Source organism: Bactrocera dorsalis, chromosome 1, assembly GCF_023373825.1.
Source record: "Bactrocera dorsalis isolate Fly_Bdor chromosome 1, ASM2337382v1, whole genome shotgun sequence".
Classification (NCBI taxonomy): Eukaryota; Metazoa; Arthropoda; class Insecta; order Diptera; family Tephritidae; genus Bactrocera; species Bactrocera dorsalis.
The window spans coordinates 91,194,783-91,483,140 of NC_064303.1; the positions used below are offsets into that span (position 1 = coordinate 91,194,783).

The following is a 288,358-nucleotide window of genomic DNA, read 5'->3' on the forward strand; positions in this document are numbered from 1 at the left end:
AGTTAGGGTCGTTTGGGCGTGAATTTTGTAAGCGGCGAAGGCGTTTAACTGGGAAATAGGGTTAGTTCCTGTGGGAGTGGTGTATGTATGAAATCCAACCCTTGGTCACTAGTCCAGAGCAGTATGAAGACTCAACTGTTACTGGTAGTATATCCGGGTAGGAAGTCTGACCGCAGACTTAATTCTTGTACCACGGAGAGCAGGAGCCCTCGGAGTTAACGCTAACTTGCTCACGCGGACTGGCCTCTCAGGGTATCGTGGTGGTTGTGGTTAAAACGCGAATGTAGAAAGAACTGACACTTTGTCAGTTGAATGTGGAGTTCCATTGCAACCAGATGCCGGACCCAAAGTATGGCAGACATTTTAAAGGGGCCTCGAACCCTACCAAGGTGGTTCCACACTGCAAATTGGTACTGAAAATGCTGATCAAAGCATTTATTTTATCTGTTGTGCTTTTGAGCGCCGTGGTGTAAGGCTGTTGTCAGCAGGTAATCACGTTAAATGCACCGGACGTTGCATCCTGTTCAGATTATAAAAAAAGAGCTTGAAACACTACTACAGATATACTCAAGCGACTACAGCCAACTTCGCACGAAATTTAAAAAATGCTCTGGAATTCTAATTTAAGCTCCTAATATTATCTTCCTTGAAAGTTGCTTCAATAATTTCTATATATTGTTGTTGTAGCGGCAAAAAAATAGTTCCCGAAAAATTAATGAACATTGCTGTCGACTTGACAGTGCTTGGCCGGATACAAATTCGGGACCGTTCCGGTTGCTTAGCCTCGATTGTCATAGGAATGGAATAAATGTGGATATGTTACCATACAAAAGCATATGTATCTACACAGCTTCAGCAGCGCGAAATATATTTTTACTTATAAGCATTCAACTCTACAATTTAACAAGAAGAAATAATCAAATGATTGCATTATATTTAAATTTTGCTGATTACTCAAGACTATTATGTAAGCCGGCAATTTCGCAATAGCATTACAATAGCCATTGCCTGCCAATGGGCGCAATCTTAAACCATATATAGAATGCATGTGCATGTGTATGTATGTACATACATATATAAGAAGCTTGCATTTATACGAAAAACGCCTTGTTTTGAGATTATTTATACATATATACATATGTATGTATGTATTTATGTAAGCCTGCTGGTGTGCTGAGATAATGCAACAATTGTAAAAAAATACAATTAATTTATTATATAAATACATGAGCTGATAGACATACAAGAATATATGCTTAAGCATGTTTATCTGTATGTTTGCAATTGCACATGCTTGTAATTTTATGTATTTATAGACGCCTCAACGTGCTGAGTAATATCCCTTTTACAGCAACTTATTTGCCAGTTATGCAGGAAGAAAGAGATGTTGTCGGGCAGGCCGCGAAATAGCTGCTTAAACGGCCATACAAATTTACATCAGCTGCACTTACAAACACATAAGTATACACATACATACATATAAATATATATATGTATATACATATGTATATGTAAGTATGCATGTGCTAAAGCCACAGCCACGAGCATTTCAGGCTACGAAGAAGAAAGGCTGTATGTGGCAGAATTCTTTCGTAATGCTAAATTTAGAACAATGTCTATCAAGTAGGTTGATTGGTCACCAATAAACAACAATTTTTACCATCAAACCGGTGGGTGTGGTGGGGCAATACAAAATGAAATTGCAAATATTCTGCGCAGTTGTTCAGCTTGTTTCGGTATCACTGCGCTGTGCTGCACACTCGTCTTTATACACACACACGACAGCAATGCTCTTGAGCTTGCTCATGCCCAACGCGCCGGTATGGCTTGCTTCCGAATGCGCCGCAGCAGCAGCAGCAGTGCCAAGACGAACACCTCACTTACATACATACGTAGCAACGACTGTAGGCCGCCACTTACTTCGGCAGATCATATCCATAATCGACCGAATTACTGTGACTGACTAACTGAATGACTGAGTGGCGAACACTGCATTGCTGTCCAATTGAACACCTTTCGGTTTGTTTATTTTTCGCATGAAAACTTCACCTTCAGGCCGGGTTTTGACTTCGCTGGCATATTGTTTTAGTTACATACATATGTATATAGTAGACTCACATATGTAGATACATATATGTATGTAGAAATATATTTCAATGCTTGGACTATATATAAATACAAGAAAGCTTTATTTATTCGATTATCTACGTATGATGCATGGTGGAGCTGGCTTTGGCCTTAATGAGCGTATAAGTGATACGAATTTTATCTCTATCCTTGCTTGATTCAAAAAGCTATGGATGAATAAAAATATTTCAAATCTTTTATTTCCTTTTTATGAAATATCAGGCAGTTTTATTCAATCTAGGATCAATTATATAAGGAGGGAATATTATAGCATCATCCCGTTACTTTTTATGCCCTGATCAAGGTACCTTAAGTTTGCCAGGATGGTCGGAATATCCACATAGAAACTTCTGAGTCACTCTAAAGTATATATAAACGATCAGCTTGATGAGCTGAGCCGATTTAGTCATCTCTGACAGTCTGTACTTCTATGTATAGAGTGTTTCATGGTAGACCGATAGGGACAACAAAAGACGCCATATTTTTTCCCGCTCTTTCGTTATTTATCTTAAATAAGGTTCGCCATTTCATTATGAAAAGGTATACGATCCAACAAGGAGTCAAAATTATTAAAATTTACTACCGAAATTTGGAGTCAAAGGCCCAAAATTTAAGAACAAACTAGTCCCTCAGTTTTGGAGATATCGACCTGAAATTTTGCATACCTCCTTTTCTTATCAAAACCCTGCTCATATGTTAGAATCGCTGATATCGGACAAATATATAACATAGCTGCCATACAAAGTGATCGATCAAACTCAAGTTCTTATATGGAAAACTCTTTTATTTGACAAGATATCGTCTCGAAATTTGGCATAGCGTATTATTCAAAGCATCTATATAATCACCGGGATTATTGTGCAGATCGCACTACTGTAGCATATAGCTACCATACAACTGACCCATCAAACACAAGTACTTGTATGGAAAACTCTTTTGTCTACCAACGTATCTTCCTGAAACTTGACATACTAGATTATTGTTCAAGGCATTGCTATAATTTCCAAAATTTTTTTTTAGATCGGACTACTATAGCATATAGTTTCCATACAAACTGATTGATGAAAATTGCGATAAAGATACTTTTATACTCTTTTATGCTAAAAAATGCATCAGTGAGGCTATAAAAGCTTCAATATAATTGATGTTAACTGTATTAAAGCTTCAATGCAAGCGATCTTAACGGTTTTTCTTGTTTGCGGTGCTTTTGGCAGCAAAATATTATCATTTTTGACGCCATAAACGAAATGAGGTTGCAACTCCTACTAAAGTTTGACAGTTCGTCTGGCTTATAACACCATTTCGTCTCAATCATACTCGGATCCAAACGAATATTGCATAAATTTTCCCAGCTAAGTGTCAAAGCACCAGCTATTTACAGTTATTAACAGCCATCTCTAATAAATGTTATTTAATAACAGTCTGTTATGATAAACTATACTTAATCATGATGTAGGCAAATTTAATATTCATACGTAAGTATATACAAATACACATACATATTCAAAAATACATACATATGTACATACATACATATACTTATATATGCATTTTACGTCAAAGCATATGCAACTGATGCAGTAATTTATTTTGCTGTGGCAAGCAAAATGCTTAACAAACACTATATTTATACATACATATGTATGTCTGCATGTATTGTACATATTCATATTACACATATTATTGCACCAGCACATTTTATTACGTATTACGTTATATAAGTGCTGAATGCTGCTCGACGTTAATGAACTTTATAAATTAGTTAAATTAATCCAAAGGACGGCATTTGCTGCTTTTTTGCTGTGAAATCGTTCATTCTACATTGGCCTTGAACCTACGAGAGAAACATGAGAAATCGAGAACTTCGCCAACTCCTTTTCGTTGTGTAAATATTGTATGCGTCTGTGCATGCGCATTTCGCCATACAAGCATGAGCTTTAGGGTGGTTGAGTAGGTGAAGGTTATTTAAATATTTAAGGTATTGCTATAGAAAAAGTGAATATGTTTGCTTCTAATGAAATTTTTTGAGAGATTTTGTGCTGGAATAAGGTTTCGAAATCCGGAAACATCTCTAATATTTTTAAAAATTATTTCAGAAATTTCTTATATCACTACATCAACAACAAAAAGTAATGTAATAAAATATATGTGTATACATCCATATTTCTGCATAAAATCTAGATTAAAAGCTATATTCAGCTTTGCGTTTTCGTAAAAAAAATTATACATGAAAGCAGCAAAAAAGTCATTATGTGAAATTATGCGTATAAAAGTATGCTGTTTACTTCATGAAAGTGATCCAACCACTTCCTGTACCGTTTCGGTGCCAGTTTATGCGATTTATACCAGTTGCCTGTTCGATTCGCCACACTCCAGCCATAGTAAAGTCGAAGATAGCTTAAAGTCACTTTATTTATGATTGCTTAGTAATAATTATTTAAGAGTTATTGTTATTTATACTGGAAAAATAAAAATTCTAGCCGGCCGTTTCCTCGTTTATACCAGTTAATGTGCTTTAAACCAGTTGCTTGTTCGATTCACCAATCTCCACCGTTAGTAAAGTCGAATATTGTTTAAGTCTTCTTCATATCGAAATGTATAATAATGATTATTTAAAATTTATTATTATTTTTACTGGAAAAATAAAAGTTCTGGCCTGTCTGTTTACAACCTCAGTAGCTAGTTCTGCAGAAGAAGCCTGCTTAACATTTATAAATTTAATTTTTCTTGCTAATTTCGTAATATCTACGAAAATACCAAACTATAATTTACACTTTTAAAACATATAACAACCACCAGTACGTTTAACAGCCGAAAAGTATGCTAAAAAATATTTGCCAATCGTGCCTAGACAACTCACCACCCTAATATACACAAGTTTACTCATTATTATATCATGAGCATATAGATATTATTTGTGCTGCTTTCTTTAAATCATTTATTGTTGTTGTTTTTCATGTTTTTATATTTTTCTTTATTTTTATATTTCTTAAGTCGCATTTCGCTAATCGCTGGCGATGCACACTTTCTTTGCGCAAGCTTTCATTCTTTTATTTATACAAACTCATTGGCGTGCATATACATACATATGAATATGTACAAATATTAGACTATAGCTATGCGCAAACACATCTGTTTATTGGTTTTCACCTTGTTGTTGTTGTCACTGTTGTCGGCTACGTTGCTTTTATTGCATTTATTTTTGCACTTCATTTGGCTATTGTGCTTTAGCGCCTGGCAAATATTCTGCTGTCTAACGGCGGCAATGACCTTCTTTATTGCGCTCTTGCTGTTATACTTTGTTGTTGTTGTCGTCGTTGTTGTTAAGCTTTCCCCTTCTAGCCTTGGAATTATATCTAAGGGCATTCCCTTGTCAATCCCTTGCGCTGCGCTTGTCCCATATATACACAAAAGCAGACAGCGCGCCATACTACTTGGATACATATAATTATACATATATGTATGTGAGTGCATATAATATGTTCATCACTGTGTGCCTGCCTGTGCTCGTGCTTTTATATACATAATTTCTGTTGAAAAGTGAATCGGTCAAACACTTATCTTCACTCCGCCCCCACAGTGCCGCCGCTTTCAGGCGACAGACCGTCATATGGTTTGTCTGATGCTTGCTCCAACTCCCTCACTACGCGCGCTAGTTTAAGGAACTCTGCGCAACTCCACCCTCCCCAGCAGCGCGTTATTTATAGCAATGGTGCGCAGCAAGTTCGATCCTCTTGCAACTTGCCACTGTGTGTTTACGAGTATATGAATGAATGCTTGTTGGTGTCTAGGCGTAAGTATGTAAATAACAGAGACACACGCTCTCTTTGGTGTGTGGATATAGCAAAAAAAAGCATTCAACTGCTTTGTTGTTGTTACACATTTGTTGCCTTTATTTTGCTAACCGCTGACAATGCGGTATGGTCAGTGTTGTCGCTGTTTTTGTATTATTTTTTTCACCGTCATAGCGCTGTTTACTACTCGGTCTGGCCACGTACATACATATGTACATAGCTATGGACAACCAAACAATAGCAACACAAAGCGTTTTAGTGCTACGCTAGTTATTGTTGTTGTTGCATATTTTGTTGCAACGACTTTATGCCAATAATGCCGGTGTCACTTACACATTCGTAAAAGCGTACAGACGGTCGTGGCGACCCCACCATTCGCACTCTTTGGCAACAAAGAATTGAGGAGCAGAGAGCACTAACTCACGCAACTGTGTCTGCGTCTGCTGCACTTGAAAATCGTGGGGCACGATTATTACAAAATATGTATATACAGTTATGCGCAAATAATGCGAATGCATACGAGTCGAAATTAATTGAGCAACAATGGTAGCTGGAGACTTCTTACCTTTTATGTGTTTATATATAGGTACATAACTATATATTTTTCTTATATAGGAATAAGAATATACATACATATGTATATAAGTACATATTTGTAGTATATATGTATTTCTCTTTATAGCTTACTAAAGAGCTCAGTGGCTAAGTACATATTACCGTTTAAGTAAAAAGTAATAATAGACTTTGCTCAAAAAAAATTGAATAAAGTTTTTTAGAAAACTTTTTTGACAAAACGTAACCTATTGTACTACTGAAAATTTGATGTTTGTAGAGTTTAGAGTCCATTTTACAAAAGTAATTACTTTTAACGCCTTTTAAAGTACATTACAGTTATTAGGAAAACAGTTAACAGTGTAACTGCTCATTATAATATCAACGCATCGAGTTCGAGTGAGATCATATTTGTGAGTGAGCTTTTTCAAACCAATCTCAACAGTCACAGTGCTGAAAGTTTATGAAATCTTCAGTTTTCGGAATTATTTTTGGAATTTTTGGCGCTGATAAAAACTTCAGAATACTTTTACTGTTTTAGAGAACGCTTTCTGCGTGTCTTCTGCTATTTAACTCCTCTATTATGCTATCAAAATAAACTTTGGTCTTAAGAGTTCGAGTTTATTCTATTTTTAGGAGAGTTTTTTTCAAACACACCAAACTTATCAACACCCATTCACTGACTCTGCTAAGAAAGTATTACTGTTAACCCGCTATATTATAAGATCTATGCAAACTTTTCTCATGTGAGTCCGAACATAAGCTTTTTTGTGAGAGAGCTTTTTCCACTCAACCTAACCTATCATATTTTTTCTAGTAAAAAAGAATAAAATTTATATTTATTTTGGAAGAAGTACTTTAAAGCTGTTACAAAAAGCCTTTTTATGACTCTTTTGGCACAGTAGTACCGTTAAACCTCTATATTATGGGATCTCAAACTTTTCTAATAAGAGTTCGATGAACATTTTTGTAAGAGAGCTTTTTCAACTCAACCTAACCTATAATAATGAAAATAGGTCAACACGGGATATAACAAGTTTTTTTTGGATTTATTGGACATAAGCTAACCAACTCAATCTAACCTAAAGTAATGAAAATGAAATTAGGGTTTTACAAGGTCTTTTTGAAACATATGTACATATGCATTGAAAACCGCTATTGAGGCGCATTACCGCTATAAAAAAAGTGCAATGCATTTGTCTTGACGATTATGTACTAAGAGAGTAGCAACATACATACATATATTAATATATAACACACACATCCACAGAAGAAATCCCGAAATCTATTGCATTCCTCGCTACAAAAAGTACCAAAAAGTTCTTCGCTCGCCTTTGTACCCTACGACAATTCCAATTAGGCAAGCCTCACTGTATACCAATTCATAAAAAATTGTTTTTATATTTGTTTTCATACTCTATACATACGGTACATACATATGTACATATATTTATTTGCACATTGCTGTTGCCGAAAAAAAAGATTACATTTAATATGAGAATAAAAATCCAAAAAAATTACGACAACAACAACAACAAGAATACCAACAACACGAGAATACTTCAACGGCGGCGGCAGAGCGAAACGCCAACGTCAACAAAACAAAGCCAAAGCAATAATAACAACAACAACAACAATACAAGCACACACAACAACGACACGACAGCGAAGGCAACGATGACTGCGACGACTGATTTGCACAGCCTTGAACTTCTGTTAGAGTGCATTAACTTTAAACTGCACTACACAGCACTCGATTGGCGGCAGGGGTTTTGCGTCATGCGAGTGTGTTCGTAAATTCGTAATATTCCTGGCTTTGTGTAAGAGTGAGCTTACACACACACATATACGTACATATATAATTTTTTTGTATGTGCTTGGGTGTGCGCCAATTTATATACTTGCTATGTAAAGTGTATTATGAATTTATGTGCATATATACATGCATACATACGTACATGTGGATGCAGGCATGTTTGGCTGACTGGATGAACTCACTTTAGCGAGGTTGGGTCGCTTGCGCGGCTGGTGCAAGTATAGATGCGTTGTTTATATTCTATGGAATGTCTGCCTATATGTTTGCTGGTGTGTGTGTGTGCGAGACATTTCTGATTGCGTTATGCATAAGTATGTGCTTGGTATATGAAATACAAATACATGTACATATATGAGTGAATTTGTTACTTATTTTTTTTTTTTTTTGTGTTATTATTTTTTTTGGGCGTTCGTCGCTTGTCGGTCGATTACTTAAATATTATCTCAATTTTATGATAGAGATTGCGTAAATTACGATTTATATTTGCAGTGAAACTGCTCACACCCCCCACTCGATGATGCAGTCATACTTATACATACATACACACACATGTTCAAATTTGTGATTTACTGTTTACTGATGTAAGATTTCAAAATATTATGACACCGATTTTATTTTCAAAATTATATTTTTAATTTTTCGTCTTAAAGTCCAAAAATACTGAAGAATCACAAATATTCATCTATACATATGCATGTGTGTATGTATGTTTTTGTTCCCAATAATATTATATTATATACACACATTTTTACATCTATTGATTTCATGAGAAATTCGCTCTTATCACAATGCTAGAAAACAAACGCTCTAGCACGTGGCCCCTAGCTCTCATATGCATGTGTGTGTGTGTGTGTAGTAAATAGATTTGTTGTAGCCGCTAATGGGTAGGAGAGTCATGCATACTATAGAAGCGCTCGCTTGCCATATAAAATACAAGAAATAGTACGAGTATATGTCGGTATGTATGACATGTTTTGCAAGGAACGAAAGTGAAATTCTTTCATATGAAAAACGCATGAGTCATTTTATGCGCTTTAAGCAATTAATGTACAGATTATTTATGCATATAGGAATTTATTGAATGCATTGTTATTGTGTTATTGCAACGATAATGATATGGTATATATGTACATAGATGTGGATATGTATATAGATATACTATGTATGTAATAATCAGCTTCTTAAGACAATTTGGAAACATAACTATTTGGAAAATATTTTTTTTTGTTTTATGTATGTATGTATTTTATTTTAAAGTCTCATAAAGCAATATTTAAATATATTTTTGAAATATTATTTTTTATTTTTAATATATTTTTTTTAAGGTTTATAAAGCAATTTTTAATTACATATTTTTTTTGTATTATTAATCTTATTTTTTTAAGTTTTATAAGGCAAAATTTAAATATTTTTTTAACATATTTATGTTTTTTTGTTTTAATATTTTTTTAAGCTTCATAACTATTATTTTTAAGATTTTTTAAACAACTTTTAAAAATATTTTTATTTTTTTTTTTTGTATTTTTAAACCTAATTTTTTAAGTTTTATAAGGCAATTTAAGTATTTTTCTAATATTTTTTTTTCTTTATAATAAAACTTTTTTTTAGGTTTCATAACTATTAATTTTTAAGCTTTATAAAGCAATCTTCAAATATTTTTTTCTAATATTACTTGTTTTATGTTAAAATATAATTTTTATGCTACATAACTATTGTTTTTAAGATTTAAAAAATAATTTTAAAATGTTTTTTTTTTATTTAAAAATTTAATTTTTTAGTTTTATGATTGCCTTATAAAACTAAAAAATTTAATTTTTAAATAAAAAAAACATTGCCTTATAAAACTAAAAAACTAAGTTTTTAAATTAAAAAAAATTTAAATTATTTTTTTTTTATTTTATTTGTTTTATTTAAATATTATTTGTTTTATTTAAAAAATATATTTTTTAAGCTTCATTAAGCATTTTTCGAACAAATTTGTATAGTATAGTATACATTTATCTACATACATACATATGTATATTTGTCTGTATGCATAATGAAATTATGCACTATTCATATGAGTTCAACATACTATATACACATAAATACATATGTATGTATATACATACATATATAAATTCATAACCTATAAGATGTTAAATGCAATTTTCGTACATACCCAAACTCAAAGAACCGCTAACATTGTCTGCAATAGTTTGGTCCAACATGTAATACGTCTCTTAGAAGCAGCTTACAACTTTTGCTAACTGTTTTTAGTTTACACGAATGTTTTTGAGCAAAATTCACACTTTACTTGCTGATATTACTTAAATCTTATTTCAGTGAAAGCTCTTTACTGCTGATACTACTTAAAGCTTTTTTCAGTGAAAGCTCTTGCTGCGCCTTACACACGGTTTAAATGTTTTTATATTATTTTAGCAATGTTTTTATAATTCTATTAGTGTTTTTCTATATTTATATTGTTTTTCCACACTTAGATTATTGTTTTTCTATAATTCTATTAATATTTTCACTTTTTTTTGCACTATTAATGCCAGCGCTCTCACTAGTTTCCCAAAATTGTTAGTTTAAGAGTGCGTTATCAACTCTCTTCCAATTGACTAATCACAAATAGTAATTGTTGTTGTTTTGCTGCGCGCTTTTTACCCGCTATTTGTTATTATTTTTTTGTTTGCCGTGCGCATATAAAAAACTACACACTTTAATTATTATAGTGACACAATTTCTTGTTATTTGTTTTGCTCGGCTGTGCGCATTTCGTAAATGTTCCCATGCATATACACGCGTTAAGTTTATAGGTTGTTAGGCGAATTTATGCCGCCACGCACAGCTGACGTATGTAGGTGTCGTTAGCTGAAAGCCGAATGAATGAATGGCGCAATTTTGCCAATCGCCTGCTTTTAGCCCGAATGGGGACGGTAATTTTCGAAAGTTCTAATTGCGCGTTGTTGCTCTTGTGTTTTGACGCCTTTGCGGCGTTTTTTTTTTGTTGTTGCTGTTGTTTTTTCTTATAAGAAATATTTTAGCTCTTTGTTTATTGTTTTTGTTTTTCGCTAAAATGCGCTTTTCGTTTGGGTTTTTGCTCTTTCCGCTTCCTCACCCAAATAAACGTGTTATTTACATGTATGTCTGTCGCTTTGTTGGCATGTATGTTTGCATATTTCGACGTAATATTCTATTAATGGTACTTTTAATTAATGTTAATGTCTCGGCGACTTATTATGAAATTCGCCACAACGGTGCAATCACTTCGGACACGTGTAGTTTACAGTTAACTCTCGCAATATAGTATTGTCAGTAGTAATATTTATTGTTTTTGCTTTTATATTTCATTAATTAATGTTTGGTAGACTCTATATTAAGCCACACACAATACACTTCTTTGCTGGAAGTACAAAACTGTTTTCAATTGTTTGTTTGTGTACATAAACAGTAAAAATATGATAGTTCACTAGAGTTTATTAATGTTTTTTATTTTTATTTATTTTATTTTATAATATTTTTTTAACAAATCAGTTAAATTCCACGAATTTTTTAGTATTATTCATTTTTCAAAAAAATTTTCTGCCTCTGTCACTAATGTCTATGTTCCTTAACGCTTGCCGTAAGAATTATGACTGATTTGTTGTTTTGAATTGCAATGGCATTCGTGCTGTTGCTGATGTTGCTTCGACTACTGCCATCGTAATGGTATTTGTATGCGCGCACATACTCACACATACGAACATATGTATGCCAGTGGGCATGACTGTCGTGTTGTTTAAAGCTTTACGTTGGCCACTGTGTGTGTTGTTTGTGTGCTTAGTGCGCTGTTGCTCTTCGTCGAAGAAAGTCTGACGATACGAAAAACTTAGCAATACAAAGAGCAAAGAATATCTATATGTACACACACAGTATATACATACATACATACAGTATATTTTGTTCTCGTCAAGCAAAACAAAGGCAAAGAAATGGCTAACAGCAGCGTGGAGTGTGGGTAGCAGCGAAAAAGTTGCTTACACATTGAAGCAAAAGAAGCATAGAAAGAAATGTACGGCTTTTGAATAGAACCGTAAATATCGGTGACCAAGTTGGAAGCGGTAGTGAAGATCTATGCACTATCTACACATACATACAACTATTTTCCCAACTTATAACAAATTGTCAGTGCGGCTAGGTGACTTAGTTGCTTGCAAATGGGGCCAATCCCACGGAACTGGTAACCAGCGCAACACGCTGCCAAGCTGAAACTTCTTTATTACAGATGTATACTATACACATACTATACTATATACATATACATACATACATACATATGTATATACATCTAGACAGTTGTATGTAAAATATACACAAGTGCTCAAGAATGAGAATACTGCATCATATAGAAGTGTAGAAATCTTTGTAAAAAGTAGAACACGAGCGCGCCGCGCTTCGAAGCGGTTATATAAAAAAAGTCCCGTTTAAGCTGGCTTACGCTCAATAAATGATCGTTGGCGCTCTTGGGCTTTCGGCTTTACGGCTCTTGCGCTAATAACTGCTATATGTGTGGGGCTGGTTGAAGAAAAGTAGGTTCTTCTCTCGTGTGCTTTGGATGATCCTTCAAAGTGAAAGTTTCGGTTAATGTAATCGTACACATAATATTACTTAAGCGCGCTGATAATCACCGCTCTGACCTCATAAATTAAATAACTTTAAATCTGAGTCCATAAGTGGGAATAATATAAGTAAATATGTATGTATATATGTATGTAAGTATGTAGACGAAGATGTGGGTTCGTCTCAATGCAGCTTGAAATATATTATATATACATATATATGTATGTATGTATGTGTCATGTATAAACAAAAATCAATTTAGAGTATAAATATTACTTAAATATGATATGAACAATTAAAAAATATGTTACAATAAAATTTTGTAATAACACCAAAAAAATTATATAGCTAATAAATTTTATCTCTACAAACGAGAATTAAAAGAAAGTTCTCTCTAAAAATCAATCAAGAATGATTCTAGCGGTTTTTGTTTTATGCATATGCCCAACTCTTTTCCATTATTTTTTACAGCTGCTCGTTTGTGGCGTTTAATTCCACTGCATCCATTATCCCACACTGCAAAAAGATTATTTCCATAATTTTTTCAAAAGATGACTTTAGTAATCTGACAGGATTGACGGTCTTATATGCAATGTGTTTGATGATCTCTTACACTCAAACTCTTAATTTGGATCTCTGATGTCAACACTTAAACCGTCTAAAGAAAACAATCCTCAGAAACGGTTAGTTTTGACCAATGGGAGTGAATTTGTATTTGATCAAAACAACGCCTGAACAAACACTTGGATAGCGACTCGCCAGAAGCTCCGGGAACTTGGTTGGAATAATCTTATACGACCACCTTATAGTTCCAATCTGTCATCACGTTATTACTACCTTCTCCTTTCTATGGCGAATGATTTGGCTATTGATAAACTCGCCTCAAGAAAAGCTTGTGAAAATCGAGAATAATTTTTTCCGATAGTTCTACAAGAATAATATTCAGAAATTACCTTTCAAACGACAACAATTTATTGAACAAACCCGTACATATTTTCCGGGACCTTTGGACCGATCTCAATGAATTCTGTTTTGTTCAATTCATCACGATTCCGATAGCAAAAAAATGTTATAATATCGAAAATGGGAAAGAATAATACAGAAGGGTATTCAAATAAATGGAAAAATCGATTTAAAATTCAATGAAACCCAAAAAGGAGGGTACCAGCAAAATTCAAATGGCTTGGTCTTAATTATTACCTTGCTAAATGAGCAATTCACGCAAGTGAGGAAAGTTCCCTAAGTGCCATTCTCTTGATAGTGGCAAGAAATAATTATTTCGCATATGACTCAAACAGCTTACGACTTTCGGTCTTGGACCAAGCATCTTCTGGGTAGCCAAAAAACATTCTTTGGAAGACGAGCTAAAGTGAGAAGGCGAATTAGCTCTCCGCAGAGTTGTGCGCTGGATTTGGGATCTGCCACGTAAAAACTCACCCCCAATGAAAAGGACTCAGCAGCCTCGGATGAGAGACCCCTCTTTTGATGACGACCACTGCAAATGTATTAAGGTTACGACTAAGGCTGGCATCACCGCCGTTCAAGAAGGGCGATGACCTCTACACAGCGGATTGCAAATTCCGTTTGGGATTTGTGGTAGGAGAGAGACTCCATCGCCGAGTCTTCCTGGCATGCACCCGTGGATGAACGTCTAGTCACACTCCGCATCAAAGCAGAGTCCTTCAAAACATCGCTGATTTATATACTCCCACACCCCGACGGAAGATAAGGACGTTGTGACCAAAGATGTCTTCTATGATTCAACGCTGAATAACTCTTGCCAAACGGTGCTACTTAGCACTGAGTAGGCAGCTGAGGAGTAAAGTCCTCCCTCAAAGAACAAAGACCAAATTCTACAAGACACTCTTCATCCCCGTCCTGCTATATGGTGCATAGACATGAACGATGACAACAGCTGATCAGTCGACGTTGCGAGAAAAAGGTTCCGCGGAAGATTTATCGCTCTTCGCGCATTGTCAACGGCGGGTATCGCATTCGATGGAACGATGAGCAGGACGATATATACGACGACATTAGCATAGTAGGCGAATTAAGAGGCAACGGCTACGCTGGCTAGGTCATGTCATCCGAATGGATGAAATCACTCCAGCTCTGAGAGTATTCGACGCAATACCCGTCGGGAGAAGCAGAGGAAGAGGAAGACCTTAGCTTCCGTTGGAAAGATTAGGTGGAGAAGGACCTGGCTGCACTTGGAGTCTCCAATTAGCACCAAAAAGTGAGAGGAAAGAATGACCAGCGCGCTGTTGTAAACTCGGCTATAATAGTTTTTAATTGTTGTTGTAATTTTTATATTTAATATAATTTAATATTTATTTATTGAAATTAAATAGGAGCCTTTGCTAATCTCTTCAAAGATATTTTGACTAAATTTGTCAGCGATCGGCTGTAATAAGTTGGGATACTTGGAAATAGATAAATCTAATAAAATAGGAAGCGAATCAACCTCAATCTTATTAACATTTACTCTCTAAAATAGTTTCATTTCATCGATCAAATCATCAAACATATTGAATCTCTAATTGTAATCGTTTATTCTCTGCCATTTTATGAGATTAAAAAAAGAATTATGTTACGGTATTTTCCATAGACTACTTAGGAATTATTCCAAGCTCTTGTATTAAATAAAAGTGTGACATTTCGTCCATTAAAACTGAAACTAGATTTCGAATTGAGAACTACCAACTTTTTAGAAGCTCAGTTACAGTTGTTGTTATTGTCGCTCTCTAATAAAAAGCGATTTATTTTGTTCTCATTTGTATGTATGTAACTTACTCGAACGCGCTGCATAAAATAATTTCAATTGTTGTATTTTTAAATTACTTCCACATACACACATGTAAACACACACACACTCATACATATACATTTATTTATATATCAATACAAACAGTCACTGATCTAACCTGTAACTGTATGTAGAAGTGGTTGACCTACTTTCCGACTCTAAAGCTCTCTTTTTTTTTTTGTTAATAAAGAAAAGAAAGAAGTATAACTATTTTTTTTTTGTGTTATTTTTCTTTGTTTGCTCGCTTATAACTTATGATAGTGTTGCGTCGTGTTCTTATGTGAGCATGTGCGCGATCGCTTTCTCTTTTCTCAACCGTAATTTGGCGTTAACTTGGCCGTTGGGTTCTTAGCAGAAGTAACATGTTACCACTATGCATATGCTTTTATACATACATATATGTACATATATGTACATATGTATGTATGAATGTATGTATGGTTGCATATAGAAAATATGTGTGCTAACCAACTTTCTTATTCTCAATTGCATAAAACACATGCTTATGTGTATGTGTGTGTGTATACATATGTATGCCTAGCACATTTGTCTATTAATGCTAATTTACATGTGCACGTGCATACATGCTATTATATATGTATAGTAAGTATGGTATATGTAGACCATTTCTTATGCGATTAACTTTTTTAGATACGTTTGACTATAGTTATCGTTACAATTTCCGATTGGTCATTATACTTTTTTTGGATGTATCGAAATACTTCCAATAGAAATATATTGTTCATTGTTGGTTCGTTATGATGCATTTCACCTTCGAACAATCTAAATACATCGAAATTTCTGTGAAATATACATTGTGACAAAAAACTAACCCGGAATTTGCAAATAAAATTAAAAATATTCAATTATACATCAATATTTATTTTGTAGTCTTTAAAGTGTAGAACGAAGCTTAGGTGGGACCATTAGAAACCACTTCAATTTTTAGAGTTTTAAGATCGGTGCATTAAACCAAAATTTCTGCAAAAATTATCAACTTTAAGACAAATATCGGAAATGGAGAAGTCAGTACCGTTTCTTATAATAGTATCGATTTCATCAAATTTTGACATCAAATTATAGTAAATCAAGCAAAAATCATAAGAGATATTTTTTCTGAAAAAACCCGGAATATGAAACTTATTATTTTTAGTAGATTTAGATCGATTTTGTTTTCCTCTTGGATGAAAATTGACACATATCGGGGATTTGTATAAAACGGGCTTTTCAAGAAGAGCGCCGCAAAAGTTTTTTTTTAATAAAACAACAACGATTTGGAATATCAATGAAATTCTTTCTGTGAAAGTACATTTGTATGTAATTCCATTTCTTTTGCATGGCCACCACGGGCACGCTTGCAGCAGTTCAGACGCTGAACCCAATTTTAGATGGTTTTCAACGTTCATCAATCGTCGCTGGATTGTTGGCATAGACCATAGACTTGACGTACCCCCACTGTAAATAGTCTAACTGCATCAAATCGCATGACCGAGAGGGCCAATTGAATTGGTCATTTCGTGATATAACTAGAATACATTCATCTCTATACATTCACCAAACTTGGTTTTCTATAAATCGATTGTAACACTCGCTGTGTGGCTTGTGGCGCCGTCCTGTTGGAACTACGTATTGTCCAAGTCTATATCATCCAATTCGAGCCAAAAATATTCGGTTATCATTGAGCGGTAGGGATTCGCATACACAGTAACGTGCCGGCCGTGATCTTAACGGAAGAAGTACGGCCAAATGATGCAATGGTGACTGATGGAGTATGTGTGGATTGCTGTCTGACCAATAACTCATATTTTGCTTAATGATGAAATCATTTAGCCAGAATTGAGCCTCATCGTTGAAGATGACTTTTCGATGAATATCCGCATCGTTTTCAAGTTGTTGCTCAGTCCAATTCACGAACATGCGAGAATACTGGTGGTCAAGCGGCTTACGTTCCTGCGTCAATTTGATCTTGGTCAAGATCGCAAAATTCGCCACAACGACGTCACAGAGATGCCCAACGCTTGAGAACTTGATTTTTTCGATCAATTTGTACGGCAGCAATATGTAATAGTGATCTGATTGGCACAAAATATTCGGAAATCGGAACTGTTACTGTAAAAAATGATCTTAGCCACATTTTGTGAAAATATCTTTTAAAATAAAAAGTTTTTAATGCAAGGACTTGAGTTTGAATTTCGTGAAATTTCGTGAAGATACCCATATGCTGTAGTGGTCCAATATTGCCGGTTCGGACAAATCAGCAACTTTTTTTGGGAGAAAAGGAAGTGTGCAAAATATCAGTTCAATATCTCAAAAACTCAGTTCGGTTATATAAGCAGAATTGACAGACAGGCGCATATAGCTATCGACTCAGCTCGTAATGATGATCATTTGTATAAATGGAAACGACTTTCGTTAGCTATGATTTAATCTAAAAGCTTAGAAGATTCAAAGTGTCTTAGTACTGGAAGTAGTTGGCAGTTCGATTTCACCTTTGTGTTATCAAACTATGTCTAGAATGATAGAAGATAATAAAATCTGACATTAAAATGGAATCGATGCAATGCTCGAAATCGAATAGAATCGGTAGTATTTCAAGAACTCTTCTCGAAATTTGACGTTACTTAGTTTGTTAGAGGCACAATGTGTTTTTAGGAAAATTGGAAAGGATTGTTATGTGGGCAAAGATCTTGTATAAATTTGCATATTTTTCTGATTTGCAATGTTGCTGCGTAGTTGTGTTGAGATTGATTCAGTTGACTTAAATTGATTTATAAGTGGATATTGGGACCAAACTACCTTTTCACACTGGGTCAAACCACGTCAAGTGGATTCTGAGCTCAAATTACTAGGCCCCACATTAGGATGAACCTTACGGTGGAAGAATTAACACTGTCCACAGCCACTAAGGCACTCATGATATGCAGACGCCTAGCTGTCAGATCCTGGGGTTGCAAGCCAGGTATCATCAGGTGGCTACCATGATCGAAAGGCCTATTGTCACTTATGGAGCGGTTGCTTAGAGATCGAAGGCAACGCAGTCTTCGGTAGGCCTTCAACTATCGCAGCTACAAAAACTCGCCTGCGTCTGCGCTTCAGGAACAATGCGCACTTGCCCAACCGCTTTCGAACCAACGATTTGGCGAATTGAATAAAATCTAAATACTAGGTTGTATGGGAGATATGTGATATAGTTGTACGATCTGGCCGATTCCGACAAATGATCAATATAATATCACAATGCACCTACGTACCAAATTTTATTCGGATAACTCAAAAATTGCCGACGAAATTTCTATAATGACTAAAAAACTTCGCCTTAAATATCGCTGACTCAAAATTGGCTTTAGACCTACAGTTTCTTAGGAAAAGTTGTTCACAATAATCCGTAGAACATTTTTTGGTTCCCTGTAAATCTACCCGCTCTAATGTATATCTTTGCTCAAATATATATCGCTGCTTTAGTCTCTTGTTTCAAAATTACTTACGAAACTCTGTTTGGAAAATTCAGTCAAATATTTTTCTTTCACAAAAATTGTGTTAAATCATTTTTTTTTATTTATATACATATCAAAAATGAAGATTTTATATCAAAAAAGAATTTTAGAATATATAAATAAAAATTTAACAGTTAAAATGCTCTAGATCTAGCCTTATCCTTTTGACAAATGATATTCCTCATTATTAAAATTATTAAAAAATGTCAAAACAAACTTTCCAAAAGTATGAATTTATGTCTTGTGCGCTTTTTTAAGCGAAACCAAAAATTCTATAAAAATAAAAATCAAATCACTTAGCATAAAATTAATTGTAATAAATTAAATTAAAAATTTTAAAACGTAGCATACGAGTACATAACAGTAGTACCACACATCCCTTGTATAATAATGAGATTTTACATAATTTTCAACCGCCAATGTCATTCGCGTGTAGGGAAGTAAAGTGTCAACGTACCCTAACTGTCTGCTCTATACAACAATTTGAACTCTCCCAGCTTACATAGTATTGATGACTGTTGAATTTGAGGTTAAGCAAAATCTAACAGAGTTTGGGAAATGTCTGTGACCATAATGTCGGGTCATGCAACTAATAAAGTTCGTCTGCGTTCAGACTGACAACAAAACCAAATCAAAATATTTGACAACATAAACACGTACGCATACATATGTACATGTATACATTTACATATATTTCGGTATATTTTTTTATATATTTGGGATGGGCGCGCCATCCTGGTCGTATGTATGTACATAAGAACATTGGCCTTTCCCTTTCGTTTAGAATTCAAAAGCGTAAAATTGAGAGGAAGACCGCAAAAAACAAGTGAGGAATAATGCGAGAAAGAGCGTGCTGCATGCGCAGGCAAAATAAACACTTGCAAATATTAGTAAACGTATATTTAACATATCCCAGTAAAGGCAAACGAAATGAGCGTCGTTCTTATTAGACTTTGCGGTAGTGTTGTTCTCTTGTTAGACAGTAACAAAAGAATAGTCGTTAAACTAAACAAAACTATTTTCTTGGTTGGTTGAAAAACTAGCGACTTCAACCGTCATATTAGAAGTGTTCGATTTGATCTCTGCTCAGAAAAAAACTTGTGAAGGTAACAACAGTATTGTCCAGTTGAGTTCAGTACAAGTGAAGACACCTCACTTAAGGGGTTACATGCGTTTCCTCAGAGTAAAAATCAGGCTCTTGTTAACCATTTTTTCTCATAAAAAAAATGAAATATTTTTTATGTTTTTATTGTTACAAACATACACTATTAACAAAGAAATTCTGAAATTTTTGGGGAAAAAATATTTTAAACTCGGCCATTGCGACGCCATTTCCGGTGACCCTGCGGAAATAAGATGCACCCGCGTTGGCAGGATAACTCCTTACAAGATCATCTAAAGTGAAGAAATACGTGTTTTAGTTAAAAGCTTAAGTTAGATCTTGGACGAAAGAAAAATAACTGAAAATTAAAGTTTTGGCGCTCTAGTCTTTAAGAATTGTCACTCAAAGCCCTGTGTAAAATTTCATAAAGATCGGTTGAGCAGTTCTCGAGAAATCTTGCAATCGACTTCAAAAACTCTGTTTCGAAAAAAACGCGTTTAAAGACGGCATACCTAGCCTAGCTAGCCTCGGAGGCACAAGTCCTCAAGACTGTATCTCCGAAACTATTACTCGGATCAACTTAAAATTTAGGATTTTAATAAGACAATAAAAAAATTAGATTTTTTAAACCCGTAAACCAATGTAACCCCTTAAAAGTAACAAAATAAATACTATATATTCATATGTATATAGTTATCCAATAATTGGTGAGATGTAAGTTCACAGCTAGGTTATGTCAGTTTAAATATCATATAATCGAGGGCAAAGTGCATTTAAACCATTTAAATGCGGTAAGGACACAAGTTCTTGTTGGTATACAAGACCAATACGTTCTACTTGAACCCTTATGTAAGCTTTCTGCACGTAGTTGATGTTTTTGGACGCGTTTAACTCTTCATTCACGGCTGGAGAGACTTGAGACATGCGCAAACACATGACGCTGTGTTTGAAATGAAGAGGGCTTGTAGGAAATTATTACACCGGTAGCACACCACTTATACAAACATAGGTACAGCATAATTATAGCAGGGGAAGCAACGAAAGCCGCTAAACCTAACCTACTCCCAACTTAAGGCTCTACCACGGAACCACCGGTTAAGTAATACTTCGTGGGAGGAAAATGACATTTAAGTATCTTCTATTGTGCGGACTGACAGACGTCTAATCTGTTAAAAAGTCTCAGTTTTGTCATTATGATAGTAGACAGCTTTTCATTTCTCAGTCGACTGACGCATCAGTGTCAGTTGTTGACCGTAAAACTACCACTGAGTGAGTTACTATGAGAAAGTTTTACTTAGGTAAAATTATGCGCGATATAAGTTATACATATGTACAAATATTTCTAATTAGTGCCAAGCCTTTTCCTTTAAGCTTAGTCGAACTCCCTTTTTACTTTTTAGTTTTGGCGAATAGTCCTTCCAAATTTTTGGGAAATAGGTGCGTTCCAGTTACGTTGAACTAACAGTTGATTGAACCACACACCTTTCTCGTGGTATTTTTGCTACCAATAGATGGAGTTTTAAGTAGATTCGGAACGGTTTAGAAAGCTTGTGAGAAGTTTCGTCATTGAAGATATAGCTCAGAATATAGCTATACCCACAGCTATTGGGGAAAATAGTTCTTTTCTCCGTTGGATGGGTACTAGGCTCTTTCCAGGAGCTTTTTAATCTCCAACAACGAAACTTTTCAATATAAAAAGCTAAAAGGTTTCAAAAAAAAAGTATACTTTAAATAAAAATATGTTATAAATTATATAAAATATATATATGTATATAAAAATTTCCTACCGGGCATGTTATATACCTACACATATATATTATATTATTTTTAGAGAATGAATGAGTAGTAAATTGAACTGAGCTATGTTCGGCATTTTTAAAACATGAGAATAATATTTGCAATAAACGAAAGAAATGAACGAATTAGCAATAAAAAACAATTATAATATAAAATTTATGTTATATAAAATGACATTTCTCTTATCCAACATTATCTATATTCTTTGCTACGCAAGTTATTTACTTCCCATACATATACTCGTACGATTACACATACCACATAGGCATTCTGCGGTTTCTCGCGAACTAAAGCTGCCAAAAGTCACCGCGGTAAGGACGAAAATGAAAGTAGAATGAAGATGAGAAGGAAACGCGGACCATGTGAACGAACTGTTAATGACACTGCACAACGTGATATTATACGGCGGACTCAACCTTGAAATTAAGAAGCAAAACACTCACGCAAAAGGACACCGACATTGACGCTGGCATAGTCATCGTCTACGTCATCATTAAATTTAATATCATTATCATATTCACTACTGCACATACGGATGCCGATGCATGCTTATGTCAGCATACTTATGCGTATGTATGGGTGTGAGCGTTTATAAATACTTCAAAAAGTAAATAATATGTCAATACATATGCAAATACATATACATATATACATACTTGTTATTTGTAAGTTATTTTCGAATTTCGCAACTAGTATAGGTGCAATAATTGAATATTCAATATTTATCTCTGATAATCTTTTTGATAATACGTTCAAAATTGCGTCATAATATTACGATATTCTGAAGTAAATCATGCAATTAACAGCAAATTCAGAACATAATAATATAGGGTATAGTAAAAAGAAATCTATTATAAAAAAATCATAAGATTTATGTCAATTATGGAATAACTTCATAATACCGCTCTCATATAAAGCTTCTTCACTATTGGAAAAAATCTGAGACAGACGATTTTTACAAGCTACTCTTGAGGTAAATATTTCAACAACAACATCATTCGCCAAAGAGAGCAACAGCTAAAGTAATCACTTGGTATAAGATCGATAATATAAAATGGAAGCATAAGAACATCCCAACCAAGATCCCAAAGCTTCTGTCGAGGCACCATCGCGATTTGATCACGTCTATTTTAGCTTGGCATTGGTGTAAGTGGTCCACTTTTCATCACCATCAGGTTCAGGTTTATAACGGGTGATTTTTGTTAGGATTTTCATGCTAGTATTTGACAGATCACGTGGGATTTCAGACATGGTGTCAAAGAGAAAGATGCTCAGTATGCTTTGACATTTCATCATGAATAGACTTACTAACGAGCAACGCTTGCAAATCATTGAATTTTATTACCAAAATCAGTGTTCGGTTCGAAATGTGTTTCGCGCGCGTGTTTTGTTCAGCGATGAGGCTCATTTCTGGTTGAATGGCTACGTAAATAAGCAAAATTGCCGCATTTGGGGTGAAGAGCAACCAGAAGCCGTTCAAGAACTGCCCATGCATCCCGAAAAATGCACTGTTTGGTGTGGTTTGTACGCTGGTGGAATCATTGGACCGTATTTTTTCAAAGATGCTGTTGGACGCAACGTTACGGTGAATGGCGATCGCTATCGTTCGATGCTAACAAACTTTTTGTTGCCAAAAATGGAAGAACTGAACTTGGTTGACAAGTGGTTTCAACAAGATGGCGCTACATGCCACACAGCTCGCGATTCTATGGCCATTTTGAGGGAAAACTTCGGACAACAATTCATCTCAAGAAATGGACCCGTAAGTTGGCCACCAAGATCATGCGATTTAACGCCTTTAGACTATTTTTTGTGGGGCTACGTCAAGTCTAAAGTCTACAGAAATAAGCCAGCAACTATTCCAGCTTTGGAAGACAACATTTCCGAAGAAATTCGGGCTATTCCGGCCGAAATGCTCGAAAAAGTTGCCCAAAATTGGACTTTCCGAATGGACCACCTAAGACGCAGCCGCGGTCAACATTTAAATGAAATTATCTTCAAAAAGTAAATGTCATGAACCAATCTAACGTTTCAAATAAAGAACCGATGAGATTTTGCAAATTTTATGCGTTTTTTTTTTTTAAAAAAGTTATCAATCTCTTAAAAAATCACCCTATATATATACTTGGAATATTGTTCTATTTTATCTATTGTTTGAATTAAGATGTTCCATGGATTTACGGGTTTAAAAAAATCGATTTGTTTTTATTATTTTATAAAATTCTACAATACCTCTAGAATATTGTCTTAAATTTTCAAGTTGATCCCGGTAATAGTTTCGGAGATACAGCCTTGAGAACTTGTGCGTTGGAGGCTAGCTGGGCTATGTGTGCCGTCTTAAAACGCATTTTTCTCGAAACTGTATTTTTGAAGTCGGTTGGCAAGATTTAACAAGAAGTACTCAACTGATCTTACACTTAATGATTTGGATGAACAATTGTTTTTTCATTTATTTGTAAAAATGTCTGCCAAAAATCCAATTTTCAGTTTTTTTCCTTCGTCGTAGTTCTAAGTTAGAATTTTAACTTAAATACGTACTTTTTCCACTTTAGATGATCCTGTAAGCAGTTATCCTGCCAAAGCGGACGCATCTTTTTTCCGAGGGGTCACCGGAAATGGCGTCGCAGGGGCCAAGTTTAAAATATTTTTTTCCAACAATTTCAAAATTTCTTGGTTAATAATGTATGTTTGTAACAATAAAAAATTCTAATAAAATAACTCATTTTTTATATGGGAAAATAATTGTTGAAAAAATGCTGTTTTTACCCGAGGAAACCCTTAAAGTTCTAGTTTGGATTAACACAGGTCCACCCTTTCACTTCAGGTCGTTTATAATATTATAAATATATCTAGAAGCTGAAAAGTTCTTGTCGTTTTGGGGTCGCCATTTAAATCGAGCACATTTGTTTGGTATTGGATCTAATCCTCAAAAGATATGTATGTAAATTCCACAGCTACCAAATTTGGTTGGTGAAGATATTTCGAATACTAAAGATGATGAACGTGGTGGTTTTCTGAAAGAGGCTGGTTACGGACAAAAACATTAAAAACATCCAAAATCATTTTTCATAACCGTAAAATGAAATCAATAGAGTTAGCTAACACCAGAAATATATTGTAGGAATGGGGTAATCAAGGAGTTTAAACCTCAATATTAATATGATAATCGAATTTTGATGAAAATAACAATTTTCGTTCAAACGATACAGTATTCTCGCATACCTGACACCTAGACACAAATTTTATAACTCAAAACGTCTAGACCGATCTTGATGATCTCTGAAATAGTCTCTACCTTAAATAAAGAAATCAAATATCGGAGAGATTCCTTAAAAAAAATATTTGGAGATAAAAATATTGAAAATTACACTAGCCGACAATTTTGACATTTTTTTTCTGCTCTGAAACCAAACTTGTTTTTTTATGTTGCTTTGATAAGGTACATATATAATTTGAATATAAAAAAAAATTGCTAGGTCCAGGTTAAGAGAAAAATAAAAGTAAAGTTTTTGCAAAAAATATATTGAATATTACAAATTTTTATCCCTCAATTTATATTTTCTTGTACTTTTTTGAACTTCTGCTGTATTGGTAGTCAGGATTATCACGTAAACATATCCAGCAATAGTCTGCCAGCATGCTAGGAGTCTATTTGCCTTGATACCTTTTCTCCATACTCAATATGTCTTGGTAAAATCTCTCTCTGTTCATCACTGACTGCACCTAAATTGGGAGGAAATAAATCCAAGTGCGAATGTAGGAAATGTATTTTCAGGGACATGTTACACCCTAAAGCCTGAAAATCCGTCAATAGGCTTGATATGAGTTCTTCATAATCGGGTGATTTGGTGTTACCCAAAAAATTTTTTGCAACCTCAACAAATGAAAGCCATGCTTTTTTTTCTAGCGTATTTAGTTTAGAGACAAAGTTTTGATCCTTCATAACTCGTCGTATGTCTGGCCCCACAAAAATCCCTTCTTTTAATTTCGCATCACTAAGTCTCGGAAATATACTTTTAAGGTATTGAAAACCTTCTCTCGTTTTATCCATTGCTTTTACAAAATTTTTCATTAAGCCTAATTTTATATGAAGGGGTGGCAATACAATATTCTAGGGTTCAACAAGACGAAGATTGGACACACTTTTCTGATTAGGTACATAGTCTGTTCTTTTTGGCCACTCTTTTTGGATATAGTGTTTGCTTCGAGCTCTGCTATCCCATTCGCACATAACACAGCAAAATTTTGTGTAACCAGCTTGCATACCTAGTAACATCCCAACTACGAGTACTTTTAAATCAGAACAAATTTTCCAAGAATGTTTAGCATACTGTATTTTTTGTAGTAGATTTTTGATATTTTCATAGGTTTCTTTGATATGTACTCCATACGCTAGACGTACAGATGGAAGTTCGTTACCATTATGTAACAAAACCGCCTTCAAACTTATTTTCGATGAATCAATAAATAGTCTCCACTGATCAGGTGAATAGGTACAAAACATTTTTTCATAAGCCCATATATGGAAACGACAAATTTGGTAGAAAAGCCGAGCTGTGCCGAAAGAAACGAACAAACGATCGCCGATTGTCACCGCTTCGCTTGCTACTCGAACAAGGTTGCGTAGATTCATATTGAGCAAGGTTGCGCAACCTGAATCTATCGCAACCTTTTCCGAACTCGTATAAGAAGTATAACTTCAATAATATTATCGTAATTGGACCTAAGGATTTTTTTTTATTATTTTTCTAATGATATACATACTAACAGGAACCAAAATATATAATTTTTATTTCAGAGCAAAATCCATTGTCGGCTAGTGTTATTATATTCGAAAAGTGAGCAAGTATCTTCAAACATATTTTTTATGGGGAAGTATCCAAAAGCGGTGGGTGGAACTTTAATCCACTAAACCTAACCTGCTCCCAACTCAACACTCTTCCACGGAAACACCGATTAAGTATTACTTCGTGAGAGGGACAGTTTATTTAAGTCTCCTCTATTTTGCGGACTGACGAACGCCAAATCTGACGAAAAAGTCGCAGTTTTCTCATTTTGAAAGCAGACGCTTCGCTAACAGCTTTTCATAAGCACCCACGTCCAGTAAATATTTGGGTCAGATGGAAACCCAGGTCGCCACGTCGTCTGTCTATCCACGAGTGAATGTCCGCAATTAGTCTGTGAGTCCAGCGCCCTTTGGACGAGAACTGCCACCGCTGTGGCCACATTTTGAAGCTCTTGTTCCGCTCCTCTGTCTTTAACGATACAATTTTAGCTGCCGATAGCTGATACAATCGCTCGCGTTCATCTCCCTGAATGTGAATGGGTGGCATGCTGGCTAATACTTCAGCAGTGTCAGTTGATATAGTTCGGAAAGCACTCATTACTCGAATTGCAGAAAGCCTATGCTCTGCAATTATTTGTTTAGCATAAGCTTTTATATACAGTGTTGTATTACTTATTGGTTCTTGAAACAGTATTACGGAACTTATCATTCTCGATAGAACATAATAAATAATTTGGAAATAATAAATAATATACTCCCAGATACTTCAGGTGCGGCTGTGAAGTAATTTCGCATACTCCTTGAGCTTTATTCGTTCTTCCCAGTATCGACGACTTCTCGTAGTGCGTCAATGGTGGATCTCTTTTTATAAAGTCTTTCTGATAATCCGTCGGCTTCCAGGATTGCTAACTTCATGCGGTTTCGTATTAGATTTACACTTTACCCAATGTGTCGAGCATACTCGTACACGGAGGTCGGTATGATTAAGGTTCTTCAGGTGGTTTCTTTCTTGTTTTGGAAGGTGACTCAAAAGCTGTACTTTCCACAAGTCGGAGAATATCTCTTCCTTTATACTCGTACAAGCATTGTACAACAGTAAGCAGTGAGCTTATAGCTTCCTTCCATCTAATCCAGGCGCTTTGCTCTCAAACATTTTTTCGTTAGACTTCATAATTCATCGGATCAGCTAATTTTAAATATTCAATAGTACGATTATATTTGAATAAAAAATGCATCATTAGCTATATAAAAATATAGCTCACATTAGGCCCTTCCTGCCTGTAATAAATGCTTGTGCATATACATATGTATCAGAAAATTCCTACACTGTACTTTCTAAATCGCATTTTTTTAAGGTATTTTTTTATTTTTTCACGGAAAACTATCAATTTGCGAATTCTAAACAGATTTTACCTCAGTTATGCACGAGCAAATTCGAAGCAACCCACGAGCGCCTCGCTATGTCAGTCGCATTTTTTGCAATATGGGTCACGTGACAAACGATTTACCACCATTAAAGATCACATAATGCATTTGCTGTTGCAAAAACGATGAAAATATTGCAAACGCAGTCATAGTTGTTGTTGTAACTGCGCAACAACACACAGCTGCAAAGCAACTTTCAACATTTACCATAGGCACTTTCTATTGTTGCAATGATCGCAACGCTATTGTTGCACATTGGCGAAAAGTTACAAAAGCCCAAATGTTAGAGGAGTAAAGGAGACGCTTATGAAAACTTACACACACACACACATAGAAAGAGAAAGATTTTGCAATGGCAATGCAATGACAGCGTGGCTGTTGCCAAACGACGCCGTATTACTTTTCCTAAACGGATGTAAGAAAATTTGTCTACTCCTATAAGTATGTTTTCGTATGCATATATATGTGTGTATGTGTGTATTCAAATTCACATACAAAGGTATGTCGGCATGCGCATAGAAACCCGGTCTGCCATCAACTTTATCCTGCCTACCACAGCCCACCAATGCCACCTTTCCACTTTGCCATGCCACCACACCACCACCACACTTCACCACTCCACACACACACACACTATTTGCCAACGGTGTATATGTGTTGGGTGCATTTAGCTAAATGCAATTATTCAACTGCTTTTTCCTATTTTCGTTTTTCAACGAGAAAAAGTTGGTCATGACAATCAAAGCTTGAATGCATGACGGAACGACGGGAACCGTTGCAACCAGCTAGAGTTGGCTTAGCAGCGGGAAAACAACCGCCATTGCCAAAGCGGCACTTAATCGTTGCCATATCAATGGCAATGGCAGTGGCATAGTGGCATAGTGGCAGTGGCAGTGGCATAGTGACAGTGTTAGTGATTGTTGTAGTGCCAGTTGTAGTTGTGCTGTGCTGTGTTGCCAGTTGCTGTGGCGGCAACCAGTTGCTCGTTTGTTAGCGAAAATCACGATCGGTGTCACACAGCATAGTCGTTCGTTATTCAAGTGTGTGTTGCTGTTGTTGCTTGTTTTCTAACGATCTCTCCATGTTGCGCTGCATTGCGTTTGGAAAATGTGTGCGATAATACAAATGCACAGACAGAAATTGTTGAATTGATAGTGGAAATGTTCAAAATTTTTGGCAGGAACTTTAAAATATTTATTTTATAGAATTAGCATCTCTCAATTTTGGTTCCTGGTTACGTCTCTTATTTGTGGTTTCTTTCCTCCGAAGGCTATGAACTTTTTAGAAGCTTTTATGGTCAGACACTTACAGAGGTTCGACAGTTTTTGTGGAATGTCGCCTACAATTGGTCTTTACACCTTCCTCAGATGTTTTAGTGGAGCTGAGATCATATTCTAAAATTTAGCTTCCCGACTCCTGTTTCTCGATTCAATCATACTTGGAATTATGTTGTTGTTGTTACGATCGGCAGAAGCATTACCAAATAGGGTTTTAGAGAATTCTGCCGAGGTGACAATCTTCGACTGGACATAAAACCGTAACCTTCGGGTTGCATTTTGTCGGTGTTAGATAACACATCCCCTGGTTTTTAATTCGTGTAGTTGATATGTTGCACTGTTCGTTCAGCTCATCGTTTCATAGTACCGTTATGTGAGGGAAAACATTTATTCTTTCTCGAGCTTCAAGTGCATACCTAGACCGTCCATCACAGATAGAATTTAAATCTCTCTAAACTAGGGGTTGCTATTAGAGAAGAGAGCCTTTCCTGCATTGAAAAGACCAAATGAAAGGCGGCTTGGCTTCACTTGGTATTTGGAGTTTGTTGTTACTACTGCTTCCGATATAAGTAGGGTTAGATCTGCGACTGAACGGTCTCTGACCAAGTAAAGTTCGGTTCAATTCCGAAAACGCTGCACCCTGACCAAGTAAAGTTCGGTTCAATTCCGAAAACGCCGAACCGGCAGTAAATCCAAACGGGATAAGAACGCCAAAAATACAATCTTTGGCTTGATGAAATGTTGATTAATTCCGGTTACCTGGAACACTTGGATTCCCAGAGAGTTAGATTGCCGAAAAGACGGATCATGCTCGAATAAAATTTGTTTCAATTTCGTTAACGTACGAGTAGAAGTTAATGTAGGGCCCTGGCCGGATAAAGTTTGGTTTAAATCCAGAAACCGAATGTACAGTCTATGGACGAGTAAAGTTTGGGCCAATTCCAGAAATGCGGAACTAGGAATTCATCCAAAAAGGATTAGTACGCCAAAAGTATATCCTTGCCTTGATAAAATCCTGGTCAATGCCGCTATCGTAAAACTTTGTGGACCCAAAGAGAGTTAGATTGCCAAAAAGACTCCAATAACCTTTGGATGATTGTCGTTAACTTAGAACCGAATGTACAGTCCCTGGCTGGATAAAATTCGGTTCAATTCCAGAAATGCTGAACTGTCAGTGGATCCAAACAGGGTAAGAACGCCAAAAGTAGTATGCCGGGCTTAATAAAATCATGGTCAATACCGGTAACGTAAAACTTGTGGATCCAAAGAGAGCTTGGGTCAATTCCCTTAACTTAGAACCCTCAAAGCCATTCAGTTGTTCATAACACCAGTCAAGAAGATATAGGTAATTGCAAGCTTTCCATGAATTCATCCAACGTCAATATCGCTAAGTGTATGCTTGGAAAAAAGAAAGTTTGCAATTTTTCAATGTTGCATGCAATTTTCTCTTTGCTATTTTGTATATATTTGTATATTGTGAAATAGGCACAAACATACATATAGATATTGTGTAAAAGTTGCATTTGCAGTCGCAATCAACGATCAAGCTGGCCGTGCAAATATGGTGCGGGCGGGGTGGGGGTTGAGTGACGGTATCCGCGACTGTGGAAGCAGCGAAGCGCTTAGTTTGACTATTAGACGTTGTAGTGGTATCTCGGTTACTGGATGCAATAATAATTGCATTTGTCCCACTTTACTTTCACTAGATCGAGAAAAAACCGGCGCATAGAGATTGTGTGATTTTTACCAGCGCCAGCGTTGCTATTACTTTAGCTAACATTGCTATTGCATGGACGGAGTTTCATTATTGTTGCAATGTGCAATGTGCAATCGGCAATATTGCAATGGCTTTCGTCGTGCGGTTTTCTTTCTTTTCTGCACTTTTTGTTGCATATTTGTTTTTGTGCGATTACTTTTTGCACTTTTCCATCCAAGCGCAAGTCTTGAAAATCAACTGAAGACTACATATTATAGGAAATTGGGTCAATCATAACACCATAATATCTTGTTAGTAATTTAAGTTTTCTCTTTGTTGAATTAGAGTGGCTCACAATGCCGTGAGTTGTCTATTAAGGCGTTTAACACGATGATGATACACACACACACACCTATCATATATGAGCCGGCGAAGAGGTCCAGCAATCGATTACATTTGCTTAATGTAATACCAAATCTTAGCTGTTGCAGCTGAGCGATTTTAATAGCTTATTTATTAATTACAACAAAGCCAATAAATCATTGGAGCTCAACATTTGAGGTGATGGCTTCTATTGTCACAGATTTTGAGTTCACATCTAAGAATGACAGGTTTATAATTGCAAATGTTCAGACAGACTGAAAATTGGAATATTTTCAATGAAATTTGGGGTCCCCACGGTGTAATACAGTGGAGATGTCGATATTGAGGATGCAGAATCTATTAAAATACGCGTCGAGCGCAGGTATCCTAAATGATGATTACTCCTCTTGAACTTAGCAACCGAACTTCATTTGGTATCACAAAGCATCAAAGCGATCTATGCGTGGCTTATCGGTCTACCAGATTAACCGAACCTAATTTTTTATTTCAAAATCAGTCTTAGTCTCGCCGATTAATCCACCATTCTCTTGAGTTGTGAGAACAAGAATTGAGCGCTGTGGGTTCGTCGGCCATTCGATGAGTCAAGCACAGATGTCTCGAAATGCAATCCGTAACAGTTTCGTATTCGTTATCCACTAATATTCACAGATAGGAAGCAACATTTTAATAGCGAACTAGCTCCGTAGAAGTGGAACACTGTCCTATCGAAAGAAGATGGCCATTGTTTTCTGCGAATCACAAGATGAAATCTACATCAACTCCCCGCAGATTGTTACAACGTCCATAGGGCTCTACTTCGACAAATTTTTCAGCTGAATCGTTGAAAATTGTAAAAAATACCTCTTGTTGGTTTTAAAAGGTGCTCTTACATCAGGACAACACATTAGCATCATATCTCCGTCATCGTCGCCATCAAATTAGTCCAACTAGACTACGAACTTCTGTTCCATTCACCGTATTCTCCAGATTTGGCTCAGAATGATTTCTTTTCGTTTCGAGTAAAAGTAGTTAGCAAAGTAGAAATATCAGTTGATTGAGGAGGTTATCGCCGCTTCGAAGGTCTACTTTGAAGAACTATTGAAAATGTATTTTTCAGACGGGGGAGAATTGCTGGGTTTAGAGTATTGAGCTAAAGAGACACTATATTGAGCAATACATATCACCCTTTCTACACAATTATTTTTTTTCTCTAGTTAAAATTATTGCACTGCCCTTGTAAACTTATAAGGATACTAAGCTTAAAAAGTCTCACCTCTGATTTACATCATTACTGAACGACAGATAAATATTGATTGACTGACGAATGTTCTTAGCTCTTAACATAAAGCCGACCGTGATTATAATCTTGCTTTCTTACGGGGGAATCATTGTGTGTCGAGCTTTGGGGAACGTCTAAATAGGATATCTCTTTAACAATCCTATATATTTGTTTTAGTTGTTTACTTTCTTCTTAGAAGATTAGCGTTTGTCCAACTTGAAGTGCCGTTGCCAGTACCTGCAGCAATACCCAGAGACTTTTTATGTATGTAAGAAATTAAGCAGAATGGTCAAATTAGTGAAGAAATCAAATATGATGAACCCAAGTTCACGGCAATGGAACTGTTGTTTTGTAATCGGACTATAAGAAAATTGGGCAAAAATCCACTCTTTAGGAAGTTGGAGCAAACAACAAAGCTGTGTAAACCGATGGATTACCAACAAAACTTTTGAAATTCACGACGGTGTGCTTATATGGAAAGAGCGTGCTTTAGAATTGATGCCGTCAGTCGGAATTTGTAAGTGTTCGTTCCCACCTATACATAAGAATTCAGTAATAGTTAGTATTTCAGCGAAGGTTCTGTCGACGTATTGTGTATAAATCGATTAGATCCCATATTATCTGAGCTTTAGTCCTAGTTAAGTCGATTAAATCACGCCATATCTTATATACATATATTCAGCTATTTCTAGATAGTACAGGAAAATGTCGTTTAGCCATGTGCTGAAGACGCTGAAATTATTACTTTGTTTAGATTAAGAATGTTTCAAGTATTTCGTCATTCTAAAAATCGAGACCGGGAAACCGATGCATTTAGGCACCTTTTGGAATCTTCGAGAGCAAAGAATCCGAATGAATTCCGCATTGGCAATGGTATATGGGGTATCAAAGAAAAACCTTCACAACAGCCACTTTCCGCTTACGAAGTACACATGGCATATGAAATAGCATAAGGATATATGGAGTACCGAAGAAGAATATCTTGAAAGATAACATGAAGTGCATAGTTCAGCACAGCGCCAATACTACTCTTTCTAAGTATAGCCTTTCTTCTCAATAAATACAAATACTCCACCTCTGGAGCTAACTATTTCTGCCAAAGGAAGAAGGAATTGACTTCTCAACGAAACCACAGGGGTAGATAGACATAAGAATATATTGGAATTAACCTAGGCTAGGTTAGGTTGAGCATGGCGATCCTGCATGTACTTAAGACATTTCATCTCTTTCTGATTCGTCTATTAGTCTTTTTGTAAATTTGATTGTATAACCTTTTTAGTGACTTCCGTATTTCCTGTACTTGCTCGGCAGCTGGACGGATGACATTTTTGGCAATCTCATCAGCTGTTTCGTTTCTCAGAATTTCTTTGTGGCCTGGAACCCAGTATATATGCAGCCGCTACATCTACTGCCTCCTTGCTTCTAAGGACGTTCTCTGACGTAATGTGATGTGTGTCTATTGCCTTAATTGCCTCCTGGCTATCGACGTATGTATACATTTATCCTTTTTATGTTGTTTCCTGCATTGTCAGCTATCTTGGCCGCTTTCTCAATTGCAAAGAGTTCCGCCTAGAATATACCGCAGTATTCCGAAAGCCTGAAGGGTGGCCTGAGATACAGCACTGAGCAATAGATTCCGGCTGCCACTCAATTAGTCATTTTTTTCTGATGTTGTAAGATCCGCTGATGACTAGTTTGTTCCTGCGCCATCCACTCTCTTTTGGTGTGACTTGGAACCGTCTTTCCCAAATAAAGCGCGGTCGTAGGTGTTTTAATTTGTGCACCTACCCGATGGTCGTTGCAGAAAATGCCGAATGGTGCTAAGTTGATTAGAATTTCTAGTACAGTCGTTGAGTGATTCGTAGCGCTTCCGTTATGCAGGAATCAACGAGTTGCATCCGCTTCATCCGTTTCCTTTTTGTTCACAGCGGTCCACTATAAGAAAGTACGGTAAATTTTCCGTACAAGAACAGGATTTTGGTTGTTGTTGTAACGGATACTAAATCCTCGTTAGGATGATAAGGATTAGATAAGTTGCCATCGATATCATCCAACGGTAGGCCCAAAAAATGTGCTCTTTCGAAGGGGTTGGACCGTAGAGAGAAGGGTGTCAGATGTGTAGGGTTAGCAGAGCATGCAAAGGGGTGGCTAGTGCCATGCGGAGACACGCTGGACATATGTATGTTTGATATGTCTATTCTGGATAACTAGGAGTTACAGTATCCAGAACGAAGCTGCGTAAGGGACACTCTAGTTTCTCCTGGTAACTCGAGCACTTCGTATGTAATGAGTGGTGGTTTGACTCCGAGTACACCATTCACTGAGAGGGATTCGGTAAAGGTGTTAATGGATCCACCGTGAATGGCAGTCAGTGCAATCTGAAGTTTGTTGAGTCCGAAGTCTGGTTTATGTATTGTTTAATGTCGTCGACGTAGTTGAGGAAGAACCTTTTGATGCTCCTAGGAGGCGGTTCCGCAGGTGATTGCAGGTATGATTTCTGCGAAAGGACCCCAGCAGAAACTGCTTGGAGAGGTTTTCATTTGGCTGCTTAACTGGGAGCATACGTTTTTCAGTGTGTAGGCGTTCGACTGGAGACATCAAGAGGCATCCTGTCATAGTCCGGAGTGCAGTATTCTGGCATGTTTGCATCTTCCCAGTCTGCGTTTCACTGCATCCAGGCGATCACGACTTTAACGTATTTTCTAATTCTAATTCTAATAGATTACGCTGCTCAAACTGTGATATGTTTTTCAACCTAACCTAAGTGGTGCCTAATATTGCAGTTAATAAATAAACAACTAACGGTCACATAGCTGTGTTATATCCACATCCTAACCACTTCATGAAATTTTTTACATTTTATAGTATATTATATTTATTATTTTATGCAACTTTGCATATGAGAAGAATGCGTTCAAATAATTTTATTATCACTTAAAATCGTATATTTTATTTTTCAATCCAATTATTTTTTGAAATTATAATGAAATCAATATTTTACATTTATATCGATATATACACAATTTTTGTATTTTCTGGATTTATTATACACATACATCATATATAATTTTGTTTGATTATAACCTCAACAAAACCTTGTCCACGGTACGCCTGCAAAGCTTTTAGCATTTTTGTTTTTGTTTTTTTGAACTTTTATCTAAGCGAACAAAATATATTTGTGTAATCAATTGCTTGTGACCATAAAAGCGATATGGTACAACGAGCTGACGCGTAAGGGCCGCAGCGTTGTTACGAACAGACCAAGTAGAGGTGTGGTGTTTCATTTTCGCCGGTAGGACCTTACACTGCAGCGGTTTTAATAATACATTGACTTAAAACATAAAGTGATTGAAATTGCAAAACAATTATTTTTGCATAAAACAAATTTCATTTATGATACCAATTGAATGGAAATAAAGGTTTTTCTAAATACTTGCCACATGGTTAGACATTGTCAATGTCAACGCATGGGCATGAGTGAACTTATAATATAATTAAATGAAACAAATATATAAAAATTAAGTGGGTGGTAACGATTATTTGACGATTGCCATATGCTGCACTAGTATTGCCACGGTTATCGCCGATGCAAAATATTTGATAATGTACGTATTTGGCTCTGCAATTCGGAATCCATGCGTGCCGCTTCCTGATCAAAGGTATGGCGCATTTCGTTCAAGTCTGGCAAATTTGTGCTTTTTATATTCAACATGTCATTGAAGAACTTGGTCCAGACGTGTTTCTTTAAGTAACGCGGCAATTTCTGCTTAATGTCCCATGTACCGGCGCGCTTCTGCAATTGCATGTACTCGCCCAACAACATCACATGTACGGTGCCGGCGATGCAGAACAGATCCGTTTCGTATGCCCATGGCCGGCCCTCCTGCATTTCGATGCACGTGAAGCCATCCGTTTGTATGACCTTGCGAAATTTCGTCGTATCCGGCTCGGGGAAGAGTGTCATATCGATGGCACAGCCAAAATCAATAAGACGCAGCGAGGGATAATGATAATCGGTACTGGGTATACGCATTAACAGGAAATTGTCGGGTTTTATGTCCGCATGTATTATTTTATTTATGTGTAGGTGATTGATGATGTTGCATATCTGCGCGGAAAAGTGCATGACCAATGACTCATGCATCACTTTTGTGGTTGCTTGGCGTATCTTATTGTTTATATCGAGTAGTGAGCCGAATGGCGAAAACTCTGTGGCGATAATACTGGCATTCGGCGCTATTATTGCTACCGAAATGTCCATAAGACCCGGCAGAATATTAGATGACTTAACGCGCTTCAACACCTGTAAATTTATAAAGAAAAATTTGCAATCAGTTGGCTCAAAAAAATTAAAAAATAAAAGAAAACGCTTCACTTACTTGATCGCAAATATAGATCTCCCAAGTGTTTGGCGGTTTCTGGAATTTCAACGCCACCACATTTCCAGTATTAGCATCTGTAGCTTTATATACTGATCCATATGAGCCACGTCCCACCTCCTTATCAATATTAAATTGCACTCCGTCGGGCAAGCTTAGCGTGCGCGTATTCGCTATCTTTGGCAGTGGTGTTTGTACGATTTTGTAGTTGGCACAACTATCATCCGAGCCTGGGAAGTCAAGTTTAGTTAGGAATGCACGACACAATTCACTATTGAACGGATCGATAGCCTCCTTGGTCAAGTGATGCTCAATGATTTCGTGTGCTTTGCGCAGGCGTCGCTCCTTCGCCTCCGTATCATGTTGTGTGGCAAAATATGAGTTCTCTTGATAAGTGGAAATATCTGCCACGGCACTCGTATTGTATGCTGTTGTAGTATCACGGAAATTGAGGCGTCCCACCGCCGAAGTCAATGAACAATGCGAGTTATCCAATGCAACGGCGCTTGAAAATGAATAATTTGCATTATCATTGAATGTAGCGTTGTGTACAACATCGTCCACAGTGTCAGCCGGTTGTATGTGTTCGGTGGTGACAGCGCTGCTGTTGCCATTAGTATCGCCACCATTTTCCGCAGACGAGGAATTACTGCTACTACCAGTGCTAATTGGCTGTTTATTAATACGCTTCAACTTTGCTTTGTAGCGTTTAGAACTTGTTTTAGGCGTTGAAGTATTATCCATGCTGTACGGATGAAAAGTGTGGCCATTTTTAAACCTACCGAATTCCGGCGTCGATGGTGAAGCAGCAGACACCTAAGCAGTAGCGAAATTAAAATATTTAATATAACAACAAATAATAATAAATCACCAGCTGAAATACAAAAGTATTTATATAACTTACCTCCTGCTGGTATATGCCCTCAATGACATAGTTATTTCCTTTTATTGTGTGCCCATGCTGCTGACGTTCCTTTTTGAACTTAATTTTTATAGTCTTATTTTCCCCTAAACGTATTGTGGAAGCTTCAATTTGATCTTCTAAGTCATCCAAACCATTGTCCACTTCATTCACTGATTTATTTTGTTGCTGGAATTGCTGTTGCTTCTCATTTTGATAATTTTGTTGGATAGTGTGACGATAAAGATTATGTTGATGATGTTGTTGTTGCAGCTGAATTTGTGTTTGAGAGTATGCACTTATGTGTTGATAATTTTGTACGATCGGCTCAACGCCATTCGCTCCAGACTGTTCATTTGTACTAGCTCTATGTTTGTGATTATTATTAGATACATTGGCATTTATGCCTGCATTTGCAACAGCTACTTCCAAATGTTGTTGCACATGTTGCTGTTGTACAGCACCTATTTCTTGTATTTCTTGCGTTGTAGGTTCACTCTCTTCAGTTTTCACTATAACTTCTGCCTTCAGCTGTGCTGCTTCCTCTTTCAAACGTTGCATTTCGGTTAGACGTGTTATGAACTTTTGTGCCCTAAGCTCCTCAGGACTATATTCCACACCTGTTCCAGGATACACTAATTGCTTTGCATAGTGGCAACGACGATTCGGGTCTTCAGGCTCTTCTAAAAAGAGTGCTGGTTTCCATGTCTCATAATTGTTGCGACAATAGGCGGCAAATTTTCGCGGCAATTTACAGGGGCCAATTGGTGTTGTCGTTGGAGTTAGTGTTTTTTCACATATTGGCTCAACTTTAACGGGATGACCTCCCTCTGTCGATAGCGTAGTTCTATTCGCTTTTCCATATTCTTCTCGATCATTCGCCGTACCATTCTTAAAAGTGCTTGCTTCAGCGTGAGCTTCTGGATTATTCTGGTACACCGTAACAGTGGCGCCGTTAAACTGTAATTTATATAATTAAGATTTAATATAAAATCAAAATATTACCTAGAAGGAATATCTAACCTGGTTAGTAGTTTGTTCCGTTGTATTTTGATAACCAGCCGTTTGGGTTTGGTAAGCTTGCTGTTGATACAATTGGTCTTGCGTGGATCGCATACTGGCATGCGCGTGTGGCTGATAGTAAGAATTAGAAGCCGTCGCATCGGCAGAAGATTGTTGCCTGTGATAATTTTGGTGTTGAGATGACTGCGCCTGCGTTTGCATTTGTGCAGTTTGTTGTGTTTGTTGCTGTGGATGACTTTGTTGCTGAATTTGTGGCTGCGAAATTGTATGTGTTACGGGTTGTGTTTGACACTGTCCACTTTGTTGATAATGAATCGCATGAGTTTGTTGATGGCTTAACTGTTGTTGTTGTTGATGATGTAGCGCCATTTGAGCAGCATTTTGCATATATAAGAACTTATTGTGTGCATGGTGAAGTTCTTCAAATGTTTGAGCTTTTTCTTGGAATGCCAAGCTAAACACAGACTCAGCTTCTTTTAGCGCATGAATAGATTGATAATAACCCGCCCAACCAATATAGAACGCGGCCACTTGTCTACCAACACCGCGTTGGTATAAAACTTGATAAAAATGCAGTGGGTGTGTTTGCATTTCAATGTACTTTAACCAGAGACGCACCATTCGCAAATCTTGCTTGTAAAAGTCACTGTGTTCAAATAGCGCTAAACAGCGTTCGAGCGTTTCTCTGAACTTATTTTCTGGATCACCACGCAAATGATTTTCATACCAGCAAATGTAATTATACCAGTGATCTAGTGGATCGGGCCCTTGATACATGGAGATTGCATTCTCCCAGGCTTGTTTGTCCCTCAAGAAGCCGTGCATTGAATCCGTAGCTACAAGCACTGGCAAACAAGAATTCATCCTCGCCAGCGGCACCAGCTATGGGGCGATAATTTCAAACACTTCCACTTAGTGTTTTTAATGTTTAAAAGGAATTAACTAAATTTTTTCTTTGTTTTTACTATAAAATAACTATCAAAAACTAAGATTGGATTAACTTTAATGCAAAATACGGCAGCTGAAGTAAAAACTCACCTTGACGTATGCTGCAGGGTTGCACAGAGTGTTTAATTGTGTAACGTTACGTTCTGAAAATTGCTGGAAAACGAACTTTTTAACTTATAAAAATACTTTTAGTATTAATACTTTGCTGAAGGATTATCAAATTATAAAAATTTTATTAAATCTATGCTAGAAAATAAGATATAATCAAATATGTTCTAAAAATTTAAATGATTATTGCAATGCAACCCTACTAACTTACCACCACTTGAAAATGGCGGACACAGGATGCCTCGAAGTATAATATTATTCATTTACTTTTCATTAGAGGTTACGCAGTATATGCGAATTAAGAGTGTTTTTACACTGAAAATTATAATGCATGCTCGGTAATTGAAAACAAGACTTATATCATTGTTTAATATGTTTATAATTGAAACTGAAAGCAGCAATTATAAATTTTGTTTATTTTTAAGTATAAGGAATGTGATTTTATACTTTTTATAAGTATCATGTAAATAATATAATTTTTGTATACATGTAATAGTATCGCATTGTAGTTTATAATAATGGATCTCATTGAAGGTCAACGCAGTAACTAGCGCAACTTCGTTCTGGGTACTGTAGCAGATTAAACTCCTACTTATCCAGAATCGACCCCGACATATCCAATATATGTCCTGCGTGCAACGAGTCCCCGCATGACACTGGCCACCTCTTTGCATGCCCCACAAACCCAACCCATCTAACACCTTCCTCCCTTTGGTCCGACCCCGTCGAAACAGCGCGTTTCCTGGGCCTACCGTTAGATGACCTCGACGACAACACAGATAACCCTTACCATCCTAACGGGGATTAGCATATCCGTTAAAACAACAACAACAACATTTTGCGGTTGTTGTTATTGTAGAGGCAGATCTTTTTTTGAGCTGCAGTAGTAGTTGAAAATTTTATTATTGTCGATTTTAGACGACATATAAATTTGAGGATTTTAATAAATGCTCTACAAGTGGCGCCCATTCCTACATCAAATCTGTCACTAATTTGTCGAAATGATGTATTATTGGCAAGCTAAAGCTAATTCTTCAGCACTTGCTAATAAAATTAATGAATAATTTCTTCTCTCGTCCATATTAACTCAAAATTACGTTATTTGTAATAACAGTCATTATTTGACATATGTTTTATGTATGAGTTTTACGATGACGTTCCTAAACGTCATTTATATGCAAAGCATTTATTTGCAACGCAGAGTTGCGTTGAAAATCAGCTTTGCATTTCATACGCATTTTTTCGAGTTATGTATCGCAACTTGCGTTTAGGAAGTCGGCCTATATTGTATCATACTCAAAAGCAGCTATTGTTTAGCAAAAGCCAACTTTTATTAAAATAACATATTATATGAGCAAAAACAATGATCCAATTAAAAATTAAAAATTTAAATAATTGGGACATATTCCTTCTCAAAAACCGGTTACCCCTGGTAATCAGATTACCAATCATAACTTATCAGTAATGTACATATGTTGTAAATGGCAATACTATTCATTCACTAGTGCAAAATATAAGTGAAAAGATTTTTTTATTAATTTTCTTTTTTAGTTTTAACGTAAAAGATATTTTGCACTTTTATAAAATTTATTTTAAACAAGTGATGCAATGGAGCTTTCTTCTGACCCATATGAATTAAAATTATATCAAATGTTTCAAAGTTGTGACAAAGAGCAATGTGGTTTACTAGATGAAGAATCATTGCGTCGTTTGTGTGGCCTCCTGGAGCTTCAGGACAAAGGAGCAGTGCTTATTGCGGACTTATCTGGCAATGGTCGTGTGTCTTTTGACTGTTTCAAAGAAGCATTATTAAACTTTCTCGGTGCAGAACTCGAGTTGGATACAAAAGAACAATACAAGAAAGGTGACACATACAAACGCAGTAGCGATGTGATCTCAGCGGCGACGATCATCAATAGTAGTAATAGTAACAGTAGCTGTTTGGCAGATACTAAAGGTAAATGTATAATGATAGGCATAACACTAACACAAACATCGATGTCTCCCACAGAAGTCACCTTGAGATAAAATACGATAAGTGCAGTTATTTATTTTATCAATCTAATAACCATTTTTGCATATTATCTTAATAGTGAAAGCTAGGGTATGGATGAAACAATGCACACATGTGTGTGTATATGTGTATGCATCTATGCATGTACGCATGGTCATTTGCAGACACTGATTTTCAAATATTTTAGGTAATCAACACTAATCATATGAAAACAATGAATATAGCGATAAAAACAACATGTTATGGTTATAGGTACATAGGTAGGCGTTAGTACCTAGCAGTTTTTGAAAACACGCGTTTGGTTCAATATATATAAAAAAATATTTTTCATGCACTTATGCTGATAATGTAAATTACAAAGGACAATAGCCCTCGATGACATCCCTTTATTTGTCTTGTTTTGCATCTTCTATTTCTTGGAATTTAAGCCCGTGTCTAAGTAAGTCGCGATTTAAACAGCGGATTTAAGGCAAAATGTATGAATTTACCTGCGTGAGACCTGACTGATAAATCATAAATAGGCGAACGCGTGTCTAGTGCATTTAGTTTGTTTCCATATTCCATCAAAAGTGCAAGTGCTCGTATGAATATAACTAAAAGTTATAACTAGTTCAAAAAAAAAAAGTTGTAGAGATGGGTACTCTTTTTTATTACAAGAAGAAAACTAACATCTACGATGATGACACAAGTGTAGACGCTTTAGCAAACATTCTAGGTATTTGTTATAACATATTTATTAAATAATTAATAATTTTTTGCAAAATTGCTAACATTCTACATATACTTTTACAGAGCGAACTCTAGTCATATGTGACACGAATGAAGGAACTAAACCTGTGGAAAGCGATCATGCGGTATCCGATCGAGAAGTTTCTCCGAAACTTGTGATGGGCTCAAAAAAGTATGGCCGACGCTCGCGACCTACAGGGCATAAAACAAAAAATATATCGCTGACAGATTCTGACGATGATATTGAAAGTAATGATCACAGATCATGCGAAATAAATGTACACAATTGCCTATCATCTGTAAGTTCACATAAAAAAAATTTATATTTATGTATGTATATCATATTGAACTAATATATTCTCAAAATCTATAGGTGCAGCGTTCTTCTTCACAAACTGACATTCCTAATAAAGGGAGACGCCGCCCTCCCACAACAAATGGTGGTGGCAAACTAAAGCGCTGCTCCTCTTTGCCCACGCAACGAAGCATGCAGCATAAGATGAATTCTAAATCCTTAAGCTCGAGTATTCAAAAAGCAGATCTTTGGGACAAGCGTCAACCGAGACAAGTGCTGACGAGTAGCATGGAATCGTTAGGTAAATATATTGATAATAATTTATTATACAAATAACTACATAGCAAAATTACAGAATCGCCACCATTGACGGAACCTGAAACAATGCCTGTGCATAGAATACTAGATATATTCGAGGGCGCGGAAATTGCGAATGGCAGGGGTATACTGTTAGCACTCGGCTTCGATGATGACGAGGTTAATGTGGCGCAATTGAACAAGGTCTTGGAAGAGGAGTTACGTGGTTTGGATGACGACACACAGCTGGCGTTGGTACGTGCCTACATGGCGTTGCAGGCATCGGAAATGACAGCGCTACGTCAGAACGTACGCCAATTGCATGACGAGAACAAAAAGCTACATTCTAGTAATAAGGACGCAAATCAACGATTGGCGCTCTTGGCAGCTGAAATTGATGAGCGACATGCATCCTTGGAGGATACCTCAAAAAAAGAGGTAAGATTAAAAATCATTGTTTACTTTAAGATATCGCTAATACGTATTTCCTTAAGCAGGTACGATTGCTTGAACAACGGCATGCTACACTGGTGCGAGAATTGTCGACGCGGATGGCAAATGATCGTGAAAATTGGAGCAGTTTTACGACGCGTCTGGAAGCGCGCATCAAACAGCTGGAGCAAGAGGAAATCAGAAACAAAACCGAATTGGAATTGGTACGAAAAGAAAATTGTGAATTAGAAAGTGAGCACCAGAAAATGCAAAAGCAAATTACAGAGTTACTTGAGAAGAATGTGCAACTAAATCTGCAATTGGCAGATTTAGATAGAGACACTAGTACGGATGTTCGAGAGAATCGCAATGGCAAGCGTGTGGATGAAGATGACGAAGTCGCACGGCTAGTAGAAAAGGTATCCGAATTGCAAATAGATAATAAAAACTTAAGAGATAAGACTGATGAATTAGTAGCCGAAATAGAAAGCTTGAATTTGGAGCTATTGCGAACAAAATCGAAGAACAAGAAATCCACAAGCAACACAAATTCATCTACAACGTTAGATGTTGGCAGTGTAGCTTTGGATGATGCAGAACAAGCAGCTAATCTAACTGCTACGAAGCGACGCGGTGACTCACCAAGTAAAACACATATCACAGAAGAAAGCCCACGTTTGGGTAAATTACGGAAATGCACCGATACGACCGGCAGTGAGGCAAGTGACACCAGCGGCGAGTGGATGGCACTCAACTCAGAGTTGCGCGAATCGGAAACACACACAAATAGTGCGACAGATAATGTGAAAGATTACCTGGAGCAGATTTCCACACTCAAGCAGAAAATAGCAGAACTTGAGGCACAACAGAAAGCACCTGCTACATCCAGTGAGGGTATACCAGCCGATGAGCGCTGTAAAGAGTTAGAAGCCAGTTTAGAACAAATGCAACGTGCTTATGAAGACTGCGAAGATTATTGGCAGTCGAAATTGGCCGAAGAACGTCAACTATTCGAGAAAGAACGTCAAATCTATGAAGAAGAACAACAGGAGAGTGATAAAAAATTCACCGAATTAATGGAGAAGGTGCGTGAATATGAAGAACAATTCAGTCGAGACGGTAGACTATCACCCATTGAAGAAAAGGATGCGCTGGAGCAGCAATATGCTGATCTGGAGGCCGAAGCGAATGATTTACGCGAAACGGCAAGAAAAATGTTCGACGAAAAATGCAACGAAATCGAGAACTTACAACGAGAAATCGAAGATTTGCGCACTAGACTGGGCGAGAGTGTCGAAATCCTAACCGGTGCTTGCGAACTAAACAACGAAGCTATGGCAGTGAGTGCTTTACACATCAATCCCGATAAACAGAGTCCAGCTAGTTCGCCGATTAGTTATTTGTGGCATCAGAGCACCATACAGGAGCCAGCTAAAAGTTATAATACCGTTTTTCCACCATCACCTGAGTCGCCGACGCGTCAAGCAAATCGGTAAGTTTTCTTCCACTATTGCATTGGAATTTGTTCGACGTAACCTAACATTAATAAGTCATCATAATTTTGCATTAAAGTTCTCCTAACTTATTATGCTCCATAACATATTTTTTTAAACAGATTTCCTTTATTCATGCGCATGGAGCCCAAAGACATAAAACGTAACGAATCGATTAGATAGTTCGGCTACAAGAAATTCGCATTTTAGGATTACGAATGCTTAGACTACTTATTTATTATTGGTTTATATTTAAAGACTGACTATTTCTTGGTTGTTTGCATAAATAAACGATAATGACGGTCCACTGCTCATGTTAGTTGGCAACCTCACTCAACCTTATTCTTGCATTAAGGTTTCATGAGGTGAGGGTACTGGGGTCCACAGTGATTTTTACACTTTTTAACGTGAGCAAGTGCTTACGCGCTTCCGCAGAAGCTACTCTTGGTATAATAAATTATGACAAATAAAGAAAACGATTTAATATGATTTGAGATTTTGTTTTGAGGACATGGCTATAAGGCTTATTCATAGATAATACTATCACAAGATTTTGAGGTATTGTTTTTGTTGTTGCTGTTTATTAGGTTGGTTACTATTCTATTTACCATATTTGGTTTTGAAGACGCGTTTATGGCTTTTTTTTATTTACATTATTCGAAAATTTTGAGGAACGGAGTCTTTATCTTATCTCTTTACGAAATTTTCGCATCAAATTAAAAAAAGAAATAGGTTTGCCGAGTAGTTATTACGTGAAGTTAAGAATTTTGAATTTTTGGTTATTTGCGTTGAAGGTTATGACGTAACTGTGATTTGAAGAATTTTGAATTTTTTGTTATTTGCTTTGAAGGTTTATTTTCTTCCACCTTCTTGTTGTTGCTGTGCCGGCAGAAAGTATTTCTCATAATTTTTGAGTCTGACGAACCCCGATGTTGTTGCGGCAGAAAACATTCCTTGAGTAATTTCGAAGCATGGTGCCGAGTATACATTCCTTGGTCGGTTAAAAATCCAGTTCCATTCCGTTTAGTAGACCCGACTGACATGGGAACGCTAAACAAAGTCACTTACAGTTGATTCCGTCTATTTATTCTAATAAAAGATAAATATTACCAACAATTTTTCTTATTTCTGACCAGCCGTAATTCGACTTTTATCAGATCAAAAAATGTTGATCTGGAGAACTATATACAGACGATAAAATTTGATAGTGATAGAATAATTTTTCTCCGAGTAATCACGAAAGCGAAATTAGAAATTTTTTTCGAGAAATTTCTTTCAAAGATCAAATGATTAAGTCGATTAAACCGAACGATTGCAAATTTGATGGCTGTAACCTACCGGTATATGACAAAAACAAAATCGATTTCTTTTTTTTTTAACTTTACACTAGTTGTGCCCTAAAATACTTCTTTCAGGCCTCTAGTGGCTCCAGGGGTGGGAAGGGAAATTATTGTTAGCTCTTATCCTTTTAAAAAGTAACCTTTCTACATATGTTTCCCACCTCAACACGATGACAGTTTATTCACCTTAGTCCGTTTAAAACCCCAAATGAACTGTAAATGTTATTCACCTGCTCTTTCATTGAATACATTTTGAGCACTCTTTAAGTCGCTTATATACATACAAAAATATGTATCCACATATACATACATATGTATGTATGCACTTTATATCTCAACTATCGTAGCAGAAAAAAATGATAATTATTGCTGGATTACGATTGGCTACAAAATGATTGCAACCTAACCTAAAATATCAACTGCATAATAATTAATAATTCCTGCTCACATCAAAAATTGAAAAATCTGCAAATTTTACGCAACTTTAAATATTTTAGAAACAATCTAACCACATCGGAGACCACCATATTCAGCACCACACCCGTTGATACCATTGCACCCATACAAAAGCCCCCCGGATCCAATTCGAAGCAGTCTGAGTCGGAAACGGATGAAGTCTCGTCCACAGCCTCGGGCAAAAGCTCGGAAAGTCACAGTCCGGCATCTACGCATAGCGCACGTCAATCACAGCAACAGCAATTGAAGAAGTCACCTAGCACGGAGAATAGCATATCTAGTCTGGGCATGAAGGAGGAGCTGAAGCGCTTGAAGTTCTTTGAGATATCGCTACGCGAGCAAGTCAAGAATTTGTCGCTACAAAGGGATGGCTTGGTTATGGAACTGCAGCAGCTGCAAGAAGCGCGCCCAGTGCTAGAGAAGGCATATGCTGTAAGTAATATAAAATAGAAGTGTTTTATTATTTTTTTTTTTAATTTTAATTTTAATATTTTATTTAAATTTAATTTTTTTTTAATCTTAATTTTTTTTTATTAATTTATTTTTTTTTATGAATTTATTTTTTTTTTTATTAATTTAATTTTTTTTTATTTTTTAAATCTCTCCAATAATCAGCGCACACCACATCCAAGCGTTATACAGCGTGTAAACCAGTTGGAGCTGCGTAATCGTCACTTGCAAAACGCCATCAAGCAGCAGCAGCAACAAACGGAGTCCTTAATGCAACGTGCGTAACAACAACAACAATATTAATGTTTGCTAAAAAAATATATTTTTAAATTGTTTTCTTCCTTCCCTCTAGGCTCGTGGCAGCAGCACCAAATGGAGCTGGCCGATCTGCATAACCGCATCGAGACGCAAGGCTCCATGCTGGCCGAACAGGTGCAGCGCTTGCAGAACGCCGATTTGCTGGTTAAAGATTTGTACGTGGAGAATGCACATTTGGCCGCGACCGTGCAACGGTTGGAGCAGCATCGTGCGCGCATGAACATGATGCATCAACAGCGTCAGGGTCTAAATGGTTTGCCGGGAATGCCTTAAATATATTACACTAACATATTACCCAAAGAAGTGGATATATTGCGTTAAAGAAAGTGTTTATTTTTTTTTTGTTGTTTTATGACTAGTTAATATTAAATGTACGCAAGCCTTAATGTCCACGTTCCAATGATGTTATAACACAAACGGATCCAATGTCGCACAACTGCTCGTGTTTGGCACCTGAAATTACACACACACACACACACACACACACACTATTCACACTGAATATTAGTAATAGTAATAATCTAATATACATATATGGAATGTAGCTATCGTAGCGTTTTACGATATTAATAGTTGATAGGTAGGAAAAACGTGTGGTAATAACGGTGGTATTCATGACATGCCCATATACATAATAGTGTACTCTTTTATTCTGTAGATATTCAAAGCGAGTATTAAATAATTTTAATCCTTACTCTCTGTGGACTTATGTGAACTCTTTTCCATGTTTTTTTTTGAGGTATTTTGATTTTTTTTTTAATCGTAGGCGGAAAAATATTTTTGTTTTTTATTATGACGTAAGCAGTTTTTATGCGTAACATATATACTTACATAGTGAAATGAAGCATAATTTAATTAAATTTAAAATTTAAATTTCTACATAAGTGCTAGTTTGGTGTAGTTTTTCGTTTTGTTTTTGGTGTTGTTTATTGAAATTTGTTTGTATTGATTTTTAAATGTATGCATGTAACTATATATATTTTTTATTATTTATTTATTGAAAATTCTATAATTTCTATTTAAGTAGTTAAAGCGGAATAATGTCTACCAAACTGCAACAACTGTTGACCTAGCGAATTAAATTTTAAATTTCTAAACTCAACATACATACATATATACACATACATTGATTCCTAAATGCCATATGCCTAAGCTCGTAATAAAAAGACACGATATATTGTTGTTTGTTATAAGAAAATTGCAGTAAAATGCAGAAAATTGCAGTAAATTTGCAAACCGCAACTAAATTCACACAAAACATGTTCGTTTCCACGCAGTCGTTGAATGCAAAAATCATATCGAAGTTAAAAAATCTATTTACATAGGAAATAATGTAAACTCAATAGCTGTTTAAAGTATTAAAAGTATTAAAAATTTCATTTAATTTACAGCACTTAAGTTGACTTGTATATTCGAATCGGAAATTACATACAAAATTACCGAAAATCTTAAATGAATTTCCCCCTCCTCTCTACTTCCTATTTTATATATACACTTACTACATAACTAAATAAATATGTACTCGTTTTTATCATTTGCAATATATCTTCATAATATATATTATATAATGTGTACTGAACTGCACTAAAATGTTGAGATGAAGTAAAATAAAACAATGAAATAACAAAACAAAAAAAAACAACCACATTGTCTTATGAATTTTAATATTTATTATAAATGACAGATGACAAGCACAATAAGACATCTTTATACATTTACAATATATGAATATATTCGTACAGTAAACATGCATATTAGGGTGCGCCAAAAACTGCACAAGTAATTTATGATTTATGGGTTAAAATGAAGCAATACTTGAGAAAAAAATATTCCTGCGAAAAAAACTTTTTAGCTAATTTTAAAATTTCGTTCAAAATAACTAGACAAAAAGGTTTAAATTTAATATTTTTTGATTTGATAAAAAAATTCTCCTAAGGTATATTTAAAAAGAAATACTCTAAATGGTAGATAATTATTTATTTTTAATGAAAAAGTATATTTTTAATGAAATAATATAGTTTTTTTTATAGTAAAAACATAATTTTTTTAATGAAAACATATTTTATTAAGTGAAAAAGTGTTTTTGTTTATTAAAAAATTTGTGAAAAAGTACTAAAATTAATTTTTTTTATGAAAATATATTTTTTAATGAAAACATTTTTTAAATTAAAACATATTTTATTAAGTGAAAAAGTGTTTTTGTTTTTTGAAAAATTTGTAAAAAAAATAATGAAAACATAAAAACATTTTTTTAACGAAAATTTAAATTAAAAACTATTTCATTTATTTATTTTTTTAATGAAAACATTTTTTTTATGAAATCATATTTTTTTAATAGAACTTTAATGAAAATATGTTTAAATGAAAAAATATTTTATTTATTTAAATTTTTAATTAAAGCAGTTTTTTTAGTGAAACTTTTTTTCAATGAAGACATACATATGTATTTTTTAAATGAAAATTTAAGGAAAATTGTTATTATTTTTCATTATAAAATATTTTCATTAAAAAAATATGCTTTCATAAAAAAAAATAAAAATATTTCACTTATTTATTTTTTTAATCAAAGCAGTTTTGTTTTAGTGAAAACACATTTTTTTTTTATAAAAGCATATTTTTTTAAAGAAAACATAGTTTTTATGAAAGCACATTTTTTTAATGAAAAAATATTTTAGTAATTTTTTTTGATGAAAACAGTGAAATATTTTTGTTTTTTTTATGAAAGCATATTTTTTTAATGAGACCATATTTTTTGAATGAAAATATTTTATAATGAAAAATATTTTATTTATTAAATTTTGTAATGAAAGCAGTTTTTTTTAGTGAAAACATTTTTTAGAGAAAAAATATTTTATTCCTTATTTCTTTTTTAATGTAAAAATATTTTTTTTAAATTTATTTTTTTATGAAAACATTTTTAATAAAAACATATTTTTTAATGGAACATTTTTTTTCGATTTTTTTTTCTATTTTTTTTTTTTTTTGGCTTACCCTAATGCATAATATATAAGATGTATCGATCCAAATATCTTTCACATTGTATTGTTTCCTTTGTATACTTCGTAGCATGTGTGCTCGTACATTCAACTGGATCGCGTGCTTTCTTTGTGCGCTTATTCGTCTGGAGCATCTTCGACAAGCTCGCGTGGAAACGTGGCAATGATGCTAAGCAACTTTTTTCTGTAAAAAATATTCATATAAATATGTGTATAATGTACTTATTAGAAAAATTATTATAAATTTTTATAAAATTATTAAATTGCAAAGTAGTATTGACTGTCACGCCATGAAAATTGTACCAAAGCAGTGAAAAACAAGATTCCGTTCACCAATCACCTCTGAATTCTGAATGGAATACATTACACAACCTCCACTGTCTACCGGCTAGAACTATAGCAATGAGTCCCGTTTGCACGACAATCAGGTGTACGTAACCGGATCGGACCCGGATATTTTTCGGGTCAAGGACTGTCAACTCAGCAGAGTTCAGAGCCGCAACAAAGTCGAAACAGCACGTTTCTTGGGCCTTCCGTTGGATGACGTCGACGATAAACTTAGCTAATCCTTACCATCCTAATGGGAAGTTGGTATGTGCTAAAACAACTAACCACTTTTTTGTATGCCCTGCTAGCACTACACATCTGACACTCCTCTCCCTGTGGTCCTACTCCGTCGAAACAGCACATTTCCTAGGCCTGCCGTTAGATGACTCGGCATTGCCATGGGATTACATAGTTTATCTGAACCTTATCATCTAAACGGGGACGAGATAACCGTTACAACAACAACAGTCTTATCTGGATAACTGGAAATAGTAAGAGTTTGTTCATAATTTTAAAATTCTTAATGGATACTTTAAAATCTATGTCGTCTCCTCAAAGTAATCCCCCTTGGCTCCAATACACTTGTGCTAACGTTTTTTTCAATCTACGAAACAGTTGTAAATGTCAATTTCCGGAATAGCCTTCATTGCGAGTCGCGATACACGTTTAACGTCTTCAATTGACTCAAAATGGAGCGGTTGTTTTGAGTTTTCTCAATAGCAAGAAGTCACACGGAGCCAAATCAGGCGAATATGGTGGTTGCGACATGATATTGGTTTAAAGTTTGGCGAAAACCTCCTGAATCTGCAGATGCGATGGTGGATTATAGTGATACAAAAACCTAGAGTTGTCGGCCCTTAATTCCGGCCCCGAGTAGCTTCACGCAAACGACACAAAATATTCGATTTGTATTCCTTATCGACAGTTTGGAAGGTCGGAAGGAGTTCTCAGTCATCAGTTGATGATCGAAGAAAGCTGTCAGCATAACCTTGATTTTTGACATATTATGACGTGCTTTTATCGGTTTCGGCTCATCTTGGCATGATATGCGGCCGATTAGTCAACTGTTTTTGGGTCGTAAGCATAGATCCAAGACTCATCGCCAGTAATAACACATGTCCTGACATTCTGGTAGTCGGAAAGCATTTTTTCACAGACGTTAACGCGACTTGGTGTTTCGAAAAAAACTGAGATTTCGCTTTAGGCCTAAATGATCTTTAAAAATTTGGGGAATACCTCTACTAGCCTTTTCACACTCAATAATATCCGCCCTGTTATCGTTATAATAATAAATAATAAATATAAATAATTTCACAAAACAACTACTTACAGAAATGAAGAAGAGCGCTTATTGCGACAACCGCCATTTACGTCACGGTATTGATGTGCTCGGCAACGTTGGCCATATCCCTTAGCTAGTGGATAAAGCGGCGACCTTGGTGTTTGCAGCATGCTATATTTGTTTACGAAGTTGTGATGACGCTTTTGAACATTCGGTAAATTGCCTGAAAACTTAAGTGATTCTTGAACAGCAATTGGCGAGATAAGTGATGGCTTCATGGACTCGCTTATTGGACGCGCTGTTGACAATCTGGAAATTAAGCTATTGTGTGAACGTGGTTCAGACATCGCCTGAGTCAAATGGAGTGATGGAAGTCGACTGAAACTAGTGCCGGTGCTTTTCAGTGTTGTTTGATTCGGTGTTGCTTGCGATGACATGGTGTCTGTTAATATGTTAGTATTGTAATTTGATGGATACGCGCTTGTTGCAATTGGTGTCGAATGCGTGTTTGTGGCTTCCTCTAATTTTGTTGGCAATAATGTTGCTTGGATTGATGCTGAGGTGACTTGCTGCGATTCTGCTGGGCAAAGCGCTTCATGCGAAGTCGTTACTTTCGGCGGTTTGGTGAAATTTAAGGGCTTAACCGTTAAATCCTCTTCGTCATAATAATAATCTTCCTCGCCAAAGTTCTCCTGCAACAGAAAACAGCAAATAATAATAGTGTTTACATAAATTTTTTCCATAAAAGAAAACGCCTCTGCACTTACATCACCGAAGCCACTATTATCAATTTCTATGATAGCCACATCCTTAATATTGATGCGTATATTGTATTTACCACTTTGCCTTTGATCATAAATAACTTTGGCGTCTGCATTGTCCGCGGACAACTCATCATTAACCGGTTGTCCACTGGCCGGCGCGCGTAAAAGCAATAAGGCCAAAAAAACCCCGGCAGCTACACATCGACGCTGAACCAGTTCTAAACTTTTCATTTCGTTTGAACAAATATGCACAAGTCAAGTTTAGTCACTAAGTATAGGCCAAATCAGATCCACTGATGCGTCCTCTGCGTTTGCCGGCTGCAGACTGAATAGCAGAAGGTGAATAGAGTTGGGTGCATGGCTGAAGAAGTTGGCTTTTATGGCTAACATTTCTATAGAGCGTGTAATATTAACTTGTCTCTGCTTGTCCATACCGTATGTATGTATGTATATTGTGTACAAAGAACAAAGTGCCGAAAGTTATTTAAGAACTTCTTCCATGTGTAGGCTTAAAGTAGACTTATGCTCAATAAAAGATGACCATGGAAGCTGGGCATATACACATTTTATTTGTAGATATGTAAATGCATAAAAGAGAAGCTCAATTCTAGGAATAACAGATACAAAGTTTATATGCGTGATAGGTTTACTCATCTTTAGGCGGGTTGTGTACCCATTAAACAAGTCCTCGCTGTCCGTTTGTGCATTTGTTTTCATAGTGGAGTACCAAGGTTGATAGGTTACTCAACAAAAATGGAAGAAACTTGAAGATATATATTGATTAGTTCATGTCTACTGTCCAAAACTAGGTTTCCATGTCATAACCTCGTATACGAAAATGACTTTTGCAGGCAAGTCCGGTCTGATACGAAGTCCGAATGTAAACACAAAACACGAAATAATTTGGATTTTTTTGTCGATATGATTTTTCGTTCGCCGTACAAAAGGCATCTGTATAAATTTGATAGCTGTTGGATCATTGGTTTGTAATTTATATATAAAATATTGCTTTTTGATTGGGAAAAATACAGTTGAAGCAAAAACTCGGCTTGATGACGAGTTACTGGACACCGCACCAGGAAAATCAACCATCAAAGATTGGTATGCTAAGTTTAGACGTGGTAAAATGAGCACCGAACACGGGAACGCATTGGACGTCTAAAAGCGTTTGATACCAACGAAAACTTCCATAAAATAATTTCCAATGCCTATAGAGTGAAGTTGAGATAGCAGGTATATGTGCAAAATGGGCTCACACTGAGCTCAAAGAGAGCTCCCTTTAGACCAAAACCAACGACGAGTTGATGATTCAGATCAGTGTTTGGAGGTGCTTAAGCGTCATAAACTGGAGTTTTTGCGTTGATATGTGACAATGGCTGCAATATGGCTCTATCATTTCACTGCGAAGTCCAAACGACATTCACCGAGTGGACTGCATAGGATGAACCTGGTACAAAGCGTGGGAAAACGAAACAGTCGGATAGCAAGATTATGGCGTCTGGAATTTGAGATGCGCATGAAATATTTTTTACTGACTACCTTGAAAAAGAAGAAGCATCAACAGCTACTATTACATAGCGTTATTGGATCGTTTGATGAACGAAATCGCCGAAAAGCGGTCGTATTAGAAGAAAAAGTAAGTCCTGTTTCACCAATGCAATGCACCGTGTTACAAGTCTGCGAAAACGATGACAAACATCTATGAATTGGGCATCGAATTTCTTCCGAAATCACCGTATTCTCCAGATCTGGATCACAGCGACTATTTTCTGTACTCAGATCTCAAAAGAATGCTTACTGGGAAGAAATTTTCGTCGAATGAAGAGATGATCGCCGAAACTGAGGCATGTTTTGAAGCAATGGACAAATCGTACTACAAAAATGGTATCGAAAAGTTGGAGGGTCGCTATATTCAGTTTATCATTCTTGGAACAGTGTTAGAAAAAAACCATGTTTGCCAAAAAATAACATTTTACCATGGTAGTCCGGGGACTTTTCGATCTGTTAGAATCTCTAAGAGAGAAAAGTTTCAAATCAGTTGTCAAAGAAAATGTAAAGAGAATTCATGGGTACATTCAGTCTATTTGAACAAATTTTCATTTCAAAACTTGTTAAGTAAAATATTAAAAAATCGTGGAATCTAATGTTCTCCTATTGCAAACTGTTTTTTGGAGCAATATTTCTGAGTTATTGCGATTAATCCTGAAAAATCTCACCAGTTTGCTTTGAATTCAGAGAAATGATTCTACCATAATTTAATACCCGGAACAGAGTATATTAGGTTTGTTACAAAGTTTGTAACAACCAGAACAATTCGACGGAGACCTTATTATTATGTTTATTTATAAATGATCAGCATGACGAGCCGAGTCGATTTAGTCATGTCCGTCATTCTATCTGTCGGTCCGTCTGTATATACGCTAACTAGTCCCTTAGTTAATGAGATGACGCTCTGAAATTTTGTCTAGTCCTTTTCTCGCCAAGAAGCTGCTTATATGTCTGAACCGCTGATATCGGAACACTATAACATATAAATAGCTATCATATAAACAATACGATCGGAATCAAATGCTTGCATGGGAAACTATTTTGATTGATGACATATCTTCACGAGATTTGGCAATAATTCAATATCCAAAGCAACTGTTGAGATTAGATCACAATAGCATATAGCTGCATTACAAAGTTATTGTTCGGAATTAGGTGTTTGTTCAGAAATCTATTTCATTTGATTAGATATCTTCAAGAAAATTGGCATGGGTTATTGCCTAGTTGGAAGAAATTGTTCAGATCGGATGACGAAATCAAGTTCTTGTAAGAAATCTTTGGCATTTGTGGGTACAGCTTCGGTGCAACCGAGATTAATGTCTTTTCTTGTCATGAGGTATGAGAATCCTTCACGTTTATTGGATCAAACTTTTCAATGATTTGAATGATTTCGGCAATTGTCCATATCTTCTTCTTTTTTACTTGCGCAGACACCGCTTATGCTGTTATAGCCGAGTTAAAAATAGCGCGCCGTTTCTTCTTTTCGCAATGTGATGCCAATTGGAGATTCCAAGCGGAGTCTTTTCTCCACATAGTCTTTCCAACGGAGTGGGGGTCTTCCTCTTCCTCTGCTTCCCCCGGCGGGTACTGCTCCAAATACTTTCAGAGCTGGAGTGTTTTCGTCAATTCGGACGACATGACCTAGCCAGCGTAGCCGCTGTGGCCAATGGACAAAGGACCATAATAGTGGTCCGATTCATGAAATTTCATTCCGTCAGACAAATTTTGTAGATCTGCATCAAGTGCAGGTTCTATGCACCTGATAGTCATCTAACTAAGCAGAAAAATAACCTTGAAAAGGTCAGCAAGCTGCAGAAAACCCATAATATCCGAAACTACGGTGGCCAGAGACCAAAAAAAATTTTTTTTTTTTTTAGTAAAAATGTATAACAATATTTGTTTTTTTGTGAAATGCCGTAATATTTATCGAATTTATAACTCAAAAATTTCTGTATTTTTTTTTTTTATTTGGCCCTTAAACCTTCCAAAAAACGCCCTTTATTTATCAAATAATTCTAATTATATATATAATTCACACGCAAAAAATAAATACATATCTAAATATGGAATATAGATATCGAAGATAATTTTTTTTGTCCACAAAAGCAACAATAACATAAGCACATTCTTTCAAAATCCTTTTACGAACAACCTTTTCTTTAGCAACAAAACAAAACAGTTATCTTAAATAACGGACAAACTTTCCCTTCCGAAAATATTCCTTATCCATTTAGCGCACCTCTAAGTTACTCGAAAATATCACTAAATAACAGCGGTCTCTTTTGTCTGCTAGACAAACAGACTTTGTGACTCTCTGTCAGTGAGACAGGATTATGCTAATGTTGTTATGTACCTTGCCATTTAAAGCGAAACATACGAAAGTGTATACATGTGTTTGCATATACCGTAAATTTGTAAATATGAGTCCACACATACATACATACACTCACTCAACGTGTTTACGTGAGTTAGAACAGATTCACGACAAATATTTGTTGCAGCGTTCATTGAACTCGGCGCTGCTTTGCTCTGCGTTCTCCTCTGTCCGCTGTGCAAAAGGTAAATAGTGTGCGGTCCCTACAATTCGGCGTCTATTGTAACAACGGTAGCGCTGAGACAGCGAAGACTAATCTGTTGGAAAGATTGTAAACAATAATCCTTTTGTTCTGCATCGATGCAGTGCATTCTCACATTCAGAGTTCTAGGTCAAAGCGTATGACACTGAAGGAAGAGCAATAATGTTTTTCTGTAAAACCTACACATACAAAGGTACATACATATGTTTGTGAATACATTAGGGTGGCACTTAAATGTTGCTAGAAAATAGTGTCGAGTCATTATGAAGAATTTTGTTTTTCTTGTTTGCTCTTTTTTTGTTTAATGAACTTTAGAAAATGTTAAAAATCAGTTATTTGAATAGTTAAGGCTCACCTTAATCCATATACACGTATGCTTGCGTATCAATAAATACGATTTGGTGTGTCCATGAGATTATACATACGTACTTATTTACTAAAGATTCACATCGCAGACCGCAGTTTCGACACGGTCGGGTTTCTACAAGGAAAGCTCAATGAAAGACAACAGGTAATCAATTATAATTTAATTTAGAAGACCGTGTATTTCAAGCAACTAATTGTTAATTATATTCAAAGAAATTATTTTCTTCCTTTTGTTTTGTTTTGTAAACATATCTGTGGCTTGCATCATCATTTAGAAGTATGTACTCGTATGTTTTAAGGCCAGTGTAGCATCATAGAAAATACCTAACTTTTGTTTTGTGATAACGGAAATACTAGCTGAAAACACATAAAAAACGGGATCTTAATCTACATAAGACTTGCTTGTAAAGTATGCACGCTTAAGTTTTTCGTAAATTGGCGCACTATTAAAAAATGTTGTTAAGGGTGTTTTTGTAGACATGTGATTTTCGAGACGAAATAAAATGCATATAATTTAATGCTCAGAACAAGAATTTACCTTTATTATATAGATTTGCCATTATATTTTAAAATGATTTTGGGTAAGAATGGGTGGAATAAATTGCAGCCGAGATTCCAATCAATTTTTGCTGCAGTTGGGCCATATGTCAGCAATATTGCGCTCTATTTTCTTCGAAGGGGTCAATCGTCTCGAGCTTGTTTACATAGACAAGCGATTTCAAACAACCTCACAAAAGATACTCCTGCAGTGTTAAATAGCCTGATCTTTGAGACCACACTACAGGGCATGACGTGAGTTAATGTTCTCACCAAAAGTTTTTTCAATAAATTGATTGTTTCGTTGGCTGTATGGCATGTTGCTCCATCTTGTTGGAATCAAATGTTTCAAAAAACCTCCAATTCAGGTCCGAAAAATCATTAATCATGCCTTTATAACGTCCCATTTACTTTAATATTTAGCCCGAAGAAATATAGACCAATGATTTCCTTTGCTCATAGAGCACACTAAACAGTAACTCTTTGAGGATGTAACGGCATCTGAAAAACGGTTTGTCAATTATCATACCACCATGTGCGACAATTTTGTTTTTTAATTCAACCAAAAGTGAGATTCCTAGCTCAACACAATTATCGGTCGATTCCCGATTCGTGTTCAATTTTCATCTTTCTATCGTGATTTTGATCGGTGGCTATCTTGTTTTAAGTTCATTCACAAAATGTGCGATGCGCTTGATGGTTATTCGGTATCAATTTTTGCGTAAGTTGGCGTTTTTAGGCTCGCAAATCAAGATTCTTTTGCAAAATCTTCCACAAAGTGAACGTACACAATTGTAGTTGGTATGCGTCATGGCAGATGGACTCTTTCGCGTCTTCTTCGATACTGCACAGCAGCAATAGCGCCCTCGGTGCGCACTGTGCGGCGTCTCTGAGTATGAGCATTATCCATTGAAGCCAACGTAGTGCGAAACCGATCATGCAACATGCTGCTGCAGTGTATTATAGTTTTGTTCTCCTAACGGTTGTATAATCGAGTTTAGAAATAGGGTTATATGTGTATAAATGAGCATGACGATGAGACGTTGAAATCTGGGTGAATGTCTGTCTGTCCACAGTTCATACAAGCTGTAATTTGAGATATCGTAATGAAAATATATGTTCTTTGGCAAAAAAGTAAGTACAGGCTCGTAGATAGGCGTAATCGGACAACTGCCACGCCCATGAAACGCTATTAAAGAAAACCTAAAGTGAAAAGTGCCATTACTAAGTACTAAATTAAGATATAGAACTGTAATTTGGCACAGAGGATTGTAGTAGTAAGGCGGCGTTTGTCCGTTAAGACTTAATAAAAAGTGGACGTGGCCCCACCTTTTAAAGGTTTAATGTATGTATGTATGTATCTCTTAAAATGTTCAAGCCAAAATAATAAAATTCGCTCGAGATAAATCTTATAAGAACCCCTAATGACAGCATGAAAATGAAATCGGCTTATCACCGCTCTCACCTCTCATATAACGGTAGTGTTAAAAACTATGAAAAGTCCCACTTTTTGATGAAATCCCATATCGCGAGATTCGACCAAGCGATTTCGACAAAATTTAGTATGTGGCATTCGTTTTGCATTCGTTTTGCATTCTTATATCACACGTGTTAAAATGGATGAAATCGAACAATTTTAAATTACACTAGATTCGTTCAGTTTCCAGTATGCAAATCAAAAAGCAATTGATCTAACGGGATAAAATTTTGCACGAACAATGTCTATAGTGTGTGCCACCTTAAGACTAAAAATTGTTGAAATCCAATAAAAACTGTTTAATCCACTAGGTACCGAATATTCAGACCACGACTTTTGACCGAAAATGTCCGTCAATGTCCGTCAACGTGTGATATATATAATTGCGATTAAGAGATAATCCTCTTCTACTAATGGTATGTCTGTATGTAAAAAATGGTTTGAATCCGACCAATACTTCCCTTAGCGCCCATATATCTAATATAAAGTTTTTCGAACTCCCGGGTGACTTTGTACCACATTTATCGGACAATACGAGTATGCCAGTTATCCCAATGAAAATAAGAAAGCGTATTTTACTCATAACGGTGTATCTTTGTGCCTAAAATAGATAAATTTCAGCGAAAACCTTGCCTAGCCTCTATATAAGTAACTAATATCAGGATTTTCGAACATCTTGCTGACTTTACTCTACATACATATATGATTGGTTTTACACCTTAAGTAATTCCCTGGCTTTGATTCTTGTAAATCGCAAGACTATAAAATGTTCGGTTGCATCCGATAGCCCTTCTTTACTGGTTGTAACAAGTTTGATAGTGAATATGTCGGTCAGTGTGTGAGTTGTATATTTAAAAAAATGTTTGAAATGCGTTTTTAACCCCCAGTTGCACCCGAACTTAGCCTTTCCTTACCCATTTAATACATAATTGCTACACTACATATGTATGTATGTATGTACACGACAGGCACTCTTTGAAATTGAATTTATTTATGAATAGCGAAAGTGATCTTTCTCAAATTGTCATACACCTCTCTACAAAGGGAGTTGCGGTAACAAGATAATATTTACAAATGTACATATTAATGATACAGAAATGATGAAATTCAATGCCCAAATGAACAACCCTGTAAATATGTGTGTTCACACCAAGATAATTTGCATACTTATTAAGCTCCTCCGTCAACCTTACCGAGCTACACACATACATATGTATGTATAATGTGCAAGTGAGATATGGTGTTTGTATGTAGATTTCAAAGGATCAATTGTATTTTTATGTTAATGCGTTATCGGTATATTTTGTACGTATTATGTAATGCTGAAATACCGTTCTTGTGTGGCTATTCCGTTCTTGTGCGCGCGGCTTAAATCTATTGAATGCATATTTTAACATTTTTACAAAGGTTAATTGATTCTTTAAAGTTGACATAATGCCAAAGGCAGTAAAAACTGAATTGATCTGTTTCTACTATAACTGATTAAAATTTTTTTCTCAAACGTTCAAGGAATGTATGTACAATATATAAATTTAAATTTGAGCTGTCAACGCTTGGAAATTAATTCCTTTACAATTGAGTAAAAAAATTAACGAATAATTTTTCTTGTTGCGCTGTTATGTGTATATATGTACATATGTAAATATATACTTAAATGAATGTGTGTACCATTTGCTGCAAAGGATTATCAGTTTTTTCATTCACCATAACCTCGCTTTTCGAGATGATTGAAAAAGCCGATTCTGGTGGTTGATTTCGGTTAACCGTATTTTTTTTTTATTTAAGCGATAATAAATTGCAGAGCTTAATTTCAAATCTATTAGAAGAAGCTACCCATATTAGACGAGCTGAGATTAGTTACGAGTAAAAACGAGATGAGAATATTAATATAGCGTACGTATGTATAGATATACACATGTATCTATAAAATATATGTGAATGTGTCAATAATCGTCGTTTGGTTCATTATAATCGCGTTCTATTGACTTTATTTTGAAAATTTGTGGTCTTAACCTTACAATTATTTTTCTTACTAAAAACTCTGAAGAGACTGATAGACTGGAACATAAGGAGGCACATTCCGAGGGGCAGTTTATCAGAAACGCAATATGCTTATAGTAAGGCAAGTCAGTGCATACTGCCCTGCATGCTATCGTGTCATGACATAGAGCGAGCTTTCAATAGCGGCCTGTCGGAAGCAGTCATAACTGCTCTGGACGGTCTTGAATAAAACCTCAAGCACCTCATTTTCACGCTTCTGTGCGACAGAGAGATGGAAACCGAATGGGGAAACGCAAGTGCTCGACGAAATGTGAGTAGAGGCGGCGAAATGTGAGGGAGGTCGTAAACGAACTCGCCATCAACCCAAATAAAACCGAGATGACTTTATTTACTGGAAGATACAAGATCCTGGGGGCACCGTTGTCGCAAACGGGAGACATCAGTTTGCAATCAGCGGATAGAGTGAAATATCTAAAGTTCTTCTTGGATAGGAAGCTTTCATGGAAACGAATATCGAAGAGAGCGCAAAAAAGGCCTCGATTGGCTTGTACTACTGTGGAGGGGACATTGACAAATGGTGGGGTCTCTTATAGAAAGTGGTCCTCTAGCCCCACGACACTATAGTCAAGCCCAGTATGTTCTCTGCAGTCTTTATGTGGTGAAGGGTTCTAGCAAAAACCACACTTTCAAATAAACTCGAGAGTGTTCAATGGGCGGCGCTCATCAGCATGTTTTGTGCCCTAAGGTCCACTCCAACCATGGTTCTTCACGTCATCTTACACATATTGCCCATAGACATCGTCGGAAGGTGTATGGCTGCGGAAGTTGCTACCAGACTCAGAGAATTTGGATTCATAAAAGAACACGTGTCTAAACAGTTAAAAATCCTCACTTACTTTGACTTCATACCGGACCACTTGGACCATGGAGTCGCCAAACCGACCTCTGGCTATCAGACTCAGAGAGTCTGGATTCCTAAATGTACCCATGTCTGACCACTCGGAAATCCCCAGTCACTTTGACTTCATACCGAATCGCTTGGCCATGGAGTCGCCAAACCGACCTCAGGCGACTTCTTCTCTACCCATATACCGGCGGTAGTAGTGGGCGGAGTAGTGGGTAGGAAGCAGCCGTTGGAGGAGAGTGGCAGTGAAGTTCTTTATGGATGGGTCAAAGCTTGCGGGGAAAGTTGGTGGATGTTTACTGTCAAGAGTCCTATGTGAACTCCAGAAAGAAGAAAAAATAATTGTTAACTATGATTACCAAATTCAAGTAATTGTTTTGATTACCAATTAAAATATGTATTTTAAAGCTCTTTTAATGAAATCCCTATGAATTTATTGAGTTGGTATATAAAATCATTAAGTACTTGCAGGTACAAAATTTGTATGATCGGCATAAATTCCATAAGAAAATACTGTCTACACTAGAGATTTTCAAAACTGATTGTTTATGTAAACATACGTACAAGTATTCTCCATATTGTGTAGATACATTGAAGCAGAAACATAGGGGCGTGTTGTTTTTTGTGCTCGAACTTTTCTTCCGCAAACGTTGATGGTTTCCATACAGCGCCACATGGTCACGAATTCTAGCCGATTGACACCAATTTAAATTTAGGCTTATGCCGCAACTGAAAAAATAATTAGAAATACTGCGTGCTGAAGCACTTCAAACATAAATACTGCTAGACTAGAAATTATTTCTAAATAAAGACTATGACACACTCTAGTTGGAAAAGTTGTGCTAATATTAATATTTAATGCAGATTTGTTCATACATATGTATTATACATTCCTACATATTTCATTCAAGTGATTAGAAATGCTAAAGCTTACACATACAAATGTATTCCGATATTCCGACCTACCGCAAGCTTTAATGAATTGAAGGCGATGATTTCTGGTTCGATGAGTATGTGTGTTAATCACGCACACCTACATGCATATAAATATATGTGTATTTACGCAGAAGACACACCACAAAGCGGCTATGCCATTAAAAATTGACGAGACTGAAGTGTGATAAAAATACCATTTTTCATTTGTGCGCCGGCAACTTTGGATTTCGTAACAAGCTGGCAGCGTAAATAGAACAAAAATACCGTGACACAAATAAACTTTCACCAATCAGTATGACACTGGCTTTTGACATCGAAATGGAAAAATTAAAATTACATTTTTCATTTTGTCTAGAAGACATGCAAAATATTTAGCATAATTGATTTGTGGAAATATATAAATATACATACATTAGGGCGATGCTTAATTTTTTTACTTAACAAAACCTTTTTTTATAAAAATCTGGTGCGACGGTCGCCATTGAGGATTACGTCCTCACCGGCATCCACAAACCACACGAACCTGTTGTTTTTTCTGGACGATCTGGTAGCTCGTGAATATCTTCATGTCGCTTTTCGTCATAAATGCGGCAATTGTTTGTTTACATGCCCATTGAGCCATAAATGAACCTCATCACTGAACAAAATTTGGCTCAAACGTCGGATCTTCTTGGAACTTTCCCATAGAGCGAAACGATGTCGTTTGGGAAGGTTGACCGGCTTCAGTTTTTGTACAAACTGCACTTTGTACACCCTCAACTTAAGATCTCGACGGAAAATGCGCCAAGTCGTTACATAAGTCAGTCCGAGTTGCTGCGAACGGCGCCGAATCGACTCTCCACGAACTACGTGTACACTCTCAGCTACGGCGGCTGTAGTTTCTTCACAGCCTACTGGATGTGGTTTATTCAGTCGAATATTATCCAATAGTAAAAGATGGGGAATGGTGTTGCGAATAGTAGCTCAGTAGCCCGATTGTGTAGACCATAAGGATTTTAACTGAAATTTTCTCATCTAAATGTTGATATAGTGCTATCCGAGAAAGTACGATGGAGTCGGTGTTTCGAGATTGCTTGTTGGACTTTCATTAGTTTAGGGTCTTTTCGTCCAGAATATGAACCATCAGCCGTTGATCAACGCTCCAAACAGTGCAAGACTTTTGCAAGTATTATTTGGTTTCATTTGGTCAGGTGGAAGGGACACTTTTTTCACCTTGGTAGGGTTCGAGGCGGACCTAAAATCTCTGCCGTGCTTTGGGTACACCGCAGTGAGACTTTACACTTTACTTTGAACCACAGCTACTACGAATCTCTCCAAATGGCAAAATCCCATGAGCAGATAGGAGGGAACTCCAAAGACTAACTGCTGCCCGTCGAACCAGATTTCAGTCTCCGGTAGGACCTTGTAGCTTTTAACACTTCCAGCTCAGCACTTATCAAATTCAATGACTTTCTAGGGTCTCCGATGCTTCCTTCTGAGTGTTACTCTGGTCAGGGTATAAAAACAGAGCGGCTATCCCTCATTACCTATGAAACTGTACATATCTATATAGTATAGCTTACCAACGTAAACATTTGGTACGTTCTAATTGTGGTCAAACACGACCGAGGAACCATTTTATGTAAAGCATAACTACTTTTCGGAAATAAGAGAAACCTCTTCACTTTTAGGACAACTTCAACCATTTTGTACACTACGTCGATCATAACACAATTCGCATTTGAATTTTTTAGATTTATAAAAACCAATCCTTAGCATTATTTTATTTTCACAAAATTTATTTGCTTATTCCTAGCAATATTTAAGAATATTTATAATAAGAGATCCATAAAGTTGCATTGATATACTTTACCATAACTTTATCTTGACAACTTTATTTTTCTGTCATATGTGTCATAAAAATTGTCAACAAGTGTCAATTTGATTGGCAAAATCCTTTTGCTACTAACTTCCTTTGGACTTCAACTAAAATATGAAACATTTGTTATTCTAAGTATGACCCTATCGTAGTGAAGTCCCACGCGTCGCTGTGATCACGCCTTCGTTGACAGGGGACAGCAAGTAATAAGGAAACGGCAAATGGTTAATAAATTGAAATATTTGCGTAAAACCGGCCGTCATTGCAACGTCAATTGGGTTGGCCATATCGCTGACTTTGACTTTCTGATGGAACTAAGTAAAATAGTGCTAAGGCCCTAACAGTTGCCGGTCGTTAAATGCGTTAAGCTTAGCAAAACATTGCACGCTGCAACACAGAAGTCAAGTGACTGACGTGCCAACTGTATAAATACTGTTAAGATAGTATATATATGCATACATATGAATGTGTAAATTTATGTACGTATTATGTACCTGCGAATAAATATATGTATGTGCCGTTCATAGCTTCATTCATCAATATGTATGTACATATCGTTTATGTGGCAAGTTAGTGTGAACATTAATAGAATTGGTATACAGTTGGTTGCAAAATTGTTCAAGTGTCAAATCAGTTGCGAAAAGCAAGGAAAAGCTTAGTTCGGTTCCTGCCGAACATTATATGTCCATGTAAGTTTTCATTTTCAAGGTTGTCAGAAATATTTGTCTAGCGAATTCAGAGAACTTTTTCATACATTTAAACAACAATAATTTTCGTCGTAGTAGTCCGATTTCAACATTTTTTTTACCTTAGCATAGGGACGTAAAGTAATAATATTGCATTACTCCTACTGAAAATTCTACGAAAAGATTCGGCGTCTACCACAATGTTTCAAAACCGGAGCATACTCTCGCAGAACCCCTAGGAGGTCCAGAGCATACTGAAATTATGGAGGAAACACTTCTCCAGCCTGCTGAATGGTGAACTCAATGACGATGAAGAAGACGTTCCATTGCCCGATCATGAAGATGTTAGAATAGTAATTCCTCATCTGAAGAACAAAAATGCGGCAGGAGATTGCCTGCCGAACTATTTAAATACGACAGAGAAGTTCTGATAAGAAGTATGCCTTAGCTGCTTTCTAGAATATGGTCGGATGAAAGCATGCACGACGATTGGAATTTATGTGTGTTCTTCCCAATCCACAAAAAGGAAGACCCTACAATTTGCGCCAATTACCATGAGATAAGTCTCCTCAACATCGAATATAAAGTTCTATCGAGCTTATTGTGTGAAAGATTATAGTCCACCGTCAACATACTGATTGGACTTTATTAGTGACCAGATATTCACCATCCGCCATGAAAAGAGGATGGACACACGTTGATTTTAAAGCTGCTTTACAGTATGAAAAGTAGATGTCTTCGTGCCTCTATGTCTGGATTTAGTATCCTCGTAAAACTAATGTGGCTGTTCAAACTGACGTTAAGCAATACCAAAAGCTCTGTCAAGATCGGGATGGACCTCTCCGAGCCGTTCGTTACCAAAGGAAATTTCAGACAAGGCGATTATTCAATTTACTGCTGGAGAGAATAATTCGAGCTGCAGAGCTGAATCGAAAAGGCACAATGATTAATAAAAGTGTACATCTGCTGGGGTATGCCGTTGATATTGAAATCATTGGCCTCACCCGTGCCGTTAGTTCTCCTTTCTCCAGACTGCATAAGGAGGCGAAGCAAAAGGGTCTGGTAGTGAACGAGGGCAAGACGAAATACTTCCTGTCATCAAAGAAACATGCGACGCACTCGCGACTCCCTCGCGCACTCCCACATCACTGCTGGTAGTCATCGTTCGAAGTCGTAGATAGTTTCGTCTATCTTGGAACCAGTATTAACACCATCAGCAATGTCAGCCGCGAAAACCAATGCATAATAACTCTTGTCAACAGGTGCTACTTCGAACTGAGTAGAAAATTGAGAAGTAAAGTCCTCTCGACGAACTAAGACCAAACTCTATAAGTCATTCATCATCCCCGTCCTTCTATATGGTGCAGAGGCACGGACGATGGCAATATCTGATGAGTCGGCGTTACGAGTTTTCGAGAGAAAGGTTCTGCGGAAGATTTATGGTCTTTTGAGCCTTAGCAACCGCGAATACCGCAGTCGTTGGAACGATGAGTTGTACGAGATATACGACGATATTAACAGTTTAGTAGTTCAGCGAATACAGAGACAGCGGTTGTGCTGACTAGGTAATTGTTGTCCGGATGGAAGAGAACACTCCAGCTTTGAAAGTTTTCCAAACAGTAGTCGTCGGTGGAAGCAGAGGAAGAGGAAGACCTCCACTCCGTTGGAGAGATCAGGTGGAGAAGGACCTGGTTGCACTTGGTATTTCGAATTGAAGCCAAATAGCGAAAAGATAAAATGACTGGCGCGCTGTTGTTAACTCGGCTATATATGTTACAATTTATATTTATTATAGGAGATTTAAATCCATGCTATGAACTTCAAAAAAACTAAGAGCTACCTTAAAATATAGTGTAATTTGTTATATTTCTAAATATCTGTAATCTACAGTTCACTTATTCGTTGCATCTGCTGTATATTAGTGATTTGGTTTTTTCTTAAACCACACATTGTTGCATTATGCCATCAACCTGGTCTAAATCTATTCACAAACGTGCACAAGCAAAAATATATACATACATATATACATATGTATGTATGTATTTCGTCTGCCTGCGAAAGTTCCAATCGAAATGACGCGTGTTCATGACACCTGCTCAGCTATTCGCTTCTGGATGCTCACGTCTATGAAATTGGTTTGGCTTCTAATCAGCGTTTTTATTTATTCTATTCATACACATATGCAGGCACAAAAGTACATATGTATATTTTTAAAAACACATGTGCTGCTAGAAAGTAAAAGTGTAAGTAACGCATTCGGTAAACAGATGCGTATCATTATGGGTTAACCAAATAGTCTGTTGATTTTAGGGGCTTTGAGACGGCGGCACTTTCCACATGTCATCTCATTTTCAGCTCATAATTTTCGAATAATTCAAACTCGCACTTCAAAAAAAAAATAGTAAACACAAAGCAAATAAACAAATGCAGCGTGCTGACATACATACACACAAATAGAACAACAGTGTAATAATTAACATGCCTGCACTTACACACATACTAACAGATGTATGCATATAAGCACATATGTATATATACATACATGTTGCGCTGCTCTCAGCTGCGAGCGGTGGTCGCTGCAATGCGCAAGGTGTTTTCCCAGTGCAACGAGCCGGAGCCACTCACTCGCTTAGCGCTGTTGCTTTGTATGTTTTTGTTTATGTTTATGTTTTTGGCAGCAAATGACTCTCCTACTGGCTGTGGACGGTATTTCCGGATGCTGATGTTGCTAAAACGAATTGAAGTGCAACAGTCCATTTTATACACTGAGCGCAATTAATACAAATAAATGTTTTTTTTTTAATACATTTTAATAGATAATATTTTCAAGATATTCAAGTTTAGAAATTTGCGTTGGAGGTTTTATTATACATCTGTATATTTCATAGTTGCTTGCGTTTTCTAACAATATTTTTTTTCTCGTCAATTAGTGAATATGTCGACAGTTTATACTTACTTAAATACTTAGGTTAGTCTTCTCTTTGTTGGCGTAGGCACCGCTTACGCGGGTATAGCCGACTTTATAAGCACATTGGTGATTCCAAGAAAAGCTAGATCTGTCTCTACCTGGAAGTTTTCCGCTTCCCCCGACGGATTCTGCGTCGAACACTCCCAGAGCATAAATGTTCCGCAGAAGCTTTCTCTCGAAACCTCGTAACGCCGACTCAGCATATCTTGACATCGTCCATGCCTCTGCATCATATAGCAGGACAGGTATGACGAATGACTTATAGAATTTGGCTTTGTTCGTCGAGAGGGGGATTTACTTCTCAATTACTTACTCATCCCGAATCTGTTGGCAACTTGGCGCCGATTGCAGGGTCTCCCTTTTTGTTGATTAGGCAGAGCACACTTAAATTTCAATCGTTGGGAATGCTTTCGTTCGACCATATTCTGGAAAGAAGCTCCTTGCATGCTGCTTATCAGTTTATCGTCGCCGTATTTAAATAGCTCGGCCGGCAATCCATTGGACCCTGCCGCATTGTTATTCTTCAGATGAGGTTCTGCTCCATCGTCATCAATTGGGGAATCGGGCTCACCATCTTTTGCTGTTATGCTTTTACTGCCATTCAGCAACGTGGAGAAGTGTTCCTTCCATTATTTCAGTATGTCCTAGGCATAAGTCACTAGATTGCCGCTGGGGGTTCTACAAGAATATGCTTATAGCTATCTCAGCAGCCTTCCTGACCTCAAATACTTCTGCCTGGAAGAAATTGAAGTGTTCCGTACAATCCTTCTAGCCTGAAGTCTAGATTTGCTAGTTAGATAGCTCGGTGTCCACTCATCAACCATTTTCGATCCGTCCATGTATATATTGATTAGATTTCGCTGGTACAACGCATGTTTCTGCGCCATACACCTTCTTTTAATGTGATATAAAATTTTCTCTTTTATATAAAGCAAGATGGTATGAGATCTAAATTATCCAGCGACTCGCTGACTTCTTGTGGAAAATTTACTTAATACCGTCAATATTCAGCTCAATCAGCTGAATTCGCTGCAGATTTTTTCACTTGAGTGGGTGAAGTCAGTCATAGAGACCCTCCTAAATAATTTTAGCCGAAGTATGTATTAAAATGTCAGTATAAAATTTAAATATTTGTGTACATCTATTGGATAACCTCAAATAGACAAACTCGATTCCTTTCTCTATACTTTTATAATAAATTCTGAAGGTTACACTTTTTGCGGGGAGTCTAAATTATTTCAACCCCTTAACTAGCGACCTCAAATTTGTAAAAAAAACGGACTGACTATGCGTGAAGCCTTTTCGTGTTTCTACGTTAATCGTATTTATGTATCTTGAAATTATCTAAAATACAAAACAAATTACATTTCATCAAAGGTTATTCATATTTATATCTACTTTTTTCTCACATGGCATATTCGAAAGAACTGAAAAATGGCTTATGTAATGAAAAAAAAGTATAAGATTACCAAAATATAATTTTATAATATATATTTATTTTATTTAATTAAATAACAGTACTCATTCAAGGCCATCGACTAAGTTTACAGTTCTCACTGGGTTATTTCGCTCTCACAGCCACAGTTGCTCTCACGCCGGCGACTGCTTCAGTTCCAATATGAGCGCACTTTTTTCAAAAAATTCTAAATGAAGTTTATATTGAGTTTAAATAAATATAAAAAAATACTTATACGGTAAAAAAAAAGATATTTTGCTTAACCAACAAAAACAAAAAAAAATTAATTTACCTAAAAAATATTTCACTAAACAAATTTGCAGCTGAATAAGCAATAACTTCCACATTCCACACTGTCATACGTGTTTACCTATGCAAATGTTGCTCAACATAAATGTTGCTGAGCAAAAATACTACACTGCAGCGCACGCAACATGTATATAACAGATGTTTTGTAATTCGTGCGCATGCATAGTCGCGCCACGATGTTGCGAAAGTGCATTGTTAACATGTTGCCGACGCTCGCCGACCACGACGACGACTGTTGTTGACTCTAGCGGCGGCCGAATGGTTGTTTTATTCGAATCAGAATTCAGTTACTACTGCGGCATTAAACCTTTCGTGTGTTTTCGTATTGTAAGCGGATTGCTCGTAGCATCTTACATTGTTACAAAAACGTTTTTGCTATTCAATAATGCAACATTCTGTGCATTTATTTGTATGAGCATTGTGAGAATAAAACAAAAAGACAAAAGGTGTTAAACCAAACGCATGCTTTGGCATGTGTTAGCAAGTGTACATAAATACATACATCTATATTTGTTTGCAAATATATGCTTACATGCATGTGTATAAATAAATTTTCGGCAAAGTTGCTGATTACGCTTTGAACGAGCGCAACAATTTGTGAATTTTGTGAATGAATTTGGCACAAATCGCTACGGTGAGGCGACGTTCTAGCGTCAATGTTTATTATTAAGTAAATGTGCATGTGTGTGTGTGTTTTTAAATTATTTACTGTTATTGCTGGTTCTATTTGCCGTAACTCCTACGTGCTATAAAATAATGAAATATTACTTAATCAAAAATAAAAAATTATGAAAAAATAATCAAGTTGCCTGAAAAAAATGTTTTTTTTAGCAGCATAAATGCAAAGGTGTAGTGTTAGTGTCACATGCTTTGGCAAGCAAAGGTGCGCCTTTCCGCTGATTCTGTTGCGGTCTGCTACGCCAACGCGCGAAGGAAGATGCTCTGCGCTCGCAAACTGAAGTGAGCACACAACTTCAGTAGGAGCAAACGACGTTAGTGCTAAGTTTGTTGGTCTAAGCCGCAACTTAGAACTGCTGTTCACTGTTGTTGCAGCTGATATTTAAATAAATTAATTGATTGTGTTTGTGTAATGTGTTGATAATGTCATTGTGGTGTAATTTTAGGTTATGATTTGAAGCACTATAATATTTGCTGCGATTGTAAATATGTGTTTATGTGTGTGTTTTGTATGTACTGTATGGGCGGAGAAGTCTTTGGCTTGATCGCAAAAAATCGCTCTGCTCACCTTGTAGCAAAGTAACCTTAACTAGAATCTTGTTGACGTTTCCTGACATTTTATTTCATCCATGTTCGGGAAAACTTTAGAATACCGTCCCAGGTATAAAATAAATAAAAAAATATTGATTTAAGCGCGCATATATCGAAAACTTTACCGCGCCTATGACTATATATCTGGACAACTTCTTCTATCCGCCTATACTCATTTTATATCCGAAATCCTAGAACCGTGTAATAAAACCGGCTCTTAAAGTGACCCTAGCTCTTCTATTTTTGTTTGCAATAGATAAAAGTGAATTTCTTTTGATAAAATACCGTTTTCTCATGAAAAAACAACAAAAATGATGCAAAGTAACTGTTAGGGCAAATCTGTTCTGGAATGTTAAACAGTGAGGTACTGGTATCTGAAATTTGTCGTAACCGTACCAACACAAGTAACCGGTTGTAGAAGGCTACAAAAGGCCATAACGCCAGAAAGCATCGCGAAAATTGTTAAATTGTTGTTGTTGTAGCAGCAGAATTCTGCCGAATTGACAGTCCTTGGCCGGATAAAAATCTGGGTTTGTCCGGTTACGTAGACCCGACTGTCGTGGGAACGGATTGTTCTTGTAGTGGTAGAATTCTGCCATCGTGAAATTGTGTGGAGTAACGGGACATGAAAATTGTTTTAGTTAACAATATTGGCATCTCAAAGGAGTGCGTAGGTAATATCACTGACGAGTTTTTATAAAACAAAAAGTTTTGCGACGATTATGTCCGGATTTTTGACGCTTAGACCGCGTTCGAACTTACTCAGCTTCTGATACGATCGATAAATTGCAGAAATTACGCTGTGAACTAGTCTCTGACCCAACGTATTCGCTAGATTTGACCTTCAGGTTGAAGCTTAATGCTATCGAACCGGTATTTTGGTGTCCCGTTACAACAAAACCATTATTCAGATTGAGGTTAACGAAGAACTAAGCCAAGTTTCATTCAAAAAATAAGGTCTTTCAACGTTAGGCGAAGGATTTTCGAGCCCATATAGTATATACTCATTCACATATACATAAGTAGATATGTACATATATACATTTGTATATATTTAGTCTGTTCTTGGGCATATATACATATGTGTATATATAAGTAAATATTCGTATTTACATTTTGAAGATTTTTGATTAATATAGATATAATTTTTTTTAGAGAACATCTCATTTTGTTAAAATACATATGCTAGACAAAGTGCTAGCATCGCCGAGTGATAAGTTTTAGCAGCATCACAACATATACTATTATGACACATAAATACGCGGGTACCACAACGTGTGCAGTGTTTTCTTGTTGTTGAGACAAAATAATACAAGAAATACGCATACATACGTACAATTGTTGTATGTACCGCCGAAGTGTTTCGTAAAAGTGCAAATCAAACAACGCGAAAACGAAAATCTCAAAGGCGACGATTTGGTCATAAAACACAAGAGTTATGATTTTCGAACACATCGCCTTGGTATGATGCAATGTGCAAATGTTGTTAGTGTAGTGTTATTTTTATTGCAAACCAGCGCGCCAACAACGAAGGTAAGCGTAACGTTGCTAAGGCAACTAACAAACCGCGTGACAAGCATTTGCTGCTGCTCGGAGCAGCAGTAACTATAATACAAAGTAAATAAAAATACCAATTACAAATAAAAGTAAAAGAAGACACCGCATACTACCAGTGTATAGGGAAAAAAGTAAAAGCCAAGGCAATAAATACCCTCTGCGGGCTATAAAAAGATCAAAGATCTCTGCAAACACAGCCAGAGAAGCAGGCAAGCACACCGCCGCCATGGCGCGCTCCAACGTCAACATTAACCACATCAACGACGACACAAGTGACAACAAGCCAAGTGGCAAGAAGCGTACGTCGCTGCCATGGCACATCCTTGCACTATTTGCTATGCTTTGTTGCAACGCTGCACTGCCAGTAGCGGTCGCCACCGTTGACAGCAGTACTGAAGCAATTGTGGATGCTGTCTCGTCGGATGCTGCCGTCGACGACGACGGCGTTGGCGTGGCTAAGAGGTCTGCAGAAGACCCACAACTGCTGCATGTCTTCCGACATCAGGAACACTATTCGCACCGCATTGAGCAGGCCGTGAACGACTTGAAACGCACGCAATTGCAACAGCAACTTAGCGGAAATTATAGCAACACTACTGCTAAAAACGTTGATGGCGGCGTTAATGGCGACAATAGCGGTACTAGCGACAACGACAACAATAACAACTATATGCATTACCAGTCCCAATTGCAGCCGCATATGTCAGAACACTTGCGTCATCACAATCAGCGGCATCACTCTGTAGCACCAGTCCACGCCTGGGAACGTTACCTACTGCCACCTTTACGCCATCAACGCCATCAGCAAGAACGTCAGCAAAATCAACAACCCGACTATGCAGCAGATGCAACGATGGTGGTAACAAGCGCACCATTAATGCCGCTGGTGGCACCTACAGCCACCGAGTTGGCTAACGATGCCGCTGCCGTTGCTACAACTAATGAGCTGTCCAATATATTACCGGCCATAACGCGTTCGGCCAACGGCAGTAGCTTACAGCAGCATATAAAACCACATCGTTACTTCGATCGTGATGGACTCTACCAATCGCCCTCTTATATCTGGACAACAAGAGGTCCGCGTGTGCGCTCGGACGCGAATTATTGGCGCACAAAAGATTTTCCAAGCACCCACTTGTCTGGTGGTGCTAAACAAACAGATAGTCAGCGGATTTCGCTCAATCTAAACGCCGACTCGGAAGACGAGTCTTACACACATGAAGCGGCAAGTGAGAAGAAATATAAATCGAATGAGCCGCGTGGAAATGTTGATGCAGACAATGACAGTGAAATTATTAATGACGACAACGATAGCAGTAGTGATGATTACGATGATTATTCATATGAGGAGGACTCAACGGAGGCGGCGCAAAGTGCAAATGAATTTCCCAACGTTAACAACATGTATGATGGCGAGCATCGCAGCGCTGTAAAACGTTACACCAATCCGTTTAACGACTTACGTTTGCCACCCAAGAAGCGCGACTATTCACCGCACCCATATATGTCGTTGCGCCGGCGCACTGTACCCGGTGGTAATGCTGGCAATGCATATGCTAATTTCGGTGTCGACTCCGTTGATGACAATAGTGAGGTGGACTTTTCTAGCGAAAAGTGGCAGCGCATCCGGCAAGAGCACCATCGCAAGCAACAAGAACATCAGCGTCGAATGATGGCATTGCGTGCGCGTCATGATGCTAAATACAGCGCCACAGCGGCAGCTGCTACGGCAACGCCACTGATTATGGCCGCGGCGGCAGCACCATCAACACAGCAGCGCCAGAATGTTGATGTAAGTGCAGTTTTCAATTAACTTATTTTTTATAAAAGTATTGTTACATATATATTTTATAATTGTTATTGTTTGTGAGAAGTACAAGCGTACATATGAAAGTTTGTATAGAAGAATTTCGCGTTCTAGGCCGTTGGGCTGATAACCCCAAAGCACATTTTGATGAGTCTGATTTCATGAAGCCACTATCAGCTGCCGTAAATATGCAGATATAGGTGTGTATGTGTCTGTACAGAGGCGCAGCATGAAAAAAATTTATAGAAACAACCCCCTTTATGAAGTTGTTGGTTGAAAAAAATATGTTAGTGGTGTTCGTTTCGCCACTTCTTTGTTTTAATTCTGCTGTCAAACTCTAATAACTTGTGAAGTCAACTATAAAGTCTCTTTGATTATCTGATCATGGGAACCTTGTGATTTATATCAGTTGCTTGTTCGATTCGCTACTCTCTAAAGCTTGCGAATGGAGAGTAGTTGAGAGAGTTGAAGTTAGATTAAAAGCGTTTTGTAGTGTTTAAGGCGATGACTATTTTATCTCCATTTGATTCTGCGAACCTTGTGATCTATATCAGCTGCTTGTTCGATTCGTCTAAAGCTTGACGAACGAAGGTTAGTTGAGAGAGTGGAATTCAACACAAGAAAGTATAACATTTTTTTTTAAGGTGATGACTATTCTGGCTCTAATTGATTCTGCGAAACCTTGTGATTTATACCGGTTGCTTTTCCGATTCGACTTTCATTAGCGTGACTCAGTAATGAAATAGCTGCTGCCTATGTAGTCTATGCACAAGTGAAATCTCGCATCCTGAAGTACAAATTCTAATTTTCATATTTATTTATTGTCACGACTTTCGACTTTTCATTGAAATTTATGTAACAAGTTTAAAGAATCGCTTCAAAGTATTGTTTTCTGAGTCAATTTACTTTGTTTTTTTATTTTTTTGTCTTTTCATCATACTTCTGGAATATTTTTGAATAAACAGGCACCCCTCGCAACTTCAGCGCTGGCTACGCCTCTGTATGTAATAAAAATAAGCTCCAAAGGAGTAGTGATATATGTGCATGATGTGTGTATTATTGGTGCGTTAATGAATACTTAGCATTGACCGCATTTTAGACACATTAATGGGGCCATTAGTTCTTCAAATGAGTCATCGTAATCGGCTGTAATTTACAGATGCCAAGTTAAACTATTTAAAAAGTCATTTCATTTACATACAGACGTGAACACATATTTACATATGTGACATGTTAATGTAGTGTGCAGACTTTTATGACCTGGTGTGTGTTTTTATAGAAAAACTGGTGTATTTTAGGCCTAATACATTTAGGTGCTGAATATTTTGTGAAGGCCTGGTAATGTCAGCAAACGTTGTGTAAAATTCACCCTTTCAAAATTGAAGAAATAAAAAGATGAATAATTTTCAAACTTTCTAGTGAAACGGAGTGTTTTAAATGAACACGCGACCTTACCATTAAATAATAACATCTTAAATAACGGGTGATTTTTTTGAGGTTAGGATTTTCATGCATTAGTATTTGACAGATCACGTGGGATTTCAGACATGGTGTCAAAGAGAAAGATGCTCAGTATGCTTTGACATTTCATCATGAATAGACTTACTAACGAGCAACGCTTGGAAATCATTGAATTTTATTACCAAAATCAGTGTTCGGTTCGAAATGTGTTTATCGACAAATTTTGTTCAGCGATGAGGCTCATTTCTGGTTGAATGGCTACGTAAATAAGCAAAATTGCCGCATTTGGGGTGAAGAGCAACCAGAAGCCGTTCAAGAACTGCCCATGCATCCCGAAAAATGCACTGTTTGGTGTGGTTTGTACGCTGGTGGAATCATTGGACCGTATTTTTTCAAAGATGCTGTTGGACGCAACGTTACGGTGAATGGCGATCGCTATCGTTCGATGCTAACAAACTTTTTGTTGCCAAAAATGGAAGAACTGAACTTGGTTGACATGTGGTTTCAACAAGATGGCGCTACATGCCACACAGCTCGCGATTCTATGGCCATTTTGAGGGAAAACTTCGGACAACAATTCATCTCAAGAAATGGACCCGTAAGTTGGCCACCAAGATCATGCGATTTAACGCCTTTAGACTATTTTTTGTGGGGCTACGTCAAGTCTAAAGTCTACAGAAATAAGCCAGCAACTATTCCAGCTTTGGAAGACAACATTTCCGAAGAAATTCGGGCTATTCCGGCCGAAATGCTCGAAAAAGTTGCCCAAAATTGGACTTTCCGAATGGACCACCTAAGACGCAGCCGCGGTCAACATTTAAATGAAATTATCTTCAAAAAGTAAATGTCATGAACCAATCTAACGTTTCAAATAAAGAACCGATGAGATTTTGCAAATTTTATGCGTTTTTTTTTTAAAAAAAAGTTATCAAGCTCTTAAAAAATCACCCTATATTTTCTGTAAAGTCAAGTGTTCTAAGAGAAGTCGGCTTACTCATAACATGGCGAATAAGGGAGGAGATGTGAGTAATTATGATGAGAGTCAAACAGTCTGTCTTAAATTAACAAAGGTATTTCAGATAATCACCGATTTGTAAAGTAAAAAGTCAATCAGAGAGACGGAAGTTGATCAGATTGATTCAAGGGTTTTAGGTGAAGTATTAAGAATTGATAAAGTCTGTTTTTGAAAGCGATGTACAGTGGAGAGAGGAGTGGAGTTAACATATTTCGTAATTGGGGTCTGGGACTTCTTATGAACCGTTGTAGTCAATTTTGGGCAGCGGTTTCTGAATCGTGGACTGATATATACGCTGCAAATTGGGACGAAGATATGACAATGTACTAAGCATTTGGGGTGTAAATGGAGGTACAACCTGATTACGCATGCCAACCAAATTTAATCAATTCTCCTTAAGAGGTCTAGGAGAAGTTATAACCCGCTAAAATATATTTTTGGTTGCGATATACAGTGTAAGAAAATTAAAATATTCGGTATATGTGAGCCGGTATAATAAATTTTATAATATAGATTTCTCAAAGGTTTACATATACGATAAAAATTAGATAGAAGAGATTGAAGAATATATATTTAATGTATGGGGTCTAAAGGAAAGTATAGTCTAATTGCACCTATTTTTGATGTTTTTTTGTGATTATTAAATGCAAAATCAAATGAAGATAGGTCTACGTTCCCCAAGCGGATCATGTTTTGTATCAAAGTAGTTTCATCTCCGTTGTAAACGAGGAATGTACCGCGATCTCAGGTCTATTGTGCCCTCTCCTAAATCACAATGACTCACCTAGACCCAGCATATTGATAAAGTCCAATAAACTGCTGGGTGCCACCGAAGCGATGTGATCCCTATTTGGATACATAGCATTTGTTCTGGGGCAAGAAGCTAAGCCCATGTTGTACGAGTATAAGTGCTTTTTAAATTTGCAGTGGTCAGTGTTGTCACTACGAAGGTTAATTACATATATAAACCTGCTGAGGTTATAAACTCCCCATTAGCAACTGGTCATGTCACATGCTTTGTAGTCATTGTCAATATCTCTCTCTCTGCCTACTCCTTCTTTCTTGCGGGTGAGATTATAAGTCAGTTCGTTACCAGCTGTATCTTTATGACCGGACACCCAGATGAGATACACATCTCATCTCTACACTCCTGCACCAACAGCGATTTGATCTCGTAGGAGGAGACTGCTTTTAGTGCCGCTTGACTATCGCTAAGTAGGGTTGCGTTGGAGGTTTATCTCTATGCACCGACTTATGGAAATGATTTCCACCTGAAAAATGTTCGGAAAACTTCCTACAGATATTATATGTAGAGTTTGATGTATGGTCCTGCGACTCCTGTGCTAATTTTCCTAAGTGTACCACTTGATTGTAGCATCCCTAAGCAGTAGCTCGAGAGTGGAATAATTCTATTCTGCCTTGCTGCTAAGGGTAACCTTTAACATCTTGGTGAAGTTTATTCTTTTAGTAATAATGTCCCTTGGAAGAACAGTCAATGGTATTACACCTCTTAACTCTTTCATCCGCTGGGACAAGATTTCTTTACCTCTCCCACACCCTATTGCAGTGTGTGTTTGACTATCTGACCGATTACTAAGTGCAGTGGTGTGAAGAAGTAGTTACTGCATTTGTTCAGTGATGATTTAAAGCCATATAGCAGAGTTCAAAGAGGAGTTTCTGGGGGTAACTGTGAACTTTAAGCCTTCTTTGTCTGTACTAATTTATCTATGTTATCCCAGTTAGGAATATTTTTTAGTGAAAAAAGTATATTTTTCGGCTTCAGTGCTTCAGTTATGCAATTTCCACTTGTTCGACTTTGAGATAACTTTTCATTAACCTTATACGTCGTAAATTTCGGCCAACCTTTTGATCCAGTTCCATTTTTTTATTTAAACTTTTGTGGTTCATAGATTTATAGTATTTTTTATTGTTGCTGATGCTTTCAATGATAAAAACAAGAAAAGCGATAATTTCGGCTGCACTCAGGCGATAATACCTTTCACAGGTGAATTACTTATTTTATTTTTATATTTTATTCATGTATAAATCTGAAAGCGTAACCAGCCAATGGCATACATCCAATGGAAGACGTTTTGCTATTTCTATAAATAAATGACTTATTGGAAGTAAGTAACTTTCAAGTCGATGTAAGGTTACTAAATAAGGATAAATTTATTACAAATCTTTATCTTGATATTGAACGACCTGTCAATGACAGCCATTTGCTGTAGTGGTTCGATATCGGCGGTTCCGACTAATCAGCAGATTTTTAGGGAGAAAAAGGCATTTGCTAATATCAGATCGATATCTCAAACACTGAAGGGAATTAGTCCCTAGTATATACAGATAGACGGGCGGTCAGACAGATTAACATAGGTAAATTTACTCAGCTCGTCACTTTGATTATTTATTTACATAAACGTTATGCGGTCTCTGAGGTTTTCTTCTGGTAATTGCAAACCTTGCGGCAAACTTAGTACCACCTGTTCAGGGTATAAAAGTAATAAAAAAATTACCCGGCACTGCTTAAAACGCTAATACAAAAACATTTATACAGCTTTTCAGATCCAGTTCGTTAATCGGCAGATTTGTAAAAATTAAGTCGTTATGCTTTGATGACTTAATTGCAATTTTTACGACATAAAGATCAATATTTGCATGTTGTAGCTGTTGTCGCGTTTTCCATTAACGCGCATATTTATCATTTCCTTTGACATATTGCTTGTCTGACCAATCTTCGTTTGTTGTCTTCAATTGACCGAGAGCATACCAGTAACCCACAATATGGCAGCATAAATTACAACCACATACAAGTGTGTATGGGCGAGTGTGTTTGTCTGGAAAACGCTTACATCAAAAGTCAACAATGTGTTTTTGCTTATGGCAAGCCGTCTTTGCGCTTTCTGAAAATTTCAGCTTGTAATTGCTGCACTTAAAATGCGATTAATAATGCATTAGACAACATTTGCTAATTTGCTAAGTGCGAACTCCGTGTGCATTGCTTACAAATGCCGCTGGCACCGGACGCGTGCATAAAATCACAAATCGTAAATACCGATTCAAAGTAAATGTAATCGAAACGGCGAAAACATACAAAAAAGAAAACGCTGCGAAAATGCCGGCATGAGGAACACTAAGTTCGACTTTTTTATGCATTAGAATATAATTGAATGTTGCAGTGCAACGCTACCGGCGTCCATGTGTGGATCCATTTGTATATGAGCATACTTTATGCGTGCATTAGGGTGGTACAAAAAGTCATAATTTAATTTTGACGTAGATTTTTTAAGCTTTCACTCTTATATCAGTAACAATATTGTCGAAGAAATCATATATGAATATATGTATGTTTATTATATATACTTTAGGGTAGTTCTTAAATGTCGGATAATTTCTTTATAATTCAATTTTACAAACATAAACCTTTAATACGGTGTTAATATAGTTGTAACTGTCAGTTATGCACCCTATACATGCATTAGGGTGGTTCTCAAATGGGGTTAAAAGCCTTTAAAATGGATTTACCAAAAATAAATTCCTATGGCTATGTTGATTTTATCTAAGATCTCTTATAGGGACTTCAAATATACTTTAGGGTGATTCTTAAAGCAGAGAAATACATTTTTAAAATACATTTCTTAAACAATAACGACTATAGCGATGCTAATGTAGTTTAAAATATCATCTAGAAGCTTTGATGAAGATTGGAGATCGTTAGGGTGTGTCATACGATGTCTAAAGCTTTTATTATTTTATGGAAAGTTGTAAAAATTAGTGTTATTTTTTTTTTTTAAGAATTACCCTAGTAAAAAATTTTAGTTAACCAATAATAATATGAATTTCAACCAGTTTAAATCCCACCCTAATGATCTCTATTGTGAGTAAAAGAAATTGAACAGTTATAGTCGCTATTGTGTGTAAAGATTAATAAGAAATCTATAATGTTGGCAATTGGGCGTTTACAATAAATATAACGATAATACGTTATTATATGAACCACCCTAATGTATGCAACCAGTTTTCATACCACCCTAATAATCTTTATTGTGAGTAAAATGCAATAAAAAATTAACATTCGGCGTTCTAAGAACCACCTTAAACGATTTTTTAGTCAAAAAATAATAATATGAATTTCAAACATTTCACAGCCCACCCTAATAATAACAATTGTGGGTAAAATTTTCTAAGAAATCCATAGTATTAGCAATTGACTGTTTAGAATAAAAAATATCGGTAATACGGATTTTAAGAATCACCCTAATGCCCATATTAGACATAATGTATGAATGACCAAGCTATCTAAGATGGTCATGCCAAAGAAAGAACGCCAAAGCATTGCCTGCATGTAACATGCTTAGTGCCTTGGCGCATAATGCAAAGCATTTACGGTACTTACAAACATTCTTTGATACATACATACATATGTAGTGTATGCGAATCGATAGCCTGGCGTTAAGAAATTCTAATTCAGTGCACAACAACAAGCAGCAATTGATTTAAATTAATTGCAGAGCATAATTGCTGAACATTAATTGAAATTAATTGCACGCACAGTCGGTGAGTAAAGTACAGCACCAGATACGGTTTCAGTTTGGCAACAAAGCAACGAGGTTGCTTTCGAAATAAACACCATTACAAAGTCTCGATGATTATCGTTAATGAAATCTGGCTAAAATGGTGCCTGAAAGAAAACCAAAGGTAGACGCTGCAAATTAACGGGCACGCTCCCCGCTGTGTGACCAACAAAGCAACTTAAGTACAAGTTCTTAAATCTATATGCACAAGAATATGCTAAGCAGCAAAGGTTGCAATAAAACCATTAGCACTTTGGGAGCGGAAGTCAAAATAGAGACAAATAAATCGCAGACAAGCAAAGTAAAGGGTGTGGCGAAATGTGATTCGAGGAAAAACTACCATTAGTATTAAGTGATTAAGGTGCTGACTTTTCGGTTTTCTCGACAATTTGATGACACTTGAAGTAAATACTAAGCATGCGGAAGAAAACAGTAATTTATTTTTATTCAGGATTTTATTTTTTATCATTGATGAAACATCTAATTTGCTGTGTCGCAATTAATAATCAACCAAGTCGACTTTAGACATACTTGAGTCATCGTGTCTACAAATTACCGACATTAAGGGCGTTTCCTCGGGTAAACAGCCTTCAGAACAACTTCATACTTTTAATTCTAGTCACTTTGCCGATCTCGTCTTCCTATTTTTGTTACAAGCCGGACTGTTTTGGAGGCTCTTACAAATTTTAAGCCGACACAGAGTGGTGAATGCATTTCCTAACTTATTTGATGACTGAAGTATGCTTAGAGGTTTTATGTTGCCTTTGAAGCGGTCATCTCCTAAAGATAAATACTTTTCTTCCTCATATTCGTCACAGAATTTTGACGCTCGTTCACTTTGTACCACTACCACTTCACCCACGCTATATTTATCGCAATACCCTGTATATTTTTTAACCGATTTTAATAAAATGCAAATGCAAGTCATGTAGCATTTTAAATGTACACAGTTTTACACGGGCAATAAATTGCATTTGAATTAACTGCATTGCTTAGCAATGACTCGCCATTCGCCGATAAAATTTGCAATTCTTCTGTCGTTTCGGGTATTCAATTCTATTTCGCTGTTTCGCCGTTGGCATGCCATGACTGGACTTTAATATAGAAGTTGCGTGTTTGTGAGTTATCAAACATTTCTTTATATTATCAGAATCGTGTTCAACCGAACAGGAACTGAAGAAAGTGTTGCTGATGGGTTCACTTTTGTTTGGCGATTTTTTGCTGTTGTGCACGCGAATGATTGCAACTTTTCCAACGGTTTGTCGTTTGTATAGATTATATATAACTTGTTGTGGTAGATTACATTAGCGTGAAAGCATGAAGAAACTGTAGGAAGAAGTGGTAAAAAATGAATTGAAGACATAGAATGCGATGTGAGTATCTTTACGAGCACTTTGCTATCAGTAAAACTTTTACAAAATTGTTCAAAATCGGTGGATTTTTCACTATTGTGGTAGAGTTCGAGCATGTCCATATTTAAATCGCACATTTGTTTTGGTGGTTTTCTATCGAAAAATGGGGTTCTGTCGTTTTAAGGGGGTATTCTAGTCTAGAAATTTGAAAAAATCGAATTTTTTTTTCATATTTCGATAGTTTTGATATTCAAAAATATCTCCCTAAAAGGATATTTCAAAACTCAATTTATTTTCAAAGTTATAGCCATTTTAGTGAGCGAATATCGTATAACGGTTGAGCGAATATTGTATAACGTAAAACTTTAATCGCGTTTTCTCGAAACTACTATTTTCAACACTTCTGTCATGATTTCTCAAGTTCTAATGAAGTGATTAACTTGAAATTTGGTGTGGACCTTCTTTGTACACATATCTCTCTATGGTTGGAACTAGGATTATTAAAAAAATTTGATTTTTACTATTTTTAAAAAATTTTGATCTTTGCCAAAAAACGGGCAAAAAATTCAAACAGTCGCCATTTACTGAAATTTTTTTTTTTATTTATCCTAGTTCAGGCGATAGTGGCATTTGTACTGATTCAAATTTTTTTTTTTTCAATCACCTAAAGTGTTGGAATCGTGTCAGGAAGGGCGCACCCTTATTTTCAACCCCCGCCACGCCACCACGCCGCAATTAATCAAATTATCACAAAATTTAATTTTTTAAATTTTTTTGTATTCTTAAAATATCAATAAATATCTGATAAAAAATTGGATGGTAAACATGTTCTTAGTTTTTTTTTTATTGGACTTTAAAAAATGCCATTAAATAGCATTTCTAGACTAGAAATCTCCCTTAAGGAAGCTGATTTCAGAAGTCATTTTGAAAAAAAACTTTCAGGGAAGACGAAATTAAGGCAAATGGCGTTTTAAAGTCTTTTCTCAATTCTTTGTAAACTATCTGCAACTATAATCGTGATTCAAAATACAGAGGTAATTTAGGCTTATCGATAGTATTGCTTACGCGGTTATATCTGAGTTTACAACCGCATGCTAGTGGTTTTTTCTTTTCGTTGTTTGGCGCCAATTGGAAATTTTAATTGTAGACAGATCTTCCTCCACCTGGTTTTTCCAACGCAGTGGCGGTCTTCCTCTGCTTCCCCCGGCGGGCACTGCGTAAAATACTTCCAGAGCTGGAGTGTCTTAGTCCATTCGAACGACATGAACTAGCCAGCATAGCCATTTTCTCTTAATTCGCTGAATTATGTCAATGTCATCGTAAACCTCGTAAGGATCATTGTTCCATCGACTGCGGTGGTTGCCGTTGCTAACGCGCTAAAGACCATAAATCTTCCGCTCAACCTTTCTCTTGAAAACTCGTAATGCCGAATCATCATATGATGTCATCGTTCATTCCTCTGCACTATATAGCAAGACGGGGATGATGAGTGACTTGAAGATTTTGGTCTTTGTTGGTTGAGAGGACTTTACTTCTCAATTGACTACTCAATCCGAAGTAGCACCTGTTGGTAAGCGCTTTGAAAAGGTTGTGTGTGTCGATTCTCTTTTCACGGGTCCTTCCCAAGACTTGGCGCATAGTGAATATCTGGTCAGTTATTGATTTGCCAGATCTAAAGCCACACTGATAAGGTCCATTCAGTTTGTTGGGTTTTAATCCTTCACACAGTACGCTAGAACCTTATATGCGTTGTTGAGGAAGCTTATATCAAGGTAGTTGACGCAGATTGTCCGATCATATTCTAGAAAGAAGCTATTGCATGCTCTTTCCTTGACCGCCGTTTTTAAATAGCTCGGCCGGCAATTCATCAGTGCCGCCACTTTGTTGTTCTTGAGACGGCTAATTGCTATTATTGCTAAAGAACTTCTTCATAGTCGGGCAATAGAACGTCCGCTTCAACGTCATCGACTGGGGAATCGGTTTTATAAGCTCCTGGTGTTATGCTTTCACTGCCATTCAGCAGTTTGGAGAAGTGTTGCCTACACAACATAACTCTCCTGACGCGTATACAAATTTCTTTGTTAGAAGATATTGTTCGTACTTTGAGCTTTGGTTGAAAAAAAGTAGAATTTTATTCAAAATTTTTGCTGCGAACAAAAAACTGGCAGATCATTGCAGAATTTGACGGTGCTCGGAATTGAGATAAATGAGTTTAAGGATGATGGAACTGATTGAACTGACCGGCTACACTTTGGATGGCTGTAACTCAAAAATTATTTGTGGTATGGACTTCATAACATGTATGGTATAACCAATCGAAATATGGGAAAAAATCTACATACATACATATGTCTTTAAAATTGTACTTGGTTTGATAATCAATAATTTTTGGGAAATCAATCACATATCAAGGTATTTAGGTACCTGTTTTAATAATCATTACTTGTACTTTGTATACATAGTATATCATTCATAAGCCTGAAAGTTTGTTTTAACTGTGATTCAATATTTGTATGAAGACAGAGAAGACATCATATGCTATACCCAATCATTTATCACGGAAAGCTGAGATGAACTACCCATATGTGGCCGATTTTCTATATACTTGCTCTTTACTTTAAAGATAAGACATATTTGTAGTGTATTAATTATGTGAAAAGCAAAACGATTGTATACTTATTATATAAATATGCGTACATATTTTCTTGGAAAAAATTGAAAGATTTTATAATAACGCTTATTTAGCCAAGCGTCGAAGTATGTAGAATTTTATGCAATTTTTTTATCATGTCATAACGATTGATTGATTTCGTTTCAACAAGCTTTAGATAGCAGTGAATGGTACATGCAAGTCATATATAGTACATTGTGACAAAAAAGCACCCGGAAACTGTAATTAAATTCTCCGGGTAAATGAGATTTAAAAAAAATTTATTTTGTTAAGTTGGTATGTCTTTGATTACTTTGCCAAATGTGAGCGTGGTTGACATATCACAGTTGTGATCAGTGTGTTTACGGAAACTTCTTAAGTCGATACACGACAGGGTGCGTTGCGATTTTTACAATGGATATACCGTATATATCGAACAAAAAATTTCTTTAAAATTTTGTATTTTAAACCAAAATTTCCTGTGCGGCATCTGTGCGAACTTTGCAAAAGGTTTATAATAATTCAGCTTTGTCAAAACCATAAGCCTATGAGTGGTAAAAAACCTTCAAAGACGGTCGAAATATAATTGAAGGCATGCTCCGTTCTGGACGACCTTCGATATCTTCATATGTTAGAAATATTACAAAAGTTAAGGATATGGTGCTTGAAAATCGTCAGCCACGTGTTAGAGAGATAGCAAGAGAGCTCGCGATCTCTTCCGAGTCCGATCGAATAAATTTGGTGGATATTTTGGGTATAAAACGCGTTCTTGCTCGGTTCGTCCCGTTAAAAATGATTTTTTTTTTTCAAATAGATTACAGAAAACATATTACTTTGGACATGCTTGATCGTGCGTATTCCGATCCCACATTCATGTTTGAGTATTATAAATGCCGCTGGGTCATGGGTTTGACATGTTAACAAGTTAACAATCATCGGAATGGAGGGGAAAATACGAGCCGAAACCAAAAAAAAACCACGCCAAAGCCGCTCAAAAATCAAGGTGAGGCTCATTGTTGTTTTCGATATTCGTGGTATGGTGCATCATGAATTTGTTCTGGAGGGAGCGGCGGTCAATAAAGAGTGTTATTTGGTTGTATTGAGGCGCTTGCGTGAGAAAATTCGTCGAAAGGGTTCGGAATTGTGAAAGAACAATTCAGGGAACTTACACGATGATAATACACCATCTCATCGAGACGCGAATGTGGCCAATTTCCGGGTCACAATGTATAAATTTTTTTGAAGAGAGTGCTTGTTTGAGTATAGCGAGCAGAGAAATCGCGAATCGAAAGCATCTAAAATAGATTTTATTGTACCCTGAACAGGGTATATTAAGTTTGCCATGAAGCTTGTAACACCTAGAAGGAAGCGTCGGAGACCTTATAAAGTATGTACATATGTATATAAATGATCAGTATGTTGAGCTGAGTCGATTTAGCCATGACCGTCTGTATATATACGAACTAGTCCCTCAGTTCTTAAGATATCATTTTGAAATTTTGCAAACGTCATTTTCTCTTCAAGAAGCTGGTCATTTGTCGGAACTGCCGATATCGGACGACTATAATATATAGCTGCCATACAAACTGAACGATCGGAATCAAGTTCTTGTTTGGAAAACTTTCACATTTGACAAAATATCTTCACGAAATTCGGTATAGATTATTTTTTAAGGCAACAATGTAATATCCGAAAAAATTATTTAGATCGGTTAGCTATAGCATATAGCTGCGATACAAACTGAATGATCAGAGTCAAATGCTTCCATGGCAAACTTCCTCATTTGACGTGGTATCTTCACGAAATTTGGTATGAGTTATTGTTTATAGAAATAATGTAGTATCGGAAGAAATTGTTCAGATCGGCTCACTATAGCATATAGCTGCCATACAAATCGAACGATCGGAATCAAGGGCTTGTAGGGAAAAATTTTTCATTTGAAGTGGTATCTTCACGAAATTTGACAAAGATTACTGCCTAAGGTATTATTATAATCTCCGAAAAAATTGTTCAGATGGATTACTATAGCGTATAGCTTCCATACAAACTGAACACATAAGTAGTTACTAAAAGAAATGCACCTGTGAAGGGTATATTAGCTAAGGTGCAGCCGAAGTTAACGTTTTTTGAATAATTTTTATGTAAAACTTCTTTATATTAATTTGACATATTCAAACCAATAATATCTTTCTCAAACTAAAAATTATCATATTTCCCGTGATTATTACATTTCCACCTTAAAAAGATGATTTCAAGTTTAGTCGCATCAGACAAGGTACTTCAAATGTTATGTGCCTCCTAGTGGTTTTACGTAATCTCTTTGAAAGTAAACTCTGCCTACATGCAAACCACAAACTTTACACATAATCACGCTCATTGTTTGCACAAAAAACTTAATAACCAAATTTTTCTCCAGATAAGATGCTCAGCTCATGTGTGGTTGTTTACCGAAGTGAGCAGCCAAAAAACAAATGAGCATAAGTGTAGCATTACTTGTAACAACTTGTAAATTTTTATCGAGGTAGTTCACAAAACTTTGCCCGCTTAGACAGTGCGATGTAACATTTTAAATACACAAACACACACGGATACAAATATTTAATGCATGTATGTGTGGTTGTGCGGTTGCGAGCATAAAATCCAGTAAAATAAACAAATATACACGTTTTATTCGACACAGTTTCTATTTTTGCTGCTGTTGTTGTTATTGTTGTTGTTGCTCGCCAGCAGATGCGGTTGCAGTTGCTTTTACGGCAAAATTGTTAAAAATTAATTTCCATTTGCGTTTCGGTTACGCGCCTGCACACAGGCATGAGTGTGTGTGTGTGTGTGCGTGTTTGTGTGTTTGTGTCTGTGTATTGGTGGATAAGCTGCTGAATTTCAGCGTTAAATTATTTAATTTCATTACGAACATACAGTGTACGTTTTAAAATTCTGGCCAAACTGACATATTTGATGAAAATTGTAATCACCAAACTATGTGCACGTTAATTACCATAATATGCTTAGCACATACATACATACATACATACGTGTATACAATTGTACGCGGTGGCATGCAAACACATCGTTAGAATTCACATACATACATACAATACTAAAACTTGTTAACTGTGCAGTGACTAATCACCCATACCAATGCCAGTTGGAAACACTCAGGTATTTTTACAATTTACAACATACAAGCATACAAATATTTTCACACACATACAAACATTCGCATTTTATTCGCTAAAAATTGCATTCGTATTGAATTTAGGGCTTGGTCCATCGCACAACCGTAGGAAATCCCTCATTCATCGGTTGAGCTGGCTCATAATTAATTTATACGCTAGTTGAATTCATTAGTTGTAATAGACCGGCTGAGCTGTCAGCGTTGTCTGTGCTGTTAATGACAGACGGTTAGCGGCAGCAGATAAGTGAGTCGTTCTTGATGACTTAATTGAAATGCCTGGGCCTTCATTGAGTTTAATCATTTAGTTAAATTTGCAGTTGTTTGCATTGGAAATCTTCTGCGGACACGCTAATTGAGAAAATGGCATTCTTATAATTGCATACAAATGTATGTATATATGTACATACATATGTACTTGTATATAAACATACTTATATTAGAGTGATTGTGGATATGACTTCTTCTGCTAGAAAAATCACATGTAAAAAATCAAGCGAGTTTTATATATTTAAGAAAGTTTGCATTCGCTAATATCCAGTATATCGAGCTTCAGCTTTGGTACTCCGAGTACAATTATTGCAGTTTGCCGGTATCATATAGTTTGCGAACAATCCTCGACCAAATCGGGTAACTTGTTTCATATGGTTGTCAGCGCTATTTTCGGGTTTTTTATCTTTACTTTCTTTTTGGTTTCTACAATCAATTACTATCAGAAAAATAGGCGATAAGCCCAGGATTCTTAGTTTGATGGTTGGACTGCTACTTTGGCCTAAAAAATATAGAAGTTATAAAACGAACCGCTTGTTTCAAGACAGACGCCCGCTGTAGCCGTCTCTATCATATGAACAGACCCTGCGACATCCTTAGCTGAAGGACGGTATTATGTGGATTGTTTGAGCTTCGGTACTCTCATTCGATCTAACCGACTTGGAAGACTCTGTCAGTAGCTAAGCTACTGCTGCCATTATACGTATAATGAGGATCATTGTTCGTACTCAGCCCAATCACTGTGACCAGACAACAATGCTCGAGGAAGAGAATAATTTATGATGTTGGCAAAAAGGATTGCTTCACTTCAAACAGAATATATGAAGAGATACAAATACAACATATCTAGGTCAAATCAAAAAATTATACATCAAGTTAAGAGGAAATCTGAAATATTATACAAAAAAGCTTTACTAATGTTTTACAGAAACGTGATTTATCCTTACAATACTTAAACATTTTCTAAGTGCACGGAGTATCTACGTTACAAGCTCACAGAATGTTCGTTGTTTAGTTCTGACCCACTATTTTAAGCCGAGGGCAAGGAGGGAGAGAGAGATATAGAGAGAGGTAGAGAGAGGTAGAGAGAGTGAGTGCTACGCGTTAAATTTTACGCCAGAGGGAGAGAGAGATAGGGAGAGCTGCGCGTTATAATTTACGGATCTTTTTCTCATATTAAGATTTTATGAGATTATTTTATCGATATATTTTTTTTAATATTTATTCAAAAATCATATGGCAAATGTTTCTCTGAATTATATTAAAACTTGATTTTGGCATTAAAATTTATTACATAGCAAAATTATTGATTTATTAGGGTTTCAAGTTTTTTGATAAATGTAGTGACAAGAAACATTCCATAAATAATTTGAATGAATACTGACAAGCTTACAGCCCTTGGCTGATTAAAAATCCGAATCCCTTCTGGTTATGTAAACACATCTGTTTGTAAATCCAACATCCGTACTCTAATATTCTGGAGCTCTGCTCTTTTCTAAAATATTAATATGTGAAAACAACAATACACATAAGCGGTAAAATTCCATTCAGAGTTTAAGTTCGTTTATACCACTTGCTATTCTCTTCTTTTTGGATTATACCAGTCTTCTTCTTTTATACCGGTCACTTGTTCGATTCGTCACTCTGCTAAATTAATTTTCATTCAAAATCTGCGTAACTTATAGAAGTGGTACCATTCGGTTATTATATTTATGCCAGTTCTGTATGCGATTTGTCACTCTTTTAATAGTAGCCTATTGAAATTTTGTATCTAACTAAAGTGACGTTCAAATTTAATCATTTTTATTTGATTATTCTTTTAAGAAGGTTCTGTTTTCGACTTGCTAGTCTCAAATGCTAGGAAAATCTAAGAGAACTGGTATTTGTATTCTTGATTCAAGTGGTATAACTGATTTTAATTATATTCTTATGCAATTATAGCAATATATTTTATTTATACCAGTTGCGTGTTCGATTTGCCATTTTTTAGTGTCAATAATTATAATAAATAAATTTCTTTGCAGTTAGCATATTTTTTAAAGTATGATTTTTCCCTTAAAGAACATACTAGGGTGATTAAAAAATTTTTTTTTTTTCGTTTGGTACTCGGAAAAATAGGTTCCTAGACACCTCTAAGAAAGCCTCTCCAAATATCAGTTCTTAATTGTAACGGGAAGGTCCTCCTACATACAGTTTTAATGTATACTCTCTCAACTCTAAACCAATGATAAGAAAACTTAGAATTTGATTTGTGCCCCTTAATGCCATCCTAATAAAGTCGATTTTATGGAATAAAAGAAGTACTTTATCAACTTTTTTAAAATTTTGAGGTTATATACAGTAATTTTTTTAGAATACACAGTAAAAATTGAATACAGTAATTTTTTTAGAATACACAGTAAAAATTGGAAAAAAATTTGAATTTTTTCTATCTACGAAGACGTTAAAAAACGTTTCCGGCTTTCTCCGTGGATAAATCCTAAAAAATTTTGTACCACAAAAAAGTTGAATTTTTATAAAAATTTTGTTCGTATTTCGGCCGGCCAAAATTCGATTTTTTATCAGATTAAAAAGGTGGTAGGTCATTGTATGGAGAACTATTATTTAGTATTTAGTTCTTAGGTTATGTATATACATATACATATGTATATATTAGGGTGATTCAAAAAAAAAAAAAAATCCCAAAAATAATCAAACTTTAACTGTTAATATCTTTTAAACGGTTGGGTTTACGAAAAAATCATACGAGACCTTTTTTAGGGCATTCAATTTCCTATAAAATCTAAGGAACAAGATATTCTTTCAAGTAGTTGGAAGCGAGATATAAATTTTTCTATCTGATAATAAGAAAAAAAAGAAAACTGTATGTAGGAGGACCTTCCCGTTACAATTAAAAACTCATATTTGTAGAAGCTTTCTTAGTGGTGTATAGGAACCTATTTTTCAGAGTACCAATCGAAAAAAAAATTTTAAATCACCCTAATATATACATATATCTTTGTAATGGTATAAAAATATTCATATATATATGTACATATATATATCTTTAATACCATATATTTTTTAACACTACATATTATTCTCCATTTAGTTGTCAATGTTATTTGATGAATTAAATAATTTTTAATGAATCTAAAATCTAAATGGTTTTAGAATAGAATTAAACTTTAATTAATTCACTTTAGAAGCTTTATAATAAAAAATAATTTAGTTTTTTGCATATTTTTGATATAATTATATTCAAATATTCAAACTTTTATTAACTCAGTACTAAAACGAAACCATAAATACTCTTATATTATATTACATTTTGGTCAAAGTAGAATTTGATAATTTTATAATACTATTTTTTATTAACAATATGCCATGGTTTTTGAGTTATATATTCATATAAAAAAGTTATTTATAGTTATAAATGTAAATTTAGGTATAAATGGTTATACACATCACTGAATCGACATTTAGTATATAATATTAAAAAAGCATGTCGTATATATGTATAAATATACATATATGTATGTATGCACATGTGTAGCCCTGCATCTATGCTTCTATAAAATTATTTATATTTTTTTGATTGCCTCGCAACGCTTCTATTTATCTTTTCGCAAAGATAGCAATAACAAAAAATAAAATTCGATAAAAGCGATATGTTAGCTTTCATATTCCTATCTTACCGACAATCACATGCATATCCTGTCTGGTTGACTGAACTGCAGGAAATTTGCAATGCGAGTGGTTTCATTGTACTCCTATATACGTTTGGGTAGCGCCCCATTCGTCATATATACGCAACAATACACATAGCCACACACACACACACACATACACATGTATATGCACCTCACTTTTCAGTACTTTCTGACACATCCCACGGCATATTGTAGTTGACTTTCCTCCTACATTTCATCACACTTACACACCTACATACATACACATACACATGGACACAGTACCGACTCAACAGCTAGTCAATCGACCGATCACTGTCTACACTTTATTGCACCCGAACAAAGGCTATTGCGACATGCGAATCGGAGCAAAAAAAAATATCGAAAGAGTAAGCGCAGATGAGTTGAAAGGGGCGCCTTGCCTTGCATTACTTTTTGTGTGCGTTTTGTTCTATGTGCCTTGCATCTGTCTGACTTTTGTTTACTTTTGCTCATTTTGTTCGTTTGCCAAGTGCCCGCAGAGTGCCGAGCCAAGGCCCTGCGCTTTTGTCATTTTGCGTTCGACCAAGTTGTTATCCCTTAGGTTTGACTTCTGGCTTTCATAGAAATTGCTCCTTAATTAAAATGAATAAAGGAAATGAAGTTTTGACTTGAGTGACCTTCTGGAATGTTCCCGTTAGGATTTTTCACTTCGTTTTCGAATGGACATACTATTCTGCTACATTGAAGCTTTGTTGATTTAAAAATAGTGGCACAGTATTGAGGTCTCCAAGAATGTGTATTAAAAGTATTTGATGGTGATTTTGCTTAGGTATCGCATTGAAAATGATTGAAGTAATACAAAAGCGACATATTTATACAAAAGAAAATTTTAGCACTGCCATTTTAGGGTATATAAAATTATGAACAAGAGATATTCCGTTTGTATTGGATTTTTGAAATTTACGCCTTTTGCACTTACAATGGCCAATGTAGAATGTGACAAGTAGCCTGAGTTTGTCCCTTTGGAGGTTGGTTATATATATAAACCTGTTGAGGTTAGAACCGCCCATTAGCAACTTGGCATGGCGCATGCTTTAGAGTTGTTGCCGATACTTCTCTTAGCCTACTCCTTTCTCGTTAGGGGCAGCTCCTTTATGGCAAGAATACCCACCGCACTGAAAGGTTCAGGCCCTATTGTGTTAGTGAAGGCTGTAGAGCGAGGGAACTCATCAGGCAGTTCATTCGCGGCTATATCTTTGTGACTGAGCCCCCATATAAGGTGTATTTGGTTACGTCCCGATAAACTGCACAGTCGTTCTATACACTCCTGCTCCATTAGCGATTTGATCGCGTATGCAGAGATTGCTTTAAGTGCCGCTTGGTTATGGTTATATGTTCATTGCGATAGTTATATACCTCTGCTTGAAATGTGCTCGGAAACTTCAAATAGGCATGAAGAGTTTTGTGCGTGGTCCTGCGACTCCTGCAACGATTCCCTCCTACGTTTTCGAGCCGTCGGTGTACCACTTGATTGCACTATCCCAAAACAGTAGCTCGAGAGTGGAATTATTCCATTCAGTCTTATTGCTGTCCATTGGGAAAAAAGCCAATGCTATTTCACCACTTAAGTCCTTCATACCTCTGCCAAACCCTTCTGCTGTCACCTACCAATTACTAGGTGGAGCGGTGTGAGTTCAATCATGTTGAATGCATGTGCATGGAACTCATTGCAGCTTCGATAGTTGATGTCCTACCGGTGTTTGCGATACTTTTGAGGCCCAAGCCACCACTCCATACGTGACAATCATATTGTACAACCATCCGACAATCCTTGGCTTGCAGCCCAGATTGAATACCATTAGTGCTTTAGTAGCTTTGACCATGTCAGGTCAACATGCTGCTTCCACCGCAGAGTTGAAATCGGCGTGAGACTAAGATATTTGACCATATTAGTCATCTCTACATCTTTGCCTCCAAAGGTTAGGTTCCTGAGGTCGGCACGATAAGCGTCTTCGAGGAGGATAGCACTCCACCCTGTGGGCAGCTTCTTGTTATGCCGGGACGATTCCTGGTATCCCCTACTGTGGTTTCAGCTATCCTAGTGTGTAATACGACCTCTATCCATCTTCGCACCGGTGCTGCCACATTCCTTTCCTCTTACTACGCTCCCGGCGACGTGTTGTCAAAAGCACCTTTGATATCTAGCGTATAATATTAATTGTTCTCCTTTCGAACTCTGTATCTCCGATGTTAGCTGGTACAGAGCAGTATTAGTTGATCTGCCTGCTCTGTAAGCATGTTGATCGCATGTAGGGGTGAAGTTTTCAGTGCCTTCCACTTTATTTCATAATCCACGATCTTCTTCATACTTGATAGTAAGAAGAAAGTTAGACTAATTGGCCTAACTGAAAGATTTTGTCACTGCCTTCGCGGTCCTCTATGGTTCAGTGGTATACGGCAGGGCATGTCAAGCTGACAATGCGGCCAAACAAAGGACACCCGCGACCATCTAAGCACATCGTTTTCATTCCCCTAAAGAGAAGATTGTACCAATGGTTCTGTGATCAACATTTTCAAAGGCGAAATCCACATATTCACTGACGGATCAAAGCGTTAAACAGGAACAGGAGAGCAACACAAAGGACAGCTTCAACTAAGTCACTAAAATTCAGTCTTTCAGGCCAAAATTGTGGGCATAACGAAAGGTGTCAAGTGGGCTTTCGCTTCCACCAGAAAGTCAGTAAACATTCCTGTGGATAGCCAAGCGGCAATTAATGCTATTCATAGCGCCGATACTAAGCCAAGTTTTGCAAGCAGGCCATAACTAGACTTTTAGCAGATAACTCGGTTATTTTCATCAGAGTAACAGGTCATTTTCCTCCTTCAAAAGATTGTTTAAAGCAATGAACGCTGTAGAAAAACCTCAGTTCTTGGAACACAAGCAATACAGAGCATACCATAAAGTTATTTTGAGGCAGTGTTACTGGTGGACAAACAAAAAGTTCCTACTTCTAAACAAAAGGGAATTTAATAACATTGTAGGGGTCATTAAAAGGCACCCACTCTTAAGATTCTATCTTCAGAAAAGAAAATTCAACGGAATGCAAAGCATTTGCGGAGGATAATGATGCGTTGGAACATTATCTAAGTGAATGCCCAGCCTTTAGCCGAATGAGAAAGAGCATATTTCACGTCTCCCAATACTCGAACTTAAGAGACATTGGACAGCTGGGGTGGAAAAGAAGCAGCTGTTTTACCAATTACATGGAGTTGCTGGATAAGGCTTAAATTGGTTAATAGCCGGGAGTACAATGGGCCTAATGATGACCTAAGTGCGGCCGACTATTTAACTTAATATTTTGGCTCTAAGGTTTTTCTCTAAGAAATATAATTTTTAAGTTTTTTTGCGGCAAAGAATATTGCTGCACAATGTCTAGGGACTCATTTAGTGGGGTTGGATGTATATAAGTACATACATATGTATTTATGTATGTGTATATACATGTGTATCGATACACATTCTGGCAAATTTTTCTCCTGAGCTAATTTTCTATGGAGCTGCTATTTATGCCCCGCTTCCAAAATTATAACACACGCTAATGAATTAAATTTTGACTATTAGTGCAATTCATACAAACAATAATGAGAAAATATTGCATGGGTTCTTGTGCCCAATTTACATTAAGCTAGCGCTGACCCTTGGGCTATCAAACACAACAACAGGCGAAATTCCAATTGACTTGATCGGAATTTTCCGAAATATAAACAAATGTTTGTTGTTGTTTTTTTTTAGTGTAGCAGCAGCACCAGCGGCTATTCATGCTGCACACGCAAACAGATCTACAAGTGATACATACTTGTATATACAAATGTATATGTGTATGCATGTATGTTTGTTTGTTTGTGTAGATGCGTGCTTATTGCAGTTTCAGTATTGTTAATAGCATTATAGCACACTTGTTGTTGTGGTTCTTCTGGTGCGTTGCTGAGTAATTGTTACCATTCGCAGCTGGGATTCACCCTCTGGAAATCCGAAAAGCATCTCTACACACAATGAACGCATCGTGCACCGGAAGCATACGCTTTGTATAAATGCAGATAGATGTAAATAGATATATACATATATATATATATACATGCATGTTTGTGTATGCACTGCATGCTCTAGCCGCTGCTTCGCAGTTCATTTGTTTACATATTTGTTAAAGCAATTGTGAAAATTGGGAAAAGGGCTTTGCTTTAAAAAATATTTTCTTAACGCACAAAATCTTTTTATCTCTGCTTTGCCGCGGCATTTTCACACATCTGCAATACTTTTCGACTTTGTTCGGATTTTCTATTTTCGTTCACTTTCAATTGCTTTAATTAGTAGCTTCATTGAAGAAGAAAAATATATGTTCATATGTATGTATGTACGCCTAATAATAATTTCGGTTGCTGCAGACGCCATCTAGAAGGCAAATTGTGATTAATGCATTTCCCAGCCCGCCTCGTTACATTTTGTTTTTCGTGCACGTTTCAAAGCGCCCAAAGCTTTTAGCACCCTTTTAAATTGCTCAACTTTTTTGTATGGATTTTAGTCTAATAATTGTTTAGTCATATGATATTGGTGGAGTAGAGTAGAGTACTAGTAGAGGCAATAGCATGTCATATATGTATGTATGTTAGTATGCATATGTGTATATGTACATATGTATATGTATGTACATATGAACAATATGTTCGTTGTTGTTATAGGGAAAGTGCTTAATCTATTTAAAATATTTATCCATTTTCTATTTGTGTTTAAGCTTCTAAAATTTGTTGCAATAGCATTTGTTGCATAAAGAATAGTTTGCTGTAATCCATCTTATGGATGAAAAGAGATTATACCAAATTATTTTTTGGTGAAATTGATAAAGCTTGGATTGGTTAGTTTTCATATGTTACAATTGTATAATTGTGGCTTAGAGAGATGTACTTATTCTCTATTTGTTAAAAAAAAACTTTTAAATATCTAGTAGAACTCATAAATATTAAGGGTGTTTCTTTGAGAGGTGTAGAATTTCTTGAAGCTACAATTATACGATTATGGCTTATATAGATACATACATACATTTTTCTCAATGCATGGAATTATTGCTTGAAAGCTCATTGAAGTGTTCTCTCAAAAATCCATTAAATGATGCGTTGTGTGGGAAGTAGCGCCGTCTTGTTGAAAGCCGAGCTTCAGTTTCAGGCCTCAAATAGTCGGTTATCAAGGCGCGATGGTGATCACCATTGACGGTTACGTTCACACCGACATCAGTTTTGAAGAAATATTATCCAATAATGGGTGATGGGTCTCAAGATGGCTGATAGTGTTGCGAATAGTACGATCAGTAGGCCGTTGACCATATGTTAAGCGATCCGCGCGGAACACATTTTTTATAGAACGAGAATTATGTTGACCGTAATAAAGTTAAACGATTTTTTAAAGGTTGTTCAGGCTATTAAACGAAGTACCTCTACTTGGAACACCCGTTATAAAATCACGTACGTGAGAAATATTGAACGGATTATTCTGTACAACTAGGTCTAAAATTTATTTCAAGCCAATGATTTCAAGGTCAGGTTTAAAAAATCTCAATAGTTGGTTTTATAGGAGACATACTAGGTAAGACAATTAAGTAATGAGACTGATTTCATAAAAACCGTATATCGGAAAATTATTCTACAACTTTGCCATTCCCTTCAAAATAGTCCCCTTGGGCAGCTAGACAGCGATTCCAGCGCGTTTTTCATGCTTCATAACATTTCTGGAACGCTTCAACTGGGATGCCCGCGAGTATCCTCGTCACGGCCGCCTGGATGTCTGTAATCGACTCAAAATGGCTTCCTTTGACCACCGATTTTGTTTTAGAAAACAAAAAAAGTCACAGGGTGACATGTTGGGGGAATAAGGCGGCTGTTGCAACACGGCGATCCCTTTAGAAGCCAAATACTGGGACACGCTGAAGGCGGTGTGGCACGGCGCGTTGTCGTGAGGAAGGATCCAGTTACGAGCGATGTCTGAGCGTACCCTGTTGACTCGTTTTCGCAATCTTTCGAGTACTTGGAAATAGTAGACTTGATTCACAGCTTTCCCCGGTATAACGAATTCTTTGTGGACGATTCCACGGACTACTACTATGTATGGTATATACGGTGCGCTATAAGAGAAATGTATGCGGATGGAGAGCCGTACTCGAAAAAGTGTTGAAAAACTGAACTGACTTGTTCACCAAAATATGTGTGGTGCGAAATTTTGTCCAATCCTGCATGATCAGATAGTGGCTATTTCCTATAATTTTCTGCGTCTTTTGAAGAATTCATAGAACGGAGAATTTAATACAATAAATTCAGGTAAAGTTTCCTTGAAGGCCTTTAACCATTCCATTTTGTTTGTTATTGGTGTTCTGGGAAATGTGAACTGAAAATTCCTCACATTTCATTATTTTTGACATTCTAGTTTAGTACTTGAGCTAATTTACTTTTTTTTAACAAATCTTGTTGAACTTTTTGAAGCTGAACAACCAGTTGGGTATGTGTAGTTACTTTAAATGCATTGCTTTTATTTTAACGAGTACACTTCTGCTAATCGGTTGCAAGAGCAAGAGACTATTGTAAATCACAAAGAAAGTAAAGCATCAGATTGTCGTCAGTTAAATATATACTTAATTTGTAAGTATATATTAATGAGTATGTGTCTACGTATTATTTGTACAAAAGTATACAATATTTAAATAGTTGTCGGTTTGAACAAAAGAAATGTTGCGCATACGCACCCGACTACCCCCACCGCTCATACTCAAGCATCGTGCATTTTTAATATTAAATGCCCCCATTTAGCGACAAAAGTAACAACAACAGTTGCACACAAGTGAGTGCATTGAACGCTGTACTTTTGTTGATCTGCGCAGTTAGACACTCACATATGTACATACACACATAGAAACGTATGCACACAGCTAACTGAAAGTGCCGTAGATCGCGGCGATATCAGTATGTAAATTATTTGCAATGCGACATAAACAAGTGCCTCACAGCTGTCAGCAGGTGTGCTACTAACGCGTTTGTGTGTGTGTGTGCATGTAGATACATACATACATCCATACAATCTTCGCAGAATTATCTTAGTAATCGTAATCGGTGACTAATGCGTGAATAATTGCTGTTTTGCATTCAAGCTCAACGGTTTATAGTAATTGCAATTTGATGCATAAGTGGAACTAAGCTATAAATGAATAGTTGATATATTTACATTTATTTGCTTATAATGCGGTTTCTAGGTTACAATGTTAACTAAAATAAGGTCTTTTTCAGGTTGAACTGTTAATTGCAGATTTAAATAGGTTTTGATACATGAATGAAACTAGGGACTTCGTAGTATTTTTTATCGAAAAAAATGTCTAGATATAACTATTTAATAAAGCAAAAAAAAAACACAAAAAACCCTTTTTTTTAATATTTACTCGTTATGCTTGGTAATTGTATGGGAGTTACCTTAATGAAACCCTGGGATCATTTTATAGTATTTAGTATTGGCAAGAATAGATAAAATCGAGTAAATACTACTTCTAACCCCCTAATACTTTTTATAATGATTTTCATTATTTCTGCGAGTTTTCCGCCGAAAATATTGGTCAGTGAGTAATATTAGGTTGAAAATATCTTCTATCTTCCGCCTTTTTGTGTTTTGAATTTCGCGGCTATGTATAAAGTGTTATAGAGCTCGTATCAGCAAAACTATAGATCTTTGAAAGGTCTTGACATAACCTGCAAAACGACGTTATGCATTATTACTTTGGATAAAGAGCAAAAAAGCGGAAGGGAGATATTTGACAACCTAATATATAAATTTTACTTTTTTGACCGAGTTAATATCACACCTCACATAATTCTCAATTGAAAACATTGTTAATATAATTTTAGTTGATGTAAACTAAAATATACTTAGTAATAAAAACAAGTCTAAGTTAACGGCCTTAAGTAAGTCACGAATATTCCAAATGTTATTGTAATTTACTACCAATTTCTTTGAATAATGAATATTGAATTCTTTCGCAACAATTTCTAATATTAAGTTTTAGCTTTACCTTTACTCTCAAGTAATTGCCAGAGCTTCGATGCTTGCGAGTTGTAAGAATATAAAATGTACAGCTTCACCGGAACTTAGCACTTCCTTACTTGCTTCATATAGTTTTTGTATAAAATATTTAATAGTTTCTTAAATTTGTTTGAATTCATGTTTTGTATTTATTTTCAAGCGCATTTAAGTTCATTTTCTTGATTTATTGATGTGAAAATGCTGTAGTAGTTGAATTGAAGAACAAAACGATTGGAATATATGTGTGTATATATGTATATGCAAATATTGTGTCTTTGTATGTCTGGTAAATTTTCTCCTGCACATGCTGAATTTTCTGAAATTCGTAAGCTGATTTAGTCTTGATTTCATCTTATTCATTTCCATATACATATGTATTATAAAGCATAAAGCCGAAACAGTGAACAGTCAACAAGCAACAACTAAATTTCGTTTTGATCGAACATGTCGAAATTGAAATGATTCATATATTCCATTTTGATAATGAGAAACATTTTTGCTTCCAGAAGTATTGAACATTGAAACTAGAATTGCAGTACAGAGCAGACTTTCCACTTCATCAGTTGTTTCCGGTTCCAAATAATTTTAACAAATCAAAATACAGAACATAACCCAAAATTTAATGTTAATAGGTTTCAATGTTCATTTATTGAGCAATATATTTACAAATATTTAATATACATACTTTTGGTGTAGAAAGGGTAACATTGAATTGTAATATATTATGTTTGCATTGAATATTACTACCAGAAATGAAGATAATTCACAAACTATTAACAAATGAAGCTGATACAAGGGTTTTCTTTTGTGAACGAATTTAATAAAGAAAATGTACGAGCTTTAAAAACATTACACCAATCAGAATTGTATAAAATTTAGAATAGTTTTAAGACAAAGGTAAAAACAAGCTTTTCTGACATGTGGTTTTCAAGAAGAAAAAAAAAACGCATAAAATATGGGTTTGCCATTATGCTTTAAAAATGATTTCAGCCAAGTGACGGTTGACTTCATAAAACCCTACAAAAGTAGTCCAGTGGTGTTAAATCGCACTATCTTGGTGGTCATGCCAAAGACGCTAGATGAATCGCTCACCAAAATTTTTCTTCAATAAATTGGCTGCGACTTTGGTTATATGGCATGAAGCGCCGTCTTATTGGAACCAAAGGTCGTCTACATCAATATTCTCCAATTCAGGCATAAAGTTCCATTGACTGTCACATTTCCTCAGCACATAGAGCACAGAATAGTGACGCTTAGAGGATGTAACGGCGTCTGAATAAGGGATTCTGGATTATAATCACCCAAATAAGACATTTTTATTTCTAACGTACCACCAAAAGTGAACTTCATCGCTGAACAAAATTTTCATGCGAAAATTGAGATCGGTAGCCATTTTGTTTTGTGGCAACTCCACTAAAACTAAACGCTTTTGATAGTCGTGTGGCTTCAATTCGATTTCGAGTTGGATTTTTGAATCGCCTATAAAGTGGATGGGCTCAGCTCGAATTGTTGCCCACGATGCCGCATGGATTATTTCGGGTCTTCTTCGATACTCTGCTCCACAGCAGTGATAGCGTCTGGATGACATCTCTGAGGACCCGCATTAGGCTCAACAGTAAACGTGTTGCGAAACCGATCCGTGGTTGCTCGAATTACTGACTCTGCTGAGGGATTTTGTCGGCGGAATATTGAACGCAACTCGTTAGTCGATCCCAACCATTACTTTGGTAATGAATTTGAGCAATTTGTAAACGTTCTTGTCGAGTAAGTCTATTCATTGTAACTTGGCAACCCAAACTGAGTATAAATGAAGTAAAAGTCGACGAAAATACTTACTCTGAAGAGTTGTTTCATTGAAAACTACAGGTCTGTCTATACATATGCAAACTTTTTCCTCATTTTCTCTCCAAGAAGCTTCTCATTTGTCGGAATGGCAGATACTGGATTACTACAAGATATAGGTGTAAAAAAACCGTAAAACTATGACAGAGTGTATTATATTTGAAAAGCGAGGACCATAAAATAATACACGTTCAGAATCTTCTATATACTCTCCACACGTGGGACAGTTCAGACTAATGTCATTGTGGAATCTGTAAGGATAGCTTCTAAAGCACCCATGTTCACCAAGTATTTGGGACAGATGGAAATCTTGGTCCACAGGACATCTGTCTATCTACTAGTGGATATCCGGAATAAGTCTATGAATCCAGCGCCTTTTCGACGAGCATTATCAACGCTATTTTATGCTATTTTAGGCGCTGATAGCTGTTAAAATCGCTTGAGTGCATCTCCCTAGAAGTCAATGGGTGGCATCCTGGCTAATACTTCAGCAGCTTCGATTGATATAGTCCGGAATGTTTTTAATACTCTAATTGCAGAAAGCCTATGCACTAAAATTATTTGTTTAGCATACGTTTTTATATCCATTGCCTGTATCCACACTGGTGCTGCATGCAGTATTACGAAACCAGGTGTTCCATAAATTTTGATTTAGAGTCCAATAATACTCCCAGATAATTCAAGGTAATCTCGCACTTCCTTATGGTGAGCTCTATTCGTTCTTGCACATTGAGTTGACTGAGTAATACTCATAAGCTTTACATACCTGACCGCAAGCTCACCTACATAAAAATCCGCTTCATTACATATGTACATACGTACATACATGACTACATTTGTGTAACCATACCATGTAACCAAATATTTGCTTTAAGCGCCTTTGTGCCGAAATGCAAACTCTCCATATGTTTTAGCTCCCAATTCTAGGGCTATAAACAGTTACACTAATTCACTTTTATTATTTGCACAAAACTTTAAATTTGCACAAACATGCACACATACACATGTGCGTTAGTACTTGCTATAACTGTAATGCTGGGTAATCTTTTATCATACTTCATCAAAAGATCTAAAGCACCAAGGTAAGTTGTGTGTGTTCTTTCTGCTTTATGCAGCCGCCATTTGGAGGCAGCAGTTGTGTGCAACCATTCGCACTTCATGCGTCCAAAAAGCTAATATGAGTCTGCACACTTCCTTCATAACTGAACTTTGCTTGCAACTCGCAACTTAATTGCAATTGAGAGCAGAGTAAAACAGAGCAGCGCGAAACAGAGCGCAGACTGGAGTTGAGGGGAGCAGAGCGTAGTGGCGCTGAGTGGAGGAGAAAAGAGTGGGGTTGAGTGCCGGGGAGCAGAGTGGGGCGTCGTGGCGGCACCGAGGCGCTAAGGAAAAATAAGCGAATTCGCAATGAAATGCAACGCATCCATCCGCAACTAACTGGAAATGTTCTTCACGCCCTACCACGTTACACACACACACTTTTTGCATCTCCGAAGACTGCCAAGTTTATACTCACACGCATTCCGGGGCACCACGAGTACACATTGCGCCGCATTCCGTTCGGGTGTTTCACTAAGGCATGTCAGGGGAGCACCAACTTCTGTATAATGTTTTTTCTACTTCTGTGTGTTTGTATTTGCGTATGTGTGTGTGTGTGTTTGTAGGGAAAAGTGTGTTGTTTGTTTGCCCATTTGCTTCCACTTCGTTTGTGAGTACGATAATGTTCTGCCTGAATAAAGATAATCCATTTCCGAGTAACTGCAATATACTAGTCAGCACCACGTAGATGCTCGTGCATTCAACCGTAATTGCAATGATGCATATACACACGCACATATACATATATATGTATAATGGTTGCATGAAGCATTGGCTGCCGTGCTTTGGCTGTTTGCACATGTGCAGCCAATAAAATCTGAAAGAGATGCGCCGCCGCACCGCGCTCGGCGCTTTAATTCTAACTGTGCTGCGACGTTGGGATCAACAACGGTTAGATTGAAAGTTGTTATACATAACATAGATACATATGTTTGCCGCGTATGTAAGTTTATGTATTTACTTTAATAGCTGTATTTATTTCCTTATGTGCGCATTCCGCACATTCGACAGGGCCGGGTAATGCGTTAAAGCAGTTCTTTGTCATATCTCACAGTTTCACTCTTCATTACGTTTGTCTTACATGCGTGTGCACCAGCAGCATCATACGTTAGGGTGGCACTTAAATTTTCGAAAAATGTTTTGGAAGTGGATTTCCGAAAGTGGCGTCGAAAAGCAAAATGTTGATATTGCACGTGCTGTGTGGCACGTAGCCACGTCTTGTTGGAACCCGATGTTGTCAAGATCAACGTTTTTCAAATGTGAACATAAAAAACTGATTATCATTGATCCATACCGTTCTCTCTGGCAGTAACGGTGTCACCAGATTCCATTTCGAAAGAAGTACGGACCGATGTTTCCACCAGACCAAAAATCAGACCAAACAGTCAATTTAGGTTATTAATGTGGTGGTTCATGAATAATTTGTAGATTTTCTTCGAATCAGTATCGACAGTTTTGTTTATTTACCGCATCACTCCTATGAAAGTGAGTCTTATCAGAGAAGATGGTTTTATTAAAAACATCGTTATCGTTTTCAACTTGTTCCAAGGCAAAAATCAGTAAATTCACGACGTTTACGTTGGTCCAATGGCTTCAGTTCGTGAGTGAAAAAATTTTGACAAGAATGCAACCTGAAATACTTTCCCAAAATCCGCAAGATTGTGGTTTGGCACAGTCTCGATTTTTGAGAACGTTTCGGAATCGCCAAATCGAGTTTTTCATTCTTCCTTTCTTGAGTGAAAAAAATTTTATTAGATACAAGCCCAAATCCTTTCTCGAAATCCGCAAGTTGTTGTTTGAGATAGTCCCAATTCTTGAGAACGCTTTGGAATCGACAAATTGCGGTCTGCAGCAACACTTCCTTGGTTAGTTTAGGTAAATTGGCCGATTTTTCGATAGACCCGGACTGCTTTAAACAGCTAGAGACGCCTGTTTTTCGTGATGTCCAGAACCGTTCAAGTAAAAAGTCTGTGGAATATTGACGAAACACGTAGTGCCTGCTACAAACTCATTGAAACGGCTAATATCTATTCGCAGTCAGTCAGTGAATCCGCCGGGTTCATAGAAAGTACGGCAACCAAGTTGCTTTAACTTTAGTCTGGCGAAAGCTGCACAGTGGAGGAGGAAGTGTTTAGAAGCTTCCACCTCATCTTTCTTCTTGACAAGTTGCGTCTTTCAAAGTCTTTAGGTAATCACATCTACAAATCTTAACTAAGTACATGGTACAGTGTCCAGTTAGGACTCCTATTATTGCGGCGATATGAACCTTGTCAAGATCTAGCAGTTCAATGGATCTTCTACGTACAACTCTGGTCTAGAAAGCTTTCGAGGTCAGATCCAGCGCCCGATTGCGCGAAGAGAGAGGAATACCTGTTCGTTGTTATACTGTTGGAATTGTGGTTCTGTTTTGCAATCTACTCTATAGGTAGAAAGACGTTAATTTTAAAATTTTTTCGAGCTGCATTTCAGTAAGAAAAAAAGTAAATAACAATTTTTTAAAATATAAATGTGATGTAGTCTCGAGTTTAGATATTGAATGAAGAAAAAAAGCACCTTTGCTTGAGTCACCATAGAAAAATCAGAACTTCGGCTGCCATGTGATACACCCTAACTTTCTTAAAGGTGTATAAATTTATATGAGATATTTTTTTCGATGATGCGCCCACTTTCTTTAACTCTTCAAAATCAAATCGTCCAAATGCATATGAAGGACCCCCTTTATGCAAGCGATAAACACATCTCAGAAAGATAAAAATAAATACTCGTTTATATATGTATGTACATATATGTTGATGTATATCTTGAGTAGAGATTGAAAGCCAGACCGTCGAAGCATATAATCAAACGTCATTCTACGACGTTCGTGGAACATTTGGCTTCAATTACCGGCTAGATTGCATTACCACTGAAATAATACACATATTAGAAACATATACTCCCATATACACACACACAGCCATGCATACGCATATTTTCATTTGAATGCATGCGTCTGGCGCTTGTAAATGGAGCAGTTAATAGGCTAAGCGCACATGATTTAGGAATGCTGCGGTAAGATGCCAGAAGTGTCATAACTTGGCGAACGATTCACTACCCTGAATTGGCAGCTGCGGTAAGTGCTTTTCTTGATAAGCCTTGTACTACTCGTATACGAATGGAGAAAATATGATTGCTCAATATTAGTTGCGTATTTTACATGCAAACTCTTAAAAAATGTGAACTGTACGACTGGAATGTGAATCGAGAGCAACCGGGAAGTGCGACTTTTTCGCTTTCGTAAAGTAAACATTTAACGAGTACATCATTACAGATTATTATGGAATTATTAAGCAAAATCTTTTCGAGAAACTTTTATATATAAACTGCATTATTTCTAAAGAAATCGATTGCTTATTTTTCTTGTTGTGAATTTTTTATCCGTTAAATTAAATTTGTGCAAAAATCACGTTTTAATTCGTTTCGATGGGTTTTATGCTTTCGGGGAACTTTTTAATAATAAATCTGAACTTCATTTAGAAGTCACAATAGCTCTTTATAATTGCATAATCCGACCAGTCGTTTTGTCTTTCTATAATTGGCGCCCTATCGTATTACGAAATGAAGCCAAAACATTTTTACTCGATTATGCAATAACAAGTTCGTACGTTTGTTTCATCGTGTGCGGCGTTCATAATCGTTAAGAGGGGGTTCTCCTTTCTTTTTCTGCACAATGAGTCGTTTGTTATATCTGAAAGTGATCTTTTCGAGAAAATTTTATTTATAATCCGTATTATTTTTAAATATAGATCGTGTTCTCAAATGAAAATTGCGTAAAGGTCACGTTTCAATCAATAGAATTTATGCTTTCTGCAAATATGTTTCATAATAAATCTAAAATTCTTTTAGAAATCACAATAAATCTTTATAATCCCACCAGTCGTTTTGCCTTTCTTAAATTGGCGCCCTATCATATTACCAAAATGAAGTCAAAACATTTTTACTCGATTATGCAATAACAAGTTCGTATGTTTGTTTCATCGTGTGCGGCGTTCGTAATTGTTAAGAGGGGAATCTGCTTATATTATTTGCACAATGAGTCGTTTGCTAACTCTGAAGTTCATCTCTTCGAGAAAATTTCATACATAATCTGCATATTTTTAACCATAAATCATGTTCTCATAGTTCTAGTTGTGAATTTTTCATCCATAAAGTGAAGTTTGTGTGAAAAATCACGTCTTAATCGATAGAATTTATGCTCCCTGCGAACATGTTTAATAATAAATCTGAAATTCAAGCTACAATAAGTCATTATAGTCCCATCAATCGTTTTGACTCTCTTGAATTGGCGCCCTATCATACGTATATTACTAAATGAAACCAGAACATTGTTACTGGATGTATGTATGTAATAACAACTTCTACGTCTGCATCATCGTGTGTGGTGTTCGTGATCATTAAGACCTGCGAAGGTTCAAATCCATGATGCTTTCTATTACTAGAAGCACATAGATCAAAACAATGCGTTGATCAGCGCCCCAAAGCATAAGTGCATGCACAACACTGCACCTTGGAAGAACCAAAACATGAGTGCCGCCACATACACTACCTTGGTTCCAATCGGTTCGGGTGCAAACCAAAGGAAACATCCTATCAACCTTGGCCGGGTTCGAGGCCCATCTAAAACCTCTGCCGTACTCCGGCACGCGGCCGCAGTGCGGCTCCACATTGGACTAATGCCCCTCCTGCATTTAGGTTTAAACCACAGCCACCACGAATCTCCACAAAGGACCAGAAACCCAATGAGTAGATTGGAGTTACCTCCCCTTAAATTGGAAAGTAAAGTCCTCTCTCGACGAACAAAAACCAAACTCTATAAGTCCCACATAGTTCCCGTCCTGCTATATGGTGCAGAGGCTTGGACGATGACAACAACCGATGAGTCGACGTTACGAGTTTTCAGAGAAAGGTTCTGCGAAAGATTTATGGTCCTTTGCGTATTGGCCACGGCGAATATCGCATTCGATGGAACGATTAGCTGTACGAGATATACGACGACATTGACTTAGTTCAGCGAATTAAAAGACAGCGGCTACGCTGGTTAGGTCATGTTGTCCGGATGGACGAAAACACTCCAGCTCTGAAAGTATTCGACGCAGTACCCGCCGGGGGAAGGAGAGGAAGAGGAAGACCTCCACTCCGGTGGAAGGACTAAGTGGAGAAGGACCTGGCCTCGCTTGGAATATCCAATTGGCGCCACGTAGCGAAGAGAAGAAACGACTGGCGCGCTGATGTTGCCTCGGCTATAATCGCGTAAGCGGTGTCTACGCCAGTAAAGAAGAAGCATATCTCCTAAATCACTAAAGTTACAACTGCCAAATTCGATAATAGCTCCAATATTATAAGAACTCCTACCGACAGTGTGGAAATGAATTAGCTCATCATCTTGAGATCCAGCATTCATTATTGGACAATATTCGACCGAATGGACCACGTTCAACATGTAGTGAAGGAAATATATCGACCGAATGGACCACGTCCAACACGCAGTGAAGGAGATATATCAGCCGTAGCTGAGAATGTACACGAAGACCGTCGAAGACCGAAGTCGAAGCATTACGCATGTCATTCGCCTGTTACCATCGAAAATTGGACTCAAGGGATGGACCATATGAGACTCAGCCACGGCCAACATTTGAAAAAGATAATCTTCAAAAAAACTACTATGTTAATATTATTAAGTAGTGCGTTAAATTTGCTCAAGGCTTGTGGTTTGTAGTCTATTGCTTGCTCATATACAATTGTAATAATGATTTAATGCATTTGCATATTTATCGAGCAAAAAACTTAAATAAGTGTGTGAGCGGAAATTAAAGTGAAAGCTTAATTGCTTGTGTATGTACATAAATATTTTCACACACATTTTTTCTGATAAAAACAGTAGACTACAGTTAAGTGGAATTATATAACATTCTCTACACAAACAAACTGATGGAGTAACAATCGATCATCGAAGTCGCAGATTTTAATAACTACATATTAAGAAGTCACACTCGTTTAAGGCCCTGAAAAAAAAACAGCTCGTGCCGGCAATGTTTTTTTTCTTTCTTCCAAAAATGCTGCCGCTGTAGAATTTAATGCGGTCGGGCGTCAACTTTTGGTATATTATTCCTTCCATTGTAGTTCTCTCTACTTCATATCTCGAACAGCAGAAATATATATGCTCCGCGTTTTCATCGGCACTGCTGCAGATTGAACATTTTGTGGCGTCTTTTTGGCCGAATCTGTGGAGGTACTCCTTGAAAGAGCCATGGCCGTCAAGAATTGCGTTAGATAAAAGTCTGTCTCACCGTGTTGTCTCTCAATGCAGGTTGGTACGTCCTTAATGAGCCAATGTGTGTTTACGGAAAATTTGTCAGTGTGTTCAGTAAGGTTTGCCATTACATCAAGTAACGTTTCACGTTGGTACAATGTTTAGAAATTGTCCAAGATTGTTACACAAATTAATATCCTCTGAAAAATTTAAAAATTCGCTTTGTTCGAAAAATAATCTTCTCGGATGAGGCTCATTTACATCTTAATGGCTTCGTCAAACTACAAAATTGTCGCTATTTGGGTGAGTCAAAACCTCGCGTGATTCAGAAAACGCAATTTCATCCACAAAAATGGATCGTTTGGTGCGGATTGCGGCATGGCGACCGTTACCACGATGCCGAGGGTTATAACACTATGCGGGCGGACTTTATTACCGAAATTTGATTAACTCGGAACATCTATTTCCTACAAGATTATTTTTTTAGAGGTAGGTTAAATCAAAAGTTTACATCGATAAACCAACAAGACTTGAGAGGCTTGGAGACAATATTCAGCACACTACAGTCGAAATTCCAGCCAAACTGCCGCACCTGGTCTTGGAATATTGATGTAAACTGGTGAATATAAGCAAAATAGAACTCATTTTGACCAAATTTGTGTGCTTCCTTTCACATCGTTTTTGTTGGTAGATCCTTTATATTGCCATTTTGATACAAAACGACGGTTACTTCGGAATCACCTTTTCCAAAAGGTATGCTAAGGGTATTTTTAGGTTTACGATCATTTTTCGCGAAATGGCGGACTTGGAAATAGATTACATTCTTCGTCAGTCAGTTTGGATGACAGTTAAATGCTACAGTCGTCCGATCTAAATAATATATTCGGAGATTGTTGCGTTGCTCTGGATAATAATTCAAGTTCGTTCCGATATCTTGTCAAATTAGACAGTTTTCCATCTAAGGATGGGGGTTGGATCGGTCAGATTGTTTGGGAATTATATGCTAATTGGTTCGATATCGCCTATTCCAACAATTTGGCTGCTTATTGGGAAGAAAAGAACGCAAAATTGTTGAACGATATCTCAGAAACTGAGGGACTGGACCGTGTTTATTCAGGTCGACAAACGGGAATGGCTCAAACAACTCAGCTCGTCACGCTGTTCTTATAAATAATTAGTGTACTATATATGATCTTTGACGTTTCCGTTTGGGTTTCACAAACTGACCACGAAATTCATCGGAGCATAAAAATTGTAGGAATAAGCAGAAATCCTACTTTTGGCACATGGTTTACTAAATGATGTTACTCTGAAATTTTAAGAAGATATGTATGTGCGCTAGTCCCCGAGTACCATCGTTCGACCGATTCGAATAATGCAGCTTCAAGAAAAATGTGTTTAAAGCTTTTCGTGTCGTGTTTTCGTCAGTGGACAGACCTGAACTTTTCGGTCTTATGTAGTAATCTTGACTGGCTTTACTAACCACTTAAGCGAGTAACACTGTACTAATCAAGAGACTATGAGAGCTTTTATAATGAAATTTATGTATATATGTATAAATAAAAAATGTAATTGTCAATAAAAATAAATATGCTTGCTTGAGCACACCCTCACCACCCCTACACTACACTTAAAATCATACGAAAAGGCTGCAATAACAGTGAAGCCCAGCAAAAAAAAAAGGTGAAAACTCATAAATGCCCTTCCAATAGCGCATATTGCCGCGGCGGCCACCAACAGCCGTGGCGCAACCGAAAGTTGGTAATTATAAAGCTGACAAAATTTCAATTTGTGCCTTGACACACGCTACATTACATTGGAATAGCGGTACATAGCCGTTGTCGGATTTGCCAACTGACAGCGCAGACAAGTAACGAGCGACGCGGCAGTGTCGCCAACGTACCGTACCGCACGCCTGACAGAATCAAGTGCGCGTTAACAACGCCTAAAATGCATAAAAATCGAGGCGTGAACATGCCACAAAATACCAACACATATACACGCATGTAACACATACATATTTACATGCATATGTAACATAAATGTGTGTGTTTTTTATGTGGAGACGTGCTTGTCCCTCGCAAGTGCAGCCACTAGGGGCCGGCTGAGTTTCGAAAAGCCATATCGAGAATTGAAAAGCGTGGCTGATACAACGACAGTTGCCCTTTGCCTTTTACTTACACACATGTGGAGTTGCATGCCTACATACACACAATTTACGCGGCGTGTCGTGTTGGTGTCAGCGCGTCAATTTTATAAAGTGTGTCAGTAATGACACCATTCGTCAGAATTTTGGCGCCCGAAAAATGCTCAGCATTTCGAATACCAAATGTAGCGCTCGGGAAAGTACGCATATATGTACTTATGTACAAACATGTATATACATATCTGTACATATTTATGTACAATGTGTAGAAGATTGTGCAATGTTGCATACTAAATACACAGCATATTTATTTATGGACTTAAGTAGGCCTTAAGCCGACACTAAATTAATTTTGATACCCATAGAAACAAACGCATTGACATGTGTGTGCATTTACACATACATATGCATATTTGTATGCCCAAACGTAGTACTTGCTGTACGCCCTTTGATGTCTGAAAGCATACGTGTCTACATGCAGCATTTCAAGGCCAACTATTGTCGGTTTCTATTACACATTCGACTTCCACTTCGACTTCAAACCGGCAACTAATTCGAAACTGAGTGAATAAAAAAAATCTTGTTTCATTTCGCAACAAAGCCATTTGACCTTAACAGCCTCCCGGAATAATCGTGATGCTCAGCCACAATGCCGGATTAGGCTGTGTGTGTTTGGTTTAATGTCAGCGTGGCAGACTCGTTAACAGGTTCATTTCAATGATATTCAATAGCAAGTGTTTGAACTGTGAAGTGGATGCACACAATTACATAAGTACATTTTTTGTTGTAGTTACATGTATGCATATACAGTATGTTATTTATATATGTATATAGATATATTTGGCGCTTAGTAGCCGAAAATAACTCTAATCCGCTTACGAATAAAATTGAGTTATTTCACATATTTGTCTTATCACATTAGGAAATCTACAGTGATGGTCATGTAAATGTTATAATAGCCATCTTCGATTCGTCACCTCTTTGTTCGCTTTATACGTGGCCTACTCGCTTATTGAAAAAAAAAAATTATGAAAATTGGAAATAAAGTTTTACAGTTAAATGCAATAGAAAATGTAAGCAAATACCTAATTAGTGTGATATAATCGGTAATCGGGTAATCCAAGTAGAGGTTATTTTCGTCAATAGTCTTTTTTGACAGATTACGCGTGTTTGGTGTCAAACTGCCAAATTTTTTTTGTTCATTATTGTATGTCATTTCACCGTGGAAGGACTTACGCCTGAACAATGTTTACAAATCCTTCAACTTTATTATGAAAATTCACGTTCTGTAAGGAAGGTGTTTCACGCACTTCGCTCAACTTATGGCCAACATAATCGACCAACTGAGCGTACTATTCGGGACACCATTACCCATCTTAAGACCTAGCATTCATTATTGGATAATATTCGACTGAAAAGGGCACATCCAGCCCTTGGTGAAAAAAATGTAGGAAAATATAGCAGCCGTAGCTGAGAGTGTACACGCAGACCGTGGAGGGTCGATTTGGCGTCGTTCACAGCAACTCGGACTGACGTAAAGGACGATTTCTCGTATTTTATGTCAAGATCTTAAATTGAAAGCGTACAAAACACAGCTTGTGCAAGAACTGAAGTCACTCGACCTTCCCAAGTGACATCGCTTCGCTATATAAGCTCTTAAAAAGTTCCAAGAAGATCCGACGTTTCGAGCCAAATTTTGTTCGGCGATGAGGCTCTGGCTCAATGGAAATGTAAATAACGAAATTTCCGTATTTGGGACAATAAGAACCTAAAGAAATACAGGAATAATTTCATCCTGAAAAAACAACGGTTTAGTGTGGTTTGTGTTCTGATGAAATCATTGGATAATACATATATACATTCAAAAAACGCTACCTGTGAGAACGTAACCGTCAATGACGACCGTTATCGCGCCATGATAACCGACCATTTGATGCCTGAAATTGAAGCTTATGATCTCGGCCACATTTGGTTTCAATAAGATAATCAATGGATTTATAGAAAGAACATTTCGGCGAACAGATAATTTCACGTTTTGAGGGGTCGAATGGCTACCGAGATCGTGTGATACCACATCTTTAGACTTTTTCCTGTAAAATCTGAAGCCTATGTGGACAATTCCGCTTCGATTCAGGCCTTAATGCAAATCATCACGTGTGTCATTCGCTTGTTACTAGTCGAAATGCTCGAACGAGTCATCGAGAATTTTACCCAACGGATGGACCATCTCAGACGTCAACTATTGAAAGAGATAATTTTCAAAAAATAAATGCCGAATAATATTTTTTCCCCATTAAATTTCAATTTTGTGTTTTTTTTTCTTTAAAAAAGTACGGAACACGAAAGGGATCAACTTGTACTCTAATTTATAACAAAATTTCCCAATAAGCCTGATTTTGAACAGCGAAGGCAATTGTTCCGATTTTTGAGGCTAACTTCCAAAAACGAAATTTTACTTATGACTGAAATGTAGGATCCAATATCAGCATTCCCTTCATTTTCAAGTAAAGAAGAAGAAGATAGTCTACTGATATTTTTTAGGTGCCGCGCATGGAATTTAACTGTGCCATTTATCAAAGGAAACATTTTAATTAAACATGGCTACCATTTCTTCACCATCTCGGCCGATGCTTGCCGCTTTATCTCACAATAAATGTTCCAAAATGTAGGGTTAATTTTCAAACTTTGTCAAATTCGAAACACCTTCATAGATATTCAGATATAAAAGAATGCATGAAATGATTAATGAATTTTTTGCTTTAGAGTTTTCAGCTTCCGTTTGTAGCCACACTTACGAGTGCTAAATTTTTAATAATTCCTCCTTCGAAAACAAAAAACAAATGCATATTATTTTTACTCTCTATATACTTTTAGTAGTTCAGTTAGTTCAGTATGTGCAACTAGTAAATACCTTGTTTTTGCAATCCATCAAAAAGTTCCGGGGTCCACCAGGACATTGTTATTTGCAAAAAAGATTTTGCATGGCCCTAAGTAAAGTCATTTTTCACGGCAGCGCTATCGCTCTTGACTCAACACACACATACATATGCAACACTTCATATGTATATATGCATATATGTTGGTGTTAAAAGTCAAAGTTATCACTGTGACCACCATTCCTCTAGCGTGCTCGAAGCTGACTTTGTCATCGCGACGCTCATTTATCTTCTGTCCAGTTTTTGCACAAAGTTTCCTGCTATAACCTCAATATACACTACTTCATCAGTTGTGTACATATGTACATATGGTATGTACTATCGGATATAATAACCACTTGCTTGCTGGTTTCATCAATTTGTGTAACTCATCATATTTGTTTTTGTTCTTTCAAAAGTAGTTGTGAAGGATACGCTGTAATCTGAAATAAAGCTCATTTAATGAAGTATCCTTCAACTGGAATGAAAGAGTGTGTGTACTACATACATATGTATGTAAATATGTGTGCACAAATAAAGAGCGAATGAAGGAAATAAAATATTTTATTTTCCGTTTACCAGATTTTTGGGTCATCACTTCCACAGCCCGTTCAAAAATATCAACCAAATTGAAAGAGTGAATTTTATTTGGAATATATGCTGTACATACTTGTATATGAAAAAAAAATTGGAAAATAATAAAACAAGAAAAAAACTTTAATTTCGGCTGCATTGAAGCTATACCTTTCACAGGTTCAAGTTTTTCTTACGAGAGTTCAGTTTGTATGACAGCTATGTATTTATATAATATGGTGTTCCCACATGAACAATTTTTTCCGAAGCTGGTACTATTGTTTTGGACTATCATCCATGATAATTTTCGTGAAGATATCTCGTTTAATGAAAAAGTTACGAGCAATATACTCGAAAATTGAAACCATACCAGGGGTAATAATATTGACCCTATTACACGAAAATACCTTGCCAAATATAAAAGTTTTCCATGCAGGGGCTTGAGTTTGATCGTTCATGCGATAGTAGTCCGAAAACGGAACGAAACTAGGTTCGACAAGTAAGCAGCTTTTTAGAGACAAAAGAACTTGTGAAAAATTTTAGATTGAAATTTCAAAAGCTGAGGAACCCAGTCTCATCACGCCAGTTATATATATGGATATATATACAAATATGTACTTTATAGGATCTCCAACGCTTCTATCTGGATGCCACAAACTTCGTAGCAAATTAATATACTCTGTTCATTTCTTAACTATTTATCGTCCAACCAACGTGTCACACATTTCGAGGTTCCCTACTTTTTGAAAGAAAAAAACACATCAACTTCAAATTTAATGGGGAATATTTACAAGTATTATCATTCGAAAGAATATTCTTTAGCGTTTATTTTTTAAGAATATCTCTTTCAAATATAGGCCACGGCTATGTCTCAGATAGTCCATCTGGTTAGTCCAATTTTCGATGACTCGTTCAAGCATTTAGAATGGTAACAGACGAATGACACGCGTGATGTTTTGTTCCAAGGCTTGAATCGATGCGGGATTGTCCACATAGGCTTTACACTTTATATATTCCCACAGGCAATATAGTCTAACGGTGTTATATAACACGATCTTGGTGGCCAATCGACCGCCGCAAAACGTGAAATTATGTGCTCATCGAAGTGTTCTCTCAATAAATCCATTGATTGATGCGATGTGAAGAAAGTAGCTCCGTTTTCTTTAAATCAAATGTCGCCGAGATCACGAACTTCAATTTCAGGCATTAACTAGTGGGTTGTCATGGTGCTATAACGGTTACTTTCTCACCGGCTTCATTTCTGAAGAAATATGGACTGATGATTTCACGGGTCCACAAATCAAACCAAACCGTTGTCAGCTCTTGAATCTCTTCAAGTTACTCTCCGTCCCGAATATGGAAATTTTGATTATTTACGTAACCATTGAGTCAGAAATGAGCCTCATCACTGAACAAAATTTGACTCGAAAACGTCGAATCTTCTTGGTACGCTTCCAATTAAGATCCCGATGTGAAATGCGCCAAGTCGTTCCATACATCAGTCCGAGTTGCTGCGAACGGCGCTGAATAAACTCTACATCGTCTTCGTGTACAGTTTCAGCTACGGTTGCTATATTTTCCGCACTACGTGTTGGACGTGGTCTACTCGGTCGAATATTATCCAATAATGAATGCTGAGTCTCAAGATGGGTGATGGTGTTGCAAATAGTACGCTCAGTAGGTCGATTATATTGACGTGACTATTTGATTATGCCAGTTGTTTGTTCGACCCACCACTCGGCACAATCGCAAATCGAATGTTTGGATACTATATTTTCCAGGATATTGGAATCACATCCACGTACCCATATAAATTCTAACGGAAATGTATTTAAACAGGTGAAGCATGTTTGTAGCAATTATCTCAGTTATTCCAGATAAGCGCATTGTGTTCTCGAAAATGTAAAAATGTATGTATGTGCGTATGTATACGTGTACTTATATGTATGTATGTGTGTCTAAACATGTAGTACATACATATATGCACGTTTTTAGGAAATCACGTTTTTGCTGGAATTTGCGGCAGCAGTAGAGCCTAGTGAAAGGAATGGTGAAGTAGTTTCGGATATTTGCAATTGTTTCTTCAGTGCCAAGAGTGTAATAAATATTTGTTTATATGAGGGGTCTGTAGGACAATCAAAATTGAAATACAATTTAAATCATATTTAAAAATGAATGATTTTCGAAAATCCTTCAAAGCTGAACAAAGATATATAAGACATTTATGGTACTAGGGGCTACTGGCACAGTAGTTCCTGAATAATGTATGTATATCATTTGTCTTGTAAAAGTCTCAGAACTTTTAATATTTCTTGCAGGGTTCACGCCTCACTCACGAAGCGTGCTTTAAAATCGCACTTTTTGTGTGCTTTTGTATTTAAAATATTTCTTTTTTAGTTTTTTTGTATTTAATTTTTTTTTCAATTTTCATCCACTCTGACCACCACCCAAGCCGTTGAGCTTGTCATTGTATGTGCGTATGTATCACGGCTTCAACGTGTTGTTCAATAAATAGTTGCACTTCAAGTGTCACTTTGAGAATTTGGCACTTTGGTTTAAGCCACGCTTTGCGCAAGCTTAACAGTGCGCGGCTCAAAAGCTATTGACAGTTAACAATTCGGCATGCCTGTCGCGTGATTATACGTTTTTATATGCCATGCATATCAGTGTGTGTGTGTGTATGTAGAAAGTGCATTTGCCAGCGCGTTGCATTGGTGACTAACCAGCGCTTTTTGCTGCTCCACACGCTGCCGTGGCTTGCTAATTTTCAAGCACGAAGCCAATGCACGGAAAGCATGCTCCAGCAGTTGGTCGCTTAAAGTGTGGCACTCCACAGTTTTTGCTTTTTATTTGGCTTATAAAAATTTGCCTAAGATAACTCTTTAAATACCAACGGTTGTCTTATGCTTGTTATTTAGCTATCTGGTTAAACGGGTGAGCAAAGCAGTGAGGAATTTCTATCTATTTTTTATAGACACTAACAACTCTTTCCTTCGGTTTAGTGCTGTGATAAGATAACGAGATCTTATTTACATAGTTAAGATAAGTTCTTTGACAGCTTTCCGCTATAATCATGTAGCCGTCAATGTTAAATAGCGCTGAATTTGCTGAAGTTTATACGTGTATCTTTGAAGAATATTTAGTTATGTTCACATAATTCTACATCGGTTTGTTTGCCGTAAACCAAATAGGTTGTAATAAAACCTTTTTTTGTTATTGTTACGGACTTCGCTAGAAAGAAGGAGTTTACAAACAGTTTCTTTTTCGGTCGAAAGTCATTTGTTTGCAGCTCTTTTATTAAGATACTTATACATATTTTGTCAAAACTATATGTTTATTGTTTGATTTTCTTCGATATTTCTTGATGGATATACGAGTATGCGCTTTAAGTTATTCACACGAAGTATTTGAGGGCGGTGCCACCAGAGAATGAGAGACAATTTCTATCGTACATCCTATTAGACAGATACGATTAATTTCAGTCGAAGTGGATTAATTCTAAAGATCAATATTAGTAATTGTGAGCTGGATGAGCGTGAGTAAGGATTATAAGTAATGATTATAAATGCAGAAAGTGCAGAGAAATAGCCATGAGAGAGACGCCAAGACACCTCCTATGATTCTGTCCAAACTTGTCTATTTAAGAACCTCGAAGCTCAAGGGGTGAAGTATCAAAATTAGATATCACGGCATTCTTAATGTTAACAAAAAGCATTGGCGTCATGTATGACGAATATTTCAAATTAAACTGAACCTCCAACTGGCATTAGGTCCATGTATGGCATAAAAACCGGGGAGTGCAACATAACCTCACCTATAATTTAAATTTTTTTTTCATTGTGGCATTTTTTCCTGCAAAAAAGGTTCCTCTGGTGAAAAAATTTACAGTTAGGTGTGACTTAGAAACGGAAATTATCATCAAGGTCTTATTCCTTCCATCATTACCTCACAAATATGTATATCTAAGAAGGTCGTGTGAAATTTTGCATTCGATCGAAGAAATTTTCCTCACCGACTATGAAAACCGCGTTTCGATTTTTTTTTAAGTTTTTGTTTTTGGAAGCCGTTTACATGATTTAAAAAATTCTTACCCACACGCTCTAATCAACGAAACTAACTGCCGGATCTACGACAAATTTTCCGGAGAATAATTTGGAATGTTTGTAAATCATTAGTATTATTAAGTACTAAGCAAACAAAGGATTTTTTGAAATTCCAAAGTGGATATAACCCCTCAAGCACAATGCGAAGCAGTTTTTACGTCCTTTCATCATCGTTTATGAAACATAGATCTTCTGCTACACGTCAGAGACTAAGCAGCAGTTGAAACAGTGATTTTGCTCTGCGAATCTATTACGAAATAAGCTGTCTGTGGGACGAATAGGTTATGCCCATTGTGTTTTATGTAAAACAAGGTGCGATCTCAGATACCTTTCAGAAAAAGGGGATAAATTTAGAGAAAATAAAGCTTACCTTTCGAACTTTACGAAACATATTTTTAGCGCTGGATTCAAGAATTTTCAGAATCGCCGGAATATGTGTATCGTAAAATATCATATTAAGAAATAAGCTGTCGTTTTAAATTTTTTTTTTTATATTTTTGTGTAGGCTCCGAATTTATAGGCGTTATGATTGGTCATAGCATAAATATGTTTGGGCTATAAGCTAAGTTTTAATCTTAATATTGATACCATGCTTTTAAAAGCAAAAGGAGTTCTTGGGTTTGTTAAATCTTCGTCTAAAAAATTTAGAATTTCGTATATTCCTAAAACTTTTGGAATATGGCTTTGTGGCATGGAACGATGGTTACTGAATACGTTCTGTCAAGCTAGAGTCTGCTTAAAACCAGTTTTTACATTTCGCCTGAAGCATTGGATTCTAAAATAAGTCTTTCTACACACTAATTTTCGAAACCACCAGAAAACCTATAAATCTATCTACACTTAATGGCTATAGTCAGGTCAGTCGTTGATTTTCCACGCCTGAAGCCACACTTATAAGGTCTAATCATTTTGTTGACGGAGGGCTTTAATCTTTCACACCTAACGCTCGATAGAACCTTATATGGGATTTTGAGGAGTCTTATCCCATGGTACTTGGTGCAGATTGTGGGGTCTCTCTAAACTTAAATTTCAATTGTCGGGCATGCTTTCGTCCGACTATATTTTACAAAGAAGCTGATGTTTCGCCATCGTATTTGAATAGCTCGGCCGGCAATACATCTGCCTCGCCGCTTTTTTGTTCTTCAGACGGTTTATTGCTATTCGAATTCTTCATGGGCGGTCGGGCAATGGAACGTTTGTTCCAACGTTATCGATTGGGGAATCTGATTTATGTTTTCGCTGCAATTTAGCAGGTTGGAGAAGTGTTGGCCTCACAGTTCCTGTGTGCCCTGGGCATCAGTCACTAGATCACCTCTGAGGGTTCTATAAGAGCAGACTTACTTTTCAAAATTAAGAACACTATATAGGACTACTATCTCTTAATAAATAAAATCGTAACTATTTGCTCTAACGGATCTTAAAATTTTGTTGTTGAAATTTTTGTTTCACTAGCTGAGCAGTTTTAGATCTCGACGCCTAAAAAACTCGGCTAAATCCGCACGTATGCGGATTGCATTCCTTGCGTCAACTGGGTGCGAGGAAGAACATCGTTGGGTTATTGTTCTTATAATAGTTCTTTGGAAAGCTTTTAACATACTTTAGTTATTTCTTCTGATTGCAATTTATCCTTAGAGTTTAAATTTATTAAGACATAGAAAGCCCAATTTGTTCACTAGATTTTGAGTGTATTGTTTTACTAAAACAAACTTTTGAAATTTTAAGCTAAGTATAGCATGTTTCCGATCTTCTGAGGAAACCTGCAACGTTACTTGACCATAATCAAGAGAACCTTCACAATTATGAGCATAATTACTCGCTCTTTCATTTTCTTTTGTTCTACCGACTGCTTACAAATAAGAATAGAATGTCACGATTTCAAGTCTCAGACCTTAATTCAACACTACAAAAGTATTTACACTACTTTTTAAAGCAATTATTGCAATTGTTATCAAAGAATACTAAAATAAAAATTAAATAATGTGTTGAAGGTATGAACGGATAAGCAATATACTATATGTATGTATGTGCGTATGTATGTATATTTACATATATATAAATTTGGTAATATTTTCAATAAATTTAAAATCCCATTGTGTCTTCCAATGTCACAAGCCATTTAAGCTTATCTACCCACAAAATCAAATTACATATTCAACTTCTATTAAAACTAAAATATATGGGCGGAAAAATAAAATTAAGAGCAGCTTTTGTCCAGCCGAAACCGAAAAATACCAAAATACTTAGATTACGTTTCTATTTTCAAATGACCAAGTTCTTCCGCTTTGCTGCAGCCGACTAAAAGCGCAAGCATATAGAAGATTTATTATTCATGCTTAACGAGCGCTTTGAGTAGCGCATATTTCCTGCCAATAATAAATGCAATAAACTACAACAACAATGAATACATATATGGTAAAAGTACGAGTGAAAATGAAGACAAGTTTTTTTTTGATTTTCATTTTCTTTTGAAATACATATGTGTGTGTGTGTGTGTTTGTGTAACGAATTCGGAATTGTTAATGGAATGCAATTTTAAGCAAAACTACAACAATATTTTAAAATCAAGATTTATTATTATTGTCGCAACTGTCGCATGGCTGGCCAAATACGAGCATGCCGCCCAATGTAAACATGAGCACACATTCACTTTCAAAAGTAAACACACACACATACATACATATATGCATAGATATTTATTTAGTAAGCTAGCATAAAGCTAAACACGTTTGGTCAACGGGGCGTTCGAGTGCACATAAATTAGTAAAGCAATTAAATTAGTATGGCAATAAAGCGTAGCGTCTTCGAACAATACCGAAACAGCATTTATCGTCAATTGACGCCGTTAACGCCCAACAACAGCGGCAGCAACAGCGCCCTTTGTGTTGTGTCTATTTACATATTGACCGCCATATGCACATATGCACGTATATGTATGTGTATGTGCATATACATATGTATGTGTGTGCGTTTATGTAAATACTGCACGCAAACACCGCATCCACCGACGCTGATTTAGTGCCGTTTTGGGCAGCGCAAATGGTCCGAATTGAAACAATGCCAATTCTGTGCTGCCAGCTGGGCTCGAAAGCGCCACGCTGCCAAACGCCCTTCTGTAAACATTTTTGGAGCACTCGTGTGTAGGGACAAGTGTGTGCGGTTAGGGGCACTAAACAGTAGCTAACACGCTTACAAGCACTTGCTCTTGTTCAGCTTAAGTACAAGTGTGTACAATTGTGGTGGAAATTATAGCAGTGTGGTGGCATTTCATCTTGTAAATGTGAAATAATTGTCGTATAAGAAAGAAATGGACATTATTATTGCTCTAGAAAATGAGCGCAAATGGACTTTTTTATGCTTTGCGTATTTAAACGTAAAACTTGACTTAAATTTTTAAAATATTAGAGCAATAACTTATAGATTTTTTTAAAATCCAATACTGGTCTCTCACTGCTTAAAAAGTAGCTAAACACAAAAATAATTTAAAAATTTAATAATGACTTTAAGTTCACTTAAGGATGATAGAGAATGAAGGAATTGAATAATGAAAACTGTGTACATTTTTTAAATATTTTTGAGGTTAGTAATTTTTAAAGGGGATAGCCCAGTATTGCGCTAAAAAAATTGAAATTTTTTTCACGTAAAGTGGACAATAAGGCCTCAAAACACTATTTATTTGATATATTAGTGAAAAAATATGGTTTCTGATCCAATTCACCGAAGTGTTGATGCGTTCAGATCTGTCAGCTTCTGGACGTAAAACTCTGAAAGCATTTTTCTCACTTCTCAAATCGGGCGACGATGCTAGAACATACGTGCTTTGCTAGCAAGTCTAGATTTAGGCATTGATGCAGGTGTCATAGATTTCATACCCGTGTAAGGTTTTCCGAACTTTCCACCTTCTACCAGGATGGTAGGACCGGAACACCGCATTGCGATTGGTCTTCATACCAAAAACAGCTCCTCTACATGACACATGTGTCGTAGGACCGCATACCAAATTTTCCATACATATATATGGGACGTTTACCGAGGTCAGCAGCTACTACCAGAAATCGAAACTCCGCAAGCCATAACGAAGCTGCTGCGCAAGGATGCGCCGGACAAAGGTTTAAAAGTGTAATCAACCTCCGAGAGACAAATTTCGGTTACTTATTGTATTTTACGCTGGGCACCGGATATGCAAATTGTCGGTTAAGCGACATGGTGCTGAAAATTCCCGAGACGCCGGATCAGGGCCCTTGGATCTATGTATCCAAATAGGGATCACATTGCTTAAATAGGCCCCGACAGATTATTGGAGTTTATCGATGATTTGGGATTATGTGAATCATTGTGAGGTCCCATTAGCAAAACTCAATATATTTATTTCTACCTTTCTATATAAGGCACAAGTTCCTAAGACAACTGTCGCGTAGGAACACTTTTGAAAAGGTGGTTTCTTAAATTCGTCCAGTAACTTCTTTGTACCAAAATGTCAATTTGATTTCTTAATTTCTCACAGAATAAATTAGGTCCGTTTGAGGGCTCTAAGCCTTTCAAGACGGTCGAGAGATCGTTAAAGAGATGCCTCGATCTGGACGACCTTCGAACTCTTCAACTGATGAAAATATAAAAAGTGAAAGATTTCATGCTTGAAAACCTTCAATCCTCTTGCGAATCCGTTCTAATGATTTTGGTGGCTATTTTGGGTATGAAAGCTGATTTTTTTCAAAAAGAGTACCATAAACAGGTGTCTTTGAACATACTTGATCGTGCAAATTCCGATCCCACATTCATGGAGAGTATTATACTTGCCGATGAGATATAGGTTTATGAGTTTAACATGCAAAAAAATCAACAATCATAGGAATAAAACCCGTTTTAAGTCGATCGAAGAGATAAAACAAAATTCTCTGAAGGACCTGAAAGCCATCTCAAAAAGTGCTTACGAAAAGTGTTTCGAAGACTGGAAAAATCTTTAACACAAACTATATTAATATCGTTTGTTACAATAAATAATTTATATTCTAAGCTAAGAAATATACATATATGTATGTGTTCATACTACCAAATTAATAACCACACACCTTCACATTGGCGAAGCAGCATCTCCAATTACACAGCATCTTCTCATAACAATACTCATTCAAGTGGCTACTAAACGCTACTCAAGCAGAAATTATTCACCTGCGTACATATGTACATATATACATATGTTTAGCATTTGGATAGGTATATACATACATACATATGCTGTTCTGTGTGTATAACTGTTTAAACGGATCTGCTTTTATTATTTTTGTGAATGACATTAATGGCTTAAACACCTTTTGGATAATCGTTAAGTTCATTTGTTTATGTTGGATGCTGTTGCCGTTACCTATTAAAAGCCCATTAAACTGGGTTAATCGCAGTACGGGCCCATGGCCACTCCGCATGCACAGTGGGGCGCTTTTAACAAACAAGTATCTGCATAAAAACGATATTTTATAAATGAAGGAAGTGACTAATTGGATCGGGGAGATCATGGGTGCTTATTATAAATGCATTTCGGTTGTATTATTACTTTACAGCAAGTTACACGGTTGAGTTGCCCACCTAAATACTATTTTGTTTTTCCGAAAATTATTGTGATGTATATGTAGTTATATTTCTCGTCTTAGGTCGAGCAAACAAATATCGTTGGATTCATGTGCAAAAGCCACATTATTTGATTCGATCGAACAAAGTCGATTTTAGAATGGGGTAAATCTAAACATTATTTAAAAACATTTACATATTTATTAAGATTTGAATCCAATGGACAATTATAGAATGAAGACCTTTTTATAAAGCAAGCAGTTCCGTTTTCTCAGGGTTCAACTTCAGACTCGATGCCTAATTCTGGACTGTATTGAGATTGGTGGTCATAATGATTTGTAGACACCTCCCCGTTATTAAGATGGCAGTGTCGCCCGCATATGCCACTACCTTAGGGACTTTGCCATCCAAATTCTTTAGCAGTTTATTCAGCATTAATGTCCATAGAAGCGGAGATAGCATTCCATCTTGCGGAGAACCTCTGCAGACTTTCTTGGCCATTATAGTGTCGTTACATTCTGCTCTTATCCTTATAGAGGCCAGAAGGCTTTTAATATAGCCTTGTATGGTCCACCTATTGGCTGGATCCAGAAATTAAGAATAGATTCCATAGAAACGTATTTGAATGCTCCTGAAATGTCCAGGAATGCTTCAAGAGGGTATTCCTTATATTCAAGAGGCTTTTTAATATTAAATACCATTGTATGCAGTGCAGTCTCTACTAATCTCTTCTTCGTATATGCGTGCTGCGTCTTGGACAAGCTTCTAGGAAGCGCTGCAACCCTAATGTGCACGTCAAAGATTTTTTCCAGCGTTTTCAGCAGGATGGAAGCTAAGCTTATAGGTCTAAACTCTTTTGAGTAAGTTGGGTTGTTTCTACTTGTCTTCGGTGTGGCACATAGCTGAACTTCGTGCATCTCCTAGAAATCGTCTTTTACCACAGCACGGGTAAACAGAGCGCATTCTGAAGCATTGCTGAAATGATTCCGTACCGGGAGATTTGTATGGGTCGAATGAGCGGATTGTCTATTTTATTTTATTCTTCGTAAAGAAGTGTTCGGGAAAGTCTACCGCAATACTCCCGTCATAGCTAGGTCTTACCGTGTCCTTACAGCCTTGAAAAGCACAATGACTTGGTCAATAAGTTGTAGAAGTTGTGCGCCTTTTTTAAAGCCCCGTGCAAAAGTTCCTCCAGGATTCTCACTTTGTCCTGCACACCAACTTCTTGTAATCTCTTAGAAGATATTTATATTCGTTCCAATAGTCCTCGCTTTATGCTAGGTTGGTCCAGTTGAAGCATTCCCGTACTTTGCGTCTGCGAGACCCAAGCTCCTTCTTCCACCAAAGGGGCTTCGTTTTGTGCTTGTACAGCGTAAGGGATGCGTAGTGAAGAGTTGTATTAAGGCCATTCGTAAATACAGTTACGCCCTTTTCAAGCTCTTCAAGTCAGTTGGAAGCACTAACTTTCTTGCTTAACGGTATCTGCCTGTAGAGATCCCATTTATATATATTATATATGTATTTCTGGGTTTTTTCCTAACCTCGTTTCTGATCTTTGCTTCCGATCTAAAGAAGAAGTAGATGTACCTATGGTCAGAGAATGATGGTGTGCTCTGAGCTCTCCTGTTGACGCCTCGCATTCGTGTGACATATAGCAGAATTCAAGAAATAAAGACTCATCCATGGCACCCTTTATTGCCACAACCGTCAGGTCATCTGAGGAGAGACTGAAATTAATAGGGGAATGTAGACTTTTCTTCACCAATATCGCTGTGTCGCCCTGTGTACGTTGTGTAGTTTTGTGACCTTAGCCCAGCGACCACGTGACCCTGCAATACAATCCCTGGTTCCTGGACTAAAGCCGCCCTTCCCTAAGTTGAGAAGAAGCTTGGAGGTTGGTGGTTTGTGGAGGTTTACTGTTAAACTATAAAAATGCCTTATAACTCATGAGAATGAAGTGCTCAAATAGATTTGTTTACTTTCACAATTAGTTTGACAGATGTGCTTCTAGAAAATTTATAAATTGTGTACTTTTGAACATTAAACTCGATCAGTTAATTCATATCTTAGTATACGTATGGTGTCAAAATAAATATTATATACGAGTATGCTTACTGAAGGCCAAAAAAAATAATTTTTGCTCTCATTTCCAAATCTGTCGTGCCATAGTGCACAGTTAGCAGCTGACCCGCTGTGCCTGCATGGTTGTGCGATTATTTTGCTTTTGCCTGTCCTTGAGATTCGCCTTTTCCAAACCGGTTAAGGTTTGTTGATTATACCGAAGAGGTGGGCGCAACCGCTTAATTGGATGGTTTTTATTTGTAATTTGTCTTATCTTTTGTTAAATGTGTTATACAATACGAAATATATTTTTTATATATTTTTTTCATATTTATGCCCTTTAATTTTGTTGTGCGCTGAACGGTACACTGAAACTTATATATTTATGCCTCTTTGTTGTTCTTGACTGCTGCATGTCAGTCATACGGACTTTAGATTTAATTGTTCATTCACAAATAATAAAAAATAATATGCCAACAATAAGCAATTGCAGCAAGTCAGGGCTTTTCTTCAACATCGATTGCATACTCAAGATTAAACCTTTGACTTTGCTGGTTGTTCCAACTATTGTGTTCCAATTACAAGCAGCAGTTTTGTTGCTTGTGCTTTATGAGAAGACAATTACTTGCCACCAAGCATATAATTATGCACTTAAAAAACAGAATAAAAGATCACACACACACACACATACGCGTGCATATGAAGACATGCTTTCGTGTGGAACATTATGACAGCGCTGATATTCATGCTGTGGTGAATGGTGGCGATAAAGTGCCATATGAGGCGCGAAACATATTCAATCATTAGTGAAATTGAGCGCACTAATTTGCATGTTGACACCAGGCACCGAGCACCAGGCTTTTACCGCCACCGTTAAACCGCAATTGCCGCAACAGTGGGGACACCGCACGTTTGCTCTACATAAACACACACATACATACTTATATTGGCATTTCATGTCACTGTGTATGCAGCATCAGACAGCATCGATCGCTGCAGCTGGAGTTGCCTGCTATCTGGCTGCGTGTTGCATGTCGCATGTTGCAGCGTGCACAAATTTTAATGTGTGTCTCACAACATGAACACTTCACGCTCCAATAAAAATATTAAATGCTGTAATTGGTAAAGATATTTCAATTATTTATGCATCACCACTGCACAGCAATGAAATATTAAAAGAAGTAAATAAGTCAAATTGGAGTTTGGATGACAGCGTAATTTTATACCCACGCATATCTTAAGCTGTGTATGTACCTATCAGAGAATGTCTGGGAGAATGCGAAGTATGAATCGGTGACAGACGCCCAAAGTATGAGCAATTTATGGAGCCCATTAGCAAATATGATGGAGCACGAGAAGCAATATAGAGGCTGTGTGACAGCAAAAATGTTGTTGTGATAAGAGTGTCACTATATGGTATAATGCAGGGGAAGTTGATGAAGAACATGCAAGTCTAAACTAGTTTAGGATTTCCCAAAATTTGAAAAAAATTTTGCTTTAAGTCCATTGAAGGGTTCCGAAAATAACTATAGAGTTAGGTTATGGGCTAGGTTAATTCGGTAGGCCAATAAGCCAAGCATAGTCCAGTTTTGGTCCTTTGCGATACCAGATGGAGTTCAGTCACAAGGTCCATCCGGAGTAGTCATCTTTTAGGATGACTGCACTTGACGCAAGCTTTAACTATTGATACCTCCATCAGTGTATCATACCGTGGAGACCCCTGAAGCTTACAAAGTAGTCTTGCCAATGCGGGATAAGTGCACAAGAGATGATCAATTGTTGCTCTGGTGCCTTGCTTTAAACATTTCCTGCAGTCTTCTTGATCTGTCAGCCTCATCCTGTGGATTTTTTTCACCATCAGACAGTGACCACTTAGTATTCCCATTATGTTCCTGCAGTCTCTCCTATCGAGTGCCAAAAGGAATCTTGTGGACTTCCGTTCTACCAACACACTTGTTTTGCAGTTTTGCACCTAGGTAGCTCGTTCCATCAGGTTTTGATTTTCATTACCATGTTTCTGTCCAGATCGTCGTTTAGACAATGCATGGGTTACCCAATGTTGATCATGTTTTCGGGTGTTAGCCGTACAAAATTCTTGGCAATCTCGTCCAATATTTCATTGCCATCACTAGCTTTGTGGTCTGACACCCAGTATACTTGAAGTTTCTTTTTCTGCTAACACTTTCCACTGCTGCCCTGCTTCCCAAGATAGGTTTGGCCGATATGCGATAAGAAGTTACTGCCTTGATTGCTGCTTGGCTGTCTACGTAGATGTTGACTCTGGAATTGTCTACAGATGTTTTAGAGGACAGCTCCGCGGCTTTCGCAATAGCAAAGACCTCAGCTTGAAAAATACTCGGGTAGTCCGGCAACTTAAAGGGATTCCAAGAATGACTGTCAGATACAGCGACCATCCAATATATGAAGATATTGGATTTCATGGATTTTTTCTTAACCAAAAGGGAACATTTAGAGTATGTGCAGGGTTCACGGGTTGATATTTCGAAAAATATTTTTTAATCTTTGCGGGATCTTACATATGGGATAGTACTAGTGATTTTCAAGAAGTAGATTATACTTGTATAATTATATGATGGTTCCAATACCTTATACATCGAGAAAACGTTTCCAATCAACATCGAATTGGCTTAGGCAAGGATGACTAAACGCATGAGCTCTAAAAATAACTTGTGACGTCAGTTCAGTTCACTGCCATTGAAATCAATTTCGCTGCGAATACTCATTAATATTTTTAACACCAAATATTTCCTCGCATTTGCCAGCTTCCCATGATCATCAAGCAAACTAATGCATAGTGGAAAATTCCAGCGACCCTTCACAAAACATAGGGTGGCGTATCAAACTGCAACTCATGAATCATCGAATGACGCTTAAATTGCTTGCCACTCGCGTTGCTGGTGTGTGGTTTTCCTATTGTTACCCGCATGTAATCGTATGCAGCAATTAATTTAGGCATAGCAATTGCCCTGAAATTTGACACCAATTGCCGTCACCACTATTTGGTTAGTTAGAAATAATTGTTTAATTTGTGGTCAATAGCCCTAACCGCAATTGGCGTTGATCTGCCCACATACTTACATCTAATTCCATTGCGCTTTTCAGTCATGTTAACCAAAGCTGTCAATACGTAATCACAGTACCTACTCATTGCTCATTTACTGAGAGAAAAGAAATCAATTATTTGCCTAAAGTTAGTTGATTACTTTTAAATCACCCTAAAGTAAATGGTGACAGCAAAAGCAATGTTGTCTCTGTATAGTTGAGTGGACTTTACACAATATTTTGATATATACGTGTCACCCTGTGCATAGTATTTGAAGTTTGTATACAGTAGATATACATATGTATGTTTATGTACTTACCTGCTACTTTTCTGAAGTTATAAATTTAACTTTAATTTAGTTTAATTTAGGCAATTTTTTTGGAAAATTTTCTTGATAAATTAGATGATTAAAGATTTCAAACCAAATCAATTCTAAAACAAATTGCCCGCTAATTGAAAATTTTATGTATAAAAAATATACACAATAATGAAAATAAAAAAAAGAAATAAAAAGTAATAATTTTAGGAAATTTGAATATAATTTCTAGGTTATGTTGCCACCTGTTTTACAAATTTTTAGACCACTTACATTAATTGGAAGTATTATATAAAAAAAACGCCAAGCGATTATCCAAAACATGCTGACATTTTGTGAAAATATTTTTTTAATAGTGATGCCACCTGTTTCAAAATCTATTTACAAGTATCAATTAGTTATCAATCTAAATAATTTTGAAAAGGATTTCTGTAGAAAAAATTTTGAGCAAGGTTGCCACGTTTTCGAAATTTTTTAGTCATTTGATTTACTTAGAAATATGTGAAAAACGTTAAAAAATTAAATGAGTAGAGAACTGACATTTCGCGAAAAATTTTGTGATTAGTGTTGCCACCAGTTTAATGAGTTAAATTGAATAAAATGTTTATATCTATCAAAGAGCAATACTTAAAGGTCTCTAAACAAATAATTTTAAAAGGGATTTCTGTCGAAAATGTTTGGGAAAGTGTTGCCACCTGTTTGAAATTTTGTAGTCTTCTAGTTTATTTAGAAATATACATATGTACATATGAAGAAACGTGGAATAATTAAATTTGAAAAAAAAAGTGACATTTCAGGAAATTACTTTCTGTTTAGTGTTGCCACCTGTTTAAGGATTTGAATTGAATATCTATCAACTTATTACTGCTTTGAAGATCTCTAAATAAATAATTTTAAAACGGATTCTTGTCGAAAAAATTTGGGAAGTGTTGCCACCTGTTTGAAAAAATTTAGTCAATCTAGTTTATTTAAAAATACATGAAGAAACGCTAAAAAATTAAATTAAAAAAATGACATTACGGGAAATTACTTTCTGTTTAGTGTTGCCACTAGTTTAATGATTTAAATTAAATAAAATATCTAAATAGCAATTCAATACTGTTGTAAAGATCACTAAATAAATAATTTTAAAACGGATTCCTGTTGAAAAAATTTGGAAAGTGTTGCCACCTGTTTGAAATCTTTAGCCAATATAGTTTATTTAGAAATACATGCAGAAACGCTAAAAAATAAATTTAAAAAATGACCTTTCGCGAAAATATTTTCTGATTAGTGTTGCCACTGTTTGAGGAATTGAATTGATTAAAATGCTTATATTTATCAAATAATTACTGCTTTAAAGGTTTCTAAATATATAATTTTAAAATGATTACTTTTGAAAATACTTTGAAAGGTGTTGCCACCTGTTTGAAAATGTTCAGTCTTCTAGTAGTTAGAAATATATGAAAAAACGCTGACAAATTAAATTTAAAAAACTGATATTTCGGCAAAATATTTTTTGACAAGTGTTGCCAACTGTTTCAATAATAAAATTTCAAAAAAAATGTACAATATTAATTAATTTTTGGCCTATAGCTGTCAATCTAAATAATTTTAGAAATGGTTGTTTTTGAAAATATTTTGAGAAGTGTTGCCACCTGTTATACAATTTCTAGTCAATCGAGTTTATTTAGAATTTGCCATCTTTTTGAATTCTTTTTTGATAATAATTTATAGGAATGAGAAAGAAAACGATATAGCGGAAAATTGAAAAACGGAATTGATTTTTTTTAATTTAATCTCTTAAGGCGTCATTCCGGGAGAAAAATCGTTATATATCGATATGTTTGTCATATACTCTAAAATTAAGAATTTGGTATCAGTTTCGTAATTAAAGTAGAAATAAATGATATGTAAAGAAAGTATTTAATATCTTAGGTTAGCTTTGAACTTTGATCCACGAGCTGGATATCAGTGTTCGGCAGTGTTTGTGTAACCATAATCCCGCAACAAATCTGCAACTTTTTAGAGTGGCCGACTTTATAATAAATACTTAGCTAACTCACTCACTTATAACAAGAAATTAAACGTTTTCTGAATTCCACACTTTCCACTAATTTTCCGGGTTTACGATCATCCAGTTAAAAACTCATTCAACGTATAAAAATAATAAATACATACATACGCATATGTATATGCAGGCATATGAAGAAAAATTGAAGCATTTATCTTACATAAATCAATATTGCCTAACTGAAAAATTATATGTTATGTTATATGATTTGGGTAAAAGTGATCGAACAACATTCAATACTTTCCAATGAACATTGCCGCGCATAAATTGTGTTGAGCCTCCAATCTGTCGGTGCGCCGCCTACACAAGATTGATAATGTTTTCTTTCGCTTGACGTCTACATACCCTACATACATTTGTACAAATGTATAGTATGTATTTCAATACGCTCGTTGTCGCTTCATTGCAGTAAATAATTGTTTTTGATTTTCTTTGTTCACGCAACTGTTTGGATTGCCCCATCCTTCAATTACGGACCACCAATGCACTGGCTTGTGACCGGCTACATGCCGGCAATATTGACAGCAAAATGCGGGTTCAATCAATGGGCCATACAATCAATCATGCGCATTTGACGTTTTCTTTGGTAGAGAAACAGTTTTTTGTTGATGCCAGAGCAAATCAACACCACTTTCAATTTCATTTATTACAAGCCCAAGATCAATCAATTGCACTATCTTTGACATCTTCAATATTTTCGGAAATTTTCTACATAAGAATCTGTATATTTTTACCACATGGTGAATTTGATTGTCTGTAAGCTAGTGTAGTAGTAGTTGATGATGTGTTTAGTCCACACTATATTTCGAAAGTAATTATCGAACGTTTTATTGTGGTCTCAAGTATTAGTTAGGTTAATTTAAGTTCATTGAAAAGTTATTTAAGATCACTATACGTGGAATACTAATTGATGCATTGAACCGACCACAGCTGAGGAGTACTTCTCATTCGTTTTTCATTAGTTTAAATGTGGTAATGAAACCTCTCTCGTTTCTGCAGCCACTTCTCATTGTATTTCGACACATCTGTGCCCTTTCGCAAGTGCTCTTTCGAAGCGTGCAATCATATGGCATTTAAATGATATCTCGTGCACACAGCAGGTGTTTCGCCCGCGCACGAATTCCTAAGTAAACAGCAGGCCATCTTAGTGGTCGAAATAAAGAACTTTGCTTCATAAATCTTTTTGATACCCAAAGCTTGGCGATTGAGAAACGCGTGCTATTTTCGTCAATTAGTGGGCATAACTATTAGACACGAATGTTTGCTAACAATTGAATTTGTTTGATTCGGAAAGAGTTATAAATAACAGGTATTTTTTAGACGTGTGATTTTCACTAAGGCAATACATTGTTCGATTTGATAATTGTTACCAGATTTATACAAAGTTTGCAAATCGTGCCAATTTATTACCAAAATAATGGATCTTCAGAGTCCCCGTACAACGAAGACGCTATTCCTGCTGTAAACAGAGTCTCGAAGAAGACCAGAATGAGTGTTTTCGCCATCGCTCGCTACAATAGGAGCTGTGCCGTTGTAGAAGATTCTGGAGAAGGATCTTGAACTCGTTCAAGAACTGAAGATCTATGACTATTAGGCGTATAAACGATCTGAATATGGATACCAATTTTTGCAAGAGCATCTTTTTCACACTTTTAGTTGAATGGATACGTTCTTAAAATGTCTTGCTTGGGGTGTTCTACGTGCAGAGGCAATCATTGATTCATATTCAACTGAAGCCTGTCATAATGTCATACTCCTTTGGGGAAAGCTCTAGAATCATAATTAATGACTTTTTCATTCCTGAATTGGAGGAAATTTACCTGGGCGAACTTTGGTTCCAATAAGGTAGCGCTACATACCATACCGCCAAAGAAACAATAAATTTATTGAGGGAAGCTTTTGATGAGTGTATTATCTCATGCCGTGGACCTGTGCCATGGCCTCCTAGATCGTGCTATTTAGCACCGCTCGAGGGTTATATGAAGATAAGACGAAACGATTAACGGTTTGGAGTAGAGTACGTATATTCGGCAAGTTGTTGCTCACATACGACTTCAATCATGCAAATGTTGGAATTTATTCAAGTTAGTCAAGGCGGTTAGTGGCCTATCTAATAGTAGAACACAAGAGTATACGGAAGAACCGACCCGCTCCCATTCTACCAATAGCGGTTCTTGGGCGCCTTTCCTTGCCATCTCATCAGCTTTACAGTTTCCTGCGATTCCTCTGTGGCCTGGAACTCCTATCTGTTTCATCACAAAGACACTCGATGCTATTGATAGCAAGTTTAGCAACTCCTTGACCAACCCAAAACTCACTCTTAATAAGGATGCTGATTAGTGATGGTCAGTACTTTGAAAGAAGCTGCTTTCAGGAGCAGTCAGGAATTCTGAAGCTGTAGTTGATAGAAAGCTCCTGACAATAAACCCGACCATCAATGTTTTTCAAAGTAAAAGTGAGTGAGAGTTTCCGAGTGTCCAGAGACGGTTCTTTTAGGGGCTCGAATTCTCTGAGTCTGGTAGCATCTTTCGCAGCCATACACCTTCGGACCATGTCTTTGGGCACTATGTGCAAAATGACATTAAGTGCTAAGGTTGGAGTGGACCTTAGTGCACCACACATGCTGATGAGCGCCTGTTGCAAAGTGAGGGCCTTTCTAGAGCCCTCCGCAATATAAAGACTCCATAGAACATAATGGGCCTGACTATGGAATCGTAAAGCCAGAGGACCACTTTCGGTGAGAGACCCCACCTTTTGCCAATAGCTCATCTGCAGAAGTATAAGACAATCGATGCTTGTTTTGCTCTTTCTTTGATTCACTACTTATCTACTACTACTTCTCACCAAATTTAAGTTCTCTTGTCACATAATCTACATTTAAAAGCAACAACAAAGTTATTTCGTTGAATAAAAGTGAGTGTGTGAATACTTCATTAAAGTTCAAATTCAAATTCCTTCTATTACATCTCTATTAGATTATGCCAGTCTATTTGACTTATGCCAGTTCCTTATTCGTTTTATCACTCGGAAAATATTGAGGAATCAAAGGCAGCTACAAAACCATATGTAAATATTTTCGCAAAATAATGACTTTACTAAGTGCTGTGACTCTGTGGCTGTGTGTGACTCTGACATCGGTGTATTTTTGCCTGTGCATATTTAGATTGAAATGCAAATCCAAAAGTGTTCATGAATTTCCGCATTCGATATGAATTTGCCTGACTTCCGTATGTGCACGAGCATGAGTATGAGGATAAAAGCAGGCATGCACCCGGATTAATTCTGTGGGATGACCCATTTTAATTGGCTCTGTGGCCTGATTGGTCATTTCATTCAATTAGACTAAAGCAATCAATTTGTGGGAATAGTGTTTGAAATATTTTGCGATTTTGTATTCAATTCAATTTTCCTGCATTATTTTTATTTTTATTTTCATTTTTATTTCGATTTAGCAGTGGAATGTGGTTTAATAACTCAGCGCTTGTGTGTCCTTTGAAAGCGCTTGTGAAACGTGTTGTTTGTGTTTTTGTAAATGCGTATGTATTTATATTTTTGCATAGATAAATACATGCGGGTAAATATATTGTATTAAAATAGATAAGAGACAAGATAAATAAATACAACATTTTCCGCTCAGCAAAATCCATAACAATTTTTCAGCATGAAACAGAGTTATTTTATGGCAATCTCTTTATTAGCAAATACGAAAATATTTTTCTGAATATTTATATATTTTTTCAAATAGTAATTACTAATAAAGTTGTCACAAAGTTGTTTTCAGCAGAACTTTTCTATTATTCAGCCATGTGTTAAATTAAATAATAAATTTTTTTCCAATCAAGTGCCAGTTAGACGATGCCGCTGGTGATAGAAATACATATGTACATGTAAATATATGACTGCATTGTGCAGGTGACTAAGTAGTAATGGTATTCCGTTTACAACTCGGCAGTTGAACATTTTGCATGATTTTCGTTTGTAAAGGTACAAACTATGACTTCACAATAGCTGGCTGCTTGTTTCCGAACAACATTAGAAAGATCTTTATGACAATGATGGCTCTTAGGTAGACCATGTCATTCATCCAATAATAGTTTTCTACGAAGAAGACTTCAGCTTTCTTAAAGTGACTTAAAGGCGTCCCTAACATTCGTGGATTCGCTAGTGGAAGAATGGGGAGAAATATTATAATTAGAACAAATTAACCGCAGCCTTACACATTAATGACTCAACAACGACAGAACACTACAGCCTAATTATTGAAATATGACACGGATTTTTCCAGTCCTTGAAACCCATTTCATAAGCACTTTTTGGGATGATCTTCAGCTCCCTCAGCGAATTTTATTTTATCTCTTCGATCGATTAAAAACATGTTCCACGTTCCACGGAACGGCAAATTCACCTTGGGTAACAAGAAAAAATCACACAGAGCCAAATCGGGTGAACACGAAGGTTGATCGATGCTATTCAATAGGGTTAAATAGAACTCCTTATAGACAGTCTATTCCTATGGAACCAATTCATGATGCACCAAACCACGAATATGAAAAAAACAATGAGAATCTGAGAATCACCTTGATTTTTGAGCGACTTTATTTTTTTCCCTCCATTCCGATAATTGTCGATTTGTTTGCATGACAAACTCATAAACCCATGTCTCATCGGCTTAAGGTTTTTTAAATTATGTCATTTCTTTCTTCTTTTCTTCGGTAAAAATTCGATTCATAGTTCTAGTCTAGGTAAGCGCACACAAAATCTACCTAGTTTACTGACCACGCTTTGCCCTCCATATGTGTTGGGTGTTTTAAGACACAGGGTTTGTCCAAAAAGTAATAGGACTGAGTCGATTTAAAAAAAGTAATTTAGCAAATCGTTGAAAACTTTCAAAATTGGCTCTTTCTGCGTCAGTGCAGCGCTGCCAGTGCGATTTCCAAGCATTGAAGGAAGGCATTCTCCGGAATAGCTTTAAGAACCGAGGTTCATGCTGCTTAGATCTCGCCTCAAAATGCTTGCCTTTCATCAGCCATTTCAGGCCTGGAAACAATTACGTTATTCCTGAATATCCTGTGATAACGTTATTCAAAAAGTGGGGCTAACTTTCACACACGCTCAAATTTTCTTGACACACTTCCACTCGCCGCAATTTCTGACCGTCAGTGAGCACTTTTGGGACCATCTTCGCGCACACTTTGCGCATGTTCAAGTGCTCCGTTACAATGTCATAACCCACAGATTTTGATAAATTTAACATCTGGGAAATTAAAAGAATATTTAGTCGATGGTCTGTGTTCAAAACTTTGCGCACACGAGTTACATTGTCGGTGTTTGTCCAAGTCGCAGGTCTCCCAGCACGGTGATCATCAGCGACCTCTTCGCGACCCTCCAAAAAGGTCTGGTGCCATCGAAACACACTACTACTTGCTAAAGAAACAACTGGGTAAGCCGGCTTAATCATATCAAACGTCTCTGTCACAGATTTACCGAGTTTCACATAGAATTTAATCGCGCACCTCTGCTCTAACGAACGCTGCATTGTCGGCTTGCACCCCTCACAGACACAGGTCGTGGGATAATGTTCGTCGTGACTCTCCAGATGCTCGAAGATAACTGACCAGCCGCTTTTTCGCTAGCTAGGAACGCCCTCTCCCGAAACCAGTCGGTGAGATCACGGTCTGAAGTTCAGTCGCGACGGAAGAAAATCAGTGCTATTACTTTTTATGGCCGTTCCTGCGCTCCTATATACGGCCGCTGTAGCAAATGTCACAAGGACCTACTCGTCCCTGTCCTTGTCTTCGACGGCGATGATTTCAGTCTTTACTTTTGTGAGGAAAACAATCAGTTGGGCATCGGTACCTTCCTAATTTGGGATTCCAAGTGTATGCCCTTAAGTCTTAATGACTCGCTTTCTCACTTTAGCTCGCCTTCAACTGATTTTTTTGCCTACTCAGAGGATATTTGGTCTAAAGCCGGAAGTCGGGTGCTGCTTCAGCCATATGTAAAAAAATCGTTTCTGGGCATTCCCAAGTGAATGGCGCTAAGAAAACTGTCTTCACTTGCTTGAACTTCTGCATATGACTCTATTCTTCAGTGTCGATTATTAGTCAGTGAAAATATTTGATTCTTAAAATTTTGTGTCAACTTTCCAGCTTTTCCTTTTTTTCTGGTGCCCGCCTTGATTTTATCCGCTGTACTACTTCAGTATGGCTGCTGAATCTTTGTGAGTAACTCCTCCATGGTAAAAATATGATCGTGGGTTGGGTGTCGTTTGACGAGGTGTGGTTGCCATTACAAAAGCTTTGATTATTTTTGGAAGCTGACGTATGCTGGAAACCAAACGAAGTTCTGTACATATTCTATATCACAGCGATCGCCATTTAGTTCATGAGTTCTAAAACTTCATAGGTATCCACCTCCATGCTTTGCTGTTAAGCATCTCAATTAAATTGTTCATGCAATTAGCGCAGTTATAATTAACTGTTATTCCATATACAAATATAAGTTACCAACAACTAGATTTAAGCGGATTAAAACAAATAACAGTTTTTATTTCATATTTCATAAATGTATTAGGTGTGGCTAAGTCGACTTTGTTTTGCTTTTTTGTGTTTTTGTTGCAAGTCATTCGTTAGCCGAGTTTCGCACATTCCCGCTGAGTTATGTGTGAACACAACAACAACAAAAAAAACTATGTGGAAGTTGTTGAGGGATTATTTAAGTACTGACGGGCAATTCAACTTCCAGCTGCAATAGCAAAGCCATGACCAACTGCGCCACACACCAACGCTGCCACCAAATGTTGCACTTCATTACGGATTCTTTCAACGATGGCAATTGCAATGATGTCAACGTTTACATTGTTGATTTTTACGGAAAAATGCACATTTCACAGATACTTTTTGCTATTTTCTGTATTTTTTTTGGCGTGTGTTTTTTTTTTTTGCTGCTCCGTTTCTAATGAATAATTTATTTATGCAGCAATTTGTTGAATTATTTCGCGTGAAAGTTTCCACAGCGTCAACCGCAACTTTGTTGCACTTACTTAGAGATTGACTAGTCGACTCGTCGTCGTAGTTCGGTCGTTTGTGAGTTTACTTTTTGATTTTTTATATTGATTAAATTTGTGTTGAAATTACTGACTGTGGCGTTGCACAGCGAAAGGGGGAAATTCCTGCTGGAATCTGTATGCTATTGATTATTTTAATTAAGTGGACTTGTTGTGTTGTTGTGTTGTTGGGAGTGCAACAATTTCTACATGCTTAGTGTCAAGCGCAGCAGCAGTATGAGCCGCGCTGAGCTCCGCTTACATACCACACACACACGTCTGCTCTCTACCTTGCCGCCTCACCTACCACAAGTGCCTCCTTAGCGTAGCTGAACACCATCGGGAAACCATCAATGTTGGAAAACTCTTTGTATGCGCATTTTAATTTCACTGCATTTCGTAATTACGCGTCTTTGTTTGCGCTCTGGGGGATTCGCATTTCGTAATTGTATTGATTGACAATTAAAATATACAACCAAAAACAACAGCAACAAGCATGTTATACGTGAGTTTTTATGTGTGCGTTTCGCCAGAAAAGTAGTGCATTTCTCTGTTTTGTATGCGTTTTTATGAAAAGCGTTTTAACGCTGAAATTTATAGTGGGAAAACCAAATGTCATATGAGTTAATCCCACGATACTTAAAAAGTCAAATTCCGAAAATGTAGTGAAAGTGTTTGCCAGACGAAAATTGCATCATCTTGACATTTCAAATTTGAAAGCGTTTCCCACGAAAAAATTGGAACTTTTTTGTAATTTAATCAATATACATATAGGCTAATCTATTTCGAGGTTCCCTACCTTTTTAACGACAAAACACAAAAACTTCAAATTTAATAAGGAATGTTTCTTATCATTCGAAAGATAATTCCTTGGCATTTACTTTTTGAAGACTATCTATTTCAAATATTGGCCGCGGCTGTGTCTCCGATGATCCATCCGTTGAGTCCAATTTTCGATGACTCGTTCGAGTATTTCGATTGGTAAGTGGCGAATGATGGCATGGTGTGTTGCTCCAGGACCTGAATTGAAGCGGGATTGTCCTCACAGACCTTAGACCTTACTTATCTCCACAGGAAAAAGTCTAACGGTGTGATATCCCACGATCTTGGTAGCCAATCGACCGGCCCAATACGTGAAATTATCTGCTTACGGAAGTGTTGTCTCAATAAAGGCATTGATTGATGCGATGTGTGTGAAGTGGCACCGTCTTGTTGAAACCAAATGTCGTCGAGATCACGACCTTCAATTTCAGGCATCACATTATACTATACTTTTATGTAGCATAGTTAACATTATCCGATTAAGGCTAAGTAGGCACAGTTTTGTTCTTGTTGCTATTTTGAGGGTAATTTCATGAGCTTAATCTCATGGTAATACAAAAACCGGGAACAGACAATCTTCACAAGTTTTTGCTTAGACAAATTTTTCCCCAATAAAATCTTTCGTCGTAGAAAGGAACAGGTAGTATTCCCTTCGAGCCAGGTTCGCACTATGAAATAGGTGCATAAGCACTAACCCAATCAAGTTCTCAGAGCTTTTGTGACGAGTCATTATCGATGTGTGTGGCCTGGCGTAGTCCTATTGAAGGACAACTCCATCCCTATTCGTCAAGGCTCTGCGTTTCTGGCCGATTGCTTCCTTCACACGGTTCAGTTGTAATTAGGACAGCTCCGATTTAAGAGTTTAGCCATAGAGAGCAGTTCAAAGCTGATGGTTCTCTGCCAGCAAAGCCTTCCGGAACCTCGTTTGACTAGATTTGGTCGTCGATTTGACTGCGACCTCTTGCGTTTAAAGTTATGTAATATATAAGTAATGGTCGAAATGAATCGATTGTGTTGAGCGATTAGCAGAAATTCGGTCGAAGAAGTTTTTTTTAAGTTAACTCGCCGCTATTGAGCGGTTATAATATACAAATTTGAAATTTAAACAACATACATATAGAGAATATATTAAATTCTAAAAGCTTAATCGCCTTTGCACCATGTAGCAGGGCGGGGATCATGGGAGACTTACAGAATTTGGTTCTCGTTCGTCGAGAGAGGACTTTACTTATCAATTGCCTACTCAGGCCGAAATAGTACCTGTTGCCAAGAATTATTCTGCGTCGGATTTCGGGGCTGACGTTGTCATTATACTTTTTTTTAAGGGAGCTACTTCAAGTTTAAATTTTTAAGGCAATATTTCTGTCTTAACTTTATTCGTAGTAATCCCATCAGGGTGTCTAATAGTTATTTATAATAGACGACCAATCTTCATTAGTATTCTTTCTTTAAAAGTCACTTGCGAGTATGTGACCTATGAATATGATTCGTAAAAAATAAATACATCGGATTTGGTTATAAGAAAAAAAAATTGTGCCAATATAGCAGATGAAACACTTTCTGAAATACCTATGGAAGTATTCATTACAATTCGAGGTATTTATTCAGATTATCTTAAACAATAGCTTCACCGCCATCCCTAAATTTCGAATGTCCAATTTCTTCTCTAGCGTCAAAAATTCTATGAAGCATCGCACATTACGCGGCCGTTGCCAAACTGTTGGAGTTGATTTATTTTGACAGTCAGTTACAGCTTGAAGTTGGCTGCTGACTCAGTTATGAAAAAGGAATATTTCTAATTCCATTTAACTTCTCATCTTTGCTTTCACTGAACGCTATTACTTAAACAAAAATTTAAAGCGAAAGACAAAACTTCGTGAAAATTTGGCGCATTTAACGGTGTCTGGTGCGCCTTGACACTAATTAGGAGTGGTTGCAGTTTTCAGTATTCAATTTAGGCAGGACAATACTCACACTACTGTTTGTTGACCTTAAGGTCTTTTCAAGCTTGGCTCTTTAATATTTTGTTGATGCAAATGATGTGGAAACTACTTCAGCAATGGTGTGGTGGGAATTTAGACTTTCTCTTAGACTTAATCGGTGTAGAAGTATTCTTCACTATCATTGCGACTGTTTAATTTAAGAATTCGGTCAGAAAAATATACATATATTTTATATAATACTTATATATATAAAATTCTAATATATGACATTAAATTAATAATTAAGTTCTTGAGATATTGCCCACAGTTGCATGAAACGCGAAGAACTCTGAAGGAACCCTATACGATACATATATAGCTCATACTGAAGTAAATATTTATAAATATATATTTCTACCATTATGTATTATATAAGTACATACAGAATATGTAAATATATATATAAAGTACCATACTTAAGGCATTAAATCAGCAGTTATGCAAGAATACCACTTTGTCCAACAACAACGCTCGCTGCTTATCGGTTGCATAAGAACAAAAATGTGTTTGACTCCGCCGAAGCTCGCCGATAGGGGCTGCGTAAATAGGAATTTCATTAAATTTTTTATGTTCCTCGGAAACTTCTATGAGGTTCATAAAAATGTTGCATTTGGCGGCTAACATTACATAATAAAATGCTGTTGGCTACCTCGCCGAAGGTGTATTTGATAGCTTTGTCTTCATAAATACGTCAACAATGTACAAACCAAAAAACACTTACATTTGCAATATAAACATACTTAAGTCTGGCAACATTGATTTTACACAATTGACGGCCGAATTGTATTTTTCGTGTGCTGCGCGTGTGGTCCGCCGAATGGATTTGCAACATTTTACTGCCGATTGATTTGGTCTTTTGGGTGTAGTTTATCAAAGTGGTTTCGCCTACATTAGCCAAAGTGTATATCGCTTAATTTAATGTTTCGTCATTTGTAAATTTAGAGGCTTACTTTTCGTTTATTACTCGAATGTTAAGCATCGAGTGAGTTATGTGTACTCTTTGTGGAAATTGCTATAAACCTTGAACCGACTGGCTTTAATAAATGTCAGTATGCTTGATTGTACTCTAACGAATGGGTAGGCAATTTAGAATACGCCCTCAAAGCTTCATTTAGTGAAAAAGATAAAGCCAAGATTGCATAAGGTCTATGAAGCGAGCTTCAAGGTCAAGTCAATAATAAATTTCCTCACTATCAATTGAAATAATAAAAGCAAGCTCTTCGGTTATCTTATCAGTCACAAATTGACATATGGGTCGCTCTATTAGCAGAGGAAATAGTGATGTGTTTGACCTTCTGTACAATATACGTTCACTACACCATCAAATATTATAATATATAGCATTCCCTAAAGTAGTTTAAAATTGTAGATAACCAAATGAAATCATCTTAGTACTGTCGTGTAGTCATCAGGCACCAGACTTAAGAATCTTTCAATATTATATACCAAATTATCGATTGTAACAGTACTTGTATAATTGAGATAAATTAAATAGAGTAATTTCAAAAGTATTATATTATACATCGCAGCAAGAAATCACTAATTTTAGGTTAGGATGGTAAGTAAAAGATGTATGCCTACTGAAAATATCGGAATATTTTCATAATGGGTAGCTTAAGGAACTTTTTTATGAAATATTTGAAGATACTGTGATAATGAATTGGTTTGCAAAACAACCTTTAAAATTTTCCAAAACTTCAGAAAACTTTTCCGAAACTTGAGTAAGGGATTTTTTTTCCTTTCTTCGTATGAGATGTGATTTTGAGAGACATGAAATATTTTCAAAAGAATTATTTTTATACCCTGAACAGGGTATATTAAGTTTGTCACGATGTTTGTAACACCCAGAAGGAAGCGTCGGAGACGCTATAAAGTATATATAAATGATCAGTATGTTGAGCTGAGTCGATTTAGCCATGTCCGTCTGTCTGTCTGTCTGTCTGTGTCTGTATATATACGAACTAGTCCCTCAGTTTTTAAGATATCCTTTTGAAATTTTGCAAACGTCATTTTCTCTTCAAGAAGCTGCTCATTTGTCGGAACGGCCGATATCGGACCACTATAACATATAGCTGCCATATAAACTGAACGATCGGAATCAAGTTCTTGTACGGAAAACTTTGACATTTGACAATGTATCTTCACCAAATTTGGTGCAGATTATTTTCTAAGGCAACAATGTAGTCTCCGAAGAAATTGTTCAGATCGGTTAATTATAGCATATAGCTACCATACAAACTGGGCGTTCGGAGTCAAGGGTTTGTATGGAAAACTTTCGCATTTGACGTGCTATCTTCACGAAATTTGGCATGGGTTACTGCTTAAGGTAACAATATAATCTCCGAAGAAATTGTTCAGATCGGTTAACTATAGCATATAGCTGTCATACAAACTGAATAGATAGTTACTAACAGAAATGCACCTGTGAAGGATATTTAGCTTCGGTGCAACCGAAGTTAACGTTTTTTCTTATTTAAACTAAAATATTTAAGGGGAAATAAAAGAAAAGTCCTCTTAGGATTTTCAGCATCTCAAAAATGTTGACATAGTGTATCCCCGGATCGCCTAGGCCACGCGCTGCTGTAGTATATATTCTATACTATTATTAAAATATAAAACTGTTCAATACAGTGAAAATTTTATTTACAAATAAAGGCGAAAACTCGGTATAAGAACCCAAGGGATTGTACTTGAAAATTTTTTTTGAATATGTTCATAAAAATAAATTTCCTTGGAAAAAATAACGAATTTGAGGCTGCTTTCTCATTGTCTGGTTATCAGTCTTTATGTCCACTTAATAGAGTTGTCCGCTTAATAGGGCGTCTATTTAGTAGAGCTTTCACCATATTCCTTATTTATGAACTGTGTTTGCTATCCTATCTTCTAAGTTGGTTCGAACTGTATACAGTGCGCTCAATTTTACTAAAATCGGTTTAGTAGTTTAGGAGTCCACCGCGGACAAACAACGTGACACGTACTTTTTATATATAAAGATGTATAAGTATTCAACATTTACCTATCTAGATTAGGATAAATGGCTGATCCCTCAACAAGACGGGAGATCACACTTAGCCTATTATGTACCGTGCTTTGTAAAGTCATACAAAAAGTCTTGTAGTTGGATATCAGTTATCGACAAAAAGGTCCTGTAGCTATCACAAATCTGCTGAGGAGTTAGATTTCTGTTTCCGCTATTTTACCTGGATGACTGAAAATATGAGATCCGAGGTGTTTTGGTTTTGATCTAGCAAAATAAATTCGACAAGGAATGTGATGATTCTATCTCATCCTCTTCCCAACAGTGTTCACTTAGAACTCTTACACCTATTGAAAGGTGAACCTTGCTGAGAGTGAAGTGTTCTCTGGACCTCTCACGGCTGACCCCGGAGCCAGAAAAACATTGCGACTGTTTAGCTACTTGTAGCTGACTAACGCTTGCTGAGTTGGTCTTATACCCAACACTCCAACGCAGCTTCCATTTTTCTTTTCCATTCCGCAGTGAATGAGACTGAAGTACCTGTCCTAGTCAGCTCATCAGTATTACAGTTTTCTGCAATATCGCTTTAGCTCGATGCTAAAGGTGAAGAGTCCAGACATTCTTTCATTAGTCTTTAGCGCACAGACAGCGGACTCACCGCACGTCACCGTAAGTGAGCAGAGAAGCGACAGCCATTGTTAAGCTTGTCGACCTGGTCATCCACGCATTTTGGAATGAAATCAGTGTGCGAGAATGTCAGAGTACTCTGCCACGCAGTTATCTAAGTATCCAGATTCTCTGAGGGCAGCCTTGCGACACCATACGGCTAAAGTTTGCATAAATTTTTCATGAAATCGTGGGAATTTTTTCTGTAATAAATATATTCCACGATGAGGATACGGTTTTTAGTACTAACTGCATCAAAGATAATTAAGTTTCAACACTGATTCCGCTTAACTAAATAATATTCATATTTGTTCCGTGGATATAATCGCGTAAGCGGTGTCTACGCCAGTAAATAAGAATATTTATTCCGTGGATTCCGATATCTATTACCGAAAAACTTCAGACTATTCTCCTATACGAGCAATACACTTCGGAATAGCAGTCTTAAAGATAAATCCAAACTAGATATCGGTTTGAGGGGCGGAATTCAGTATTTATTATCACCTGTAAGCCTAATAATTCTTATGATTCTTATGATTAGTCAATCAGTTTAGTGATTAAAAAACTCACAAAAAGGCATCATAAAAAGGCATTCGTATAAGTCTATTATCCTTTGCATTCGAAAATTAAAGCAAATACCATAGTAACACTGATTTTATCCTACAGATATATGTAAGTATGAATAAAATCGGCCCCTTATCCAGTTTCTCTTCAACATAAGAAATATGTTGATAATAGCAACCACTCATATTGAAAGATAGTTTTGGTTATAAAATGGTTATATATTGGATATGTTGGGCAGGGAAGCTTACAAGTTCATGATTCCTCTCTCTCTCTCTTCCATCTATGTAGGTATTTCATTTTTTTTACAATAATAAATTTTGTACCCTTCTTTTTGACAGCAATTCATAATTTTTGTCATTCGCAATAGTAAAACTATTCTAAATCTTTTGACAAGAGAGCAGCGTGAAAACTTCGCGGGCAGTGAAATGACGAATCGATGATGGCTAATAATGGTTTTGACAAGGTTCGGTGGGGTATTGTAATGAATTTAGGTGTGCACAATTACATCACAAGACGCTTTGAAATATCGTTTCTACTCATTTCCTAAATTCTGCACAAACCAATTGCTGCTACAATATTTACTTACAATTTCTTGACCAATTATGATTTTTAATTAATTTCTAATTTAGCAAATATCTTCGCTCTCAACTTTTCATTGAGACTTCGGCATCTTTCAGTCAACGCTTTCCGTGCGATTTCTGGCTACTCTCAAGCAATGAAAATACTCTTATAATTTTGTGGAGCGGTTAACTTGAGTTTCTTGTAAAAACGTACGTAATTAGTCTTATTACCCTTAACTGAGTGAATAAGGCAACGCCACCGACAACGGCACCTTTGAGTGACTTTCAATTGCCTGCGCCCGGCACCAGCGACTGCTCCATCCTAGGCGCTGCTTTTTACCAGAACACAATAGCGCGCTTATTTTATCGTTTTACTTCTTCCTTTCCATGAAATATCATTAACACACAAAATTTAGTGTCGAGTAAAAAACAAAACAAAAAAAACGAAGTGAAACAAAACGAGCGAGCGCGGTAGGAAGTATTTGTATGCGTTTGTGTGGCGGCCTTATAATAAAATGCTAAATGGAAAATCATAAAGTATTTAGGTATGTATGTATGTATGTATGTATGTGCGTATTTATGTATGTATGTTTGTGTGTATGTATGCATGTACATATGTATGCATGTACATTCGCTTATACCGACACGCAGAAAAAGACTTCACAGACACAAGGAAGAAATACTTTTGGCGAAGGGGGTACATAGCACAGGATGATAGCACTACAAATACAGATGGACTGAGATGAGTGTACCAACTACGGTTGGGGTCTGTGGCAGTGGTATTATTGTGTATCTGTGTGTGTATGCGCGTTTGTGTAAGTGCGCTGTGAACGAGTGGTAATTAGAGTAGTTGGAAATTAATTAAAGGTGCAGCTGGCAACAGGCCAGAAAATAAGGCAACAAGAAAATAGCAGCAGCATTGTTGCTGTGGCTGTTGTTGATGAATCCCTCTAACGCGGCTGCCGACAATAATCAACTAGCGGCGCTTTTGTGTGTTTATCCTTTTGGAAATTTTATAATGAATTTTAAAATGCTCCGATAAACACGGCGAAAAACTAATTTTTTGGTGAATGTGCGGCGGTGCGATATTATCACTTACATACCGATAGATATACATTCATATATACATATATACAAAAATACGTACGTACACACATAGAAATATATGTACATACATACACACATAGAAATATATGAACATACACACTCTCAAGTTGCGGTTAACCCTTAACAACCCAGTATGCCTTTGTAACGTAACTGACTAGTAGTGTCCAGTATTCCATTACATATTAATTTCTTTACACATATTACAAAGAATTGTTTTTATGGAATGTTCAGAACAGACGTTCAGATTACATTTATCACAGCACTGTTTAGAAGTTCTGGATATTTTCGAAGGGCAAATGTGACAACGCTTCTTTCTTTTTGCGACAGGTTCAAATGATTGCTTAGATGATGATCCTTGATCTAATCGTACCACGTCTTTAATGGCTGCTAAATGATAACTTGACAATCCTTTCTTGTGCCGTCTCCGTATCTGAGAGGTCACTAATTCAGTTACGATTTCTCGTAAAAAAAGTTTCCTTTGTATATTCTTTTTCTGCTCGTTCCAATTAGGGTATAAATTTGTCCATATAATAAGCGATGCGATGCAAACAACATCTATAACGTTTTGAAAAAAGGTAACCGGCCATCTGTTTGTTTTACGTCGAACTGTATATGTATTCATGAACTATCTGGTCAAGTGTATCAACACCTCCCTTGGTGGAATTGTAGTACAAATTTATTTCAGATTTGTTTTTATTACGCGAATCTATTTGTTTACTATGATGCATCTTAGACAAGAGCACGGTTCTTTTTCGGTACGTAAGATACCAATGTCATATTTTTAAAGAAACCAAACAGATTAGATTCGACGTCACGGCTTCTATTGGATTGAAAAGCTGGAGGTATACAACGCTTATTTTTTCTTATTGTTCCAACTACTGTGAGACCATTTTGACCCAAGGATGTTGCAGCATTCAGGGTTGTAAAATAATTATCAAAAGTAACGTTTCTGTTAGTTCGGAAGTATGGCTGATTGACTACGTTGAACGCCAAATTGTCCACTTTATTTTGTCCTTCCTTTCCCAGGTATGGTATGCCAAATAGAGGGTAACTAGTTTTACTGTCGCAAATCCACCAAATTTTCATTCCATATTTGTCAGGTTTACTGGGCAGATATTGTTTAAATGAAACTCGAAAAGGTACGAGCTGCTCATCAATTGTAAGATTTTTTCCTGGTAAATACATTTTTTTTTTAAGTTTTGGTTCACACACTCCCATAATTCTTTAATTGGAGCGAGTTTATCTCTTGACTTTCGGAAAGACCTAGTATTTTTATCATCACACCTTAGGAATCGGAGCAAAGAAGCAAATCTGTTTTTTCCCATTGAAGCACGAAATATGGGACTTCCAAATATAGGGTCCCAGTTTTCTCTAAAATCCACACCACCCTGTTTATTAACACTTATAGTCAATAGTAGTCCTATAAATGCTTGCATTTAAATTTTGTCAGTTCTTTTCCATTATTTTTGTGAAACTCTGTCAGCCTCAGCATTGGTGTGTTTCACTATAATTTCTAATACAGTATCGTTGAAAAAGAAAATAAAGCTGTCTATAATATTGCTCCCGGGAGGAAGAATCACCTTATGAAGAGCACGTGCAATTATGTTGTGCCGGGGAGTGCGACTTTGTTTTTCAGGTTCAGATTTCCAAATAGTTCCATATTTGCCTTGTAGAAACTGTGACGAACTCCTGCAGTGGTATATCATCACTCTCACTCTATAATTGTTCATCTTCACATTCAGATGCTGAGCCTGTTGCATTACTTTCCCTTTCAGAACAACTGTCAGCTGCAGAACTCTCATCTTCGCTGTCGAATTCCTCACCGAAAAAATTTTCATCGTCACTTTCTCCAAGTTGAATTTCGCCCGATGTAAGTTTCTTAGCCATTACTTAGACAAGAACGTATCAAATCAACGCACGAAACCAACTAGTAATAAAATGCACTGCAGTTAGCGCTCACAAATTAAAACCTTCAGTTATTTCCAGAATTTAGAATCAAAGTTTGCAATATATTTTTTTGTTGCTACCGATAATTGAGCTATTATTTTGTTTGTGAAAAATAAATCTAAAAAGAGGAATCCCCATTTCTTTTATCTTATTCGCTATTCGTTGGTTTTCCGTCGGTTTCCTTTGGTTCTATTATTGCTCCGATTATCTTTCAAATTCAAATCAGAGTTGTATTTGCCTCCAAGCTGCCATATGGTGCAAAATAGATATGCATGAATAACCCTCCTTCATTCTCAAATCATTCGAAATCTTACTGTGTACATTAGACACATGTGGGTTGATATGCTACAATTTTGGTATACCGTTTATCAATTTTAAACTATTCATGTGAAACCTGTTTTAATTAGACGTTTCGGTTCTTAAAACCTTGCGGATAAAATAGATAAAATTACTTTTGGCCGAAAATAAATACTTTAGCTTTTATATGAAAATAAAGTTAAAAGTGTGTCCGCCAGACACTTGTGGATTGTTAAGGGTTAATGCGGCGCTGGTGTTGGCTGAGATTGCCGAGTTGTTGCTTCGCTGTTGTTTTCTACGATTCACAAGTGTGCGCTTAACTCTTGTCGGCAGCAAAAGGAATCTTTGAAGTCGTTGGTTTTTGTGGTGTTGATGGTTGATGGCGAGAAAAGACAGCCAAATATGTATGTATTGTGTTGGCAAAGCCGGTGGGTGTTTTTTCGCTCAATGCTCAACAGAAAACCGACGCTGATAACGGTGTTGCGTTGATCGCATCTATCATCTTTAAGAGCACAGCGCACATGCAGCGACTCAGCGAACCGCACATGTGTGCCTCTACATGCTTGTATATATCTATATATACAAACCTACACATTCATATGTATCTGCATCTTCCTAGGCATGTTGTGCTTCTTTTGTGGGCTGTTACAGCAAAGAAAGCGTCTTTGAAATTTTAATCCACTTATAGACACGTCTCTACGCTGTGGAAATGCGCTTGCTCATACACACCCATATTTCCACGCGGTAATGAAAACTAATTAGGGGGCAGAGATCAATTTTCAAACAACGATATGCATTACATTGTGTTGCCATAGAGGTATTGCCTAGAAATTTAGCGAAGAGTAGAGACAAAATATATTATTTGTCCTTTTACATTAAGAAGTATGAAGATCAAGTTCGTTGAACTTGTGTGTGATTTTATTTGCAATATGAGGTTCACAATTTGTTATACGGAAACCCTTTCGTGGCAAATATACTACATATATGTTACTGTCAGGAGCTCTCTATCAACTCCAGCTTCAGACCTCCTGACTATTGCAATATCTTCCAAGCCAGCAGTCATTAAGGTAGCATTAGATTTATAGCTCCGGAAAGCAGTCACTGATAAGCTTGCACTATATAGCTGCACGATCGATAGCAAGAGATCTAGTGATCTTTTTGTATTCAGTAATGTTAGCCTCTCCCTAGTTGTGGAGTTTTTAACAGACTCATTGCCCTATTGGCATCCATGCTGTAAGGTTAGGAATCTTACCAGACGACATCAACAGAAGCTGTACGGAAGAAGATGAGGTGGAAACAACTCAACATTCCCTTTACTGTCCCGCGTTTAAGAGGTCAAGACTTAAACACTTGGGAGCGCATACCTTCAGACATCCTACCGAACTGGCGCAAATGGAGATTAAATACCTGTGCAAATTTTTATTGGCTACTAAGCCTTTTGCTAATTTATAAGTTTGAACACAGGAGCTCTTCTTTTTATAGCTTCACAAAGACCTACATATAGTAGTTCTTAATCTAACCATATGTTTTAAATGTGTCGGTTGGACTGGGCCGATAACACGAAATTTCACCAGTTGTCTCTGTCCTTTTTGGGCTTATGCCAGTTGTTACTTACCAGAGACGAAGTTACTTTGCATTGGACACCATCCTCCATGCGAACGACATGGTGTCATCATCGCATTCGTTGAATTTTTATGCGCTTAGCTATAAACATGTGGCCGTATAGCTTATGCAATTTGTGGTTCCATCTTCTTCGCTACTCGTCGCTCGCATCGCTTACGGCTCCAAAGATGCGAAGAACAGTTCTCTCGAATGCTCAAAGTGCTTTCTTATCCCGGATCGACATCGTCCATGTTTTTTCGCCGTATAAGCCTCTTATTACCTCCGTCCTATAATGAGAGACTTATAAAGCAGAGCCGCTCAAAATTTTTCATGCCTATACTCGGAGTATAGGCAAGCAAATGCAGTCGAAGCATGTACGCTATGACGCTAATTCTGCCAGCGTCAAAAATACACTCGAAATACAGGAATTCAGTTTTGAATAAGCATATAGAAGATTTAATGAGAATCAAAACTTACGATCTTGAAGTCGATATGGAAAAAATCATGGAAAGTTAAAAAAAAATTAACTTAAAATTATTGTTGTTCTTTTATTGTTGTTGCTTTTTTAATCAAAAACCATAATTTTTGATTTTTTTCTAAATTTTTAATAACAAAATAACCAAATAGCACGATTTCACTCAGTGTACTAAGCAAGCGCGCGCACACAATCATACGCTAGCAGATATCAAATGTGTGATAGTATGCGTTGGTAAATAAATTGCGCATTATTTTGAGCGGCTCTGTTATAAAGCGTAATTTTTGATCGTCGAGAGAGTATCTACTTCTCAATTGCCAATTGCTTACCGATAACACCTGTTGGCAAGAGTTATTATGCACTTGATATCCAGGGTTAGATTATTCGTGGTTCCGAGATATACAAAGTCCTTAACTTTATCAACTTTATAGTTGTCAACTGTGACTTAGTACCCAAGACGCGAGCTATCTTTGTATGTGGCGTACAGATACTTTGTATTGCCCTCGTTGGCCACAAGTGCAACCGTCTTCGCTTCTTTGTTTAGGCTTGAAAAGGCTGCGCTGACGGCTCTATTTTTAAGACCTACGATATAAATATCTTCTGCTTACCCCAGTAGCACTATACTTTTAGGGTAAATAGTGACACTGCGGTTCAGGCATCTTTCACTTTTTCCAGCATTGTATTGAAGAAGACGCACGAAAGAGAATCACCTTGTTTAAAACATGGTTTTGTATCGCACTCGAACGGATCGGAGAGGTCCTTCCCGATTTCAATGTAGCTGAAGGTTGTGCTCAACGTCATACTGCAAAGCCGTATGAGTTTCGCAGGGATAGCAACTTAGACATGACGTTGAGTAGACAGCTCCTATCAGTGCTGTCGAAAGTGACTTTAAAATTGACAAAAAAGTGATGGTTGTCGATCTGTTTATCACGGGTTTTCAACAAGATTTGACATATTGTGAAAATCTGATCTATTGTGGATTTGAAAGGCCTAAAGCCACGCTGGTAAGCTCCAATCAATTTATTTATAAGGAGCTTAAATCTTTCACACAATACTGAACCTTATATTCGATATTAAGAAGATTGATTCAGCGATAATTAGCGCAGCCTGCTTTCTTGTGGAAAGGGCAGTGCATATCATTTTTCATTCGTTGGGCATGTATTTATACGCCCAAATAATGCTCAGCAGCTGGAACAATCGCCTTTCCAGCTCTTCGCCGACGGCTTTAAATAGCTCAGCCGATAATCCATCGGTCTCTGGGGCTTTGTTATTCTTAAGCCGCCTTAGAGCTGTTTTCACCTCGTCTTGGTCGAATGGCGGGACGTCAATTTGTCGCAGTAGATTGTTGATGCAGGTTGTTCTTCATCCGTCACAACACTGCTTCAGCCATTTAGCTGGTTCGAAAAAAGAAACCAATTGTCCTCTGTTTGCAGATACTGCGCCGCCGGTTTTCGTGAGGGCACGGTGGACACTGCTCAAGCAGCTGCAATGTGCGATTGCAAGTACCTTCTGGCTCTGAAAGAAGCGCAAGAGGTCCATTAAACCCTAGTGGTTAGTTTTATCTTGCACTAGCTGTGGTGGGGCTGTAAATTTTTCCAGACCAACAAATGTCAAACTTATTTTTCGAATCTTTCTTTTGAGCATTTGTCCATTGATAAGATTGCCTGGAAGAAGCGGAGGTAGAATTGTTTCGACACTTTCTTCTGGGCTTTCGCAAGACTAAGGTTGAAACAATTCTAATGTCCCACCCTCAGTCATCGATGCGATTAGGATGTAATCGTAAACAGTCCCTCAACAGACTTGATGTTCACAAAGTTTTGTTAAATATGAAGGTTTTGAACCACAGTTAGAAGTTATGTGGTGTCATATAGAATCGGTGTACATTGAGTGTGATTCTTGTGACTTGAGTCGCTGGATTCAGCTTCTTTACCCAATTTAACCATAACTTTTAATGAAAGGCTATCTCTTATTTACATATTTGGAAGAGTTCAAGCCAGTTTCTGCTTTTTTGGCTATTTAAAATATATACTTATACTAGCTGACCCGGCGAACTTCGCCCCGCCCAATTTTTATTTATTTTTTTTTTGAAGTCATAGACTCGTATAACTTTACCACAAATAATATAAACTTCAAACAACGCATTTTCATTTAATGTTTTTAATGTTTGTAGCGCCATCTACTGTAACATACCGCACTTACTCAATACCGCTGTTAGCGCCACCAACTGGTGGATAGCTCTTTGCTAATAATAAACAAATAATTTGCAATAAATAAATAATGCGACTATAAGGAGATTTATAAACTATCCTATCTTTCAAGTTGGACCAAACTGCACACAGTGTTAAAAATTTCATTAAAATCGGTTCAGTAGTTTAGGAGTCCATCGAAATCAAACAACGTGACACGTGATTTTTATATATTAAGATGAGACATCAATCTCTGAACTTCTATTAACTTGCATAAATTGTTAAAATTTTAACAAACCACTGTAATACGCGTTTGGGGAAAAGCATATGTACCTCACTCACTAGCACCAACAATTTAGGTGTACATACATTTATGAGAAATGGCAAAAGTTTTCATTAGTTATGATTTATGTATTTATATATAGAGAACAAAGTTTTCGACCGACGACCATTCCTAGCCAGCCCTTTAACGCTTGCTACTAAATAAAAGCTATACAGCCATTTTCTGTTTTTGTATTGCACTCTAACCGAATTCTCGCGTACAGAAAGGACCCAACGCGCCATGGCGCTTTCGCAGCTTTTATAGCGGCCATTTTTATTCAATTGAAATTTACAGTATGGCGCGTTAGTTGCAAGGATCTGGCGGCAAATGCGCTCATAAAGGAACATAAATATATTTGTAAATACTAGATATATTTATATATAGGGGATGCGTCTGTATACATACATATATAACTATCAGCTAAAGTGGCCGTGGAAGCTTTCGAAAGCAAAGTTAGTTTCAAGAAAGCACTACCAATTCTATTACAAAATATTGTATTTGCTCATAAATTAAAAATATTGAAAGCTATTTGCATAGATAAAGTTGAAGTTTTACCTTCTACTAACGGCTTGAGCAGTACAAATTTTAAACAAATACAGTCTTTAAGCTTTTCGCTTTGCAATGACCACGACTCGACGAGAGCCTTTTATACAAAATTTCATTTTTAAGCGATACTTTAGAAATGGCTTAAACCCCAGACCCAAGTATGTATGTGTAAATATGTATTTGAATGTATGGCTAAGTGCATGAACATTGTATCCAAATGATTTGGTGTTTCATGTGGATGAATAATAACCAACTTGGGGCTTACTTTAGGGTGATTCAGACGCGGTGGGTTAAAAGAAAGTTAAAATTGATGGATTTGTTTATTGGGTTTGCAACCAAATGCCAGGATTAAACTATAGTTGAGAATAGTAAGCACAAGAACGACGAATTCGGTAACTCAGAAGCTAAAGGGTGATCCATATCGAGGTTCTCTACTGTTTAAAGAAAAACTTCAAATGTATTGAGGAATGTTTACTGTCATTCAAAAGAACATTCTTTGGCATTTATTTATTGAAGATTATCTCTTTCAAATGTTCGCCGCCATCTCTCAGCTGGTTCATCCGTTGAGTACAATTTTTGATGACTCGACTGGTAACTGGCGAATGATACACAAGATAACGGGTGATTTTTTTGAGGTTAGGATTTTCATGCATTAGTATTTGACAGATCACGTGGGATTTCAGACATGGTGTCAAAGAGAAAGATGCTCAGTATGCTTTGACATTTCATCATGAATAGACTTACTAACGAGCAACGCTTGCAAATCATTGAATTTTATTACCAAAATCAGTGTTCGGTTCGAAATGTGTTTCGCGCGCGTGTTTTGTTCAGCGATGAGGCTCATTTCTGGTTGAATGGCTACGTAAATAAGCAAAATTGCCGCATTTGGGGTGAAGAGCAACCAGAAGCCGTTCAAGAACTGCCCATGCATCCCGAAAAATGCACTGTTTGGTGTGGTTTGTACGCTGGTGGAATCATTGGACCGTATTTTTTCAAAGATGCTGTTGGACGCAACGTTACGGTGAATGGCGATCGCTATCGTTCGATGCTAACAAACTTTTTGTTGCCAAAAATGGAAGAACTGAACTTGGTTGACATGTGGTTTCAACAAGATGGCGCTACATGCCACACAGCTCGCGATTCTATGGCCATTTTGAGGGAAAACTTCGGACAACAATTCATCTCAAGAAATGGACCCGTAAGTTGGCCACCAAGATCATGCGATTTAACGCCTTTAGACTATTTTTTGTGGGGCTACGTCAAGTCTAAAGTCTACAGAAATAAGCCAGCAACTATTCCAGCTTTGGAAGACAACATTTCCGAAGAAATTCGGGCTATTCCGGCCGAAATGCTCGAAAAAGTTGCCCAAAATTGGACTTTCCGAATGGACCACCTAAGACGCAGCCGCGGTCAACATTTAAATGAAATTATATTCAAAAAGTAAATGTCATGAACCAATCTAACGTTTCAAATAAAGAACCGATGAGATTTTGCAAATTTTATGCGTTTTTTTTTTTAAAAAGTTATCAAGCTCTTAAAAAATCACCCTTTATTTTTCTCCAAGGGTTTGTCGGCAAAGACATTAGACTGTACATATCCCCACAGGAAAGAGTCTAAAGGTGTGATATTACACGATCTTAGTGGCTAGTCGACCGGCGCGTCTTGTTGAAACCAAATGTCGCCGAGATCACGGCTCCAATTTGAAGCATCCAATAGTCGGTTATCATGGCGCGATAATAGTTACCATGACGGTTACGTTCTTACCGGCAACCTTTTTGATGAAATATGGACCGATGATTCCACCGTTGTCTTGGATAATAATCATCTCATCAAATGAAAAAGTTGTCCATACAATCGCTTGACTCCGATAGTTCAGTATGTATGAGAGCTATACTTATGTTCCCATCCCATCTAAACAATTTCTTCGTAGATTGTACTGTTGTTGTTTGGATGAACTACGTAATTTTGATACTTGGCGGTCGATGGCTAAACCGACTCAGCTCGTTATGCAGATCATTTATCAGTTTGGATGGATTTGTGCGTCGACTCATTGTTAGAAGTATTACGTAACCTTATACGTACATGTGTTTGGCCTGGTTAAGTTGGTTCCAGAAGAGCTCCGATTTTGGTAAACACATCAGAACTTTACTTCACAGAACTTGAACTTTCGATAAGAAATCTCGAACAACTCTCCTTCTTTAGATTGCAACCAATTCCGTCTACAGTTGAGATAAGGCAGTTATAGCATAGTACAAGTATAAGCTCCCAGGTGAGACGAAATTATGCTACGGTTTAACGCAGGAGTCTTCATTGCCGCTTGGCTATCTACGAGATATTCAATAGAATTACTGTTCGCCTTCTGTTAGTCCTAAAAACGGGGGCTAAAAAACTGAGATGTAGTCGTAGTCACTTAGTTTTACATAAGCTAACGTTTGAGTGGTAACTGTCACTGAAGAAAACCCGATTTCGTGTCAGGTTTTTTTCTCTGTTAAGAAAATACTACCTTGCGTTTATTCCTCTAAAGATCTCTGGTTCCGAACAGCTTGCCAATCCAGCCCGTGTTCTGTAACAAGGTCTAGTATGATCAGGTATACGCCCAGCCTGAGTTCTGCAGCAAGGTCGAGTACGTTCATGTGTTCGTAGTGACGCTGAACCTGAGTTCAATGACCTAAAGCCTTGATCCGGCTGGCTGGCAGCTCTTCGTCATTCAAAAGCGAATAAAAGAATATTGTTTTTCAGAAGTATGGTTCACCCTAATGTTTTAACAAATATAGACCCCAAACATATATCCTTACATATGTATATTCTAATGCCGTTACATTGGCGTTGCAATCTTATGGTGTGGAAAAACGGGTGTATGCAGATTTTTATTAAAATACTGCGAGGGAGGAATTCACAAATTTCCCGTGTAAAAGTTAGAAAGGAAGCGTAGTGGAATCACATGCCGTTGGTAAAAGTTTTTCATATTTAACAAAGTTATTGCAATATGTTGTTGCAGGAATGCATTTGCCGTGTTACATTTCGCTACACAGCCATTTATTTTTCGTTTTCGTTTTTTTTTTCTGTTTGTGCAAAGCCAATATGGTTTTCGGTTTGTGCAAATTGGTCCTGCTGGTATTGGTTTGTTTGGTCGGTATCAGTGCTGAATTTATGTAACGACCGCCTGCGCGCCAATCTCCTATTGCTCACTTTCCACCGGCATTCCGGCACCGTCTGTTGGCCCTGCGGTGAGTTTAAAAAATGGCAAACGGCTTCCGTTTGTTATTGTTTCTTCTTTTCTTTTTGTAATATATAGGACGCGGATAGGCACCCTGTAGAGAAAAATTCCACCATTTTGGTGTTGGGTGGGTGGATTGCTGGTGAGTTTGAGGTTGTTAGCAGTCTACTTATCGGTAAATGTAATGAGTTCAAAGTGATTTAATGGAATTTGTGTTTGAAACAAGGTATTAGAACCACACAATATTATTTTACTAAGAATGTAAGACTTATTTGGTTTCTGTTGAGATCAGATCAGATCAGCTCTACTCAAACTCTGAGTTTTTGAGCCAAGAAAACTTAAAATTTTCATAATTTTTTTAGCTATTCCAAAAGATATCTAGTCATTACCAACCGGCAAACCGAAGGTCCTCACATATATGCTTACCTAACTGCAGTATATTTGCACACAGTATATATATATATATAACTGCGCATATACTATATAAATGTGTAACGGTGCCGCGCGAACGCGTAGACGCAAATAAAATAAAATTTGCATGAATATTTACAATTGAAAATTTTTACCATGGCCAAAAGAACACTTTGTTCCACACCATACACCTGAAGCGCCAAGGGGTCGACAGTTTTTCAGCATTTTTCTGCCGGAAACCGAAAGCAAAGTAACGCAAAAATTCAGTTGTTCTGCGTCGGGCGTTCCTCATCCGTCGCCCGAAGAAAAATTTCCACAATTTCAATTGGAGAGTCGTAAACGTGATTCTATGCTTCCACATTTAGGTGAAGGTTGTGTGGTGCTTTCATATACTAAGTGACTAAGTGTAGGCATAAGCAATGTGGAGAGGAAAATTTGGGACAGTATTACGCATAAAGATGAGAAATAAAGCAAAGAAGAAAAAAGTAGTAAAATAAGGGGAATAATTTTACAAATCAGTACTAGTTTCAACGGGACCTCTGCGTTTTTGTTTAGAGATCACTAATTAAATAACAGTGATCAAATAGTTTTATAGTTTTAAAAGCATCTCGTTTAAAGTCCTTACTTTAGAATAGTAATCTCTTAACAAAAAAGACCCTTCAGTCAGGTTTTACGGAAAATACTTGGTTGATCTCGGGTTCACTTTCTATAAATCAAGATGTAACTGTTCGGGTTCTAAGAGTTTTATTTATTATTCAATCATGGCGATCAGTAAATGATAGATAGTTAACACAATATTGGGTCCAATACATGGATGGACGAAATTTTTTGTTAAAATATGAAGGTCTAACATAGTAATCAGTGTATTCTTCATTTGTAAAGAAAATAGTTTGTTTTAGCTAACGAAGAGTTAAGTTTGATGGATTTGATTACCGTTGCTCATGAATTATCGATGGAGCACTACCAACGAACTGAGTGGATTATGTCTTTGTCCATCACTGATATTCCAGTTATGGACTTCTGGAACATTTTCTTTGTGGTTAAAATTTAGAAGAAGCTTTTATAGCTGGTAAATTTAGTTTCGGATTAGGCGGCTTATCATTTTTGTTATCTAATTTTAAACAATCTAGCCTATATGATACATTGGACGACGACGAAGACGAAATACTACTCTTATCAAAAAATGGAGTGAACTGATTATCAGCGTATGGTGTCCTAAAAACAGAGTATGGTGTCAACAGCTACTTGAGCGTTAAGCGTCATTTGCATCAAGCTATTCGACTAAAACGGCCGAAATTATAAGTTCCTTGGCTCCTTCACACGATAATCCGCCATGTCATTGCCAAGGGTCGGCTCATGGCATTCCGCATCTAGCGTATTCGCCTGATTTAGCACCGTGCGACTTCTGGCTATTAAACAAACTCAAAACGTCAATGCGAAGAAGGCGTTTTAATACCAATGAGAAGATATAAACTCAAAAGGTCAATGCGGAGAAGGCGTTTTAATACCAATGAGAAAATAAAAACCGAAAAGAAAACGATTCTGAAGGCTATACCAGAAAAATATTATGAATTATGAGTTCCTTGCGTCCTTCACGCGATAATCAAACATGTCAGTGGTTCTACTAACTTAACTTTTTTGTCCAAGGTTCTATTCATATCGTTCCGTATCCAACGTATTCGCCTGATTTGGCTCAGTGCGATTTCTGGCTATTCAGCAAACTACAAGGCCAATGCGGACGTCGCTTTGATATCATTGACGGAGACGATTTTGAAGGCTGTACCAGAAAAAGACTACTCCGCCCGTTTCGAGGACTGGTAAAAGCGTTGGCAAAAGTACGCTTTATCGGACTGGGATTATATTGAAGGGGAGGAAATTGATTTGAAAAGAAAAATAACAACCAATAACAACAGGAAAAGTAATATCAGTAATAAGTATTGGCATAGACTATATAACGCTTGAGAAAGACGTATGAGAGACTGATTTGGATTTTCCTCAATGGATGCGATAGCAGCAGCAGTATTTTGAACACTATGGGCACTTCTTTGTTTCATTGGCACGGTAACATTATGTACTATTCAATTATTGATCTGACAGGACGATTATGACGATCATAAATTGGACGTAGCGCCCTTAAAGTTGAGACCACTGACTCTGAATTTCGGAGTTTTTAATAATTTCATCTCGCTGTTGGATCGTATATCTTTTCATGGTGAAATGGCAAACCTTACTGAAGAGAAATGTCAAAAAAGAAAAAAGATATGGGGTCTTTTGCTGTCCCTATCGGTCTACGTTTGTAGCATCCTATTGAAAACCCCGCTGTCTAGAACTTTCGCTTCGCTTTGCTTCAGACATTTGCTTTGACGGATACATTCGAAGCTTTTGTGTGAGTTCGAGTCGAAGCAAGAAAATCAAAATTCTGGACAACACTCATATTCTTACGCTTTATCAATCAACGCCGTCATTTTTACGGAAAGCAAAGCGTTTATTTTGGCTTACAATTGCTATCTGCGATGATATAGTGCGGATTGTCAAGCAAAGCGTGAAAAGTTATGGTGAATCAATTCTTTGGATGAAAAAAATTGCCGCAAGGAATGCGAGTTTTCGGAATTAATTCGGACAATGTTGATCTACTGATAGTCGTTGCATTTGAATTTTTCAAACTGTACTGAGCATAAATGTCAAGCACATACGTTTACTTTGACAGCTAGTGGCACAGCTAACGCTCTAGGAAATTAGTTAGAGCGTAAAACACTTTTCATTTCTATTAAACTAAACTTGTTTCTCAAAAATATAAGAAGCTTTTAGGCATGTATGTAAGCTTCTTCCTGTTTGTCAAGCAATGAGTTTGAAAATAGAGCGGAAAAAATTGAAATAAGCGGATGAGATTCACTTTCTCTTTTTATGAGTGCTTAAAAAGCTGACTTAAAACGTTTCACCGTTGTTGTAATAATCTCCCACACTTACGTATATTGATTGTAATATTGCAACATTGCCACTTTTTTGTTGTTGACGCCACAGTTGTTGTAATTTTTGACTAGCTAGGGGTTAGACATTTGTCGCCACTTATTTGCGGTTATGTTTTGATGCAAAAACTGTCAACGCGCGGTTGTTGCAATCGCAATATTACTCGCACACATACTTACACACTACTTTAGCAGAAAGCCCGAATTGTGGCAGGCTGCTAATGCAACATGGCACTGCAACACTCAGCGGCTTTGTGTCAACTTAACGTTCAGCATTTTGTTCATGAAGATTATTAATACTTTTCGAGTGCAGTGCTTTTGAAGGTCGTTGTCGCAGCCAAGTGCTGTTTGAGTGTGACTATTGCTTGGGAAGTCGTGGGTGCGAAACGTGGTGCAACAAAATGAAAAATTTCAAGCAGCTTATATTTGTCAGTAAGTAATGGTTGACTGCTCTATATATTTTTGTTAGAAAGCGAGCAAATTAAATGACCTTAGAGACCGTTTTTAACCAATAGCGCCCCTCTATTTGTAATACCTTTCAAAAGCTCGGCCAGTTGTCTGTCGTTTCAACTTTTCATACGCTCTTAAACACTATTTTATAAGAAGTCTTTAGCGCTGCCGCTTATGTAGAGCAGTTATATTAATATCCGCCCACATGGCATAAGCTTTCTGTTAGCCCAAAAGCGTTTTGTTGGACTCGAATTCATGTCTTGAAGTAGCGAATTTCCATGCATTTAAATTATTTGTAAACTTAATTATTTTAGTGTCAACAGCATTGCCGCTTTTGGTTCCATAAACTTTATTTAAATTTGCTGCGGCTTACAAGTTGAAAGCAAAGTGTTTTTGCCAAATATGTGACGTTTCCACTTAAGCGCACGATTGAAGTTCATAAGCTCGGATTTCGATTTAAGTTGATATGTATGTGTGTGTGAGTGTACACATGTGTCGCGCAGCGTCTTAATTAATTTGGAATTTTGTCAACTGATTGTAATCCGTGTATTGTCTTTTAGACACTAAATACTTGTATATGAGTACATACAATATGTACTATACAGTATATACATACATTAGAGCGGGTTGATTTCTTTTTACTATAAAATCGTGTATGAGCGAAAATGTTCTAGGGATCATTCCGAACAACTTTGCTTACGAGATTATGTATCTAAAACCGTTTTCGAACCAGCAATTTTTAAGGCGAAAATCTTAATAATAATAAGTTGTATGGGCGATATATGATATTGCTATACGATATGGTCGATTCCGACAGATGATCAATTTAAAATCAAAATGCAGCTATGTATTGAATTTCATTTGAGAATCTCAAAAACCGACAAATAATTTTTGTAATCCCTTAAAAGTTTTCTCCTTAAAAACTGCTGGCTCGGTACCGACTTTAGACCCATGGCCTCTTAGGCAAAGTTGTTGAGAATGATTCCTAGTCCATATACGGCATACTCGATTACATGTTCTGTAAGCAGATTAACGGAATCGGCCTGCTCTTACTCGTATAGATAGAAGTTGTAACACTCGCCCCTGCTAAACATCTTCTTCGTTCATATCTAGAGCTTATTCTCAGCCGAAATTGGCTATTGGAATCTAATTTTAAGAGGTTCCATTTAGCATACAACGCACTTTAAGGATGCAAGCGCCATCTATTAAGAAAATAATGCATTTCTGTTTACTAGACCCATTTGCAAAACTGTAGAGGCGAAGTACATCAAATTCTTATTGGATCAAGAGCAAGGTACCAGGGAAATAATGAAGTATCTCTCTTGCACTTGTCCTAAATTGTTAAAACTACGCTTTAAATATCTGTGGTCCTCACGGTATGATGAAAGAGTTATCGATAGTGAGGCCTCAGAGTCTGTTAAAAATACGCGTCATGCGCAGGCATTCTAAAAGATGACTACTCCTCATGGACTAAATAATGGATGATGTTATGTGGCCAATATGTGGTTTCAACAAGGTATTTCCCGGTTGTGTACTTCTGTGTTTTGGTGATCACGAATTCATGAATGATATTTTATATTTCAACTAAATACATAGTTTCGTTTTCAAAACTATTGAAATCTAATGAGGACTTGTTTGCAATAAATGCAAAAACGATTCCTTTCCATGCTTAAAAAATGACTCTATATGGAAGACCTTCAAAAACATCAAATCCAATGATAAGGTTTTTCTAACCGTTCTCTATGTAAACCGGTCAAAGAATTGGGATAAGCGTGGCATCAACCACATTTCTAGCGACATCTTGTAATGAAAAATAAAATAATAAAAAACAGGCTTAAAAATGAACGACAAAACTAAGAGATGTTACTTTCGAAAACAGTGAAATGTCAGAGTCCCTGGCAGTTTGTTTATATTACAGGAATACAAAAAACGTTTTACGAATCAACTTATTGAACTCCTGTAAAGCAATAAACGACTTCGAAACTTCGCAACATTTCTGGTAGATACAGGGTTTGTCCGGAAAGTAATAGAACTGTAAATCGTATTGTAACGATTTGGCTCAATTAATTTTATTTAATCAACCCAGACCTATTACTTTCTGAACAAACTCTGTATTCTTTGCTATTCTGTGTGAGCATCTTTTGTATTCCGGGAATTGTTCGGTACCTATTCAAAGCACCGCCAATGTAATGGTATTTGCCTACCTTTTAAAATTTAAATTTAATAAAACAAATTCATTTTAAATTTTATATACTTGTGCAAATATTTTATAGTCTTGTGCAATTCATTTCAAATGCTTATCTTTGTGATCTTGAATTAATGAAGAGAGCGGTCAATAAGGTTGAGCTTTTGAACTTAAAACAAAAAAAAAAAAAAGTTATCTTCGGTTGCACCGAAGCTAAATAGGGTGCATTTCTGTTAGTAACTATGTGTTCAGTTTGCATAGAAGCTATATGCTATAGTAATTCGTTCTGAACTATTTCTTCGGAGATTAGACTGTTGCCTTAGAAAATAATCTATACCAAATTTCGTGATTACATATTTTCAAATGTGAAAGTTTTCCATACAAGAACTTGATTCCGATCGTTCAGTTTGTATGACAGCTACATATATGTTATAGTGATCCGAAATCGGCAGTTCCGACAAATGAGCAGCTTCTTGAAGAGCAAATGCCGTTTGCAAAATTTCAAAACGATATTTAAAAAAGTGAGGGACTAGTTCGTATATATACAGACAGACAAACGGACGGACGGACGGACAGACAGACGGACATGGCTAAATCGACTCAGCTCAACATACTGATCATTTATACATATATATACTTTATAGGGTCTCCGACGCTTCCCTCTGGGTGTTACAGACATCGTGACAGACTTATTATACCCTGTTTAGGGTATAAATATACCCAAGATTTAGCTGATTTTGATAACCTCTTTGATGGTTTTTTGACTATAAAATATTACTTGAGAAAAGTTGTTTTCTTAAAAAATTATTGTCATAATATAAATAATAGTTGAGTTTCTGAGGTTCATAATTATGAAATTTCCCAAATCAACTCCTTCGTCCAACCCTCTTCTTTATATATGTTATACTAGACTCAAACTTGTAATTACTTGAACGGCGTCGAATAGACTCTCCACGGTCTTTATGTACACTCTCAGCTACGGCTACCTCTACTAGGATCACCTGTTAAACGTAGCACTCCTAAATATCGCTGCTGGATGTTTGAACTTTTCGTGCATTTCGCTGAACTTTGTCCGCGGGTTCCGACTGGTAATATATACCGCAGTATCACAACGATGGCAGGGACGTGCACATAACAGTTCACCCGTGTTGGATATGTTTCTCCTCAATAGTACAGCAATCATACACGCGTCTTACTATAGTTGGTTAATGGTCTAAAAAGATCTCGATCCAGCTGTCATGCGATTCATGCCGAGGATCAGCCTGGCTTTAAATAAACCCATCTCGAACGGAGCTTGCGGAGATTTGGCGCCCTCCGTGAGAAAATAGCCTTACTTGTGCGATAGCTATGCATTAGCGGACCCATCTTTCTCCACACTCGTGGGTCCAAAAATAATCAACAAAATTAATCAACAAAAATATCTTATTAAAGAAGTCCGATTCTCCTGGAAAACAGCCGGAAGAAACTGTTAATGCAACTGCTCAGTTATTAGTTATGTTTATGGTCTCAACCAAAATCATTAATTTTCTTTCCCAGCACTATCTTTCTTTCCTTCAATCTCCCTTGCTTTACAATATTATTTATGACGCTTTCTTTTATGCAAATAAAATAAAGTTATTGCCTATAATTAAGTGATATTTTCATTGCAAAAAAAGTAATAAATTGAAACGTATTAAAAGTCAATATTCCGCGCCACACAAACGCTCTCAACCTAAAATAGTTGTCACATAACTGTTGACAGTTGACAGCTGTGGTGTTGCGCATAAATTTCCTGTCTGGGAAATGCAATGCATTACTGACGTGTCAAAGTGTTTTTGTCTTAATTGCATATAAAAGCGAATAAATGCAAAATCAAACACAGGTCTTCAGCTCCAAGCAATTTCATTGAGTATTCATACAAATAGTTTTAAAGTGAAAATGTCTAAAAAAAAACAATATTAGTATGGCTAATTAATGCAATTTTGTATTAAAATTTTTAGTAAACAAAAAATCCAAATCCTTATTTGCACAACTATTATGAAATCTCCAACAAAGTGACCTTTCTTGCTTTGCTTTCAATGCTCACTTTTACATTTGTTTCACTTATTTGCAATGCTCCCAGCTGCAGCTTTGCTATTCTCCTTCTGTCCATACATATATGAGCAGAGATACATCCTCTGTGGCACACTTGAAAATGCAAAGGTGAAATTCTGTTTAATCTGCTCCAGTGACATTCACTTTAGCTACCATACGAGTGTACTTTATTTGTATAGCTTTGCTTGTACTCCATTGTGTCATCCTGTTGCTGCACAGCATAAAGTTCCATTTCGCATTGCTTTTAGGCATGTTAGTGTTGCTTTGGGTTTATTATCAAACTTTCCAACTTCAGAGTTGACATTTGTTTGTGGTTGAGCAAGTAGATGTTTGCTCAAACGCCTCAGCTCATATTGACATCGAAATTTGCATCCTTTTGCTTTGCCATATGCGCTGTTGTGTTAGTGCCTATGAAACAACGGAAGTGTCGAGAAGAGACTCGAGACTACTCAATGGCTTCTCAAAAGCGAGATGACATTTAAGCTCCAATGCTGTGCACACACACATGTCATGTGTAAGTTGATATTGAGAGGGCCGATTGAAAAGTTCGTACGAAAGTAAAGAACGAGCGGGGGGGAGTCATTTATACCACTCCACTGGTTATTGGGTATATACTATACTATATACAGGGTGGGCCACCTAACGTTTTAAATTTGAATTATCTATATTTCGCCATTGGAAACGTCAAATACCATTCGGAAAGTGACAGATATTCAGTAAAAAGTCTAAAATTTACGAAATGGGTCGCTATTCACCAGAAGAAAACTGGAAAACAGTTCGCAGATTAGGCAGAAGATCGTTTGACCGAGGATGGTCAATTTTACCGCAAAATCATATTTTCGGACGAGGCTCATTTCCCCCTCGATGGTTATGTTAACAAGCAGGATTGTCGCATTTGGGGTATAGAAAACCCGCACGTAATCGTCGAGAAGCCGATGCACCCAGCACAAATCACTGTATGGTGCGGATTTTTCTTCGAAACTGAAGAAGGAACCGTAACCATCAATGGTGAGCGATATCGCCCAATGTTAACCGAATTTTTCTTCAAGCAAATTGAAGAGGAAAACTTGGACAACATTTGGTTCCAGCAGGACGGCGCTACGTACAGCAAACGCTACACTCAATCTTTTACGTCCTATCTTCGAAATTTAAAATTTTATATGGCCCACCCTATACTATATATTTTGGTATGTATTGAATAACTGTTTGCTAATATGTATCTGTATAATTTTGCTTTAATTCAAAATATATAGATAAAAGCTTACAGAATCCAGCATTACACTATCGAAGGTGTTCGGACATATTAAGAATATGTTCGACAAATGGTTAACTAAAATGCAAAAACCGATCTCATTGGTTGGTCTTATATTTTGGGATAATTTTAACTAAAAAGCAAAACAAATATAGCCTTGAGCTCATTAACAGTGCGTTCAGGCCTATTCAAAGAGTGCCTAGCTTCGATATCAATAGCATCGAGAGTCTTTGTGATAAGATTGGTATGGGTACCAGGCCACAGCGGAATCGTAGGAAACTGTAAAGCTGATAAGCTAGACAGAAGCGATATCGGTAGAATAGGAGCGAATCGAATCTTATTACCGTCTTGTGTTCTACTACTCGATAGCTGGGATTCGCGAAAATTTGGGCCAACATCGGCTCAAGATCGATCGCAAAAGATCTAGTGATCTCTTTGCACTTAGTAAAGCTAACATCTCCATAGTTTTGGATCTTTTAACAGGCAATGACCTGCTGTCATCCACTTAGTAACGCTGGGAATCCTACCAGACGTCATCTGCGGAAGAAGATGAGGTGGAAACAATTCAACACCGTGTAAGACAATGCACCGTGTCACAAGTCAGTGAAATCGATGGCAAAAATCCATTAATTGGGCTTCGAATTGTTTCCGCATCCACCGTTGTCTCCACATGTGAGCCGCAGCGGCTTTTTCCTGTTCTCAAATCTCAAAAAAATGCTCGCTGGGAAGGGGTCTATCTTGAAGCAAAGGCCAAATCGTACTACAAAAATTGTACCGAAAAGTTGGAGGGTCGCTATAATCAGTGTGTCACCTTTGATGTCGAACAAAGTATTTGTTTCAAATTTTGTTTTTGTAACCAAATTTCGTATGCGGAATTATTGCGAATGTTCGATAAGGCTTATTTTGGTTCTGTTTTATCAAATACACAATCCTAATGTGGTACAAAGCCTTCACAGGGGGTCGAGAAAATGTTGAAGGCATGCCTCGTTCTGGACGACCTTCGACCTCTTCCACTGATGAAAATGTTAAAAAAAGTGTAGTGAAAAATTGTCAGAGAAGTATCAGAGAGGTGGTAAGAGAGCTCGACACATCTCCCAAGTCCGTTCGAATGATTTTGGTGGATATTTGGGTATGAAAGGCGTTCTTGCTCGACTCGTCACGATAAAGCAAGTCTCTTTGGGCATACTTAATTGTGCAAATTCCGATATCACATTCATGGAGAGCACTAAAATTATGAGTTTGACATGCAAACTAGTGAACAATTAGCGGAATGGAAGAAAAAACAAGCCGAAACCAAAAAAAAAAAAAAGGACGTAAAAGCTCAAAAATCAAGGTTATGCCCATTGTTTTTATCGATATTCATAGTTTGGTGTATCATGAATTTGTTCCCTAAGGACAGATGGTCAATAAAGAGTTCTATTTGGCCTTATTGAGGCGTTTGTGGGAGAATATCTGTCGAAACGGTCAGAATTGTGGAAGAGCAATTCATGGATTTTACCATGCACCATCGCATCGAGCCATGATTGTGACCGAATTTAAAGCCAAAAACGGAATGAATACCACCGATCAACCATATTTGGCTGCGTAGGATTTTTTCTTGTTCCGCAAACAATCGAAGAGATAAAACAAAATTCGCTGAAGGAGCTGATGGCCATTCCAAAAACTGGTTATGAAAAGTGTTTCGAGGATTGAAAAATCGGTGAAGAATACTTTGATGGCGACAAAATAAATATTGATGAAAAATTAAATATTTCGCATTTTATTTACCGGATACTTTGTGACAATGTATTATATGTCGAACCTGAGGTAATTTTATTTATGATAATATTTTGTCTTGAAAATGCATACTTTTTAAAGAGGTAAAAGAGTGCTATGATGTAGATAAAGACATGTTCACACTTCAGTTACCAATATGAGCAACTTTAGTTTGATATTCGCTAGAACCACCTACGAAAATATTTATTGCGCAATGCAATTCGAGTAATTGAAATCGAGATGGCAATATTTTAGAGAAGCTATATAAATCTTTACATAAATGCTGATATTGTCTTTTGAGCTGTCGTCATTTACCATTTCTAAAGGTTATCTTGTACAATTTTGTAACAGAGTTGGCTTGTAAATGTTTTCACAGACTGCTGTTTATGCGGCAATGTTGCAAATTGAACTTTTACTGCCGCCATAAAAAGATGGTCGCAAGTGTTCTGAAGCACCAGCATTGTATTGGCGCGCGAATATTTCATTACTTTATAGGCGCGACTTACCGAACAAGCGGGTTAATACAAAGCGGAAAATATGCGTCTGCGAGAGCTGATGAAGTAGCTTAATGTTGACAGCGCTACAAGCCATAATATTTGCCATGAGACAAGCTTATCTGCGTCTACGCATAAAAATGTAAAAGCTTGTACTTCATAAGGAATTCGAAAATTCGAAAGTCAGCTAATGAGTTCTGCACTTCGCTTTTCATTTGATAACCCCTTCGGCTAATGCTAAGTAAGTGTGAGTGTTTTCAGAAAAAAAACGAAATCTTCTAAACACATTAAGTTTTAATTGCATTGTTAGTTTTTCTTTGAAGAAACATTGCCCAATAAAATATGTGAAACTGATTTAGCTCGTGACAACGTAGCCCAATGGCTTTGAAAACACAAAATTTCTAAATGCACACACACATATATATATATACATTTGAATACATACACACTCGTAAATGTTCAGGTATGCATGTAGAGCGCGTGTGTGGGCAATATTTTGTGTGAGCGAGTAAACAGTCAAGTTGAATGGATGGCGCTAGTGGTCACAGCGGAATCATAAATCAAGTGAACGTCACCACGACTGGCTTCACAGTGTCATACGGCGGACAAAGGCTGATAAATTGATATTTATTTTGAGCAATTTCTACATTCAAAAGTCGTACATATTTCTTTGTATTATGTGGCACTCACATAAGCGTTCCACTTCATGAAAAAATATGAATAATGAAAGTGCGAAAATATTTTAAAAATTTAATTTAAAAACCTATTAAAAAGTTTATTTACCCATTTGTTTGTTTGTTGTGTTAAAATGTATAGTTTTTTGTTTTTGTGTTTGTTTTTGCATACGCGTTCAACTCTTTAGTTTCCAAACAGTTGCTTGCATCAATTAGGTTCTAATAGTTTTGGTGAGCACAGAACATATAACAAGGTCCTCACTGAACAGACAAATTATTGCATATATATAATTATTATAGGTACTAAATATACACTATATATTTCAAAAAATTTGTTAGGACTCTAAATATTAGGAAAAATCCTTAGTTCTCCCTAATCAGTGTTAAGCTGCTGATGAGCGTGCCTGATCATGGTGAATATTAAATGAATGGAATGCTCTAAAATGTATGGGAATGTGTAGATACTGTGTTTGTAACGGGTTTTTCAAAGGTAAACTGTATCAGATATCAATGAAATTCTTTATTCCTGTGAAACTATATTCGATGACATTATGTATGGAACTTCTTTTGCATGGCACGCTTGCAGAAGTCCAGACGCTGAACCCAACTTTCGTCGATTTTCAAGCATAAATACTGCAATTTCACGTTCGATATTCGAACGAAGCTCATCAATTATCGCTGGCTTGTTGGCATAGACCTTAGACTTGACGTAGCCCTACACGAAATAGGCCGCCGAAATCCAACGGCGTCAAATCGCGCGACCGTGGCGGCGAAATGACTGGGTCATTTCGTGAGATACCACGTTCACCAAATTTTGTTTTCAATAAATCGATTGTGACATTCGGCTGTGTGACTTGTGGCGCCATCCTGTTGGAACCACATGTTGTCCATATCCGGAAGCCCAATGACGTCGCCGGTCCACAAACCGTACCAAACCATACTTTTTTCGAGACACTTTTTTTTCGAGGTGACTCATGGACTCTTGTACGTGTGGTTTGCTGCCTGACCAATAACCCATATTTTGCTTATTGACGAAGACATTCAGCCAGAAATGTTCCTAATTGCTGAAGATGATTTTTCGATGAAAATCCGGATCATTTTCAAGTTGTTTCTCAGCCCAATTCACGAAAATACGACGACTCTGGTGGTCAAGCGGCTTCAGTTTTTTCCTCAATTTGTTCTTATAAGGTTGTGGGCCAAGATCTTTTCGCAAAATTTGCTTGAGAACGGCTGATTTTTTTCATTAGACGCTTAATTGTTGATCTGACAAGATTATTATGACGACCATAAATTGGACGTTGCGCTCTTAAAGTTGAAGTCACTGACTTCGAATCTGGGTACTAAATTTTAATAATTTCGACTCCTTGTTGGATCGTATATATTCCAGTGATGAAATGGCAAATCTTACTGAAGAGAAATGTCAAAAGAGCGGAAAATATATGATGTAGTTTGCTGTCCTTATCGGTCTACTTTTGTAGTTCCCTGTTGAAAAACTCGCTAGAAGTGTTAAGTCTAGATTCCATTCCCTCCTCAGTGCTTGAGTTGTCTATTTAAAGTCAAAAACTACTTAGGAAATGGGAGATATTAAGATTGATTTAAGTGTGGGGGTTGTCACTACTGCTGCTGGCCAATTATTTACATGTCACTATACTGATCCAAATTATTATCATTACAAAAAAACTGAGAAATCCAGTAGTTCGCGTTTAGTTCACCAAGATTCGCTCAAATAGCTCAAGTTTTTTAGTGTGTCATATACATAAGTATGTGAAATAAAAACATAAAAAGGGTTGACCTCCACTCTTAAAAGTAAGGAACTCGCATGGGCATCTACATATATACCAAAATTAGAAATTTAAGTTCAATTGGTTAAAGAATGAAGAATTTTTATTAACAATATTTTATAAATTAGGCAAAATCCAAATTTTGACTTTATACACAAACCGGTAGGTTAAAGGAGAGGGGAATGTCAAGAAACTAAATTTTCTTGTAAATCGCAGCGTACTGTGTATGGTTCAGAGTCTATCACTACAGTCCAAATTTTCGTAGAAAATCATTAAGATCGACATTTATTGAGCTCGTGTAAGGATGACAAAATGTCAGCTAAATCTCACGAACTATGTGCTAAACTTAGCTTTCCTTTATAAAGGACAATCTACGTGCCATAGAACTGGGTCAAAATGGTGTTGAAAGTGTTTCTGAAGTATTCATAATGTCATAGCACTTAAAACTATATTTCAATCTATTTATTTTCGACACGTTCTGACACCTAACTTGCTTAATTATTTACCGACAGTACCATGAGATTTAGGAAGTATATCGAAATAAATACTCGTATGTATATAAACTGTCAATGGAGAGGTCATGTTGTCTGAAAGGATGAAAACACTCTAGCTCTAAGAGTATTCGACGCGAAACCCGCCGGGCGAAGCCAAGGAAGATGAAGACCTCCACTCTATTGGAATTACCAGGCGGAGAAGAACCTACCAACACTTGCAATTTCCACTTGGCGCCAAACAGCGAGAAGGAAGAAGGACTGGCGCGCTAGGTCAATAAAGAATATGAAGAATAAGAAGAGTTTGCCGATGGCTTTAACGCAATTTTGACAGCTCCTGGCTGTCAAGTTCATGTCAATGGAACATTTTGTCAGTTTCACAAATTTACGTTTAGCTAAAAATCATCTTCTCAGATGAAGTTCATTTCGGACCTAAAGAATTGTCAACAACCAAAATTACAGTATTTGGATGGATTTATACGATATTTACGATACTGGCCGACATTTTTCCCCTGAAATTTGATGAAACCGATACCAACAAAACTTGGGCACATTGCATGCAAAGTTAGGCAACTAGTTAATTTCGGGAAATGGCCACCAAGATAATGCGATTTAACAACCCTGGATTATTTTTCCTGAGGGTTTGTAAAATCGAAAGTATACGCAACGCTCGAGGAGCTCGAAGACAACAGCGCACTATAACCAAAATTCCATCTGAAATGCTGCACCAGGTTAACGAAAATTGGCGCAAATGGGTGTAGAAATGCAAACGTAGTAGTCGTAATGACCATTTGACTGATATTTTCTTCAAACCTTCAAACAAATAAATGACCTAAAACTCTCTGCACTCAAAATAAGGACCAAATTTGAGTGTCTTATTTTATTTTAACATTACTTCGTTCCTGTTGGTAGACACTTTTAAAGGGAAGTCTCCTGTTTGACAAATATGTATCTAAATTGTAATCTGATATGTGCTGGTGGCAAATTGAAAACATCTGTTGATTTTAAGGTATTTTTATTCTTCCTTAGTATCTTCTGGGCTCAGCAGTTGCATGCCTAACGAACAAGAAGAGGTTTAAGTGTTCAAATCTTGTGGCTCTATATGAGATCTTATGGTTGTCAGGACATTTTCGGAAAGCAAACGGTCAGAAAAGACAGATATGAAAATAACTGCTCTTAATGCTGGCGAAGTAGAGAGGACAAAGGCTTCAGCAAAGAACTATACATAGCTATTAATTATTTCAATGCAACCTCTTCATAAAAAACCGAGATAACCTTGTTTTTTGAATTACGAAACAGGAGCAGAAGCGATGTCAGCCCTTGATTGCTGCATGCAAATTTTCAACAAAAAGGGAAAATGTTTCATTGATAATTTCATCAGTAATAAAATAACCGTAAAAGATTTTGTGCGCTCGACGTAAAAATTTATTTTTTCGCTTTTCCCAGCTCGAACTCTCACGGAAAAAAGGTCATATGTCATTTATCGTTAACGTAACACTGTTCTACCCAAAAATCTTGCGTCATCACTGGCTGGCGTCACTGTGGCTGGCGTCTCTGTGGCTGCAACGCATGCAACTTTAAAGCACAGACGAACGAGTCCCACTTGAAATGGCTCGCTCCTTTGTACGCGCCAGCACAGCAAATAGTGTCCTGCAACGGAAAATGTCACCTCTGGGAAATCAACAGCTCGCTCTTAACGACCACCCAACCAATGATGTAGACTTACGCAGCGTACTCGCCAACGCGAATTCACACCTAAGGCGGAAAGCATACACAGCGTTCGTACACTATATATCAAGTAGTAGTTATTGTTTCGGTATTGTAATGAAACTGCGAACCGTCGGGTGTTTTAATTATTCATTTTTATGGTGGCTTGAATGAGTGAATACGTGCTCACCGTACGGCAGTCGAACGTGAATGTGCACGTTGTTGCTTGGGACACAATTTCCCATAGAGGTGTATGTGGTATAAAATTTCACACATCACGAACTTCTTTTGCGACGGGGACTTAAATTGGTATGACATAGTGTAGGCACAGGACAAGTTGTAATGCCTTTTGGAATAATTTCGCGTGAAATGAGTACTATTATGAGCGTTGTGTTGTGCACTCTTTATTGTACCGAAGTTTGTACGAAGTAGCTCATATTCCAAACCGACATGAAAGCGTGCGGTTTGAAACTTAACTGCTGTGCTTTCAACGTAATACTCGAGTGGCATATAAGGTGTACTCCCAGAGAGAAAAGAGATATTTACGTGAGCAAAGTGACGATTTGTACGAAAGAAAAATAACTTTAGGGTGTGCTTCAGCTTCATTGTTTTAAGAAGAAAATGTTGAAAGGCGAATTTAATAAGTGCTCTAACTTTTGAGCTTTTGTGTAGACCATTACTAAAAGCATCTTTATTTTAAGAACGAACTATTTATTATTATTCTTTGTCATCTCAGTGGTTGCACATACTCTTAGCATAATCTGATTAGTAGTGGCAGAAGGTTTTGAGCGACATGGTAATAGACCGGGACCTGACCTGGTGTAATCATATCCAATAATGTCAGGAATTTGTTTTCGATTACCGGCTTCAATCTGATCAGTTGTTGAGAGTAAAGTGTAAAATCAATCGTTCGACGAGGCTGAAGCAGCTTACCTTTCCAATCTCAATAAACACTCAGCATAACTTCTCGAGGCGTCAATCCCGTCTTTGCGACCATTTGTTGAGCTTCACCACGGTTGGACCATGAACTTTTTTACACATTATTGTCGTATTTAGTTCACTTTTCATCTCCTGTTACCATTCGCTTCAGAAATGGTTCGATTTCATTTCGTTTCAGCAAAAAATCGCAGATGTTAATTCGATCTATTAAGATTTTCATAGTTTGGGGATGACTGTTAAGTTCCTTAGCGATGTCATGGCTGCTTATGTGACGGTTCTGGTTCCATAATTTCATCGACTTTTTCCACAATAGGTCTAAGAGACCTATTTCATTGGCGAATTGTTTTCCGAAAAATTTTATTGACTTGGGTACCCGATGTGCTTTAACTTTTCTTAGGCCCAAATGATCTTTCAAATCGTTTTCACTGATGCTTCCGATATTCCAACGACGCCAGTAACGTCTCTAACTGTTAGTCGTTGATTCAAAATCACCAACTCCTTTATTTTGTTGATGTGTTGATCATCAGTTGATGTTGATCGCCGCCCTGGATGTGGTTCGGCGTCAACTCGTTCGCTACCCTCTTTGAATAATTTATACCTATCGCAACTTGTTCGTAAGGAAGGCCCAAATCGCTCTCTCACACGTCGTTTTCAAGCATTGGGCATCTCTGTGACGTCGCTGTGGCGAATTTTGTGAAAAGATCTTGCCCTAAATTCTTACAAGATCAAATTGACGCTAGAACGGAAACCGCTTGACCACCAGAATTGTCGTATGTTCGTGAATTGAGCTGAGGAATAACTTGGAAATGATCCGGATTTTCAACGAAAAATCATCTTCAGGTACGGGGTTCATTTCTGGCTGAATGGCTTCCAAAATAAGCAAAATATGGATTATAGGTCAGGCAGCAATTCACACGTACTCCATGAGTCACCATTGCATCCCGAAAAAATTGGGGTTTGATGCTGTTTATGCGCCGGTGGCGTCATTGGACCTTACTTCTTCCGTGTAGATCAAGAACGGCACGTTACTGTGAATGGGAATCGCTACCGCTCAATGTGAACCGAACATTTCTGACCTAAATTAGATGATACAGACTTGGACAATATGTGGTTCCAACAAGACGGAGCCAAAAGCCACACAGCGAATGTCACAATCGATTTATTGAAAACCTTAATCCAACAAGCCAGCGACTATTTAAGAATTTCGTACGAATATCGAACGTAAACCGTCAAAAATTGTATTCAGCGTCTGGACTTCTGCAAATCTGCCCGTGGTGGACATGTAAAAGAAATCGAGTTCCTTAAATTATGATCAATATCCCATGGTATGACATTTGAGCTAGAGATAACTATTATGTAATTTCTGACGAGGCGAATTTAGTAACAAAATTTTTTATAAGAGGTGCCTGAAGTTACTTCCACAGTTCGCTGGCACTACAAGATCTCGTGAAAAAATAGTTTTCCGCATTCAAAGTGACTGATGACCAAACAATGGGTAAATGGTCGCATGTTTGTTTGAAACTAATTTCGTACACTTAATGCAATTTTAAGATATTTATTTTGAAAAAATCTGTTCGACATTTAAATTTAAAAATAACACAACTATGTATGTACATATAGTATATATATACATTCATAAGTACCAAATGCTCACAACCAATTTAAAAAAATGTCGAAAACATTTGCCGGCTTCACATCAGTATGAAAACATATTTATACAGACTCTAAGTATGTATGTAAATGTCATGTATCTGTCCACAGGCGCCTCTGAATATGTGCGGTCATATTTTATTTTGTACCATGTCGACAAGGGAATAGTTAATAATTGCAGATTACACAAGTGTCTCGTGTTTTGACAAATTACATTCTTGCCGCAGAGAAATATCACCTGTTGCCACAAACCAATGTAACCAGCAGATAAATAAAATGTAAAGAGGCTGCTGAGATACCATATGAAATATGCTGTCGTACATATAAAGGGTGATTTTTTAAGAGCTTGATAACTTTTTAAAAAAAAAAAACGCATAAAATTTGCAAAATCTCATCGGTTCTTTATTTGAAACGTTAGATTGGTTCATGACATTTACTTTTTGAAGATAATTTCATTTAAATGTTGACCGCGGCTGCGTCTTAGGTGGTCCATTCGGAAAGTCCAATTTTGGGCAACTTTTTCGAGCATTTCGGCCGGAATAGCCCGAATTTCTTCGGAAATGTTGTCTTCCAAAGCTGGAATAGTTGCTGGCTTATTTCTGTAGACTTTAGACTTGACGTAGCCCCACAAAAATAGTCTAAAGGCGTTAAATCGCATGATCTTGGTGGCCAACTTACGGGTCCATTTCTTGAGATGAATTGTTGTCCGAAGTTTTCCCTCAAAATGGCCATAGAATCGCGAGCTGTGTGGCATGTAGCGCCATCTTGTTGAAACCACATGTCAACCAAGTTCAGTTCTTCCATTTTTGGCAACAAAAAGTTTGTTAGCATCGAACGATAGCGATCGCCATTCACCGTAACGTTGCGTCCAACAGCATCTTTGAAAAAATACGGTCCAATGATTCCACCAGCGTACAAACCACACCAAACAGTGCATTTTTCGGGATGCATGGGCAGTTCTTGAACGGCTTCTGGTTGCTCTTCACCCCAAATGCGGCAATTTTGCTTATTTACGTAGCCATTCAACCAGAAATGAGCCTCATCGCTGAACAAAATTTGTCGATAAAAAAGAAAAGAACCGAACACTGATTTTGGTAATAAAATTCAATGATTTGCAAGCGTTGCTCGTTAGTAAGTCTATTCATGATGAAATGTCAAAGCATACTGAGCATCTTTCTCTTTGACACCATGTCTGAAATCCCACGTGATCTGTCAAATACTAATGCATGAAAATCCTAACCTCAAAAAAATCACCCGTTACAATGAAGCTTAAATGTATTTATAAATGTGTGTGTGATATAAGATACTTGTAAGAATACTGTGTTATTAACTGCACCTGTGGTCTTATGTGTGTATGTACTGCAATATAAGCATGTATAAATATGTATTTGCTAAAACTACTATGTGGTATTGGGCGTCAGTGAAACACCCTGTAATCACAGTCCAGCTCATATGTTGCTATTACGATATGAGACAACTTGGGTACCGAAAGTAGAAGAAATCGGTCATAATACCATTAAAGAGGCTGAGAAATTGAAACATTTATCATATGCTAGCTTGAGACTAGGTAGGTAGGCTCAGTAGATGTCTGACGACACAGGTAGGCTTTTAACGGACCATTATGAAACCATCGGGGCTAAAATACCCCCACTCTACTATGTCTTCTCTGAACCTTCCTCTGTTCATGATGAAGTTTATCAATACTGCACTTATGACAATTTTTTGATATGGTCGTTCTTTGATTCGACCAATAACTTAGCGCTATGAATCGAATAGAAAACTGGTATAAAGTTCATATGCTGGTAGAATCAAGGGTGGTCTGAATAGCAAGCTTTAATAAAGTATCTTCATATGGGAATATCGAATGAAACGGTGTCCCAAAAAAGCGAGCAGTGTATATTAGTATAAATACATATGTATCAGTGTAAAAAAGTAAAATATAGTTATATAATAATTAAATTTAATCACAGTCTTTAATTATTTGATAATTTTTTTTTTTTTATAAATTTAATTTGCAATTGGTTTGTACCAAAAAATTAACCCTAAAATGTTTCTATTTATATTTTTTAGGAGGACGCTAATAATATCAATTCGCAATACTATATTCCCGGTACATTGACTCGTCAAAAGCAGGAAGAATTGGGAACGCCAGACGCCGTACAGGAAACACGACGTTCACATGTGAAACATAAGCATGAAAAAGGTACGAATTTAGAAATAGAATAGTTTCGTTGTAAGTTATTAAAATAGATTAGGATTGAGAAAAGAGGCTGTTATAAATTAGTAGTTAATTTGTCATAATGATTGTATCAAATCTGGAAAGTTTTCAAAATAATAGAAACAAGTAAGGAAGAGCTAAGCTCAGGTGCTAGCAAACATTTTATACTTTTGCAACTGGCACTGCTTCTTTTAGTCTCAAAAAGAAGAACAATAGCTTTATCCTCGCTTTAGATGTCACATGATCCCTCGCTCTTTCTGGCTTGCCATCTCCGTTTCCGGTTTCTCCATAATGATCAGATCACCTCTTCATAAATGCTGTATGTGTAAATACTTTGCGGCTTTTTCAATAGTCCATTTGAGGCTCTTAGAATGCTTAGTTAGAAAGGCTTCGTAAAACAGTGTCTTATATTAAACACTTATTCTTCTTATTTCAATGCGTTACAAATTAAGAAGGTCGAAAAAGTTGCCTACATGTTTTTATTTGCAAAGAACTAAAAATAGTTTTTCGTGAATCGATCGCGCAAAGGATGGGTTATCTTTTACCGAATTGTATATACAACCTGATAAGGAGCATGTATTCGCTTCTTTGTAAAATTGGTCGGACGAAAGCATGCCCTACTATTAGAATTTAAGGTGCTCAGTCCAATCTACAAAAAGGGAGACCCGAGAATCTACGCCAACTACCGTGGGATAAACTTCCTCAACATCGCATAAAAAGTTCCATCCAGCATATTGTGTGAAAGTTTGAAGTCTCCCATCAACAATCTAATTGTACCTTATAAGTGTGGCTTAGGCCACGTCTTAAAAAGACCCGTGAAAAAAAGATCGACACACACCACCTCTTCGTCGATTTCAAAGTTGCTTTTAACAGCACGCAAAGGAGCTACCTTTATGCCGCAATGTCTGAATTTGGTATCCCCATAAAACTAATGCGGCTGTATAAGCTGACGTTGAGCAATGCCAAAAGCTTCGTTAGGATGGGAAGGACCTCTCCGCGCCGTCCGATACCAAGTAACGTTTCTGACAAAGGGATGCCCCATCGTGTGACTTCTTCAACATATTGCTGGATAAAATACGAACTGCAGAGCTAAATAAAGAATCAATGGTTTTAACAACCACGGATAAGTAAGCGAATCAAATGGGTATGGTAGTGAACGAAGGCAAGACGAAATATCTCCTGTCATCAAAAAAACAGTCCTCAGAGTCGCGACTCGGCTCCCACGTCCCTAATGACAGTCGTAACTTCGAATTCGTACATAATTTCGCCTAACTTGGAATTAGCATTAATATCTACAACAACGACAGGCTCGCAATCCAATGTAGAATAACTCTTGCCTACAGCTGTTACTATGGACTGAGTAGGCAATTGAAAAAAAAGTCGTCTTTCGACGAACACAGATTAAATGGTATGGTGTATGGTGCAGAGACATGGATGAAGACAACATCAACTCATCAGGCGTTACGAGTTTCCGAGAGAAAGGTTAGGAAGACCTATGGTCCTTTGGGCAGTGGCCACGGATTATCGTGCATATATGGAACAAAATGACATCAGTCATATTATCCTCAACTGTTTCATTGCCTTTATACTAAGATATATTTAAACTGAGTATTTCAATAATATTTTACTCTAAAGCTATAGATATTGACATTAGCCGTCTTAAAAAATTTGTGACAGACTTCACATTTGATCGATTTGTAAGGGTTTTATGATGTATTATCTAGAATATTTAGGTAATTCAAAGGTCCGGCGTACTACGGTCCAAGTAAGTCCAGTTAGAATCAGCCCTTAAACCTAACGTAACCTAAGTTATTTTTATCACAAGGGCTTTTAGAAAAGTTAATTTTAATGATATAGCGATTAGATTATGTACGAGTATGGAATTCCTTGCTGGATTTTCTATCTCGAAGTAGGTTTTGAAAAGTTTTACGGTTTTGATTAGCACTTAAATATAAACAAAGACGGATAAAATAATACGGACCACTAAGGATTTTAAAAATATAAATCGATCTTCAAGGCGTAACCCGAAAAGAGCGATTCCTAACCGGTGAATTTCAGATTACTTTCAATTTACGACGACTAACATATTCATGATAATTTAAGCCTTATTTAGTGGAACCGATTTCCTCTCCAAAGTAGCGCAAATTTAAGACACCGCGAAGCTGACGTTTATTTGCTCGTATGCCTTAAAAATTAATCAAATTTCCAAGCCTTTAAACTTAGTCATTTATTAAGTGCTTCTATTAAGCACATACGAGTATCAGAGAATTTTGTCCATACCACGCCCACTAATCGCTTTTGACATCTCTTTGCAGCTTTGGCCAGCGAACACGTTAAGCAAATTCGTAGCGAAGCCGCTTGTCGTGTACCACAACGGCGCGTCGAACGCATACAGCGCGACCCCTCAAAGACCTACACGCCGCACTGTACGGTGCTCCACCGATGCACCGACGAGACTGGTTGTTGCCGCAGCGAACGTCAAACGTGTGCACCGAAACGCACAAAAAACGTCGATTTGTATTTCTATGTGAGTATGAGTGTGAGCAGAAAAAAAAAGTATTTCACAATTTTTTGTGTCGGTTCGCGGGTGTCAATACGTCACCAGATCGGTTTGCGTTTGCACCGCGATAGTGATTCAACGCTGCGGCGTTCTAAAGCATAAATTTATGCTTATGTGTGTTTGGATCTTTGGATGTGTGTGTGCGTGTGACTGGTGCTGGATGGTGAATTATATGCAGCCAGGCAGACTGGTAGTCAAGCAATCGCGCAGCCAAGATAATGAGGTCACTTGCCAGGCTATTGATTAATTGCCAATGCGTTCGGTTGGCGCGAGTTAAGCTGTTCTAGCTCTGTGTTGTTTTTGTTAAGTCAACGGAATTTCGTTCTGCCACCGAAAACGTGTGCTCCATAAACACACATACATGTATATATGTTATGTATATGCATACATAAGTGATTTGGTAGTGCTTATTAGTTCTGAAGTTATGCAGTCACATTCCGCACTTTAGCGCCCCTCGGATATTAAATGCACCGCCATTCGCTGAAATAACATGTGACTATGACTTGTGCAATGAAAAGTTCCAAGAATTATGTCATCAAAAATATTGAAAACTCAAGTGGATTTATTATTGATGTGTACTATATGTATGTATTATATAACAGTAAGGTTCAAAAGGTAGGTTTTAGGTGGGTAGAGTGGGTGTCTAACGACACATCTAGTCCTTTAGAAGGCTCATTGTGAAACTATCGGGACTAAAATCCTCTCCCTCAATTATGATATCTTTGAGCCACACCGTGCTCCTTATGAAGCTCATCAGTGCAAAAAGTTTTGCCTGTGAATATCCTATCCTCGACTGATAGTTGCGATTCTGTCACTATATAAAGCTTTGTATTTCCTTTGACGATGCTTTAAAGTCTACTTTTCTTCTACTTCTACATTAATCATTAATAAAAAGTCATGAATAATAGTTTTTTTTGTCGAAATCAAATTTCGATAATTCGGTATAGGTCATTTAGAGGACACATGATAGAAGTTCACGCAAGTCAGGATCGTTCCCTGAGCGCCATTCATTTGGAAGTGACGATTCCTTTACATATAACTCAAGCAGCTCACGACTTTCGGTCTTAAACCAAGTACCCTCTGGATAGCCAAAAAATATTCGTTTGAAGGCGAGCTGAAGTAAGAAAGCGAAACATTCCTCCCGGAGTTGTGAGCTGGGTTTAGGACCCGGCACGTAAAAAACACCCCCAGAAAAAAGGAGAAAACTGCCTTCCCTGATGTAATCTCGTCTATAACAGCGTAAGTGGTGACTACGCCAATAAAGAAGAATATATGTCATTCAGGATCAATGGGGTTCTAACTATTGATTTCGAAAGAGAAAAAAGTCAAAGAAAAAGACAATCGGGCTAGATTCGGGGGATACTACGGTTGATGAAAGCAAAAGGAACTTCGATTCGCGGCTCACGAAATCTTGCTATCGTTTTTGTTGCTTTGTGATACCCAGAGCTGGTCTATTGAGATCTCGCATGGTATCCAGTTTACACAAAGGTTTCGCTTAAACAAATTTTTATTAGCGAAATGTCCAACGCGTTTCCTTGATATCTTTATAATTCTTGGTCTCTCGATAAACTTCATAATTTTTTTCAACCAAAATATTTTGTGAATATTTTAGATTTTTTGTCCATGACAGTCCTTACGATATTTACTGCATTGATTACCTCCGTTGAAACAACGTTGACGTATAAGCCGAATCATTTTGATTAATTTTTTCGAATACATGAGGTTGGTTCAAAAAGTATTGCGAATTTTGAGTGTCTTAAGAAAGTGGTTATTTAATCAAGCATATCTAATGTTTCATTTTCAAAGTAATCATCCCCAGATACTCGTATATTGCACTTCTGTTCGCGATTTTTGCAATCCTCAGAGGACTACAAAACTAATCTTTTTGTGATCTTCCTTAGTTCCTCTTTCGATGCAGTTTTTATCCCCTAGAAAAAGTTACAGTGAGGCCAAGTCAGGGGAGGAGTGGCACCTGCAATGTGTTGTTTTTGGCCAAATGTTCAAGCAAAAGAAATGATGTGTGAGCAGTGACGTTATCATGGTGCAAAAGCTAAATTTTGTTCTTCCTCAAATTTGAGCATTTCTGGGGGATTGTTTCTCGGAACTTGCGCATAACTTGCAGTTAATTTTCAATATTGACAACCCCTTTCGAAAATCGAATACACGTAGTCCGCGAAAATTCAAAATTCACAATACTTTTTCTACAAACTTCGTATTGAATTCGTAGTAAATAACATACTGGAAAGGTACGTATATAGCGTCTTACAAGTGTAGTTTTCTTCTATAACCGCAAATTCTTCAAATCGTTTCAACCTAAATAAATCTATTATTTTCGTCTTGAAGAGTCCGCAGCTGATGTTAAGAAACCAGACGGAGAATGTTCTTTAATTTTACAAACTCAAAAACGTCTATAATATCAAGATTTCACAGATGTCTAAAAAGCAATTTTGAATTTTTAGTAAAAAATTTCAGAAAATTTCTTCAGTTTCTGGTTAAATATTAGATGTCGAAACTCCACCCTTTTTTGTTAAGGTCGGAGCAACCGCGCTATCCTTTTAGCATTTTCCATTACCTCTTCGAGTTTTATGGACAGTTTATCAATAATTTCTGTGCGATTTTCACAGTTATAATTATGAACTAGAGTTTTGGTCAAGTATCGGTGTTGAGTCAATGAAATACTCTTCTGATTAAGAAGCCAATAATTAGTTCTTTGAAATGAAATGGTGTTTCCTGGATCCCAAGAGTATTTCTTTATCCTTTCAGACAGTATGAAATCTAAGCTTTAGTTGTTCAATATTTTTGAAATCTAGAGAGTCAACCAATTCACATGCAAGTGGCGTAAATCCCTTTTTTTATTAGTTTGTTATAGGTAGCTTTCCAGCTTTTAGTAGTGGGGAATAGATGCATTGTTTTACAGTTCTAGCTTCAATTATCCGAATAGAATATTTTTGTTTTTCAAGACATATATCAAGGTAGTTTCTACCCAATATTCCAAGTTGGGGATTCCTGAAATAGTTTTAAGATATCCGAATAACTTTGTAAATACGAATCAGCTCAGTTTATCTCAGTCGAGTTCTAGATATGAGCGGACAAAAGCAGAGGAGATACTCAACCGTCTCTCTCATGTCTATTTCCCTGTACTTTCTACATGTGTCATCGTTAATGGGAGTTATTAGATGTGATGATTGAGACTGGGCTAACAACCGTCCTGCAGTATTTTCGAGACTGTGTGAGTAGAAAACTTATGTGTTTTATTTCCACTCCTTTGCACATGATCTTGGTGAGGCTGCATGTCCTTAAGGCATTCCATCTCATCCTGATTTGTGCCACAGATAATACAAAAGATTCGGGAAGTTTTGATACGTCCGTGTAGATGTGGAAAGCTCTACTGGTGGGCCGCGAAGCCGGTAATTAAGAATAATAACTAGACTCTCAGTAGTTAACTCGGAAAATACAATTCTCCAAAGCTGCCCCAGACGTTAGCTTTGAGGGTTGTTTGAAGCAGTGGGCTCTAGAGAAACACCTCAGATCTTGGAAAGCTAGCAACACAGCGCATACCACACAGTTACTTTTGGGTAGTATTGATGGTGGATAGACTCGACCTGCTATATGGTGCATCTGAAGAGTCCAAGTTACGAGTTTTCGAGAGAGAGGTTCTGCGGAAGATTTATGGTCCTTTGGGCATTGGTAACGGCGTATATCGCAGTCGATGGAAAGATGAGCTGTACGAATTATACGACGTTATTGACATACATAGGTGGTGAAGGACCTGGCTACACTTGGAATCTCCAATTGGCGCCAAACAGCGGGAAGGAAGAACGATGAACGTGCTGTTGTGAACTCGGCTATAACCTTGTAAGCGGTGTCTACGCCAATAAAGAGAAAGATAAATCAATATTTATATAATATACCAAATAGTTGAAGGTGTTGTAAATAACCATTAACTGAACAAATCCTTAACATGTAACATGAGCTCATGTAAAATGAGTTTAAATTGAGCCATTCATCAATTTGACCTTTAATATTGCGACTTCACTTTCCATTTTAAATATATGCAGTTAAGGTTTAGACAAATGTCATACAGTTTAGACGATATACAGTTACAAATATTACATATCGCGTGACCACTTGCTTAGCTAATGTAGTTATCACCAGACAGAGTTGGTTGGTGTCAGTTTCGTTGTGGCTATCAGTCAAATCTTACCGAATGGGAGTAAAAAATGATCGCATCAGCTCCACTGCCCACATCACCGGTTGTTATGCAAACTCATAATCGCCTCATTGCCAGTCAAACAGGCCAAGTGTGTAAGCAGTCCACAGCAGACAGACAGTTCGTGGTCAGTGCGGGCTTTGCGCAGACCGATAGCACTGTAGATAAGTGCCACAGATACATGTGTAGTAATAGCGGCGCAGACAGGCAGAGCGTGAATATTTCTTTTTCCAGCTGATATAAAATGTGAGTAAATTAATTAAATAGCTTCGAATGACGGAAATCTGCATATTAAGACCTACGGGCGTTTGGCGGTGAAGGTGGCAGCGACGTTGACTCGTCGTTGACTTCTGTGGCCAACCGCTGTGGCGTGCAGTGCTTAGGGAAAATCAGGAGTTGTTCGTGGCATAATTGGGTGGCCCGGCCTGGTCGTCGGTGGGCCGGTGATAGATTTCTTTTAGTGAATGCCGCCGACGCCGTTGCCGCGGCACGAAGCGTGAGTGAGTGATTGCAGAGTGGCAAGGTTGCGCGCACGTGGGTGGCACGGCAGCGCATGCGGCGTGGAAAGTAAATAAGTTGTTTGACTGCCGCTTGTTTTTATGGCATTTGATGGTGCCTCAAGGATTTTTCGCGTTGCCACAGCTTGACCGGCGTGTCGCCCAGCAGCGCAAATGTTCGTAAGTTTGTGTATTTGTCGGCGCTATGATCGCCTGCTGGTCCGTTGTTGCTGTGACGGTTGTTTGTTTTATTTGCTCCACGTCAACGGATAATGTGCATATCAATTTATTATGCAATTTCATTTGCAGTTTAGAGGCTTACGTGCCTTTGTATGCATGTATAGGCAATAGTGTGCGTTTATAAATTCGTTTATACCATATGTATGTATGTATATATGTTTGTATGTATGTATATTTATTTATTTGCTCTTTCTCCAGCGTTGTTTGATGGTTTTCGTCTGAAAGCAATTTGTAGGATTTGCAATTTAATTGCATTCGATTTATGAGCGGATTAACTTGAAGCACCTACGCGTCATGGCGGCGGTCACTAACGGTGAAAGTGCAACAGGTGGTTGTAAAAGCCTCCGCTAACTGGCATCAAGTGTTGTTTTGTAGATTTACTCAGTTGTGGCATGCAACTCAGTAGACTTTGGAATGTGCTTTATCGGTTGATAAGCGGTTTTGATGGAATTTGATAAAGTAGGATCGGTATAAAGCTATGAAGTGTAAGAATTTTACTGGGAAATATCTAAATGAAGTTGTCTTCCAGAGATAATAAGAAGTATGCCTTGCATAATGGATGGATTACAAAGGAAAGTTTCCTGAAACCCATTCCCTTGGGAGTGACCAGAAACGATACTTTTACGTATGGCTCAAGCAGCTTCCGACTTCCGGTCTTAGAACAAGAATCCTCTAGGTAGCCAAGAAACATTCATTTGAAAGCGAGCTGAAGTGAGAAAGCGAAAAATACCCTTCCCACGATTGTTCGCTGTGTTTGGGGCACGCCACGTAAAAAAGACTCCCAATGAAAAGTAAAAAAACAGCCTCTGATGAGAGACCCCCATTTTGATGACGACCCCTGCAAACGTGTTAAGGATTACGATTTAAGGGCATGCACCTGGAATATCCGGTCCCTTAATTGGGAAGGTGCCTCTGCTCAGCTGGTTGATGCCTTAGTTAGAGTTATGGCTGACATCACCGCAGTCCAAGAAATTCGAAGGATGGGTCCCGGATTTAGGCAAGCAGGTCCTTGTGGCGTTTACTACAGTGACCCTATAAAGGGGCGTAAATTCGGTGTGGAAATCGTGGTGGGAGAGAGACTCCGTCGCCGAGTCTGGCACTCAGCCTGGTGGATCAATGTCTAGCCACAATCCGTATCAAAGCGAAGGTCTTCAGCATATCGCTGATTGGCGGCCGCGCCCCGTTGGAAGGAAGGATCAAAGATGAATTCCATGAGCGCTTGGATTGCACTTATGAGAGCTGCCCCCGCCACGAGGTTAAAACCATGCTTGACGACTTTAACGCTGGAGTGGGCAAAGGAGGTATCTTTGGCACAACGTTCAGTAAATTTAGCCTCCATGATGAAACATCCCCAAATGGGTTGCATAGAAAAATTCATCAAGCTAACTGGGTGTCTCCGGATCAAAAAACCACCAACCAGATCGATCATGTTGTGATAGACATTGACACATACTACTATGTTGTTGTCGAAGACGAGAAACGTTACGAGTTTTCGAGAGATAGGTTCTGCGGAAGATTTACGGTCCTTTGCGCATTGGCAACGGCGAATATCGCATTCGATAGAACGATGAGCTGTACGAGATATAAGAAGACATTGATATAATTCAGCAAATTAGGGGACAGCGGCTCAAGTTCTGAAAATATTCGACGCTATCACAACTCGGCTAAAACCGCGTTAGCGGTGTCTACCCCAATCTTTATTATTGAAGAAGAAAGATTATTTTCGTATTAAATATATTATACGAATCCCTTTGTAAAGTTCGTAATAATATGATTGGCACCAATATTGAAGCAAATCAGTTTCCATCCATATCCATCCGTATAGAAATATCCTGATCCGCTTGACTTTTCATAGAAGTTCAACGGCTTATGCAGAGGTCTTTTCGTGAATTACGAAGAGTGATTTAGAGGATGTTGTTGTTGTAGCGGTATAAAACATTTCTGACGAAATTTCGAGGAATGGTGCCGAGTTAACAGTACGTGGCCGGATAAAAATCCGAATCCGTTCCGGTTACTTAGACCCGACTGTGATGGGAATGACTTAGAGGATATTTAGATAGTATATAGGATCTATTTCAGCGTTGAAGGATAGGTTTAGTGTTTTCATATAAGATGTGAACGTGTCTTCTTTAAAGCAAACTCGACTCTCTTTTCTGCAATAAACTCATAAGCGGTGCTCCCAAAAATGTTATATTCATATTTGTATGGTTATAACCTAATAATGTTGGTTTAGAACCAAAAAAATCTTATATTGCTTTGATAAGTTTCTTCGAACTGTTGCTTTTGTGACTTTTTTCGGTGTGATTTGTGAGACTATATTGAAACACGGATCGTCTATGTATATGTTACGATTTCTTGACTATTTTGCTTTATCGAATACATGCTATTATTAATTCCAGAATTTTTTTATCAAAAAATAATTTTTACAATTTATATTTGCATGCATAGGTTCACAGCATCAATGAAAAGGGCACCGTCGAACGTTTAACATTCGTTAATCACACGGAATGTCACTGTGTGGAGAAGACGCGTCAACCGGTCGACGAATACCACAATATGGCAATGTACGACATGACCTATGGCGGACAGACAATGCGACACGCAACGATAGTCAACTGTAATTGTCCCAAATTGTATGAGAAAATATTGCAAGAAGACGGCTTTTGTCGCTGCGATTGCTCGTCCGGCAACACCGGCTGTGACTGGCTCAAACGCGGCATGGAGCATTTCTCGATGATCGATCGCAAGTGAGTACATTGGCTTATAGCATTAAAATTACAATTATATTGTGTATAAAAATATTAATTAAAATTTATAATTTCTTGCACGCAGATGCATAAGCGAGGGCCGCTGTAAGCCGCCCACATGCGAGCACGGCAACTACATCAAAAAGTTTGGACGCTGTCCGCGGCGCGAGGAGCAATTGTCAGCCGCCTTGACTGAGCCGGTGATGATGGCGACGAACGCGCTCTCCAGCAGTGATTACCATTGAAACGAATTATTCATTAGACATGCATTTAATTGCAAAAATGAAACTAAAATTAAGTATTAATAACTTTTAATAATTAAAATAATTAATTTATTCGATACAAATTAGACGAAACTACTTATGAAGGGTGGGAAAAAAGTGAGAAGTTATTAAAAAAAATTGAAAAAATGTATGGCAAATTTGTTGGAGTTAAATGGCGTGAGGATTGAAATTTTTTCGAAGAAAATACTCAAATGAGATAACGTACAATAATAAGCAGCAAAATGAAATTTATGCATTAATAATTAAATGTGATTTAAAATTTTAAACTTAAACTCGCATAAGTCAAAAATACATACTTTCCAGTTTGATGCAAAACGCATGCATATCTTGTATAACGCCAGTTAAAATGCAAAATAACGTATCACCAAAAATTCGAAATTGCGTTTTTTAATGCTAATAATGCACTACATCATATTACATATTTGTTTGTAGTAGCTACCATAAACTTTAACCGATATATAACTAATACATAACCACTTTATAACCAAAAGATTCATTTTGTTGGAAATTGAGTTCTTTATTGCTTACGATTCGCTACATCATATTACATATATGTATGTACATATGTCTTATGAATTTTTAACCGATATGTAACCAATACATAACGTATACATAACCACTATATAACCATTTTATAACCAAAACTCAGATTTTGTTTATATGAGTTGTTTCTATTATAATTTTTTCTTTCGCCTGTAAATTTATTTTCAACTGCCGCTGTCAGATATAACCGATATATAACCAATTTATAACCAAAACTCAAATTTTGTTTCTATTATATCGGGTTTCCTTCAGTTGTAAACTTATGAGAAGTGATGTTACGTTATTTTGCATTTTAGATGACGATGCATACTAATATAAATATGTATATGCATTAGGGTGGTTAAAAATAAAACAAAAAATTTAAATTTTTTAACCCACCTTATGTATATACATATTATATCATACCATGTATGCATGTGTTTGTATCATTTGTACTAAAAAATGTGTGCGCACCCTAATGCATTTAGCGAGTGCTTTAACTCCCATCAATTATCACTTATAAACTTCCATGTAAGCAATGCATGCAATTTACATTGTTTTAATATACGAAACCTAGACATATGATTTGAGAAGACTTTTAACAGCGAACTTTTTACTAAGTATATACATACATACATACATACATACATATGTAGTGAATTGTAGTTGACGATAAATATGTAATATCAATCAAATACGCTATTAAATAGAATTTATCTAAAATTATTGTTAAACGTTACACAACTAAAATTAATAAATAAATAAATAATATTAATAATAGTATTAAACCATATTACACACACACACAAATATACAAGTTGTGCATTTGTAAAGTTAAAGCGTTAGTTTTACTTACTAATATTGATACACTGAGAAAAATGAAAAGCAATTCCATTGATATTTTGACTGCGTTAATTTAGTAATATGTAACTAATGTTAAAGCACTTTAAATATACACGCATTAAAATTAGACGAATTTAAGCATTTACATATGTACATGCCTATATATTTTAAGTTATGTTTATTAACTAATGATTTTTTGTACATTTTTCTACTATTTGCAATAATTAAACTATATTTTTTAACTGTAATTAGTCACAAGTGTATAAGAAAATTAGTATTTTCTGCCAAATTAAGTTGAACACACTTTAAATTAACAGCAAATGTATGTACATACATATTAAATATTATTATTATTTTTTATATTTTTTACCATGTACTTTGTACTGCATAAGCAATTATTTAAGTTTATTATTTTTTTTTCTAGTCAATTATTTTAGTTATTTTGTATATGTATATTTATGATGTGTTTAATAAATATTTATAAGACTAGCTATTTTAAATTACACAAATATACACATACTATATAATATATAATTAGCTCAGAGCATACATGTATGTGTGCGCTTTAAACTCTTTAGCGACTGCAACAACCATTTTCGAATTATTGAGGGTTTGTTAGTTAGTAGCAGCTATAGAAATGAGAAACTGTTACTTCCAAAGCAGTGTGTTCTAAAACCAGACTCGGTAAAGGGATTTTAGACTATTTCCGTATTTCAATTTTCAACTGCTAGGCTTAAAATTGCAAAGAAGACTCGTAAATCTAATCGGAAATCGAAAAAAATCGATTATTATGTTCCAGAAGAACTGAACTTCAAGTTGCGTTGCAAAAAAGTAGTATCGCCAGAGGTTATTACATTTGTTGAGAAGAGTATATTAACTGTATGTATTAGAAACTTTAGCTGTCTTTCCTCGCTATGTCAAAACTTCGTTCTAAAAACTTTAGCTGTCTTCGATTCGCAATTTTCCTGCTCACTATGTCCGCTTCCATATCAGCAAATTGCATAAAAGAAAGCCACAACAGAGGTGTCTAGTTTATTTAAATACAAAAGATAATCTTGATTTTATATTAAAGTGGTAAACACGCCTTAAAATCTAACTTTTCTTGATTATACCAGTCTGTTGATTTTATACCAGTTCCCTAATTGATTCAGCTTAAACTAGGAATGGTAACTAGATGAATGCAATGTGTCTTCCCATCATATCTCGTCACCGTTGTATAACTGTATCTATGTATTTATGAAGTTTATACCAATAGTTTGTTCGTTTTAATACATTCTAAATTTTGGCAAATGTAAGCCCGGTTTGTTTAAATGCAAAAGAGTATATGTATGCTTTAGCAAACACTTCTAATTAAATCATTTTTTATGTTTATACCAGTTTATTGAATTTATACCAATTCATTAATTGATTCATTTTGAACGAGAAAACAGCAAAAAAGATATCTTGATAAACGCAATGTGTCATATTCATATTCTATCGCCTTTTATATAGTACATATATGTTTATGGCGTTTATACCAATAGTTTGTTCGTTGTAATACTTTCCAAATTTTGACGAATTTAACCCTGATTTATTTAAATGCAAAAGATTATGTCGTGGCTTGAGCACTTGTAATTTATTTTTTTTTTAATTATGCCAGTTAATTTAATTTATAGCAATTCCCTAATTGATTCATTTTAAATGAGAAAGCCCTCTCAAATGTTGCTAGATGAACTCAATAAAACAGAGTGTCCCACCATCATATTCGGTATCCTTTTATGTCTCTCCATATGACTTATACTAGTTGTATGTTCGTTTCAGTACTCATCAAGATTTGACGATAATTTAATTGTAAAAAACTTTGTGGTTAACTCAAGAAATGGTATAACAACTTGTAATGTAGCCTTTATTTTCGATTATGTCAGTCTATTTAATTTATACCAGTTTCATAACCGATTCAATTCTAAACAAAAGTCATCTAGCAAAAGCATTCTAGATGAACTCAATGAAACAGAGTGTTTTCCCATCAATGCGATATTTTTTTATATGTTTGTCCTTGCGATTTATACCAGTGGCATGTTCGTTTCAATACTTTCCAAAACTCAACCAATCAAAGTCTGGCTCATATAAATAAACAAAAGTAAGTGTTCACCTCAACGAAATGGTACAAAAAATAATATTTTTTTGATTATACCAGTTTATTTAATGTATATTCAATTTAACTGAGAAAGCAGCAACAAAGATTTCTAGTTGAATTTAATGAAACAGACTGACCTTCCATCATATTTGGCATTTTTTTGTATGTCTGTCCATATTTATACCAGTTGAACGTTTGTTTTAATACTTTCCTAAATTAGGCCAATCAAAGCTTGGTTTATATAAATAAACGAAAAGTATGTGGTTACCTCAACAAACTGGTATAAACACTTGAAATTTTATCTTTGCTTGACTACGCCTGTGTATTATTTACACCAGTTCCTTGTTCGATTAAATTCAAATGCAAATGGAATAGAAAAGATTATCTGCCTGACATGTTCTATCTCCATTTGTTTATGACAGTCTTTTGATTTATACTAATTGTGTGTTCGAAACGTCACTTCGTTTCACTACTAACCAAGATATTGCTAAATGAAACCAGTTACCAATCGGCATGCTGTTTGAGTGGAAATTCTGGACAAAGCACTTAATCTTGGCTTTAACTATGTGAGACATCAACCACTTTTTCAGAGTCTTAACTTCCAATTTTCTACAGAATAATGTCAATATAAAGTATTTTTTACTTTGTCTCCACTACAAAAACAATTTAGCGCGGCTTATTTAAATTTTTAATTATTTAAAGATAATATTTGATATTGGTAACCATATATACGGAAGAAGGCAAAAAAAATATTTTTTTCACCAAAAGTAATATACTCGTAAAAGCCTTATCTGATCGATAACAGCCTGACTACAACATTTTGCTTGGAATACTGCTCAATTTTAAGTGAAAAATATTCAATTTTACTTACCATTACCAATAAAAGTGCAATTTACAGTTAACTACGTTTTAGATTTAGATGTTCTTTTAATCAAAACTGCCTTGCGATCCAACTGCCTAACCCATCACATTGTTTTTTTGCAAAAATTAATGGCGAAACTGTAAGAAAATTGAAATGTAAAAGCGATTAGTTGAGAGTAGCATGTTTTTTATGACAAAACGGTTTCTTAAAAGAACCACAAATAGGTTTACTTATTAAGAATATTTGTGTTCGAAAGTATGGTACTTCAAAGTTTTAAAAAACATTTTTTAATAAACTTATTATATCATACTATTCTTAAATTCCATAAAATCATGAAACTGCCAGAAATGCATTCTCGAACAGAAGAACTGCTGCATTGCATCAGATATGCATTGATAATTACCTTCCTTCTTAATTCCTAACACCAGTCCCTAACGTATCCATGGATTCAATTTATATTGTTCGCAGAGGAGAATTAGATTAATTTAAGCTGTAATGATTTCGTGATAGAACTATAGAAGTAACTGCTTATATAACGAAAACATGTCACATTTGTTGAATTAATCAGTCATCAGTAAATACTCATCGTAAAAATCAGCAAATGGTTTCGGAAAGACCAGCCTGTGCTAAACATTTATGATTATTTTGATGTGACATTTGGCAACATTAAAGAGTCTTACTATTCAGCGTGATGAGCTGATTCGATTCCTCCATGTCTCACTGCCTGTCCATCCGTCTGTATATACGCCAATCTACCAGTTTTTGAGAGATGGGTCTGAACATAAATACACAGATCACATCACATCGAGGCGCGACAGTCCCCAAAGCATTGGACTACTGCTTTTCTTTTATAGAGCCAGCTGGCAGCCAATTTACCGCAATGTCATCAAACAACTTTTAAATCACATCACATTGTGGCGTGAGACTCACTAAAGCACTGTATAGGCACAATGGTTGACTATGTATATGGCCAGTTGCAGTCATCTTCCCCTGAAGTCACCTACTTGCTTGACTTATATAGAGCCAGCTTTAAGATGACCTCATGACTCTTAAATAACATCATATTGAGGCTCAAGAGTCACCTAAGTACTGGCCAGGCCCGGTGCCTGCTTTATTTATATAGAGCCAGTTGACAGCCAGTTTTTCCGTGACGTCACCTGGTGACTTCCAAATCACAGCATATTGAGGCCTGGCATGGTGCCTGCTTTATTTATATAGAGCCATCTAGCAGCAATCTTCCAATCATCTCATGACTTTTAAATCACATCACATCGAAGCGCGATGCTTAGGTGACTACACTGCTTTTGACTCGTCCAGCCAACATGAATTCTCGGCGATGTAGCTCCAGTTCTACTACATTTTCGGCAATGCTACACCCGTTTAAACTTTTCTTCGGTAGACAGAGTTCCTCAATTATGCAAAATAGCCATATTTTTCAACCTTACCTTCCTTAAGTAGCTTGATGGCTATCTTCATAATTTCATAAGAGAAATTAAATAGCGAGAGATAAAGCCGCATGTTGAAAAGGAGCTGTAGAATATTATAATTAATTTACTCTGTTCAACGTACAGAAACAACTATAAGACGTAAAATTCTCTAAATATTAGACACTTGAAATAAATAATTATAAAATAGCATTATGCAATTCTAAAATAATGTTTGGACTTCTTTTGCAGAGCTACTAAACTAACCTCACTTTTATTTACAATTCTATTAAGTAAACACGCACAAAATTGTTTGTAATTTAATTGACCTAAGCTAATTATTTGTATGTACATACATTAACACAATTAAGCAATAAATTATTAGTTTAATGATAATGATGAAAATGTAGAAAAAATAATTTCATTCAAAATACAAAATGTATGCAGTTTTTAAGAAATTCTCAAAGTTTCTTTTTAATAAAACTCAATCAAAAAACTACAATATCGAATTATACACAATACATATTTGCAACGACTTTTCTTTCAACAGTTTTGAGATTTTTCGAGGCGGTAAGTCTGTTACTTAAAGCTAAGAATTGTTTTAAGATTCATCGACAGTGAGTTTGTTTTTCAAAATTTAAGATTTGCTTAGCTCTTTTCATTGAGGGTGTGTTTTTTACGTGGCGGGTCCCAAACCCAGTGTAAATCCTTTAAGAGCAGTGATTCGCTTTCTGACTTTAGCTCGCCTTCAAACGGATGTGCTAAAATAAACTTATTTTCATCGGTATTTTTGAGGTTAGGCCAGTATCTTGCACTAAGCGTAGTAGGACCTATTATTAAAATTGTATGAAATACTAGATTCACATGGTTTTCATGACCTAAATATGCCACTTTTCATCCCTCCAATATATGGCACGCTTTAAAAGCGAATAAGCAATTGTTATTTCATGTAGCAGCACGCGATTCACAGCCATTGCCGACTCAACAAATCTCATATGAGGAATTGTTGCGGATGTTGGAAAAGGCTTACGTTGCTTCAGTTTTATCAAAAACACAAACCTACGCGTGGTAAAAAGCCTTCAAAGACGGTCGAGAGATCGTTGAAAACATACTCCGTTCTGAACGACCCTCGAGCTCTTCAACTGATGAAAATATTAAGAAAGTGAAGATATGATGTTCGACAATCATCAGACAAGTATTAAAGAGCCATCAAGAGAGCTCAACATCTCTCGCGAGTCCGTTCGAATGATTTTGGTGGATATTTTGGGCATAAAAGCCTTCTTGCTCAACCCGCCCCGATAAAGCTGAATTTTCTTCAAAAAGAGTGCCTTAAACAGATCTCTTTGCACATGCTTGATCGAATTTCGATCATATATTCATGCAGAGCATTATAATTCCGATAAGACATGAATTTATGAGTATGACGTGAAAACAAGTCAACAATCATCGAAATGGAGGGAAAAGAATGAGCCGAAACCAAAAAAACGACGCCAAAGTCGCTAAAAAATCAAGGTGATGCCGATTGTTTCTTTCCATATTCATGTCGAACATCCGTCAAAAAGGACCGGGATTGTGGAAGAACCATACATAGATTTTACGGACCGAAATTAAAGCCAAAAACGCAACGAATACGGTCGACCAAAAATCGTATTAACCTGACTTGGCTCCGAGTGATTTTTTCTTGTTCCTCAAACTGAAATTGCCGCTCTGTGGAATCCATTTTCAGTCGATCGAGGAGATAAAACAAAATTCGCTGAAGGAGTTGAAAACCATCCCAAAGGGTGCTTATGAAAAATGTTTAGAGAACTGGAAAAATCCTTGGCAAAAGTGTGTTACATCTGGTGGAGATTGCTTTGAAGGCGACAAAATAAAAATTTATGAATAATAAATATTTTGCGTTTTATTTACTGGGTACTTTTTTGTCACAATATATTAGATATTTTTTTGCATTCAAGTCAACTAAATAGCTTCGTTGTTATTTTTAAATTGTAATTTCAACTTTGATCTTTCCAGGATAGGCTGCCAATAAAAAATTTGAAGCCAGAGGCTCGATTAACTATCACATATAGTATATCACTTTCATTTTCTCTTCACATTAGCTTATTTTATGATGGACAATGAAACTGAATTATTAAAAGATTTATAAAAATTTGTCAATAAAACTTTGAACACAAAGATCACAGTTGAATTGTGATATCATTCTTACACACATGGACGAAATTGGTTCACATCTCCCATAGTCTATTGTAATATATATAGCCTTATCAGTGATCCAAAACAGCTGTACATACATGTATATATTGACACATTTATTTTTCTTGGCTACATAAATTTTTTTTATCGTGACCCAACTTTGGAGATAATAAGCCTCTTGGGAGTAAATTCTATTTGGGTTTACTTTCAATTCAATTTGCGTGAAACGAAGAGACCAATTGCTTGTATTTGCTTGTATTTTTTTATTTGCAAAGATAAAATTAATTTATTTTGCAATTGCATTAGTTCCAAAATGGGGCGTTAGGGTATTCCCCTAATATAATTACACATATTTATCATATTCAATAGCCAATATTGAAAAAAAAATATATGAGCTTGTGTAAACGCCCCTTTTAAATTTGTGCAGAAATTTAGAAATTTTAAAAATTATTTGATACAAAAAGAAAAAAAATAAAAAAGATAGTTTTGGTAAACAAGAATTGGAATTAAAAAAACAAAAATAATCAAAAGATAATTAATACAAATTGTTGGAAAATTCTATTTTATTCACAATTCGTGAGAATTAAAAAATGCTTTGAATCACTTAGAAGATAAATAAAACCGTGCAAATATTCAAATTTTAGTCTCTTATACTTCCTTACCACAATTCATTATTCATGCAGATCACTATATCCATATATTCAAACCAAAGTCATTTGACATTTTAAAGTGCCGCAGGTATATTTGACTGTTCATTAGTATTCTTTTATATGTTTATCCTTGAAGTGTAGCTGTTTCAATTTAGTCTGCCTTCCCATGCCATGCGTTTTCTTTGCACTTCCTCATCAACTTTCGCACCCACAAGCAACTCTATGAAGTCAAAGGTATATCCATACTACCTATGTTTTCTGTTCTCATTTTCACAGGTAGAATTCGTTGTTGGTGTGTATGCATTATGTATTTTCGCACATCACTTCGTTCCGCCCTTTAGCACTTTAGTAAGATTTATTGCACATTTGACATATGATGATGATGCAACTCTGCGAATTCTATGCAAACTTGGAGTGAGCTTTAAAGAGCAATTGTAAAAGCATCACTAGGAAGACTCTATGTCGTAATGCTGAAATTAGCGAGTTACTGTTTCATTTTAGTATTTCTTCTAAAAAAATTAAAAATATTTTCCGTTGAAACTAAGAAATAGTGTTTCTCAAAAACTCAGTAGAGATTACTTTCACAGAATAGAATAGATCATATTTAATTATCTGACCAACTGAAGTATTTATGTATAATCCACGGCTCTGATCGGCATCTCCAAAAATAGCTGCCATTAGACATACGAGTATAAGGCCCGTGGATATCGCCGGCGGGTGCATTGCTGCGAAGGGCGCTGTGGGGTTCAAAGAAGATGATTATATGAAGAGGTTCAATCAGGGACTCGCTGAAATACTCTTCTCCTTCAGCTGCATCCCTAAAAACTTGAATCAATGCATCACAGAGGCTACTCGCGGTGGGATATGTGGACGGAGAGAAGTCGCTGGAAAAGATGCATAGAGAACTTTCTCACGACAGGATTGAAGCTAGAAGTTTCTGTAAGTAGCTCTCCGCCAAGTTTAGCTTTAAGCTACCGGACCGCTGTAGGTCGCGAAGATAGGCATTCACTCCGCGCTATAAATAGCATCAAGCTACTTCATCATCAGACTCCTCGTGTGCTTCTTTAAAGCGGAACCGCTGGCAAGAGCGGAGCCTTGCCCCACTTATATCAGTGCAAACGAGTTGGATTTCGATTATCGTCTTGCTTTATAGCACTGCGCTTAGCATGCGTTGGTCTTCTTTGCGATTGCCAGATTCTTTTGGCCTAGTTTGGAACGCAGGAAATCTACTGAACTACTTCCGCTTAGCAAAGCTCATCTTACCGCAATCGTAAGAGCTCTTTCTGAACGAAAATTGTCGAAGTTGTATGAAAGAAGGTGAGTGGCAACATCCAAGCACTTTTCGTTTCAATCTTCAGCTTTTGCGAGACTGAGGATACACCATCTCGGCAGCCGCAGGTTTGGCGAACCAGCAGACATAGCTGGAACTGGCATTACTTGCTTTAACAAATTTAAAGCTCTTTGTCGCTTTGTGAAGGTCTTATGATCAGTCATATATGAGTTTATGGTATTAAAATGGACCGGCAACCTAACCTGTCCAAGTGAGATCCTGTTCGGATCGACCTTTTTATCTAACCTAACCTTATCTGATATCGGCAATCTATCGAGGGGCTATAAAGAGGCTAAACTATTTACAACTAATGAATTGCAAACTATTTCAAATTCAAATTCTCAAGGTTTGGATAGTGACGAATCAAATAACGACTGGTATAAATCAGTAAACTGGCATAAAAAGTAAACTACGGAGTGTCAAACGTTATGAAACTTAAATGAGTAAATTGTAATATCACTTTTTGTAAATTTAACTAGATTTTCACACTACTATCTCTGGCATAATGCATTGGGCCTCCAAACCTGAAGTCTATATTTTCCGCATCTCTAACATCTAGTAAATGATATTTATTTATTTCCGCATCGGCTTAAATTGAAAATACTTTTACTGTCAATAAAACGCGAAAGTTTTTCAATTATCACCAGTGTTGATGACTTTTTAATTACTCATGGGGTCCAAAGGGGGCGTTACCTTCAAATTCACTTTAAATAAATTAGGCAAGCCTTTTCATTTCGCTATAAGGGAATCCATATTACTGGTGTAGTTAAGATAGCACGATTTTCTGGTATATGAACAAGACAACGTATGTTGAAATGGGTTAACATGCAAATGTGCAAATCACGGAGCACAGTGATCAAAATTAACTTTAGAATTAGAGAAGAAAATTTTGGAATTTTTATTCACAAGTACTTTGAACAGAGATACTTCTTCTAACGTAAAACAGATTTAAAAGTTATGTTGAAGTATTCTAAAGGTATAAGGTTTAAAAAATCTAAAAATATATGAGAGTTGTTATGAACTTGGCAACTAAATAGAAAAATAATATATTTTCGATTACAATAGCTTTGAAAATTAATATTGACTTCTAGTATTATAAAATATAGGTATTTATTTTTTATTTAATTCGCTTCGAATATAATTTTTGCATTTTGAGGAGTTATGGATTTTCATATTCAAATCCAATAAAATGCTCGTTTCCCTATGTGTCTGCTCCTTTAAAGTTGTAAACTAGTTGTTGGGTCGTTTCTCCTTTTATCGATCCCCTAATTGCGAAGAAAATTTTCTGCGAAATTATTTTGGGCTTACATATTATTATTTATATGGAACCCCTGCGATGAAATGTACTAGTTACAATCTACTTCACAAATACTTAGTAAAATGTCTAGTAAACATACATTAATATTCGTAAAGGGATGGCTTTTGTATTTGGTATAATGTGATCGGGATGTACTTGTATAAGTCGATTCGATTACGCTATATGGCTTAGAAAGAAACACTGTTACCAATCTTTCAATTGACGAAGAACAAAACACTGTAAAAACCCGTTTGGAACCATTTCAAAACGTGGGTCACTTTCGGCAACGTCGTGGTCAAATAACGATGAGTAAACATAATCGAAGCCTAGTTTGACGATTATGAAAGATTTTCTTTGTGGGATTGACAGGGAGTCATATACTTTGAACTGCCCCTTTCGATGAAACCATTCGGACCTGTATTATCAACAATTCTCTCTAAATGATCGCAAGTATCGCAATAGGGAAATTGTGTTCTGCGTGGACTCACTAGAAAATCCAGGAGACTAATTTGGAAGGCACTTTAGCATCTACATTACATTTCGGACCAAACGCAAGGTTATTACTACACGTTTCTGTCTATGGCGAAGAATTTTATTGATAAAATTTCACCTTACTGCTCATGAAAATTGACGGGCCCAATCCTTTGCCAATGAGGATGGTAGTTTGTTTGCAAGTAACAATGTGAAGTTATTTTCAGAAAAGCAAAAAGTTATCGAATGAAATGGTACATATTCGACTTAAGTCAGATAACTCATTTTTATAATGTGTAAAAGTAGGCATATCTGCTGATTACAAAAAATGCGATAGAAGTAACATAGGTCTATAAATTGACACTTGTTTTTCAAGGAAAGTCGAGTAGTGAATCAAAATGTATCGACTTCGTGGAGAAGAACATAGGTTAGGTTAGGTTCAACTGGTAGGCAATAAGCCACGCATAGTCCAGTTTTGGTCCTTTTCGATACCAGATGGAGTTCAGTTCTTAGGTCCAAGAGAAGTAGTCATCCTTTAGGATGCCTGCGATGCATGTGACGAAGCTCATTGCATATGTAAATAAGTAAAATTGCAGCATTTGGGAAAAAGAGCAACCTGAAGAGATTCATCAGTTGCCATTTCATCCAGAAAAAGCTACGGTTTGGTGTGGTTTGTGAGGCGGTGGAATCATTGAGTCACATTTCTTCAAAAATGATGCCGGTGAAAATGTATCCGTCAATGGCGACCATTAACACGCCATGATTACCTGCTATTTGATGCCTGAAATTGAAGCTCGTGATCTCGGTGACATTTGGTTTCAACAAGACGGCGCTACTTCCCAAACATCGCATAAACCAATAGAATTATTGAGAGAATACAAAATTTATTGCTAATGAACGCTATTCAAACTGTGTCTGTGTTGATAATATTGTGGTTTCGCACTTCAATTTCAGATTTGAGAATTTTCAAATATAATTTGGCATTCCATTGTATACAAAATGGCATCATGGCAAATTGAATTGTGAAATTCTACAGACGACAAATTGTGCACATTTCACTGTGCTCGCAATTTTTGCCTCCTCAAACGCTTGCACTTTGTCGATATGTTTACGTAAACGGGCAAACATTTAAACGCATCCAAGCGTTGGCAGTTATTAACAATTTCAACCGGTCGACAAAGGCTTAAGCAGCACTGTCTTTAACGCTGACAATGGCAGCAGCAGTCACAGCTTTGGTCGCCATGGCTTTGTAGCACAACGATGACGCCTTCGGGCAAAGGTTGGCAAATGGCAAATGGCGTGGAAATCTTGCAATAATCGACGCTCTGCTCGCTTTATGCACTCGCTTGTGGGAGGAGGGAAATCATAATTCTCACCATCGCACTTCGTCGTCGTAGTGACACACCGAGCGTTGCGAGACGAGGCAGACTGTGCCGCCGCCGTTAAATGTGGCAAGCAATTTCCCGCATGCCGAAGGGGATCGCTTTCTCCGCACTTCGTTCGTGAGTGAATTTGTCGCATGCGAAATATTTGCGAACAACATCATTGGTGGGCCCGCAAATAAGGCTTACATTGTGCCCACTAGCGGGGGTTATCAAGCTAGATTTTCATACTTTTTATTGGCCTCTAAAAACTTCGTATTTCATGTGATTTCCGGCAGCTCAAATACGAAACAAAACTGCATTTACGTAACGTACGTATGTAAGTCGGCACGTCTATAATTCATTATTAAAATTTTCCATTTCTATTATTGCCGATTCAATTTGCTTCACTTCAACATGAATTTGTAGATCTTTTCGGTTTCTTTATGCGCTCGTTTTTGTTTTGACAGCGGAAGATATCTTAGATCTGAAATGCTTCTGTAAATTGCCGCCTAAAACCCAAAGCGGTCATACCCTCATCTGAGTGCGCTTGTATGTGTGTGTTTACTTGCATAATTATATGTTAACATGCATTACAGGTTTGTATTGCATTGGTCCCTATTTAATACCACGATTGATTGCTTGAGCACGTTCTGTTCATTTCTACTCTTGCACCAACATTGAGCGTCATTCAATAAGAATGTCATGCAAGACAACACACGCTTTAAGCGAAAAAAGTGAGTAAGTCCAGTTCTTAAAATAAATGAGAAAAATATAGGGTGCGCTTTTTAGAAGTATAATACTTATTGGGGTTCGGAGATTATAACGATAACTTAGTTAATTATCTAAGCCAAATTTCGAAAGATACCTTGACAAATAAAAGAGTTTTCCATAAAAGGATTTGAGTTTGATCAGCCAGTTGGATGGCAGCTATACGCTATAGTAGTTCGATCTGCACAATTTTCTGGGAGATTGTAGCGAACGTTTGGGAGACAATCTGAACCAAGTTTCGTGAAGATATCTCGTCAACGAAAAAAGTTTTCAAAACAAGGACTTGAGTTTGATCGTTTAGTTTGTATGGAAGATATAGGCTATAGTTGCACGATATCGGATATTTCGAAAAAAGAGTAACACCTTCGTGAGAAAAGGGAATGTAAAAATTTTCAAATCGATTTCTCAAAAACTGTAGTACGTATATACAGATAGATAGATGGGCTTGGCTAAATTGACTCAACTCCTCACGCTGATCGTTTATAAAAATACTTTTTGGGATCGCCGACCTTCCCTTTTTGGTTTTACAACAAAAAAGACAATGACATAGTTTTCACTTTGAATTTGTTCATTCTTCCGGTCTTCATCAGCGACCTCTTCCCGGCCCTCCAAAAAGGGTTGGTGCAACCGAAATACATCTATTCTTGCTAAGGCAACAGCTGGATAAGGCTGCTTGATCATATCAAACGTCTCTGTCGCAGTTTCGCTGAGTTTCACACAGAATTTAATCGCGTACCTATGCTCTAACGACGTCTGCATTTTCGGCTTGCCCCACTCACCGAAACACGTCACGCGAAAATTTTTGTCCTGACTCCCCAGCTGCTCGGAAACAACTGACCAGTCGCTCGCACGCTCCGTAGTACAGTCGAAAAGAAAATCAGTCTAATTACCTTCTGAACAAACCCTGTGAGAAAGCAAATGGAAAGTTATGGTAAATGCGAAAAATCTCCTGTCTTCCTTGCATCCGAAAAAAGTTGCTATCGGGGATGGTTTACACACAAGAAATATAACTGGTGCAACATCTTTTCTAAACAGACAAATGATTTGTGGTTTTTTGGTTCCCCACATTACATCTGTAAGTCTGGTGTTCCAGCAAAAGTGTGGAACAAACTGCAAACAATCTAGTTCACACGATTTGACTCCATAAAATCCATTCTTAGTTTTCGGCTGATTACTAATTAAATACAATATATTCCTTTACGTTTAAGTTTAGGGATCGATCTCATATGATCTGCTTAGAACACCGGTTCCTTGTGGTACCTAAAACTAATATATAACAGATCAAAAGACCTTTACAAATCGACAAAGTGGTTTAAACAGATTTGTTGAGACGGCCAATGTCAGTTTCGGGTATGTCTTCTGGTTCGCCGACTCCATCGTATCCAGTATCTATCGGTCGGATTCTCAATTTTTGGCCGATTTTGGGAACTAAATATAATCGCTTACGTTTTGTGGAGATTAGGTTAAATTAAGAGGTCGATCCTAACAGAGTCAGCTTTAAATGCGGACCGTTGTGGTAAAACTCCTTTATAATAAATAATAAGACCCTACAATTCAGCAAAGCGCTATGAGCCTATCAAAATTTGTTGAGACGGCTAAAGTCAATTTCGACTATGTCTCCTGGTTCGCCAAAGGTAAGACTAATGAGATGTTTCCAGTACAGCCTTCCATCAGTTTTGTGGAGCTTAGATGTTAAGTTTAGTCAAGCTAAGATTGATCGGTTGCAAGAATGTTATTGTCGAGATGAATCCGATTAAGGTAGAAAAAGTAGCTCTGAATTGGATTGTCTAAGGTTTCCATCATATGTGAGTTATAAACTATGTCTAAATTCTAATCAAAACGGGAATACCATAAAGTTTTCCAACTAATAAAGCCAAATTATTCGATATTTCAAAATATTTTGGAAGTTTAATTTGAAATTGAAGGTCTATACCCGAGAAAGCACCATTTATATGCTTGGTGCCTCATCATGGTCAAATTTATAAAATGTTATCTGTTTTGTTAATAGATCGAGTTAGTAAACAAAGTAAATTTAATTTAAAAATATACTTGTGATGCTGATAACGCACTTATCATCATTTATTTTTCAATGAATTGACATTCAAATGAATTCTCGGTAATAAAATACTAAAATTTTTGTATAAAGTTTGAAGGTAAAAAATTTGTTTTGAAAATAATTAAATCATTAATTCGTCAAACTAATCAAAAATTAAAAAAAATATTCATTATAAAAGATACTTAAAATGCTCTCAGAAGGCATCTTTTAATTTACGAGAACTTAGAGCCTTACCAACTAAAAATCCTCATCAAAACAAGCCTTCCTTCAAAACTTCCACAAATAGAGTTAGTACCTTCTCACTTTGCGCATTCATGCAAAAGAACACAATGTGTCTGTTCTCATTTGTATGACGATTATGATGATGACATTGCGTCTATTCTACTGTGTCCGTAGAAACGCTGATAAGCATCATTGGACAATGGGTAATTTTAGAACAGTTCCAACGTATGTAATGCGTGCTTCTCACGAAGAACACGAAGAATTATCTGTTTCATCAACTTTCGACTCAAATCTGGCTGACAGTTAGTTGTTTACAATAAATCGTATTGTCCTATGGCTATATACTTAGCTTATTCTGCATGCGTCATCGCGAGCACTCTCCGAGGGAATTTTGTAATTATAGTGTAATTTAATATTTATGTGTATTTCGAGCAACTTGCGGCACAAATTACCAACTACACGTGTGCACTAAATTCTATAGCTTAGTGTATTGGTTTTACTATATACTTTTACTGTGAATGATTTTCGAAAAGAGTTTTAATATGTTTATCACATAGTTCTGTGGGTATTTGGTACTCAATTCTTGGTTTTTAATATATGTATTATTAATATAAAAATTTTTATAGTATAACCTTATTAAGTATTATATATGTGAAAAATATGATTTTCGTTGAAATCCCAAATTTTCCAAAAATAATCCCTAGATTATAAAATACTGATCCCTTGAGTTGACTTTTACTTAAAAAATAAACTAAATTACTACAATTATTTATACATAGTTTCAAAATTTTGTATATCTGAAATTCACTTCGGAACATCTATCAAGGTACTTAATAATTTCATTTCGCATCGATCAGAAGTACCTTGAGAGGAAAGACAGCAGTCGTCGTCAGAAGCAAGCGATTTCACTTCGACTAGGTGCCAGGTCACAAAGCCATCGATGGTAGTAAGTTAGTGGACTAGATTGCCAAGAGTGGCTAGATTCTTTCTCACTTAATAGATCACCATCAAAGATTTCCTTCGAGCAACAAATTTTTACCACAAAAGAAAAGGAAAGCGAATTAAGAAAAATGAGAGCGCTCTAACTTTTACTCAAGATATACACATGTATGGTATATAAAGCATATAAATACATTAAAATAACACATATGTATATGTATATAAACAATCATGTCATTTGCCAGCCACATTGTGTCCACCCAGTTTAACTCGGTTAACAGTCATGTTATGAAAGTAACAGTCACTTTACATTATTGGCGCTGACTCTTGTCAGCAACGCTGTGCGAATGATGCCAACAAGCGACATGCAAATAAACTAGTTAAACAAAATTCCGCGCAGGAGTTGCTCCACTACTAAAATAAACAATAACACTAACAATAACAATCACAATAACAACAATTACAGCGTGACAATCGAATGTAAACTCAAGTGTGTTCAACAACATCGCTTCATTTAAATATGTTTATTTGTTGTTGTTACATACTATGTACTATGGTACCACTGCAAGGCAATGACCAAGATACTGAAGTGGCATGAAGTTGATTTTATGCGCTGCAATGTGTTACAATTATTACTAACGCATGAGATAAGATAAAAGCCGGTGGGCCACTTGGATTCCGGGTTAGTGGACTTACTGTCGTATAAAATTTAAAATATGACGATTACATTCTGTGATAAAGTGGGAAAAGCTATAAAATTGCAAGGGTGTTAGAGAAGTTTAATAAAGATTAGTCTTTCGCTACTCTTTGGAAAATGGTTTATACTAATATTACTATTATATTTTTGATAAAACTAATATATAAGAAATTAAATATTTTATTGGGTGGTCGAAAATGTTTTTTCTAATCAAATTGCAACTTATTTTTTTTATATACATATAATAAACTTTAATGAACTAAATATGTACCATTTTGGTCGTCCACTTTTTGCCATTTTTCCGCTAGAGACATTATTCCATCAATGTAAACCTTTTCTGGTTTCGACAAGTAATTTTCCCAGGCTTCTCTCGAAGTGAACTTTACTCCATTAAGGGAGCTCTGCATTGACCAAAACAAAGGGTAATCCGATGGTGTAAGGTCTGGGCTATATGGTAGATGCATCGAAACTTCCCGGCCAAGCTCTCCCAGTTTTTTTCCGAGACATGAAAGATGTGTGTAAGCAAAGCAAATGGGTCGAGGGCAAGACTGTCTCCTGTCATCAAACAAACAGTCGTCGCTCTCGCGACTTGGCTCTCACGTCACTGTTGACAGTCAAAACTTTAAAGTCGTAGATAATTTCGTCTATCTTGGAACCAGCGTAAACACCACCCACAATGTAAACCTGGAATTCCAACGCAGGATAACTGAGTAGGCAATTGAGAAGCAAAGTCCTCTCTCGACGAACAAAAACCAAACTCTATAAGTCACTCAAAATTCCCGTCTTGCTATATGGTGCACAGGCTTGGACGATGACAACAACTGATGAGTCGACGTTGCGAGTTTTCGAGAGAAAAGTTCTGCGAAAGATTTATGGTCCTTTGCGCGTTGGCCACGGCGAATATCGCATTCGATGGAACGTTGAGCTGTACGAGATATACGACGACATTGACATAGTTCAGCGGCTACGCTGGCTAGGTCATGTTGTCCGGATGGATGAAAACACTCCAGCTCTGAAAGTATTCGCCGTACCCGCCGCGGGAAGCAGAGGAAGAGGAAGACCTCCACTCCTTTGGAAGGACTCCAAGTGGAGAAGGACCTGGCTACGCTTGGAATATCCAATTGGTGCCACGTAGCGAAAAGAAGGAACGACTGATGCGCTGTTGTTAATAATCGCGTAAGCGGTGTCTACGAAGAAGAAGAAAGATGTGTGTGATCTAGCGTTGTCCTGAAGGAAGACGAAGTCCTTTCTGTTCATCAGTTCTGGCCGTTTTTTTCGATTGCTTGCTTCAATATCATCAGTTATTGAGAGTAAAATGTAGAATCAATTGTTCGATCAAGCTGGAGCAGCTCATAGTGGATGATTCCTTCCAAATCCCACGAAACACTCCGCATAACCTTTCGAGGCGTCAATCCTGGCTTTGCGACCATTTGTTGAGCTTCACCACGCTTGGACCATGATCTTTTTCGCATATTATTGTCGTTATGATCTACTTTTCGTCTCCTGTTACTTGTAATGGTTCGTTTTCATTTCGTTTCGGCAAAGAATTCCAGATGTTTATTCTGTACATTAAATTTTTCGCAGACAATTCATGGGGTACCCAAACAACGAGTTTCTTTTTGTAGCCGGCCTGTTTTAAATGGCTAAAAACCGATTGATGTGGAATATTAAGTTTCTCAGCGATGCATTGGTTGCTTTTGCGACCTGGTTCTGGGCAAGTTTTTCCATAATTCAATCGACTTTTCAACGATAGGTCGGCCAGAGCCAAATGCATCTTTCACATCGAAATTTCTAGAACAGAAGCGAGCGAACCATTGTTGTGCTACACGAACTGATACACCATCGCCTCCGTAAACTTCATAAATTTCATTGGCGGCAATGCGTGGCATTCTTCCATTTAAAAAAAAAAATTCAAAATATAACGAATTTCTTCATTATTTTCACTAATTTTTGAACAGCTGTAACTCTTTTTCAATTTCCACGAATTAAATTTTTTTTAGTTAGATGAAGCTCAGTTTTTCAACACTACATGGTATGTTACAATGTTATTGGTAGCACTGCAACACGAATGCAACGACATTTATTGACAAAATACGAAAATACTTTTTCGAATACCTAATATTTGGTATTATCGATCAAACTGGTATAAAAAAACTATCCTACCATAATAAAATGCTGGTTCTATTTAAAATATTGAACATTCTTGGGCAGCTAATCGAACAATCAACTGGTATAAAATTGGTAAACTGGTATAATTAAAGAAAATGGTTTTTCGTAAAATTGAAAATGTAGAGATATTTATCGAACGATTTACTGATATATAAAAAAAATAATTTTATAATTTTTGACTAAAATCTCAACATCTCATCAAAAGTTCGTCACAATAACGTGGCGGACTCGAGAAGTCTCCAGGTTTTGAAATCATTCAGTATTTAAATGCAGCGATTTTGCAATTTAGTCACAAATAAGCGAAAATAGGCCTCATCACTGAAGTGCTCTCTAAAATTTGTAGTAAAAAAAGCGTTTTTTTTTTAATAAATTTCCATGATTTTCAAATTTTTTCTCGAAGCAAAAGTTTGCATAAGAATCCACCATATCTACTGAAGCTAAACCATATGTTACCTTGCTAGTAGGATTGTCAACTATTCCTCTAGAAAACTGTATATACAATCTAAAACAAACCCTTTAACATGAATTGGGAAAAGGCCTTGACAAATTTGGCATCAACATTTACAATCATTTCAGTCCTTGAATTTCGATTATTTGATTCCGGCACATCAAATTTAGTTGGAGATTAGACCCAATTTATATAAAAATTGTATTTTACCTTTGCCCAGCAAAATCTGGCACGTAGTTCGTTGACTGATCGATTTTTTTTCTTTTGTAAATTTTGGTCAGGTACCACTTCTACTAATGTTTATCAAAATATTAAATTCTGGTTTAGAATTCTTTAATTTGCTAGCGACAAGGTTGAAAATTAAGAGAGAATGAGAGATCGTGATAAAGGTATAAAGTAGAAATATTGACTTTAGTCGGCTGACTTCTTGACTTTATTAAAAGATGAAAATCATCATAAAGGTCTTTGAATGGCCAACGAATTGTTTTTAGGGTTTCTGAATATTTCAAAAAGCTACCGAAACGTTTTTAAATAAAAATTTCTATTCTTCTACAAGTTTCCATATTAGAAGACATTAAATCTTTTCGCAAAGCGTACAAAAAGAGAAGTCTGTGTTACTCATAACTAAAGCATAAAACCGAATACTAATTTGTTTCATCTTTACATATATAGATTTTATTAAGATGCGGAAAGTAGAACATCGAAATTTGGCCGCGTCAAAAACGAATTATGTACGACGAGTTGTAGTGCAGATATGACGCGTATTTTTAAATTTAGCTACAAACGACTTGTTGCATTTGATTTAGACAATTAGTTTTTATGTGGTATTATGTGTGGCATATGTATGGACAGTGAGTCACTTTATGCAGTTATTAAAGCAAACAGTAAAACAGGTTTACCTATAATTCTACCAGATTATAAGCAAAATCAAATTTATGTAATTATGCATCGCTCTGTACGGGATACTAAGAATTTTTTTTAGATGAAGTTTTCTTTTAGAAAATTTGTAGTTGCACTTCTGATTGAGGATAGAGGATTATAGTGTAATTATTACTGGATCCGGCAAAGTTTGTCATTGGGGACGTTTTAGGATAGGTTATATAAGCCTGATAAGCCAATGAGCCACACATATACCAGTTTTGGCCTTTGCAATACCAGAAGAAGCTCAGTTACTAGGTCCAAGTCATCCTTTAAGATGGATGGATAATTAGTATTTAAATGTGTCTAAATAAATGTATGTGAAAATTCTGCAGTAAGAGGGACAAAAGGTCTGTTTGTTTTCAAAAGAAATAATAACACCAAAATGTCACAACAAGTCCATTCTCCCGACTGTCAATGTTGACAGTAGCGCCCATATAATCGAAATGATCTCGGATTTATTTTCCAGCGAGTAGAGCAATTGGTATAAGACCCACTGTATATTATGTACAAGCATCTTTCTTAAGTATCGTCATAAAATACACTGTTTTTGAGCACAGAGTATATTTGTTCAACTGAATCAAAGGCCATATATTAATTGTGTTTGCGTATTTCGACAGCTGTGGAAAGCGAAAAAATGCAATTACTTGCTAAAATATAAGGAGCAAGATGCACAATCATACAGTTCTTTACATTTGTACCATTTAATTGTTCAATTCACCACTCTACAAGTTTCAGTGTTTCAAATAGATGTTATATATATGTAGTACAATTATAGCCGTTTATTTATTTTATACCAGTTGTTTATTCAATAGTCACTCTAGAAGTTTCGATAGTATAAACGTTTGATAATTAATCATTAAGTGATTTAGGCCAGTTTTTTTTAATTTTGACCAGTTAACTCTTCGATCCACTAACCTGCAAGTTTTAAGTTAAAGTTTTGAATATGATTTATATTTTATTATACCAGTTTATTTATTTTATAACAGTCGCTTTATGAAACATCAATCTACGAGTTTAGGTGGTATAAATAATATACACAACTCATTTATGCCAGTTTATTAATTTATACCAATTCTAAAATTTTCAGTGATTCAAATAAAGTTTGTATTTAATTGTTCAAGTTTATTTGTGTCACTTAATTTTTTATATCAGTTAATTTTACGATACCCTACAAGTTTCAGTGTTTCGAATATAGTTTATATTTATTTATACCAGTTTATTTTTTATAACAGTCGCTTGCTCAATTGTGATTCAAAGAGTTTCGGCGGCATAAATTATACATATAAGTCACTTATGCCAGTTTATTACTTTATACCAGTTTACTGTTTGATGAATTACTCACTCCATAGGTGATTTAAGCCAGTTTATTACATTCGAATATAGCTCAAATTTGATTATACCAGTTTATTTATTTTATACCAGTCGTTTGTTCAGTCGTCAATCTACTTGTATTGGTTGTATAAATTATATACATAAGGGCTTCGTGCCAGTTGAATTTATACCAGTTAACTGTTTGATGAGTTACTTTGCATTTTAAATTTTTCGAAATTTTATGTCAGTCTCTTAAGAGTGGTAATCAAATTCGTGACTTAAATGAATTTCTTAGAGGGATAGCGGTCAAACCAAATTTCAAGTTAGCATGCCATTTTGTTTGAGTTTACTTTGATAGATTACCACACGAGCTCTTACATCGGGCACAACTTTAAAAATTTTATCATTTCATTAGCAGAATACTTGAAATCTATGGTTTGCATGTCAAACTCATTATTGGCGCATATTAAAAAAAAACGAAGATAGAGTAGACGTTACCGTTACTTCGACTCTTTGATCGACTCTTTGCTTCATCTTCTCAATAACAACTTCTAAACAATTGTTTTCTGAAGGTGGACACACAAATCTCTTGAACCTACCAATCCACAGTGAGACAAACTTTTGATGAGTATCAGAGAGTTTCAAAACAACTTATCCTCAAAGTTGGATGGGGTTACATTAAGTTAATAGACTGTGTTGATAAACCAACAGTGTTTGATTCATTGTTGCCAAGATACATCTGGATTTGCTAAAAGAGTGATGCCAGTTTGGATACAAAGAATATCATCCATAATACTCAGTTGTGTACAATAGATCATGCTGGTCTGGTTGATTTCTCCAACTATTATATAAAAAAAAAGAAAATATACAAAAACATATCTATATTCGGCAGAATTATTCCTCCTTTAGCCGTAAGTAGGCATAGTAGAAGTACTATTTATAAAAGAAATGACTACCTATCGGTAGCACTGTGAACAAAAACATCGTATATTTCATATACACCATATTTTACTATTTTTAAACCTCCATTAACTACGTCTTTATTGCCTGAGCTCAAAATTTACATTCTCGAGGCTGAGCTACGCGGATTTGCCTTCATTCAGAAAATAAAAAACCGAAAGAATCAACGCACTAAATTCCTCGACATTACCATTTTACCATGAACTCAATGCGTACGCATATAAAAATCCATAAATATGTATGTATTGAATTTATTCCGCCGATCGATCAATCCGCGACCGCACAATTTGTACTGTTTATCCGACTTATCGTCGAACTGTCCATCTAAAATTACAAATCGCAGATGCAGAAGAGGCCGCCGCGCGCCCATTTGTTGCCGCTTGTTTCCCCAACTGACATTGTGTGGCAACGTCTTTACACACACCCATGCATACATGTATGTATGTGTATGTGGTAATTTGTGGATTTACATATCGGTGCAAAATAGTCTGTTGTCTTATTTATTAACAGTCAAAGTCTTCCACTTGGCGACTCATCAATTTTTCCGCATATTTGCATATCTGCTGCACGTTCCAACATTAAAAATAGCAAGTCACATAAATCGTGCAACCAAATAAATACTGCATGTATGCATGCAACATATGAATTAGCAACTGCAACTCTCTGTCTCTTTATCAATGTGTGTGTGTGTGTGTGTGGCCATGTGTAGAATGACAGTCGACAAATTCTGTACAAAGTTATTTACTCGCAGAGACAAAAACAAAGTAGCGTAATAAAGACAATATATTAGGGGCAAAAAGCAGTCGAACCTGTAGGAGTGTCACTGTGGAATGCCACAAAATCCGATTAGATGTCTGCACCAATTAGTGTAATAAAAGGAAAACCCAATAAATAAATGAGTGTGGTTCTTCGGCTTTCGAGAATTTGTATTCCAATAATGCATTCACTTTCACCTATTAACGACAGACTTAACTACTACATGCATGCATTCATATATACATAGATAAATAGAAAATTTTAACCATGAGGTGAAAGTTAAAAACAAAAGGAGAGGGTACTAGCTCGATAACCGATGATTCTTCCACTAGTATGGAGCAGTCTAAGAATGCTGGATTTAATACCAGTTATTTTGGGAATTAAGCCAATATACAGGTATACTAAATACTATGTGAGCCAGAAAACAAGCTTGGAAAATAAAGGATAATCAACTTCGAGGTTTCCTACTTTTTTAAAGACAAAACACAGAAATTTTAAATTTAATTGGGATTGTGTATTATCATTCGTAAGAAAATTCTTTGGCATTAATTTTTTCAAATGTTGGCCGCGGCTACGTCTCATCCATTAGGTCCAATTTTCGATAACTCAATCGAGCATTTCGATTGGAAACTGGCGAATAACACTTGTGATGTTTTGCTCAAAGATCTGAATCGAAGCAGGATTACCCGCATAGACTTTAGAATGTACATATCCGACAGGAAAAAGTCTAACGGTGTGATATCACACGATCTCGGCGGGGAATTCGACCGGCCCAAGCCAAGAAATTATCTCTTTACCGAAATATTCTTTCAATAAATCCATTGATTGATGCGCTGTGTGGGAAATGGCGCCGCCTTGTTGAAACTAAATCCCGCCGAGATCACGAGCTTCAATTTTAGCAAAGTCACGACGTTTACGGTGGTCCAATGGCTTCAGTTCTTGAGTTAGAATAATTTTATACGGATCCAAGCCCAAATCCTTTCTCAAAATCCGCGAGCTTGTGGTTTGAGACAGAACCTCTTGAAATCGACAAATTGTGGTCTTCAGAAACTCTTGCCTGAACGGCAGTAATACAAGTATTTTCATTAAATCGAGCTGCTCGTGAGTACTATCTGGTCATTGTTTAGTGATGACACACGCCCGCAGAATAGGGCTGACAGATCAAGAAGACTGCAAGATATATCTACAGTAGGGCACGAGGGAAACGGTGGACCATCTCTTGAGCACTTTTCTCGCATTGGCAAGACTACGTTGAACGCAGCTGGGGTGCCCACCGAATGACAAACTGCAAGAGCTATCGATAGTCAGGCCACAGAGGCTATTGGAATTCGTGTCAAGCGCAGGCATACTAAAGGATGACTACTCCTTATGGACGTAGTAATTTAACTCCACCTAGTATCGGAAAGGACTGAAACTGGTCTATGCCTGGCTCATTGGTTTACCAGACTAACCTAACCTAACCTTACCTAGGACCAGACTTTTTTTTTTACAAGGTTCGGGTCACGAGTACAACACTAAGCACTCACTAAATCCATACTTGCTGAATTGCTATTTTAGCTTTGCTTGTTGTTAGCTTCACAGAGTTGCATTTACTACTGGGTAGAGTGAAATGACAATAAATACTATGAATGGCAGCTTAAAATAAATTATGAAAAATGAAGCTGCTGACATGCTTTATGATCCAAGCCTAATGCCCAGCCATTAGACAAATGTTTGGATTGACCGATATTTGTACAAATGCATGTAAACAGAGGCGTTTATTAGTGAAGGTTAGTGCCTTACCGAATACTCGGTGACCGGTTTTGTCTTTATAGACACATGCGAACGTTGGCGAAACTACTAACAGTAGACTTGAACGGCAGAGATTATTAAATTTAATACTTTATTGAATTATGTTTTTGATATACATATATTGAACTATCAAATAAAATTAATCGATTTCCGTAAAATATTCATGCCAAGCTCGTCCTATTTTATACACAAGCCACTATATATGCTCTCCAGCAAGAAAGGATGTTCATAACGATAATTAAGGGATCATTGAGTAATATTTATGCGATCTACTCATACCCGAAAAATTAATTGAGGCGAAATATCCAACATATCGATATTTGGAAGATTCAACCTTTACTCTTAGTCTTCCAAAAGCAAATTTTCGAAACTAACTTTGTAGAACACCATTATGCCTTCAAATTGCACTCTTCATCAAAGTTATGTCTACACAAAAATTTTCATATTTAATGGTCACGTAACCTCTGATTATAATATATGAGAAATTGTTTGAGGAACCTTTCCGAAGATGACAAATCTTACATTGTTCATACAACAGACTGGCTTACCTATGCGAAAAGATCCCGTGTTTATATCTAGCAACTCTCTAGGACTTTCCAAAATTACTGGTCTTATCTTCGACGCTAACTATTTATTGACTTCTACAGCTTTGGGTTAAGTAAATATTGATGCTGATCATGAAAGTAGATCGACTAGACAGGAGCAAGAGGCACTATGAGAGCTCATATTTAATATCTTATGTCACTGTAGATATATTCTATCTTTTCGGCTCGCAAATATGTCCGATTTTTTCCAAATAATCGTTATTTATCGTGATTTTCTTCTTGCAGCCAAAGAAATTGCCAGCTGAAGCTTAGCGGGAACTCCAAAAATTTTACAGAGCTGCTGCCACATGTCAAACAACCTATCGTGATTGGTTTCGTCGCTGCAAAGACGACGATTATGACATTAACGACCGTTCGCATTAAGGAAGGCCATTAAGGGTGGTGAATTTGAGACGCCGATCGATGAGGATTCGTGTCAAACTCAAAAAGAGCTTGCTTCAACATTGGGAGTTACGTCCCAAGCCATTACAAAGCGACTAATTGCGTGATTCAAAAACAAGGAACATGGGTTCCTTATGACCTCAATACGGGGCACGCAAAAGCGATTCCGCTGCATGACAATGCTCGGCCTCACGTTGTTAAACTCCTTAAAACCTACCTGGAAATGCTTAAATGGAAAGACCTATCCCACCTCCTACATCCTCCAGATATTACACCGTCCGAATTATTAGTTCTGTTCGGTGGTTCATGTTCTGGCTCAGAAGGAGTTCCACCCACAAGACAATATCGAAAAATTACTTGATTCTTTGACGGAATGCCAAGGTGAAAGATGGAAAATAGTTGTGATTAGCGATGGGCAATAAATCGTGTAATTGATTTGTAACTATTTCCTTACAATGAACTTGCTTTTCCTTAAAAAAACTAGAGAGATCTTGGTAGCTCTCTTACCATAGTCAAGACCATTATGTTCTATGGAGTCTTTACGTATTTGAGAGCTCTAGGAAAGACCACACTTGCAAAGAAACTTGTGAGCGTTTAACGGGCGGCACTCATAAGCATGTGTGGTATTCTAAAGTCCACTCCAATCATGACTGCGAAAATTCCCATCAGACACAGAAAGTCTGAATTCTTAAAAGAACACTGTCTAAACATTCGGAAAACCTCAATTACTTTGATTTCATACTAGATCATTTGGATTTTGGAGTCGTCAAACCAAACTCTGGCGGCCCCCTGCTACTAAGCGTTTTGTTAATTTATAGTTCGAATACAGGAGTTCTACTTTTCTATGACCTCACAAAGGACTACATATAGTAGTGCACATGCGATCTTTGATCAGTCATCTAATGTAACCTAACATAGTTGCTGCTTCAATATGTAATTAAAATATTCATTTGCGATTTGTCTCTTAGCTGCTCGCAGGTTTCAGACCTCTACCGTTTCGAAAAACTGAATTGTTAAGCGACAACTGAGTAATTCAGATCATATTCCTACAATGTAAGAGTAGGCGCGGACATCCATATTGCGCTCTTTAGCTTTGAGGAAGCCAGTTTCTTTAATTTATACCAGTTGTGTGTTATTTCACCACTCTCTTAGTTGGAGAAATGGAATCTCAAGTAATGTTAGAAATATTCTTTCGGTTTCGATTTCGTTTACTTCTAGTAAATCAGCTTCGATCGATCACTGTTGACATATATGAACGATATATAGGTATATGTAATAAATGTGTATATGTACATATACATACATATGTAATATTCTCTAAGGCCTACAGAACTTTCTTCATTTTCTACCGCTTGTCACCGAAGCCCAACGATTTATTAATGGTGAAATGCTGCAAGCTTTTGTCTGGCAATCAGTTTCCAATTAAATATGTGCTTATCATATAGTCTCGAGTTTCGTACAATTTATTTGTAAGAACTACTTGTATCTAGAACTTTTGTCAATGATTGTAGCAGCCAAAAAGACACAGAAAATCACAACAATAAAAAACAATTTGATAGACATATGAATCAAAATCGTTTGGTTACGTGACGGAATGTTTGGCGGTTATAAGAGAGTACGCCCTCGAAAGCTGTTCTATGTACATATATGTGTATATTAGTACATATGTATATATTCTATATGCTCATATATGTACCTACATCTGTACCTTGGCTGTTGAGAAGCCCGCCAACATGATGCATGATGTATGACACGTCGCAAGCTATCGCGACATATCGACAATTCACGATACCGCCTGACACTGGGATGGTCATGGCACCTCAATCAATGCTCGATTGCATCTTTTAACGCGCATTCACTAAATACATATTTACACGCAGACATTGTATGCGCCGCGGCTGACGTTTCATGAATCAATTCGTATTGTTCGCGTCCGTTGATTTGTTTGGAATGCGTTCGAATGTACTGAAAACAGTTGGCTGACGGCAAATCTGCATAAAATTATGAATAATATGTTTAGAAGCAACATGGCACATTGGTAGTAAACAACAACAACATATTGGCAGTGGCAGTGGCTGTGACTGTGTCGACGATTGGCATGTCGTTTGGTGTGACGAGACAAACAAATGTGTCGCAGCAGCATCAGCAACAGCAGCAGCAACAACGGTACCGTTGACGACGAAGCCGGCAGCTATGTTGGTGGCTAAGAGACAAATGAGCGCCACACCAGCCGCAACACCGGCAACAGAAAAGCCATCAATATCATCAGTGTTGTCACTACCGCCACAACTGCCAGCAGCCACCAAGTGGCTGTGTTGGCACACATAACGGGTGATTTTTTTGAGGTTAGGATTTTCATGCATTAGTATTTGACAGATCACGTGGGATTTCAGACATGGTGTCAAAGAGAAAGATGCTCAGTATGCTTTGACATTTCATCATGAATAGACTTACTAACGAGCAACGCTTGCAAATCATTGAATTTTATTACCAAAATCAGTGTTCGGTTCGAAATGTGTTTCGCGCGCGTGTTTTGTTCAGCGATGAGGCTCATTTCTGGTTGAATGGCTACGTAAATAAGCAAAATTGCCGCATTTGGGGTGAAGAGCAACCAGAAGCCGTTCAAGAACTGCCCATGCATCCCGAAAAATGCACTGTTTGGTGTGGTTTGTACGCTGGTGGAATCATTGGACCGTATTTTTTCAAAGATGCTGTTGGACGCAACGTTACGGTGAATGGCGATCGCTATCGTTCGATGCTAACAAACTTTTTGTTGCCAAAAATGGAAGAACTGAACTTGGTTGACATGTGGTTTCAACAAGATGGCGCTACATGCCACACAGCTCGCGATTCTATGGCCATTTTGAGGGAAAACTTCGGACAACAATTCATCTCAAGAAATGGACCCGTAAGTTGGCCACCAAGATCATGCGATTTAACGCCTTTAGACTATTTTTTGTGGGGCTACGTCAAGTCTAAAGTCTACAGAAATAAGCCAGCAACTATTCCAGCTTTGGAAGACAACATTTCCGAAGAAATTCGGGCTATTCCGGCCGAAATGCTCGAAAAAGTTGCCCAAAATTGGACTTTCCGAATGGACCACCTAAGACGCAGCCGCGGTCAACATTTAAATGAAATTATCTTCAAAAAGTAAATGTCATGAACCAATCTAACGTTTCAAATAAAGAACCGATGAGATTTTGCAAATTTTATGCGTTTTTTTTTTAAAAAAAGTTATCAAGCTCTTAAAAAATCACCCTATACATACATATGTATATGTGTAAGTGTCTGTGCGTTGCTTCCCAATGACACTCTATTGTGGGGCATGCAATTTTGAGTAAGTTGTTGCAGGCAACGCAATGAAAATTAATGATAGAGGGTTTATTGTCTGGCAGTCGGTTTGATTGTTTGTGAACCGGGGTGTACATACATACGAGAGCGGGTCGATAAATGACTGATTTACAAAAGAAAAATGAAGTATATGGACAAAGTTTTTTCAGACACCGGAGATTTATTTCTTGTCATAGCCTCTTTTTTAGCTGGAGACATTTGATTCCGCAATGTTTTGAACCATCTGAAAAGTATATTTTTGGAGGATTTTGGAGCTAGTCTTCCTTGGCGGTAATACCCTCAACCCCATTCGTCTCTTAATTATTTTGGCGACTGACTGACGACTGACCAAACCTGGAGAATCCGGTTGATGTCGTTCCCACTACCGTCGCTTCTAATTAACCGGAACTGACCCGTATGCAACAACCAAAAATCGGTAGGTAGGTCAACAGCTCGTAGCATCGTTCTGCGAACTTTTCAGTGGTGACGTAAGCTATGGAGTCAGTGAGCCCTCATGGCGAAAGAGCACTTCTTGACCAATGCTGACCGTTTTTTCGGTAATTTGGGTTTAATAATTCGGCTTAGTAAAGCCTTGGGACCTTTTTAGTCTTTTCTAAGAATTCCAGATAGATCATACCCTGCGAATTTTAGCAAACCATGGCAAAATTACTCGAAATCAGGAATGTGTTCCGACGATACAACAACAAACATCCGGTGGATGGGCAAACAACTCGCAGCCTAGTTTTGCAAACTTTTCAGTGGTCTTGGACCAATTCGGACCATTTTATCGGTAGTTTAGGTTCAATAACTCGGCTTAGTAAAGCCTCTTTGACCTTCCCTAAGTATTGCTCGACATTATTCCAGAATTCCTACCAAGTTTTTAAGATGGATGTGGAGTTCGTAAGTCCTTATGGCGGAAGAGCCCTTCTTGACCAGTTCGAACTGTTTTGTTTTCTGTAGTTCGGTTTGAATAGTAAAGCTTTGGGATCTATTTGACCTTCTCTAAATATTAGATGTAGATGATATCCTATGAATGTTAGACAGAAGTAGAGTCTTCGTATTATTCGGAGCAGGTTCGTTGAGTGAAGTCCGCTTTTCGACCGATTTCTAGTGCTTGCGGGTGGATCAATATTTCGCTGACGGTTATGCAACGATGCCGAAACTCCTTCGGATTACACTTAAACAGCGTCGGCCCAGCCTGGAAGCGGTCCCACGGTCGCATTTGTTGTTTGGATAGAGCAAGCGCGGCTGACAGCCAACGTCGGTTGAGGCTAAATATTTATTGGACCACCCTCGTTTGTGTCAGCATGTTTGTAGGACCAATATTTATATACACAAATGTAAAATATATATTTTTTCGCAGACGTTGGCGGACAGAGACAAATTCTTCGCTGTTGCATTGCTAATACCAACAACGCCAACAATAGCAAAATACACTGCGGATATTTCTTCATTATTCCGCGCTGCTGTTATTGTTGTTGCCTCATTGCAGTGCGCGCATTTGTTTAACAAGTTTATGCAGGAATTCAAATGACACTTGGCTGCCACTAGAGCAAACAGCGTCACTCAAAGGCATACTAATTTTTGCCTCACGGTCCAGTCGCATCGTTCTTTGCGTTCTTCGCCTTGTCACAATACTCCACACGACGCTGACGCAGACGCAGCGTGCTTGCCCTTCACAGTCTGTGTTGACTTTACGTTTGGAAAACGGCAAGCACTCGGGCAGACATTGGCGCGTTAGAAACATTATGCTGAATGACACACTATCACGCAATGTAAGCACGTCTCGCGTTAGACGACAGTGACACCCACAATGCAACAAGCTGTTGATTGTTGCAACAAATTGGCCAACATTAACAATTGACTTTCCACCAAGTGCTGAACAGTGCATACGAATTGCTATTGCTCAACATCAGGCGAGACGCAACTGGAGCGATCATGCTTCAATTTGGGGCATCTATAGCGCTGCGGTATTCACGCTGCCTTTTTCACGTGATTAACAGACAAATCAATTGTGTAAACTTGCCTTAACGAGCGCTGTACTATATACCTATTTTCATATACCTAAGCGTGAGACAAAAGAACACTCGCTAAAGCATGGTACAACAACCGCACTCGTTTATTTTTCAGGAGTTCAATGAGGTTAGTTAGAAGTAAGCGACTTCAAGTATAATTTGCAATGTGGGAAAAATAAATAACTAAATGATTTAGAATACAAAATCAACAAGAAGGCAAATAATGTGTCTATTTGACATCTGTTAACAGCAGTTACCAGTATTGTTTAATATTGAAATTTATTTTAGTTCTGCGTTCTTTTGCAACTCGCTTACAAAAATCGATTTTTTATTGAGCATATTTGCAGACGATAAGCCAAAAATGGTAAGAAGAGTTACTTATGAAGTTTTATAGAAGGTTATAAAGATAAAGTTTGGTTAAAAATTCTCGGAACCCGAGACTATGAGTTGATAAGAGAGGAAATTTTTAATTTTTTGAGCCCGACTTCTTTTTTAATCCACAGAAGCACACGAGAAGTTCTTTTGTTCAGGGACAAGGAAAAATGGCAGTGTAGATCCAACTCAACAAGCACTCCCTGACTAGCCTTGAGCGCACAGTTAACGAGCTAAGTGCTAGTATGGCCGCTCTGCTATCTAAGTGAATGCTCACCTCTCTGAAAGAGTAAAGGGAACTAAATCTAGAGAAATTTGTAAGAATTAATTTCAACTTGTAGCTAATTGTAGTGTCTTGAAGTATAATAAGTAAATGTTTCGGCAAAGACAACTCAGTTATCATTTTGGACTTACTATATTGTATGTAACTTAACTCTTAAAGCTTACTCATCACTTTCCATTTATTAAAAATAATTTAACCAACTGCCACGAGTGTTTGCATAATGAACACAAATTCATTCATTCATTCAACATTTAAGTAACCAAACGTTTAAATTGGCGGCTTGGTATTATTAATAAACCGCTTTGATGGTCATTTGGTGTAATTGAACGTTTTGACAGCAATTCCGTGAACAATGAGTTATGAGAGCATGCATGGGCTTCGATTTCAAGCGGCACAATTTAAAATCGATTAATTTGAATAATGAGTGTTGTATAAACAGTTGATGAGGGATTGCCACAAGGGTGGAATATTGAGATGTATGAACCTTAAATACTGGCGATCAACAAGTTTTTAATTTCAATTAAGCATTTGGAAAAACAATTTAAAAGAAGCAATTTTTGTATGGAAAATGGTAAGGTGGTATTGAAGAAGTCGGTTGAAGTTGAGTTCCATAGAGGAAAATAAAAAAAATATTATACAAATTTTAATCTGTGATCCACAACTAACTTTATGATCTTGCTATAGACTAGCACTCCGAATTCAATTAACTTTTAAAAGGCGTTTTATTTGATTAATATTCAAGTAGTTACTTTATATTGATGTATTAATCAATCCCTTATGATACCTTCTCTGATGTAAGCCTAAAAAATATCAACTTATACTTGACAAATCGGCTTGTAAATATATAAAGTTTATTAGACGGTTTCACACCATATAAGCGAAGTATACTAGACTTTAGAAATACATATTTCATATAATAATAATAATATTGAAACTATACCAGAATTTTTGTGTAAATTACAAACTCTGACTCACTCCAAATTCAAATCATCCGCATTTTTTACATATTCAAAACAAAGTTCACCCGTTTAGTGAACAGATTATATACACATGTATATAGTACAATATGTAAATAAACACTCATACATTTATTAATCATTTACATATCATGAGTGTTGTGAACCATTTGATTAATTCTGGGAATCCTCGATTGATTTCAATTGCATTTTATGGAAAATAATTGTTGCTATTTTTGTAAACATGCGTTTATAAAAGTTTATTTTCGGATCGATTTCATATTTGTACATACTTTTTCTGAATCTATATGAAATTACATATTTTTGTTAATTTTAAAAAATTGCATATACTGAGAAACTGTGTTTACGAACGCAATTATATTGAAGTCCATTGTTTTTTAGATGAATTAAAGGTTATATTTAACATAGTTAGAATATCTGATTTAGTTGAAATGAATGTTTTTTCTATAACCTAATATCAAAACGCCAGCCTTATAGGAACCCTCTTGCCAAAACACTGGGACAGCCAAGGCTAATTTCTCGCGAAGAAAATTATTTACCATTGATAGAAAGTGGTAATAATCACATGTTGGCAACACCAAACTATACGGTAGATGCATAAGATTATCCCAACCAAGCTCACAGAACTTCTGACGAGTTCCTAATATAGCCTGTTGGATCTGGTGTTATCTTGAAGGAGCACAAATTTCTCTTCTTTTACATATGGCTGACAATTTCTGGGTACATGAAGGTTGGATGTTTCACGGCTTTATAAAATAAATTTTTTATTGTCTTATTTAATTCTTTAAAATGTTGTCTTAAATGTCAAGAGTTTGGAGATACAGCATTGAAAAATTGCGTACTCGAGGTTAGCTATTAAGTCAGTCCAAAGTAGGTTGTCAAGATTTCACGCGAACGAGTCAACTAATCTTAATGAGGTCTTCGATTTATAATTAATGGCCGTATTTTGAATACTTTTATTTGAAATTTTCAGAAAATCTTTGTAAAATATGTATCTTTGGAAAGATAAAAGTTTGAATACGAGTAAGATATTTATTAATTTTTATATGAAATCAAATTGTTGAAAATAGGCCGCTTTTTTCTCGAGGAAATCCACATAACCCCTTAAGTGTTTGGCCTTAAAAGTGCAGCTCATTACATTTGATTTCTTGCCAATCAAACCAAGATCATAACAAAACTTCCTGACCATTAATTCTGGCTTAATCGTGATTCAACATTTCCCTGTTCTCTAAATTAATGAATTACTCTCTTTTCAGTAAAATTTCATACGAAAGTAACGATAAAGTTGATGATTTTAATTCAATATACATTAATAGAATACGTGGGAACCTCATCAAAGTTGTATAGAGTGATCCACTGCGAGGTTCCCTACTTATTTAAAGAAAAGACACGGAAATTTCAAATTTAATGAGGCATGTCGAACAGCTCAAAACGAGAAATTATCTGTTCACCGAAGTGTTCTCTCAATAAATCCATTGATTGATTCGAAGTGTGGGAAGCGGTGCCATCTTGTTGAAACCAAATGTCGCCGAGATAACGAGCTTCAATTTTAGACATCAAATAATCGGTTACCATGGCGCGATAAAGGTCGCCATTGACAGTTTCGTTCTCACCGGCATCATTTTTGATGGACCGATGATTCCATAGGCCCACAAACCACACCAAAACGTTATTTTTTCTGGTTGAGATGACAGGTCTTCAATCTATTCAGTTTGTTTTTCGTTCCAAATGCGGCAATTTTGCTTGTTAACATACCTATTGAGCCAGAAATGGACCTCTTCACAGGACAAGATTAGACTCGAAAAAGTCAGATCTTCAAAGGAACTTTTCAAGAGTCCATAAAGCGAGGCGATGTCGCTTGGGAAGAACGACCCCCTTCAGTTCTTGCACAATCTGTATTTTGTATGCTTCCAATTTAGGATCTCGACATAAAATGCGTTAAGTCGTTTCATGCGTCAGTCCGAATTGTTGCGAACACATACTTTACAGAACGTGAAGTTTCATAATAAAGTTAAACGATTTGTAAACCTTGTTCAAGCGTAAGTCCTTCCATGATGAAATGTCAAACAATACTGAACGAAGATAACATGTCAACTTGACATGACTCACGTGTGATCTGTCAAAAAAAGGTTATTGAAAAAAATACTTATATATATTTGGACCAGCCGTTAGTTGGATGTTCGACATAACAAATTTCAAAATGAGAGGGTGCGTGGGAACCTCATTACACTGACATAACCGTTGGAAATTCGATTTATAACCGATTACGTTATTTTATTTAAATGCGACCAGTTGATTGTTCGATTATATACTCTAATTTAAAGCGATTCGAACTAATTTTTTTAATTATACCAGTTTAAGCGACTTATACCAGTTAATTATTCGATTCCCGTCACTGTAAGGGCTAGGAAAAATAAAGAATTAATTTTTATTTAAGCCAGTATATACTCGTACCATTCACTACTAGTCAAGGCTTAGCCAATGATAGACAAAATCTATTTCATTGTGCCTTCTGTTGATATTTTTACCAGTTGTTTGTTGAATTTGCCATGCCGTAAGGATTGTTGTATCAAATATATCTATGAGTTTGTGAGGTAACTAAAATTTCTCAAAAAAGACTTGCGTACTTCACAGGCAGTGTAATTTATAATGAAAATCCGCTAATTAAATGCCAGATCACACTTGGTAAATAGTTTTTTAAATAAGTAGTGTCGCTAAAGCGCACAGAGAGGTGTGCATTTTGTCAGGTACGCATTTGAAGCTGAATGAAGTTTCTGGTACAAATTACCTTTAATAGTTACATAACTCTTTGATAAGTGCGGATATGAATGTGTATAGGAATGTGGATTAAAATGAATATTTAAGTAATTTAACTGAAACTCATATGTATTTACAAACATTGGCAAAAAAAATATAGCTATATATACATACATATACAATCTAGTATATGCCCTGCAAATGCTAATTTAAAAAAAATATTTTCTTATCAAAAATTGCATATTTCCAAAGCCAGTTTCATGCTCTTGATTTCGTGGTGTGAGAAAAGTCATAAAAATACACGAAAGTAATTTGTAACAGATATCTCGAGTTGCATAATTCCACGTAATGCAGTGCGCTGCGAAAGCAAATATACTTTGAACTGAAAAACATAATGTTCTTGGCGATTTGCTCCCTCATAAAGGCCATGCCGACGCACTTAAGCATGCAACACGTTGGGTTTCTTGGGAAAAAATGATTAATTCGCCGGTGTTTGTGTGTGTGTTTGTACGAATTGCATACCAACTGACTTTAAAGTAGTGCCACAGCTGTGGCCATTATTTGCCCAGAAATATTTCTATGGCGTCTTTTATGGTGGAAGTGGAAAAGGTGTTAACATTCCCCAAGATTGCACGTGCGAGTTCGAAGATAAGTTCTATGGCGGCATTATGCTTGAATCATTTTATTATCGCATATGTTCCTCTATCTCTATTACAATAATTTTACTTGTCAGAACATATGTGTTCACATACTTTTGTAAAATTTTCAAATTCCAAAGCAAATTTTTAATGGATTTATTACCGAGTCGGATTCTTATTTACAGTTTCAGAGCTGCTCATTAAGGATTGTTGATCATAAAGTCGAAGAAAGAAAATCGAAAATATATTAAAAATGCTTAGATTTTGATACAAAAATTGGCCGACGACTAGCAAAGTGGAGACGAGTTTTCTAACATCGGTTATCTCCAGTTCCTTCGGCAGTTTTTATTTTCAATTTATTACACGTTGTCCAGATCAAATTTTTGAGTTTTCAGTAACCAAAAATAAATCTGTCGAAAAAGTAGACTGAGCAATGACTTTTGTTTATGTTTCATTCTCAACCCTAACTTCTGCGACCTCTTTTCTACATTGTTCAAAAATAATTCTTAATGAGTTGTTTCTAGACCTCAAAAACATATCGAATCTATTATTTATAATAACAAATCGAGAAGACTGCAGGAAATGCCTAGAGCAAGGCACCAGGGAAACAACGGACCATCTCTTGTTTACTTGTCTCGCATTGACAAGACTACGCTGTAAGCATCTGTGATCCCCACGGTATGATACACCGGAATAGCTATCGATTGTGAGGCCACAGAGTCTATTGAAATTCGCGTCAAGCGCAGGCATCCGAAACGACGACCACTCCTCTTGGACTTAGTAAGTGAACTACATCAGATTAACATAACCTAACCTAACTTATAATTTCCAATGTCAATTTCTATAATTCTTCGCTGTTATCGTGAATGGTAGAAATCCGACTAACATGACACAATTTTTCAAAGGTCTAATGACACTGAATTTTTTTTAGTTCCGAAATTATTTCGTTCCCACTAAGGTAGACTTTAAAAATTTATTCTAAAGTTCGTCATAAAAATTACGTAAATCCATCCGACACCTGAAATTTCCAAAATGCGAAGCATTAGCAAATTTTTCTGAAATCTGTTACGTCTTAAAATCGATTGCATTCCTTCCTCATTGATTTGGAAATATACCTACTGATTTTAAGCCGAAATGCTACTTTGGAGTACAAAATAGAATATGGTTCTTCTGCTGGGTAGACAGTTATGGCTGAAAAGTTAGACATGAACATGGCTACTGTGTTTGGTCTGTGAAACGCGAAGCACTTTTGAGCGAGATGCGTTAACTTGTCCATATTAGGTCTCGGGCCCAAGCTGGGAACTTCAGTGGGATAACTATAATATTTTAAGCCTAAAGTTTCACTGCTCTAATGTGGGGCATCTAGATGGCGGCTTGCGACTTGATATCAAATCATCAGTGTTCTATCCACCATCTGGTCCCAACAGGAGGAACATCATTTGATTTAACTAAGTTAAGCTTAATATGAAATTATGATCTTATAGCCGAATATATCTCCTATATACCATAGTAAATGACATTTTTTGGTAAAATTTGTTTTTTTTATTCCACATAGTTTCTCTAAAGGGTAAAATAGTGATAATATCGTCCCACCAACTTTTTGATTCCATTTTTGTAGTACGATTTGTCCTTTGATTCAAAATAGACCTCAGTTTCGGCGATCACCTCTTCATTTAACGAAAATTTCTTCCCAGCGAGCATTCTTTTAAGATCTGAGAACAGGAATTAGTCACCAAAGGCCAGATCTGGAGACTACGGTGGATACGGAAGCAATTCAAAGCTCAATTCATGGATTTTTTCTATCGATTTTACTGACTTATGGCACTATGCATTGCTTTGGTGAAACAGAACTTCATACTTTTCAATGCGGGCGTTTAGCGGCGATTTCGTCTTGGATGGTCCAATAATGCTATGAAATAGTCGCCATTGATGGCCCTTCCTTTCCTTTCTAGGTGGCCAGTAAAAACTGTTCCAAGCGTTTCCCAAAATACAAACGGCTTTACCTTTTCAAGCGACTGTTGAGTTATTCCACGCTTTGGAGCGGGCTCATCATGTGCAGTCCACTTGGATGTCTGTCGATTGGACTTCGGTGTGAAATGTTGTAGCCATGTTTAATCTATTGTCACATATCGACGCAAAAACTCGGGTTAATTCCGACGAACATCTCAAAACACTGCTCCGAGTCATCAACCTGTCGTTGTTTTTTGGTCAAAAGTGAGCTTGCACGGCAGCCACTTTGCACAGAACTTTCTTACACCAAAATTATCGTGAATGATAGTTCAGTTGATATCTTTACAGTACCTGCTATATCGAATAGCTTCACTTTACGGTCATCCAAAATTATTTTGTGTACTTTTTAGATGTTTTCGTCGCTAATCATCTCTTTTAGATGTCCACCATCTTCGTTGCTCATTTCACCAAGTCTAAACATTACATACCAATCGTTGATGGTTGATTTTGCTTAGGCAGTGTCCGCAAATTTGCCATCATGACTAGTTTTTGCTTCAACTTTATTTTTTGCCTTCAAATAGTAGTATTTTATGAACACCCGAAATTCCTTTCTATCCAGTTTTTTCATAATAACAAAAGTTGTTTCTCTCTAAATGACATAATTCACAAAGTAATGATCCGATATCTCTCAAACTTATACACGCGTACTTTGAAGGTTAGGGCTAACTAAAAATCATGCGTATTTAGTTCTAGTAGCGCTATCTATGTGCCTTTAAATGGGCCTGTTATCATTATTGAGCTGTGAAGCTTAGAGGTCGTTTTTGGTTAATGACTTTTTTATGAGAAGACAGCCACAATTGAACTTATGGAACACATATGTAAATCGAATCATAAGATTGAGATCATTCTCTCGATTCGAAGAATAATTGAAATATTTGGCACATATGCCAAATATGGAACGTGATATTTATTAAGTGAGTAAACGAAATTTTAGATTGGCCGTAAGTCATCATTAATGATGATTGCCATTAAATGAATTTAATGAAATTAATGGTTTGACGGCGAAATCACGATCACACACAAATAAGTACCGAGCATATAGATTGAATTCCATTTCAGCTGGTGGGGAATTCCTAATAATTTTGCTTATTTATGAGTAGATAAGGAATTTACATGAATATATATGTGAATTTAAATACATATGTATGTCAATATATATGTATGTATATATATAGATATACATACATATATGTGTATGCTTATGTACATATAATCACATTGACGTGGAATAATTAAAGGGTGTAAATGCTCAAATTGGAGCAATTCAATACCGATTCATTCATACAACGACTGCCGCAGTTGAACAGATGGTCTGATGAGCTATCAATAACACACATTCATAAACGCGTATGTATGTGTATCGTAACTTCATTATTGAAAAATATTTTGCAGGATTTCACCAGCTACGTTAATTGAATGAAAAAAGACAATGCCAGCCAGCGCAACAGCTGTATCCACACGCCCTTCGACGACGACGGCGGCGGAACGCAGAGAATCCAGCGAAAACGCCCGAAAGAGTTAAGAAAAACTTAAATAATGCGAATGTTGTTGGTGATCAACGTCGTCGCTGATTATGACGATGACGATAATGATGATCATAATGTTGATTATGATAATGATGGTGATGCGTCAACCGTAAGCACGACGGCCAACGCAAATAACACACAATATTCGGCGACGACGACGACGCTGGCGCTCATACCGGCTCCGGCACTAGCTGTGTATGACGCGCCGGCAACGATGGACGACGACGACACGATCAGCAGCAAGACTGCTAGCTGCCTGCCAGCTTGCGGCAACACATGCGCCGTTGCGACAGACACGCGAGAACAGCGAGCGAGGCAACAACGCGTACAGCGGATACGGTGGAACGCTTAGCGAAATTCGAAATTTATTAAACAAATTTTTCTATATACAAAATAGTACTACATTTCGAGCGTCCAGATTTTTACAAAGTGTGTCTGTTGCTTATGGCACTTGACCAAGACTGGGTGACTAAAGTATAATACTCGGTATTTTTATTCTGTTGTCGAAAGGATTCAAAAATCGTACGGCCAGCTGTCGGGGCTTGTCAGACGTGTGCAATGAAAGTGAAAAAATAATAGACGGTTTTTTTTTTGCTGTGAAGATTCTCGCACGCGATGTGAGCAATATAAGTGCGCTATGTGACGGTATGCGAATGTGTCGATCCGCAGATCTGAATGTGCCGGTTCACAGTGCGAATTCGAGCGATCCGCGCAGCTGAATGCAAAACTCGTAAGCAACAACTAAACTGATCGTGCCGATTAAAAATAAATAAAGCAATATTGTGTAGAAAACAAAAAATTAAAAAGATTGTAGAATGCGGTGAACTTCACCTTAACGTGCAATAAATATCCGCGCACACACACGCACACGTAGGGGAATTTGCATGTGCTTCAGCTTTGGCGAATGAACTTGTTCTGCGTTATTATTATGAGTGAATTGATTGCAAAAAGCACATACGTATGTATATATAGTGTTATTGTCGATGTGTTGTTGTAATTATACAAGTAGTGTGTCTTCGCAACGCACAACGAGTCTGTGACAATCAGGTGGCCAGAACGCGTGGTCAAATTGGCAACGTATGCCGCGTCTATATTTGGATTTCCCACCAACACACGCTGCCACAGTGGCAACTGACGGCCCATTACAAATAGATAAAACAGTTTGAGACTTGCCGAAGATGCCACTTGGTCGCGGTGTCCAGATCGCGTAGACATTTCATAAATAAGTGGGCGTCAAAATGTGCCTTGACGCGTTCTTCGAACTTGGCAACCGACTCGATATCAAAGTGAAAAATTATAATAAATATTTATGTGTGTGAATGTGAAAAGCGCGATGTTCCATAAATAAAAGCGCGCCGATAAAGAACGAAAAAGGTTGAAAAAAGTAAAAAAAAAATAGAATATGAAATTTTAAAAATTTACCCGAACGCTTATTAGAATTTTGTGTACTATATACAAGAGTGTGGTCCAATTATTATTATCACGAATTATTTCTCAAAATTGTCTCTCTGTTATTCCAATTCTTTTAACTCGTCCGATACATACGTTTTATTTTTCAAAATAGTTTGCTTTTGTCCTAACTTTTTTAATTCGTCCGAAAAATACGTTTCCTTGAAATCTTCAATAATTCTCTAGTTAGTCGAAGTAGATTTCAGCTTGTGATTCCCAGAAATCAGTGATCGTCCCTCTTCCGGCAGATAATTACAGCTTTCGATTTTTTCGGAGCAAGTTTAGCTGGTTTCGACTGTACCTTGGTTTCCGGTGAATACTAGTGACTATAAGCACTCAAACATGGCTGTGGGCGTCAACAAAACATGCATCCACTGGTTAAAAGCAGAGACCAATAACCAGAAGTCAACTTGTGATCCCTAGAAATCAGTAACCGTGCCCACTTCCGGCTGATAGTACAGTTTTCGCTTTTTATGGAGCAAATTCGGTGGGTTAAGTTCGCTGTTTCCGCTTTTCCCTGGTCTGTGATGAGTACTAGTCAATCCAAGTTTTGTCGATGTTGAAAAAATCACGTAGAAACTCCTTCGGTTTACGCTCAGACATTGCTGAGACCGTCGACAAAATATATAATACATCCATTGGTATTAACCAAAGACTAACATCCAGAAGTCAGGTCAGGATAAACAGCTGAACCCTCAGGATTGCGGGAGGATCACATTTAGACTGTTATGTTCAGTCTTTTGTAACCCCAAAACGAAAAACTCCTGTAGTTGAATATCAGCTATTGATAAAACCATCCTGGACTTCACAAATCTGCTTAGCTGTTTTATTTATATTTCCGTTATTTCACTCGAATGTCTAAAAGTATGAGATCCGAGATGTTTTTGCCTTAATCCAGTGGCAGTCTTAATGCATGAATTCCGATCGGACAGTGTCCAGTTGGAACTCCTGCAACCATTTAAAGATTGATCTTACTGAGAAGGAAGAGTTCCCTGAACAATTTACGGTGACCTAAAAATTTTACGGGGCTGGTAGTCGACCAGCGTTTGCTGATTTGATGATAGGCTCCAGAGATATGTACCGAACCACAAGATGTCACCGTGTATCCAGTTAGAACTCTTACTACCATTTAAAGATAGATTTTGCTAAGACCGAAGAGTTCTCTAAACTTTTTACTTTGGGCGGAAGGACCTTATGACGACGGTAGTCGACGAGCGCTTGCAGATTTGGTCATAGACCCAACAGTACTAAAATGGACTCCAAAATGCCATTGGAGCTCCTACCCGTTTCCATTCCACAGTAATTAATACTGAAGTAGCTGTTCTAGCAAGCTCATAAGATCTACAGTTTCCTGAAATACTGTTATGACAGGCACCCAAACCAGTTTAATCATAAAATAACTCGATGCTAGACATAAGGAATCTTGGCTCACAGCCAGCGAACTCAAGGCTCTGATATCAATCTGAAAGAGGCTGCGCTCCAGGATTTACGAAACGACTCAAAAACTTCTTCTGCTTGAGATCAAACATTGCAGTAAATTAATCTCAAGGTAGCGCTTCCTGACCGGAATGTGCATACACGACACTGCTCTCGCTGACAGCTTTCTCATGGCCAATAATTTATGAAAAATGTGACGCACGCGGTTTTTTGAAATGCCTAGCGCATGTAAGGTGGTAGTCTCTGTCAATAACAGATAGTGAATTTTTGTCCCCTTATCCTCTGGGGTATCCGCTTCCGTTAGTTTCGACTCATCCAAAATCCGTGTGCAGACTAGTTGAAACCAGTAAAACCAATATTTGACAGCTACCGCGGAAGGGGAATGGTCAGCGTATATAGCATGTAAGTCTGATTTGATTGCACTCCAAGATCTCTCCTTTCCTTCCAAAAGCGAGAATCAAATCACTGACCGATTTTGCATATTTCTAATTCTATGAAATGAAACAATGTACGAGTACTACACGATTGTAAATTTTTCTTGGGGGGTAGTGAGGCTTAGTCATAACTGGACCACCCTCTTAGGAATAACGAGCATATGGCGCCAGCTTTTCCTCACATACTGAATAGCAACAATTAAAAAAATGGACCCGAACGCCGCTATTTGACATCAAATAAGTGCAAAAAAATTAGTTATCAATTTTTGGTACAAAATATTTCCCAACAAATGTTGGCACATGTTTGAGTGCTGGAGTCAATAAATCGAAAACAAGTCACATATTTTGCATTATCGCCGCTTGTGTCATACCAAACTTGTTCTACTTGTCGGTTATATTTATATATATAAACTCATACAAGTACGAGTATATACCGATATATTTACGGGGCGTCTACCGCTGAGCAAACACCTTTCAATCCCAGGCGCGCTAGAACAAGTGTTCCAAAAGCTACATATGTATTTAATGTATGAATAATTATAAGCTCATCTGAATGCGCCATAAACAACTTCCAAATGTTTTGATTATCTAATTGCGTGTGTTTGTCGGCCGAGCGCCGAAGATCCCCAATGCGTTAATACGAGAGCGCAAAACTCATTAATTGGGTCAATCAGCAGCTTCGCAGGCATTAGCCTACAGTCAGCCAAATAGCTAGCCGCACTAGCGATAAAAACTATCCATTTGTATTGCTTAATAGCGTGCTAAACGCAAACTGGACGCAACAACAACAACAAGAACAACAATAGCAACACTGACAGCTGACGGCTGACAGCGCCTCTGACAAGGCAATTAATAAGGCGAGACTTATGTGTGTACAAACAAAGCAAACGCGTATGCAAATATTAAATGTAGAATAGTAGCCTCTAAAAGTCCACAGAAAGATTGACCGAGCGACCAAACGACCGACTGAACGACCAACCGATCGACCGACGATGTTAGACTGCTCATATATTACTTATATTAGTCGGTGGTGAGCAGCAGCGGTGCTTCGCCAAAAGCCAACAGCCAACAACAAAAAACGTTAATCAAGTGCTGGTAATTGGTGTTGTTAGACATTACTAAACATTGCCTTAATGGCTGCCACTTAGCAGTATTTAACGGCTGCTGTTCCAGCACCGAGTCTGTATTTTCTCGTCGGCCTAATGGCTTGACCGGAGCAAACAGGCCACAAAAGAAAGAAGGCTTTATAAAGTGTATTTTCGAACTGGAAACGCAGTGAAGTGCACGAAATTGATACAAAACAGACGCGACGTAACGAGGGCGGTGCGTTAGGTACGTAGGCTACAAGAGTACAACGAAAATTATTGAAATTATTATCTGGAGGTCTGTAAAGTAGTTCGCCATGATAGTGTTCTCAGCACACCTAGTCTCGCCTTTTAGCTTGATACTCCGATCTGGGATCCTCCAACTTCTATAAGTCAACTGGAAATTCCGTTATTTGGAGGACTGTAAGGTAGATCTTCATGGTAGTGCTTTCAACAAAGTCACATTTTAGCTCGATACTCCGATACTAGGATTCTCCAACTTTTGTGTGTCAACTGAAAAGTCAGTTATCTTGAGGTCTGTACAGTAGATCTCCATAGTAGTTATTACCGCCAGGTTCGACTCCAATTTCTGTTTAAAAGTGACATCTCCATGTATGGAAACAAAACGCAGTCACATCGAGCCAAGTCTGAAGGATAGGGTTGATAAGACATCAGTTCGTAGTCTAGTTCAACCCATTTGTCAGTGGCGACGGTGGATCTGTGAGCCGGTGAGACGCCTTAGTGAAAGAGCACCCTTTTCTTTGCCAATTGAGATAGTTTTTTCCGCAAATCGGTATCCAGTCGGGCCAATAATTCTGCATAATAGAGCCCTGTGAACCTTTTCTCCGTTTTCCAAAAGTAGTCGATGTAGATTACACTTTGTTAAGCTCAGAAAGTGGTTACCAGCTTTCAGTTTTAGCTTTCGCGCTGATGAGTCTTCGCTTTCTTTGGCGCAACTTCGTCGTGTGAAGTCCACTACTTAGATTGTTTTTTGGTCTTTGGTTAGAAAGTGGTGGCCAGATTTCAGTTTCAGCATTGAGATAGTCTTCACCTTCTTTGAAGCGAATTTGTCGTGTGAAGTCCATTGCTGCGACTATTTCTTGGTCTTTAACGTGTAACAGTAGATCCAAGCTTAGTCGACGTTCATGAAGGGACTTAAAAACTCTTTCCGATTGCTTCAGTGGATCCAAGATTAGTCGACATTCCGACTCAAAAAGTCTTTTCGATTGCTTCATAGCCTAGTTATAAAGTGGTCTTTCGGTTGCGCTTGTTTACGGAAGTCGCCGAGGCTGAGTACTTAACGGACAGCACTCGTTAATACCTCTCGTATGTAAATTTGAACTCACATCTTGATATGTGTACATAACGCCTCTATATAAGCTGCCCAAAGGGAGTCCAAAACACAAAAAGACTAGCAAATATAGGGACACACAGACCGGCACACCGACAGACTCGCACACAAGCACACGAATCATTGAACCGGTATAATGTAGTTAATTTTGACATAAAAAGTTCTTGGCAAATATTTAATCTGTACGAACTGTATCCATTTAGGTGGCTTATGTACCTAGCGAAGTGAATGGTGTACGTCAAGTGGCCAGCTGGAAGGTGTGAAAAAGTGAAAATTCTCAAAACATTAAAAGTGTAAAAAGATAAAAGTGAACGAAACAGCAATAAAAACGTACGAAGTAGTGGCAAAAGACGAAGCAGACGAGCGCTGCGCGTTAAAACAGTATTTTCCGCATTAGTAATTGCGTGAAACACCGAGCACAATGCAAAACCTATTGGCTGTTGTTGTAGTGCTAACATGCCTGGGCGTGCAGATTGCACAGCCATTAGCCACCAGCTACGATGATGAGACGCGTCGTGGCCTGGAATTATTAGAAAATGAAAATCTAGTGCAGCAGCATCACGTGCGGCATAGAACCGCGCATCTGCGCACAGCACACCACAGCCGACACAGACAGCACGCTGACGTACGTGAGGCGGCGAAAAGCGAAAGTGCCGCGGCGGCTGCTAGTGAATCAACGACGCCAGCGTTGCCGGATGATGCAACCGAAAGTCTGTACTTACAACACGCCGCGCACAAACAACAACAACACAAACTAAGATTACAATTAGATCTAGATAATCGTCTACAACAACAACAACAACAACACAAGCATAATGCGCTGCACGCGCATGCGCATCATAGGAACGCGCAAAAGTCAAGGACTACGACAACGACGTCAACCACCACAGCGACGGATAATGACACCGAAGCCGTTGTGGATGCCAGTGAAGAAGAACTGGTTAAGCCGACTTGGCCGCCTACGAAACACAACGAACACACAATTAACGCTGATGAGGCGAACAAAGGCACGCAAAATTATTATCATCAGCCGATAATACGCCAGCAACAACAACATCAACAGCAACAACAACTACAACAACAGCAACATCAACAGCATCATAAACACCACAAATTGCAGCCAGCGGCCGATTTGAGTCGTACAAGCGCTACGCCGATGACATCTGTACCTCATATAATACCACCTCCAGCAGCAGCAGCACCAGCAGTGGACTTGCCTGTGCAGACGCACATTAATAAACTCGTGCACGCAAGCAGTCAAATTAACGTAGACACTGATAGCAACACTACGAGCGCCGCTCATTCAACAGTAGGCGGTCTTAAGGAGCGCATAGCGATTGCCGAAACGCATGGTGCTGGGCTCACGACCGAAAACACGTCCAATGACAAAGACAAGACAAGAGATTATGAGGATGATGATTTGGAGTATTATGATTACAATGCCGATGATGATGAGGCGAACGAGTCGAATGCGGAGCAACAGCCACTTGCTGTGCCCGATATCGGTTATGGCTACGGTTATGACAGTGGCATTGATGGTGGCATTGAAGATGTCGAGTGGCGGCCCGCGCATGTCACAAGCGATTATTTGAGAACGGCACATCATCAGCAATTGCGGCATAATCAAGAGCAATGGCAAGCGCAAATGCAATTGCAAAGGCGTCAGCATTGGTATCGCCAAGAGCAACAGCCACAGCAGCAGCAGCAGCAGCAACAACAATATGAAATCGAACACTCGCGGGTGGCACGCGATCATCATCGCGTACAATCGGAGGAGTTGCACAACAATCATTTGGCATATGACACGAGCGCGGATGATGTAAGTCGAAGTTAAGTTTAAGCAATGCAATAAAATGGTGTTTTTTATTGGAATGCCGTCACGACATTCACTTTAAGCCTACTTAGATCCATTGAGGGGGTTCAAAGCAAATCGTTGCGCATACTTTGTGCCCACATGAAGTATTAAAGTGTTATTAGCATGGACACATGAATACAAGTTAGAAGGGAGCAGACATAAGCAGCTATTTTTAAATCGCCTTAGTGAAATGTCTTGCGGTGAGATAAATTTTATGTAAAGCACCACAGCTTACAAGTTGTAGGAAATGTAATCTTAAAGGGGTCAGTATACTATCCTTTCTTCTTAAAGGTGACATACTACTTTTGCAATACGAGGCAGTATGAGCTGTCAATTGTCAGATTCAGAGTCTGAAGTATACCAGCCTCTATCTAGTTTTAGGAAAAATACGAGGTGTATTGAGAAAACAACGTGAATTTTAAAATTTTTTTGCGACTGGAGAGTCCAATTGTCAAATTATTTTTATTACGCTGGTATAATCGCAAACGACCAGAGCAGGTCTATGCGTGGCTTATTAAGGTTAACTAAAATATATTGATATAATATTCCCTAGAGTACGATAAATCTTTCAAAAGTATTTATTCCTTACTTTGTCTGTAGCAGCTGCTAAGGTTAGACATGTTTTTATGAGCTTCATAATTTATACACTCCACGGTATACATAAGTACCTCATGATATGTGAAAAAAGTTGTATTGTTGAATAAAAATTTCTATGAAAAAATATGTCAAAAAAACAGGCCAGATTACGCTACTGACCCCTTAAACCCTCACACTTCGTTGCTTGTTCGTGAATTCTTAGCTAAAGAGAGGCCGTCTATTCGCCGAACATGACTCCGTTGACTCCGTCGACTTTGACCTTCCGACAAGCAGCTTCATGGGGAAAAAAGGACGTGTGCCTTTTTAGTTCGATATCTCGAAAACTCAGTGACTAGTTCGCATAAATACAGAAAATATGGACAGAAAGAGGTGTCATAGCAAATCTGTTAAGCTCTGCTCATCATTGATATTTGTATTTATAGGGTCTCGAACTTTGCTGATCATTGATCCATGTATTTAATAGGATCCCCGACGTTTCCTTCTAGGAGTGGCACTATTAAAATACATTGCTCAGGGTATAAAAATATATTCATACATCATTAAAGTTTGATATTCTAATTATATTTTGGTTATACCAATTTAATGCATTTATACCAGTTGTTTGTTCTATCCGGCAGCTTCTTTTTAGTTCCAAGCCAGTATGTTGTCAGACTTTTCTATTGTTTCTTGGGAGGGATATATAAAATCTTGGTCTAGATATATTCAAGTACTATACACTTAAACTATTTATGATGTGTGGATCTCGAGTTTTTTTTTCTGTCACGATAGGATCGAAATCCAAGCTCTTATATATATAGAGTTGAACTTCCCTAACTCGAATCACCATAATCCAAAAAACAATTTCGTGTTAGAACACTTTGAGTTATGGCAGGATATTTGTGTGAAATTTTACTTCTATTGTCAAACCAAGATTTCAAGTTATGTAGAACTTCGGGTTATAAAAGTTCGAGTTAAGAATGTTGAACTGTATTTTAAAGTTATAAGGACATATTTAGACATACTTTAAGAACGCATAGTAAGATAAAATCTGTTGCAGTGATTAAATCTCTCTTCTTGAGTGAAACCTAATAAATGTCCCTACTAGGAGGGATTGTCCGTACAATGATCTACGATGGACAAAAGAGTCAAAAATAGACAAAATGGCAGAGTTTTGAAATAAAATTGCATTTTACCTAAAAATTTGAAGGTTTTCGTCCAGCCAAATGTCGATTTTTGATCAGATCAACAAACTGGTAGGTCAATGTATGGAGAACTAAGTACATATGCATATGAATACTGAGTAAGCAGAAAAAAATTGTATAATTTTCCCCCAAGTAATTGCTTGAGCATATTTGAAAAAAATGGTTTTGAAAAGGAAAAAAACATCGGGCTTGCAGACAAGCTGAATGAGCTGATTGAACTGTCTCCACTTAAGAAAGCTGTACGTGCCAGTGAAGATCGTGAAAGAATGCTCTGATTTCTTCGTTAATAGAAGGAATATATCTGCCTGCAGCAACTTGTACGATGTCTAGAAAGTTCTATATATAAAACTTTTTGAATTGCTCAACTTCATCTGGAGTACAGGGTGATTCAGAGGACATAATTTAGCGAGTAGTGAGTAGTTCTCTATTGTTAGCAGTGTCTGCGTTAATTCGGGTGAAGAGATTTTTCTCCTGTTGGCTTTATAATGGGTCTCCTAATAGCCTTGGCCATACCTACCTACCTAAGAAAGCTGTAATTCAAAAACTATTTGAGTTATCGATTTATTTTAGTAATTTATTTTAAAAAAAATAATCTATCGAAAAACGAAAATTATCGATTTATTTAAATTTCAGAATAGTTGTGCACTTAATGTGCCGATTTCATATCAAAAGTAATGGTTCGTTTATTTGCTTCGTTTATTGCCCTTTTATAATTTTAGTGCCAGCGGTAGTTGGTACTTCGACTACTAAAGAAACATGTTTACAGTGTCAAGCAGTTTGTACCTTTGCAACGCTCCGACATATGTATAATACTATACACACATATGTATGTATGTACGTATGCAAAGTTTTCACACTTTCATGCGATTTCTTTTGAACATAAGCGATATAAATGTCTGCAAGTATACACATTTAGATATGTACGAATGCCTCTGAATGACGAGGCTGTTCTATTCTATGCCAAATGCTTAAATTGCTTCCCACGCTAATTTCTGCACATGTTTTCGCATATATTTTCGCATTATCACTGTTATTATCAGTATTTTTAATTTTCATAAGTGCCATCGTTGGCCCAAACAAAAGTCTTGTTTATGCCACGCCAGAGCATTGTTGGAATGTATAAAAAACGGCGCGAACGAGGAACGACGAACGACGAACGCGTAGGTGTTGCGCGCTAGTGGGCTGTGACAGGCGGTGTGAAAAGACAGATACTGTGGCTTTTAGCAAAATTGCGCGAATGCGGCCATTTCCACTCAAGCGCAGAGGTGTCTAATAAGTGCGTTCATAAACATTAGGTTCTTCCTTATTCATTGAGAAAATTAATATTTGGCTGTCATTAATTGGGAAATCATTTGTCGTAAATAGTTAGGTAATTTCCTTTTTCTTTTAAGATAGAAATAAGGATGTGGAAATTTGCCAAACCACAACAGCGAACCCTGCTGAATTAAACAAAATTGGTTTATCAAAAGGTCGTAGTTGGGTATTCCCCTGTTACTTAAATATTCTTGTAAAAGTAGACGATGTCGTCTCCTAGTGTTCCCCAGTTTCCTGTTTAAATTGTTAGACTCTAGTATTTTTCCTAGTTCACCTTAGTATATCATACATATGTATGTGTTGGATGAACAGGCTGAAGTATGAATTTGGATTTATGCTACCTTTTAACATTATCAAGATTGTAAAGTGAAACCAAGTATGCAAACCAATGTGACGAGGAGCGAAAAAAACGAACCATATGATCCTTCCGTAAAGTCCAATTTTCGATGACTCGTTCGAGTATTTGGACTGGTAACTGGCAAATGTCAAGCGTGATGTTTTGTTCCAAGGCTTGCATTGAAGCGGGATTGTCCGCATATATTTGAGACTTCACATATCCCCACAAAAAAAAGTCTAACAGTGTGGTATCACACGATCTTGGTAATCAATCGACCGGCCCAAAACGTGAAATTATCTGCTCACCGAAGTGTTCTCTCAATAAATCCATTGATTGATTCGATGTGTGGGAAGCGGTGCCTTCTTGTTGAAAGCAAATGTCGCCGAATTCACGAGCTTCAGTTTCAGGTATCAAATAGTCGGTTATCATGGCGCGATAACGATCGCTATTGACGGTTACGTTCTCACCGGCATCATTTTCGAATAAATATAGACCTACAAACCACCCCAAACCGTTCTCTTTTCTGGATGGCAAAAATTGTAGCTCTTGAATCTCCTCAGGTTGCTCTTCGGCCCAAAGTGCGGCAATTTGGTTGTTTACATACCCATGGAGTTAGAAATATTCCTCTTCGCTGAACAAAATCTAGCACGGAAACGTTGTATCTTCTTGGGAAGGTCGAGCGGCTTCAGTTCTTGCACAAGTTGTATTTTGTACGCTTTCTCAACGTAATATGTGTCAAGGAGTCCATACGTCCGTCCGAGTTGCTGCGAACGGCGCCGAATCGACTCTCAATGACTTTCGCGTACAGCTACCTCTGCTCTATTTTCTTCACTGTGTGACAGACGTGGGCCATTGGGTCGAATGTCCAATAATGAATGCTTGAGACCCCCAGATGGGTGATGGTGTTGCGAGTTGCGAATAGTGCGCTCGCTAAGCGCCAATGTTGACCATGTTGACCATAAATTCAGCGATGCTTGCGAAAAATATTCTTTATAGAACGTGAATTCACGAAGTATCTATTAGTTTTAGGTTCTTTATTTTTATCAAATTAAAAAAAAATCCTTGAAGAAATTTAGAGCATATAGCATATGCTACATGCTCCTTATTTCAAGGTATATTAAGTTTGCCACAAAGTTTGTAGCACCAAAATGGACTCTCGTCTGTCTGTCTGTCTATCTATATACGCGAACTAGTCCCTCAGAGTTTGAGATATCGATTTGAAATTTGGCACAAGACCGTTTCTTCCTAAGAGGCCGTTCACTTGTCGGAATCGTCGCCTTCGGACCACTGTCATACAAACTGTACGGTCGGAATCAAGAGCTTGTATGGAAAACTCTTTTATTAGATTATATAAGTATATTATGGCATGGATTACTGTACAGGAGAATGGTGTAATCTCCGAAGAAATTTTTGAGATCGTATCAAGTTCTTGTAAGGAAACTTTTCTATATGTGAAACGTATTATAGCTTCAGTGTAACCGAAGTTTATGTTTTCTCTTGTTTTTCTTTCTTTTGTAAACAGTAAAAGCCTATCTCCTTTTTTGGTACTTTCCACCAAATGTCACCTGATCAGAACAGATGTTTCTTATATGAAAGGTGCAGGTTGGACTCGCTTCACTCATAACAAAAGCTCACATTCCATAAAAAGCTCATGTAACACTACCAATAAATGCTTAAAAAATTACACACGTATGTTATATACTTATGTAAGTATATATGTATATGTATATATACTTATGTACATACACATATGCTACAGTTACAGTTATGCACCTATAAGGGAAATATCCTTATAAGTAACAACAGGTTGGTTGTGCAATTTTCTTTTTGAAGATGCAGGCTTGACTTGCACTTAAGTACATACAAGCTTACGCACTTACAGACTCATCAAGTATATATGTATATGCTACGTATGTGTGTGTTAGCAGCCTTTCTCCAACGCTTGGCATTTCGTAATTACCGACCTAGAATCTCAATAAGTCCTAAAAGTGCCCTATTGTGTTTCATCATCATTTCTGCAACAACAACGAAACCAACAAAAGTAACAACAACAACTACAACAATCAGAAAAGCCAGCGCCTATTGCAGCTACGGATGTGCATGTACTTGTATGTGTGTGTGCATATAAGAAGAATTGCAGCCAAAGAATGCCGTCGATTTTTGCTCATTGCTGTGGCAAATCAGCTTGTTGCAATCTTCGCAATTTACAATGTTAATTGCTGTCGCGCACTTTGCTGCACTTTCCCAACTACGCTGCACTACTACTCGGGCGGGCGTCCATCAGTTACATACGTCGCCGCGTCCTCGTCATGCAGCGCCGCCAACCGGAATTTTGTGCCGTTGACGTTCGCCTGAGTGTCTACAGCAATTACGGCGGTGCGTTGTGGCCCCGTTTCGGTGGCCGTATGGTAAAAGCATTAAGCGCTGCAGCAAAAGTGAAACCAAGCAAAGTGTCCAGTCGGCAAGTTGCTTCACAACACACAATCGCACATACTGCATACTATCAACATAGATATATCTGTAAGTGTGCGTGTGTGTGTGAGTCGGCTCATATCAAATTGCCGCTGTGGTCCATGTTTAACACAGCTGATTGCATCCTATTATGAGTTACATCAGCCTGCAACATAGAATTTACTCGATTCTAGGTGATATTTAGGGACTTGCTACTGATTATTATCAAACTTGTTTTGCCTACCAGTCAGCAAATTTGCTGGAAAAGGCGGCGCCAAAATGATTGGGCAAGACTAAGGTGCTACAATTAACTACTTGGACTAATGACTTGCATGGATATATGCGTTGCTGGTGGGTCTGCATTCACAAAAGTGTATATATGTATATGGAGATATGTATGTATATGTAGATATGATTTAAAATGCGTTACATATACAGGGTTGCTCAACGTTTCTTGTGCCGAATTGTTACACTGTCGAGTGAAATTTAAGAAGTAAACGATATATTGCTGTTTTTAAGCCATAGTGTAGCGAGTGACGAAAATGAAGACACTTACTATATGCAAATGTATTTTCTGTATGCATGTGTTAAAAATGAGCTAGTCACGGTTAAATTAGCTTACAAATTCATTAAACAATAACAACACCCGAAATGGCGTAAATAATGTCAGCTGAGATACTACGAGGTGTGTTCAAAAAGTATCGCGAATTTTGTGTTTTTTCAAAAATTATTTATTTATTCATGAATATCTATTTTTCTATACACTTGTGCCAACGGTTTTTCCAATCTTCGAAGCACTTCAAAAAATCATTTTTTTTTATCTTCTTCGATGCCGTCTTTATCTCGTCAAGAGAAGCGTAACGTCGCCTCTTCAGTTTAAGGAACAAGAAAAAGTCACAGGGGGCCAGATCTGGTTTTTGGCCAAAAAGTCGCGCACAAGCAACGATGTGGGAGCAGGGGCGTTATCGTGGTGCAATTTTTTGATAGGTAAAAATCGAAGATGATCCAAAACACGTGCAAGCAAAGCAGCTGTCAACAATTAAATGAATATTCAAAATGGCCGCGCTTGTCAGCATAAGTGAGAGACATGAGTGCCAACATAACGCCACAAAAAATTCGAAATTAGAATATACCTAACCCGCTAAAATTCAAAATTCGCTAAACTTTTTGAACACACCTCTTATAAGATTTCTTTTCTTTTCTTAGATACTTTTAATATAAGTTTGGTCTTAGCTGAGTGAGTGAATGAACTTTCATGATTACAAAGTAACCTAAACTTATACATAAAACTGAAAATATTTATTTATTCATCAATATTTATTTTGATATTTATCAAAGTAATCCCTACCAGAACACTTTTCATAAGCACTTTTTGGGTAGCCTTCAGCTCCATCAGCGAATTTTGTTTTATCTCTTCGATCGATTGAACATCGTGATAAATGCGGTGGTTGATCGTTGGTATTCATTGCACTTTTGGTTTTAAATTCGGTCACAATTGTACTTTTTTTTAGCTTTATCGGGACGAGTCGAGCAAGAACGCATTTCATACCCAAAATATCCACCAAAATGATTGGAACGGACTCGCAAGAGATGTCGAGCTTTCTTGTTATCTCTCTAACACCTGTCTGCCGATTTTCAGGCACCATATCCTTCACTTTTTGAAATTTCTTCATTAATTGAAGAGGTCGAAGGTCACCCAGAACGAGGCATGTCTTCAACGATCTCTCGATCGTATTTGAAGGCTTTGTAGCATTCGCTGGCTTCTGTTTTTGACAAACTGAATCGCCGTAAACTTGTTCCAACGTTTGCCACCATTCCGCACACGAAATTTGTTTAGAAATACAAAATTTAAGACAAATTCCTTCAACGATATTTTTATCCATGGTAAAAATCGATAGTCTCAGTAGTGCGAGGTGTACCGAATTAAGCAGCTGCTGTAAAGAAACTGGCCGACAGATCGCGCTCCTATTGGCATAGGAGTTAAGGGCAGTCTCTGCAACTTAGCAAAATACATTGTTTGATATATCATTTACCATGGGAATTTAATTACAAATTCCGGATGCTTTTTGTCACAATACATAACAATGTAACATGTCTGTTTAAAACAATTGTTGCTGATTCCTTTAAAATTGTCTAGCAACTTCTATGGCTTGATATGATAATTTCGAAAATTATGAACCGCGTTTACCCTCCACATGATTGTTTGAAACACTTGAAACTAATCGAGCAATATAAAGAAATATGCTGTATACATAAATGATGAGGACGATGAGACTAGTTGCATTCTACGTGATTGTCTGATGGTCCAACAGTTACTTAAGTATAGTGTAGTGATTGATCTACGGTAATTTGATTACTGATTTAACCCATTTTTGTCAAAAGGGCATATTACAAAGAGTGTTCCAAAGTAAACTGGTCTTTAAAAAAACGGATCAAATGGTTTTTTCGACAAAATCAAATTATTTTATACAAAGTAATCTCCTTCTGCTTGAATAGCCGTATGGCCGCCAGTGCATACACCTTTCATAAGTCCAGATGTTCGGTCAAAATGCGATAAATCGATGTTCTGATGACGTTCCATTCCATTCCATTCCACGAATTTCAATGAAGATTTCAGCTGATTCTTGATGAATTCACCCACAGTTTCAATGGAATTTGCGGTGATCACGGATTTTGATTGGCCCACATGTTGCTCGTCATTTATGTCCTCACGATGATAGAAAATGTTGAAACCACTCGTGCTCTCTGCTACGGGATAGGCAATCATCGCCATAAACTTGTTTTATCAACTGACACGTTTCGGTAAAAGTTTTACCAACTTTAAAACAAAATTTAATGTTGGCTCTTTGTTCGAATACTGACACTTAAAACGCAATAACTTCACTTCCAATTAATGAAATGTCATGAAATTCTCACTGAACAATCGATAAAGATAGCTTTTAACTCACCAGTCGACATATATATTCAAAAGGTCCTGTTTACTTTGGAACACACCTTGTACTTGTTTAATAACAGTTAAAACGGAAAAGTTCAGCTCCTTTGTTTAATCCCAGAATAAATTATGAAAGTTAGGCCTTTTTCAGGTCTCTAAATGGGCATAACTCTTTAATAGCAATATACATTTTGCTGTGTGGATGGACCGAAGCTAGCGAGTATGAACAATTCGGATATCGAACGCTAACTACTTTCGATTCGTCAAGCTTTGCAGTGTGGTAAATCGAACATACAACTGGTATAAATGCCAATATACAATAGATAAAAAAGGGGCAGTAGACCTAATGTCGTGGTGCATTCCTCGGCTGTCAATAGATAAAAAAGCAAGCATTTTTAGTGATGTATTTAAATACTCCGATAAATTCCACTCGTTGCAACCGAACAATAGACCAAAGCGCCAAAATATTGTAGATAGCAGATAAGTGGCTATTTGAAGGCGGTCACTTTTCTTTTCTATTTAAATGGGGAGCCAAAAATTCCGCTGACAAATTTTATTACTTTACTGACCTTATGTAATTATACAATGATACCGCGGATATTTTTAATATGCCTACATAAATATATATGTACTTATATATTAACTTGTATGTATGCATGTAACATGAACCTACCGAAATACATATATATGTATATGTACGTTTATGCATAAATTTATGAACGTATCAATATCAAAGCGTTAATAAAAGCTCATTAAATCAATGAAAGGCCTAATTAAGAGATTTATGGAAAACCATACGTTACACTCCGTTATATCATGTGCCATGCTCCCATGTGTAACATATTGTTGAAATTTAACGCGTTGAAGACAAACAAAATTATAATCAATTTAAGAAGGAAATGATTACGATTTTTTATTGATTTTGAATTGGGTATTTACTGGTAGCTGCGCTGCAATGAAGAGCCAATGCGCACTTTATGACTTTCATTTCAGGCCTCGTTCATGGCTGGGAGTATGGAAGAAAGTCGAGTAGCGGATTATTTTATAAGACATAACAATTTTGAAATCGTATACTTGTTTATATAAATGGAAAATTTGGTATTTTAACAATTGTATTGTAGTTATGGACGTAAAAATCTGAAACCAAGTATGTACTCAAAGCAGTCACAGTTACCAGGTAGCGGCGTTTTACGTAAAAGCAACGTACCTGCAAGTTCGAAAAAATTAAATAAGCACCATTTTATTTAAATAAAATATTATTATTTCACGATCACAAATATAAAGTTCGGTTTTTAAGTTACAACCTTCTTTTTCGGTCTTATTTTGCAGGAATATGCTGATGATGAACCTGATAGAGGCTCCAGAGAGCAGGAAATAAAAAGAAAATATACCTTGGATACGCCGGAAGGTGTGCAAAAGGATCACAATGCATATGTGCAAAGTCAGAGTAAGTAGAAAACTCTAAAAAATACTCAAATAAAATATCGATGGCTGAAAGAATAATAAATCGGTAATATTAATATTAAACATAATAACCCTTCGGGTCCCTATCTACGCGTAATTTTCTTCAAACTTCCTAACTTCCGCCGTGGTCAGTGCTAGGGTTCTACTGGTAAGACTCAGTCACTTAATACTTATATACACGATATGTTCCAAAGTAAACAGGACTTTTTGAATCTAGCGTCCCCTGGTGGCGCCATCTATATGTCGACTGGTGCGTTAGAATCTGCTATCTTTATCGATTGTCTAGTTTCTTTTATTAGAACAAAAACTATGCGTCATTTATTGATTGAAATGAATGAGTGAAGATCTTTCTCTATTTTCCGAAGATTAGAAACATTTCTCCAGCTTTGTCGACCTTATCTTGCCAGTAACGCTTCTTTCTGGTAAGCAGCTCCTTTTTTAAAAGCCGTGGCCACTCTAAAGTAAATACAAATTTCTTGGTGTCTAATAATGAAATCTTGTAATAAGTCCATCTTATACCAATTTTGAGAAGAGAGAGAATTTCGACTTCAAACAAAATACAAGAACTGTTTCGATATGACACGTATTTTGGCTATACTAGAACGAAAACTATGCGTCATTTATTGATTGAAAATAATCAGTGAAGATCTTCCTCTTTTGTCAATAGTTTTGAAGCATTTTTCCAGCTTAGTTGACCTTAGTTTGTCAGTAAAACTCCGAATGTTAGCTTCCTTTTGGCCAGTAGTTCTTTTCTAAAAGCATAGCCTTGACCACACTAAAGGATGTCTTACGGAGTTAAATCACTTGATATTTTATAGGTGAATCGTTTCTTGGTCTGATTCCGCCATCCAAAATTCGTATTAACAGAGTGATGGTTTTCGACGCTCTATGGCTCTCAGTCTCTGTCTTTTTAGAAATATTTAGCAACTAGGTAATATTCACATTGACTTAAAGAAAAGAGGAACTATTATCATTATTACTGTTTACAAAAGTTTGACCCATTAATGCTTTCAAGTATTTGCCACTTTAAACTCAATTATAAGTGTTTCTCAAAAAGAACGGTACTAAAGTAGACCAATAGCTCAAACGACAACATAGTTTTTCCCCGACCTTTTGCCATTTCAAATTTGAATCTACAGGCACAGTACAAAATTTTCCCGTACCAGTGAGACAAAGAAGGAAAGACCCAAATCAGTCTCTCATACGTCGTTCTTAAGCCTTGGGCATCACTGTGACATTGTGGCAAATTTTGCGAATAGATCTTGGCCTACATCCGTACAAGATCTAACTGACTCAAGAAGTGAAGCCGCTTGACCACCAGAATCGTCGTGTGTTCATGGATTGGGTTGAGAAAATTATCCGGATTTTCATCAAAAAATCATCTGAATGGTTTTATGAGAGCCTAAAGAGTATTAGCAGAATTGCTCTGAACATACCCGTTGAGAATACCTCTGACTATGTCAAACATTTGTATATAAGTTGACAGGTGGTTTGACAGCTACCCCTTAAGGAAATTACACATCTTCGTCCAATCTTAAATAAATATGCACTGAAGCCCATATAATGATATAGGATTCCAAAAACTCTATTTCCAATGAAAAGCATATACTTTTTTGCACATTTTCCTCATATAGCCTTGCCTGCAGGGCATCCATTGTTTGAGAAGCAACCAACTTTATTTCGGATACATAACACATAGTATCTCATTCTTTTAAGCTTACGTCCATTTATCAGTTTTGCTTAAATCGTCGGCACGCCAGTACACAACACATACAAGCGTTTAAACTTGTAAACTTCACCGAATAACTGGGAACACCAGATATTCAGGAGCATAAGTGCATGGCAAATATTTGTAGAATTGCTGCTGCTACATGAAAACGGAATGTTATCAGTGTAGACTTTTGCGAAATGTGTCATTGTGCCGGCAATGATTTAGCGTTCACCGGTAGTTAGCTGACGGTCGCAATGCAAAGGTTTTGAGAAACGGAGATAACAAAAAGTCAGTTGATATATCTGAGGTACATTAAATGTGGCACTTATTTACCTGAAGCTAGGGGAGGTGAATGAAGTCAAATTTCGAGGAAAAGTTTATTGGGTCAATCGTTAACAATTTGCAAGGCGAAACTGTGTCAAAATACTTTATTGATCATAATAATAAATTTCGTATATTTTGCATAGAAAAGTATGAAGGGTTCGTTGAGATAGAGAATACATAGAGTGTATTAGAAATACACACGCTCCAAGTCGGGCAACTGAGTTGGGTCCCAGTTTCGCCTAGTATCGAAGCATTTTTGTCCTGTGAAAATATGACGATGCCATAGAAGTGTTTCGAAGCGCCATTGATCAATCAACACGAGAGTTTTTTTTCAGGGATTGAGAAATTGTATGGGATCCAGTGTAAACAAATGTTTTTGTACAGTCAAATGTTCCTAAAACATTAAATGTATGCCTATAGTTGTCTCAATCTCATAATAGGCCAGACGATCTTGCCATATTAGTTTGCGTACAGCATCAATCCGGAACAATGGATTTTGTACGACCTTTACGAATTTCGTCTTGGAGTAATCTATGGCCTCGATTGAATTCACAAAACCCTCGATAGACACTAGTCCTTGATGGGCCTACATGTTGCTGAAATAATTCACGTCGAACTCCATCTTACACTTTTGAGTAAATATTGTGAAATTCAGATCCCCTTCTTATATATCGGTATTATTCAAAATCTCGCGATTGCTTTAACTTTTTAGTAAATATGTTTGAAATATAAGTTTGGATAAGTGGTAACTTACTAAAATAGTCTGCTTAATACGAGTCAGTTTAAAAATTAGTCCGGCACTGTCTAGTTTATTTTGAAAATAATCGTCATACTGAGCGTACTATTCGCAACAACAACACCCATCTTGAGATCCAGGATTCCACCGAGAGAAAATATAGGAGCCGTAGCTGAGAAGTACAAAGACCGTGGAAAGTCGATTCGGCGCCGTTCGCAGCAATTCGGACTGACGTATGGAACGACTTGGAGCATTTTATGTCCACATGTTAAATCTGTTGAAAACTTCAAAGAAGATCTGACGCTTTGAACCCAAATTTTGTTCAGCGATGAGAACGTAACCATTGGACTCAACAGATGGAACTCTGAGACGTAGCCATATCTGAAAGAGATAATCTTCAAAAAAGTAGGGATCCTCGAAATGGATTAGCCTTTAGGACCACATTTCGGTTTCGCTAATCAAGAGATTTATTTTGAGTAGGTGGTTTGCCTTCTGACTTCAAGCCTAGTTCCTGAGTTGGTGGTATTACCTCTAATCTGGTCGCGGCATAGGCGTTTCCTTTTACAGATGATAGAATTATACCGTCTTTGCTCGGTCGTTGGAGCGTCGTTGGTTGTAAACAGGCGGTACCGCGGGAACCTCAGGTTGACGTTTGGGATGGATAGACTAAGTTTTTGCTTCACCATTCTCATTCACCTATCTCTGCGTTGGGTAATGGGCATCCTTCTCTGTTAGGTTAGATTTGGATTGATATCTATTTTAAGAAGTATTTCGGATACTTTCAAGTATTAAGTAGGGCTTACGTGTTTTAGCTAAAACTTTAACTTAGAACTTAGACGAAGGAAAACAAGTGAATATTGGATTTTTTGCAGACACCTTGCCAACCGACTTCAAAAACACAGTTTCGAGAAAAACGCGTTTAAAGACGGCAGCCAAGCTAGCCTCGAGCACACAAGTTCTCAAGGCAGTATCTTCGAAACCATAACTCAGATCAACTTGAAAATTTAAGACAATATTTAAGAGATTTTGGAGAATTTATAATAGCATAAAAAAGTTCGATTTTTTGATATGCGTAAACCCCTGTAACCCCTTATACCAAAAACTCGACCCTTGCAAAATTTTCGAAAGTACTTAAACTGCACCCGAACTCAGCACTACCCAGCATGTTTACCTTGTTTACATAAACATAAATGTTACATAAACCCATAAATTGTTTGCTTCCCACAATTATATAATTAAATTTAAATCTCCATGTGTGTGCGCGATAGTCAACGTGACCACCAACAATTTCACGCCACTAACCCAATCAAATAGTTGAGGAAGTGAGTTACGAGCCACCTGTAACATACAAACACACAGGCGAGGCAGGTAATAATTGCCAGACAATTAAAGTGTTGTCAGCAATAGCTTATGGGCTCATTAATTAATTAATCTTCATGAAAGGTGTGCAATAAAATCACTCGAACTGCGCGCTGACGGTGTTGATTGTTTATTTGCCATTCATCTGAAATATTTGCTGCCGGTACGCGGCGCAGCAGCAGAGCCATAATTGTCGCCGTTTAGTTTTCAATGTGGCAGCGCGTTGCTTTCAATTTGGACACACCGGTGTCAACGGTGTGCGCGCGCACTCATCAAACCCGTGTAAATATTGGCGTTGCTACTGTTGAAGCACGTTTGACGGCTTCACATTGGAAACAACCAGCTTGTGTTTAATAGTTAGTTATGTACTCAGCATGCAACACACATATCTACATATATATACTATATAAACATATATACATATGTATGTATATGTACATCTTGGTAGTTAGACCATCGCCCGTTTGTCTGCTTCATACGATAGTTTAACGGTGCGTCGCCTGGTCTCCGAGCAAATGATAATTATGACGGCAATTGGCCATGACGTCGCCATCACTTTTCTCTCTTGCCATTTAATAAAGTCATATGAACATATGAAACGCCTACAGACACGTAGAAAGCATAGCTGCGTTTGTCGCGTTGTAACGTTACCGCCTCCGGCATGGACTACACCGCCGAGTTTGAGAGAAAGTTTGGGGCTGCGTTGTGCTCATCTGCAGCTGTTTCACGGCATAGCGGCCGTGCATAAGGCCGGCGCGTGCGCAACCTATCGATCCATTCAATACTTGTGTGCAATAAAGAGAATTGCCCGACCGACCACCCAAGTGCAGTGGCAATTTACGTCAGTTCGCAACAAGTTGGCGGCCATAAAATGCGAAGAGAGCGCATACTACTGGGGCAATGCACATTATTTATGAGTGACCACAGCAGCAGCAGCGGCAGCGCGCGGCTCAGGCTCAGGCCAGAAGAATGCGCGGCTATTCAGGCTAGCGGGCGCACAATTTTCCGTGTTATTCGCGAGTTCGGGGGCCAAGCACTAAAGTAGTACTTTCTTGTGTTGCATGTGTATGGCTGTGGCAATAAAAGAATCGATTACACTAAGCTTACTATGCGCTTGTAAAGAAGCCAACACAGTTTGATTAGCTAATCGTTTGGTTTGATGTAATGTCCCACGCGTTCAAGCCAATAAAGTCAATCATGTTGGTGAGCAAATTTAATACTTCCTTAGTCAATATTTATTTGCTTATCATTACTTTATTGGATTATATAAATTTTAGTGTCTCAACAAAGTCAAGTTGTGTTAAATCTGATACTATTATGTTTTATATCAACTTGACATATCTGCTGATAAACCCAAACTCACAGAGTGCTTATTTTGGTCTCTATGATTTTAGTTGGAGAAATTATTTTGAGCTCGTTTAGTATTGAAATATTGTCAGTGAATTACTTATTACTAGATCCTATACAACCAGGTGTTTTGTTGGTAATCAAAAAATGTATTAGCGGTTTGAGAGACCCTCCAAAGAAGTCTTGAATTTGACGCAGGATTTCTATAATTAACGATTTACATAAATTGGATATGGCAGTATGGATCTAGTTTACATAATTACGAGTTCAACCAGACATAAAATTCATATCGGAATTGAGGATTACTTCAGTTTCCTTAGGCAACTGCTTTTTGTCTAGTTTGCCTTACACCTATATTTTTGAGAGGAGTGGTTAGTTATGGTATTTAAGTTTAATTTTACTTAAGGTCCGATAACCTCAGTCTTCTTTAGAAAGCTCTTCTTTATATTCTTCAGGAGAGGGTATGCTTCGAACATGATGTAGTGTGCAGAATAGTTCGCTTTATTATTAATGACAGGTCCCTAATTTTTATACTCTCGCAACAAAGTTGCTAAGGAGAGTATTATAGTTTTGTTCACATAACGGTTGTTTGTAAGTCCTAAAACTAAAAGAGTCAGATATAGGGTTATATATACCAAAGTGATCAGTGTGACGAGTAGAGTTGAAATCCGGATGTCTGTCTGTCCGTCCGTCCGTCTGTCCGTCCGTCCGTGCAAGCTGTAACTTGAGTAAAAATTGAGATATCGTGATGTACACGTATTTCTTGGCTCCATAAGAAGGTTAAGTTCGAAGATGGGCAAAATCGGCCCACTGCCACGCCCATAAAATGGCGGAAACCGAAAACCTATAAAGTGTCATAACTAAGCCATATATAAAGATATTAAAATGAAATTTGGCACAAGGGATCGCATTAGAAAGGGGCATATTTATACGTATTTTTTTTAGAAAAGTGGGCGTGGCTCCGCCCCCTACTAAGTTTTTTGTACATATCTCGGAAACTACTATAGCTATGTCAACCAAACTCTATAGAGTCGTTTCTTTCAAGCATTTCCATATACAGTTCAAAAATGAAAGAAATCGGATAATAACCACGCCCACCTCTCATACAAAGGTTATGTTGAAAATCACTAAAAGTACGTTAACCGACTAACAAAAAACGTCAGAAACACTAAATTTTACGGAAGAAGTGGCAGAAGGAAGCTGTACCCAGGCTTTTTTTAGAAATTGAAAATGGGCGTGGCATCGCCCACTTATGGATCAAAAACCATATCTCAGGAACTACTCTACCGATTTCAATGAAATTCGGTATATAACATTTTCTTAACACCTTGATGACACGTACGAAATATGGGTGAAATCGGTTCACAACCACGCCTTCTTCCAATATAACGCTATTTTGAATTCCATCTGATGCCTTCTCTGTATAATATATACATTAGGAACCAATGATGATAGCGGAATAAAACTTTACACAAATACGGTATTTGAGCTGAGGTATCCCTTGTGGAAAAATTGTTGTGATCGGACTATAACTTTTCAAGGTCCCTTATATCGAACACGAAGAACTCAGTGCCTAACCTAACCTAACCTAATTTTTCACCGAAAATATCGGTAAATCTCTCAGAACTTAATTCTAATTAATTTTACAGCAAAATAAAAAAATATGTAAATGACGGATAATGAAATCTCGATTATCACTTTATCATGCGAGAGTATAAAATGTTCGATGACATCCGAACTTAGCCCTTCCTTACTTGTTTCATCTGTATTCATATGGATGTTATAACGGTAATATTATGGAAACATCCAGAGATATCTTGTCACTGTTCGAAGTATTGTATTCCATCACATTTTTAACATCCTCATCTGGATTCATACAGATATCACTCTGGAGACTTTAAGTTACATCCCGTCACTGCTCAAAGTATGGTAGTCCGGCAGGTATCTAACTTCTTCTTTGGATATAGGTGAATAATAAGGCAGTAATATTCTGGGCAGTTTGAGAGTTATTAATGACAATATTAGAAATAAAAGTCAAAAGTACTTTATGAACGACCGTTGCCTCATAAATTGCTGATTTTATCGATATTTGATTTTAATTGAATTAACGTCAAGACTAAATATTTACAAGGTAATAACAATTAATGATAGTTATGGGTTATCCCACCCGACTGAAATCGATGAGATGCCTTCGAAAGTGAACGCCCACCTCCTTAACCTTTCTTCCTCTTCAATGTAAAGAGCCTAAAACTTTCCCCTAGTATATTACCAAGAACCATATTTACCAACTGGACTAAGGAATATTGGCTAGTTTTCATTTTTGTCAACGACGTTAAAATTCCGACAGTGAACAATACAAGAATTTTGGATGTTAGGTTTGATAGTTTGTACTTTACGCCATATACGATCAAAGTATAAGCTTGCAACAATATCCCCAAGTCACTAGCTGGCAGCACTTGAGGAAAGGACAAAGAAACGTTGCTGGCTACTTACAGGTCAGTCGACCGCTTCGTGTCTCCCCTCGAACACTTTCATAGGGAGGCCCAGCTGATTTCAGCTTAAGAATATAATACACTCCTCTTCAATCAATTTCTCCCGGGATGTTTTTTGCAAAAAATATCCTTCAAGTTACTTATGTACTTAAAGCAAGATCTTCTCTTAGAAACCTTAGAAACATCAAGAGAATCCTCTTCTTATTTACAGGATTTTGTCCACCTGCTCTTTCCAACGGAGTGGAAGTCTTTCTCTTCCTCTGTTCCCCTTGGCGGAAACTGCGTCGAATACTCTCAGATCTGGAGTGTGTTCATCCTTTCGGACGATATAACCTAGGCAACGTAGCCGCTGACTTATAATCCGCTGAACTATGTCAATGTCGTCGTATATCTCGTGCTACTCATCGTTCCAACGACTGCGGTATTCTCTGTTGTCAAGATTAATGGTCCATCCTTCGCATAACCTTTCTTTCGAAAACTCGAAAAGACGATTCCTCATATGTTGCCATCGTCCATGCCTTTGCACCTTATAGCAGGACGGCGATGATGATTAACTTGTAGAATTTAATCTTTGCTTGTCGAGAGAGAACTTTACTTCTCAATTGCCTACTCAGTCTGAAGTAGCACCTGTTGGCAAGAGTTATTCTGCTTTGATTTTCGAGGTTGAAGTGTTTCAAAATAGACAAAGTTATCTACGACTTTGAAGTTATGACTGTCAACAGTAACGAGGAAGCCAAGTCGCGAGTACTGCAGTGGGTTAAACTCCCCCATGTTTGATTCTCAGCGTTCAGTTTGATGGCAGCTATATGCTGTAGTGGTCCGATATTGGCGGTTCCGACAAGTTTGAAGCTTCTTGTAAAGAAAAGAATGTGGGCAAAGTTGAAGAGCGATATCTCAAAAACTTTACTACTTGGCATGTAAACAGATGGATGGACAGGCGGATAGACAAACGGACATTACTAATTCAACTCAGCTTGTCATTTCGATCATTATATTCATTTGTATGTTATAGAGTCTCTGATGTTTCCTTCTGGACAGACCTGACACACCCAGTTCGAGTGAAAAAGTTTCTACTTTCGTGGCAATAAATTAAAAATGAAATTATATACTGCGGCAGTCAAAAGTTCACATTGTTTTCAATATGTAACATAGCAATAAAAAATTTATTATTTTCGCCGAAATTGAAAGGCAAGCATTTCATCAGCCAGACCAATGTTGTGGCAATTGCAATTCGTGCGAAAGTGTTCTCTACGCTTTTATGAGTGAATGTGTCTAAATTTATTTGTGTGTCTATATTTATTTACGCGCATGTGTGCGCACATGAAAATTTCTTTGAAATTCCACATTAATCGATTTCATCGTTAAATATGTTGCGATTTTATGGTTATGCATTTCAATGAGCGCGTCTGCGAATTTTATCGGCATTTCTGCTGGCGCTAATAAAGTTTGGAGGGAGAAACATTTTTGCAAGGAAATGCATAAATATTTACATGCCTGCATATGTACATATGTATGTCTACTATGTAGTTTTAAACACTTGTGCTACATGCCACACAGTGCAAGCAAATATGCCACATTCACTTACATGACGCGTAGGCGCAATGCAACCAAATCTACATATAAGTACATATGTATATTTATGACTGTATGTGTGTCAATATGTTTGCGCATGCAAATATTAAACGATGAGCTATAAAATATTTAAGTGCAATGCTACTACCAACGTTTCTACGTACTCCGGTGCCACGCATGCAAAACACTTTGTTCAAATCGTCCACTTAAGCGCCACTGAACTTGAGTAGCGCAGCGTCCCACAGATGAACGCACTCCACCAATTGGCGGCCAATGAAATCGCAACTTGTGGCCATGCAACGGTTTATGCACATTCATGGCACACACAACAAACGTGTGTCATGTTCGCGTGTGTGTGTGTGTGAGTGTGCGTGTGTAGAACTTTGCGGACGCAAGTTTTCAATTGCTTGGAATTAGCGCTACAAGCAGTACCAAACAAAGAAGTCAATAATTTGCCCTTGTGGCATGCAACAGCACTAACGGCAATGGGCAAAACAACAGCACTCATGTGTGTACGCGCAGCGGCAATAAATAGCCAGACTGGATGTTGGCTGTGCCACAGTTGGCAGACAATTGCACCAAGTGGGGGCCCGAAAAGCAAGAAATAAAAGTAATAGGCGATAAAAAACGGCACATTTTGTTGTAGTGCACGGACACATGCATGTTGTTGTTATGCACATTTGTATGTGGCATGTCCTCGTGCATGCCGTGGCCGCTATATTGTCATGTTGGTTTGTGTTCGCGAACCCTGCAGTAAATCAAATTATTTCTCGATCGACAGCGACTATTTCAATTAGAGGCAATGCTCGCCTGCACTTAATCCCAATGAAAAGTTTACAGCTGTTTTGACCGTTTAATTGAGGAAATATTTCATAAAAGCGAAAAGGCATTAGAAGAAGAAGATATTCGTCCACTTTCTGCGCTTTGTAGGCGGCTAAGTGGTTTGGCCGAAAGTAGACTGAGTTGTTTGTTCCTTTCGGTCGCTAATTCGCAAACCGTTTGACCCTGTTTTTGTCAATTAAGCCCCGTTAAAAGCTTTCCAAGCATCCACTTTCCGCTTCGGACACTATTCAGAAGCTTTTACAGCTTCAGCCGTTAGTTTGGATGAAGTTGTCTTGCCCATACGATACCAAATATTAGCTCAGGGATCTGTGTTGATGCTGGCATAAAAATATTATACATATATAAGAGCGTTATAATTTTATCGTTATTAATGCAAGCAGATCAAAAAATCACTAATATCCACTTTCCGGTCACACTTCGCTTCGCCTTTTTTGATCATCGAGCCTTCCGCATAACATATCAAGACGGATTTCATGACTAAGTCCCACAAACCATAGACAGCATTTTACGAAGCCCCAAACAAAAAAGTTGGTTTCTATAAGGGGAAGTATTGTGAAAAACTTTTCAGAACAAGGTCTCGACCAGAAAAAAAAATGTTTCTAATAGTGTTTTTTTTTTTTTTGTCACAGGAACATTCCTGCACTTAATTGTATTTCTGTTAAGAAATCGTTCTTAGAGGAGGAGTATATAGGAAGGCTGAATCGCCTATCAAATTGCAACCGTGTACACTTGATCTGGGTTCCGGAGCATAAAGAGGTAGCCGGCAATAAGCTGGCCGACGAACTAGGTCGCTCTGCGGCAGCGTGCAGAATGATGAGACCTGAAACATGTATTGTGGTAGGGTCGCACACCATAAAGAATTGCTCCGCACGGAGAAGAGAGTGGGGAAAGAACGGCACTGCCAAGAGCCAGCAGGAATGCGCCACATCCAGCTATTACTGGGAGAGTACAAGGTTACAAAGTTTAGGAATATGATCAACCTCCCCCGAAACAAATTCCGCCTCCTTGTCGCGCTATAAACAGGGCACTGCGGGCTTAGGAAGCACTTGTCCGACATGGGGATAGTCTCTTGCGCAAACTGCCGGTTTTTCGACATGGAATCCGAAACTCCAGATCACCTAATTCTAGATGGTCCAGCAATTTGTAGAAGCAGGTTCAAGGCTCTCGTTTCCAAATACGTGGACAGGGATCACATCTCCTCAAACCCGCCCAGCAAGCTCCTAAAATTGTTCAAGGTTCTGAACTTTTGTGACCATATGTGATATAGGAGAGGGCACAATTGACCATATGTTGGAGTGCAAAGCCTCAATTATCTTCTATTTATCTATCTATCCTTCTCTACAATAAATAGGACGGACTGTGTAAGTTATTCCCAAAACCATTGGATCGAAGTAGGCGAGAACGCACCAAAATTTATATTTGACCAGAAGCTCTTAACTCGGAAGTATTTTTCGAAGCTACTAGTTTCTGGCTAGAGACTTTATTTTTTCTAATACCTGTCAAGCCATGGGCACATATGAATTCTCGTTGGTCCAGGTTCTGGAGTCGTTAAAAACAACATGTTTGATCGGACCTGGATTTATAGCCGGCTCTGAATATCATTTCGGCAGTATTCGCTAAAACTATTAGGAGAACATTGTATGTCGTTATAACACTACTACTCCGCGCAATAGGATTCGACACTAATTTCCGATTAAAAATGTACTTATAGTACATTATAGTATTACCCTCGGAAGGTAATTGCGACCCCTCGACTTCAACTTCGATTATATTCATCAGCGGGAAGAGTCTTACAGTTTGAAGAATTCTATATCTGTTCAAAAATATCGTTAAGAGGATATACTTGTATTACTATTATGTAGGAGTTTTCGTAATTATCAATGCGTTCATCGAGGACTTTTCGATTCTCTGATTTCTAAGTAATGATCTCTTAACTGAGGTCATTGGAAATCAAGCTATGGGAAAGTCATCTTCGAACCAACGTTACTTTACTATTAGAGTTCAGTTAAGAAATCCTTCCTTAGAAATCTGATTATCGGATTTTCGAGAACGAGAATCGAATTTTCTAACGAAAAGAGATTTTTTGCAATTTTTCTACTATAACGATCGCTCAAAAATAACATATATACCGGTAAGAAAATAAGCGGTCTAATTTCTTCTGGATCAAACTGTGTCCCTTTTAAACCACTTCGGCACCAGTTCCAGGAGCACGGCGAAAAGGTTTTTATAGCATTTTAACCCAGCCGTAGCATAATTGCCTTAACTCAAATATTCAAAGGTCCGCACATAGTAATAAATATGTACATATAGCAAGGTTTGTAAGCTTTTGCCGGTCTGTTGTTAAATAAGTGGACGTGTGGCATGTGGCACATCGTAATTTGAAATGCACACCTCCGCCGCAAACTCAAAAGATTTGCAACAAACGTACACATACGTCGGTACATATGCCGGAACGCGACGTTTCGTCGTGACGCATGGCCAGAATATTTTAAGTCTCGATTACGCTACAATGAAGCATAGAACAACACTGCAAGCCACAACGGTCCGCTTTAGTCGCAATAATGTGGTTGACTGTTTGAAAGGAACTCACATACTCGTGTGTGCAACATGTGTTTAGTTACGTGTAGTCGCATTCCCGTGCCGATAGTTTACCATACCTGGAAAGTCGTAAATTTACGGGATAATAAAGTTGTTATGTGTTGCGGTCATGCCATGATGCCCGCCAATAATCCACTGACACGGTACAATTTCCGCAATGGAGAACTTGCGGCATATCAATACAGTAGCGCAAACAGTAGCGGTAGCGTTGGCAACAGCGATTGTTGGGTCAACAAATACAAAGAATGGCTGCTTATCAATACGTATATCAAACAATTCGCATAAAACTCGGTTATTGTCTATTGATACTGCTTCGAAGAAAATTTATTATTTTAAAGCATAGTAAATAGTACAAATGTTGGTACATAAAAAATAAAAAAAACTATCATTGTCAACATGATTTTTTGAACTCAGTGAAATAAATCCGCTCATGAGAATAAGTTGTCAACTTCTTGATCTATCATTTGCTCGAAGAAAACCTTTAAAGATATTTTTTCGGAGGGATATTTCGCTACTGCTCGTATCGATAACTCGAGAGCTTTATTATTGTAGCTCTGTAGAAAATGATTTTCCTGTTACCAATACGATTATAATAAGAAATAGTTTCATATCGAAATCAATATTATGCAATGTCTTCGATTCGCCACTTCCTGAGCTACCTAAGTCTCTGCTAAGGTCATCTGTTTGAATGCAGTACAAGAAATGAGCCGTTTATCCTATTAAAATGGTCTAAATACTTGTTATCCTCCTTTTTATTAATTATGCCAGTTTATAGTATCTATACCAGTTGGCTGTTCGATTCGCCATCTTTCAAGGTCTATCGAATAGATGATAGGTATTAATTTGTAATGTTTTGTCCTAGCATATTTTTTACTGTTGTCGCCTTCTAATGAAGAATTGCCCTTATCAACTTCAATGGACTTTAGTTCACTTATATCGGTATCTGCTTGAGACGATTGTCTCATGTCTCTAATTGTCACAATTTTAATTTAGTAATTCTGAGAGTCAGGAGTCTCATTTTGTTATTCTGGCAGATACAGTATACTACTATACTGCATGCTACTATACTATTTCTGCCAGCATACCAAAAAGAGACTCCTGACTAACAGAGTCACTAAATTACCATTGTGACAATTAGAGACATGAGACAATCGCCTCAAGCAGAATACCGATATTAAATTTTTTCGATTTTCATATAGACCACCAAATCAGTTTTCCTCCGTTAGGATTCAATAAACACGTATTTTTTGTATATCATATGTAGGGTCGGTTCCTATATTTGTGCAGTTGGTCAAGTGATGGAGGAATTTGATTATTATTCGATTGTTCCAATATTCCGAACATGCGTTGGTAAACTTTTGTCCTTGAACGTCATTATTGGTATATGTCGTCTGAGTGTCGATATTTTTGATTGATTGATTGATAGTACCGTGACCTTAGGTCTATTGTGGCCTCTTACAAATCACAAAGACTCACCCAGCCCCAGCATATTGATAAAGCCCAATATACTGCTGGGTGCCAGTTCTCTATCTGAAACATGGCTCCAGGGATATACAATCTGCACTTAGTTGGTGTTCTGGTGTTTCAGGCTCTCTGTCGCAGAACCGGATATTTACGCAACTAGGTCCTTGTTCCATAAGTGCTTCTTCAACATGCAGTGTTGAATGCGACCAGTAATCTGAGTTTGTCCCTAGGAAGGTTGATTGATTATTTAAACTTGTTGAAGTTGTTACCCCTCATCAGCAACTTGGCATGGCACATACCTTGTAGTTGTTGCCAATACCTCTCTCTACCTACTCCTTCTTCTTTGCGGAGCAGCTCTTTTATGGCATGTGGACTCACCCCAATAAAGAATTCAGGTCCAACCATGTGGATACTGCGAAGAGGACGAGCTCATCAGCCAATGAGCTATACCTTTGTGACCGGACACAGAGATGAGTTGCACTTGGTTACGTTCTGCTAGATTATTCAGCCGTTCTCTGCACTCCTGCACCAGTTACGATTTGGTCTCGTAGGCAGAGATTGCTTTAAGGACCGCTTGACTGTCGCTAAGTATGGTTGCGTTGGAGGTTTATCTCTATGCACCGATTTATGGCAAAGACTACAGCCTGAAAGATGCTACGAAAACTTTCCGTAGGCATGAAGAGTTTGGTGCATGGTCCTGCAACTCCAGCACCAATTTCCTCAAATATTTTCGAGCCGTCAGTGTACCACTTGATTGTACCTAAGCAGTAGCTCGAGAGTGGAATATTCCATTCAGCCTTGCTGCTAAGAGTAACCTTGAATTTCTTGGTGAAGCTTACCCTTTTGGTAATATTTTCCCTTGGGAGAAAGGCCAATGGTGTTACACTACTTAACCCTTTAATTTGCTGAGACACTCTTCTGCTGTCACTTGTAGCAGTCTGTGTTTCGCTGCCTAACCGATTACTTCGTGAAGTGGTGTTAGCTCAAGAATGACTTCAAGTGCCGTCGTCGGACGAGTACGCATTGCACCCGACCCTATCGAAGTCTGCGAAGCTTTTGAGTTAAAAGCCACCGCCCCATACGGCCGCACGATCATGGTGTACACCCACCTAACGATCTTTGGCTGGTAGCCCCAGGATTTACCAGCTCGTCGATAGCACATCATTAGTGGTAGAAAAAGTATTTTTGTGGACAGTTCTGCTTCATTACTTTTATATAAAGAAACCTAGCATTTATGGTGAACACGTTCTAGCTGAGCGAGCAACTGAAGCAGCTGTTTCAAAATCTTTAAAAGCAGCGGGATACATTCAAGAGCGAGAACCTTTGGTGCCATATGAATTGAAGCCAAGAGACGTGGATAGCAGATTTTTATTGTCAAAACGGATGGGAAGTTTTGCCTTCCGCTCCTCATTGCCCAGATCTTGCTTTCCGGTCGATGTAGAACGGTCTACTGGAATGCGGTTCACTGCAGAAGAGAGTATCAAACATTTATTTGATTTGTCCTTAGCCGTCAAGCCAACGGATCTTTTGAAATGGAATCCAAAAATTGTGAGAAAAATAAGAAATTGTTATGTTAGTTCAAGATGGGCATTGTTTTGGTTGGGTCTTTTGATTCTTAAGATTATTCCAGTACATTTTAAACAACAAAAAAGTGATAGCTTTAATACAAGTCAGTGGCAGAGCCCTTTGGGAGCTCATTGACTCAAAGCTTTGATTCGCAAAACCTTCCATAAATTAACGCATATTACACTTCCATTTTCTAGATAAAATTATTAGAAGACCAAAAAATATATACAAAAAAAGACATTAATTTTCATAAACCTCATTTAATAACGGTGTACATCTTTCAAATTTATTTCCATTACAGAATCGCCCACCCAACTGGCCATCGAGCACTATAATCACATGAAAGTGGCCACTAGATGTCGCCGTCCAATACCGCGCGTTATACACGTCTCCAACTACACTTTCAAAACCTATCATCCCTCCTACACCATTTTGTATCGCTGTGGCGAGGATACGGGCTGCTGTCGCTCGATGGGGCAGACTTGCACTGTCAAAGAGTATGTGAATGTGCCACTCTATTTTATGGTAAGTGAAACCCACCACACCTTTATTATATGCTATACTGCATAGATGCATTTAAAATGTCTTGCCATAAATTTCCTAGTAAATACTCGCATACAAATATATGACAGTTTTCGTACAGCAATTTTCTCATTAATACAACAATATATGGCGATATTGCACATGTGTCTGTATGTGTGTGTGTGTCGGCTTATGTATAAATATTATGAGTGCCACAAATGTGCAGGCAAGAAGCAATTAACAATAATTTTGATCGTTAAGCGCTCGGAACAAAAGACAATCGACAACAACAACCACAAATTATATTGCCTATCAATTTGCTAAGCGTTGAAGCCGCGCTTGCTTGCATACCACGGCATATTCACTCGCTGGTTAAGCTCTTACGCTTTGCCTGCCGGTGTTTTTGACTAAAGAGCTGTGTGCACATGCGCAGAGAAAGTGGGCGATAAATGTCATAATGCCCCGCGTTTTCAATTAAATATTTTCTTGACACGATTTATGACAAATTTTAAGTTATATACGTTGTTATTACTCAATGACGTATCCTTAGTTGTGGCAAAGCGTTATGTTTTTATAACGTCAGACTTTGAGATTTGACTATTTTTCAAGTGAAATTGAAAGCCAGCGCATACGCAAATGCATTAGCTAAGTTAGTGAGTGCATTTTGTTATATCATTTCGATGTGAATTTGCTTTCGCGAGATATTTCTGGGGTGCCAACATTTAGGTGAGTGAATGCGTACATTTTTATAAGGGGTGATTTAAGTAGAGGTACTTTTTTAAATGACCTTGTTTTTGAGAGATGATGCGTGAGTCGTGCGGTTCGATGAGAACGTAACCGTCAATGGCGATCGTGATCGCGCCGACTATTTGATGCCTGAAATTGAAGCTCGTGATCTCGTCGACATTTGATTTCGACAAAACAGCGCCACTTTCCACACATCGCATAACCGATGGATTTATTGAGACAACACTTCAGTGAGCGGATAATTTCACCGGTTGGGCCGGTTGATTTGCTACCAAGATCGTGTGATATCACACTGTTAGAATTTTTTCTGTGGAAATATGTGAAGTCTAAAGTCTATGCGCTCAATCCCACTTCGCTTTAGGCCTGGGAGAAAAACATCACGTGTGTCAATGCTCAGTTACTAGTTGAAATGCTCGAACGAGTCTTCGAAAATTAAATTCAACGGACTGAGATTTGTTGGTTCTACCATTTGAAAGAGATAATCTTCAAAAAATAAATGTCAAACGTTCTTTCGAATGATAATAAACATTCCCGATTAAATTTAAAGCTTCTGTGTTTTTTCTTAAAAAAGTGGGGAACCTCGAAATATATCACCCTTTATGTTCTACCAAATTATTTGAGAAATAATATCTGAGGGTTAGTAGAATGCTTATTGCCCGACAAAAGTAGTCCAAAGTGACTGGAAACAAGCAATTGGCCGACACGGTATTAGTCAATAGCTTTTGAGAAAATAAACAATGCAAAGAGAGTACTAGAGTTTCTAGCCATTGTGCTGTTAATATGTTTACCTTTCTGACAACATACTTTCCTATAAATATTTCCATAATTCTCGGTAGCAACTCCAGTTGACCATTGAAATCAAATAGATTAAGTGTATTACTACTTAATTATATATTGTTACAAGTTTATCGGATACTGAGTTTCCTAAGTATTATCAAGCAGTATAATGAAATACGTGGTAACTATTCACGTGATCTCTTGAGTAATTATTCCATATAGTATATGCTCCAATTGATAAGAGTCATGCGCTCAAATTCCCAGCCGAAAGTCCCCCTTACAGAACAGCAAACAGAAAAAATAAATTATATTCAAAGAGCGTCATATTATTTAGTATATATGTTATACGAGTATATATCGCTCATTTGCTGCAAGACCGGCATAAATCAAAAAACGTGATTTTTGAGTTAATGCTGCAGAATTGTTCGTTATATCATACTTCATGTTGAGTGAAAAATTCATATTCTCCGCTTGAGAAGAGAATATATTTCCTGTTTTCCGTGTAAGGTTGGAGTCAGTTGAAAACTTTAAACGCGTTTTCTGCCGAATCGATTTTTCTTACTTATGGCGGTCTTGCAGCAAATGAGCGATATGTAGTTGAGGTTATCGGTTTCATAGATTTCGTACCGAGTTCCATCTCCTTCGTCTTACTTATACTATCAACTAATATCAGTCAAATTAACCAAATTAGGAAAGCTGCCTTTTATATTGCGAGAATTGGCAACCCTAGTTTTGCAATTTGGCAACTCATGACTTTTTAGTGAAGTTTGAAATTTTTGCTGTTATAAATACTTAGAAGGTATGGACTTACGACCGCTTTTTCTGTTGCTGACAGTAACTTAAAATCTTCATCTCGGCCGAAAAAAGGTATTAAATCGCAAATATTTTCATGTTATTATTGTTTAAAAGCCAGCAACAGTGTATCGATGAACTTAATTAAATGTTTGGCAAAGAAGCTCCAAGAGGATCTGTGATTCTCGATGATATGGCGTATTGAATCGAGGTTGTAGATCATTCCAATACGAATTTGAGAAAGTCGAAAAAAATCGGTTGTTGTTCCGGAAGCTATTGATGCTCTGAACAAACATGTGACCTACATATCATAAGGTTAAAAAAACGACAGGCATATGTAGAACCACCATAGATTCAATATTTCATGAATATGTATTTGACTGTTAAAACTTTATTCACAACTCCACATAATGTTCGAGAGAAAAGTTACAATTTACGATAGTCGTGCTTCGAAACATGTCTATAAAATCATGACAGCTGATGAATAGGAAAAGCAATGTAGAATAGCAAATTCTGAGTGATTGACAAGCATTTTGTTGCCAGTTGTTTTTCAAGAAAACAGGAAAACCGACCGCTGAAGACGGATCACTCTTCACAACGACTTTGCGAGTTCTACATCTACTTAAATTACTGCATTTTTGAGCACTCAAAACATCGATTTGATGAGTCATCCACCGTATAGGCCTGACTTGGCTCCGAATGACTTCTTTGCACTCTCATACGTAAAAAATAAACTAAAAGGTCAACGTCGTCCGACACCTGAAGAGGCATTCAGAACGAATGTTTTGGAGATACCTTAATCAGAATGGCAAAAGTGATTCGGCAATTGAGTCAAATTCATGAAAAAATGTAAAGATCTTAAGACTGTGGGTAAAAAAACAGCCTTTTTTCAACAATGTTTTTTTTATATGAAAATTGAAAATTTTTACTAGCATTATTTATTGTTACAAAAATACACTATTAACAAAAAAATTCTGAAATTTTTGGAAAAATATATGCGTGAGCAGGAAAACTCCTTCAAGATCATCTTAAGTAAAAAAAAAATCGTATTTTAGTTAATATCTTAACTTAGAACTTGGGCGAAGGAAAAAACTGAAAATTGGATTTTTGGCAGACGTGAAAATATCGCGAATTTTTTTCAAATAGTTGTAATTTAAAATAAATCCTTCGTCCAAGTCTTTAAGAATTGTATATATATCGAAGACCTGTGTAAAATTTCATGAATCTCGATAGTAGTTCTCGTGAATCTTCCAACCGATTTCAAAAACACAGTTTTGAGAAAAACGCATTTAAAGACATCGCACTTAGCCTAGATAGCTTCAAGCGCACAAGTTCTCAAGGCTGTATCACCGAAACTATTACTTGGATCAACTTGTAAATTTAGGGCAATGTTCTAGAGGTTTTACATATATTAATAAGACAGTGAAAAAGTCGTTTTTTTTTAAATCTGTACATCTATGTAACCCCTTAATGGAGAATATTTTGAAAAAAATAGTAATAAAGTGGTTTTTCATATTAAATATTTATTTTAGTACTCTTAACTCGCAATATAAAAGGCAAAATTTAAAATAGTGAACAATCGTTCAACAATGACTAATGTCAAATGTTATACATGACTCAGGTGGTTAATGAGATCATTCGTAATAAAGGTTTGGAGTTTGGACTTGACTGTATGCTGGTTCGACTTTGACTTGACTTTTCTGACTTGACTTTCTTGACTTCTATCGATGGAGAGTGACCTCTTCGGGACTTGTTAAGCCTGCTACAACTAACTTTACTCTCAATTTTCAAATAACTTTCGAGAGAAATTTTCATTAAGGTATAACCGAATTCATATATGTATCTCTAAAGTAAGATTTTGGACAAAGGAAGTTCAAATTTTGTATTTAAAAGGCGAAAAAGAAAATAAACACTTTTCAATACACAACGTGATCACTTCGATTTTTATCTTTATAGTTTCAAAATATCCAAAGCTCGTATTATTTTCAATTATTTATCTGCTCACGACAACTAAACGAGCGTGTCTTCCATATGTTTGTGGGGTATATTTATTTTTACGAGACCTGATTTTATCTTGTTTTAATTTTCAATGGCAACTGCAGAACAATTAAAGTGGGGATACAACTGTTTTATTATAGGAAATTGTTTTATTTATTTCTTATTTTATTTTTTTTTTTGTTTCAAATCGCCGGTCAACTGGCGACGGCGCCGATATTTATAAAGCTTCAGGGTCTTCAGGTCATTGGTCTCCTCCTTGGCGACCTCGCCTTTATACATGCATATGTTAAGAATCCCCCAATTAGTTGGCTGTATGGTGCAAGTTCATATAGCATACAAACATATACAACAACAACACAACAAATCCGCTTAACTACATACATATGCATGTGCATATGTATATTTGAATATCAATTCTTCTACACAATTGCTTGTTATGTTATGCCAAAGGTGCCCGACCGAGGTGTGTTGCCGGCAAATCGTGGCACCAGCGACCCATAAATTTGGCGATAAAAAACTCCAATTTGACTGCAACGAAAAACAAGCCGCCGTGAATAGGAATGTAAACAAAAACAACAATTAAACCAGAACGATTGCAGCAAAAGAAATGCAAATGCGAAACAATGAATGACTCAGGCGAAAGAAATTTCGAAGGGGCGTTGCACTTTCATACACATTTTTTTTTTGGACAACTTGCTTTTTCGCCGGAATAGTTTAGCCGGTAAAACTTCATAGTCAGACGGACGCACGTACAAACAGCAACAACAGAACAACACAGGCGCTTATAAAAATAAATAAAGCTGTCATTCATAGAATTAATTCAATTACAAATATACTTGAGTTTGTAAATATACATATACATACATATATACATATACATATACATATATAGTTAGAAGATATCACTACAGTTGTTGTTTGTTTGTTATTTGTGATTTGCAGGTAGAATTGGTGAACTCCAGCAACTCGCGCAAGCATCCCGAAGTCTTGATGCTGCGCAACGACACCGAATGCCACTGCATAAATCGTACGTACTTGACCTCTACGCCAGAGTTCATCACACGCGACAAACGCTCCGATCTCGCCTATAGGCGACGCACACGTTCGCACATTGCGGCTTTTGATGGCACTTTGGATGCGGCCAATCAATTGGAGGAACGCAGTGACCTTGAATATGATAGTGAAAAGAGTCGAGAGGCAGTCTGTCGCTGTCCCAGACACTTCGATGTGTTCCAAGAGGATATTAGATGGGAGGCAACACAGCGACATCATGAATCACAAACAAATGTTGCACGCACCTACAATTGCCGTTGCGACTGTGCGGACGCCAATGCATCGTGTCAGCGCTTCAAGAATGGTGATGAGGGCTTCGCAATGGATGATCGCAGGTGAGCACATATTTATAAAACTTTTATTACCAAACTATCTGTATCAATATTCCGTACATTTTGGCATTCAGCGCTTTATTCAGCTGTCTTACTCATTCGCTGAATAAGCGCTGAAAGTCAAAAGACTTCTTAAGCATAGAAAATAGTATAAATTATGCGTTATGGTCGTTATAGAATAGTCTTTTGTATCAAGCTTCTGGAGATTTTGGCATTCAGCGCTTTATTCAGCTGCCATTTTCTCTCGCTGAATAAGCGGAAATCCAAAACCCTTCAAGAACGGGGTAAATAGTCTAAGCTATGTGTTTTCAGCGTTATAGAAGCATCTATTGATATCAAAAGTTTAAAAAATAAGTAGGCGGAGGCATTAAATGTTACACCTGGGATGAGACAAGAGATCTTTACCGGTGCCGGGTTGAAAAATGGACGTGGCCCTGCTCACATTTCGGTGAAAACCCCTATCACCGGACCTACTCGACCGATATGGACCAAATTTAGCGTATAATGTTACCTTGACATTCATATATTCGCGTGAAAAAATAACGGAATTCGGACTACAACCACGCCTACTTCCTATAAAACCCATTTTTAAGTTCCTTCTTCTTCATTGAGTGCCCAGAATACAAACCAAGTACCAAAGAATGTATCGTGATGAAACTTTGCCTGGATAGTGCGTTTAAAGGAGGTCATCTCATGACCAAAAGTTGTCTTAATCGAACCTAACCTATTCAAGTCCCCAGATGCCGCATATATGGATCACGTTTTCAATTGCGAACTTTTTATCTAGAACATAAGTCAATCTGTGAGATATAGATATTTGAAATAGAAAGGAGAGAATCCCTTTCTAATGATAGTATGCCTAAAGGTCAAAAATGGGGGAATCGGGTCAATACTTCTCTTAGCACCCATATAACTAATATAAAGAGTTTCGAACTTTATGCCGCATATATCGACCAATATCTGAGTTAACTTAACAAAATTTAGAGAGCATGTTTTTCTGATAATGGTGAATCTTTGTTCTTGATTCTTAGTATGACTGAAATGGGTTGAAAACTGGCGCTAGACCCTATATAACTTACAAACCTTATGCACCTGAACGCCTGAAAGCCTTCCTTAGTTTTGACCCTAGCAAGTAGCAAGAGTATGAAATGCTCGGTAATGCCCGAACTTACCCCTTCCTTACTTGGATTCCTTGAAGCGTTGATCGGTGATACCGAAGTTAACTTTTTTTCTTGTTTTAGAGTGCGTTTGACGGATAAATGTTTGGAATGCAACATCATAAGAGAGTGATCTACTACTAATATTTCGTTCTCTTCTTCTCATCTCTTTCTAGATGCATTGCGGAGAGGCTGTGCAGTGTACCCAACTGTTCCTTTGGCATTTACAATGAACAAATCGGTCGTTGTCCGCGTTCGAACAGGAAACTTAAACGTCACAATAATGGCTTCGGCTAAACCGTTAGTATACACAAATTTTTACTGTTAAAGTTTTCAGCTAATTATGTTTAAACAAATAAATTATATAATTTTAAGCGCGTAGTTTAAAGAAATTTTGTAAATATTATTATAAGTATTGCTTAAGCTATTTTATTTGAATGTCAATTGTACGAGTATTACTTATGATTGCTTATAATTACTTAAATATACTTAAATGTAGACTTAAGTTTAAAATATGTCATAATAAAATAAATGTTATTGCTTTCGCCGACTGAAATGTAAAGCCATATTGAATTTTCGCCAATTACAAAGTGAATGTGTCCCACAAAAATCAAGAGAATTTAAAACAAATATGAAGAAATACATATGTATGTATGTATGTATATAATATAAGAAACATATTGTATGTAATTTTTTTAAGTATTTAGTTAATGTAATGATGCTTGAATAACAAATGATTATGCGGAAAATTTTTAAATTGAAGTTATTGAATTTTGAGGATGCTTTCAGGTTTTTGGGGTTTATGTGTCGTTATCGCCATTGTAGCGATTTTTTGGAATGCTGTGAAGGTTCGGACTCATGCAGTAGATATGAATTCGAGTCTGTACCAGTTAAATACACTGGGTTAATATTACTAGGAGTGGTATATATAAATTCTAAGATATTAATCTATTTTATTAACCAAAAATGTGAGTATTTTTTATTGGCAGTCATGTCTGGAAACTCATATTCGTACTGAATCGTAATTTGTGACTCGATTCGATAGCCGAATCTTTATATAATATAATTAGCTGGTTTTAATATAGCGAATCATCGAACAAACAATTGATATAATATCGTAAACTCATGTAATCAGTTGTGGTTTCCGGAGTTGATACTCTGCGCAAACTGATATTGCAAGATCGTCATTTGACTTATCGTAAGATTGAGACAACTAAAGGCATTAGTGGGACCAGCACACATTTAATATTGCATAAACATTTGATTGCACACATTTTTTTTCTTGTTGGATCCCACACAATTTGACGATCGCCTAGAAAAGAATTGTGTCGATTGGTCGAGAGAAATCGCAAAAAAAACAAAAAAAAAAAAAAAAAAAAATAGTGGTGCTTCGAAATACGTTTATGATTACGTGACAGGTAATAAATAGTGGATTTAGACGTATGAGTCCGATAGTAAACAGCAGTCGACTGTATGGGCCAAATGAGCGGAATCTAACAAAAGCTGGTCGCGCACAAAGCACTTTCAAGCAAATGGTTACCTGCTTTTTTTTTGGGGAAACAAACAAATGTCGCAACCATACCACTAGGCCAACTTCGTCTTCTTCTTTACAGGCCTAGACACCGTTTACGCTATTTGGCGCCAATTCGAGATACCAAGAGCAGCCAGGTCCTTCTCTACTTAATCTCTCCAAAGGAATGAAGTCTTGCTCTTTGGCTACGTCCACCATAGGTACTGAATCGAAAATTTTCAAAGCTGGAGCGTTTTCATCGTTTCATCGACTGCGGTTCTCACCGTTGTCAATGCGCAAAGAACCATAATTCTTTCGCAAAACTTTCCTCTCGAACACTCCTAAGGCCGACTAATCAGATGATGTCATTATCCATGCCACCGCACCATATACGTATAGAAGGACGGAAATGATGAGAGGCTTGTAGAGTTTGTTCGTTGTTCGTCAGGAGAGGAGTTCATTTTTCAATTGCCTTCCCAGTCCAAAGTACAACCTGTTGGCAAGAGTGATCCTGCGTTGGATTTAATTTTTTTTTTATTTCCGTAAAATGTAAACTAGTCAACGTCTACCGACATCTGGAGAGGTAGCTAATGCGTTCAGAATGCATGTTTTGGAGATACCTTAATCAGATTGGCAAATTGATTTATTAATAAGAGACACAGTAAAGTTATTTTTTTTTGTGCTATAACCTCGAAATATAAGATACAGCCCTCGTATAATAAATATGAAGTATTGAGATCAGCCTTAAATTTTTCAGTTGAGTATAGAAAGGGGTTTCAATATATTCTACTTTTGTAGAAAGTGCAGAAAAGTAAGCGCTAGAACAGCCCCTCTGCTTCTGTTCAACCTTATCTGGAACTCGGCTTAGATACTTATCTAGAAGCTTCCGAGTTCAAGGGACTGGTTGAAGTATCAGCGGTATGTATCCGTAAACTTCAGCTCATATTGAACTGAACCTCCATCTGGCATAACAAAGGTCCAGTAGGTTTATATATATGTATGTATATGGCGTGAAGCCAGTATAACTTAACATAACTTATAATAGAAATGTGCGCTAGATAAAAAATATTATCATTTTTAAAGTCGTGTTACTATGACTATATTAATTCAAATTTTATTCAATTCATTTCAAATAAAAAAAAAGATAACACAATGAATTAAAAGAATTAAAATGCCATAAGCCAAATAGCTTTATCGAAAGTAATTTTTGACATTGATTGTGACAACAAAAAATTAGCATATTAAACATGCTATCACACTACACAGAGAGAAAAAATTGGTCCAATTTGTATTAATTTATGCATGCTTTATCTTCTTTATTAGCGTAGACACGGCTTACGCGATTAATTTATGCAATAAAAATTAGAAAATGGGTATGTTAAAAAACGGTAAATATTCTCTATTATATGCATATTATATTCTCTATAATATGCATATGTAATAGTATGTAATATATTACAAAAAATAAATTTATTATAAAATCCAACCTTGCGGTGGAATATCCATGCGGAATTAACACTGTCCAGAGCCACCAAACCACTCATGATATGCAAACGCCTAGCCGGTAGGTCCTGAGGCTGTAAGTCAGGTACCATCACGTGGCTGTATACCCTGTTTGTAAGGCACACTGACACTTATGAAGCGGTAGCGGTAGGTCTTCAACTACCCAACCGCAGTATTTGAAGTCATGTTGGAACTCAAACCGCTCCATCTAGTGATCAAGCATGTTGCTCATGGCAAAGGGAGGATACACCACTTTAAAGTTAGTCTCGGCAGTAAGGCGAAGTGGAGTGATTCCATACTCGACCTACGGCTGAGGGGCAACACTATCCAGTGGTATACTGACAGATCGATATCATTCGAAGGCATAAGAACAGGCATTGCGGAACCGCATACTAAGCTCTCCAGACAGCTGATATGTTTTCCGCTATATGGCATTCAAGCAGAAGTATTCACTATATGTTAGTATGCAGAAATCAATCTTGAACGCAACTACGCAACCAGCGTATCGCAATTAGTGAAGGAATGTATAGGAAGACTGTCGCCTATCAGTCTGCAACCGAGTACACGTGATCTGGGTGCCGGAGCATAAAGAGGTAGCTGGTAATGAGCTGACGGACGAACTGGCTCTGCGGCGGCTTTCAGGATAATGGCGCCAAAACCATGCATTCCAGTGGGGTCCCACACCATAAAAGAGTTGCTCCGCACGGAGTAGAGAGTGGGGAGAGAACGACACTGGCAACAGGCAACAGGAATGCGCCAAGCCAAGCTGCTATTGGAATGTTACAACTTAGCAAGGTTTAGATATAGGATCAACCTCCTCTGAGACAAGTTCCGTCTACTTGTTGCGTTTTATACTGGGCACTGCAAGCTCAAGAAACACTTGTCCAACTCCAGAACACCTGATTCTAGTTACCCCAGCAATTTGTAGAAGTAAAGCCAAGGCACTTGCAACCATCTACGTCGACAGGGATCACATCGCCTCCATTACGCCCAGCAAGCTCCTGAAATTGTTCAGAGTGTGTACACATACAAAACCCAAGTATGTACGTACATATGCATCATAAAGTTTCTAGTTTATTTAAGGACCGCCATAATGAACATAAATTCATATACATACATATATACATAGTATATGTATACAAGTTGATAAGTATGTAAATACTTATGTGTATCATCTGTATCGTCGATTTAACCGAAAGATATTCAATTTTTATATAGTCGTAAAAGCAATCAGTTTCAATTATCACTCTGTAGAAATTCGAAAAATTCGCAACAGAAAACAATAAAAAAATATTCGGGTGTTGCGTTAAATTGCTGCGCAAAATTAATTGACTTTCAGCTTTAAATTGTCTGGCTGACAATTAGCCCACTATTGTGGCGAGTAGCATTCACAGATCGTTATCGAAAATTTAACGAGCATCTAATATTCGCTCGACCCAATTGCAGGCGACATTCGAACATACATTGTCAAATATACATACACTACCATATATAGATATATACATAAATACATATGAAGATACATAAAATGATCGCAGCGTGGGTCAATGTTATCAACAAGGAGGCCTCCAACGATTAATTTTTAAAAATAACGGTTGCATTGCGTTAAGCTGTGGTTAAACTCGCAATCAACTGAACTGCGATTGTTGAACATTCGTAAATATTACTTTATTTAGTGCTATCTGGTAACTTCACTGATTCCGATATCAGTCTCTTTGTTTCATTCTTTCACTTTAACTCATCTAGGAAATTCTATAACTAAATAATGAAAGCCAGACTGAAAATTTTATCATTTCTATGAGAGCAGAGATAAGTATGCCGACCGAAAAATTGACCATTTGGTGCGGTATGGCTAATCAGCGGGCTTTGTTCCTTTCGAAATGAGGCAGAAAATGCCGTTAGCATCAATAGCGAGCGTTATAACAACTTGTTGACCAACTTTTTCCCCGGAATTTGATGAAATCGGACGCGACGCGGATCTATATTTCTACCAAGACGGTTCACTGCCTCATGTATCGCGTCTAAAGTTGAACAAATTGCATGCAAAGCTTGACGATTCGTTAATTTCGAGAATTACCTAGTCATATGGCCGCCAAAATCACGCAAATTAACATCTCAAGATTACTATATATTAAATCAAACAGCAAGGATCGAGAAGGACTAAGAAAACATTCAGCGCACTATAGCCGAAATTGCAGCCAAATTCGCCTAAATAGCTAGAGATATGCAAACGGAGCATGGTGGCCATTTTGCCTATATTTCTTTGAAATCAAAAATGTCATACAATTTTCCCTACGGACAGAAAAAATACACAGCACACAATACACAGGAGGGTGTAAACGACCTATGAGACGCAAGTTCTCAAACTGGCCATGAAAGACAATGATTTGATGATGCTGAGCAGTTTTTCGATCCGTTGAATTGTAAAAAAATTGAATTTTCGACTCGATTTGTGACAACAAATGAAACAAGTTTCAATTTTCTCACTCCGAGGTCCATTCAAAAACCATATAAGTACATTATTAACGATGAATCGAACAAAAACCTGAAAATACGTTAAAAGTTATGGTATCCATACATTGGAACAAAAAAGCACCCGGAAATTGGAATTTAATGATATTAAAAAAAAAGTATTTGCTATTTTGGCACGGTCTGTCAACCAGTTTGTTTACAGCAGCTGTTTAAGTCGGTACACCTCAGTGGTGCGTTGCGATTCTTACAATGGATAAAAATATCGAACAAAGAATTGGTCTTCAATTTTTGTTTTTCTAACCAAATTTTGTTTGCAGAATCGTTTCGAATGTTGAAAAAAGCTTACGATGATTCAGTTTTATCAAAAACACAAGCTTACGACTGGTACAAAGTCTTCAAAGACGGCCGAGAGATCATTGAAGACAAAACAATGAAGGATATGGTGCTTGTTAGAGAGATGGCAAGAGAGCTCGACATCTCTTGCGAGTCCGTTCGAATGATTTTGGTGAATATTTTGGCTATGAAACATGTTCTTGTTCGACTCGTCCCGACGAAGCTGAATTTTTTTTCAAAAAGAGTACCGTTAACAGATCTCTTTGCACATGCTTGATCGTGCGAATTCCGATCCCATATTCATGGAGAGCATTGTAATTGTCAATGAGACGAGGGTTTATAAGTTTGACATGCAAGCAAGCCAAAAATCATCGGAGCGGAGAGAAAAATCGAGCCGAAATCAAAAAGACCTTGTCAAAGCCGTTCAAAAATCAAGTTGATGCTCATTGTTTTTTCGATATTTGAGGTTTGGTGCATCATGATTTAGTATCGGAGGGTGAGACGGCCGTATTAAGGCGTTTGCGGGAGAACATCTCTGGAAAACGGCCGAAGTTGTGGAAGAACAATTCATGGATTTTACACGATGATAATGCACCATAGCATCGGGTCATGATTAAGACCGAATTTAAGCCAAAAACGCTATGATTACCATCGATCAACCACCAAATTTGGCTCCGTGTAATTCTTTTATTGTTTCCCAAAATGAAATTACCGTTCCGTGGAACCCGTTTTCGGTCGATCGAAGAGATAAAACAAAATTCGTGGAAGCTTCATAATACTATTTATAAATTGATAACTTCTAGATGGAGACCGAAAAATTAGAAAAAAATTTGCTCCTCTGAAATGTACATAAATCGAGGAACACAAAAACCATTAAAAAAAAACTGTACAACAGGCGAAATAACGTATTCTTTATTCGATGTAAAACTACCTAAAAATAAATAAATTTAAGACTAAATGTAATACAAATATAAAAGTAAGGAAATATTAAATGCTTTTCAGCAACAATTTGCACTCGGTGTAAATGCCACTTAAACTTATTTAATGCAATATACGGGATTCATTGGCGCCACCAGCGCCACCAACGGCGCCGCCAGCGCTGCAGTTGCAGAAGCGTGTGGCGCGTTGCGTTGGTGACGGTGTTGACATGTGCAACACTTCCTGCTTAACGGTATAGCCACGCAACATATTGTCGCCGCTGCAGCACGTGCAAGGCTCGCTCATGCCGCCATGTGATCTGCCCACCTTACACGCCACCTGCGGATTTCCGCCCTCATCGCCGTCGAACTTGACACAGCGTGTGGTAGGACATTTCTAAGAAAGTAAAAAAAATGTGGAAATATGCATCTCTGTCACAACTGTCACAACAAAAACAAGAAAAACGTTGAGACGCACCACAACCACCATCGGACGCCCGTCGTCATCATCGCAGGCATCGTTGTCGCAAGTGCAGCAGTCGATTTCGGCTTGTTTGCGTATGATATACTTCGCCAAACAGCAAATGAGGAGCTAAAAGAAATCATGAAATGTAGCCGAAAATCAATGTGTACCAATGCTGGTAGGAGCTCACGTCCAATTTGAAGGCGATCAGCACCAGCGCAATCAGCACATAGAGTATCTCCCACATTTTGTTGGTAAACAGCGGCAAACAGCCCTCGGTGTTGATCTGCGAGAGCGTCAGGTAGGGTATGCGACTGTTGTCGGTGCGCGGTATGTAATTCTCGAAGCAGGTAGCGCACGTGTGCTTGCAACAAGCGTACGGCGCCAAAGCGGTCTCACTAAGAAAACGGTTAACAAAACTCTTTTTTATTTTAATCGAACCACATATTTCACCAAATAATTCACCTGCTCGCCGACTGACACTGCGTGGCCTCTGCCGGCATCCAGGAGGCCTTCATCCAATCCTTGTAACTATGCACGCCACAACATTCCTTGTGATACTGCAAACCGTCCCAAAGCAGCTTCCACTCCGGGCATGTGTAGTAGAGATCGATACCCTTAAGTAGCGACATTTCCGCCGTATTCTCCAAGGCATCGGCACACGTGATCAATGACCAAATGGTGCCGAAGCCACAGAAGACAACCACAAAACAAAAGAACATCCAAAGATTCAGCAGCAAATTGACGTTGGGTGAACAGCGACGCGACCACAGCGAAGACCACATGGCAATGCTGCAGGCATACACCACCATTAGTTGAAAACCGAGTATGTAGGTGTTGAAGAACTGACCGCCCAGCATTTTTCGCTCAACATCTGCCATGTAAGCGCCCAGTATGCGTTGATAAATGGCGGTTACGATTATAATGGCCAAACCGAGAAAGATTTCCGACAACAACAGCAATGTGAGATAGACGCGCGCGCGACCGAACGGCTCCTGCATTTGGGCATCGTTCAAACAAATTCATAAAACTTAAAAGAAAACTCTGTTTATGTCACGGAAAGTCAGAATCAAGAAGCCAAAGCGTTGCCTTCTAAAATTTTTTTTATTTTCATATTTAACGAGAAGAGAAAAATTGCTTTTCGATTTTCAATTTTCATGCGAAATTTTTGTGATATTAAAAGTTTGGCTTGTAAGACCTGTGTTCGTAATGAAGTGGGTAACTTGGAAGCGTCAGTCTTTGTCTTATTATTACTATTAGAATGTGTTACAAGCTATTAGTTGCCAGCGAGTCTCTTTCGCGCTGTCCGCAATTATAACTTTATCCTTGAGTAAGTTATATTGGATGTATTGTATTACAATCCACCGTTTATTGTTCTACTCACGAGACCTTATCTAAAACGAACTAGTTAGTTGCGCACCAGCTTCAAATATATAGCGTAGTCTATGTTCAGTTTCTATATCAAAGATATTTTACTTTGAGCCATCTAGCGTAGAAAATTTTGCTAACCTCCTCACATGGGTGCTTGAGTTCGCTAAATACACTCCATACACTCCATCAGCATGTTGCAGCAACTTCAGGTTTAGCAACAATTTGATTTCTCACTTGAGAACAGTCCACAGTAAGGAATAGTTGATTGCAAGTAATTGGGGCCTCTGTCGAGGAAAATAAAAGCAGTTTGCTTAGCTTTGACACATGGGTTAGTAAGGGCGACATCTGTTGGGTGATAGTGGTTAAGTAAATTGTCAGCTATTATTGCTTTATTAAAGTGGGTTGGCTAATAAAATATTAAAAAGAAAGTAAGAAGTGATTATTTCTATGTATTTTTCATTTTTTAAGTATTAGAGTATTTCTAATTATATTTAAAAGAAGAAATTATTTAGAATGGGTCGTAAAAGCCACTGCACCGATATAGAGAATTTCGTGATGAAAGAAAAGCGTACAAAATCATTGCAAAAAAAACCTTTTAGATAATGCTCTAAACCAAAAAACGAAAATAAAAGTCGTGATCGTCTAAGAAAAACTAGCCTGATTGATGAACGCCTACACTTCTTTTACGACAGGTCCACCTAAAAAAAGAAAAGGCTTTTGCCGCAGAACTAAAAGATGGTGCGGTCCCAACGAAGAGAAAAATTGACGAAATATTTTATTCAGAGGTGAAGTTAATGCACGATTCTCTTGGCAAGGCGTTGCTCTTTTATTTTGAATAAAGGACCGCCTTTGAGTACAGAAATATTTTGAAAAACGTTATGCTATCATAGCTAAGGAAAACCGTTGAGTTGATGTTATCAACAAGATAACGACCCGAAACATACATCGGGTTTGGTATCTGATTGGTTCAAGGATGAAAATGTAACCTGTATGCAATGACATAGTTAATCCCATGATCCCTACCCGATTGAAAACTTGTGGAGTCACCTTAAGAGGAGATTGGCAGCCTTTTCATTTCAAAATAAGGAGCAAAAGTAGCTGAAAGCAAAGGAGCTTTGAGACGGTACCCCATTGGAAACTTGAGGAAACTAATTCAATCTATGCCGATCAGAATTGGAAAACTTATGAAAATTACGGAGTATATACAGGTTATAAAAAATGCGGGGGCGGCATAAAGCATAACTTGATTTTTTTTTATAAGAAAAAAATACTCTAAAATAATATGTAAATTATTTTGAACAATGATATTTCTAGTTATAAAAAATTTCAGTTTTTATATTGGGAATAGAAGATATCCGAAATATTTAGGTTTAATAAAGCAAAGCAAAGATATATGTAGGTAACTAAAACTAAATAGTTTTCATTGCAAATATTTGAAAATAATTAAGCATTTTGTAATATATAACATGGCCTCTAGAATAATTTCCTAATATTGAAGTTGATCCGAGTAATAGTTTCGGAGATACAGCCTTGAGAATTTGTGCGCTCGAGGCTAGCTTGGCTAAGTGTGCCGCTTTTCTCGAAACTGTGTTTTTGAAGTCAGTTGGCAAGATTTCCTCAGAACTACTCAACTGATCTTCATGAAATTTTACACAGGTCTCTGAGATACAATTCTTAAAGACTTGGATGAAAGTTTTTTTTTTCGATTTCAACTATTTAAACAAAAAATGTCGCGAATTTTTCACTTTTTTGTAAAAATGTAGCCAAAAATAAAATCTTTAGTGTTTTTTTGCCTTGGTCTAAGTTTTAAGTTAATATCTTAACTAAAACACGTATTTTTCCCGCTTTAAATGATCCTGTAAGGAGTTATTCTGCCAACGCGGGCGCATCATTTTTCCGACGGGTCACCGGAAATGGCAAAGGCCGAGTTTAAAATATTTTTTCTAAAAATTTTAGAATTTTTTGTTTATAGTATATGTTTTTAACAATAAGAAATTCTAATACAATATTTAATTTTTATATGAGAAAAAAATTGTTAAAAAAGAGCTTTTTTTTACGCAAGGAAACCATTGTGACCCCTTAAGCAACATATTTTACATTTCGGTAATCAAATCTATAGACGACAAATATTTAAATTTTATTAATGAAAAAATTAATATATAAGCTTGCAGTTTAGTGGCTAATATATGTATATGAAATCGGCATATTTCTCCCCCATTATCTATGAAATATAATCAATTTCAATGCTCTGAGTTTCGTAGCTTCTGATTGAGTCATGGCAAATTAAAATTATCAGCGACATACGATCTTTAGCAGATAAATTTAGTATTTCCGCGTCAATATCTGGCGTGAAAACTTTTCACGAAGTGTTACTCCTATAACCTCCCTCAATTTTTTAATTGGAAGGGTTTGATTAAATATCATATGCATATATGGTATATGTTTTTGTATATAATCAATAAATATGTATGTATTTTGTAATATGATATAATTATATATTTCAATATTAAAATGATAATAACTCACCAATAAACTACAATTCATCCAACCATGCGTCGAAGAATCTATTCAAAAAGCAAATCTCCACATTTACGTTGCAACATTTTGCCTAAAATTCACTTCAATTTCTTACGCACTTGACCAAACCAAAGAAACAAAAAAAAAAAACAAGACAACACAAACCCAAATCATGGAGGACACAAAAATATCACACTACAAACAAAAAATCAAAAGCAAACACACGAACCGCACCGAATAAAGTCGACTTGACGTCGCTGCGCTTTCCTGTATGCAGCTACCAACAAATTTGAACTAACTTTGCAGCAGCTACTGGCTTTTGCTATTTTCGACTATTGCTATAAATGCTTAAAATATTTCTTTAATTTCACTTAACACGCTTTTTAAAAACGCAATATTTAATCTCTATGTTAATAAATTCTTTTTTAACTATTAATAATTACAAACACTTCACTTTTCACTTTACATTTGAACAGGAGAGCCTGCGCTACTGCCTTTTCCTGCGCACTGAACTATAATTTGGCATACGCAAAGCAAGGATGCCAGATGAGAATTTTTTAATGTGTGTGCTTTATTTTAATTTATGTTAATTTATATTATATTATATTGTTTTATTTTATGCTAGAATATACATATACTGAAAGACTAAATTTAAATTCTTCGTCAATAATTTATTCTTGGAATAAATTCATTAAAATAAATAAGTGAGTATGAAAAATAAATAATGGCGAGACAAGTTGGTTTTTTATACAAAATTCTTGTGTGTAACTAAATCATCTGCAATTTTTCTGAACTTATGTATGTTTAATTTAGTTAAATTAATATATGTGCAAAATTAAATCATTTTTTTTTTATTTTGAAAAACATATATTTTTGTGCTTTATTAAAATAAGTTAAAAAATAGCTTTGTCGCTAAATTTATTTATGTAAATGTAATCGTGAAAGTACTTATGTATATATATTACCTTAAAGTCATATATCGTCACCTAAGATGCAAAATAAGTTTACAGTTAAGAAAAACGATATAATAGAAACCACTCATTTTGAAACAAAATTTGAGTTTTGGTTATAAAATGGGTATGAATTGGTTATATATTGGTTATATCTGACAGCAGAAGCTGACAATTTTATGCTACGTACATGTAATACGATGTAGTGAATCGTAAACAATAAAAAAACTCAATTTCGAATTTTTTGAATATATGTTGTTTTGCATTTTAAGTGACGATATGTACTATTTTTATTATTTTATAGAAAAGTACACTCCCATATAAGTTATTGAGCTTCAACTGACCAATCATTTAATTATTTATGAGCTGAGTGAGTTAGTAGCATCAGCTCTCCACGAAAATATTATCTATATATATAATAATAACAACTACTTTTATATACAATTTAATAACTATTTTTGTTAATTAAAGCTCAAAATATTTAAGACTCAAAAATATTTTAAGAAGAAATCAAAAGTTTTTGAATTAAATTTCTACGTGGCAACACTAAATGAGAAGGAAATGACAAGCAAAGAAATTAAGCAATATAGCGGAAAGCGTGTGTGAGGAAACGGAACTGACACTTCGTATGTGCATCAGTGTTGGAAAAAAGTTGGTTTGTGTACCCGTTTTAGGTAGGTAATTAGTTAGGCGGTTAAGTATTAAATGTACCAGTTAGGTGTTTCAGTTATATAAGTGTTAAATGTTAAATGTGCCACGCCTGTCTTGCGTATCTTTTGTTTATCGTTTATATTGGTACTATTTCGAATAAGAAATAATTTTTACTATGAACTGTAAATGAATAATGTTAATTAAAAATATATATATCGTAACCTAAAATGTCAAATAACGTAACATCACTATTCATAAGTTTACAGGCGAAGAAAAAATGATAAATAGGAACCACTCATATTGAAACAAAAGTTGAGTTTTTGGCTAAAAAAATGGATATATAGTATATTGGTAATTATATCTGACAGAGATATCCGATTTTTTTTGATATATTTATATATTTCATTCTACATTTTAGGTGACGTTATATAACGTTATTTTTGTATTTTATATCGTTTTCATGTTGCCTTTTGCTTTGAAATAAATAGTAAATACGCTTAAGTATTTTTTCATAATTTGGGCATAGTAAATTATAAAAAATTGAAATTCAAAAAAATGTCCAACACTGATGGGCATCCTTTTCATATAACAACAATAAATTCTGCTGCTGAATTGTCAACGTAAAATCAACAGCTGATGAGTGTCAAATATTTGGTGTATGTGTGTGTCATCAACTCATTTTGCTTTAGTTTAATTGTGACATAAATAAATATAATTTAATTTAAAAAAATTAGAACTTGCAAAGTACTAAGTTTCATTGAGTGTATATTGTGTACATTATGTGAATGTTTCAAACTTGAATTTTGAGTTTGCTCACCATAAATGCAGCTGATAGTGGTGGGTATGAAGGCTTTTGAGGTTTGCATGGAAATATAAACGAAGTTTCTAGTAAGGAATAATTATTTTTTTATTTATTATTTGCTGAAATACTTTGTTTTACTTTATTAATATTTAATTTTAATGTTCATACAGGTTTTTCGCGAAATCTATTTTGTGTATAGACATATTTTCCAAAGCAAACGTACTACTATGAGCAAAAAATAGTAAGACTTTATTCATAATTTTAAAATTCTTAATTTGTTCTTCAAAGTTTATATCGCCTCCTCAAAGTAAACCCGCTTGGGTCCAATATGCTTGTGCCGACGTTATTTAAATTCTCGAAATAGCATTCAAAGTGATTTACATTTAATGTCTTCAATTGACTCAAACGGTTTCCGCGGTTGTTTGAATTTGCTGAATAGCCGGACGTCACATGAATTCGGGCGAATACGGTGGCACGATATTGGTTGAAATTTCGGCGTAAAAATCATGAAGATTCAATGCAGTAGCGATAGTGTATTATCGTGGTGTAAAAACCAAGAGTTGAGGGTCCATACTTCCGGTCTCTTTTTTACGAATAGCTTCGAATAAATGACACATAACACTCAATTAGTATTCCTTGTTGACATTTTGGCCGGTCGGAAGGAATTCGAATTGCACTACACCACGATGATCATAGAAAATTGTCACATAA

General features: G+C 37.0%; 7 protein-coding genes across 13 annotated transcripts in view; 3 read left to right on the forward strand and 4 right to left on the reverse strand.

The window, feature by feature from the left end:
• LOC105223807 (homeobox protein 5) overlaps window positions 1-11,893 on the reverse strand; it is a 33,881-nt gene extending 21,988 nt beyond the window's left edge. Inside the window, exons 1-2 of the mRNA XM_049446811.1 lie at window positions 10,629-11,893; window positions 10,451-10,586 (exon numbers count right to left, since the gene is read on the reverse strand). Coding sequence (XP_049302768.1) covers window positions 10,451-10,499 — 49 coding nt within the window. The 5' untranslated portion in view covers window positions 10,500-10,586; window positions 10,629-11,893. The remainder of the gene's footprint in view (window positions 1-10,450; window positions 10,587-10,628) is intronic.
• A 23,924-nt stretch (window positions 11,894-35,817) lies between these two features.
• On the reverse strand, window positions 35,818-40,252 carry LOC105223805 (probable inactive serine/threonine-protein kinase bub1). The gene is made up of 4 exons (XM_011201661.4): window positions 39,202-40,252; window positions 38,182-39,138; window positions 37,278-38,093; window positions 35,818-37,201 (listed from the first exon to the last, which is right to left on the reverse strand). Exons 1-4 carry the CDS (start codon window positions 40,063-40,065, stop codon window positions 36,476-36,478), a joined length of 3,363 nt encoding a protein of 1,120 aa, XP_011199963.2. The 5' UTR covers window positions 40,066-40,252; the 3' UTR covers window positions 35,818-36,475.
• Window positions 40,253-41,742: 1,490 nt separating this feature from the next.
• Window positions 41,743-48,775, forward strand: LOC105223816 (blastoderm-specific protein 25D). 3 transcript variants are annotated; one of them, XM_049446800.1, is made up of 8 exons: window positions 41,744-42,214; window positions 43,064-43,299; window positions 43,374-43,596; window positions 43,651-44,030; window positions 44,090-45,516; window positions 47,355-47,745; window positions 47,929-48,040; window positions 48,116-48,775. In XM_049446800.1, exons 1-8 carry the CDS (start codon window positions 41,866-41,868, stop codon window positions 48,352-48,354), a joined length of 3,357 nt encoding a protein of 1,118 aa, XP_049302757.1. In that variant the 5' UTR covers window positions 41,744-41,865; the 3' UTR covers window positions 48,355-48,775. The 3 variants fall into 3 exon arrangements, with proteins under 3 accessions (XP_049302759.1, XP_049302757.1, XP_049302758.1); XM_049446801.1 differs by lacking the exon at window positions 41,744-42,214 and adding an exon at window positions 42,519-42,986; XM_049446802.1 differs by lacking the exons at window positions 47,355-47,745; window positions 47,929-48,040; window positions 48,116-48,775 and adding an exon at window positions 45,640-46,006 and having other exon boundaries at window positions 41,743-42,214.
• A 2,274-nt stretch (window positions 48,776-51,049) lies between these two features.
• On the reverse strand, window positions 51,050-54,092 carry LOC105223803 (uncharacterized). Its single transcript, XM_011201660.3, has 3 exons — window positions 53,454-54,092; window positions 52,735-53,378; window positions 51,050-51,261 (listed from the first exon to the last, which is right to left on the reverse strand). Exons 1-3 carry the CDS (start codon window positions 53,679-53,681, stop codon window positions 51,195-51,197), a joined length of 939 nt encoding a protein of 312 aa, XP_011199962.2. The 5' UTR covers window positions 53,682-54,092; the 3' UTR covers window positions 51,050-51,194.
• A 17,261-nt stretch (window positions 54,093-71,353) lies between these two features.
• Window positions 71,354-194,205, forward strand: LOC105223802 (uncharacterized). The gene is made up of 6 exons (XM_011201659.4): window positions 71,354-71,706; window positions 73,497-75,690; window positions 181,192-181,324; window positions 183,655-183,866; window positions 191,295-191,593; window positions 191,679-194,205. Exons 2-6 carry the CDS (start codon window positions 74,125-74,127, stop codon window positions 191,836-191,838), a joined length of 2,370 nt encoding a protein of 789 aa, XP_011199961.2. The 5' UTR covers window positions 71,354-71,706; window positions 73,497-74,124; the 3' UTR covers window positions 191,839-194,205.
• Window positions 194,206-233,149: 38,944 nt separating this feature from the next.
• Window positions 233,150-274,919, forward strand: LOC105223801 (uncharacterized). Of its 5 annotated transcripts, none has more exons than XM_011201655.4 (6): window positions 233,150-234,265; window positions 238,841-240,456; window positions 250,634-250,751; window positions 267,082-267,305; window positions 272,559-273,004; window positions 274,335-274,919. In XM_011201655.4, the coding sequence occupies exons 2-6, from the start codon at window positions 239,059-239,061 to the stop codon at window positions 274,453-274,455; spliced, it is 2,307 nt and encodes a 768-aa protein (XP_011199957.2). In that variant the 5' UTR covers window positions 233,150-234,265; window positions 238,841-239,058; the 3' UTR covers window positions 274,456-274,919. The 5 variants fall into 5 exon arrangements, with proteins under 5 accessions (XP_011199957.2, XP_011199955.2, XP_011199958.2 ...); XM_011201653.4 differs by having other exon boundaries at window positions 233,150-234,255; XM_011201656.4 differs by having other exon boundaries at window positions 233,150-233,839.
• Window positions 274,920-280,866: 5,947 nt separating this feature from the next.
• Window positions 280,867-282,477, reverse strand: LOC105223800 (uncharacterized). The gene is made up of 4 exons (XM_011201652.3): window positions 281,822-282,477; window positions 281,547-281,754; window positions 281,372-281,485; window positions 280,867-281,290 (listed from the first exon to the last, which is right to left on the reverse strand). Exons 1-4 carry the CDS (start codon window positions 282,355-282,357, stop codon window positions 281,018-281,020), a joined length of 1,131 nt encoding a protein of 376 aa, XP_011199954.2. The 5' UTR covers window positions 282,358-282,477; the 3' UTR covers window positions 280,867-281,017.
• Window positions 282,478-288,358: the final 5,881 nt, after the last annotated feature.

Excerpts from the sequence above, each read along its gene's own strand:
- LOC105223802 (XM_011201659.4), top strand. The coding sequence starts at position 74,125 with ATGGCGCGCTCCAACGTCAACATTAACCACATCAACGACGACACAAGT. Across the intron at positions 181,325-183,654 it reads GAAACATAAGCATGAAAAAG|CTTTGGCCAGCGAACACGTT; the intron begins GTACGAATTTAG and ends ATCTCTTTGCAG. Across the intron at positions 191,594-191,678 it reads TTCTCGATGATCGATCGCAA|ATGCATAAGCGAGGGCCGCT; the intron begins GTGAGTACATTG and ends TCTTGCACGCAG.
- LOC105223800 (XM_011201652.3), bottom strand. The coding sequence starts at position 282,357 with ATGCAGGAGCCGTTCGGTCGCGCGCGCGTCTATCTCACATTGCTGTTG. Across the intron at positions 281,486-281,546 it reads TGATCGCCTTCAAATTGGAC|CTCCTCATTTGCTGTTTGGC; the intron begins GTGAGCTCCTAC and ends GATTTCTTTTAG. Across the intron at positions 281,291-281,371 it reads GGCGTCCGATGGTGGTTGTG|AAATGTCCTACCACACGCTG; the intron begins GTGCGTCTCAAC and ends TTACTTTCTTAG.
- LOC105223805 (XM_011201661.4), bottom strand. The coding sequence starts at position 40,065 with ATGAATTCTTGTTTGCCAGTGCTTGTAGCTACGGATTCAATGCACGGC. Across the intron at positions 39,139-39,201 it reads CGGAACAAACTACTAACCAG|TTTAACGGCGCCACTGTTAC; the intron begins GTTAGATATTCC and ends TATAAATTACAG. Across the intron at positions 37,202-37,277 it reads AGATCTATATTTGCGATCAA|GTGTTGAAGCGCGTTAAGTC; the intron begins GTAAGTGAAGCG and ends ATAAATTTACAG.
- LOC105223801 (XM_011201655.4), top strand. The coding sequence starts at position 239,059 with ATGCAAAACCTATTGGCTGTTGTTGTAGTGCTAACATGCCTGGGCGTG. Across the intron at positions 240,457-250,633 it reads ATGACACGAGCGCGGATGAT|GAATATGCTGATGATGAACC; the intron begins GTAAGTCGAAGT and ends CTTATTTTGCAG. Across the intron at positions 273,005-274,334 it reads TTCGCAATGGATGATCGCAG|ATGCATTGCGGAGAGGCTGT; the intron begins GTGAGCACATAT and ends ATCTCTTTCTAG.
- LOC105223803 (XM_011201660.3), bottom strand. The coding sequence starts at position 53,681 with ATGAAAAGTTTAGAACTGGTTCAGCGTCGATGTGTAGCTGCCGGGGTT. Across the intron at positions 53,379-53,453 it reads ATAATAGTGGCTTCGGTGAT|GAGAACTTTGGCGAGGAAGA; the intron begins GTAAGTGCAGAG and ends TTTCTGTTGCAG. Across the intron at positions 51,262-52,734 it reads AAGCGCTCTTCTTCATTTCT|AAAAAAGTTGCTTAGCATCA; the intron begins GTAAGTAGTTGT and ends TATTTTTTACAG.
- LOC105223816 (XM_049446800.1), top strand. The coding sequence starts at position 41,866 with ATGGAGCTTTCTTCTGACCCATATGAATTAAAATTATATCAAATGTTT. Across the intron at positions 43,300-43,373 it reads TACACAATTGCCTATCATCT|GTGCAGCGTTCTTCTTCACA; the intron begins GTAAGTTCACAT and ends CAAAATCTATAG. Across the intron at positions 48,041-48,115 it reads AACGGAGTCCTTAATGCAAC|GCTCGTGGCAGCAGCACCAA; the intron begins GTGCGTAACAAC and ends CCTTCCCTCTAG.